Source organism: Pelmatolapia mariae, linkage group LG9 (genome assembly GCF_036321145.2).
Source record: "Pelmatolapia mariae isolate MD_Pm_ZW linkage group LG9, Pm_UMD_F_2, whole genome shotgun sequence".
NCBI lineage: Eukaryota > Metazoa > Chordata > Actinopteri > Cichliformes > Cichlidae > Pelmatolapia > Pelmatolapia mariae.
In genome coordinates, this window is record NC_086235.1 from 8,784,900 (window position 1) to 9,073,257 (window position 288,358).

Sequence of the window (288,358 nt, forward strand, 5' to 3'; positions counted from 1 at the left end):
CTGCGTTTTGTGTAGTTTGCAATATTTGCCTTTATTTATCTGAAACTGAAGTCTCATTTTCCTTAAGTACATCTACCCTGTTGAACTTATTATGGGAAATAAATATTTAAATTAAAACAAGCTGCTAATTATTTCACATTTAACTGATCATACACACACATCCACAAATGTGCAATAACACAAATGTGCAATAATCTTTCTGGCACCGTTGTATTTTTCACTCTGTTGTATATAGCATTTGTATTCTATTTTTATCCTATTGTATATTTTATTCTATTTTATTCTACTGTATATAGTATTCTATTTTTATTCTATTCTGTACAGTTGTGTACTGTATTTATTCTTATTTTATTTTATTCTAATTGTCCTTCATAACTTTTGCACTGTCCACTTCCTGCTGTGACAAAACAAATTTCCCACGTGTGGGACTAATAAAGGTTATCTTATCTTATCTTATCTTTTACTTGTGAGCAACGGCACATTTAAATTATTATTATTATAGTTATTTGGCTTATATCGTGATATATATCGTTATCGCCTGAAATGAAAAAAACATCGTGATATTGTGTTTGTTTCCAATAAGTTGCCCACCTCGGGAAGCAAAAATGTGTTCTTTTACTTGTCAGACGAACATATGAGACACTTTGACTCTTCAGTGCAGTGTGGAGCCTAACAAAGATCTGTTTTGTGTCCCAGCTGATCAGCAGGAGGAGAAGAGTCTGACGGAGCAGCAGAGGAACATTTTCAGCTACTTGGACTCAGCTCAGCCACTACAGAGAAAACAATGAGCTCAACACAGAAGGTGACAGACAGAGCAGGGCGATATGACCAAAAATATTTATCACGATATACATTTGAAAATTTGCGATAACAATATAACTGACGATATAATTGACACTAGACAAAATACTTTACAACTCCACAACTTTATTAGTGCAAAAAAACCCATCAATGTATTTTCACTTAAACAAACAGCTGTTTTTTATGTGCATTAAAGTTATATAAAAATTTAACAGTGCAAATGCAAATTCCTTGCTGACAGTTTAACCAAAAGGCATTTCCAGTGGAAATTGGCCGACATATCCTGAGCATAACCATGTATAATATCCACAAAACTTAAAAAGAGGTTATACAGTCATGTCCAATAGTTTTGAGAATTGCATAAATATTGGAAATTGGAAAAGTTGCTGCTTAAGTTTTTATAATAGCATTTTGCATACACTCCAGAATGTTATGAAGAGTGATCAGATGAATTGCATCGTCCGTCTTTGTCATGAAAATGAACTTAATCCCCAAAAACCCTTACCACTGCATTTCATTGCTGTCATTAAAGGACCTGCTGAGACCATTTCAGTAATCGTCTTCTTAACTCAGGTGAGAATGTTGACGAGCACAAGGCTGAAGATCATCATGGCTGTATCCTAATTCAGGTTCTGCAGCTTTAAAGTACACAGCCTCAACGGTCGTCAAGGGCCACGTACTCAAATACCGCTAAGGCCGGAAGTGCGAGGCTTGTAGGCTTGTGAAATGGGACGGTCTAGCCGCCGTAGCACTGCCCAGGTTGCCTAGCAACCATGATGCTAACAGCTGGAAACGTTTCATACAGCTTTGTTTGACAGAAATGAAGGAGAACATATTTTGTTCATTTGTTTCTACATGAGCTCTGTGTGATTTAATAAGTATCTGAGGTTGAGACCACAAGACTGTAAAACATGATTGTTGAGCTTCATTTCTGTACTGAACAGTCATTTAAGACTAACTAGTAAATAACAATTAGCTAATGTTGTTCATGAGACTAAAGTCATCTCACTCTGGTAATGTAACTATAATATGGCCAATATTATATGTACTATATTAATCACTTCACTCAAAGACAAGTACCATTGACAGTGTATTTATAGATGTATTATACATAAGAGACAAATATTGTTCGTTTAATATGGTGGCATTATTACATTTGGCTCAATGCTTACATATGTGTAAAAAGAAAATGTACGAGCTGTGATAACTGTTTCTGATAGAATGAAGAGTAGACTGATATATTAAATATTCCTTTATTGGGTGAGAAAAATCAGACCATGTCATAACTGCTTTAAGTCATACAGAATAGATATCAGAGCCTTAAACAGGCTGACTTCTGTTAAATGGGTCAAACTGGGCAGAAAGTAAACAAACACATAACATCCTTATAGAATATGATGTAACACTATAGATCAACTTACCTCAGAATATATAAAGCATATAAACAATTACAGCAATATGATGCAACAAACACAGCAGTACTACTAATCCAAAGTACTCAAAGCTTCATAGAACTGAAACAAACATTTATTTTTAGCTCCATTCTGCTGCTGATACATACTTTAGGTTTCTGAATAGTAAACTTGTTGCTGCCTTTCATAGTGTGTAACTTGAAGGCCCTGAGTACTTTCTCCCACACTGAAAACACTGGAATGATAACATTATTTGAACATTACCTAATAAGACTGATTCAGGACAGACAATTAGTTATGTTAAACTTTTCTAGCAGTCCTTCACAAACAGGGAACAGTCTGTCTATTCTCTCCATCTGTCAGCTGCTGCTGGCTCTTCCTCCTCCTCTTCCTCACACACTGCTGAGTTTGTCCTGGTGGATCATCAGGGGTGCAAAGCATCACAGATGATGTGCAGCAGTGGGTCCCTCAGTCTGTCCTCACTCTGGACACTTGCAGTGGTCACACATGGAAATCAAATGTGTGATAAGCTGCAGGATTCAAACACAAGTGTAACTTATAAATACAGGTTCATACTTTTATTCCACAATCAGAGAGAAAGAAACAGAGAGAGAGTGCAGGACAGACAGACAGGTGACAGTCTCAGGTGTATACACTGCTACAAAACAGCACAAGAGAAGGAGGATTTAGTGTTTGTGTTATTACGAGTGCTAAACAAGAAGAGTTCCCAGATGGTCCAGTGGACACATGTGTGACTCCTGTGATTAAAGCATCTTTCTTTCAGCTTAACGAGTGAACCGTCAGCTCGTTCAAACACACGTTAAAGTCCGTTTGGCTCGACACCACAGAACAGAGGCAGCAATATAACACAGCTAAAATTAACAGTGCAGTGACTCCTGCTTGTGCCGTGATATTCAGGACTGCAAACCGAGCAGCATCACTGACTTTCAGCTTGTTGTGTTTGTGGATTAATGACTGACTTTAATTATCCATAAAATCATCACATTCTCTGTAAGAGAATCAATGAGTACTAAAAATGTGCACCTTTACCTGTGTGTTTTCTGGAACAGGAACAGGGTGATATCTGTGACCCAACTCCCACAGCTGGTTGGGACTCATGTTGTTTTCTGTTCGCAGTGGATGGTTGTCCCATCCACTGCAAAATGTATTAAAATCATCCTCCAGACGCGGAAGAAAGACGTAATGGCAGCAAAGGAGGTGTGCAGCATTTGAAATGTCAAGAAGGCCTTCTTCCTCAAGGTTGTGAAGAACATCGTAGTAAATGCATGTAACGGCCACCCAGAGGTCTCTCCACAGTCGCTCTATTCTGAAATAATATATAAAAAATATTTAATTAGGTATGGCCTTTCTTTGGTGTGTATGAGAAATTCCCTGCTTGTTTCTAACCCTACATGAAATGTGTGCATGACAACAGTAATAATACATTATCGGGGCATGTAGGAAGGACCCAGGCATGTCACTTAAAAGATGCCAAAAGGGTTGTAATGATCAGTGGCAACACATGAGATGACAACCAGACCATTAACACAGAATGAACATTCGGGGAAGGAAGGAACAGACTGGAAAAGGTGTGTGAATAACTAAAAATAGGGCAGAGTCCTGAAGGCTCTTTGGGGTTTGTAGGACCTGTCCAATATTTTCTTCCTTGCGGGGTAAATAATGGAAATTGAAAGAAAAAAACAACAACAACAAAAAAAAACACCTGACACATATCAGACACTATATCCTGCTGGATAGGGCACTGTTCTCTCAAGACATTTTACTATAAAACTTTTTCATAAAACTATACCCTTTAAATGTTTATGTATTTTTAAATAATGGAAATAAAGCTGCAACACCTTCCATCTTATGTCAGAAACATTTGAGGTTGACAGTATTTTATGAGAACAAACCTTTGTGCACACTCATTCCTGAAATGTAATTGCCTCTTCCTGTACCACGAACAGTAAACATCAGCCGTGCAACCTCCACATTTTCCCATCCGTGGTTGCCACGAACCCTGAAAACAAAGAAAAGTACCCCAAAACATTCGAAGCTTTAAACAAACTTAGATCTGATAATAAAGAACAACATATGCCTTAATCAAAGTGTTTTTTTAAAAAAAAAATGTAAAAGAATCCTTAAAATCTTTGATTGCTACTGCTCTAGAAGGCATAAAGAAAATTGTCTCATGAATGCACTTTCCAGCATGTGTCAGTATGAAGTTTAATTTAACACAGCTGTTAAAACATTTTTCGGGATTTAACAGGATCGTAACAATTATTTAGATTTATTGAATTTGTAGGAAATTACACAAGTGCCATCTTATATCATTATGATCTGTGTAAAGAGACAATTTTAAGAATATTTTTGCAAAAATACGTTAAAGTTGGAAGTAATTGGCCGATGTTCCACTCTTGAAGATCAGCTGTGCCCATTTGTTGCACATTGTGGGAATGGAGAAGTTGAGGCCCTTGCAGGCTACCCACAATTTTCCCCAAACTGAGCGACCCAGCTAATTCAACACCTTTACCAAGCAGTATTGTTATGTAATTGGATACAAGGGGTGAGATAGTAATATTTTCCCACCTTGGTTGTAGCTCCCTGACATTACAAGGGTAATGATTTTATGATGTCAGGTTCAGTGTTACACCAGGATTTCAAATACAATATCATCATCAATAAAAATTAGTATTATCATTTCAGAATTGTAGGTAACCACTTTTAAATGCCATAGACTACTTATTTGTTTAATTTGATGTATTCTCTTTAGGAGAACGCAGAGGGAATATCCCGTTTAACTTATGCTATCTGTTTAAGTTTAGATAGTATTTGTAAAGATATTGACCATATCCTTTTCTGAAAGTGTGGATATAATGGATGGGGTAAGGTACTGGCATGCCACAACTTTATAGTTATTAAATTCTGGGTACAAGTATACATACCCACCTTGTACATGTTTTTTAATATTATTATTATTATGATCATCATCATCACCATCCTACCCAATTACATGTTGGGTAGGATTACATGACCTAATCAGCCAGGGTTTCAAACCCTGGCTGATTAGGTACCACACCCGCTTTCACACCTTGGCTCATGTGATTAGAGGATCACCAGGGGGTCCTTGTCCCTCTTCGGGGGGATACTCCCACTGGGTTTAAATCTGGGAATCTCGGCCATTTGACCTTAGAACTGAAGAAGCTTCTCGGATGAAAGGTGAAACGTCTTCAAGCAACTTTAAGAAGTCCAGACGCTTTTCTTTCCAAGCTCCTTAGACGATGGTTTAAATGGTTTAAATGGTCTTACCTGTAAACACTGCTGTATCCACCGGATTCCAGCCAGAGTGGATTCTGGAGTCTTCCACGCTCCTGTTAGTGATCCTCCATCTGGATGGACGATAATAAGCTTCTGAACAATCTAGCAGGTGGAGATGGCCCATATCTATGGGACTGATGTCTGCTAATAACGCCCATTGTATGGACTGATAACATCCGAAGCAGCTGAATAAAGTCACCCAGTCACTAGCTGTGCCATTACCCAGCATACACCTCTCCCTCCGTAAATGCAATAAACGATACAAAAGTAATGGCCTATAATTAATTTATCTGCTGTTTCTCAGGTAGTTGCTTACATTATATATTATATTGTGTTCAGTACATGTCACTACAATGTGATTTCGGAAATATTTAAATATATGGACAACAGGCTCTTCCGTGGAAATCTCTTGCCGTCAATAAACAACGTTTAGGGAGCTCTATAGTATTCAATAGGAGGACCCTGCACGTCAATTCTCGACGCGAGGGGGGTACCCTGCGCGTTAATAAGTGAAGCAGAGGGAGCCTGACCATGCGTCACACATTTGACGAGTTGGGAGTGAGAACGTGTTGCACTGACACAAGACAGACACCAATTATCAGCGCCGGAGAAGACATCGCAAACGCCTTCTGGCCATCCAGTGTAGATGTCAGTGAAACTGTTGGGAAGACAACGTTGGAGAAACGTGAACATTTTATTTGTACTGTATAATCTGCGTTGTGTGTGACATCTTCTTTTGCGCATGCGGTCCGCTTTGACGTTCACACTAGAGAGCGTTTGCTGTCGCATTTTATTTGTAGTGTGAACAAGCAGACAAAAAAAATCGGATTTGATCAAAAAATCGGAATTGAGCATTAAGACCTGCAGTGTGAACGTAACCCAATAGTGCTGCATCTTGTGCATTTAGTTTCCAAAACACGTTATTCATGGTTACATACAATTTTAGACTGATGTGGGCCAAAGCCTAGCATAGCCTGTAACGTTATTATGATGGACACATTTTATGAGTTAACTTCCTTTTTGCTGCCATCCTCCTCTCCTCCTTGCAGGTCTTCGCAGCACAGGGTTGCCGCTGCTAAAACTAAACAAAGCTCCCTGAAAGGCACAGCCATTACATTGGCCATATTTGTCACATGACGTAGGACTTCAGTAGAGAATGTAATTTAACTCTTTCTGCACCGCTGGGTGAATGAGACGTTGACAGATCGTTTTTTTTTTTTTCTTTCTATTGGGTTTGTTTTTCTTTACTCGAAGAGATCAAATTATTGGTAGGGACAATTCAATAATCGCTGGATATTGGTGGGGACATGTCCCTTCCTTTCGTCCATGCCAAATATACGCCCTTGCTAGAGAGCCTCGCCTTTAACGGTCTTCTCTCACAGAGAGCAACAGAAAACTTCATTCAGAAAACTTCGATAAACTCAAGATTGACTGAACTCAGTTCAAAGTTACCTTGGCACTTACCTTTAGATGTGAGAGGTAGTGATGATCTGCTTGAAGCTGACACTCTGGTGCGTGTGTCAAAAAGATCAACACACTGCTTCAGAAGCTCTGGCCCTTTCTCAATATGCGTACTTGTGCATATTTGCGTTCTTGTGTACTCGTGATACGTCATCAGTCGGAGTGCGCATCAAGCCGAGAACGCGAAAAAGTCCTGGATGTGTTCTCGCTCCGCCTGTTTTATCGAGCATGCATTGGTGGTGACTTGTGTGGACTTGGTACAGCTAAATATCCCAGAATGCATTTCGTCCAAAACTCAAACCAGGAAATGGCGGACGAGCGGGACTAAGAACTTTTAAATATTACTCTTTCTGGGTTATTTTCAAGCGAGAATGTAGCTGTGTGAACTTCAAATATCTGCTCGATTTATCAAGATATTGATTTCCAAACGTGCTCCGACGTTTTCGGAGACGTCTGTGACCCGCCAGCTCCAAAGCAGACAGGGAGGTCGAGGATCACTAGAGCCGGCGAGAACAGCGGACTCCCGGCACATTCTTTTTAACCCCCCTGCGGTCTTTTCGCTACTCAGGTTAAACAAACCCCAGCAGCTGTCTATTGTATTGAGTGTCCACTAAAATAAAAATAAAAGCATTCTAACATCTCACCTGCATGTTTTTATTAAGACATACATGTACACTATTTTTATTAATAGAGATTTCGTTACTGAGGTTAAACATGATATATAAGTAACTTAGATCACTTCTAAATGTTAATGTTTGGTTTATTTCAGTGTTTTATTTGTTCCTGAGTAAATCGGTTTGGCTGTGATTAAAGTTAAGCTTCATAACATATTACTCACAGTTAAATTAAGAGGGGACGGCAGTAAAAACTCCGGACCTGTGACATCATCAAGTACACTGGTGTTCGAATTATACAAATCGCGTGTCCGTGCTCGCGTTCGCGGCATGTCTGTACTCCCGTGAGGTCGAACGCGGTACGTACTTGCGTACTTAGAATTGAGAAAGGGCCACTGTGTCGAGGCTTGATTCGTTTGGCCAGAGTCACGAGATTAGTGACATCCGAAGCTTCATTTAGAATGTACCTTTTTTTAAAATGAACTTTATTGAACACACAATGAGTATACAACTGGTGATGGGATTTCCGGCTCTTTTTAGAGAACCGGGTCTTTCGGCTCGACTCACTAAAAAGACCCGGCTCTTTCGGCTCCCAACCGGCTCTTCAGGTTGTTTTGTTGCATTAATTAATTTATTATTAACAATAATATAAAATTATGCACAAAAGGAATTATTAATGTAAAAAAGTGTTTTTTTTTATATATGTTTATATATAAATATATACAGTGGCGCCTAGAGACAAAACACATACAAACTCCAAAAAGCACGTACAAACTCCAAAACACATTTCTAGCGTTGACTGAACTTCAAAACAGAGCTACCTAGATCACTTAAATTACACAATTGAAAGCATTTGTGTATTGTTTGTGTATTTATACACAAGCACTCATATATATTCAAATAATTAAAAAAAATGTTCATTTACTTGTTACTACCACACACCAAATCCGGTTGTTGGTACTTGCTGGCTTGTGTAGCCTCTAGGTGACAAAAGCTCAACACTGGGCCTAGCATCCTGGAGCACTTCTGTTGTGTTTTGTACGTGTTTTGGAGTTTTTACGTGCTTCTGAGTTTTTACGTGTTTTGGAGTTTGTAAGAGCTTCAGGGTTTGTACGTGCTTTGTCTCTAGGGGCCACCGTAAATATACTTTTATTTATTCACTCCACATAAAATGTAATAAATAAATCATATAATACAAAAACCAACTAGTCACAGTTCAACTTTTAACTATTTAAATTTTCAGCTTTTTCCTTTTAAACAAATTTAAAATGAAACAACACAAAACACTGCAAACCACAACACAATTAAATATTAATTAAAATATGAAAATAAAAAGAAGATGCACATTCTCTGTCATATACGCCTGCATGAAGAAACTTTCTGAATCCTTTATCATCCGCAACTGAAAATAGCTGTGGATGATTACTATACCTTTCTAATGTGACGTTGTTGTCCCTGGCTCTCTTTCTCTCTCTCTCCCTCCTGCTCTGTTCCTGTGCTACTGAGAGTGTAACTACCGCCCCTCCCCCCTCTGCCCAGAGCAAAGCACAAGGCTCGCATGCCGAGTGTAGCAGAAAAAAGTGCCAGAGAGAGAGGGTGAGAGAAGGAAAAAAAAAACGGCTCGCAATAAGGAGTCGGTTCCCGTCGTTCACGTCAAAAATCCGTCTCTAAGAGCCGTTTCGTTCGCGCCCGACACATCACTACTTCTGAAGCAGCGTGTTGATCTTTTTGACACGCACCGGAGCGTCAGCTTCAAGCGGACCATCACTACCTCTCACATCTAAAGGTAAGTGCCAAGTAACTTTGAACTGAGTTCAGTCAATCTCGAGTTTTTCGAAGTTTTCTGAATGAAGTTTTCTGTTGCTCTCTGTGAGAGAAGACCGTTAAAGGCGAGGCTCTCCAGAGTGTAGCGAAACAGGAAACCACAGCTGTGTGTGTGTAAGTGTGCAAACGAATAGTTTAGAAGTGCAAGTGAGCCACGAGTATAGAAAGGTCAAGTTTCGTGAGTTGTTTTTCTCACCACTGATCACGCGCTCAACACTGTACATATACTTGCATCACGCGCGCTCTCAAGCATCAGTATTGTACAATTCCGGGCGTCACGTGAGTTGCAGGCGTTACCATATAACGGAAATCTCCATTGTTCTCCATTGCCTATTTAACACCACATACACATACTTGCAAACATTCTAAAGGGCTCTGTGTGTGTGTGTGTGTGTATACACGTGGCCTAGTGTTCCAGATTAACTGGAGTTGGTTGAACAGATGTGTGGCAGACTTGCTTTTCAGGAGCCGCCATAGCTGGACTGGCCATCGGGCATACCGGGCATTTGCCCGGTGGGCCGCTCGTGATTTTTCGTTTTTATGGGCCGATGGGGTTTTATTTCTTTTATTTTTTCAACGGTATAAATGAATAGTGGTGTATTGGCCAGTTGGTCATGATCGACTCTGGGCTGGACCAATTACAGCCGAGGAGGTCGAACTTTAAAGTTGAGGTGAAAAGCAACGGGATTTGTCCTGATCAGCTGATCGACTTTTCTCTCTGCGTCAGAAAGAGCAAACCAGCGGAGGTCGCGTTAAACAACAGAAGCACCTTTAAACTTGATGAGCTGTTGTTAGAATTTATTTAATATTAATTTCTAGTATCAGCTGATGTTTGTTGGAGGGATGAAGGGTTGAAGGGAAGTTATGAACTGTTTCTGAGAGACAAATAACACCAGGATCTTTTTCTAAGTAGCTGACAGCTGGTAACTGTGCAGGGGCGGGTCTAGCAAAGTTTTGCCAGGGGGCCAGGTAGAGCATTAACAGGGAGAGAGGGGGGCACAAAAATACTTTTCTTTCTTATTCTCATTTAAAATGTCTAGCTTTTAACAAATAGTTATCCGAATCTTACAACCAAAGTTTTTATCTGATGTCAAATGTATAGAAATCAATTATTGTACATAGTAATTTTTTCAGGGTCCCAACATAATTTCTTCAGAAGAAAGTACTGTACATGATGCCAGTATTTTCCCACATTTTCTAGATACTGTACCAGTACTGTGTGTAAAATACCATCAAAATTAAGTTTTGATGGTAAGTTTTGAGTGAGGAAGTTTTATTCTTTCTCACCTTTCTTTCTGTCTCCTTTCACTTTTTAAAGGTTGCCATGTTAGAAAAAATATTTTGCCCTGCCATGCTGTTTATTGATGTGGTTTTTCCCATAATACCTGGTGGGCCGGTCTCTAGACAAAATGCCCGGGCCGATTTTTTGTCCCAGTCCAGCCCTGGGAGCCGCTACCGACAAAACAGCAAATAAACACCAAATGTGTCATCTGTGACATTTGTGAGTTTACCTCAAACACACTCCGTCAGTCTTGTTCCTCTTGAACAACAAAATGTTTAAAAATGTTGCGAGTTTACCTGGTGATATTCTCACGCCGATGCTGTTCAAAAGTCACCTTGAGGCGACTTTTGTTGAGATTTGGCGGTATATAAATAAAATTGAATTGAATTGAATTGAAAAAAAGTAAACAATTGGGAGAATCTTGTCTTCGTTATTGTTCCCCTCGTACATGTTATCACTCCGATTTCAGCGTTTTCGCTGCACAACTAACGCGTGCAATTTACTTTGTGTGCACTCAAATGGAGTCGAGTCAACTAGTTCCACCTGTGGCTGAGTACCATAGCCTACAGCCAGATTAACTTGTGACACACATCTGCACCTGGCTCTATCGCCACGTTTGAATTCGATGCAATGCCAGCAATGTGGATTGTCAAGACTCAAACCAATCATTAAGCAAAGACAGCAGGGATCACTTGTTTCTGTTTATTATACAGCCAGATTTACTTGTGACACACATGTGCAGCTGGCTTTATCACCTATTTTGAATTTGTTTCAAGCACAATACATTTGTAACTTTCAGTGTTTTCCGGTCTTCCAAAACAAGAAAAAAAACTTCAACTACATGACATGCAATTGTGTATTTGTTTTCACCTTATCATACACTTGAAGTTTTACAAATCACCACTCCTTTTGTTAATATCATTTCAGTCTCAGACAATCTAGTTTTTCTTACAGATATTGAATGCACCTTCTGCGGATGGCGGTACCACACAGTGTGCGTGGACTTCCCCTGTACAGAAGGCAACTACAAATGTTGTGAATGCTAAATAAACAGAAACAAATGATCCCTGTTGTCTTTGCTTAATGATTGGTTTTAGTCTTGACAATCCTCATTGCTGGCATTGCATCTTTCAATGCCAGCAATGCCAGGTATCAGTGCTCAAACCTTTTGTGTTTGTTTTCAATAAGTTGCCCACTTCAGGAAACAAAAATGTGTTCTTTGTCTTGTGAGATGAACATATGAGACACTTTGACTCTTCAGTGCAGCGTGGATCCTAACAAAGATCTGTTTTGTGTCCCAGCTGATCAGCAGGAGGAGAAGAGTCTGACGGAGCAGCAGACGAACATTTTCAGCTACTTGGACTCAGCTCAGCCACTACAGAGAAAACAATGAGCTCAACACAGAAGGTGACAGACAGAGCAGGGCGATATGACCAAAAATATTTATCACGATATACATTTGAAAATTTGCGATAACAATATAACTGACGATATAATTGACACTAGACAAAATACTTTACAACTCCACAACTTTATTAGTGCAAAAAAACCCATCAATGTATTTTCACTTAAACAAGCAGCTGTTTTTTATGTGCATTAAAGTTATATAAAAATTTAACAGTGCAAATGCAAATTCCTTGCTGACAGTATAACTAAAAGGCATTTCCAGTGGAAATTGGCCGACATATCCTGAGCATAGCCATGTATAATATCCACAAAACTTAAAAAGAGGTTATACAGTCGTGTCCAAAAGTTTTGAGAATTGCATAAATATTGGAAATTGAAAAAGTTGCTGCTTAAGTTTTTATAATAGCATTTTGCATACACTCCAGAATGTTATGAAGAGTGATCAGATGAATTGCATCGTCCGTCTTTGCCATGAAAATAAACTTAATCCCCAAAAACCCTTACCACTGCATTTCATTGCTGTCATTAAAGGACCTGCTGAGACCATTTCAGTAATCGTCTTCTTAACTCAGGTGAGAATGTTGACGAGCACAAGGCTGGAGATCATCATGGCTGTATCCCAATTCAGGTTCTGCAGCTTTAAAGTACGCAGCCTCAACGGTCCTCAATGGCCGCGTACTCAAAGACCGCTAAGGCCAGAAGTGCGAGGCTTGTAGGCTTGTGAAATGGGACGGTCTAGCCTCCTTCGTTCTGCCCAGGTTGTCCAGCAACCATGATACTAACAGCTAGAAATGATTCATACAGTTTTGTTTGACAGAAATGAAGGAGAACATATTTTGTTCATTTGTTTCTACATGAGCTCTGTGTGATTTAATAAGTATCTGAGGCTGAGACCACAGGACTGTAAAACATGATTGTTGGGCTTCATTTCTGTACTGAACAGTCATTTAAGATTAGCTAGTAAATAACAATTAGCTAATGTTGTTCATGAGACTAAAGTCATCTAACTTAGGTAATGTAAATATAATATGGCCGATATTATAGTTATTATATTAATCATTATTAGTTATTACAGCAGTGAACATGAACTCCGTGTCAGATACTGAGTTTCAGTAAAGATTCAAGTTGCAGTTATTTATATTTCCTGTCACCTTAAATCTTCACTCAAAGACAAGTACCTTTGACAGTGTATCTAAAGCTGTATTATATATAAGAGTCAAATATTGTTCGTTTAATATGTTGGCATTACTAAATTTGGCTCAATGCTTACATATATGTGTAAAAAGAAAATGTACGAGCTGTGATAACTGTTTCAGATAAAATGAAGATCAGACTCATATATTAAATATTCCTTTATTGGGTGAGAAAATCAGACCATGTCATAACTGCTTTAAGTCATACAGAATAGATATCAGAGCCTTAAACAGGCTGACTTCTGCTAAATGGGTCAAACTGGGCAGAAAGTAAACAAACACATAACATCCTTATAGAATATGATGTAACACTATAGATCAACTTACCTCAAATTATCTAAAGCATATAAACAATTACAGCAATATGATGCAACAAACACAGCAGTACTACTAATCCAAAATACTCAAAGCTTCATAGAACTGAAACAAACATTTATTTTAGCTCCATTCTGCTGCTGATACATACTTTAGGTTTCTGAATATTAAACTTGTTTCTGGCTTTCATAGTGTGTAACTTGAAGGCCCTGAGTACTTTCTCCCACACTGAAAACACTGGAATGATAACATTATTTGAACATTACCTAATAAGACTGATTCAGGACAGACAATTAGTTATTCTAAACTTTTCTAGCAGTCCTTCACAAACAGGAAACAGTCTGTCTATTCTCTCCATCTGTCAGCTGCTGCTGGCTCTTCCTCCTCCTCTTCCTCACACACTGCTGAGTTTGTCCTGGTGGATCATCAGGGGTGCAAAGCCTCACAGATGATGTGCAGCAGTGGGTCCCTCAGTCTGTCCTCACTCTGGACACTTGCAGTTGTCACACATGGAAATCAAATGTGTGATAAGCTGCAGGATTCAAACACAAGTGTAACTTATAAATACATGTTCACACTTTTATTCCACAATCAGAGAGAAAGAAACAGAGAGAGAGTGCAGGACAGACAGACAGGTGACAGTCTCAGGTGTATACACTGCTACAAAACAGCACAAGAGAAGGAGGATTTAGTGTTTGTGTTATTACGAGTGCTAAACAAGAAGAGTTCCCAGATGGTACAGTGGACATCTGTGTGACTCCTGTGATTAAAGCATCTTTCGTTCAGCTTAACGAGTGAACCGTCATATGCCGTGATATTCAGGACTGCAAACCGAGCAGCATCACTGACTTTCAGCTTGTTGTGTTTGTGAATATATATGACTGACTTTAATTATCCATAAAATCATCACATCTCTGTAAGATTAAGGTCAACTATTTAACAGTGTATATTTTAAAGTAAAGGCTTTAAAACAAAGTAAACACTGAGTACAAACATCGCTAATGTCACATAACTCTGCCGACATGGGGCCAACAGTAATGTTTTAATGTTCTTCATTATTCAACATTTGCACAAGTGACATATTATTCAGTACTTACTTTTAACAGTTTTCTCTTCGGCCGCTCCGCTTCAGCCATTTTTTGTTTTTTTTTTCGGCAAAATTATCCACACCCACCGCCGCGCTATGAAGTCTGGGATATGTTGGGCCATGAAAGCTACACAGACCCATCCTTAAAATTCAGGGAAATTAAGGACGCATTTGAGGCTGCATTTCGAGCAGCCTTTGAATTGGGACAGCCTTCGTCACGTCGCTGTGAGGTAATCGGCCTTAAAATGCAGTCTTTAAGGCTGCAGACCCTGAACTGGGATACAGCCTATGTCAGGCTGATTGGGTTAGAATGGTAGACCTGACATGTTAAAAGGAGGGTGGTGCTTGAAACCATTGTTCTTCCATTGTTAACCATGGTGACCTGCAAAGAAACGCATGCAGCCATCATTGCATTGCATAAAAATGGCTTCACAGGCAAGAATATTGTGGCTACTAAGATTGCACCTAAATCAACAATTTATAGGATCATCACGAACTTGAAGGAAAGAGGTTCAGTTCTTGTTAAAAAGGCTTCAGGGCATCCAAGAAAGTCCAACAAGCGCCAGGATCGTCTCCTAAAGAGGATTCAGCTGCGGGATCGAAGTGTCACCAGTGCAGAGCGTGCTCAGGAATGGCAGCAGGCAGGTGTGAGCGCATCTGCACGCACAGTGAGTCGAAGACTTTTGGAAGATGGCGTGGTGTCAAGAAAGGCAGCAAAGAAGCCCCTTCTCTCCAAAAAAAAAACCCCATCAGGGGCAGATTGCTCTTCTGCAGAAAGAATGGTGAATGGACTGCTGAGGACTGGGGCAAAGTCATATTCTCGGATGAAGCCTCTTTCCGATTGTTTGGGGCATCTGGAAAAAGGCTTGTCCGGAGAGGAAAAGGTCCTGTGCCATCAGTCCTGTGCCATGCCAACAGTAAAGCATCCTGAGACCATTCATGTGTGGGGTTGCTTCTCATCCGAGTGGCCTCACTCACAAATTTTGCCGAAAAACACAGCCATGAATAAAGAATGGTACCAAAACACCCTCCAACAGCAACTTCTTCCAACAATCCAACAACAGTTTGGTAAACAACAATTCCTACATAAGGCACACAGGATTATCAGGGGCACTGATAGGTTTGTAGCTTAAACCTATTCGCTGGAACCTTGAAGACAATGTAATTACACAGCAAAGCAAGACACAAGTAGGCAACGTTCTTCATGTTTCTCGTGCACGGGAGAGAACCGGACAAGCGCCGTTCCTTCGCTTGACCCTAGTTGCTCTCGTCTGCTCCCCCATAACACTGCTCTTTTATTGAGGTTCCATGAATATTTTTGTATTTGTAAGTGTGTGTGTGTGTGTGGGGTCAAGATGTGACCCCGTGAAGACTCCCCAAAGGTGGTGCCAGGAGTCTAGCGGTCCATCTAAACAAAAGGCTCTTATACTTAACCAGATACAGAGTGGGTGTCCTTCTATACCATAAATCAGTAAGAGCAGATATAACCTCTCTCCTGAGCTTAAGTTGTGTGTGCATGCCAGAGTGCTCTCGGAGGCACACAGATTCTCCACAGACTACTAAGGATCAAACCTCTACCAATCTACAACTAATTATAAAACTCTAAGCATATATAAGTATATATTTCTAAGCATAAATGACAATCACAATACAAATCCAACAGGCACCATCGATTTTCAGAAAAATCTAAGGATTGATTTTAAGTGTGCCATATTTTCCAAAAAAACACAGTAATAACAACAGCCTGCTAGCATGCTCTACCAAAAATAGTGCTTTGTTGTGTATCTGACAGACGAAAGCTAAACCGGTTTCACATCACTAAAGCAATCTTCCCTCTATGCTGCGCGTGTGCGCAATTGCGCACAGCTGGCACGGTCTCTGCGCACAGAAAATCTGTGTTGCGCACAAAAAAAAAATTAACCTGAATTGAAATTAAAATTAATACTTTGACAATTCGGTTTTGCAGTGTTAGTCAGTAATTGAATGGGATTAGAACAATGCCACCTTATCCCATAGTCCAGCCAATAATGCGATTCACATTCGTATATACGCAGCTAATCAATGTTGTTGACAGGCAATGACAGCGTCCTTATGTGCTGACACCGGAGTTTTAGCTAGCAAAGCGGAGTGGCTGATGTGGAGTGAAGCCACGTTAATGACAACGTGTACAACCATTGGACATGTGAGCAGGACAGACGGAGCAATTGGCGCAAAAAGTGTGGACTTTATAGCAGTTTTTAAATTGTGTTGATAGGCCAAGTAAAACCAGAGTTTTACATGGCCTATCATATAAAAATATATGCAATGAATACTATCGTTGTTTATATTCACTGCGGGAAGAAACGGTAAAAACGGTGTTTTATAAGGAAAACGCCGTTTTTACCGTCACACTCTCCGCCTGTGAGAAAAACAAAACCAAAAAAACCCCCACCCTTTCCTATTGGTCGAAAAATGTACCATGTCGACCAATCAAGAGTAGAGCAGCGGCTCTACTCTGAGCCCCTCCCAGATGGCCGAACTTCTCACCCTATCTCTAAGGGAGAGGCCAGCCACCCTTTGGAGGAAGCTCATTTCCGCTGCTTGTATCTCGTTCTTTCGGTCACTACCCACAGCTTGTGGCCATAGGTGAGGGTAGGGACGTAGATCGACCGGTAAATTGAGAGCTTTGCTTTTACACTCAGCTCCCCCTTCACCACGACAGACCCGTGCAGCGTCCGCATCACTGCAGCCGCAGCACCAATCCGTCTGTCGATCTCCGGCTCCCTTCTCCCATCACTTGCGAACAAGACCCCGAGATACTTGAACTCCTCCACTTGGGGCAGGAACTCATCCACGACCCGGAGTGTGCACTCCACCCTTTTACGGCTGAGAACCATGGCCTCAGATTTGGAGGTGCTGATCCTCATTCCCGCTGCTTCACAATCAGCTGCGAACCGTTCCAGTGCGAACTGGAGGCCATCACCCGATGAATATGGTCGCAGGTCTGATTACAAAATTGATCATAGACCTGCGGCCTAGAGCATCCTGGTGCCACGTGCACTTATGGACACCATTATGTTCGAACAAGGTGTTGGTTATGGCCAAACTGTGATTTGCACAGACGTCCAATAACAAAACACCGCTTAGGTTCAGATCAGGGAGGCCGTTCCTCCCAATCACGCCCTCCAGGTCTCGCTGTCGTTAACCACGTGAGCATTGAAGTCTCCCAGCAGGACAACAGAGTCTCCAGGTGGAGCACCTTCCAGCACCCCACCCAGGGACTCTAAGAAGTCAGGACCCGGTAAGGACCCGTTCCCCGACTCTAAGGCGCAGGGAACAAACCGTCTCATCCACCGGGAAAAACCCCAACGTACCGGCAGCAAGCCGAGGGGATATTACAGTTTTTCTCGATTGCTAAAACACATTTCTTGAAACTACGCCTCATATCCGCACAACAGTAAACACAAATCCATAACATCTCACTCAATTCCCCAAACATCCTATTTCCAGGTCAAAATGAAGCTCTACACCCAAAACTATTCACTCCTGCTGAAAAACCGAACTTTGCCCTCAGACATCAAACACAAGCCCTCAAAAACACACACACTACAACAGAGTTTTGCACACTGGTACAATTAATTCAAAACAATAGTTCCAAAACAATTAGGTTGCTTATGGTTCTCCCCTTCAAAACCCTTGTCACATGATAAACACAAAAGACGCAACCAATGTATGTACAGTGGCACATTGTCATTCATGTACTATACAGTACAACACACACCAGAAACATTATCCCACCACAGCATCTTGTCTTTGGTCTGGGTCAGGCCAGAGAATCTCATCCACATCACAGGCTATATTGGCCCCAGCCAGGCAGCGGGGGTAAAATCCTCTTGCATGCCTGATCCACCCCTGGCATGCATCTACTGATATGTCTAGGCAGGCCTCTTCCATGGCCTGAAGGAGGTGAACACGGACATAAGGTTCTCGGTCATACACTTTCCACCGCCATGCCGAAAATAACTCCTCTATCGGGTTTAGAAAGGGGGAGTATGCAGGCAGAAAGATATTAGAAAACCTTGGGTTATTGGTAAACCAGTCACGAACCAGAGCAGCGCGATGGAAGCTGACGTTATCCCACACAACAACGTAGTGAGGCTGCTCTGGCTGTGCTGGTTCCCTGTAGTCCATCTGGAACATATGTTGTCTTAAACCATCAAGAAAAGCAAGGAGAAGCATAGTGTTATAGGGTCCTAGTACGGCATGGCGGTGGAGTACCCCTCGTTGGCTGATGGCTGCGCACATAGTGACATTCCCCCCACGCTGACCAGGGACATTTACAATAGCCCGATGGCCAATTATGTTCCTCCCCCTTTTCCTTCTTTTGGTCAGGTTAAAACCTGCCTCATCCACAAAGATCATTTCATGGGGAACAGGCCGTCCTTCAATCTCAAAGATTCTCTGCAAAACACATAACACAGTAGCGTCAATCGGTACCCTGAACCAAAGTTCAAGAGTGCTGAAATGGCAGCATAAACTGCCATGCTGTGATGGTACACAATACCTTATACAGTATCAAAACTCATACCTGAACATATTCCACACGTTGGTTTTTCACTCTGTCAGAGTTTCGTTCGAAAGGGACTCGGTATGCCTGTTTCATCCGGAATTGATTCTTTCGGAGGATGCGGTCAATTGTGGAGAGGCTGATGGCATTTATGCCTCGAAAAAGATGATCATCCTCAATCACTCTCCTTTGAATCTCTTGCAGGCGGATTACATTATTTGCAATTACCATGTTTACAAGTTCCCTCTCTTGCTCCTCCGACAAAAGCCTTAACCTGCCTCCACCAGGTGGTCGTCTCTGTGTCCTACAAAAATAGAAGCACTCATTACTGTAACTGTCACACATTCATTTTACAGGAAAATAATGGAAACATACTGAAACTCAAGACACATAAATTCAGTAACTTAAACGTTACTGTACAAAGCAGTCTCACTGCAAGTACACCTACCTGTTTTCCTCCCTGAAGGTTCTGATGATGGAGGCAACAGTGAAGCGACTCAAATTTGGTTGTACTCGTTGCCCAGCCTCCCTCATAGTCATCCCATGGACAAGGACATGGTCAACTAAAGTGGCTCGAATTTCATCCGAGACTGACTGTCTTCGTGCCCTTGCTCTTCCCCTTCCTTGTCGCTGTTGTTCTCCACCTCCACCTTCTTCACCACCTCCTCCTCCTCTTCCACCACGTCCTCCTCCTTCACCACGTCCTCTTTCTCCACCACGTCCTCCTCTTTCACCACGTCCTCCTCCTTCACCACGTCCTCTTTCTCCACCACGTCCTCCTCCTTCACCACGTCCTCTTTCTCCACCACGTCCTCTTCCTTTGCATCTCTTTGGATCCATTGTTTCAAACCTGAATGAGCTGACTTTGGCCCTTTTATCTATCCATCGCAGGTTCTGATTGGTGTGTGCTAAATTTTGACTCCTAGTGTTTCCACCTGGTTAATTGTGTGCTAATTGGGCTCAAGCTATGCTGACTTACGTTAACATTATTGCATGCTAGTGCTTTCTACATGACTACATGGTGTAAGCACTGTAAAATGTAGGGATTTGTGTGTAGAGTTTTGCAGTACCAGTTCACCAAATTTGAGTCATGTGTCAAAGCAGGGAATAGTGTTTATAGTTCAAGGAAATGGGTGAGCTTTTTGACCAATAGCGTTTATGGTTTTGAAATTTTAGTTTAGAGGCCTGGTTATAGTGTTTAAGCAATCGAGAAAAACTGTAAAATACCCACCCCAGCCCACTGCCTCTCACCAGGGGCAACTCCAGACTGAGACAGAGTCTAGCCCCTCTCCAGGAGACTGGTTCCAGAGCCCAAGCCATGCGTAGAGGTGAGCCCAACTATGTCTAGCCGGTACCTCTCAACCCCATGCACTAACTCAGGCTCCTTCCCCACCAGAGAGGTGAAATTCCATGTCTCAATTGCCAGTCTTGGCAGCCGGGGATCAGTCCACCAGGGCCTCCGCTCCTGGCCGCCGCCCGGCACACAATGCACCCAACCCCTATGGCGCCTCCTGTGGGTGGGCTTGCGGGAGGATGTGCCCATGTCCCCTTTTCGGGCTGTGCCAGGCTGGGCCCCATGGACGAAGGCCTGGCCACCAGACGCTCGCCCTCAGGCACCCTCCCCAGGCCTGGGTCCAGGGCAGGGCACCGATAACCCTATCCCGGTTAGAGTAAACTGTTCCCTCCATGTTCTCTTCATAAGGGTCTTCTGAATCGCTCTTTGTCTGGTCCCTCACCCAGGACCAATTTGCCATGGGAAACCCTACCAGCAGGGGCAAAAGCCCCCAGACAACATAGCCCCTGGGATCCCTGGGACACACAAACCCCTCCACCACGATAACGTAGTGATTCACGGAGAGGGTATAATATTTTATGTGATTGTATTCGACGGCTTGGGCCCCAGGAAGACGAGCAACCTCTGATGTGGAAGCTAATGGGGTTCCTTTTGAATAAACAAATAAACAAACATATGATTTATTATCAGTAAATGATTATATATAAATCTATAAAAATTATAGAAATATGTAATAGGAAACAAGAATATAATGTAAACAGTAGGGCTGCCACAAACGATTATTTTGATAGTCGACTAGTCACCGATTATTTTTGCGATTAGTCGACTAATCAGATCATCATCCATTGGACGTAAAACGTACAGCTTGTTGCACCAGCAGCATCTGCTCTTATATAACTATCATTAGCTTACATCTTGAAGTGTTTAAGGTCTGTGCTAACTAAAAATAAAGACAAGATGATAGTTTATTCAATTTTAATGAAATTTGCAGATTGTTTCAGTGGAGTTTAATAAACACAGCCGTCTGCTCCTTGCTATCTAAAATATAACGGGCCACCGGTGTATATTCTGGAGCATCTCACACTATTGATAATCAGTTGTCTGCTTGACGTTTATTCAGCTGTGTAAAAACTATAACTTTAATCTCAGCCAAACCGATTTACTCAGGAAAAAATAAAATACTGAAAAAAGCCAAACAATAAAATTTTTAAGTTATCCAAGTTACTTATATATCATGTTTAACCTGAGTAGCGAAAGACGGCGGTGGGTTTGAAAACAATTTGCCGGGAGTCCGGTGTTCTTAGCGGCTCTAATGAGCTATGCCCCCGGCTAGCTATCGAGCTAGCAGGTAACAGAGGTCTCCGAAAACGTCAGAGCGCTTTTGAAAATATGTGGTGTCTTGATAAACTGTGCAGATATTTGAGGTTTACACAGATACATTCTCGCCTGAAAATATGTTAAACGTTTATTTTGTGACCCAGAAAGAATAATAAGAGTAATATTAAAACTAACTAGCTGCCGCCATTGCTGGAAACGGAGCTGGGCTGCACTATGAATTCTGGGACACAGTTTCTTCTTCTTCGGGGTTTAACAGCAGCTGGCATCCTTGTACATGCAGTGCTGCCATCTTCTGTTTCAGTCCGTTATTACACTCTTAAATCCTACTACTTTGTGATCTTACAAAGCTTCAAACGACGCGTCGACTATTAAATCAGTCGTCGACGTAATCGTGACTAGTCGACGTAATCGTGACTAGTCGACTAATCGTGGCAGCCCTAGTAAACAGTCATGAATTATTTTTAGCACCAGGTTGGATGTAATGTGTTAGAACTACAAGCAGGTGGGGATAAGAGACCTTTAAGGTGTTTGGTGCCACACTACAACTTCAGGTTTAAAACTAGTGTTAATGGAGGGAGTTTTGAAGGTTGAGTTTGTTCCACGACTGCATTTCACTCACTGCCTCTGTTTGTATCTCTGTCACTGCAGGACCAACATGGAGCGAGAAGTCAGCGCTCTCAGGAGGCCGACAGACCTCACAGAAGAAAGAGAGAGAAAACATACACCTGTGACGAGTGTGGGAAGGAGTTTACTGAGAAGACTTCACTAAAACGTCATCAGGTCATCCACACTGGAGAGAGACCGTTCAGCTGTGACTTGTGTGGAAAGTCTTTTTCCTTGAAGGGTTCCCTAAAAAGACACCAACTCATCCACAGTGGAGTTAAAGCGTACAGCTGTGATCAGTGTGGCAGGGCTTTTACTCACAGTAGCCACTTACAGAGTCATCTAGTTACCCACTCTGGAATTAAGGCATACAGCTGTGACATTTGTGGAAAAACTTTCAGCCGGCAAGAGAACCGAAATACACACCAACGCATTCACGCCAGACATGATGTGTACTGCTGTGAACAGTGTGGCAAATACTTTGCTACAGACACACAGTTACAACGCCACATGTTTACCCACACTGAGGGACGACCTTATAAATGTGACCTGTGTGAGAAGACTTTTAAATCTCCATATTACCTGAGACTACACCAACAGATCCACACCAGAAAGAGACTCTACAAGTGCAGTTACTGTGAGGTTTGTATTTATATTGTTATCTTTTCATTTTAGCCTGACTGTTTGGAACAACTCTGCTCATTAAACTGTGTTAGCATGTTAGCAATTCTACTGCATGGAAAAGCAGCTCTGAGTGATTATTCAGATTTTCATTTCAGTTATGATTTTAGTATTACTGTAGTATTATGGTGGTAGTATTGTAGTTATTGCAGCCCAGTAAACTGAGTGTGTTAACTGAAACAGTCAAATGTAATTGGACGTCTGCAGAGATGCTCTTTATTTCAGGCGACGTTCAGGATAAAAATGTTGAAGGACTGACTTACACTGTGTTTGTGTCTTTGTTTCGAAGCAGAGCGACACAGATGGATCCATTTCTCAACCCTGTCATCACTGTGGTGGTGGGAAAGACTTTCGTTGTGACCTCTGTGGAAAAACTTTCAGTTGGCAAGGCAACCTACAAAGACATCAACGTAAACACACTGGAGACAAACTGAAATACTGCAAAGAATGTGGGAGAAGCTTCACCACATCAACTGAGTTAAAACAACACGAACTGTTTCACAGTGGGGTTAAAAAGCACCTCTGTGATCAGTGTGTGTCATCCTTCACCTCTGCAGGTCAGCTTAAAAGACACAAACGAGTCCACACAGGAGAGAAACCATACAAGTGCAGACACTGTGACAGGAGCTTCTCACATTCAAGTAGTCGTAACAATCATGAACGTACACACATGGAAGGAAACTACAGCTGTGACCAGTGTGACAAGAGCTTCAGGAATCTCTGTTCATACTCCAAACACAAACGATCCCACGTTACTAATAAACTGTTTCACTGTTACCAATGTGCCAAAACATTCACCTCATTGTCTGCTCTGTGCAAACATCAGCGTGATCACTCAGAGCTGAAATCACTCCCATCACTGGATCACAGTGAATCTGAAGAGACAGAAAGATCCTCTGGTTTCAGTGTCAGACTCAAAAAGCTTGAGATCAGGCTCCACAGAGTTCAGATAGAATCATTTAAACTTGTGCTGAACTGAACTGGTTGCTGGGCTGAACTTCTACATAATACAGATTTACATGGGATCTTATTTTCTGTCGTTTTACTGATTCAGTTTTGTCCTTCTTTCTCTGTCCTGGTTTTGCTCGTCTGTAAATAATTGAAACTCAGTCAAATAGTTCATTGTTCTCCAGCAAAATGTTTTGGAAACTCATATTTAACGTTTAAAACTCTGACATGTTTTAGCACACAAGGCTTCATTGGGGAGTTCACTCATGATTGGACCATGAGAATAAAGGTTTTTAGTTCTTTCAAAGAGAGTCTTGGAGCTGTTTGATGTTTTTGTTTTTTCTGAAACCACCTGAAAGAAAAACTATTTTTCTTGCTTTATGTAGTGTGGAAGTTTTTAATGTTTCTTTCATCTGTGATGTTCTTGAATGTGTTCACAGGAAGATGGTACAAATAAACTAACCTGAACCTGAAGCCATGTGATGTTTAGGTTGATGAATATGTCCTTACTGACACACATTTCCTGTCAGTTTTTGTTTTTTACTTAATTAAAATCCTTTTAAATCCTTTACATCCTTTTAGCTTTAGCTCTTAATCTATTCATTATTTATGGATGTAGCACAGCAGCAGTTTCTTGATAGAAGAATATATAGGGCACCAAATTTTCATTGATTGATTGATGTGGCCGCGGGGGGCTTTGGGGGTATGCCCCCCCACACCCCCATCATTGACCGCCACCAAGGTCACCTTTCGCACTTACGAGCACATGTACGCTCATGTATGCGCGTTCACTCATCCGAAACAGTGGCACCTGCAGACATCAGCTCCCACTGTGCACGCTGTCTTCTCTTAGCGGGGGGCACGTTTTAATTAGGTTCATCGTGCGCTGTGTGCATTTTGGTTTTTCAGGTTAAATTTATACAAATTGTTTGTGTATGTGTTTTACAAGCAGATTTTCTACGGTTAGTTAAGCGACTGCCCAACCGTGTTGCATTGTCACATTGTTTCTGACAACTGCGCCTTGTTGACTGTTTCAGACTTTAAGACGCCGTGTATGTCAAGAAATGGTGAATAGGTAGATGGAGTGCTTAGATATCAAACTTCATGATATCCCTTTCATCAAATATTTGCATCCTCAAAAAGCCTTTCACCTAACAACAGTGTCGTTAGTTCGCGTAAATTTCCAGTTAAATATAAAATTATTAAAACAAAATACGCATTGACTTCCCATGCCTTCTTTAAAACACAGGTGGGCAATACATTATTGAATTTTTTTTATCAACCGCTGTGTGCATTTTGGTTTTCAGTGTGAATTTATACAAACAGGAGTTACTTTTGTAAATGCAGGATCACATTTTTTAATGATGGTTTTTAGACACTCAAACTGAAACGGCAAATTGTGTTTTAACAACTGCGCTTTGGGGGGGGGAAGAGGCATAAAGGCTGATAAAAGCCAGCGAACTCTTTCCTTGGGGTTAAGCCTGACACCTATGCACATTTTCATTAGTTCACATAAATTCACAGTTAAATTTCAAATTCACAGTTAAATTTCAAATTATTTAGACAAAATACACATTGAGTTTCACACTTGGTGAAACATAGTGTGAAACTTTTTTCTTAATTCAGCATTTTTACAGGTTTTAACTGTGTGGTCTTTCTGTCTTTTCCGGAAAAGGTAGTCCAACTTGTGAAATGAGAGCGTGCACCACTCTTCAGAACTGTCAGCTTTGCTCATTTCATGGGTCCTCCACTGATAAAACTGTTTTTTTTATGGATCTTAATGTTTAGAGACAATAGCAAAGGCACTGACCCCAGTATCGGGGGACTTTTAACGAGTACGAGTACTTTAGAAAATGTGGTATCGGTATCGGTGCATCCCTAGTAGGAACTCATCCAATTCCTCTTCGACTAACATCGAATGGGAGGGTGAGCCTTCAGTTTTCAGGCCCCTCTTCTGAGGAACCAGCTTCCAGTTTGGAGACAGACACTGGTCGTGTCCAAATTCATGGGCTGCATCCTCCTGAGGACCCAGCCTTCGCGGTCTACGTGGGCCAGGTCCTCAGAAGGTCGGGTAGTCCGGAAGTAAATGGTTGGGGAAATTGGATGGTCTAGCCTTCTGATTAGCGTCACCGCTGTCTCGGTGGAGTTTAATAAACTCGGCCGTCTGCTCCTTGCTATCTAAAATATAACAGGACACTGGAGTAAATTCTCGACCATCTCACACTTCTGTTTAATCAGTTTTCTGTTTGACGTTTATTCAGCTGTGTAAAAACCAAGTAGGAACCCGCCTGGGGGATTATTAAAGTTAAATACTTTAATCTCAGCCAAACCAATTTACTCACAAACAAATAAAACACTGAAAAAAGCCCAACAGTAACATTTTTAGGTTGTCTGAGTGACTTATATATTACGTTTAACCTGAGTAGAGAAAGTCTGCTGTGATCTGAAAATGATGTGCCGTTCTCAGCAGCTTCAGTGACCCTCGAGCTCCCGGCTCGCTATCGAGCTGGTGGGTAGCAGACGTCTCCGAAAACGTCGAAGCACTTTTGCAAATATGCGATATCTTGATAAACCGAGCAGATATTTGATGTTTACACAGCTACTTTCTCGCCTGAAAATATGTTAAAAGTTTATTTTGTGACCCATAAAGATTAGTATGAGTAATTTTAAAACTTAGTAGTGAATTAAAAATATCAGATCTCCTGCCAAATTTAATTGATAAGATATATACATACATTATATTTATGTATCCCAGATAATTGTTTTTCATCTAGTCATGGGACACCCACCCCTTCTTCCCAAGTTATCTTGGGAGGAAGGGGTCGCAGCCAAAGCGAGCTAGTGGGGGTATTTAGACACTCACAACCAGTGGGGTAAAAAGAGCAATCAAGAAACTCGCAGCCTACATGGCCACAGATGTGCTGGAAGAGCTAGAAGCTCTACCCATGGAGAAACACTTGGAGAACCTTGCTACGCCTAACAGTGGACAGGTACTGCTGCCCAACCTGACAGCCACAAAGGGAACTCATTTAGGTAAAGATAACAGGGGAGCACATGCACCTAACCAGCCTGCACCAGCCTGACATTTCTTCCTCCTAAGTTAAATGAATGAATGGATTGAACTTAAATGTTCAGCTCAGTTTTCTGTTTTGACCACCTACACCCCAAGATACTGTTTTAAAAAGTGTTGTATTCGGATCCTTTTGAAGTTTATAAAGGGCCTGTTCATTTTCATTAAAATTATTTGTTACATAAATGTTACTGTTTTATTTTATTTTGATTTATGCTCCCACTACACTGCACATCTACAAACAACAAAGCCATGGACTGTCAATTGCTTTTACATGCTGTGAACATGAATAGGTTTCATCAGAGTTTCAATTATAAAAGAAAAGGAAAAGACAAACTGAGCAAAAAGAAGCAAAGAAGGGGGAAAAAAAGACCAACTTCTTCCCAATTGATAAGAAAAATACTCGTCATATTTTCATAATAAAGGATCAGGCTCCCCATTTATGACAACTTGGACCATTAATGTATGTTACATTGATGTTTGTTTTAGTATGCTGCTGTACAGTTAGGGTCAACATCTCCATTTAAATATAATTAATATACAAAACACAATAAAAGTTATACATGAATTATTCATTATTTTTTACTATTGATAAAACTCATGTATACTAATAAAAGTTATACATGAGTAACAGCATTATTGATAATAATTAATAATAATAATTCTAATGCCAACATGATGACTGTTCATAGCTCCTGCTTTGAAATACTGAACTTTAAAATTGACCCTATGAAAGATCATAATTCACAGTGGCCCACTGTCAGAATAATTCTGAATATAAAATCATTGAGTTCATCTGAAGCTTTGCTGTTGCAAGCCACTGTGGGAAAGCTGTGTTATTATAATGAAAACATCTGTGACACATTCACAGATGACGAGGTCACAGAGGGACGACACACAGAGGCTGTATTAAAGTCAAAAATCCAAATCTTTAGTCCTAAACAGACAGTGGTTACAAACAGGAAGACAAGCAGTCCATTAAACAGTCTACAGGGTCAAACATACAGAGAATTCAAACGGCTATAAAAAAAAAAAAATAACTACACACTGAAAAATAAATCAGAAAATGACTTCAAACTTACTGAGAGCAAGGCCTCTGTTACAAATCTAATAGAAAAACATGCTGTACAGACACAATAAGGTAAGTGTTCATGGTCATTTAAAAACTGGCTCTACCTGAACCACTTAAATGTTTTATGAAGTCACTGAGTCGACAATTTCTAAAGTTTGTTTTCTTAATTGCAGATAGAGTGTGGCTGGTAAAGATGAAAACAAATACAGAGCGTAAACTGTCTTTGTTAGTAACAAACGTGAGGAAAGAAAAGACAGCACTCGCTGTCATCTTCATAATCATCCTGTCAGGATGATCCTGATCAATACATGACAGGGGAGGTCCTGAGGTAGGCGGGGCTCTCTGCCTTTCATGGTGACATCACGAGAGGACCTGTCACGGCCAGGAGTATCAGCAGGGTGCTGTTCAGCTGTTTCTGCCTTTCTCTCGCTCTCTTTCTCGCGCAGGGTTCACGCCCTCGGCCCACACCCCTCAGAGGAGCAAACGCCTGAGCTTCATTAGTGTGGCCAGCATTTAAGCCAGGGTGTGACTGCTGTTCTTTGCTGGATCGTTGTGTATGACTCGTGTCAGTGCCATCAAGTTACCTGCAAGTTTTCCCTCATGTTCCTGAGCTTTGAACTAACGAATCTTTCCCTGTGGTGAGTGTCAGAGAGAGAGAGCCTGACCTTGTGTGTGGATTGTTTGACGAGCGAGTGCCTTTTCCCTGGATTTCCCTGGAGCCCTGTCCCTCCACTTTTGTACATAGCACTATCTCTGCACCTTTTTATATACACCCGGTGAACTATGTAAATATATTCCTTGTGAGCTTGCTTAAACACTTCAAGTTGTAAGCTAATGATAGTTAAATAAGAACAGATGCATGCTGGTGCAATAAACTGTACGTTTTACGTCCAATGGATGCATGATCTGATTAGTCGATTAATTGCAAAAATAATCCGTGACTAATCGACTATCAAAATAATCGTTTGTGGCTGTCCTAGTTCTTACAAACCATCCCACTGTGTAAACCTGACATCTGTGGAACAGCTGAGCTGTATGATGTGTAAAAGGACACAAAACATTATTTACCATCAGATCCCGAGCCCTCCATGTGTTAATCAAGAAACTGCTTCTGTGCGACATCCATAAATAATGAAAAATTAAGAGCTAAAAGGCCAGTTTATTTGCAACATCTTCATGTGAACACATTCAAGAACATCATAGATGAAAGAAACATTAAAAACTTCCACACTACATAAAGCAAGAAAAATAGTTTCTCTTTCAGGTTGTTTCAGAAAAACAAAAACGTCAAACAGCTCCAAGACTCTCTTTGAAAGAACTAAAAACCTTTATTCTTTCCTTGTGTGCTAAAACATGTCAGAGTTTTAAAGGTTAAACATGAGTTTCCAAAACGTTTTGCTGGAGAACAATGAACTATTTGACTGAGTTTCAATTATTTACAGACGAGCAAAACCAGGACAGAGAAAAAAGGACAAAACTGACTCAGTAAAACGACAGAAAATAAGATCCCATGTAAATCTGTATTATGTAGAATTTCAGCCCAGCAACCAGTTCAGTTCAACACAAGTTTAAATGATTCTATCTGAACTCTGTGGAGCCTGATCTCAAGCTTTTTGAGTCTGACACTGAAACCAGAGGATCTTTCTGTCTCTTCAGATTCACTGTGATCCAGTGATGGGAGTGATTTCAGCTCTGAGTGATCACGCTGATGTTTGCACAGAGCAGACAATGAGGTGAATGTTTGGGCACATTGGTAACAGTGAAACAGTTTATTAGTAACGTGGGATCGTTTGTGTTCGGAGTATGAACTGAGATTCCTGAAGCTCTTGTCACACTGGTCACAGCTGTAGTTTCCTTCCATGTGTGTACGTTGATGATAGTTACGACTACTTGATTGTGAGAAGCTTTTGTCACAGTGTCTGCACTTGTATGGTTTCTCTCCTGTGTGGACCCGTTTGTGTGTTTTAAGCCCCCTTGCAGTGGTGAAGGATGACCCACACTGATCACAGAGGTGCTTTTTAACCCCACTGTGAATCAGTTCATGGCGTTTTAATCTACTTGATGTGGTGAAGCTTCTCCCACATTCTTTGCAGTATTTCAGTTTGTCTCCAGTGTGTTTACGTTGATGTATATTTAGGGCGGCTTGCCAACTGAAAGTTTTTCCACAGAGGTCACAACGAAAGTCTTTCCCACCACCACAGTGATGACAGGGTTGAGAACTGGATCCATCTGTGTCGCTCTGCTTCTAAACAAAGACACAAACACAGTGTAAGTCAGTCCTTCAACACTTTTATCCTGAACGTAGCCTGAAATAAAGAATCTCTGCAGACGTCCAATTACATTTTACTGTTTCAGTTAACACACTCAGTTTACTGGGCTGCAATAACTACAATACTACCACCATAATACTACAGTAATACTTAAATCATAACTGACATGAAAATCTGAATAATGACTCAGAGCTTTTCCATGCAGTAAAATTGCTAACATAGTTTAATGAGTTGTTCCAAACAGTCAGGCTAAAATGACAAGATAACAATATAAGTACATACCTCACAGTAACTGCACTTGTAGAGTCTCTTTCTGGTGTGGATCTGTTGGTGTTGTCTCAGGTGACGTGGAGATTTAAAAGTCTTCTCACACAGGTCACATTTATAAGGTCTCTCCTCAGTGTGGGTAAACATGTGTTGTTGTAACTCTGTGTGAGTTATAAACTGTTTGCCACACTGTTCACAGCAGTAAACATCATGTCTGGTGTGAATGCGTAGGTGTTTATTTCGGCTTCCTCTCCGGCTGAAAGTTTTTCCACAAATGTCACAGCTGTATGCCTTAATTCCAGAGTGGGTAACTAGATGCCTCTGTAAGTGGCAACGTTGAGTAAAAGCTCTGCCACACTGATCACAGCTGTACGCTTTATCTCCAGTGTGGATGAGTTGGTGTTTTTTTAGGGAACCCTTCAAGGAAAAAGACTTTCCACACAAATTACAGCTGAACGGTCTCTCTCCAGTGTGGATGACCTGATGCTGTTTTAGTTTTGCCTTCCCAGTAAACTCCTTCCCACACTCGTCACAGCTGTAGGCCTTAATTCCAGAGTGGGTAACTAGATGATTCTGTAAGTGGCTACTGTGAGTAAAAGCTCTGCCACACTGATCACAGCTGTACGCTTTAACTCCACTGTGGATAAGTTGGTGTTGTTTTAGGTAACCCTTCGTGGAAAAAGTCTTTCCACACTCGTCACAGGTGTATGTTTTCTCTCTCTTTCTTCTGTGAGGTTTGTCGGCCTCCTGAGAGCGCTGACTTCTTGCTCCATGTTGGTCCTGCAGTGACAGAGATACAAACAGAGGCAGTGAGTGAAATGCAGTCGTGGAACAAACTGAACCTTCAAACTCCCTCCATTAACACTAGTTTTAAACCTGAAGGTGAAGTGTGGCACCAAACACCTTAAAGGTCTCTTATCCCCACCTGCTGGTAGTTCTAACACATTACATCCAACCTGGTGCTAAAAATAATTCATGACTGTTTAAACACTAAAATCATGCCCATCCCTCCTGACTGTACACACACACACACACACACACACACACACACACACACTTTCATATTATTTTATAATTTATATAATTCTGTTGTTCCTATTACATATTTCTATAATTTGTATCTATTTATTTATGTATGTATTTGTATTATCACTGAATAATTATGTATGTAGTTATACATAATTATTCAGTGATAATAAATCCTATGTTTGTTTGTTTATTCAAAAGGAACCCCATTAGCTTCTACAACAGATGTTGCTTGTCTTCCGTAAAATACAATCACATAAAATATTATACAATAAAGTGGATTCAAGATATCCACATAATTTGGCTTTTACATCCACAGTGAGGTTTCACAATTAAAATATAAGCAATCAATAATAATAATAATAATATAATAAAGCTCTGTAAATCGGCTTTTAAGTGTTCAATGAAGTTTTGAATCGTTTCTAATTCTCTAATTTCATAAGGCTATTCATTCCACTTAAAAGCTGCTCTAAATATTACAGTTTTACAAAAAGTTACTTTTAACTCGAGCTTTTACTAAATTGCAGTTTGTTGAAAATCGTGTAATATCATTATGTATTTCATCTGGATACTGCAGCTGAGCAGAAAAAAATGTGGTGTGTTTAAAAGAATTGCTTTCTTTATAACTACAAGTAAGCCATAGAATAGCTGGTCAGGATCCAGCTGGTCGACCTTAATCTTACAGAGATGTGATGATTTTATGGATAATTCAGTCAGTCATCCACAAACACAACAAGCTGAAAGTCAGTGATGCTGCTCGGTTTGCAGTCCTGAATATCACGGCACAAGCAGGATTCACTGCACTGTTAATGTTAGCTATGTTATATTGCTGCCTCTGTTCGGTGGTGTCGAGCCAAACGGACTTTAACGTGTGTTTGAACGAGCTGACGGTTCACTCGTTAAGTTGAAAGAAAGATGCTTTAATCACAGGAGTCACACATGTGTCCACTGTACCATCTGGGAACTCTTCTTGTTTAGTACTCGTAATAACACAAACACTAAATCCTCCTTCTCTTGTGCTGTTTTGTAGCAGTGTATACACCTGAAACTGTCACCTGTCTGTCTGTCCTGCACTCTCTCTCTGTTTCTTTCTCTCTGATTGTGGAATAAAAGTGTGAACATGTATTTATAAGTTACACTTGTGTTTGAATCCTGCAGCTTATCACACATTTGATTTCCATGTGTGACCACTGCAAGTGTCCAGAGTGAGGACAGACTGAGGGACCCACTGCTGCACATCATTTGTGAGGCTTTGCACCCCTGATGATCCACCAGGACAAACTCAGCAGTGTGTGAGGAAGAGGAGGAGGAAGAGCCAGCACCAGCTGACAGATGGAGAGAATAGACAGACTGTTCCCTGTTTGTGAAGGACTGCTAGGAAAGTTTAGAATAACTAATTGTCTGTCCTGAATCAGTCTTATTAGGTAATGTTCAAATAATGTTATCATTCCAGTGTTTTCAGTGTGGGAGAAAGTACTCAGGGCCTTCAAGTTACACACTATGAAAGGCAGCAACAAGTTTAATATTCAGAAACCTAAAGTATGTATCAGCAGCAGAATGGAGCTAAAAATAAATGTTTGTTTCAGTTCTATGAAGCTTTGAGTATTTTGGATTAGTAGTACTGCTGTGTTTGTTATCATATTGCTGTAATTGTTTATATGCTTTATATATTCTGAGCTAAGTTGATCTATAGTGTTACATCATATTCTATAAGGATGTTATGTGTTTGTTTACTTTCTGCCCAGTTTGACCCATTTAGCAGAAGTCAGCCTGTTTAAGGCTCTGATATCTATTCTGTATGACTTAAAGCAGTTATGACATGGTCTGATTTTCTCACCCAATAAAGGAATATTTAATATATCAGTCTACTCTTCATTCTATCAGAAACAGCAGTGTTGGGTGTAATGCATTACTAGGTAACGCGTTACTGTAATTAAATTACTATTCACTGAAAAAGTAGAGTAACTAATTACTGTTCATTTTTAGGTATTTCAATTACAGTTACATTCAATGTACTTGCGTTACATTGTAAAATAATTAAACTTGCTGAATATCATTATTTAATTTCATTAATTCATCTTCTAAAGGTAAAAGTAAACTCTGCCGCTTTAACATCGCTGTAGTGCAGCTGCACGTCATTTCGCACCAGTTTGCTGCATAGTCGTATTCTGTAGCGGAAGATGTCTGACTCGGCATGGACATATTCCCGTCTCTTCACTTTTCTGAAACAAGCAGACAAGAACATTACAGCAACATGTAAAAACTATCGGCTGCTGTTAATAGCGCGAGTAATCTACTGAAGCGCCTGACACGAGAGCATAGACGAATACTTCTGAGTGATCCTTGTTCGTCATCCATGGATAACACCGCGGCAACTCCTGCTAAGCAGCAAAATGTGATTTTACTTCAGCAGCACAGAAAGCGTCTGAAGGTGAGCTTAAAAAATAACTGCAGGCTACATAGCTGGACTGGCTATGCCTGGTATCCCCGATGGTGATTTTTCGTTTTTATGGACCGTTTTTTTTTTCCGTAACGGTATAAACACTGAAAGGTGGTGGATTGGCCAGATGAAGGGAGATGTGTAAAAAATAACTCAATTGTTTGGTGGTGGCTATTGCGGAGCTTCTACAGATTCAGTAACATTAGCAAGTGGTGGAGGCCAGCAGGTGCAACACGCTGGCAGGTGGATGACGGACAGGCAGGAGGAGCAGAGACCCGAGGCGGTGAACTGAACTTCAGGTAAGAAGTTATGACCTGCAGTCTATCTGGGTCAGATATAAACCAAGTTTAGGTGGAGTTTATTTTCATTATGCTTACTTTTTACAGTCAGTTGACAGAGTCTCTATACTGCTGGGTGGGTGCTATGATATTACTAATGTTGAACTTGTTTTATCTTATAAGGTTAGTTATGAGAGTTTCCAACCGTCCTGTAAAAAATGGAATCGTCTCGTATACAGAGAAAATATTACGCGTTTCGTATTGAGGTGAAAAGCAACAGTTTGTCCCGTATTTCAGCTACAATGAAAAAGACAAAAGCTGGAGTTATTCTGTCTTTGCTGCACAGCTGCCTCTTCTCCTCTCATTCTCTCCCCCTCCCTCTCCTGTTTCTACTTCAATCATGAAACTGATCAGTGATCAGCTGATCGGCTTTTCTCTCGTTTGTTTACCGCTCTGAATCCTACAACAAACGTTTTCATCTGATGTAAAATGTATAGAAATCAATTATTGTACATAGTATTTTTTTAGGGTCCCATCATAATTTCTTCAGAAGTAGCTAAGTACTGTTTATGATGCCAGCATGTTCCCACATTTTCTAGATACTATAACAGTACTTTGTGTAACATGCCATCAAAAAGTCGATTAAGTTTTTCTTTCTCACCTGTCTTTCTATCTCCTTTCACTTTTTAAAGGTTGCCATATTAGAAAAAATATTTAGCCCTGCCATGGTGTTTATTGATGTGGCAAATGAATGGTTTATGAAAATATATCTAAATCTGTCATCAGTAATCAGTAATGATCATGTCTCACCTCTAGTCTTCTCTGTCTTAATTTCAGGTTTTCACCATGTGTTGTAGACAGTTCAGGAGGTTAACTCGACCAAGCAGTCTTTCGGGTACTGTTTAGAATACCACAATAGGGAGGATGGTGAAGGTTTAGGTTTATTAGATTGATTAGGGGTGCAACGGATCACGGTTTATCCGAAATCCGAACCGATCCCACTCCACGGTTCGGTACGCACGTGATCCGAAGATTCGAAAAAGAAAAAAAAGTATGTGTATGGTGCGCGTCGTCAGTCTGTCAAGCGGTAGTTATGGTCAGCGCTAGCGGTCCAAGTAGCGGAGCAGAGGAGTTTGCGGCATTTAAGCAGCCCTTTGCTGCCCAGTCCGACCGGGCTAAAGCTAAAAGCTAATGGGGTGTTTAGCTGCAGACGGGAGGCCGTCGTCTGTTGTGCAAAACAAGGTTTAAACTGTGATGAACGTGCTTGAGCCACGCTATGATATCTCGTTGCGCGTCCACTTCAGTGACAAGATCGTTCCAAGCATGTATGAGCAGGAGAAGTTTGAAGTTATGGCTGAACTGTCCCAGGCATCTTCTGTTGCTCAAACTACAAATGGGTGGAGCTCCAGGGCAACGGAAAGCCACGTGACTGTGAGCGCTCGTTATATCACAGCGGAGTGGTAGATACAAAGCCCTGCACTGCCCTATAGATTATATTAGATTAGATGAAAATTTATTTATTTCTCGGGTGGGTTCCTCCGGGAAATTCAGTTTCCAGTAGCACAGCACCAACAGAAGTTGCAGAATGTGAGCAGAAATATACCATGTTTACACATATATAAATACAGAGTATACAAAAGGGATAAATAGAATAAATAGGAATAAGAATACAAGGGAACGGCACATTTCAAGTATTGTGAGTCTATTGCACCGTTGGATATTAACAAAAACTATTGCACAGTGAAAATGCACTACAGCTTACTTGTTTCCCCCTCCTCTGTCCCCGTTTCCCCTCCAGCGAGGAGTTAAACAGTTTGTTGGCCTGTGGGACAAAGGACTTTTTCAGTCTGCTGGTCCTTGACTTTAGGAGAAGCAACCTGTCACTGAACAGACTCCTCTGGTTGTTTATGGCCGTATGCAGAGGATGCAGAGGCTGCCCAGAATGTTCCATAATGTCCATATTGCACCTTAATTAGTTTTTATATAAGTGTGTGGAATGAGTCTTCAGTTGAATGTTTTTTTTAATAGACAAAAAATACTTAAATAAGTAAACGGCGAGTAGAATTTGTCTTTTTTTTCCTATTTTTGCTGATCCGAAAATTGATCCGATCTGTGACTTTAAAACCGTGATCCGATCCGAACCGTGAGATTTTTGATCCGTTGCACCACTAAGTTTGATACATATATACCAACAAGACAGTGTACATCACTGTGACAACAGCGTTTGTTTTCATTCAAAGGCTTTATGGATTTTCCTATAATACCTGGTGGGCCGGTCTCTAGTCAAAATGCCTGGGCCGATTTTTTGTCCCAGTCCAGCCCTGCCAGGCTACATTGTGGAACAGATGCTACCGCTGCGTCCTGTAGAGTGTGCGTCTTTAAAAAAGATTTATTTATTATTTAAAGAGTTTAATTTCTATTGTTTGTCCACTCAAGGTTTATATGGATTTTAAGAAGTATTTAGTTAAATACTTATGTAGAAATTAAGTTTCTTTTCTGACACAGTAATTAGATAAGTACTTTAAATACAATATTGACTAAGTAATTAGTAATTAATTACTTTTTTAAAGTAACTTACCCAACACTGAAAAACAGTTATCACAGCTCGTACATTTTCTTTTTACACATATGTAAGCAATGGGCCAAATTTAGTAATGCCAACAAATTAAACAAACAATATTTGTCTCCTATATATGATACATCTATAGATACACTGTCAAAGATACTTGTCTTTCAGTGAAGTGAGTAATATAATAACTATAATATTGGCCATATTATATTTACATTACCAAAGTGAGATGACTTTAGTCTCATGAACAACATTAGTTAATTGTTATTTACTAACTAATCTTAAATGACTGTTCAGCACAGAAATCAAGCCCAACAATCTTGTTTTACAGTCCTGTGGTCTCAGCCTCAGATACTTATTAAATCACACAGAGCTCATGTAGAAACAAATGAACAAAATATGTTCTCCTTCATTTCCAGCTGTTAGTATCATGGTTGCTAGGCAACCTGGGCAGTCCCATTTCACAAGCCTACAAGCCTCGCACTTCCGGCCTTAGCGGTCTTTGAGTACGTGGCCCTTGAGGACCGTTGAGGCTGCGTACTTTAAAGCTGCAGAACCTGAATTGGGATACAGCCATGATGATCTCCAGCCTTGTGCTCGTCAACATTCTCACCTGAGTTAAGAAGACGATTACTGAAATGGTCTCAGCAGGTCCTTTAATGACAGCAATGAAATGCAGTGGTAAGGGTTTTTGGGGATTAAGTTCATTTTCATGGCAAAGAAGGACGATGCAATTCATCTGATCACTCTTCATAACATTCTGGAGTGTATGCAAAATGCTATTATAAAAACTTAAGCAGCAACTTTTCCAATTTCCAATATTTATGCAATTCTCAAAACTATTGGACACGACTGTATAACCTCTTTTTAAGTTTGTGGATATTATACATGGCTATGCTCAGGATATGTCGGCCAATTTCCACTGGAAATGCCTTTTGGTTAAACTGTCAGCAAGGAATTTGCATTTGCACTGTTAAATTTTTATATAACTTAAATGCACATAAAAAACAGCTGCTTGTTTAAGTGAAAATACATTGATGGGTTTTTTAATAAAGTTGTGGAGTTGTAAAGTATTTTGTCTAGTGTCAATTATATCGTCAGTTATATTGTTATCACAAATTTTCAAATGTATATCGTGATAAATATTTTTGGTCATATCGCCCTGCTCTGTCTGTCACCTTCTGTGTTGAGCTCATTGTTTTCTCTGTAGTGGCTGAGCTGAATCCAAGTAGCTGAAAATGTTCCTCTGCTGCTCCGTCAGACTCTTCTCCTCCTGCTGATCAGCTGGGACACAAAACAGATCTTTGTTAGGCTCCACACTGCACTGAAGAGTCAAAGTGTCTCATATGTTCATCTCACAAGTAAAAGAACACATTTTTGTTTCCCGAGGTGGGCAACTTATTGGAAACAAACACAAAAGGTTTGAGCCCTGATACCTGGCATTGCTGGCATTGAAAGATGCAATGCCAGCAATGAGGATTATAAAGACTAAAACCAATCATTAAGCAAAGACAACAGGGATCATTTGTTTCTGTTTATTTAGCATTCACAACATTTGTAGTTGCCTTCTGTTCAGGGAAAGTCCACACACAATGTGTGGTAACACCATCCGCAGAAGGTGCATTCAATCTCTGTAAGAAAAACTAGATTGTCTGAGACTGTGAAATGATATTAACAAAAGGAGTGGTGATTTGTGGTTTTTTTTCTTCTTTTGGAAGAGCGGAAAACACTGAAAGTTGCAAATGTATTGTGCTTGAAACAAATTCAAAATAGGTGATAAAGCCAGCTGCACATGTGTGTCACAAGTAAATCTGGCTGTATAATAAACAGAAACAAGTGATCCCTGCTGTCTTTGCTTAATGATTGGTTTGAGTCTTGACAATCCACATTGCATCTTTCAATATGTTTGTGGGTGGATTTGAATGCACCAGTGTAAGTGCAGCCACTCAGACTCAATGTGGTCATAGAAACAGGTGCAGATGTGTCACGAGTTAATCTAGTAGTAGGCTATGGCACTTGGCCACAGGTGGCAGTAATGGACTGACCTCCATTTGAGACTGCTCCAGCTGCTCTGTGACAGTCAGTAGATCTGCTACAAATTGCAGATCATATGCAAGTTTTGGAAATTACATTATAAATATTCCTAACTTAGCCATGGCAGCCATGTTGATGTATTACCTATATTGGCTGAAAATGTTCATCTCCAGAGAAAAGACACAGGCAGACTATGCTTACAGGATGTGATGTTACATGTTATTATGTGATGTTATTGAAATCATCATGAATAACGGGAGTGGTGATTTCTATAACTTTGTGTATATAATTTGGCATTTCTTACTGATGTAGGCCAAAAATAAATACATAATAAAATGTAATTTATTTTAAAGTTTTATTTGCAAGACACAAAATCAGACAAAATAGAAAGTTCCACATGTATTGTGCTTGAAACGAATTCAAACGTGGCGATAGAGCCAGGTGCAGATGTGTATCACAAGTTAATCTGGCTGTAGGGTATGGTACTCAGCCACAGGTGGCGCTGGTTGACTCGACTCCATTTGAGTGCACACAAAGTGAATTGCACGCTTTAGTTGTGAAGCAAAAACGCTGAAATCGGAGTGATAACAAGTACGAGGGGAACGATGACGAGGACAAGATTCTCCCGATTGTTTACTCTTGCTGTCCTGTGAACAGCATCGGCATGAGAATATCACCAGGTACACTCGCAACATTTTTAAACATTTAGTTGTTCAAGAGGAACAAGACTGATGGAGTGTGTTTGACGGAGTGCGGGATTAGTGGTGAGAAAAACAACTCGTGAAACTTGATCTTTCTATACTCGTGGCTCACTTGCACTTCTAATCTATTCGTTTGCACACTTACACACACACAGCTGTGGTTTCCTGTTTTGCTGCACTCTGGAGAGCCTCGCCTTTAACGGTCTTCTCTCACAGAGAGCAACAGAAAACTTCATTAAGAAAACTTCGAAAAACTCGAGATTGACTGAACTCAGTTCAAAGTTACCTTGGCACTTACCTTTAGATGTGAGAGGTAGTGATGGTCCGCTTGAAGCTGACGCTCCGGTGCATGTGTCAAAAAGATCAACACGCTGCTTCAGAAGCACTGTGTCGAGGCTTGATTCGTTTGGCCAGAGTCACGTGATTAGTGACGTCTGAAGCTTCATTGACTGTAGAAAACGTAGAAAACTGTAGAACGTAGCTTTTTTTTTAAATTGAACTTTATTGAAACACAATGAGTGTAGAACATACAAACAGACGAAGTTTACAAAAGAACAGAACATGAACGCACAGAACCAGGAGTAAAAAATTATTATATGAGTATGCAACACGTTCTCACTGCCTAAGCGTAACATTTTACGCTAGGTGACAAATCGTCAACTGTTCCTCCCTGTCCTCATCGTCTGTTGTCTTCGTCTCTGTTATCAGTCATCATAATTTTACTATCTCTGTGCAAGTCTGCAAATTTCTTTATTAAATCATAAGATTCTTAAATTCAGCAAGTGTCTCTCTGCCTGGGTCCTCGTCACAAAACATGACATCACCGTTTTGTACATTTTAACACAACCCCCACATTTGTGAAAGAAAAGCAAAACACTTTTTTGAGAAGTCTGTAACAAAACCATCAAATCTGATAAAGGTTATTTAAATGATGCTCATAGTGAGTAAGAAGTAAACTGAGTGCATGTTTTGGACAGAGATTCACTTTTAATGTGTATGTATAATATATTCCAGATACATAAAAAACACTCCCAAAACAGAATAAATTATTACAAAATATTAATAAAAAACTATAAAAATGGAGGCAACTTTGCCTGTGGTAGAATGTATACAATGTATGAAAAAATCTTTACTGCAGATACTAATTTAACTAATTTAATAATACTAATTCTGTGTTGTATGATTTATGAGTTTCATGCTTTCATAGTGGTACTTGGGAGAGCTTGACATTTTTCTCAGGTGGTACACACTGTAAAAAGTTTGAGAAACACTGATAAGTGTGTCTGTATGCGGCAGTCATACAGACAACTGGACGGTCCAAAAGTTGGCCTACCTATTACTGGCTGGGGTTTTAGTAGAGTTGTGGCTGAACCACATAAAAATATATCATTAATTTTAATCTCCCCAAACAATGATAATGTTATGTTGGAATGTTGTTAAAGAGGGTCAAAAATGTTTCAACCCAGTTTGTTTTGCACATTCTGTATAGCAGCTTTAATATAGGGAGGACACAACTTCCAGATTGTATGAGTAAAATCAGGTTTTTTCTCTTCCTCAGTTTAATAGTTTCTCTTTTGCCTGTCACTATTCCCTGTCTGTTTTCTTACCTGGTTCTTCCTGACCTTGTACTTTCTCCTCACGTTCCCCTCTTTCCTCTCTCCCTCTTTGGACTGACAATCATACACAAATAGATTGTATTCAATTAGATGAGAAAATTACATTAATATGAAAAAAAATTTATTAAGATCACTAACGAAAAGTCCTCTCTCAGTGTACTTTCAACCAAAAGGCAAATAACCAAACCACATGAACATCTAATAAAAGATATAAAATATTGAAACACTGATGCAACATTATCCTTTATTGATGGATCATTTGTTCTTACACTTTTACCTGAATGTGGCTCCTGTTTTTGAAAAAACTTCCTTATATCCATTATGAACCTGTCTGTCTCTCTGTACACAAACACACACACAACAGGAGTTATAAGGTTAATGGGCATTCAGTCAGTTAGCTAGTTAGTATCCATTTCAAACAGGACAGTGGTAACAACGGCAGGCTACGGACAATTTTAAGTTTTAGATTTTCAATAGCCTGTATACATTTCAGTGGGAGCAACAGGACGGTCAAATGTCGCTGAATTTACTACAGAGTAGGACGGATTGTAGGGTAGCAAACATCATTGGAAAACACGTTTTCAACACTGCAGGTTACCTGGGTGTAAGGTTTTTCAGCTAAAAAGAAACATGACTCCTATCTAACTACATAAAGAGTAAGTGAAGGTTAAATGCTGCTAATATGTCCTGTTTTAATCCAGGCAATGGATTAAAAAATGGCCTAAAATCGCCCCTGGCCTGCATTATTCAGTTTGCATTGGTAATGCCCATTATTGTAATGCTTTTTTAAGATAATGTTTTCTTTTGCGTGGAAACCAGGTCCAAATGGCTCTTTGGGTCTTAAAGGTTGGTGACCGCTGTGCAAAACTAATTAAAACATTGTAAGTGCAGGTCTTCAGTTTACGTTTCTTTGTGAAAACAGCACAGCAAAGGAGTCTCTGTGACGTTTTGGTATAAGGGATAAATCTTCTGACCGAACCTGCTGGGACTGTGTGAGGTCCTGAGGCTAAGAGTAAGGATTTATCCACAGGAGAGCTGCGTTCTTACAAACCATCCCACTGTGTAAACCTGACATCTGTGGAACAGCTGAGCTGTATGATGTGTACAAGGACACAAAACATTATTTACTATCAGATCCCGAGCCCTCCATGTGTTAATCAAGAAACTGCTGCTGTGCTACATCCATAAATAATGAATAAATTAGGAGCTAAAGCTAAAAGGACCGTTTATTTGTACCATCTTCATGTGAACACATTCAAGAACATCACAGATGAAAGAAACATTAAAAACTTCCACACTACATAAAGCAAAAAAATTATTTTTTCTTTCAGATTGTTTCATATAAAACTCAAACATCAAACAGCTCCAAGACTCTCTTTGAAAGAACTAAAAACCTTTATTCTCATGGTCCAATCATGAGTGAACTCCCCGATGAAGCCTTGTGTGCTAAAACATGTCAGAGTTTTAAAGGTTAAACATGAGTTTCCAAAACGTTTTGCTGGAGAACAATGAACTATTTGACTGAGTTTCAATTATTTACAGACGAGCAAAACCAGGGGTCCGTTCTTCGTACCTCGCTAAGTAAGTTAGCTGGATTTGATTGTTGACGATTTTGCGTGATCTTGGATCGTTCGGTTCTCCGAAGCTCATCCGGGACTTGCTGTCATAGCAACAGATCCGTAAGCGTAAACCTGCTTGGGAGCAGGCTTACTTTATGTAAACAGGATTAGATCGCGGCCACTCAGGTATGTCCGCTTCATGTCCGGATTAGCGAGCTCAAAGTTGGCGCGATGATTTGATCTTGGATGTAGTAACCGAGGTATGAAGAACGGACCCCAGGAGAGAGAAAAAAGGACAAAACTGACTCAGTAAAATGACAGAAAATAAGAACCCACGTAAATCTGTATTATGTAGAAGTTCAGCCCAGCAACCAGTTCAGTTCAACACAATTTTGAGTGATCACGCTGATGTTTGCACAGAGCAGACAATGCGGTGAATGTTTCGGCACATTGGTAACAGTGAAAGAGTTTATTAGTAACGTGGGATCGTTTGTGTTTGGAGAATGAACTGAGATTCCCGAAGCTCTTGTCACACTGGTCACAGCTGTAGTTTCCTTCCATGTGTGCACGTTCATGATTGTTACGACTATTTGATTGTGAGAAGCTTTTGTCACAGTGTCTGCACTTGTATGGTTTCTCTCCTGTGTGGACTCGTTTGTGTGTTTTAAGCTCCCTTGCAGTGGTGAAGGATGACCCACACTGATCACAGAGGTGCTTTTTAACCCCACTGTGAATCAGTTCATGGCGTTTTAATCTACTTGATGTGGTGAAGCTTCTCCCACATTCTTTGCAGTATTTCAGTTTGTCTCCAGTGTGTCTACGTTGATGTATTTTTAGGTTCTTTTGCTGACTGAACGTTTTTCCACAGAGGTCACAACGAAAGTCTTTCCCACCACCACAGCGATGACAGGGTTGAGAACTGGATCCATCTGTGTCGCTCTGCTTCTAAACAAAGACACAAAGACAGTGTAAGTCAGTCCTTCAACACTTTTATCCTGAACGTCGCCTGAAATAAAGAGCATCTCTGCAGACGTCCAATTACATTTGACTGTTTCAGTTAACACACTCAGTTTACTGGGCTGCAATAACTACAATACTACCACCATAATACTACAGTAATACTAAAATCATAACTGACATGAAAATCTGAATAATCACTCAGAGCTGCTTTTCCATGCAGTAGAATTGCTAACATGCTAACACAGTTTAATGAGCAGAGTTGTTCCAAACAGTCAGGCTAAAATAACACGATAACAATATAAATACATACCTCACAGTAACTGCACTTGTAGAGTCTCTTTCTGGTGTGGATCTGTTGGTGTCGTCTCAGGTGACGTGGAGATTTAAAAGTCTTCTCACACAGGTCACATTTATAAGGTCGTCCCTCAGTGTGGGTAAACATGTGTTGTTTTAACTGTGTGTCTGTTGTAAACTCTTTGCCACACTGTTCACAGCAGTACACATCGTGTCTGGAGTGAATGCGTAGGTGTCTATTTTGGCTGTCTATCCGGCTGAAAGTTTTTCCACAGATGTCACAGCTGTATGCCTTAATTCCAGAGTGGGTAACTAGATGCCTCTGTAAGTGGCTACTGTGAGTAAAAGCTCTGCCACACTGATCACAGCTGTACGCTTTAACTTCACTGTGGATGAGTTGGTGTTGTTTTAGGGAATCCTTCCTGGAAAAAGACTTTCCACACAAGTCACAGCTGAGTGGTCTCTCTCCAGTGTGGATGACCTGATGCTCTTTTAGTTCATCCTTCCCAATAAAATCCTTCCCACACTTGTCACAGCTGTATGCCTTAATTCCAGAGTGGGTAACTAGATGACTCTGTAAGTGGCTACTGTGAGTAAAAGCTCTGCCACACTGATAACAGCTGTACGCTTTAACTTCACTGTGGATGAGTTGGTGTGATTTTAGGGAACGCTTCCAGGAAAAAAACTTTCCACACAAGTCACAGCTGAACGGTCTCTCTCCAGTGTGGATGACCTGATGATGTTTTAGTTTGGACCTCACAGTAAACTCCTTCCCACACTCGTCACAGGTGTATGTTTTCTCTCTCTTTCTTCTGTGAGGTTTGTCGGCCTCCTGAGAGCGCTGACTTCTCGCTCCATGTTGGTCCTGCAGTGACAGAGATACAAACAGAGGCAGTGAGTGAAATGCAGTCGTGGAACAAACTCAACCTTCAAACTCCCTCCATTAACACTAGTTTTAAACCTGAAGGTGGAGTGTGGCACCAAACACCTTAAAGGTCTCTTATCCCCACCTGCTGGTAGTTCTAACACATTACATCCAACCTGGTGCTAAAAATAATTCATGACTGTTTAAACACTAAAATCATGCCCATCCCTCCTGATTATTTTATAATTTATATTATTTTGTTGTTTCCTATTACATATTTCTATATTTTGTATAGATTTATACACAATGATTTACTGATAATAAATCCTATGTTTGTTTGTTTGTTTATTCAAAAGGAACCCCATTAGCTTCCACAACAGATGTTGCTCGTCTTCCGTCAAATACAATCACATAAAATATTATACAATAAAGTGGATTCAAGATATCCACATAATTTGGCTCTTACATCCACAGTGAGGTTTCACAATTGTTAAAATATAAGCAATCAATAATAATAATAATAATAATAACAATAATATCAATAACATCTTTATCTGCTAAAGGTAAAAGTAAACTCTGCCGCTTTAACATCGCTGTAGTGCAGCTGCACGTCATTTCGCACCAGTTTGCTGCATAGTCGTATTCTACAGCGGAAGATGTCTGACTCGGCATGGACATATTCCCGTCTCTTCACTTTTCTGAAACAAGCAGACAAGAACATTACAGCAACATGTAAAAACTATCGGCTGCTGTTAATAGCACGAGTAATCTACTGAAGCGCCTGACACGAGAGCATAGACGAATACTTCTGAGTGATCCTTGTTCGTCATCCATGGATAACACCGCGGCAACTCTCTCGTATACAGAGAAAATATTGCGCGTTTCGTATTGAGGTGAAAAGCAACAGTTTGTCCCGTATTTCAGCTACAATGAAAAAGACAAAAGCTGGAGTTATTCTGTCTTTGCTGCACAGCTGCCTCTTCTCCTCTCATTCTCTCCCCCTCCCTCTCCTGTTTCTACTTCAATCATGAAACTGATCAGTGATCAGCTGATCGGCTTTTCTCTCGTTTGTTTACCGCTCTGAATCTTACAACAAACGTTTTCATCTGATGTAAAATATATAGAAATCAATTATTGTACATAGTATTTTTTTAGGGTCCCATCATAATTTCTTCAGAAGTAGCTAAGTACTGTTTATGATGCCAGCATGTTCCCACATTTTCTAGATACTGTACCAGTACTGTGTGTAACATGCCATCAAAAAGTCGATTAAGTTTTTCTTTCTCACCTGTCTTTCTGTCTCCTTTCACTTTTTAAAGGTTGCCATGTTAGAAAAAATATTTTGCCCTGCCATGGTGTTTATTGATGTGGCAAATGAATGGTTTATGAAAATATATCTAAATCTGTCATCAGTAATCAGTAATGATCATTTCTCACCTCTAGTCTTCTCTGTCTTACTTTCAGGTTTTCACCATGTGTTGTAGATAGTTCAGGAGGTTAACTCGACAAAGCAGTCTACTTTCGGGTACTGTTTAGAATACCACAATAGGGAGGATGGTGAAGGTTTAGGTTTATTAGATTGATACATATACACCAACAAGACAGTGTACATCACTGTGACAACAGCGTTTGTTTTCATTCAAAGGCTTTATGGATTTTCCTATAATACCTGGTGGGCCGGTCTCTAGTCAAAATGCCTGGGCCGATTTTTTGTCCCAGTCCAGCCCTGCCAGGCTACATTGTGGAACAGATGCTACCGCTGCGTCCTGTAGAGTGTGCGTCTTTAAAAAAAAATGTATTTATTATTTAAATAGTTTAATTTCTATTGTTTGTCCACTCAAGGTTTATATGGATTTTAAGAAGTATTTAGTTAAATACTTATGTAATAATTAAATTACTTTTCTGACACAGTAATTAGATAAGTACTTTAAATACAATATTGACTAAGTAATTAGTAATTAATTACTTTTTTAAAGTAACTTACCCAACACTGAAAAACAGTTATCACAGCTCGTACATTTTCTTTTTACACATATGTAAGCAATGGGCCAAATTTAGTAATGCCAACAAATTAAACAAACAATATTTGTCTCCTATATATGATACATCTATAGATACACTGTCAAAGATACTTGTCTTTCAGTGAAGTGAGTAATATAATAACTATAATATTGGCCATATTATATTTACATTACCAAAGTGAGATGACTTTAGTCTCATGAACAACATTAGTTAATTGTTATTTACTAACTAATCTTAAATGACTGTTCAGCACAGAAATCAAGCCCAACAATCTTGTTTTACAGTCCTGTGGTCTCAGCCTCAGATACTTATTAAATCACACAGAGCTCATGTAGAAACAAATGAACAAAATATGTTCTCCTTCATTTCCAGCTGTTAGTATCAGGGTTGCTAGGCAACCTGGGCAGTCCCATTTCACAAGCCTACAAGCCTCGCACTTCCGGCCTTAGCGGTCTTTGAGTACGTGGCCCTTGAGGACCGTTGAGGCTGCGTACTTTAAAGCTGCAGAACCTGAATTGGGATACAGCCATGATGATCTCCAGCCTTGTGCTCGTCAACATTCTCACCTGAGTTAAGAAGACGATTACTGAAATGGTCTCAGCAGGTCCTTTAATGACAGCAATGAAATGCAGTGGTAAGGGTTTTTGGGGATTAAGTTCATTTTCATGGCAAAGAAGGACGATGCAATTCATCTGATCACTCTTCATAACATTCTGGAGTGTATGCAAAATGCTATTATAAAAACTTAAGCAGCAACTTTTCCAATTTCAAATATTTATGCAATTCTCAAAACTATTGGACACGACTGTATAACCTCTTTTTAAGTTTTGTGGATATTATACATGGCTATGCTCAGGATATGTCGGCCAATTTCCACTGGAAATGCCTTTTGGTTAAACTGTCAGCAAGGAATTTGCATTTGCACTGTTAAATTTTTATATAACTTTAATGCACATAAAAAACAGCTGCTTGTTTAAGTGAAAATACATTGATGGGTTTTTTAATAAAGTTGTGGAGTTGTAAAGTATTTTGTCTAGTGTCAATTATATCGTCAGTTATATTGTTATCGCAAATTTTCAAATGTATATCGTGATAAATATTTTTGGTCATATCGCCCTGCTCTGTCTGTCACCTTCTGTGTTGAGCTCATTGTTTTCTCTGTAGTGGCTGAGCTGAGTCCAAGTAGCTGAAAATGTTCCTCTGCTGCTCCGTCAGACTCTTCTCCTCCTGCTGATCAGCTGGGACACAAAACAGATCTTTGTTAGGCTCCACACTGCACTGAAGAGTCAAAGTGTCTCATATGTTCATCTCACAAGTAAAAGAACACATTTTTGTTTCCCGAGGTGGGCAACTTATTGGAAACAAACACAAAAGGTTTGAGCCCTGATACCTGGCATTGCTGGCATTGAAAGATGCAATGCCAGCAATGTGGATTGTCAAGACTAAAACCAATCATTAAGCAAAGACAACAGGGATCATTTGTTTCTGTTTATTTAGCATTCACAACATTTGTAGTTGCCTTCTGTACAGGGGAAGTCCACGCACACTGTGTGGTAACACCATCCGCAGAAGGTGCATTCAATCTCTGTAAGAAAAACTAGATTGTCTGAGACTGAAATGATATTAACAAAAGGAGTGGTGATTTGTAAAACTTCAAGTGTATGATAAGGTGAAAACAAATACACAATTGCATGTCATGTAGTTGAAGGTTTTTTTTTCTCTTCTTTTGGAAGAGCGGAAAACACTGAAAGTTGCAAATGTATTGTGCTTGAAACAAATTCAAAATAGGTGATAAAGCCAGCTGCACATGTGTGTCACAAGTAAATCTGGCTGTATAATAAACAGAAACAAGTGATCCCTGCTGTCTTTGCTTAATGATTGGTTTGAGTCTTGACAATCCACATTGCATCTTTCAATATGTTTGTGGGTAGATTTGAATGCACCAGTGTAAGTGCAGCCACTCAGACTCAATGTGGTCATAGAAACAGGTGCAGATGTGTCACGAGTTAATCTAGTAGTAGGCTATGGCACTTGGCCACAGGTGGCAGTAGTGGACTGACCTCCATTTGAGACTGCTCCAGCTGCTCTGTGACAGTCAGTAGATCTGCTACAAATTGCAGATCATATGCAAGTTTTGGAAATTACATTATAAATATTCCTAACTTAGCCATGGCAGCCATGTTGATGTATTACCTATATTGGCTGAAAATGTTCATTTCCAGAGAAAAGACACAGGCAGACTATGCTTACAGGATGTGATGTTACATGTTTTTATGGGATGTTATTGAAATCATCATGAATAACGGGAGTGGTGATTTCTATAACTTTGTGTATATAATTTGGCATTTCTTACTGATGTAGGCCAAAAATAAATACATAATAAAATGTAATTATTTTAAAGGTTTATTTGCAAGACACAAAATCAGACAAAATAGAAAGTTCCACATGTATTGTGCTTGAAACGAATTCAAACGTGGCGATAGAGCCAGGTGCAGATGTGTGTCACAAGTTAATCTGGCTGTAGGGTATGCTACTCAGCCACAGCAAAAACGCTGAAATCGGAGTGATAACAAGTACGAGGGGAACGATGACGAGGACAAGATTCTCCCGATTGTTTACTCTTGCTGTCCTGTGAACAGCATCGGCATGAGAATATCACCAGGTACACTCGCAACATTTTTAAACATTTAGTTGTTCAAGAGGAACAAGACTGATGGAGTGTGTTTGACGGAGTGCGGGATTAGTGGTGAGAAAAACAACTCACGAAACTTGACCTTTCTATACTCGTGGCTCACTTGCACTTCTAATCTATTCGTTTGCACACTTACACACACACAGCTGTGGTTTCCTGTTTTGCTGCACTCTGGAGAGCCTCGCCTTTAACGGTCTTCTCTCACAGAGAGCAACAGAAAACTTCATTCAGAAAACTTCGAAAAACTCGAGATTGACTGAACTCAGTTCAAAGTTACCTTGGCACTTACCTTTAGATGTGAGAGGTAGTGATGGTCCGCTTGAAGCTGACGCTCCGGTGCGTGTGTCAGAAACATCAACACGCTGCTTCAGAAGCACTGTGTCGAGGCTTGATTCGTTTGGCCAGAGTCACGTGATTAGTGACGTCTGAAGCTTCATTTACAGTGTACTTTTTTTAAATGAACTTTATTGAAACACAATATAGAACATACAAACAGATGAAGTTTACAAAAGAACAGAACATGAACATACAGAACCAGGAGTAAAAAATAATTATATGAGTATGCGCAAAACATCACGTATATATTGTTCTGAGAGGCTTTTCGTTGGTTGAGTCTGAAATTGATTGTATGTACAATTCCATATCCTTATAAAAAGGCAGAAATATGGTGTTTTATTAATAAACTTACATTTATGGATAAAAAATTTAGCTAAAACTATTAAGAAATGTATTATAAAAAAACATGGAGAACTTAAAGAAACAGAATAAAACATTTTCCCATAATCAAGAAAACTCCCTTAAAATATGGACAATAACAAAACTGCTAAATTCCTTCCAGAATCTCTGTGTAGAGGAACAGTACCAAAAAAGATGTGTCACAGTTTCTGGATGATCCCCACAGAAAGTTCAAATAATATTTATGTCTCTTTTAAATTTTACCATATAGTGACTGGCTGGGTAACATTTATGAAGAATTTTATATGAGATTTCCTTCACCTTGTTTACAATTAGACATTTATGGGATCATTCAGACTGTCTTCCAGGTGATATCTGGAACATGTCAGTTCCAGTAAGATATTATATATATGGGAGAGACACGATATCTTCTTGGAATAAACTACGTATTCTCTTATTGCTGTTACCAAGTTCCTGTGAAAAGCAGATTTTTCCCACTGCTGACTCAGCTGGATCAGGGAGAGTGACTGAGGTAGATATTGAACTGTCAGTGTTTTTATATAAGATTAAAGTACCTGAGGGTATGACACCAAGCACCATTGAGAATTCCCGAACACTGACTGGAAAATGATATAGTGTAAGGAATTCATTGTAAGTAAGCAGTACTCCCTCTTTATTAACCAGCTGAGCCACCAATAGGATCCCATTTTGGACCCAAGTTTCCAGGAAAAGTGATTTATTTTGAAATAAAATATCTCTGTTATTCCAGATGAGGTATTTGTGTGGTGAGAAGTTGTGTTTATAAATGAGGGTCCACGGTAAGAGGACCTTCTTATGGTTGCTTATGGTTTTTCCATATAAAATTAAAGAACATGCGGTCAGTGTCTTTATTCATTTTCTTATCCAGATGTAAGGATAGAGCAGCATGTGCCAGTCGGGATATCCCTTCAGCTTTAGTAATTAACACTCTACCTTTGAGAGATAAATCCCTTTGCAGCCACTGGTTGAACTTTTTTCATGTTTTTTGTATAATTGGACTGAAGTTTGACGAGCATCTTGACTTTTGGTCTTTGGATATTAACAGTTCTGGGTATGTGACTTCTTGTTTAACAGAAATGTTACAGATAGTATTTGCAGTGCAGCCTTTAACTGCTAGTAATTCATATTTTTTAGATTTAGACATAAACCAGATGCCTCAGAGAAATCACTAATAACTCTAAGGGCTGGACGGATTTGATTTGCATTCTTCGAGAAGAGTGCTGTCATCAGGTAGCTGGCTGATGATGAGCTCCTTATCAGCTATGGTGAGTCCTTGTAAAACAGGTCAAATCTCGGGGTGGAGTCTTAATCATTTTAATTGAGCTATTGCCATTCGTGTACAAAGTTTTGAAGCTTTACAGAAAAATTCTCCAAAGCCAATTTTTTCCAAAGAGTGGAAAATAAATTGATGTTCAATTGTAACAAAGGACTTTTAAAAAATCCAGGAAGAGAATGAAGCTATTGTCAGATACCAAATCAGAGTAATCAAGTAGATCTAAAACCGGATTCCAAAAAGGTTGGGACACTAAACAAATTGTGCATAAAAACTGAATGCAATGATGTGGCAAATGTCAGTATTTTATTCAGAATAGAACGTAAATTATGGAACAAAAGTTGAAACTGAGAAAATTTATCATCTTAAGGGAAAAGTATGGTGATTCAAAATGTCATGGTGTCAACAAATCCCAAAAAAGTTGGGACAAGGCCATTTTCACCACTGTCTGGCATCTCCCCTTCTTCTTACAACATTCAACAGACGTCTGGGGACCGAGGAGACCAGTTTCTCAAGTTTAGCAATAGGAATGATCTCCCATTCATGTCTAATACAGGCCTCTAACTGTTGGGCCTTCTTTGTCGCACCTTCCTCTTTATGATGCGCCAAATGTTCTCCATAGGTGAAAGATCTGGACTGCAGACGGGCCATTTCAGTACCCGGATCCTTATCCTACGCAGCCATGATGTTGTGAGTGATGCAGAATGTGGTCTGGCATTATCTTGTTGAAAAATGCAGGGTCTTCCCTGAAAGAGATGCCGTCTGGATGGGAGCATATGTCGTTCTAGAACCTGAATATGTTTTTCTGCATTGATGGTGCCTTTCCAGACATGCAAGCTGCCCGTGCCACACGCACTCATGCAACCCCATACCATCAGAGACGCAGGCTTCTGAACTGAGTGTTGATAACAACTTGAGTTGTCCTTGTCCTCTTTGGTCCGGATGACATGCCGTCCCACGTTTCCAAAAAGAACTTCGAATCGTGACTCGTCTGACCACAGAACAGTCTTCCATTTTGCCACACTCCATTTTACATGATTCCTGGCCCAGTGAAAACACCAGAGCTTGTGGATCTTGCTTAGAAATGGCTTCTTCTTTGCACTGTAGAGTTTCAGCTGGCAACGGCGGATGGCATGGTGGATTGTGTTCACTGACAATGGTTTCTGGAAGTAGTTCACTGACAACAGTTTCTGGAAGTAGTCCTGAGCCCATTCTGTGATTTTCCTTAAGGAAAAGGACCCCAAAGCGCTTTACATATCCAGTCATTCACCCATTCACACACACATTCACACACTGGTGATGGTAAGCTACATTGTAGCCACAGCCACCCTGGGGCGTACTGACAGAGGCGAGGCTGCCGGACACTGGCGCCACCAGGCCCTCTGACCACCACCAGTAGGCAACGGGTGAAGTGTCTTGCCCAAGGACACAACGACCGAGACTGCCCAAGCCGGGGCTCGAACCGGCAACCTTCCGATTACAAGGCGATCGCCCCCCCAGTATGGGTTTACGCCCTTGACCCTTACGCACAGAGATTGTTCCAGATTCTCTGAATCTTCGGATGATGTTATGCACAGTTGATGATTATAATTGCAAAGTCTTTGCAATTTTCCGCTGGGTAACACCTTTCGGATATTGCTCCACTATCTTTCTACGCAACTTTTTTGGAATCCGGTTTGTAAAACCAGTCTAATGTTATTAGAAATGTGTCTATTTCACTTAAAGCCTGATTGTGTCTCATCGATAATTGTATCCAAGAACTCTTTAATTCTGTTAGCAAGTACTAAGCCATAATCTCATAGTCATTATTGAGCAGACAGATGGGTCTCCAATTATCAATAATAAGTAAGTCTTTGTTTGGCTTTAGAATAAGTGTTATGAGACCCTGAGTAAGAGTAGGAGGGAGGATGTTATTCTCTATACTTTCTATGAACACCTGCAGTAAGAACGGAGCCAGGAGATTAGAAAATGACTCATAAAACTCTGCAGTTAAACCATCTGTTCCAGGAGATTTGTTCGCCTTAAGTGCAGAAATAGAATTACAAATCAAAAGTAGTTAAAAATGGCCAATTATCCCATGGAGCCCAGAGGGTTAAACGTTTTTTAAAGTAACGCAATAGTTACTTTTCAAGTAATTCATTACTTTCAGAATCTTGTAACTCAGTTACTAACTAAGTGACTTATTTGAAGAAGTATCTAGTAACTATAATTAATTACTTTTTCAAAATAACTTGCCAACACTGTTTATAAGGAAGTGAATCATTCGCAGGATTTGTGGAGTGTTCTGATGGTGAGAGATAGCAAACCACAGATTGATCTATTGAGAGATATGGAGCCAGAGAGGCAGAGGAGAGGTTCTGTCATGTGGGAGTATTTTCGGTTGATTTTGGTCAGTTTTGTGTTCTTGTTGTTTTTTTTTGTTTTTTGTGTGTTTCTTTTATCTAAACATAAAAAATTAAATTGTCAAAAATCTGCTTTTCATAATATAAATATCATGAAATAACTTTAGAAAGACTTCCATTTGACTCTTTACATTTAATGTAATAAAAAATATATTTTATATATCTTAAATGTTATTCTACAAATGTGCAGCAATTTAATGTGTTTATTCTTTTTAGCTGATAGTCTGTGGAACCCAGGACGACCAGATACCTGCATCTCTACCAGTTTCTGTGCACTCCAGCCTCTTATGAGAGGGTTTTTTTTAAGGCAGGAGAAATTACTCCATGAAAACAAGCAGACTCGGCCATCACACAGTGGAACAAATTCTCTTCTTAAATAGAAATGAAGGGTTACCTTAAATGCATCGTGTTTTTAATTTGCAAGTTCATAAGCATTTTCCCTTTCGAGTTCACAGGACCCAGCAGAGTTTCCTGTGGTGGTGAAAGAGAGAAGCACCATTAGACAGATATACACAGTGTCTTTTTATTACCTATATTATAATCTTCACACTTTTGATAGAAAGTCACTTTTGGTTTTTCTAAACTTTGTGACCACATTTTTATGAATATTTTGTTTCTCACCTCATTTATTTGACTGTTGAGTTCGCTGATGACACGACCGTGGTTGGTCTCATTGGCAAGAACGACGAGTCAGCGTACAGAGAGGAAGTGCAGAGGCTAACGGACTGATGTGGTCCAGGACTCGAGCAGCAGAGTTCTGAATGAGCTGTAGTTGTCTGACTGATTTTTTTAGGTAGACCTGTAAAGATGCTGTTACAGTAATCAAGCCTACTAAAAATGAATGCATGGACTAGTTTTTCCAGGTCCTGTTGAGACATCATATCAGTACTTACTTTTAAACGTTTACTCTTTGGCCGCTCTGCTTCTACTGTTTTGGGTTTTTTTTTCCGCAAAATTATCCACACCCACCGCCGCGCTATGCAATCTGGGATATGTTGGGCCACGAAGTCTACACCGCCACATCCTTAAAATTCAGGGAAATAAAGGACGCATTTGAGGGCCGCATTTCGAGCAGCTTTCGAATTGGGACAGCCTTTGTTGCGTTGCTGTGACGTAATCGGCCTTAAAATGCGGCCTTTAAGGCTGCAGACCCTGAATTGGGATACAGCCCAGGAGTGACATGTTTAGCCACATGTTCTCCTTAAGTTGCTGGCTGTCTGAGTGGTGTCCCAGAAATGATGTGGGCTTCATAGATAATTGGCAAACATTCTGGAGGAAACCTGGTCTTGTTAGGAGAGACGGCATCCATCCCACTTTGGATGGAGCAGCTCTCATTTCTAGAAATATGGACACATTTATTAAACCCCCTAAAATATGACTATCCAGAGTTGGGACCAGGAAGCAGAGTGGCAGTCTTACACGCCTCTCTGCAGCTTCTCTCCTCCTGAAACGACAGACTCAACACAGCATTTAATCTGTTATTAGACTATTAAATATTTCACTTTAATGTTGTAACTATGCGGTCACTTCTGTCTTTAAACAAAATAATATTTTCCAGTTACAGAAATCATGAAATCCAAACTAAAGTGTTACTGATGCTATATGCATTTTATATAAATAATCGATGATGGTACTGACATGAAGGAAGAGAAAGTTGCAGGTTGCATCCTTTGAGTTTGTCTCTGTGCCTTTGGGCGATTTTCAGAAGGACAGATGTTTCTGTTCAATTCTTAGATCCATTTTTTCAAACACAAACACTATTTTAAAGCTTCTAAAGAGTAAAATATTAATGATAATTATAATAACAGTAATAAAAACAGAAGCTCTCAGATCCATCAAACCAAGCAGCAGAGAGAACAATAAGAGAAGAGAAAACCTTAACCTGTAGACTTCATTATGTTCCAGCTGCTGTGCAGCTCAAAAACTTCATAATTAGACCCTGTGGTATTTAGGCAGCAGAACAACTAAGAATAACAACTACAAATAATGTTTTTAGGTTTCTGTTGTACTGCAAGGTTCTGTACAGGAGAACCAAACCAAGAGCAAATATTACGTCTCATTTACACCCGAGCACGAAGAGCCATCAAAATTTATCAAATTGAATCATCTTCGTTTAGATGCAAGAAGAATCATATAGAAATGAAAGAGTATAAATATAAATCCAGAGCAAAGATATCCTCTAAATCAGCGTAGCACATGTGCAGCTGCTGGGATTCACTTAAGCATTCGGCTCGTTGCGTTTACAGATTTTTCTCTCGCTGTTCTGGCTCACAGCGCTGCAAGCACAAAAATAAATATCTCCAAAGGTGTGAAAGGGAGCTAATTAGTAAGAGTATTGTTACTCTCCCCAGGAGTAGTCCAGCAGTAGAAATCAGTCCAATAACAAGGTGTGTAACATCTAGCAGGGTGACAGAAAAACCCAGGGTAACTTCTAAGGACCTCAACGTCTCTCTCACATTGCGTTTTTTAAACATGTTTCCATTTGTCACTTCAGTCTTTAGTCTGAAATACAGGAAGAGAAATCATGGCTGAAACAATTTCTCATGAAACCAGGGCTGTGGTCCAACAGTCAGTTTTGGTGAGGAAGGTTCCTAACTGAGAGAAGTGACCCAGAAGTATCTGTGTAGCAGCCACAATGAATCAAGATCAGGAGCTTTATTAACTGATCAAAGTCTATTCTTTCATCTTCTGTATTATTCAGTTTGCATTGGTAATGTCCATTATTGTAATGCTTTTTGAAGATGAGCAAAACTTTATTTTACTTTGGTTAGCTGGGATAAGTGATGGATGGAGGGAATTTTCCTTCAGTCACAGAAATCCTAAACAGGAAGGAGGAGCAGAGTTACAGTGGATCACTATCCAGCAGGGAAACAAGATTTATTTCAATTTCTAGGCTATGAGTGAGATTTACTAAGTGGGCAAATTAGGGTGACGATACCGTTCCAGAGTGATCTATTAATAGTGCACCAATTTACATTCAGAGATGCATGCAGCCAGTTCATTTCAGTATTAACCGGCTTTCTACCAACAGCAGCACAAAAACAGCAGATTCAATCATGGAGACACTGAATCTGCTAAACCAGGGGTCGGCAACGTTAGAGGCTCTTTAGTCCTTATACTGCGGCTACGCATGGTTTGGGAAAATAAATTAGAAGTATTTAGCTGAAGTGTATTTTATTTATGTTAGTTCTTTTTAACTTGTAGTTCTAAACTGGAAGATTATTGTCATATTAAAACATAAAAATAAAATTATATTCTATTTTTTTTAATCGCTCAAAATAAGCATCACACTCGCGGAAGCCAAAATACCGCCGAACGGCGTTCATTTATCGAGACTTTTAACCCCAGATAGGCCAATTATGGATCTTTGGATCCACATTATATCAGCAGCTGTTCTCCACCGTGAACTATGTTAAAAACAAACACCGTTCACACCTGACAGATGACAGCTTACAGTCCTGCGTAAAGTGACTTCGTACAGATTTGCAGACGCTGTGCGCAGAGGTTCAGGAGCAGAAGTCCTATTGTAAACATTTTACCCCAGAGAAGACGATGTTTCCATGAACACGTTTTTCAGCATCTCTATATTGACCACTTTTCACACACGGTTGCTGTACGCATACAGCCGGCTGTAGCTTTTCAGCTCACAGCCCGACAGACACCAACACAACAGCACAGATACCACAGCCCAACATATACCAACAACAACACAACAGCATAGGTAGCGCAGACGTTAAGGCAGTGAGGCGTGATTGCGGGTGCTCAGGTGCGTCCGCCTCCCCTCCCCTCCCCATTAACCAGGTAAAATATTTAGGCAGAATTTTGCAAATATCTATTTTTAATTTTTTAGCAGCATAGTGCTTTTCCCCCAATTATTTTTTAAAAGTCAGGTCAAGGCTCCAAAAGCCCAAAGGCGATATAAGGGTGGCGGCTGTTTGCTACATGGATCATTTTAGTTGAGCTGGGTGTCTTTCCTTTTGTTATATTTCTTTAAGAGTTCAAAATGTGTTGATTACATAAATAAAATCTAATTTTCTCTGTAGCACTTCATGGATTTCATAAGCAGCACACCTCAGTTGTTCACACAAAGCACAAAGGTAAAAACCAATATATACAGTGTTATCTTCATTTTAGATGTCAAAAACTATTTGCGGCTCCCAGTGTTTTCTTTTGCGTGGAAACCGGGTCCAAATTGGCTCTTTGGGTCTTAAAGGTTGCAGACCCCTGTGATAAACTAATTAAAACATTGTAAGTGCAGGTCTTCAGTTTACGTTTCTTTGTGAAAACAGCACAGCAAAGGAGTCTCTGTGAAGTTTTGGTATAAGGTATAAATCTTCTGACCGAACCTGCTGGGACTGTGTGAGGTCCTGAGGCTAAGAGTAAGGATTTATCCACAGGAGAGCTGCGTTCTTACAAACCATCCCACTGTGTAAACCTGACATCTGTGGAACAGCTGAGCTGTATGATGTGTACAAGGACATAAAACATTATTTACCATCAGATCCCGAGCCCTCCATGTGTTAATCAAGAAACTGCTGCTGTGCTACATCCATAAATAATGAATAAATTAGGAGCTAAAGCTAAAAGGACAGTTTATTTGTACCATCTTCATGTGAACACATTCTAGAACATCACAGATGAAAGAAACATTAAAAACTTCCACACTACATAAAGCAAGAAAAATAGTTTCTCTTTCAGGTAGTTTCAGAAAAACAAAAACATCAAACAGCTCCAAGACTCTCTTTGAAAGAACTAAAAACCTTTATTCTCATGGTCCAATCATGAGGGAACTCCCCGATGAAGCCTTGTGTGCTAAAACATGTCAGAGTTTTAAAGGTTAAACATGAGTTTCCAAAACGTCTTGCTGGAGAACAATGAACTATTTGACTGAGTTTCAATTATTTACAGACGAGCAAAACCAGGACAGAGAAAAAAGGACAAAACTGACTCAGTAAAACAACAGAAAATAAGATCCCATGTAAATCTGTATTATGTAGAAGTTCAGCCCAGCAACCAGTTCAGTTCAACACAAGTTTAAATGATTCTGTCTGAACTCTGTGGAGCCTGATCTCAAGCTTTTTGAGTCTGACACTGAAACCAGAGGATCTTTCTGTCTCTTCAGATTCACTGTGATCCAGTGATGGGAGTGATTTCAGCCCTGAGTGATCACGCTGATGTTTGCACAGAGCAGATAATGAGGTGAATGTTTGGGCACATTGGTAACAGTGAAACAGTTTATTAGTAACGTGGGATCGTTTGTGTTCGGAGTATGAACTGAGATTCCTGAAGCTCTTGTCACACTGGTCACAGCTGTAGTTTCCTTCCATGTGTGCACGTTCATGATTGTTACGATTACTTGAACGTGAGAAGCTTTTGTCACAGTGTCTGCACTTGTATGGTTTCTTTCCTGTGTGGACTCGTTTGTGTGTTTTAAGGTCACCTGCAGTGGTGAAGGATGACCCGCACTGATCACAGAGGTGCTTTTTAACCCCACTGTGAATCAGTTCATGTTGCTTTAAGTCACTTGATGTGGTGAAGCTTCTCCCACATTCTTTGCAGTATTTCAGTTTGTCTCCAGTTTGTCTACATTGATGTATTTTTAGGGTAACTTGCCAACTGAAAGTTTTTCCACAGAGGTCACAACGAAAGTCTTTCCCACCACCACAGTGATGACAGGGTTGAGAACTGGATCCATCTGTGTCGCTCTGCTTCTAAACAAAGACACAAAGACAGTGTAAGTCAGTCCTTCAACACTTTCATCCTGAACGTCGCCTGAAATAAAGAGCATCTCTGCAGACGTCCAATTACATTTTACTGTTTCAGTGAACACACTCAGTTTACTGGGCTGCAATAACTACAATACTACCACCATAATACTACAGTAATACTAAAATCATAACTGACATGAAAATCTGAATAATCACTAAGGCTACGTTCACACTGCAGGCGAAAGCGCATCAAATCCGATCTTTCTGACCCCATACTACCCATATCCGATCATGGTATGACAGTGTGAACGGCACAAATCCGATATTTTCAAATCCAATCTGGGTCACTTTTGTATGTGATACTGAATCCGATACATATCCTATGTTTCAGAAAGCGACTGCTGTGTGAACGGTCAGGTCACATTAAATCCGTCTTTTACGTCACTGACATAAGACAGACGCCAATTATCACCGCCGGAGAAGCGCCGAGACGACATCGCGAACGCTTCCTGGCCATCCAGTGTAGATGTTAGTGAAACTGTTGGGAAGACAACGTTGGAGAAACGTGAACATTTTATTTGTACTGTATAATCTGCAGATTCTGACAGAAATCTGCAACTATGCTTTGAAGCACCGCTCCTCTAAAACAGCAGTAAGGATCATTATTAGGTTATTTACATAATTATGTAAATAAAAAAATAACTTAAAGCAAAAATTGGGAAACGTAAAGTCCGAAGTCTTTATATTAAGGGCCATCAGTCAAACATAATTGTTTGGTCTAGGTCTAAACAGAGCGAGTTGTGTGTGACGTCTTCTTTTGCGCATGCGGGCCGCTTTGAGCGTTCACACTAGAGCGCGTTTGCTGTCGCATTTTAATTGTAGTGTGAACAAGCAGACAAAAAAAATCGGATTTAATCGAAAAATCGGAATTGAGCATTAAGACCTGCAGTGTGAACGTAGCCTAAGAGCTGCTTTTCCATGCAGTAGAATTGCTAACATGCTAACACAGTTTAATGAGCAGAGTTGTTCCAAACAGTCAGGCTAATCAGAATCAGAATACTTTATTGATCCCTAGGGGAAATTATTTTTTTGTTACAGTGCTCCATAATAAAGACATTAACAAGAGAGACAATACACTAACTAAGAATAGTACAATATATACAGGCATATATATACATAAGTCGTTTATTAATAAATAGCTAAAAAAGAAAAAGAAAGAAAAAGAAAAAAGAAACAGAAACATGTGTGTGTTAAAATGACAAGATAACAATATAAATACATACCTCACAGTAACTGCACTTGTAGAGTCTCTTTCTGGTGTGGATCTGTTGGTGTCGTGTCAGGTACTGTGGAGATTTAAAAGTCTTCTCACACAGGTCACATTTATAAGGTCTCTCCTCAGTGTGGGTAAACATGTGATGTTGCAACTGTGTGTGAGTTATAAACTGTTTGCCACACTGTTCACAGCAGTACACATCATGTCTGGTGTGAATGTGTAGGTGTCTATTTCGGTTTCCCCTCCAGCTGAAAGTTTTTCCACACTCGTCACAGCTGTATGCCTTAATTCCAGAGTGGGTAACTAGATGACTCTGTAAGTGGCTACTTTGAGTAAAAGCTCTGCCACACTGATCATAGCTGTACGCTTTAACTCCACTGTGGATGAGTTTGTGTTGTTTTAGGTTACCCTTCAAGGAAAAAGACTTTCCACACAAGTCACAGCTGAACGGTCTCTCTCCAGTGTGGATGACCTGATGACGTTTTAGTCTAGCCTTCACAGTAAAACCCTTCCCACACTCGTCACAGGTGTGTTTTTTCTCTCTCTTTCTTCTGTGAGGTTTGTCGGCCTCCTGAGAGCGCTGACTTCTCGCTCCATGTTGGTCCTGCAGTGACAGAGATACAAACAGAGGCAGTGAGTGAAATGCAGTCGTGGAACAAACTCAACCTTCAAACTCCCTCCATTAACACTAGTTTTAAACCTGAAGGTGGAGTGTGGCACCAAACACCTTAAAGGTCTCTTATCCCCACCTGCTGGTAGTAGAAACACATTACATCCAACCTGGTGCTAAAAATGATTCATGACTGTTCAAACACTAAAATCATGCCCATCACTCCTGATTGTACACACACACACACACACACACACACACAGTTATATTATTTTATAATTTATATTATTTTGTTGTTTCCTATTTCTATAATTTTTATAGATGTATATATAATCATTTACTGTTAATAAATCCTATGTTTGTTTATTTGTTTATTCAAAAGGAACCGCATTAGCTTCCACAACAGATGTTGCTCGTCTTCCGTCAAACACTATCACATAAAATATTACACAATAAAGTGGATTCAAAATATCCACATAATTTGGCTCTTACATCCACAGTGAGGTTTCACAATTAAAATATAAGCAATCAATAATAATAATAATAATAATAATATCAATAACATTGAGACACAATTTCAAAAACAAATCATCTCTTACAATATTTACAACAACTAAAAGTTCTGTAAATCGGCTTTTAAGTGTTCATTGACGTTTTGAATAGTTGCTAATTCTCTAATTTTATAAGGCAATTTATTCCACTTAAAAGTTGCTCTAAATATAACAGTTTTACACAAAGTTACTTTTAACTCGAGGATTTACTAAATTGCAGTTTGTTGAAAATCGTGTAATATTATTATGTATTTCATCTGGATACTGCAGCTGAGCAGAAATAAATGTGGTGTGTTTAACAGAATTGCTTTCTTCATAACAACAAGTAAGCCATAGAATAGCTAGTCAGGATCCAGCTGGTCGACCTTAATCTTACAGAGATGTGATGATTTTATGGATAATTAAAGTCAGTCATATATCCACAAACACAACAAGCTGAAAGTCAGTGATGCTGCTCGGTTTGCAGTCCTGAATATCACGGCACAAGCAGGATTCACTGCACTGTTAATGTTAGCTATGTTATATTGCTGCCTCTGGTCGGTGGTGTCGAGCCAAACGGACTTTAACGTGTGTTTGAACGAGCTGACGGTTCACTCGTTAAAGTGAAAGAAAGATGCTTTAATCACAGGAGTCACACATGTGTCCACTGTACCATCTGGGAACTCTTCTTGTTTAGCACTCGTAATAACACAAACACTAAATCCTCCTTCTCTTGTGCTGTTTTGTAGCAGTGTATACACCTGAAACTGTCACCTGTCTGTCTGTCCTGCACTCTCTCTCTGTTTCTTTCTCTCTGATTGTGGAATAAAAGTATGAACATGTGTTTATAAGTTACACTTGTGTTTGAATCCTGCAGCTTATCACACATTTGATTTCCATGTGCGACAACTGCAAGTGTCCAGAGTGAGGACAGACTGAGGGACCCACTGCTGCACATCATCTGTGAGGCTTTGCACCCCTGATGATCCACCAGGACAAACTCAGCAGTGTGAGAGGAAGAGGAGGAGGAAGAGCCAGCACCAGCTGACAGATGGAGAGAATAGACATACTGTTCCCTGTTTGTGAAGGACTGCTAGAAAAGTTTAAAATCACTAATTGTCTGTCCTGAATCAGTCTTATCAGGTAATGTTCAAATAATGTTATCATTCCAGTGTTTTCAGTGTGGGAGAAAGTACTCAGGGCATTCAAGTTACACACTATGAAAGGCAGAAACAAGTTTAATATTCAGAAACCTAAAGTATGTATCAGCAGCAGAATGGAGCTAAAAATAAATGTTTGTTTCAGTTCTATGAAGCTTTGAGTATTTTGGATTAGTAGTACTGCTGTGTTTGTTGCATCATATGCTTTATATATTCTGAGGTAAGTTGATCTATAGTGTTACATCATATTAGGGCTGGGCGATATGGCCTGAAATTCATATCGCGATATAATTTGAAGCATGTGCGGTAACGATATATATCGCGATATATTCTTTTCTTCTGTATAACGTATTTTCCACACTATAAGGCACACTTAAAATCCTTTAATTTTCTCAAAAATCGAGAGTGTGCCTTATGTATGAATTCTGGTTGTGCTTACTGACCTCGAACCGATTTTGGCGTGCAGAAATCTGTTAAAAAATGTTTTAGTACAACTTTGGTAAGCCTGCTGCTTGATGGATTGTCAGAGCATTACGGCTGCCGTAGTGAGGAGCTTCGCGGAGTAATCTGGGTCCAAAACTCCGTCCGCTTCAGGTCCCAAAGTCAAACGAACACTGAGAGTTAAAAACGGTCTAAATTCCTTAATCTTTAATAAAATCATCAGCGTTGCTGCTTTACCAGGTGTAACAATTAACATCCAGGCATCTATAAAAACAGAAGTTATTAAATTTAATGGAGTTAGAAGTTAACAGGAAGTTAGCTCGCTAGTTTTCACCTAAACATGACATACCATGTTCTGACTGAGAGATTTTTGAAACTAATTAAAACGTACAGCTCTGCTATCACTCCCAACATAAACGAAGACGGAAAACGAAACAGCAGTGGCGTTTGCAGGGTTACTGAATTTGGACTAGCTGGTATATAATGTTGTTCTATGTGATCGCTAGCGACACAGCTATGTTAGCATAACATTAGCACAGTGAAGCTGGAGGATGAATGGCAACTTTTTTTCCACTCGATAAAAGTTAACGTGAGGGATTCTGGTGGTCAGGGACAAATGCAATCGCATAGCAGGATGCTATACACGGGCCAAACTTCAGTCAGGAGAAAAACTCAGATTATTGTCGCCCGGCATAATTTGCAGATGATAATGGTTGTAGCCGCTGCGATGCTTTCGACCAAAACAGGCGCAGCTTGATGACATCATCATCATGCACTATCGCGATAGAGCGGTATAGTCAAAATCTCTATCGTTGGCCAAATTTATATGGTTTCTATCGTATATCGTTTATATCACCCACCCCTACATCATATTCTATAAGGATGTTATGTGTTTGTATACTTTCTGCCCAATTTGACCCATTTAGCAGAAGTCAGCCTGTTTAAGGCTCTGATATCTATTCTGTATGAATTAAAGCAGTTATGACATGGTCTGATTTTCTTACCCAATAAAGGAATATTTAATATATCAGGCTACTCTTCATTCTATCGGAAACAGTTATCACAGCTTGTACATTTTGTTTTTACACATATATGTAAGCATTGAGCCAAATTTAGTAATGCCAACAAATTAAACGAACAATATTTATCTCTTATATATAATACACCTATATATACACTGTCAAAGATACTTGTCTTTGAGTGAAGTGATTAATATAATAACTATAATATTGGCCATATTATAGTTACATTACCAAAGTGAGATGACTTTAGTCTCATGAACAACATTAGCTAATTGTTATTTACTAACTAATCCTAAATGACTGTTCAGTACAGAAATGAAGCTCAACAATCATGTTTTACAGTCCTGTGGTCTCAGCCTCAGATACTTATTAAATCACACAGAGCTCATGTAGAAACAAATGAACAAAATATGTTCTCCTTCATTTCTGTCAAACAAAGCTGTATGAAACGTTTCTAGCTGTTAGTATCATGGTTGCTAGACAACCTGGGCAGAACGAAGGAGGCTAGACCGTCCCATTTCACAAGCCTACAAGCCTCGCACTTCTGGCCTTAGCGGTCTTTGAGTACGTGGCCCTTGAGGACCGTTGAGGCTGCGTACTTTAAAGCTGCAGAACCTGAATTGGGATACAGCCATGATGATCTCCAGCCTTGTGCTCGTCAACATTCTCACCTGAGTTAAGAAGACGATTACTGAATGGTCTCAGCAGGTCCTTTAATGACAGCAATGAAATGCAGTGGTAAGGGTTTTTGGGGATTAAGTTCATTTTCATGGCAAAGAAGGACGATGCAATTCATCTGATCACTCTTCATAACATTCTGGAGTGTATGCAAAATGCTATTATAAAAACTTAAGCAGCAACCTTTTTCAATTTCCAATATTTATGCAATTCTCAAAACTATTGGACACGACTGTATAACCTCTTTTTAAGTTTTGTGGATATTATACATGGCTATGCTCAGGATATGTCGGCCAATTTCCACTGGAAATGCCTTTTGGTTAAACTGTCAGCAAGGAATTTGCATTTGCACTGTTAAATTTTTATATAACTTTAAAGCACATAAAAAACAGCTGCTTGTTTAAGTGAAAATACATTGATGGGTTTTTTAATAAAGTTGTGGAGTTGTAAAGTATTTTGTCTAGTGTTAATTATATCGTCAGTTATATTGTTATCGCAAATTTTCAAATGTATATCGTGATAAATATTTTTGGTCATATCGCCCTGCTCTGTCTGTCACCTTCTGTGTTGAGCTCATTGTTTTCTCTGTAGTGGCTGAGCTGAGTCCAAGTAGCTGAAAATGTTCCTCTGCTGCTCCGTCAGACTCTTCTCCTCCTGCTGATCAGCTGGGACACAAAACAGATCTTTGTTAGGCTCCACACTGCACTGAAGAGTCAAAGTGTCTCATATGTTCATCTGACAAGTAAAAGAACACATTTTTGTTTCCCGAGGTGGGCAACTTATTGGAAAAAAACACAATAGGTTTGAGCACCGATACCTGGCATTGCTGGCATTGAAAGATGCAATGCCAGCAATGAGGATTGTCAAGACTAAAACCAATCATTAAGCAAAGACAACAGGGATCATTTGTTTCTGTTTATTTAGCATTCACAACATTTGTAGTTGCCTTCTGTACAGGGGAAGTCCACGCACACTGTGTGGTACCGCCATCCGCAGAAGGTGCATTCAATCTCTGTAAGAATAACTAGATTGTCTGAGACTGTGAAATGATATTAACAAAAGGAGTGGTGATTTGTAAAACTTAAAGTGTATGATAAGGTGAAAACAAATACACAATTGCATGTCATGTAGTTGAAGGTTTTTTTTCTTCTTTTGGAAGAGCGGAAAACACTGAAAGTTACAAATGTATTGTGCTTGAAACAAATTCAAAATAGGTGATAAAGCCAGCTGCACATGTGTGTCACAAGTAAATCTGGCTGTATAATAAACAGAAACAAGTGATCCCTGCTGTCTTTGCTTAATGATTGGTTTGAGTCTTGACAATCCACATTGCATCTTTCGATATGTTTGTGGATAGATTTGAATGCACCAGTGTAAGTGCAGCCACTCAGACTCAATGTGGTCATAGAAACAGGTGCAGATGTGTCACGAGTTAATCTAGTAGTAGGCTATGGCACTTGGCCACAGGTGGCAGTAGTGGACTGACCTCCATTTGAGACTGCTCCAGCTGCTCTGTGACAGTCAGTAGATCTGCTACAAATTGCAGATCATATGCAAGTTTTGGAAATTACATTATAAATATTCCGTTTTAATTTTGCACTCCAGTATGAACACAAATCCCCCAACTTGAGTATCACCACAATTAACCTAATAAACCTACACCTTAGTTCACAGATTCACTTTGTGTAAGGTTAATTTCTGGGACTTCACACAACCCAGTATTTAGATCGTGAATACATAATGGGCTTGGATTTACAACATTATGAATGAAATGTGCTCTATTTGGAAGCAGCAGGTCTCCCTCCCCTTTCCAGGGGTTGTGTGTGAGACTTTAAATCATCAAACTGTAAATTATAAACTTTCATTTGTTATTGATCCCTTTACCCCTGGTCCTAAAATGAATATTTATTTTCTTACTCTTCTTATATGTATTGTTTGTTTACTTGCACTGCTGTAACTGGAGCCTCGTCGTCTCGTCTCTCTATATACTGGACTGTATGTAGCGGAGATGACAATAAAGTTTACTCTGACTTCAGCAGTGAGCAGGCGCACCGAGGGCTCTCGCGCTCACTTTTCGCATATAGAACATCGGTGCAAATTAGAAGTCTGTATCATAATATCTGGTGTTTCGTGTTTGTTGTTTTGTTTTTATTTTGTTTTATTTTGCGAGTTGATAATCAGATGCCGCTCCAGACAGCCAGAGACTCCCCCGCTGCCCCGCCCTCTCCCCCCTGCGCCGCAAGCAGGGGGGAGAGCAGGTGCACCTCGCAAACGGAGGGCGCCCTTACTCCCAGCAAATGGGCGATAGAAAACCGATCGGTGCCTACGACATTCCCAATATGCGCTGGCATGACTTCGGGGCAGCATGAGTACGAGCAATTTTTTTGTTGTTGTTTTGCCGATGCCCGTGATGCCGCCCCGGGCCACCGCCCGTGTCGCCCGTATCAAAAACCGCTACTGTGTGTGTCACAAGTTAATCTGGCTGTAGGCTATGGTCAGTGTTGGGGAGTAACGGAATACATGTACCGCCGTTACGTATTTAGAATACAAAATATGAGTAACTGTATTCCGTTACAGTTACCGTTTAAAAAGGTGGTATTCAGAATACAGTTACTTTGTTGAAATAAATGGATTACACGGCGGTACTTTCCTGTTTCATATTGTCGCGGGTCAGGACTGTTTGGGTTTGTTTGACAGCTACGCTCTGTTGTTCCAGGCGGCAGCGTTACGGTTGCCATGGTTACAGGGTGACGCTCTCTCTCTCTGCGTGTTTCCTGGGTGAGAGAGCGCTTTTTTGTTGTTGTTGTTGTTGTTGTGCTAAGCTAAAAGGCAGAATGCTACAGGCATGGCCCTAAAGAATGTAGCCTCATGGGCAGTGTAGTCCGTGCTGCAGCGAGAATGGACTACCATACACGTTATGTGTCTGTAAGCGAGGGAGGGAGAGAAAGGAAAAGTCCGAGCTGTCACGGAGCAAAAACGGGAGCTGGAAGTAGGGCTGTGCGATATGACCAAAATCTCATATCCCGATATTAAGACATCTATCGTCCGATAACGATATAAAACACAAAAATGTAACATTTTCTGTAAATTCTGTGAATCTCGGGCAACTCGACTTGCGTGAAGTGTTTCCAGCTGGGCGTGGCGTACATGAAGTCGAGTGTTTTAACTGATGCATGAAACGATACATTTTTAGACATAAGTTGTAACAGCCGCCGTTTTCTTTGTGAGTATTTATTACACAGCGTGCTGCGGGGAAAAGCCTGTTCTAACGTTTGAGGTTTATGTTTTAGCACCTGACGGCTCTTTTTTGCTTCTCATCCGTAAATACTCTGCATCTTTCACGTGATTCAGTTTATTTTGAAAAGTCTCAACAGGATATTGAGCTTTATTGTGAAAGGTTTATGTGGAAAATAAACAAGCAGACACGCCGTGGTGTTACCGTTGTTGTTGCTAACGACAACGCATAAAAACAGGCGCTTGTCCGTCCGTAGTGTGGTTATATTAAATATAAGAGATGAGAGAACTTTAAGAAATTAATATAGCCACTACAGTGACCATCAAAATGATGAAAAAATATTGCTGTAAACAGTTTATTTTGCGACACCACAAAACAAACGATAGCGTAAAATGAAACGATAGACGTTTTTATATCGTCATGCGATATATATCGTTATATCGAACAGCCCTAGCTGGAAGCATGTAAATATAATAATAACCACTGCAGCCAAGAAGAGGGCCTGACGAGCCCATTTGTAAGTAAGCTATTAAGACTCGACTGTACACTGTGTTCGTGTTTTCCTCCGGAAAAAATAAGTTCCGTTGGAGCAGCCTTTCAACGCCTCTCTCTGTCTCTCGCTAGCAAAGTTGACCCAGAAAACAAAGTAAAGCTAGTTTTCAGCTACGAGCCCGACACGGAACCCACCGTATTAGCCAGAGGTCCCTTTACTACGGTTCGGAGCCGCGGACCTTCAGTAACAGTAATAAATCACAGCAATAGTACATTCACGTAGTTGTAAACAGCATGATAATATATTAAGTAATCCAAAGTATTCAGAATACGTTACCCTCATTGAGTAACGTAACGGAATACATTACAGAATACATTTTGGGGCATGTATTCAGTATTCTGTAATGGAATACATTTTAAAAGTAACCTTCCCAACACTGGCTATGGTACTTGGCCAAAGGTGACGCTGGTTGACTCGACTCAATTTGAGTGCACACAAAGTAAATTGCACGCTTTAGTTGTGCAGCGAAAATGAAAACTGCCCGTATCAAAAACCGCAACTGCCTGTACTACTGTGCTGTGATGTCGCTCGTAAGGGTGAAACTCATTGTGAAACGTTTGAGAACCACTGCTACAGAACAATGGAGATTTCCGTTATATGGTAACACCTGCAACTCACGTGACGCCCAGAATTGTACAATACTGATGCTTAAGAGCGCGCGTGTGATGCAAGTATGTGTAGAGTGTTGAGCGCGTGATCAGTGGTGAGAAAAACAACTCACGAAACTTGACCTTTCTATACTCGTGGCTCACTTGCACTTCTAATCTATTCGTTTGCACACTTACACACACACAGGTGTGGTTTCCTGTTTTGCTACACTCTGGAGAGCCTCGCCTTTAACGGTCTTCTCTCACAAAGAGCAACAGAAAACTTCATTCAGAAAACTTCGAAAAACTCGAGATTGACTGAACTCAGTTCAAAGTTACCTTGGCACTTACCTTTAGATGTGAGAGGTAGTGATGGTCCGCTTGAAGCTGACGCTCCGGTGCGTGTGTCAAGAAGATCAACACGCTGCTTCAGAAGCACTGTGTCGAGGCTTGATTCGTTTGGCAAGACTCACGTGATTAGTGACGTCTGAAGCTTCATTTCGAACGTACTTTTTTTATTGCTTTATTGCAGGCATGTCCAAAGTCCGGCCGCGGTCCAGTTTTAATTGGCCCGCAAGTAATTTTATAAATTGAATAGAATATGGCCCGCACTTCAACTTTTGCTTGAGTGTATTGCACTTCTTAGTTTTAACACCAGGGGGAGCTGCTGTTGATCAAGGCAGTTGCTCCACCAAAAAGTACAACCACAGAAGAAATATACCCCCAAGTTACTAAACATGGCAGAACCGAAGAAGCGAAAGGTAGAAAGTGAGTGCAGAAAATTTCAGACAAGGTGGGAGAGTGAATGTTTCTTCAAAGAATTCATGGGGACGTGTATCTGTTTGATCTGCACTGAAACTGTGGCAGTTATGAAAGAGTATAATGTACGACATCATTATCAAACCAAACATCAGGCCTATGCATCCTACACTGGTGCTGAGCGAGAGCAGAAATTAAAGCAAATGGTAGCTCTCCTGCAGGGTGAGCAACAGTATTTTTTTCGTGCTCAAATTGTCCAGGAAAAGGCTCCAATATGAGGTCGGGATGGAGACCTCATAAAACACGGCCTCGTTAAAGTCACCGAAATAACGTGTCCGGAAAAAGTGCAGGACTTCAACAACGTCAGCATGTCCAGAAATCCAGTTGTGCGACGCATTGAAGACTGTCAGCCAACATTAAACTGCAGCTGTTTGATAAAGCTGTGCTCTTGATTTTTACTCCATTGCATGCGATTAGAGCGCCGATGCCACAGACGCCGCACAGCTGCTAATTTTTTGCGGGGAGTGGACGAGACCACGAGCACTTTAGGTGAGTAAAAAATATATTCCACAGTACCCGTGTGTTAACGTGCAGGTACACGTGCTTCAAATATCAATAATGCGCATCGATTCTGTCACTACCCTGCTTTTGCGCACCACTTTCTTATATGCGTTTTTCTTGTTAACACACAGAGTACACACCGCTGTGCACAGCGCACGCACATGCAAAGTCAGCTGATCTCATCTGATGCAGATTTCCTCCTTGATCAAGTGACATTTGTCTGGATTTTTTGGCACGAGTGGCGTCGGATCAGCACCGCAGCTGGATGGCCCGATTTACATACCCAGCGCAGCTGATACTCACCAGAATAATTTACTAAAATTATGCACTCCTGTTATTAAGTCCAGTTCAGTCTGTTAATGTTGATAACGGTTTCAAACGAATGTTAATAGGTGTGTTGCTAAGCCTAATAACTTAAATAACAAACTTGAAATTTACCCGTCCCATTTTCCCCTTTATTGTTTTTTCTCTGTGCTGTAAATATTCCCTCTAAGAAGAAATCTGAGTCTGCTGTTCTGAGAATGAGCTACCAAAGCTTTTTCTGCATAAATCAATAAAGATCCATTTATGGAAAGCTGTGATGAAGGCAGTTTTGTCTTTAATTATATTCAACAATATAACACATTTGACCATTTTTAAGTGATTTTTAAAACAGTAAAGGTTATATACCTAATTTCTAGTAAGTGGCCCAGCCCGTCCTATATTTTTATGTATGTGGCCCTCAGCGAAAAAAGTTTGGACACCCCTGCTTTATTGAAACACACAATGAGTATACAACATACAAAAGATGAAGTTTACGAAAGAACAGAACAGAACATACAAAACCAGGAGTAAAAAAAAAAAATCTTATTAGTACGCGGACAAATCAACATATATATATTGTTCTGAGAGGCTTTTTGTTGGTTGAGTCTGAAATTGATTGTATGTACAATTCCATATCCTTATAAAAACGCAGAAATATGGTGTTTTATTAATAAACTTACCTTTTTGGATAAAAAATTTAGCTAAAAGTATTTACAAATTTATTATAAAAAAACATTTATCATTCTTCCTGGGGAACTTAAAGAAACAGAATAAAACATTTTCCCATCATAAAGAAAACTCCTTTAAAATATGGACAATAACAAAACTGCTAAATTCCTTCCAGAATCTCTGTGTAGAGGAACAGTACGAAAAAAGATGTGCCACAGTTTCTGGATAATCCCCACAGAAAGTTCAATTAGATATTATATATATGGGAGAGACACGAAATCATCTTGGAATAAACTACGTATTCTCTTATTGCTGTTACCAAGTTCCTGTGAAAAGCAGATTTTTCCCACTGCTGACTCAGCTGGATCAGGGAGAGTGACTGAGGTAGATATTGAACTGTCAGTGTTTTTATATAACATTAAAGTACCTGAGGGTATGGCACCAAGCACCATTGAGAATTCCCAAACACTGATGGGAAAATTATATAGTGTAAGGAATTCATTGTAAGTAAGTAGTACTCCTTCTTTATTAACCAGCTGAGCCACCAATAGGATCCCATTTTGGACCCAAGTTTCCAGGAAAAGCGATTTATTTTTAAATAAAATATCTCTGTTGTTATGGTTTTTCCATATAAAATTGAAGTGCATGCGGTCAATGTCTTTACTAATCTTCTTATCCAGATGTAAGGAGAGAGCAGCATTTGCCAGTCGGGATATCCCTTCAGCTTTAGTAATTAACACTGTACCTGTCAGAGATAAATCCCTTTGCAGCCACTGGTTGAACTTTTTTCGTGTTTTTTGTATAATCGGAGTGCAGTTTGACGAGCATCTTGACTTGGTCTTTGGATATTAACAGTCCTGGGTATGTGACTTTTTATTTAACAGAAATGTTACAGATAGCATTTGCAGTGCAGTCTTTAATTGCTAGTAATTCATATTTTTTTTTAGATTTAGACATAAACCAGATGCCTCAGAGAAATCTCTAATAACACTAAGGGCTGGACGGATTTGATTTGCATTCTTCAAGAAGAGTGTGGTGTCATCAGCTAGCTGGCTGATAATGAGCTCCTTATCAGCTATGGTGATTCCTTGTATAACAGGTCAAATCTCGGGGTGGAGTCTAATCATTTTAATTGAGCTATTGCAATTCGTGTACAAGGTTTTGAAGCTTTACAGAAAAATGCCAAATTTGGAAAATAAATTGATGTTCAATTGTATCAAAAGCCTTTTAAAAATCCAGGAAGAGAATGAAGCTAATGTCAGATACCAAATCAGAGTAATCAAGTAGATCCAAAACCAGTCTAATGTTATTAGAAATGTGTCTATTTCTCATAAAGCCTGATTGTGTCTCATTGATAATTGTATCCAAGAACTCTTTAATTCTGTTAGCAAGTACTAAAGCCATAATCTTATAGTCATTATTGAGCAGACAGATGGGTCTCCAATTATCAATAAGAAGTAAGTCTTTGTTTGGCTTTGGAATAAGTGTTATGAGACCCTGAGTAAGAGTAGGAGGGAGGGTGTTATTCTCTATACTTTCTATGAAAACCTGCAGGAAGAACGGAGCCAGGAGATTAGAAAATGATTTATAAAACTCTGCAGTTAAACCATCTGTGCCATCTGAGACAGAAATTAATTCTTTCTTCTAGGAGTCAAGTAATTTATCATTTTCAGTTTTGTTATTGTAACCATATATATTTACTGTAATGAAAGTACTGTTATTGTGTCTAATTATTGAACAAAGGTAGTGATTGTCCTGCAGGTAGGGGGATGTAGACTCGGAAGGTGAACTGCACAACGATGCCTCTGGGTCTGGTGCTATTCTGGCGCTTGTCTCCGAGTCAGTGTACGGTGTCGATGGCGTCAGGCACCCTGTCATTTTGTTCTGCCAGAACAGATCGGCATATCTCTATCACCTTTCCCCTTACGTCTTCTTTCTCAGTCTCCTTGACTCCATGTAGTCTGAGATTCCAACTCCTGGAATATCTTTCCAGCTCAGATATTCCCTGATGGCCGTTGTCCACTCGGCCTTCCTCTTTAGTTACTTTTTTTCCAGGTCGCAAACTTTCCCCTTCATGTCTTTCATTTCCGCGCACACAAAATCAATCATCTTTTTGAGACCCTCAATCTTTATCGTATTAGCTCTCACCATGTTCAAGTTCTCTCTCACCATGCTCTCGATGTTATCAGACCTGGTCTTTATTAGTGCCGATAAACTGGAAATTATCTGGTTTACATCAACTTCTTCAGAGCTGGTGAATTAAGAGGTGTAACAGGGAGAGGTGGGAACTCATTCATTTCCTCTTTGGCTAACGTGAGTGTTACCACAGTAGCTGCGTAGTTATGGCAGCTATCCATTAGCACGTTGCTGGGCGTAGCACTCTCCTCGTTAGCATTCTCAGGCGTTGTCTTAGACTTGGAACTTTCCAGTCCTCTTTTTGCTTCTTTCTGATTCTGCATTTTGCTGCTTCTTGCCTTATGATTGTTGTATCTTCCCTTGTTTAGTGAATTGTTAGTGTTAGCAGCATAAATTTGAGGTTTTACCATTGCTCACAAAATTTCTGTGCAGAAATCGGTAGAGAGCGTCTATTCACTCCGCCATTTTGGGACACCCCCCATTTGATTCAGTGGTTTATAAGCAGCTAACGGCATTACTTTTTTCAGTAGCGAGTAATCTAACTAATTACTATTTCTATCGTTACAACGCCGTTACCGTTACTAACAAGAAAATGCGGTGCGGTCACATTTCTATTTTTCAACAGACGGTTGAAGCTGTGTTCAGCTTACTGCACCTTATATCAGTTGCATGGAAGTAGCTGTAAGTAATCTGGAAGCTACAGCTTCAACCAAAAAGGTAAATGGCTGCAAAAGCTTTGTTGTTTGCAAAACTTTTGCATATAATTTTAAAATTGTCTATTTATATTTGTATTTAAAATCTTGAAATATGATTCATTAAACATGTTTGTGGTTGTTACGGTAAAATGTATAACCTTTTCTATTCGGATTTTATATTTTTGTCTGATTTTAGATCAGATGTGTTAGTACAGTATGTCAAAATGAAAACATGACTGTAAATTCAGACATGTGAGGTTGTGCTGAAAAAAATGATACCAAAGAAAGCAAATTAAATCGTTTTTTAAAGGGAAAATCATAAGTAGTTAAAAATGGCCAACTATCCCCTGGAGCCCACAGGGTTAAACGTTTTTTTTAAAGTAACGCAATAGTTACTTTTCAAGTATTTAATTACTTTTAGAGTCTTGTAACTCAGTTACTAACTAAGTGACTTATTCGAAGAAGTATCTAGTAACTATAATTAATTACTTAAAATAACTTGCCAATAACTTCCGGCGCCCCCCGTGTGCGGCAGCCTGTTACAGCAGCTCTGCTCATTCTGAGTTTATTTCTTTCTTATCTTTTTCTTCTCGTAATTTTTTTATAACTAACGTATTAGTAATTAGACTCTGCAACCATGTTCTACCGTTTTGTGCTAGTTCTGGTCGTTTTTCTTAGTTTTTTTCTACTTTTGTCACCCGTGTCTGGGGACCCAGAGCAGGGATCCTTTGTTTACAGTAAGGATCAGCTGTTAGCGCTGCGTCCAGCAGCGGTACTGCCGGCGGACAGACTTGACATTCCCAGCGAGCTGAGGAGGAAAAGACGGGGGTGTCGTGCTGGGAAGGAGCGCCGTCGCCTGAGAAGGAGACGTTATCGACCATCTCTTCCTTCTGTAATTATTGGAAATGTACGATCTTTGCCCAATAAGATGGATGAGCTCACGTTGCTAACCTGGTCACAGAGGGAGTACCGGCAATGTAGCATCATGATGCTAACCGAGTCGTGGCTAACACCGCTATCTCCGGACACGAGCGTGACACTACCGGGATTCCAGCTGCTGCGAGCGGACAGGACGAGAGAGAGCGGTAAGAGGAAAGGAGGGGGACTGACAGTGTTTGTGAATGACAGATGGTGTAACCCTGGGCACATCACTGTGAAAGAACAACTCTGCAGCAGAGACATTGAGCTGTTAGCCGTTAGCATGCGTCCGTACTACCTGCCCCGGGAATTCTCGCATGTTATCGCGATAACAGCGTATGTCCCCCCCTCGGCCAACGCGGATGCAGCCTGTGACACTCTCCACTCAGTGGTCAACAGACTGGAAACACAATCTCCGAGAGCCCTCCTCATAATATCAGGGGACTTCAATCATGCCTCACTGGACTCCACACTGCCCACATTCACCCAGTATGTGACCTGCCCAACCAGAGACAATAAAACACTGGACTTACTGTATGCCAATGCTGAAGAGGCATACAGTTCATCACCTCTCCCTCCCCTGGGCAGATCTGATCACAACCTGGTGCACCTTGTCCCTGTGTATGAGCCCTTAGTGCGCAGGGAGCCACCAGCCACCCGCACAGTGCAGAGATGGTCGGAGGAGAGCGAGGAGGCTCTTAAGGATTGTTTTGAGTCGACTGTGTGGGAGGTGATCTGTGACGACCACGGAGAGGACATCGACAGCCTTACTACATGCATTACTGACTATATTAATTTCTGTGTGGATAACACCGTACCTACCAGGACTGTGCGGTGTTTCTCCAACAACAAACCTTGGATTACCCCAGAAATTAAAGCTGTCCTCAAGCAGAAGAGGAGGGCCTTCAAATCCAAAGACAAAGAGGAGTTGAAAAGGGTGCAGAGAGAGCTGAGGTCACTGATAAGGAATGGGAAGGACAGCTACAGGCAGAAGATGGAGAACCAGCTTCAGCAAAACAACGTTGGTGAAGTCTGGAGAGGCCTCAGAACCATCTCGGGCCACAAACATCAGAACTCTCTGCCTGGGAGTGATGTGAGGTGATCAAATGAACTGAATCATTTCTTCAACAGATTTGATTCAGCCATGAGGCAGTCTCCAAGATCGGCTGCAGACTCACCCACCCCCACTGCTGCTGTTCCACCTCTGACACCTAAGACACTTCACACCTCCTCTATTCACCCTGCTCACTCCTCCCCACCCCCAACAACAGCATCCAATACACACTCAACACAAGGCTCCAGCCTGTCTCTCTCAACCACCCAGGTTAGGAGGGAACTGAGGAGGATTAAAGCCAAGAAGGCAGCGGGTCCAGATGGCATCAGCTCGAGGGTCGTCAGGTCCTGCGCGGACCAACTGTGTGGTGTGATGGAGCACCTCTTCAGCCTGAGGCTGAGGCTGGGAAGAGTCCCACAGCTCTGGAAAACCTCCTGTGTTGTTCCAGTGCCAAAGACTTCACGCCCCAAGGACCTCAACAGCTACAGGCCGGTGGCTCTGACATCCCACCTGATGAAGACCCTGGAGCGGCTGGTCCTGGCTCAGCTTCGGCGCCTTGTGAGCTCATCACTGGACCCACTTCAGTTTGCCTACCAGCCTGGCATTGGAGCGGATGATGCCGTTATTCACCTCCTACATCGTTCCCTCGCTGACCTGGAGAGCGCTGGAAGCACTGTGAGAATCATGTTCTTTGATTTCTCCAGTGCCTTCAACACTATTCTTCCCTCGGTTCTGAAGGACAAGCTGGAGAACTCAGGAGTGGACCATCACCTCACTACCTGGATTCTGGACTACCTCACCGACCGACCACAGTATATGAGGACTCAGGGCTGTGTGTCGGACAGGGTCGTCTGCAGTACGGGGGCCCCACAGGGAACGGTTCTGGCTCCGTTCCTCTTCACCATCTACACTGCAGACTTCTCCCACAACTCCACCCAGTGCTTCCTGCAGAAGTTCTCTGATGACTCTGCAATAGTCGGCCTCATCACTGATGGGGACGACAAGGAGTACAGAGGACTGACTCAGGACTTTGTGGACTGGTGCCAGCTGAACTACCTCCATATCAATGCCAGTAAAACAAAGGAGCTGGTGGTAGACTTCCGCAGGCACAAACATCCTCCTCTGCAACCACTGAACATCCAAGGTATGGACATCGAGGCTGTGGACAGCTACAGGTACCTTGGTCCACAGGTACCTGTGGAACAACAAACTGGACTGGGCTCATAACTAGGGATGGGTATCGTTTAGGTTTTATCCGATACCGGTGCCAAATCGGTACTTTTGAAATGGTGCCGGTGCTTAAACGGTGCTTAAACCGGTGCTTAAAGAATGGAGAACACAAACTTCGTCCAAAAACCTCTCATGTTTTTATTTTTAGCAGTCTCTTTTTTTCTGCGAAATGATAAGAACCGTAACAACATATAAACATCATCTGTGCAAAGATTTATGTTTTCAAAGTGAAACAGTGAAAAATTACAGCGCTGTCAATACATATCCAGACGTTGTACAAAAATGTCCAATTCTGGCACACAATTGGACACCATGCCAGTTGATTTTTTTAGGTATTTAAGAGCAGAAATTAATTAATTTTATTAACATGCCTAAAAATGCTTTTGTTAAAAATACGTTTTTGAAGAAGTAACCACACATTTACATGGTAATGGGCCTTTTCTGCCATGGAGCGCTTAATTGGCCTCTGGCCCTTTAAACTCGGAGGGGCTGTAACTTTGGTTTCTTTTGGTTAATTTGCATGATTGACACCTCTTTTTAATTGTTTGAGCCAATAGAGTCACAGTAACGATGCCACGTTCACGCTACTTCAACCAATCAGGCGTTGTAATGCCAAAACCCACGTGGGTCCAAATTTACTGCATGTGGCCGCTGTCCGGTCAAGTGTCTGTAGGTGGGTCTAAAATGGAGGTTGTTGACGGAAAACGGCTCTGATGCAGCTAGGTAGGCGTGGCAACTGCTGATAATCACATGGCTACCGGCTACCGGTGAAAATAACGGAGGAAATCTGGACGGTAAGCCAATTTCTGTCTTAGCGCATTTGCTCCGCTGTGGGTTTTTGTGGTCTTCTTTTGCGACTATTTCAGTGAATTTTGGTCTGATCGTGGTGAAACTTGGTGTGTGGAGTCAGTGATAGCCCTGGAAGCTAACCAGCCTATCTTTAGCCAGTTACATGAAGTCTGGAGAATTACTGGTTCGCCTTGTTTGTTTAGCGGACTTGTGCGCATTTACATAACTGCTCGTTTAATCATGGCTTGTTTTCGTTGAGTTTGGTGGTTGTAGAAATGGTTTATATTAGGGCTGCTCAATTAATCGAATTTTAATCATGATTACGATCTGGGCTTTCAACGATCATTAAAAATGACTGAGCCGATTATTAGCTCCTCCTCTCGCGCTGCTCCGTGTGGCAAATCGAGCGCACCTCTCTGCGTTTCGAACACACGTCACAACAATTAAGAGGACCCGAGGGAAGCTCGGAAAGCTAAGCAGAAGTTATTTGGTGAGGAGAGGATAATGGCTGCTGAAGAAAGAATGCCGTTGGTTGAAAAGAGGTAAAACCCCAGATAGCAAGGAAACATTGAAACAATGTTGAGTCAATATCAGGCGATGTCATTGAACCAACGTTGAGATCTGACGTTGACCCAACGTCACTCTTGCACCCATTTTTAATGTTGAAACAACGTCAGGTTTTGATGTTGAATCAATGTTGAAACCTGACATTGATTCGATGTTATATTTTCTAACACTGTTGACATTGAAACAATGTCAGATTCTGATATTGAAACACTGTTGAGCTATGGTGTTGATTTTCCACCTCTTTTGCACAGTTGCTTTTTATTGAAAAAAAACAAAAAAACAAAAAAGGTCAATAGACATGTATCATTTGCAAAATACTTTATTAAAAGACAAAGTTTCCTATTTACATTTCTATGTTTCACGTCACTTTTTATTATTTACTCCGGGATGGGGATGGATGATGGGCGTCCTGCGTGCCACCCGTACGATCTGGAGCATATCTGAGCCATTTCTGGACTGCTTGAGCAAAGACCAACTCAGACATAGAGTTCGCCCCTACCTGCTGCGCCAGGCCATCTAGGACAAAAATAGACACACACACAAAAAAACAAACACAAAAAAAGGGAATTAGAGCACATGAATAAGCTCTTGTTAATTGTCTTCAGCAGGGAGAAAGTATGTAAACTCCTAGGCTGATAAACATGAAAGTCACCAGGCGGAAATCAGCAAACTGCCACATTTGATTCCCAAAGAGCTATAAGCTGAAAATGTGATATGTCTTAGCATGGTGTGCCGTGTATCCTTTAAAAAAAAAGAAAAAGAAAACATGGGGTCCTCGGGCTGTACAAAGTGTACATTTATTGTAAAACTACAATAAATGTTAAAACTTACCAAATATGCATCTGCACAGCGCTGTCTCTTTAAATGCCCTTTTTTGCTTTGTCTGGTCCTTGGTATTTTTTCCCTGCCCAGTTGAGTACAGAGGCCAGCTCCTTTGTAATGGCATAAACCATTACACGGCGGACTCGCACCTCCAGTGTGGTCCAGCAGCACCAATCAACGCAAAGCGTCTCACCTATAGACACATTTTAAGAGATGGAATTAGCGTGTCTCATGTCTTAAATGTGTATGCAAGTGCTTGTGTGTTTACTTCATGTAATTGATGATAGAAACATGTCATTTGGTTTTCCCTAAAGCCTGATTTTCAAGTCATACAAAGAATAAACCAAAGTATTGGCAGTACAATGTATTTCTATTCCCTTTTGTTGGATATTCATTTGTTAGTTCTTGTAACTGCTAAAAGTGTTTACTAGTTTTTGCCTGTCACATATATTTGTTATACCATGTAAACTGTGAAATTCCAAGATTTTCAAACTTGCCTTGCAATAGTAGCCTCACAGAGTCTCTGGAATCTACAGAAAAAAAAAATCACAACAAGATGACATTCAGGAGTATAAACTGGTGTTTTGAAGATAAGAGTACAATGAAATTGTGATGCAGCTTTAAAGCTTTTTTAAAAGCATACCATCTATAGGGAAGACATCAGACTGCATGCTGGCGAGATCGCAAAGCTGTGTCGGTTTGTGCCGGAGTGGCGAAAGGTGCCGGAAGCTGGGTGGGGCATTATGATGGTTGCTATCAGTGGGCTGGGGGGCAGACTGCGGAGTGATGAGGGCTGTTTAGAAAAAGATAATTTTTAAGTATTTAAGAATACAGACAACTTGTCAAAAAAGTTTCCTTGTGTCAGACACAGATATGTACACAGACACTAGACAGTATTTTATTACCTGGTATTTTCACTCGAGGGGCCTGGGGAAACCGTTTTTTTGTAGGCTGCTCATCCTCTGAGTCCGTATATGTGTACAGGGGATTTGGTCTAAAGAAAATAAATTAAAAACGGTCTTAAGTAATTGTAAATATGCTTTTGGCATATTGTTTCCTAAAGTTAGTTTGATTTCTAACAACACACACAGGAAACAGAGACGTGCAAGAAGGTACAGTATACAATGAATTTTTGAAGTGCACAAGTGTACACGGCTTTGCATTTTTAAAAAGTTTACAAACTTCCACTTTTTGGACTATATTATGTGGTGATATTGCAGTATGCAAGCACCACAGATATGTATAAAAGACAAGATCATAAATTCTTAACAATCAAAGATATGTTTGTGAATAAAAAGGTTTTACTTGTGCTTTCTTTTAAGACTGGTCTGGGTTTCTTCTTCGGACTGAAGGTCAGACGTATCACAGCGTTCACGTGGATATCTCTGAAGACTGCGTTCTGCTTCGTGAAATGTGCCTGGAAATACAAACACAATGTACGGCCAGACATACATTACATGTGGACAAAAGGTGCAAACGCATAGAAAAATCAGCGGTTTCAAAAATACGCTGGTACGTGTGGACGTAGCCTTATTCATTATTCAAGGCACAAACGGAAAGTCATGTACGCGTGCAACGTACAGTCACGTGGGCATGCTGCGTGAGCTTTCAAACTGAGTCTAAAGTTTTCGTGTGCGAATTGAAGCGAGTGCTCTCCAATCATCAAAAGTAACAAAGTCATTGAACACGTTTATACAGTTAACTTTACGTTTATCAATCATATGTCACAGATTTAGAATTTTTTGTAGTACTAAGCAACTACAGAGCGAAAGTCTGGGTCAAGCGCCGAGGCGACGGCAAGAACAAAGGAAACCTCGAAGCGTTAAAGCTAGCTTTGTAAGGGAATATAACGAAGAAATTATGAAACGAAAATGTTTTCTTTGTTGATATACTTTGTTCGCAGTGCAATTTATTTGTTGCCGGATTGTAAGAAGTATAGACACAATTTCGGGCTCCCACATTTTGTGGGAGCAACTTAAATAACTGTAAAAAACTTGTTAATGTACAACATTAACGAGTTTTTTACTGTTATTCAAATGCAAACATGGAAATAACGAGTAGGAAAAAAAATCATTCATTCTTACCTTATACTAATCGTGGTGCAGGCCAGTGCAGTGCATGAACTGATGCCTTCTCCGGTCAATTCCGCTGAGAGTAAATCAAATGTCCCGCTCTACTGTACAAGACAATGAATACCTGGAGGGATGTACCAATGTGAGAGGGGTGCTGTGGAATAGTCCAAGTGATCGCTGCTTTAATTTCCCGGTCAACTATACATAAATTGCACGTAGACACGATTTTTTAAAGATGGTGAACTAGACCAAGTCATTGATAACAAATGAACAATAAATCTACTTTCTCTGGTACTTTATACCCGATCAGTTGCAATGCAATTTAATGCTCAACTACAAATCGATGGTGTTTGATGGTGACTGGAGCCGAATGATCGTCAACTATAAATAGACGTTTTCTCGACGTTGTTGTTGTCACCTGGTCGACTATAAATAGATCAAATATCAACGACAAAAAAACAACGGTGAATCAACATCGTTACAACGTCTCTATAGTAAGACCGTCGGTTTACCACAGTATTTCAATGTTGTTACAACATTGGCATTTCAACCCCGACCACATACGACGGTTCGGATGAAAAATCAACATAGATTCAATGTCGTCTTGCTATCTGGGATGACTTAAGTGGTGTGGAAACATTTTGGGTTCGCGGAGTCAGACGTGGATCAAGTAGACATAGTGTGGAAAGTTTGCTACGGTGTCGTAGCTGCACCACAGAGCAACACTACAAATTTATTCAATCATTTGAAGACCGCTCACAAAGTGACATACGATCAAACAATGAAGGAACATAGAGAAAAAACTCTTGACAACACCTGCTTCATCCTCACAGACCTCCATTCACGCTACCCTGTACCACGCGACTAAATATCCCACCAGCTCCCAGAGACACAAGGAGATAACAAACGCGGTAAAGTTTTCCTCGCCAAAGACCACTGCTCAATTAACACAGTGAACAACCAGTATTATGCAGTATTTTGAAGTTCACTAAACATAGATGCTTACATTTTTCATTTATTTTTTATATTGCAAACATTTGCACTTATCAGTATTTGCACACTATTTTATATTATTTTTTGACATCTTTAAAGCCATTATTCAATACATTGTTATTGTTAAATAAATATCGTCAAATAATCGAGATCTCAATTTCAGTGAAAATAATCGTGATTATCATTTTTGCCATAATCAAGCAGCCCTAGTTTATATGACAGTTTAGCTGAGATTCAGAGGTTTCTGTGGATACCACACATGTCTGGACTTATATTTCTCACCCCGTCTTATAACCGATTAAACGTGATCTCCTTCTTTTTGCTCGCGGTACCGGGGGCGTGGGGCTTAAAGCACTTGTTGCAGGCTGCTGAGTTTGCATCTTTTGCTGTGAAGTACAGCCAGACTTTTGACCGCTTCGCCTTGGGCATTTTTAATCTGTAGCTCTGCTCTAAAAGAACGTATGTACCTGGGCCCGCCTACTATCCTCTTAAAGGTAAAATGATTGGCTAGAATCCAAAGTGTATGACAGCTCAAGAAAAAAAAAAGCACCGAAATGTGCGCTGCTTTTCGGTCTGGTTACTACCGTTTATGTCAGAACCGGTGCCATCATGGCACCGGAAACCGGTACCCATCCCTACTCATAACTCAGACGCCCTCTACAGGAAAGGGCAGAGCAGACTGTACCTGCTGCGGAGACTCAGGTCGTTTGGAGTGGAGGGCCCACTCCTGAAGACCTTCTATGACTCTGTGGTGGCCTCAGCCATCTTTTATGGTGTGGTCTGCTGGGGTGGCAGCATCTCTGCTGGGGACAGGAAGAGACTGAACAGGCTGATCCGCAGGGTCAGCTCTGTTCTAGGATGCCCTCTGGACCCAGTGGAGGTGGTGAGTGACAGGAGAATGGTGGCTAAGCTGTCATCCCTGTTGGACAACATCTCCCACCCCATGCATGAGACTGTGACAGCAATTTCCCACGTGTGGGACTAATAAAGGTTATCTTATCTTATCTTATCAACACTGTTTATAAAGAAGGGAATCATTCGCAGGATTTGTGGAGTGTTCTGATGGTGAGAGATAGCAAACCACAGATCGTTCTATTGAGAGATATGGAGCCAGAGAGGCAGAGGAGAGGTTCTGTCGTGTGGGAGTATTTTTGGTTGATTTAGGTCAGTTTTGGTTGGGTTTGCCAGCTTTGCGTTCTTGTTGTTTGTTTTTTGCATGTTTATTTTATCTAAAAACATAAAAAACTTAAATTGTCAAAAATCTGCTTTTCATAATATAAGTATCATGAAATAACTTTAGAAAGACTTCCATTTGACTCTTTACATTTAATGTAATAAAAAATATATTTCATTTTTAAAGCAATCTTAAAATGTGCAGCAATTTAATGTGTTTATTCTTTTTAGCTGATAGTCTGTGGAACCCCAGACGACCAGATACCTGCAATAGCTTATCCCACATAATCTCTCCATTCGACTATTTTAAATTTGTTTATGTCTTATGCTTTTATGATTGTGTAAACTCATTGCTTTTATGTTGCTTTTTACTCTACTGTGTACAGTGACCTTGAGTGTTTTGAAAGGCGTTTTCAAATAAAATGTATTATTATTATTATTATTTTATTATTTTATTATTTTATTTATTTATTTATTTATTTATTATTTTTACCAGTTTCTGTGCACTCCAGCCTCTTCTGTGAGGGTTTTCTTTTTTTAAGGCAGGAGAAATTACTCCATGAAAACAAGCAGACTCAGCCATCACACAGTGGAACAAATTCTCTTCTTAAATAAAAATGAAAAAGGGTTACCTTAAATGCATCGTGTTTTTAATTTGCAAGTTCATAAGCATTTTCCCTTTGCGGTTCACAATCAATTCTGCCCCCAGGTCAAAAATATGTATAAGAATATTGGCCTAATATAATATTATTAATAAACATACCTGTTCAGCTGTCCAGTGATTAATTGTATTAGTAGCAGAAGCATACTCCTTAACGTGTTGTACATTATAATGTGTATATTATATGTATTTTTCAGATATTACTATCTACCAACATCAAGAAGTCACAAACAAAGAGAGACCACACCGTAAAACCATCGCCCTTTCCTCTCTTCCTCTCATCGCTTTTGCCACCTTTCCTTCATTTTGTGCTGCATTATACTCTCTGTCCTACTAACAACAACAACAACAACAACAACAATAAACTTTATTTATATAGCACATTTAAAAACCAGTGGTATACCAAAGTGCTGAACATGTGAGAGGGTCAGATGTAAGTAAAAGAGAAAGTCGAAGGTCATGGCAAAGTACCAAACATGCTAGCAGGTTAATGGCATTAAAAAACACAGAAATACATATAAAAGCATATTAGAACATTGTGTGTAAAATATAAAAGAGTCAAGAAAAATGTAAAATAATTAAAAGAGGTTAAGAATAGAATGAAGGTAGCAACAAGCATTGAAATAATACTAACAAACAAGCATTAACTGGTAGGAAAGGTGAGGTTAAATAAATAGGTTTTTAACCGCGATTTGAAAGATTGAATGGAATCAGACTCAAAGGTGGCAGTGGGGAGGTTATTCCACAGATCAGGTGCAGCCAAGGCAAACGTGCGGTCACCTCTAGTCTTCAGCCGGGACTCGGCTGTACCAAAAGTGACTGGGAAGATGATCTTAGTGCTCAACAGGGCTGTATAGTCTAGTTTTGCCCTCATAAGAAATGTTCTTAGCCCAAGCCGCTTTCGTAATTTTGTCTTTTATGTCATACCTCTGAACATTAACCTGAGTAGACTTTGCAATCACTGTGTCTTGCAGCTTTGGTCCCAGTGATCCGTGAGCATGCAGAATTTGCAAATCCTCATTTTCCAGAAGGGCAAGTTCTTTCTTTAAGCTGTACTGAATGCCATCATATCATTGCCCTCAGCACCTTCTTTAATTCCATATATACAGAGATTGTTGCGACGCAATCTACATTCCAGGTCCCTGACTTTGGTCTGGAGAGTGTTCTGCTGGTCCAGACACCGAATTGGCATATCTCTCAGGTCCACAGTTACTGTCTCAAGTTTGCTCACACGTTGTTCTACTTCAGTTAACCTAGTGCCGTGATTAGGGATATCCACGATGACATCTCTTCAATTCAATTTTATTTATATAGCGCCAAATCACAACAGTCGGATTTGGGAGACAGACAGCCTCAGTAGATCCTATAATAATAGATACAGAGAAAAACCCAACAATTATATGACCCCCTATGAGCAAACACTTTGGTGACAGTTGGAAGGAAAACCTCCCTTTTAACAGGAAGAAACCTCTGGCAGAACCAGAATCAGGGAGGGGAGGGGCCATCTGCTGAGACCGGTTGGGGTGGGAGAAGGAAAACGGATAAAGACATGCTGTGGAAGAGAGACAGAGATTAATAACAGATATGATTCGATGCAGAGAGGTCTATTAACACAAAGTGAGTGAGAAAGGTGACTGGAAAGGAAAAACTCAATGCATCATGGGAATCCCTTGGCTGAGGATTCAGGGCCACCTGATTCAACCCTAACTATATGCTTTACCAAAGAGAAAAGTTTTAAGCCTAATCTTGAAAGTAGAGATAGTGTCTGTCTCCCGAATCCAAACTGGAAGCTGGTTCCACAGAAGAGGGGCCTGAAAACTGAAGGCTCTGCCTCCCATTCTACTTTGAAATACTCTAAGAACAACAAGTAGGCCTGCAGAGCGAGAGCGAAGTGCTCTAATAGGGTGATATGGTACTACAAGGTCATTAAGATACGATGGGGCCTTATTATTTAAGACCTTGTGTGTGAGGAGCAGGATTTTGACTTCAATTCTGGATTTAACAGAAAGCCAATGAAGGGAAGCCAATACAGGATAAATATGCTCTCTCTTTCTAGTCCCTGTCAGTAGTCAAGTCTGGAAGTAATAAATGCATGAGCTAGTTTTTCAGCATTACTCTGAGACAGGATTTTTCTCATTTTAGAGATGTTGCGCAAATGGAAGAAAGAAGTCCTACATATTTGTTTAATATGTGATTGTCTTGGTCAAAAATGACTCCAAGGTTCCTCACAATGTTACTGGATGCTGAGGTAATGCCATCCAGAGTAAGAATCAGACAATATTTCAAGACTTTTTAGGTCCAAGTAAAATAACCTCAGTTTTATCTGAATTAAGAAGAAGAAAGTTAGTGGCCATCCAGGTCTTTATGTTTTTAAGACATTCCTGTAGTTTAACTAATTGGTGTCCGTTAACTGGCTTCATGGACAGATAGAGTTGCGTGTCATCCGCATAGCATAGAAAATGTATGCTATGTCTTCTAATGATACTGCCTAAGGGAAGCATGTATACTGTGAGCAGAATTGGTCCTAGCACTAAACCCTGTGGAACACCAGGATTGTGTGAAGAGGACTCTCCATTTACATGCACAAATTGGAGTCTATTAGATAGCTATGATTCAAACCACTGCAGCGCAGCACCTGTAATTTAAATTAATTTGTGGCCACATTCAAAAGAACTTCTCCCTGTGACTTTGTCTTTAATAGCGTTTAATGAGTGGTCTTCACAATAACTGCTTCTTCACTTAGTAGTTCACAACAGACCTTAATCTAGAGGTTTAAGATTACCATTAAGATTACCATTTTGTAATCTTCAATTAGCCAGCTGCATAAATTTGGGCACCCCAACAGAAAATTTACATCAATATTTAGTAGATCCTCCTTTTGCAGAAATAACAGCCTCTAATTGCTTCCTATCGCTTCCAATGACAGTCTGGATTCTGGTTGAAGGTATTTTGGACCATCTCCACAACATCTCCAGTTTAGCCAGTTTTCGTGTTTTTTGAGCATGAGTCACTTTAAGTCACACCATAGAATTTCAATAATATTCAGGTCTGGGGACTGAGATGGCCATACCAGAACATTGTACTTGTTTCTCTGCATGAATGCCTTACTAGATTTTGAGCACTTTTTAGGATTGTTGAAATATCAGCCCTGGCACAACTTCAACTTTGTCACTGATTCTTGAACATTTTTCTCAAGAATCTGCTGATACTGACTGGAATCATGTGATGTTTGTGTAATGTATGTATGGTTGGGAGGGTAAGATGGCGCTGGCAAGGTTGGCAGCCTTAACCCGCTCGAGGCAGGCGTTGCCGATTTGGAACACTTAAAAACTAACAACCTGATTACCCCCAATACATTTTTTTTTTTTACTCAGAAGTACCACTGCAGGACATGGTTGTGCATTAGCAACAAAATCTTAATTTGAGCCTGAGAGGTTTACCCAATTTCCCTTGGGATGAATAAAGTATTATCAATCAATCAATCAATCAATCAATCAACACCCGGTTATGCCAATCGGAGGTCACTAAAATCAATATTGAATCAGTGTGTAATTTTGCCAAAACAATGTCGGACTCCGTAGTTTTCTCTGGTCCCCTCCCCAATCAGACCTGGGGTCCGTTCTTCGTACCTCGCTTACTACATTCAAGATCAAATCATCGCACCAACTTTGATCTCGCTAATCCGGTTCTCCGAACACACCTGTTGTTGACGATTAGTATAGCTGGATGAAGTAATGTGAGATCACTGGGTGGCTGAAAAGGGGCTACGCATCGATAGTATTTTTCGGCAGCAGAGCAAGAACTCTTGATTGAGGGATTTCAGGAGTTTCAGAGTTTAATTAAAACGCAGGGGAACACTGCAAAGGCTGCAAAAGCAAGGAGAGAGGGCTGGCAGAAAGTTGCTGACAAACTCATAAGTAATTTATTATATTATATTACATTATATCCTCTTAGAGCCACAACAGGACCCACTAGAACATGGGAACAAGTAAAAGTGAAATATAAGAATATTCTACAGAATGGTAATATTTATCACTTATATTGCTTTTAGTCTCTTGAAAAGAGACCCTGAAATAAACTGTTTGTTTGTTCATAACAGCAACCAAGAAAAGGGCAGAGCAAATAAAGACAGGTGGTGGTCCTGCACCCCCTCGTCACACCCCTTTTTGTACTGTGACATTTATTGACATTGTGGGTTTTTGTTTTTTTTTGTTTGTTTTTTTTTAATAATTTTTTATTTTTCCATTGACATTCAGAAACAGACATTCACAGCGTATACATCACGTGAGAATACTTCTTGCATCTGTTGTCTGCCCTTATTGCCAAAATAGTATTTTTGTTTATATCGTGACATTGTGGGTTTTTTGTGTGTATGTTTACATAACACTCCATCACTTTTACCTGTTCCCATGCAAGGGGTGACTGAAGCAAAGCATGCACAGTAAGTTGGGAGATATATATATATCTATATATATAGAGAGAGAGAGAGAGAAAGAGAGAGAGAGAGAGAGAGAAAGAAAGAAAAAGAAAATAATACCCTCACGGGAGAATCTATATCTATTTATATATGAGCTAAAGGATCCTGTCTATCCCGCAATATACGCTGAATTCTGAAAACCCTCCTTATCAATCTTGCACCTTCCGCAATGGGTTGCTCGCGTACAAACGGACAGGACATGGCTGCGACAGACTTCCCAAATCCACCTTCGCTTTTATAGCCGTGGTCTCTCATCTTGATTACACGAAGTAATTTACTATTACTACTCTAACATATGAATTACATCTGAAATAATCAAATACATGAAATAGAATGATTAATAGTACATTTCCCTTTTTTTAGGAAATGACCTGTATGTATCTGTATTCAATAAAAGAATCATCAGCTGCTTTATCTTTAGTTACATTGATAATATTTATTTATGGAAAAACAGTGGAGAAATATCGCTGTTGCTTTCATATAAATGAAGTGGACATACCTGAGGAGCCGCGATCTAATCCTGTTTACATAAAGATAGCCTGCTCCCAAGCAGGTTTACGCTTACAGATCTGTTGCTATGACAGCAAGTCCCAGATGAGCTTCGGAGAACCGAACGATCCAAGATCACGCGAAATCGTCAACAATCAAATCCAGCTAACTTACTTAGCGAGGTACGAAGAACGGACCCCAGGGCTGTATCCCAATTCAGGGTCTGCAGCCTTAAAGTACGCAGCCTTAATGGTCCTCAAGGGCCGCGTACTCAAAGACCGTTAAGGCCGGAAGTGCGAGGCTTGTAGGCTTGTGAAATGGGATGTCTAGCCTGCCCAGGTTGCCTAGCAACCATGATACTAACATCTGGAAACGTTTCATACAGCTTTGTTTGACAGAAATGAAGGAGAATATATTTTGTTCATTTGTTTCTACATGAGCTCTGTGTGATTTAATAAGTATCTGAGGCTGAGACCACAGGACTGTAAAACATGATTTTTGAGCTTCATTTCTGTACTGAACAGTTTTAAGATTAGCTAGTAAATAACAATTAGCTAATGTTATTCATGAGACTAAAGTCATCTCACTTTGGTAATGTAAATATAATATGGCCAATATTATAGTTATTATATTAATCATTATTAGTTATTACAGCATTGAGTTTGAACTCCGTGTCAAATACTGAGCTTCAGTAAAGATTCAAGTTGCACTTATTTATATTTCCCATCACCTTAAATCTTCACTCAAAGACAAGTATCTTTGACAGTATATATAGATGTATTATACATAACAGACAAATATTGTTTTGACAGTATGTTGGCATTGCTAAATTTGGCTCAGTGGCAGTCACTATATGGTAACGTTTAAAAGAGACATAAATACTAATTGAACTTTCTGTGGGGATCATCCAGAAACTGTGGCACATCTTTTTTGGTACTGTTCCTCTACACAGAGATTCTGGAAGGAATTTAGCAGTTTTGTTAATGTCCATATTTTAAGGGAGTTTTCTTTATGATGGAAAATGTTTTATTCTGTTTCTTTAAGTTCTCCAGGAAGAATGATAAATGTTTTTTATAATAAATTTTTAAATAATTTTAGCTAACTTTTTATCCATAAGATAAGATAAGAACAACTTTATTTATCCCGAGGGAAATTCTTTTGTCATGTACATGCTCAAAGCAGCAGGAGAGACAGAGGAACAGATGAAGTAGAAATAAGATATACAATAAGAATAGTGTACAGTAATATACAGTAGAATGTAAGTTTATTAATAAAACACCATATTTCTGCCTTTTTTTTATAAGGGTATGGAATTGTACATACAATCAATTTCAGATTCAGCCAACAAAAAGCCTCTCAGAACAATATATATATGTTTATTTTTGCGCGTACTCATAAGAAAATTTTTTTATCCCTGATTTTGTGTGTTCATGTTCTGTTAAAACTTCATCTGTTTGTATGTTGTATACTCATTGTGTTTCAATAAAGTTAATTTTTTAAAAAAGTACGTTCTAAGTGAAGCTTCAGACGTCACTAATCACGTGACTCTGGCCAAACGAATCAAGCCTCGACACAGTGCTTCTGAAGCAGTGTGTTGATCTTTTTGACACACGCACCAGAGCATCAGCTTCAAGCGGACCATCACTACCTCTCACATCTAAAGGTAAGTGCCAAGGTAACTTTGAACTGAGTTCAGTCAATCTCGAGTTTTTCGAAGTTTTCTGAATGAAGTTTTCTGTTGCTCTCTGTGAGAGAAGACCGTTAAAGGCGAGGCTCTCCAGAGTGTAGCAAAACAGGAAACAGCAGCTGTGTGTGTGTGAGTGTGCAAACGAATAGATTAGAAGTGCAAGTGAGCCACGAGTATAGAAAGGTCAAGTTTTGTGAGTTGTTTTTCTCACCACTGATCACGTGCTCAACACTCTACACATACTCGCATTCAATGTTCCCTCTAAGCTGCGCACGTGCGCAATTGCGCACTGCTGGCACGGTCCCTGCGCACAGAAAATCTGCGTTGCGCACAAAAAATCTAACCTGAATTGAAATTAAAATTAATACTTTAACAATTCTCTTTTGCAGTGTTAGTGACTGGCTGCTCCGTATGGGATTAGAACGATGCCACCTTATCCCATACTCCAGCCAATAATGCGGTTCATATTCGTATATACGCAGCTAATCAACGTTGTTGACAGGTTATGACAGCGTCCTTATGTGCCCACACCGGAGTTTTAGCTAGCAAAGCGGCGTGGCTGATGTGGAGTGAAGCCACGTTAGTGACAACGTGTACAACCATTGGAGATGTGAGCAGGACAGACGGAACAATTGACGGGAAAAGTGTGGACTTTATACCAGTTTTTAAATTGTGTTGATAGGCCACGTAAAACCAGAGTTGTGATTAAAAAAAATGCAATGTTTGGTTTTCTTCCTGAATACTGTCGTTGATTATATTTACTGCTGCAAGAAACGGTAAAAACAGCATTTTATAAGAAAAAAGGCTTGAAAGCACTCTCCACCTGTGAGCAAAAACAAACCCCACCCCCCTCTTCCTTTCCTATTTGTCCAAAAAAGTACCATGTCGACCAATCAAAAAATGATATGGCAACATGGCATCTAGTTGTTAAGATACGGGGGGAAGTTTTAGGAGTGACGGCGGTGTTTTGAAATGTGAGAGATTTGCGACGTTTAGCGCAAATCTTGTGTAGTTAGTGTGTAGTGTAGTCAATAGTTTTGTTGTGTGTGTCAGAACAATGAGGCGACTGCTGAATGTTACAGGTGTTACAGGAGTGATACATCTCCTGTTGTCAGGCCTGCAGGTATCAGGCTGTTGTTCTCCTTTATCTCATAGTGGACAGAAATTATTTTTTGGAGTGGCACAAATAATTTGTGTGGCATCAAGTTTGATGCAGAACAGCTGATTGTTCTGTAAATAGTTTGAAATGTTTATTTAAAAAAAAAAACACATTGGCTGCATTTAAAAAAATAGCTGCAAAAAAATTTGTTGTTGGCTAAAATGAGTTACTTTTTTTGAAGAAGTAACTATATAATTAATTGCCCAGCATTGGTCATTATATACTATGTTTTGCAGACAGAGAGTTACAGGACTGTCTCCCTGACCACAGACTCAGACTCATAATACAAGTCAGAGCTTTATTAAAAAAAAAAAGAAAGAAAGAAAGTTGTGTTTTCGAAATTGGAGTTCAGGTTATTTTTACTTCCAATAGTCTTAACATACTACACAGGTCAATGACTAGATTTTGTTTACATTTTCATTGTAAGTGGGCTAAAGTATTTAATTAAAGTACTCTAACATAAATGTAACTGCTGTAATTTGATTTGATTTTAATAAACCATGTAACTTGGATGGATTCGATGCTGGCGTGACCACAGTGCACACATCTGATGTCGCTCACAGTGGTCCAAGGGATCGCTCAGGGAGTTTGTGTGTTCGCTCAGACACATGAAAAATTAGAGGGAACATTGCTTGCATCACACGCGCGCTCTCAAGCATCAGTATTGTACAATTCTGGGCGTCACGTGAGTTGCAGACGTTACCATATAACGGAAATCTCCATTGTTCTGTAGCAGTGGTTCTCAAACGTTTCACAATGAGTTTCACCCTTACGAGCGACATAAAAGCGCAGTAGTATAGGCCTATTTAACACCACATACACATACTTGCAAACATTCAAAAGGGCTCTGTGTGTGTGTGTGTGTGTGTGTGTGTGTGTGTGTGTGTGTGAGAGAGAGAGAGAGAGAGAGTGTATATACATGTGGACTGTTGTACAGATGTGCACACTAAATGTGTCATCTGTGACATTTGTGAGGTTACCTAAAACACACTCTGTCAGTCTTGTTCCTCTTGAACAACAAAATGTTTAAAAATGTCGCGGGTTTACCTGGTGATATTCTCATGCTGATGCTGTTCACAGGACAATAAGAGTAAACGATCGGGATCTAATAATCAACTCGCAAAATAAAACAAAATAAAAACAAAACAACAAACACAAAACACCAGATATTATGATACAGACTTATAATTTGCACCGATGTTTTTTCGAAATTCTTTAAGCGAAACGTAAGGGCGAGAGCCCTCGGTGCGCCTGCTCGCTGCTGAAGTCAAAGTAAACTTTATTGTCATCTCCGCTACATACAGTCCAGTATATAGAGAGACGAGACGATGAGGCTCCAGTTACAGCAGTGCAAGTAAACAAACAATATATATAAGAAGAGTAAGAAAATAAATATACACTTTAGGATCAGGGGTAAAGGGATCAATAACAAATGAAAGTTTAAATCATCAAACTGTAAATTATAAAGTCTCACACACAACCCCTGGAAAGGGGAGGGAGACCTGCTGCTTCCAAATACAGCACATTTCATTCATAATGTTGTAAATCCAAGCCCATTATGTATTCACGATCTGAATACTGGGTTGTGTGAAATCCCAGAAATAATCCTTAGACAAAGTGAATCTGTGAACTAAGGTGTAGGTCTATTAGGTTAATTGTGGTGATACTCGGGTTGGGAGATTTGTGTTCATACTGGAGTGCAAAATTAAAACCAATGGAAGGTGGACAAGAAAAGTTCAAAGCCATCAGGTGCTCAGTTTAGAAAAAGAGAAAAGAAGAGGAGGAGAAATGAGCAAAAGATACAAGTAAGCAGATGTGTCATTGGATAATGGCAGGTCATCCTGAAACAATCAGACTAAACTCCAAACAATACATTATGTTACAGATTTTAATATTAATTAGTCATTGTTGATTTGTCATGTTCTCACGATTTATTATTATGATGGCTGCTTGCCCTCTCTCTCTCTCTCTCTCTCTCTCTCTCTCTTTCTCTCCCTCTCTTCATGTGTGTGTTTCTCTGGTGAAACAACAGTTTTATGTTAATGTACAATCCTTAATATGTTGTGTGTGTGTGTGTGTGTGTGTGCGTGTGCATGTGGAACTTTCTATTTTGTCTGTTTTTTTGTCTTGCAAATAAACCTTTAAAATGAATTCAATTTTATTATGTATTTATTTTTGGCCTACATCAGTAAAAAATGCCAAATTATATACACAAAGTTATAGAAATCACCACTCCCGTTATTCATGATGATTTCAACAACACTACATAATAACATGTAACATCACATCCTGTAAGCATAGTCTGCCTGCGTCTTTTCTCTGGAAATGAACATTTTCAGCCAATATAGGTAATACATCAACATGGCTGCCATGGCTAAGTTAGGAATATTTATAATGTAATTTCCAAAACTTGCATATGATCTGCAATTCGTAGCAGATCTACTGACTGTCTCAGAGCAGCTGGAGCAGTCTCAAATGGAGGTCAGTCCACTACTGCCACCTGTGGCCAAGTGCCATAGCCTACTACTAGATTAACTCGTGACACATCTGCACCTGTTTCTATGACCACATTGAGTCTGAGTGGCTGCACTTACACTGGTGCATTCAAATCCACCCACAAACATATTGAAAGATGCAATGTGGATTGTCAAGACTCAAACCAATCATTAAGCAAAGACAGCAGGGATCACTTGTTTCTGTTTATTATACAGCCAGATTTACTTGTGACACACATGTGCAGCTGGCTTTATCACCTATTTTGAATTTGTTTCAAGCACAATACATTTGTAACTTTCAGTGTTTTCCGCTCTTCCAAAAGAAGAAAAAAAACCTTCAACTACATGACATACAATTGTGTATTTGTTTTCACCTTATCATACACTTGAAGTTTTACAAATCACCACTCCTTTTGTTAATATCATTTCAGTCTCAGACAATCTAGTTTTTCTTACAGAGATTGAATGCACCTTCTGCGGATGGCGGTACCGCACAGTGTGCGTGGACTTCCCCTGTACAGAAGGCAACTACAAATGTTGTGAATGCTAAATAAACAGAAACAAATGATCCCTGTTGTCTTTGCTTAATGATTGGTTTTAGTCTTGACAATCCTCATTGCTGGCATTGCACCTTTCAATGCCAGCAATGCCAGGTATCAGTGCTCAAACCTTTTGTGTTTGTTTTCAATAAGTTCCCCACCTCGGGAAGCAATAATGTGTTCTTTTACTTGTCAGATGAACATATGAGACACTTTGACTCTTCAGTGCAGTGTGGAGCCTAACAAAGATCTGTTTTGTGTCCCAGCTGATCAGCAGGAGGAGAAGAGTCTGACGGAGCAGCAGAGGAACATTTTCAGCTACTTGGATTCAGCTCAGCCACTACAGAGAAAACAATGAGCTCAACACAGAAGGTGACAGACAGAGCAGGGCGATATGACCAAAAATATTTATCATGATATACATTTGAAAATTTGTGATAACAATATAACTGACGATATAATTGACACTAGACAAAATACTTTACAACTCCACAACTTTATTAAAAAACCCATCAATGTATTTTCACTTAAACAAGCAGCTGTTTTTTATGTGCATTAAAGTTATATAAAAATTTAACAGTGCAAATGCAAATTCCTTGCTGACAGTTTAACCAAAAGGCATTTCCAGTGGAAATTGGCCGACATATCCTGAGCATAGCCATGTATAATATCCACAAACTTAAAAAGCGGTTATATAGTCCTGGCCAAACGTTTTGAGAATTGCATAAATATTGGAAATTGGAAAAGTTGCTGCTTAAGTTTTTATAATAGCAATTTGCATACACTCCAGAATGTTATGAAGAGTGATCAGATGAATTGCATCGTCCTTCTTTGCCATGAAAATGAACTTAATCCCTAAAAAACCCTTACCACTGCATTTCATTGCTGTCATTAAAGGACCTGCTGAGACCATTTCAGTAATCGTCTTCTTAACTCAGGTGAGAATGTTGATGAGCACAAGACTGGAGATCATCATGGCTGTATCCCAATTCAGGTTCTGCAGCTTTAAAGTACGCAGCCTCAACGGTAGTGATGTGTCCTGTGTGTCGAAGCCTCGATACCTGTGTCGGGTAATCTCGGGGGAGTTTTTGTGAAGCGCGTATCGAGGCTTGATTTGATTACGTATGCAGTGACATTCGAGGCCTCACGGGCAGTCCGTACCATGTGACTGATTCAGGAACTGTCTCGCCAGTTTGCGCCAGATTCGAAATAAAATGGGCAGCAAAACACAGCTGATTTCCCCCATCACACTGTGTTGTGCAATTGGATTAAGCGAACAATTGATGAACATAATAGGTTATGGAGGCGTAGCAGGGAAAGGTGTTTTGTTGGTGTTTTACAGGCGATTCCAGAACCAGAGCAAAACCACGGAGGGGTTGGCGAGAATCCAGGAAGCAACCAGAGAAAGAGAGACCGAAAAGAAGCACAGAGAACCTCAGATCCAGAGAATGTTTGGTTTAGGAGACTAAAAGCTCATTAGACACAGGTTAAATGTAAGCATAAAGGTAATGAAGAGTAATGAGAAGGACTTTAGTTATAGTTTGCAGGATTTTTGTGTTATGTAAATTGCCCAAGAATAGTGTTAAGGCCAGATATATGTTAGCCGTAGAGGGGGTGAAAAACCAGGGGTAAATTTTAACTCTATAGAGGCTGTTTCCAAAGAGTGATAAAAAGCAATGTCGGAACTGTTATTAGGAAAAGCTAATTATATCTGTTCGGATTTTACCGTTAGCAGTGAGGGAAGTCAGAAGTGGGTTTAAACTGGGTTTCTACTTAAAAGGGGGGTAATAATTAAGGGAGGACAGTTCACAGCCCAGCGCAAACGTGAGATGCTGTCTAAGAGCTAGATGTTTGTTATATTTTAGCTATTACTGTCACATGAAAGTAAAACTTAATGGGATAAATTAGGGTTTATGTCGTCTTTTAAAAAAGACGAAAAGGGGGTCTGTTGGGATTTAAATACATATTCTTAGCACTTATTTGCTGATTATATTGTTTATGTATAAGAGAGGCCCAACTCTGAGTACAGTCTGCTCCAAAAGGTACTGACAGGAAACTACATGCTTTTGCAGAAAATAGGAGCGGCAGCCAGAAAGTGAAACTAAGCAGAGTATTTGATCGAAACTTGAAGTGTGTGTGACGTCTAGAGGAAGTATATAAATAACTAGGCTTCCTGTTTGTGCTTCAGACCTGAGCTTATGTGTTCATGTGTTCAGGTCTCCATTCCTGGGAATGAAAAATAGAGATCATCTTTTGAGCTCTGACCACTTTGAGCCGTCTCTTTCTTTGCCGTAGGGAATACAAAGAACTGGGATTTAATACTTGTAGTTATAAAGAAAGCAATTCTGTTAAACACACCACATTTATTCTGCTCAGCTGCAGTATCCAGATGAAATACATAATCATATTACACAGTTTTCAACAAACTGCAATTTAGTAAATGCTCGAGTTAAAAGTAACTTTGTGTAAAACTGTTATATTTGTGGCATCTTTTAAGTGGAATAAATTGCCTTATAAAATTAGAGAATTAGCAACTATTCAAAAAGTCAATGAACATTTAAAAGCCGATTTACAGAGCTTTTAGTTGTTGTAAATATTGTAAGAGATGATTTGCTTTTGAAATTTGTGTAATGTGTCTCAATGTTATTATTATTATCATTATTATTATTATTATTATTATTATTATCATTATTGATTGCTTATAGTTTAATTGTGAAACCCCACTGTGGATGTAAAATTATGTGGATATTTTGAATCCACTTTATTGTATAATATTTTATGTGATTGTATTGACTATGTGCACGAGAAAATGCTAACTTCCTGGTTTGAGAGCGGATGTGGGGTTGTACATTTCCGGTAGCTTTACTTTGCGGTCAATCGCTACTGCGAAGATATACTCCAAAATCATGTCCAAAACTCGAAAACGGAAAGAGGAGAAGGTGGGAACACTCACCACTGTTGTGTCATAAAAAATCTAATGATCAACTTTGACGTTTAAAGAGTTTAGATTGATCAGTTGTTTACATCACTCAACACAAGCAGAACTGCATTACAGAATCAGAAGACACATCGTCCACATTCAGAAGCACATCTCTGTATAGTGACTGGTCTTATGATTTAAACAGGCAAATGTTCAGCATTCAAACTACAGGTGAACAATAGTCAAACCAGATGTTTCCCCATTATGTTGATATCAGCTAGTCAAGTACACACCTACACAGCATGTTAAGAAACCATGAAAAAAAGCCACACAAAAAAATGAACGATTGCTGGAAAGGGTTTCTATACATTAGTATTTACGAAGGGTATGTTGTGACTTACCTTCAAAATTACAGTGGTCCCTCGCTATAACGCAGTTCACCTTTCACCTCGCTGTTTCGCAGATTTTTAGTGCAAGTTTGCATGCTTTTTTTTTTTTTTACATCACATTGTGTCCTGCGTCCTGATCACTGCAGACGATCTCCTCTGTGCCGTCTCTCCTGTACAGTACAGAATCGCTGCATCGATCGCTAGCAGTGCAACTCTGAAGTGCAGTACTGTATGTCCACGATGTCCACGCGTCACAAAATAAAACTGGCTACTTGATTTCACCCATCGCTGGTTATTTTTAGAACATAACACCCGCGATAAACGAGGGACAGCTGAGAAATATAACATTAGAATCCCTTTTCTCTTTTGCTCTGAGGCGCGGGGGAAAAATATCGATGAGGCGATGAACATCATTTACAGATATATTGGGTAAATGCCCAAGACATCTATAGAAATGTAAATCGCCGCTTGATTCATTCATTTGCTTAACTTGTTTTGGACCGTAAACAAGGCTTGAATAGGACACCGGAAACAAAGCTCCCCACCGGAGTTTCCGCACCGGAAGTAGCATACGCTAACGTGCACATAGTCAATTTGAAGGAAGACAAGCAACATCTGTTGTGGAAGCTAATGTGGTTCCTTTTGAATAAACAAATAAACAAACATAGGATTTATTATCAGTAAAAGATTATATATAAATCTATAAAAAATTATAGAAATATGTAATAGGAAACAACAATATGATATAAATTATAAAATAATATAACTGTGTGTGTGTGTGTGTGTGTACAATCAGGAGGGATGGGCATGATTTTAGTGTTTAAACAGTCATGAATTATTTTTAGCACCAGGTTGGACGTAATGTGTTAGAACTACCAGCAGGTGGGGATAAGAGACCTTTAGGTGTTTGGTGCCACACTCCACCTTCTGGTTTAAAACTAGTGTTAATGGAGGGAGTTTGAAGGTTGAGTTTGTTCCACGACTGCATTTCACTCACTGCCTCTGTTTGTATCTCTGTCACTGCAGGACCAACATGGAGCGAGAAGTCAGCGCTCTCAGGAGGCCGACAAACCTCACAGAAGAAAGAGAGAGAAAACATACACCTGTGACGAGTGTGGGAAGGAGTTTACTGTGAAGGATGAACTAAAACATCATCAGGTCATCCACACTGGAGAGAGACCGTTCAGCTGTGACTTGTGTGGAAAGACTTTTTCCAGGAAGGGTTCCCTAAAAAGACACCAACTCATCCACAGTAGAGTTAAAGCGTACAGCTGTGATCAGTGTGGCAGAGCTTTTACTCACAGTACCAGCTTACAGAGGCATCTAGTTACCCACTCTGGAATTCAGGCATACAGCTGTGACGAGTGTGGGAAGGAGTTTACTGTGAGGTCCAAACTAAAACATCATCAGGTCATCCACAGTGGAGAGAGACCGTTCAGCTGTGACTTGTGTGGAAAGTCTTTTTCCAGGAAGGGTTCCCTAAAACAACACCAACTTATCCACAGTGGAGTTAAAGCGTACAGCTGTGATCAGTGTGGCAGAGCTTTTACTCACAGTAGCAACTTACAGAGACATCTAGTTACCCACTCTGGAATTAAGGCATACAGCTGTGACGAGTGTGGGAAAGAGTTTACTGGGAAGGCTGAACTAAAATGGCATCAGGTCATCCACACTGGAGAGAGACCGTTCAGCTGTGACTTGTGTGGAAAGTCTTTTTCCTTGAAGGGTTACCTAAAACAACACCAACTCACCCACAGTGGAGTTAAAGCGTACAGCTGTGACATTTGTGGAAAAACTTTCAGCCAGAGAGGAACCCGAAATACACACCTACGCATTCACACCAGACATGATGTGTACTGCTGTGAACAGTGTGGCAAATACTTTGCTAGAGACGCACAGTTACAACAACACATGTTTACCCACACTGAGGAGAGACCTTATAAATGTGATCTGTGTAAGAAGACTTTTAAATCTCCACATCACCTGAGACAACACCAACAGATCCACACCAGAAAGAGACTCTACAAGTGCAGTTACTGTGAGGTATGTATTTATATTGTTATCTTGTCATTTTAGCCTGACCGTTTGGAACAACTCTGCTCATTAAACTGTGTTAGCATGTTAGCAATTCTGCTTTATGGAAAAGCAGCTCTGAGTGAATATTCAGATTTTCATGTCAGTTATGATTTTAGTATTACTGTAGTATTATGGTGGTAGTATTGTAGTTATTGCAGCCCAGTAAACTGAGTGTGTTAACTGAAACAGTAACATGTAATTGGACGTCTGCAGAGATGCTCTTTATTTCAGGCGACGTTCAGGATGAAAGTGTTGAAGGACTGACTTACACTGTCTTTGTGTCTTTGTTTAGAAGCAGAGCGACACAGATGGATCCAGTTCTCAACCCTGTCATCACTGTGGTGGTGGGAAAGACTTTCGTTGTGACCTCTGTGGAAAAACTTTCAGTTGGCAAGTTACCCTAAAAAGACATCAACGTAGACACACTGGAGACAAACTGAAATACTGCAAAGAATGTGGGAGAAGCTTCACCACATCATGTGAATTAAAACAACATGAACTGATTCACAGTGGGATTAAAAAGCACGTTTGTGATCAGTGTGGGTCATCCTTCACCACTGCATGGGGGCTTAAAACACACAAACGAGTCCACACAGGAGAGAAACCGTACAAGTGCAGACACTGTGACAAAAGTTTCTCATGTTCAAGTAGTCAAAACAAGCATGAACGTACACACATGGAAGGAAACTACAGCTGTGACCAGTGTGACAAGAGCTTCAGGAATCTCAGTTCATACTCCACACACAAACGATCCCACGTTACTAATAAACTGTTCCACTGTTACCAATGTGCCCAAACATTCACCTCATTATCTGCTCTGTGCAAACATCAGCGTGATCACTCAGGGCTGAAATCACTCCCATCACTGGATCACAGTGAATCTGAAGAGACAGAAAGATCCTCTGGTTTCAGTGTCAGACTCAAAAAGCTTGAGATCAGGCTCCACAGAGTTCAGATAGAATCATTTAAACTTGTGTTGAACTGAACTGGTTGCTGGGCTGAACTTCTACATAATACAGATTTACATGGGATCTTATATTCTGTCGTTTTACTGAGTCAGTTTTGTCATTTTTTCTCTGTCCTGGTTTTGCTCGTCTGTAAATAATTGAAACTCAGTCAAATACAGTGGCTTGCAAAAGTATTCGGCCCCCTTGAACTTTTCCACATTTTGTCACAATTACAGCTGCCAGTCTTTTAGGGTATGTCTCTACCAGCTTTGCACATCTAGAGACTGAAATCCTTGCCCATTCTTCTTTGCAAAAAAGCTCCAGCTCAGTCAGATTAGATGGACAGCGTTTTTGAACAGCAGTTTTCAGATCTTGCCACAGATTCTCGATTGGATTTAGATCTGGACTTTGACTGGGCCATTCTAACACATGGATATGTTTTGTTTTAAACCATTCCATTGTTGCCCTGGCTTTATGTTTAGGGTCGTTGTCCTGCTGGAAGGTGAAGCTCTGCCCCAGTCTCAAGTCTTTTGCAGACTCCAAGAGGTTTTCTTCCAAGAATTCCCTGTATTTGGCTCTATCCATCTTCCCATCAACTCTGACCAGCTTCCCTGTCCCTGCTGAAGAGAAGCACCCCCAGAGCATGATGCTGCCACCACCATATTTGACAGTGGGGATGGTGTGTTCAGAGTGATGTGCAGTGTTAGTTTTCTGCCACACATAGCGTTTTGCATTTTGGCCAAAAAGTTCCATTTTGGTCTTATCTGACCAGAGCACCTTCTTCCACATGTTTGCTGTGTCCCCTGTAAGGAAAGAAGTATTATTTTTCTGTTATTTTTATTATTTCCATTTATTATTTCATTTTTATTAATTCTATTTTTATTATTTTGTTATTACTGTTGCATCATAATCATATAACAAGCATTTGTATTGACGCATTCATTGAAGTATTGATATTGTATTCATAGGTTTAAACATATATGCACCCAATTAATTAGTCTTTAGTACAGGTCCAGTAAGAACCACTTTAAACTGTGGAGTTGAATCTATAACCCGAAATGCTTTTGAATGCTTTCATAATCTTAAATGTTTATATGCAGACTGCATGGTGACAGGAAGTATACTCTGTGCCAAAGTGAGACAGGAAACTGCATGTTTGCAGGGCATGCTTTTGCAGAAGTGAAACCGAAAGCAGAGTCTGAGTGTAAGTTATTTTGAGCAGGTTATTTTGTATTATCTTTTATACATTTATATCTTTGATTAAGCTTTTAGTAGAGGTTCTTGATTGAAACAATACATTTTACATATAAGTCAAGATTATTACACACTGGTTGCATAAGCAAAGAGGTGAAAAAAGGGGTTAGCACATACACACACATACAGTTAGAGAGGTTCATTTGCTTCCTGTGACTGTGTTTCTGTGTGTACGTGACTATTTGATGAAGAATCAGGTGCAGGATGTGAGAGCTGAGGTGGCTTGCGGGAAACCACCGGGGAGAAGATGGAAGCCAGTGTCCTTTAATTGTGTCACAAGTTGTCAAATAGAACATTTGTGGTTTTGAGTTGACGTATCCATGTATTGTATTTGTGAACGCAAGAGGGGGCGTTAAACCCCGATGCTATAAGACGATTGTCTTGTGTATTTTTGAACGGAGATCTACAGCTGATGTTGCTGTGTACATCTTCCCACGCTGCGTGTTTCATTAAAATCTTCGTTTGACTCCACCTGACAGGGTCAGTGTGTTATTCCGATCTCCTCCATCTCTCTCTCCTCAAAATGAACCTTAACATTTGGGGGCTTCGTCCGGTGGTTGAGGGGGAGAGTGTGTTTGGAGGTGTAGATGGAGTCGGACGGGCAGGCATTGGTCAGTGGTCCATCAAAAGGTAGGCACCACCTGTTGAATTATTTCCAAAGTGTGCCAGATTGGACATTACCAAATTAAAAGTCTACTCACTGAAATTACTGGTAGATGTCTGTTTTGATTTTGGTGAAAATCTCATGAAAACTGAAACTGAAGTAATGATAATGAAACGTTGAATGATAGTACTGGGTAAAGAGAAAAAGTGTATTTAAAGCAGTTGGACTGCAGAGTGAATTTAGTATGATAGGTAATTGGTGAAAGTTTGTGACAGTTAAGTCTCGATTGAATATAAAGCCGGGCTTGAACATCAATATAATTGCTTGTGTGATTTTATGTGCTGTTTTCAAATTAATTAAATTTCTTAGGACGGGACTCTGGGATAGTCCTAGGAAGCGCATCGCTCAGAGGTAACGCTTGCCGGGGCTGGGGACGCTCAGCCCCGTCCTCTATGAGGGATAGTCAGGTGGCTACTGTGGGAAGTGGGGCATTCCAGAATAGCCAGTGATTGAATCACTTTTTACTGTGCGGGACAGTACATTGCGCTTTGTTGGTCAGAGAAACCCGGTATCTCGCGTGAAACTTTAACTTAAAATTTCGAGAAAGCCTTGGCTGTGAAATGCCAAAGATAGAGCTTCTGGTTTTGCTCACTACAATTGTATAAATAGAGTTTGAATTCATTACTGTGGATGTATAGTAATTCACTGAGTTTTGACATATATTGAGTGCATTGTACAGTACCTAAGACCACTATATATTTTTCAGTAGTAACCTCTCTTGAGCAATAAATGCTGGTGTGTTTTAGTTTTTTTTTTCAGTTATGTGTGTGCTGTGAGAAGCTGTGAGAATGATTTGAGGTTTCAGTTGTTTTTCCTGGACTTGCTCTTTCTGATTATGGAAAGCATGTCCAAAATACTCGTACCTGACAGGGTCAGTGTGTTATTCCGATCTCCTCCATACTCTCTCTCCTCAAAATGAACCTTAACACCACATGGCTTGTGGCAAACTGCAAACGGGACTTCTTATGGTTTTCTTTTAACAATGGCTTTCTTCTTGCCACTCTTCCATAAAGGCCAACTTTGTGCAGTGCACCACTAATAGTTGTCCTATGGACAGATTCCCCCACCTGAGCTGTAGATCTCTGCAGCTCGTCCAGAGTCACCATGGGCCTCTTGGCTGCATTTCTGATCAGCGCTCTCCTTGTTCAGCCTGTGAGTTTAGGTGGATGGCCTTGTCTAGGTATGTTTACAGTTGTGCCATACTCCTTCCATTTCTGAATGATCGCTTGAACAGTGCTCCGTGGGATGTTCAAGGCTTGGGAAATCTTTTTGTAGCCTAAGCCTGCTTTAAATTTCTCAATAACTTTATCCCTGACCTGTCTGGTGTCTAAATCCAATTGAGAATCTGTGGCAAGATCTGACAACTGCTGTTCACAAACGCTGTCCATCTAATCTGACTGAGCTGGAGGTGTTTTGCAAAGAAGAATGGGCAAGGATTTCAGTCTCTTGGTGAGCAAACCTGGTAGAGACATACCCTAAAAGACTGGCAGCTGTAATTGCAGCAAAAGGTGGTTCTACAAAGTATTGACTCGGGTGGCTGAATAATTACGCACACCCAACTTTGCAGTTATTTATTTGTAAAAAACGTTTGGAATCATGTAGGCCTGGGCGATATGGCCTAAAATCAATATCACGATATAATTTGAAGCACATGCAGTAACGATATATATCGCGATATATTCTTTTCTTCTGTATAACGTGTTTTCGACACTACAAGGCACACTTAAAATCCTTTAATTTTCTCAAAAATCGAGAGTGTGCCTTATGTATGAATTGACCCTGTGCACGAGAAAATGCTAACTTCCTGGTTTGAGACCAGATGTGGGGTTGTACATTTCCGGTAGCTTTACTTTGCGGTCAATCGCTACTGCGAAGATATGCTCCAAAATCATGTCCAAAACTCAAAAACGGAAAGAGGAGAAGGTGGGAACACATCGTCCACATTCAGAAGCACATCTCTGTATAGTGACTGGTCTTATGATTTAAACAGGCAAATTTTCAGCATTCAAACTACAGGTGAACAATAGTCAAACCAGATGTTTACCCGTTATGTCGATATCAGCTAGTCAAGTACACACCTACACAGCATGTTAACAAACTACAAAAAAAGAGGCACACAAAAAAATGAACGATTGCTGGAAAGGGTTTCTATACATTAGTATTTACGAAGGATATGCTGTGTGTACAAAAGGCCCGTAGTTATGGTTTTATTCTGTTCAGTTGTTAGTTCACCTGTAGTTTTTAGAGTGGCCAGTAGAGGTCACCCCACTGCTTTGTATGAGACAGACTATGAGCAGGGAGAAATGTGGGCAAGGCACCTGTGCAAGGCACACACACACACACACACACGCATACACATGCCCACGCATGTGTATGCGTATGATGGATGGATGGATGATATTCAGAACTTCTCAGCCCTTGGTGCGCGTCCACGGCGTAATGTACGTCGTCCCCTCATCTATGAAGCTTATGAGACTGACTTTTCCGGGCTTGGTGCAGGTTACCAGGAGGAAAGTGAGACAGGAGGTGACACCCGTTCTTCCCACCATCCTCCGTCTGACCCCTCTGATGACTGATCACACGGCCATGTCACACCATTGAGAGCAGAGTTAGAAGATTTACAACGTGAAAGGTTCCTGTTCCAGCAGTCCCATGACCACATGAGAGCCAGGCTGGCTGATTTCCAGGCCCTTCATGCTAGTTTGCTGCAGCTGCTGGACCGTGCAGAGAGTCTGCAGCTCAGTCCACCGCCCAGAGCCCCTGCTGTTCATCTCCAGCCACCCCCTGTGGAAGAGGAAGAGGACTGGCCTCCACCACCTCCTCCTGTTGTGTTCAAGGAGGAATCTGTCTCCAGCCGGGGTCCAGTTGCGGACCGCATCGATACAGTGATGAAAGAGCTCCAGGATCTGAAGAGGGAGTCTATGGCTGCACAGGAGGGTCAGATCATCCCCCAACTTATGTCTGAATGACAGCAGATAATTCTGATGAAACTGACCCCGTAAGCACTTTGCAGCTGAGTCGAGGGCTCGTGGAAATAAGGTCAGGAGGTGTCCGGCGTGAGTGTGCGTGCAGTCTGTCCATTTGGGACGTCTGACAGACACATTAGTGCAACTCAGAGTGTGATCAGCAACTCCTGTATACTAAACATAAGAAAAGTAATGTGTAGTGCTTCTTTTTTTTAAAAAAAAAACAAAAACTGAGATTCCAGGGCTCATGCTTATATGGTTTTCTTTTATTTAAAAACAGGTTAGTTTTGTAACTGTGTCATTGACCTTTTTACCAGCTTGAGGAGTTGGTTCCCTGGTGCAGATATTTGGGATGGTTCAAATGCCGAGTCTCCAAATGCAAACAAAAGGATATTTTCCACGTTATTTCTTAAATGTGTATAAATGGGATGGGATGATGTTCGATAAAAGTAATAAACAATAAATGTAAATCTGTTTTTTTTAACTTTGCAGACTCATTTACCCACTCCAGTGACAGCGATAAAAAAAGATCATGGCTTTAAGGACATTATGAACAAAATGCATTACATTTTGTTTTTTGCTACATTAACAACTTTTCCAACTCTGATTCTCTGCAGGACCAACACGGACATCAGTTTAGACTGAAATCCAGTTCCAACGGAACATGCAACATGTTCAACCTTGCACGGAGGCATCTTTCTTTCAGCTTAACGAGTGAACCGTCAGCTCGTTCAAACACACGTTAAAGTCTGTTTGGCTCGACATTAAAAAACAAAAACAAATATATGGAGCATAAAAGCTGAATGCAGCTTCTCCGTGTCTGGTTCTGACTCTGGGAACTGATTAAAAAAACGGATCCAGGTGACCTGAGGGATCTGGAAGGTTCAGGAGGTCACTGATGTATTTTGGTCCTAAACCATTCAGAGCTTTATAGACCAGCATCAGAACTTTAAAGTCTATCCTCTGACGGACAGGCAGCCAGAGTAAAGACCTCAGAGCTGGACTGATGTGGTCCACTTTTTTGGTCTTAGTGAGGACTCGAGCAGCAGAGTTCTGAATGAGCTGTAGTTGTCTGACTGATTTTTTAGGTAGACCTGTAAAGATGCTGTTACAGTAATCAAGCCTACTAAAAATGAATGCATGGACTAGTTTTTCCAGTTCCTGTTGAGACATCATATCAGTACTTACTTTTAAATGTCTACTCTTCCACCGTTTTTTTTTCGGCAAAATTATCCACACCCACTGCCGCGCTATGCAATCTGGGATATGTTGGGCCACGAAGTCTACACCTTAAAATTCAGGGAAATGGAGACCATGAAGAGCCATCAAAATTTAGCGATTTGAATCATCTTTGTTTAGATGCAAGAAGAATCATTTAGAAATGAAAAAGTATAAATGTAAATCCAGGGCAAAGATATCCTCTAAATCAGCGTAGCACATGTGCAGCTGCTGGGATTCACTTAAGCATTCGGCTCGTTGCGTTTACAGATTTTTCTCTCGCTGTTCTGGCTCACAGCGCTGCAAGCACAAAAATAAATATCCCCAAAGGTGTGAAAGGGAGCTAATTAGTAAGAGTATTGTTACTCTCCCCAGGAGTAGTCCAGCAGTAGAAATCAGTCCAATAACAAGGTGTGTAACATCTAGCAGGGTGACAGAAAAACCCAGGGTAACTTCTAAGGACCTCAACGTCTCTCTCACATTACGTTTTTTAAACAGGTTTCCATTTGTCACTTCAGTCTTTACTCTGAAATACAGGAAGAGAAATCATGTCTGAAACAATTTCTCATGAAACCAGGGGTGTGGTCCAACAGTCAGTTTTGGTGATGAAGGTTCCTAACTGAGAGAAGTGACCCAGAAGTATCTGTGTAGCAGCCACAATGAATCAAGATCAGGAGCTTTATTAACTGATCAAAGTCTATTCTTTAATCTTCTGTATTATTCAGTTTGCATTGGTAATGTCCATTATTGTAATGCTTTTTGAAGATGATCAAAACTTTATTTTACTTTGGTTAGCTGGGATAAGTGATGGATGGAGGGAATTTTCCTTCAGTCACAGAAATCCTAAACAGGAAGGAGGAGCAGAGTTACAGTGGATCACTATCCAGCAGGGAAACAAGATATATTTCAATTTCTTGGCCATGAGTGAGATTTACTAAGTGAGCAAATTAGGGTGACGATACCGTTCCAGAGTGATCTATTAATAGTGCACCAATTTACATTCAGAGATGCATGCAGCCAGTTCATTTCAGTATTAACCGGCTTTCTAACAACAAAAGCATAAAGACAGCAGTTTCATAATGGATACACTGAATCTGCTAAACCAGGGGTCGGCAACGTTAGAGGCTCTTTAGACCCACCTGGGTCTGGGTGCAGTTTCCCCCTCCAGGGGCAAGGGTACCTAGACCCGGTTCTTAGAGTACGCTTGGGGAGTGTGATTGTGTGTACAGCGTCTCTTTATGTCTGTCTCCACGTTGGTTGAGTGTGGAGTAATTGCCTATGAGAGCATGAGGGTGGGAATGGATGTTTGTATTTGAGTGTGCCTGTATGTCTGTGTCTATATGTCAGGTTGGGTATCAGACGCCACCTCTCTGAGGACATCTCAGGCCCTCCAAGGTTTGGAGGCCTATCTCCCCCCACCACTTCCCCTGCCGGTGGCAGACGCCCTCAGACATCGATGCGTTGGTGGTTCTTTGTGTCCGGGGGTGGGCGTCCGGGTACACACCGGCTCACTCCTTGGTGGCTGCTTATCGGGGCCTGGAACCTGGGGCTCGCTCGGGCCACTTCGGGGGTGGGGTGCCCTCGGCCTCTCGGCCTGGGGCTCGGTCACTCAGGCACAGCTGGCTGCCGGCGGAGCTCACGGGCACGTCACTGCAACCCCCCCTGGCTTCTGCTCCGCGGCTGCTGAGTGACCCCTCATCTGGGACTCTCCTCAGCTCTTTCTGGGACAGTGGCGCGGCTGCCCCTCTGTTGGTCTTCCTTGGTCTCTTGTGTTCTGGGGGCCTCTGGATGTCTGGAGTATTGATCTCCTCCATACCTGCTTCATGCCCTGGAGGATGGGACTGTGGCCCCCCACACCCTCTAGCAGATCATTACATTAAGGAACCTTTTAAATACAAGCGCGCTCATGCTCACAGGTGTACACACAGGTGATCACACACACAAACTACACCCTTTTTGGCTCCTACCTCAAAGCACACTGTGCGCTGTCGATCTTACGTGCTGCACAATAATGTTTAATATTAAATATGTAGTGTTATATTCCCATATATCATTGTGATGTTGTTTATTCTACAGGGTGGGCCATTTATATGGATACACCGTAATAAAATGGGAATGGTTGGTGATATTAAAGTCCTGTTTGTGGCACATTAGTATATGTGAGAGGGCAAACTCCTCAAGATGGGTGGTGACCATGGTGGCCATTTAGAAGTCGGCCATCTTGGATACAACTTTTGTTTTTTCAATAGGAAGAGGGCCATGTGACACATCAGACTTATTGGTAATGTCACAAGAAAAACAATGGTGTGCTTGGTTTCAACGTAACTTTATTCTTTCATTAGTTATTTACAAGTTTCTCTTTGTTCACAGCCATTGACATGTCGAAGAGGTTAACACATGAGGAGCGGATCGAAATTGTGTTGATATCTGGTGAACGCAGTAACCGGGTCATTGCAGCACATTTCAATGCAAGACACCCTACGAGACCACCCATCCCCCATGCTACAGTTAGCAAACTGCTTGCTAAGTTTCGTGAAACTGGTTCAGTGTTGGATTTGCCAAAATGTGGACGCAAGAAAACTGTCACTAATGAAGAAACATCAGTGGCTGTCCTAGCTTCATTCAGCAAGGGCCCACAGCGTAGCACTCGCCGCATGTCACTGGAGAGTGGCATTAGTCGAACATCCCTTCGGTGGATATTAGCTACTCACAAATGGCACCCTTACAAACTCCAGCTACTGCAGCATCTCAACGAGGATGACCCAGATCGGCGCACAGAATTTGCAGAATGGGCAAAACAAAAATTGGAACAGGACCCTCAGTTCACGCAGAAGATTTTGTTCAGTGATGAGGCCAACTTTTATGTGAATGGTGAAGTTAACAAACAAAACCACCGCTATTGGTCTGACACTAACCCACATTGGATGGATCCCTCCAAGACTGTTGGAACAACAAAAGTGATGGTTTGGTGTGGTATATGGGGTACAACGATAGTGGGTCCATTCTTCATCAATGGAAACCTCAAGGCCACTGGATATTTGAAATTGCTACATGATGATGTGTTTCCCTCTTTATGCACTGAAGCTGGCACGTTCCCTGAGTTTTTCCAGCAAGATGGTGCACCACCACATTATGGGTGCCAGGTCCGAGCATTCCTAGATGAACAGTTTCCTGGAAAGTGGATTGGTCGTCGTGGGCCAGTTGAATGGCCCCCAAGGTCTCCCGATCTGACCCCCTTAGACTTTTATCTTTGTGGTCATCTGAAGGCAGTTGTCTATGGTGTGAAGATACAAGATGTGCAGCACCTGAAACTACAGATACTGGATGCCTGTGCTGGCATTTCTCCTGCGGTGTTGCTATCAGTGTGTGAAGAGTGGGAGAAGAGGGTTGCATTGACAATCCAACACAATGGGCAGCACATTGAACACATTTTATAAGTGGTCAGAAACTTGTAAATAACTCATGAAAGAATAAAGTTACGTTGAAACCAAGCACACCATTGTTTTTCTTGTGACATTACCAATAAGTTTGATGTGTCACATGGCCCTCTTCCTATTGAAAAAACAAAAGTTGTATCCAAGATGGCCGACTTCTAAATGGCCACCATGGTCACCACCCATCTTGAGGAGTTTGCCCCCTCACATATACTAATGTGCCACAAACAGGACTTTAATATCACCAACCATTCCCATTTTATTACGGTGTATCCATATAAATGGCCCACCCTGTATTACTCTCGTTTTCTTCTGCTTGTTTTCTTTTTTCTTTCTCAACAGGTGATCCAGGTGATCGATATATGTATTTTTTGTCTGCTTATTTTGTTGGTTTTTGTTTTTTGCCCTTTATCCCCGTCCCTCTTCTCCGCTGTTTTTTTTTTGTTTGTTTTGTTTTTTCCCCCCTCTTTCTTTCTCCCTTTTCTTTTCCCCTGTCCCGTATCTAGCAAGTAAAAAAAAATAATAAAATAAAATAAACAATAAAAGGTAAATCAAATGGACCATTACGGCAAGGCTGGGATGGTCCATTTGGTAAAGTAAATCCGTTGGGCATCTTTCTTCGCCTTTAGACAATAATTCTGATGGCAAAAGAACCAAACGGGACAGGTTTAAAAAAAAAAAAGAAAAGAAAAAAAAGAGGCTCTTTAGTCCTTATACTGCGGCTCCGCGTGGTTTGGGAAAATAAATTAGAAGTATTTAGCTGAAGTGTATTTTATTTATGTTAGTTCTTTTTAACTTGTAGTTCTAAACTGGAAGATTATTGTCATATTAAAACATAAAAACAAAAATCTATTCTATTTTTTTTAATTGCTCAAAATAAGCATCACACTCGCGGAAGCTCATATACCCGCCGAAACGGCGTTCATTTATCGAGACTTTCAACCCCAGATAGGCCAATTATGGATCTTTGGATCCACATTATATCAGCAGCTGTTCTCCACTGTGAACTATGTTAAAAACAAACACCGTTCACACCTGACAGATGACAGCTTACAGTCCTGCGTAAAGTGACTTCGTACAGCCCCGATTTGCAGACGCTGTGCGCAGAGGTTCAGGAGCAGAAGTCCTATTGTAAACATATTACGGCAGACCCGACGATGTTTCCATGAATACGTTTTTCAGCATCTCTATATTGACCACTTTTCACACACGGTTGCTGTACACATACAGCCGGCTGTAGCTTTTCAGCTCACAGCGCAACATATACCAACAACAACACAACAGCATAGGTAGCGCAGACATTAAGGCAGTGAGGCGTGATTGCGGGTGCCCCTCAGGCGAGTCCGCCTCCCCTGCGGCAGCGCTGCAGACCACGCCCCACCGCATGCATTAACCAGGTAAAATATTTAGGCAGAATTTTGCAAATATCTATTTTTAATTTTTTTAGCAGCATAGTGCTTTTCCAATTATTTTTTAAAAGTCAGGCCAAGGCTCCAAAAGCCCAAAGGCGATATAAGGGTGGCGGCTGACATGTTTGTTTGCTACATGGATCATTTTAGTTGAGCTGGGTGTCTTTCCTTTTGTTATATTTCTTTAAGAGTTCAAAATGTGTTGATTACATAAATAAAATCTAATTTTCTCTGTAGCACTTCATGGATTTCATAAGCAGCACACCTCAGTTGTTCACACAAAGCACAAAGGTAAAAAACAATATGTACAGTGTTATCTTCATTTTAGATGTCAAAAACTGTTTGCGGCTCCCAGTGTTTTCTTTTGCGTGGAAACCGGGTCCAAATGGCTCTTTGGGTCTTAAAGGTTGCAGACCCCTGTGCTGAACTAATTAAAAAATTGTAAGTGCAGGACTTCAGTTTACGTTTCTTTGTGAAAACAGCACAGCAAAGGAGACTCAGTGAAGTTTTGGTATAAGGGATAAATCTTCTGACCGAACCTGCTGGGACTGTGTGAGGTCCTGAGGCTAAGAGTAAGGATTTATCCACAGGAGAGCTGCGTTCTTACAAACCATCCCACTGTGTAAACCTGACATCTGTGGAACAGCTGAGCTGTATGATGTGTACAAGCACACAATACATTATTTACCATCAGATCCCGAGCCCTCCATGTGTTAATCAAGAAACTGCTGCTGTGCTACATCCATAAATAATGAATAAATTAGGAGCTAAAGGGAAAAGGACAGTTTATTTGTACCATCTTCATGTGAACACATTCAAGAACATCACAGATGAAAGAAACATTAAAAACTACATAAAGCAAGAAAAATAGTTTTTCTTTCAGGTGGTTTCAGAAAAACAAAAACATCAAACAGCTCCAAGACTCTCTTTGAAAGAACTAAAAACCTTTATTCTCATGGTCCAATCATGAGTGAACTCCCCGATGAAGCCTTGTGCGCTAAAACATGTCAGAGTTTTAAAGGTTAAACATGAGTTTCCAAAATGTTTTCCTGGAGAACAATGAACTATTTGACTGAGTTTCAGTTATTTACAGACGAGCAAAAACCAGGACAGAGAAAAAATGACAAAACTGACTCAGTAAAATGACAGAAAATAAGATCCCATGTAAATCTGTATTATGTAGAAGTTCAGCCCAGCAACCAGTTCAGTTCAACACAAGTTTAAATGATTCTATCTGAACTCTGTGGAGCCTGATCTCAAGCTTTTTGAGTCTGACACTGAAACCAGAGGATCTTTCTGTCTCTTCAGATTCACTGTGATCCAGTGATGGGAGTGATTTCAGCCCTGAGTGATCACGCTGATGTTTGCACAGAGCAGACAATGAGGTGAATGTTTGGGCACATTGATAACAGTGAAACTGTTTATTAGTAACATGGGATCGTTTGTGTTCGGAGTATGAACTGAGATTCCTGAAGCTCTTGTCACACTGGTCACAGCTGTAGTTTCCTTCCATGTGTGTACGTTCATGCCTGTTACAATTACTTGATTGTAAGAAGCTTCTGTCACAGTGTCTGCACTTGTATGGTTTCTCTCCTGTGTGGACTCGTTTGTGTGTTTTAAGCTTCCATGCAGTGGTGAAGGATGACCCACACTGATCACAGAGGTGCTTTTTAACCCCACTGTGAATCAGTTCATGGCGTTTTAATCTACTTGATGTGTTGAAGCTTCTCCCACATTCTTTGCAGTATTTCAGTTTGTCTCCAGTGTGTCCACATTGATGTATTTTTAGGGCGGCTTGCCAACTGAAAGTTTTTCCACAAAGGTCACAACGAAAGTCTTTCCCACCACCACAGTGATGACAGGGTTGAGAACTGGATCCATCTGTGTCGCTCTGCTTCTAAACAAAGACACAAAGACAGTGTAAGTCAGTCCTTCAACATTTTTATCCTGAACGTCGCCTGAAATAAAGAGCATCTCTGCAGACGTCCAATTACATGTTACTGTTTCAGTTAACACACTCAGTTTACTGGGCTGCAATAACTACAATACTACCACCATAATACTCCAGTAATACTAAAATCATAACTGACATGAAAATCTGAATAATCACTCAGAGCTGCTTTTCCATACAGTAGAATTGCTAACATGCTAACACAGTTTAATGAGCAGAGTTGTTCCAAACAGTCAGGCTAAAATGACAAGATAACAATATAAATACATACCTCACAGTAACTGCACTTGTAGAGTCTCTTTCTGGTGTGGATCTGTTGGTGTTGTCTCAGGGAAAATGGAGATTTAAAAGTCTTCTCACAAAGGTCACATTTATAAGGTCTCTCCTCAGTGTGGGTAAACATGTGTCGTTTTAACTCTGTGTGAGTTATAAACTGTTTGCCACACTGTTCACAGCTGTACACATCATGTCTGGTGTGAATGCGTAGGTGTGTATTTCGGTGCCCTCTCTGGCTGAAAGTTTTTCCACACTCGTCACAGCTGTATGCCTTAATTCCAGAGTGGGTAACTAGATGCCTCTGTAAGCTGCTACTGCGAGTAAAAGCTCTGCCACACTCATCACAGCTGTACGCTTTAACTCCACTGTGGATGAGTTGGTGTTGTTTTAGGGAACGCTTCCAGGAAAAAGACTTTCCACACAAGTCACAGCTGAACGGTCTCTCTCCAGTGTGGATGACCTGATGACGTTTTAATTCAGCCTTCTCAGTAAAATCCTTCCCACACTCGTCACAGCTGTATGCCTTAATTCCAAAGTGGGTAACTAGATGCCTCTGTAAGTGGCTACTGCGAGTAAAAGCTCTGCCACACTGATCACAGCTGAACGGTCTCTCTCCAGTGTGGATGACCTGATGATGTTTTAGTTTGGACCTCACAGTAAAACCCTTCCCACACTCGTCACAGGTGTATGTTTTCTCTCTCTTTCTTCTGTGAGGTTTGTCGGCCTCCTGAGAGCGCTGACTTCTTGCTCCATGTTGGTCCTGCAGTGACAGAGATACAAACAGAGGCAGTGAGTGAAATGCAGTCGTGGAACAAACTGAACCTTCAAACTCCCTCCATTAACACTAGTTTTAAACCTGAATGTGAAGTGTGGCACCAAACACCTTAAAGGTCTCTTATCCCCACCTGCTGGTAGTTCTAACACATTACATCCAACCTGGAGCTAAAAATAATACATGACTATTTAAAAACACTATCCCTCCTGATTGTATGTACACACACACACACACACACACACACACACACACACACACACACAATTATTTTATAATTTATATTATTTTGTTGTTTCCTATTACATATTTCTATAACTTTTATAGATTTATACATAATTATTTACTGATATTAAATCGTATGTTTATTTATTTGTTTATTCAAAAGGAACCCCATTAGCTTCCACAACAGATGTTGCTCGTCTTCCGTCAAGTACAATCACATAAAACATTATACAATAAAGTGGATTCAAAATATCCACATAATTTGGCTCTTACATCCACAGTGAGGTTTCACAAATGTTAAAATGTAAACAATCAATAATAATAATAATAATAATAATATCAATAGCATTGATGCACATTAGACTAATTTCAAAAACAAATCCTCTCTTACAATATTTACAACAACTAAAAGCCCTTTAAATTGACTTTTAAGTGTTCATTGAAGTTTTGAATATTTGCTAATTCTCTAATTTTACAAGGCAATTTATTCCACTTAAAAGTTGCTCTAAATGTAACAGTTTTACAAAAAGTTACTTTTAACTCGAGCATTTACTAAATTGCAGTTTGTTGAAAACTGTGTAATATGATTATGTATTTCATCTGGATACTGCAGCTGAGCAGAATAAATGTGGTGTGTTTAACAGAATGGCTTTCTTTATAACTACAAGTAAGCCATAGAATATTTTAGCCTGTACAGGAAGCCAAGAAAGTTGATTATGCATTTTATCAATATAAGTATAGTATGAACATCTTAACACTAATCTGGACGCCTTATTCTGGACTAACTGAAGTCTGTTAAGATCTGTCTTATTAGCTGCTGACCAAATGATTGAACAATACTCCAGATGAGACATTACTAGTGCATTAATGACATCTTTCATAACTGAAGAAGTGATACAGAAAGAGCATTTCATAGCCATAGCTATGCCTTGTCCCATTTTCTTAATAACAGAGTCGATGTGCTGAGACCATGAAAGGTGGTGATTTATGGTAACTACTTATGAGCACCTGCAATCGTTCTGGTGCTGTGACATAAAAACAAAACACTGACCCCTGACTCTGGCACACAGTTTTGCCTCTTTTACTCATTTTAATGTGTGATTAGTGGACGATCAGCTGGGCCATATCATACCGTTCATAGTAATACCGGTATAATGTTGGGCAACGATAGGAAAGTGAAATATGACGATAGAATATGGGTAAAACACGCATGCGCAGTGCCTTTGTTTTCATACACACATGGAGGAAAAAGCATGGCGGCGACGGAGAATGAGAAGGGTGAAAGCGGATCGTTGAATGAAACAGATGAACCAGAATTGGTTTGTAAAAATTCTGCAACTTCAGTGGTGTGGAACTGGTTTAGCTTTCATCCGTCAGATACACAACAAAGCACTATTTGTGGTAGAGCGTGCTAGCAGGCCGTCGTTATTACTGTGTTTTTTGTGGAGTTGTAAAGTATTTTGTCTAGTGTCAATTATATCATCAGTTATATTGTTATTGGAAATTTTAAATATTTTTGGTCATATCGCCCTGCTCTGTCTGTCACCTTCTGTGTTGAGCTCATTGTTTTCTCTGTAGTGGCTGAGCTGAGTCCAAGTAGCTGAAAATGTTCCTCTGCTGCTCCGTCAGACTCTTCTCCTCCTGCTGATCAGCTGGGACACAAAACAGATCTTTGTTAGGCTCCACACTGCACTGAAGAGTCAAAGTGTCTCATATGTTCATCTGACAAGTAAAAGAACACATTTTTGTTTCCCGAGGTGGGCAATTTATTGGAAAAAAACACAAAAGGTTTGAGCACTGATACCTGGCATTGCTGGCATTGAAAGATGCAATGCCAGCAATGTGATTGCTAAAACCAATCATTAAGCAAAGACAACGGGGATCATTTGTTTCTGTTTATTTAGCATTCACAACATTTGTAGTTGCCTTCTGTACAGGGGAAGTCCACACACACTGTGTGGTACCGCCATCCGCAGAAGGTGCATTCAATCTCTGTAAGAAAAACTAGATTGTCTGAGACTGAAATGATATTAACAAAAGGAGTGGTGATTTGTAAAACTTCAAGTGTATGATAAGGTGAAAACAAATACACAATTGCATGTCATGTAGTTGAAGGTTTTTTTCTTCTTTTGCAAGACCGGAAAACACTGAAAGTTACAAATGTATTGTGCTTGAAACAAATTCAAAATAGGTGATAAAGACAGCTGCACATGTGTGTCACAAGTAAATCTGGCTGTATAATAAACAGAAACAAGTGATCCCTGCTGTCTTTGCTTAATGATTGGTTTGAGTCTTGACAATCCACATTGCATCTTTCACTATGTTTGTGGGTGGATTTGAATGCACCAGTGTAAGTGCAGCCACTCAGACTCTACTCAGTGTGGTCATAGAAACAGGTGCAGATGTGTCACGAGTTAATCTAGTAGTAGTAGGGCTGCACGATTTTGCAAAAAATGAGAATCACGATTTTTTTGCTTAGAATTGAGATCACTATTCTCTCACAATTTTCTTTTCCAATATAAATATTTATTGCACTTATTAACTGCACATCAACTTCGTAACAGTTGAAACTGAACATAAAAACAATAAATAAACATAAAAACAATAAATGCCTCACATTTTGTTGTTGCCGCAAAATGTTGTACTGCTTGAAATTCCGTCTCCACCGTTGCTCGACACTGCGTGCATAGAGCAGGTAGTGCAACAATAGAAAAATAGTTGCGGGACGGCACTGTGTAGCGTTTGTCTAGGGCAGGGGTCAGCAACCTTTAACACCCAAAGAGCCATTTGGACGCGATTTCCACGCAAAAGAAAACTCTGGGAGACGCAAATACTTTTTGACATCTAAAATGAACATAACACTTCGCTTTGTGTGAACAACTAAGGTGTATTGCTTAAATGCATGAAGTGCTACAGAGAAAATTACATTTTATTTATGTAATTAACACATTTTGAACTTTGCAAAATTCCGCCTAAGTATGTATTTTACCTGGTTAATGTGTGTGGCGGGGCGTGGACTGCAGCGCCGCTGCAGGGGAGGCGGACGCACCTTAGTGGTACCCGCAATCACGCCTCACCGCCTTAACGTCTGTGCCACCTATGCTGTTGTGTTGGTGTGTGTCGGGCTGCGAGCTTTAACACCGGCTGTATGCGTAAAGCAACCGTGTGTGAAAAGTGATCAATAAAAAGATGCTGAAAAGCGTGTTCATGGAAACAGCGTCGGGTCTGCCGTGATATCCCAGATAGCAAGACGACATTGAATCTATGTTGATTTTTCATCCAAACCGTTGTATATGGTCGGGGTTGAAATGCCAGTGTTGTAACAACATTGAAATACTGTGGTAAACCGACAGTCTTGCTATAGGGACGTTGTAACGATGTTGATTCACCGTTGTTTTTTTGTCATTGATATTTGATCTATTTGTAGTCGATCAGGTGACAACAACAACGTCGAGAAAACGTCTATTTATAGTTGACGATCATTCGGCTCCAGTCACCATCAAACACCATCGATTTGTAGTTGAGCATTAAATTGCATTGCAACTGATCGGGTATAAAGTACCAGAGAAAGTAGATTTATTGTTCATTTGTTATCAATGACTTGGTCTAGTTCACCAGCTTTAAAAAATCGTGTCTACGTGCAATTTATGTATAGTTGACCGGGAAATTAAAGCGCGATCACTTGGACTATTCCGCAGCACCCCTCTCACATTGGTACATCCCTCCAGGTATTCATTGTCTTGTACAGTAGAGCGGGACATTTGATTTACTCTCAGCGGAATTGACCGGAGAAGGCATCAGTTCATGCACTGCACTGGCCTGCACCACGATTAGTATAAGGTAAGAATGAATGATTTTTTTCTACTCGTTATTTCCATGTTTGCATTTAAATAACAGTAAAAAACTTGTTAATGTTGTACATTAACAAGTTTTTTACTTGTTAATGTACTGTTTTACTAACATACTGTTAGATGTAATAGCCTCCGTAATTTCTTTGTGCCTGCGGTAGTTCGACGTGTATATGGAAGCGCTGTATAAGTTTCCCGTTATTGATGTTTGGGTGGTTGACCGGACGGATTTTCTCCTGTCACTTTCTCGTCATCCCTGACGTGTTCTCCGTTGTTTTTTCCCTGCCAATTTGAGCATCACACGGCACAGCTTCTGTATCACGTGGTATAAGGCTCCGCCCTTGTCATTTGTTGAGCAGGAAGTGTGAGCGCTTGTTTTCATGCAGATTATGTCCCGGATCAAAATGCGGTACAATCATCGTCGTCTTTCTTTCTTTTCTTTCTTTTCTTTTTTTTAAATCGTTGTCATTTGGAAATGAGATCGCACATAAGTATGAATCGAGATCGCGATTTTCTAACGATTAATCGTGCAGCCCTAAGTAGTAGGCTATGGCACTTGGCCACAGGTGGCAGTAGTGGACTGACCTCCATTTGAGACTGCTCCAGCTGCTCTGTGACAGTCAGTAGATCTGCTACAAATTGCAGATCATATGCAAGTTTTGGAAATTACATTAAAAATATTCCTAACTTAGCCATGGCAGCCATGTTGATGTATTACCTATATTGGCTGAAAATGTTAATTTCCAGAGAAAAGACACAGGCAGACTATGCTTATAGGATGTGATGTTACTAGTGGTGCAACGGATCAAAAATCTCACGGTTCGGATCGGATCACGGTTTTAAAGTCACGGATCGGATCAATTTTCGGATCAGCAAAAATAGAAAAAAAGGACAAAAATTCTACTCGCCGCATTTTTTGCCTATTAAAAACATTCAACTGAAGACTCATTCCACGCACTTATATAAAATCAAATTAAGGTGCAATATGGACATTATGGACCATGCTGGGCATCCTCTGCATCCTCTGCACACGGCCATAAACAACCAGAGGAGTCTGTTCAGTGACAGGTTGCTTCTCCCAAAGTCAAGGACCAGCAGACTTAAAAAGTCCTTTGTCCCACAGGCCAACAAACTGTTTAACTCCTCGCTGGAGGGGAAACGGGGACAGAGGAGGGGGGAACAAGTAGCTGTAGTGCCTTTTCACTGTGCAATAGTTTTTGTTAATATCCAACGGTGTAAGAGACTCACAATACTTAAAATGTGCCGTTCCCTTGTATTCTTATTCCTATTTATTCTATTTATCCCTTTTGTATTCTCTATAAATGTGTAAATATGGTATATTTCTGCTCACATCCTGCAACTTCTGTGGGTGCTGTGCTACTGGAAACTGAATTTCAGTTTGAACCCACCCGAGGGATAAATAAAGTTTAATCTAATCTAATGTAATCTATAGGGCAGTGCAGGGCTTTGTATCTACCACTCCACTGTGATATAACGAGCGGTCACGGTCACGTGGCTTTCCGTTGCCCTGGAGCTCCACCCATTTGTAGTTTGAGCAACAGAAGATGCCTGGGACAGTTCAGCCATAACTTTAAACTTCTCCTGCTCATACATGCTTGGAACGATCTTGTCACTGAAGTGGACGCGCAACGAGATATCATAGCGTGGCTCAAGCACGTTCATCACAGTTTAAACCCCTTGTTTTGCACAACAGACGACGGCCTCCCGTCTGCAGCTAAACACCCCATTAGCTTTAGTAATAGCTTTAGCCCGGTCGGACTGGGCAGTAAAGGGCTGCTTAAATGCCGCAAACTCCTCTGATCCTCACTTGGACCGCCAGCGCTGACCATTGACAGACTGACCACGCGCACCATACACATACTTTTTTTTTCTTTTTCGAATCTTCGGATCACATGCGTACCGAACCTTGGAGTCAGATTGGTTCGGATTTCGGATCGACCGTGATCCGTTGCACCACTAGATGTTACATGTCATTATGTGATGTTATTGAAATCATCATGAATAACCGGAGTGGTGATTTCTATAACTTTGTGTATATAATTTGGCATTTCTTACTGATGTAGGCCAAAAATAAATACATAATAAAATTAAATTTATTTTAAAGGTTTATTTGCAAGACACAAAATCAGACAAAATAGAAAGTTCCACATGTATTGAGGAACTTTACACACACACACACACAAAACAAGAGAGAGAGAATATGCAAACAGCTACCAAACAGCCATCATAATTCGTCATACAATGAGAACAGGACAAATCAACAATTAACAATGACTAATTAATATTAAAATCTGTAACATAATGTATTGTTTGGAGTTTAGTCTGATTGTTTCAGGATGACCTGCCATTATCCAATCACACATCTGCTTACCTGTATCTTTTGCTCGTTTCTCCTCCTCTTCTTTTCTATTTTTTCTAAACTGAGCACCTGATGGCTTTAAAACTTTTCTTAACCATCTTCCATCGGTTTTAATTTTGCACTCCAGTATGAACACAAATCTCCCAACTCGAGGATCACCACAACTTAACCTAATAGACCTACACCTTAGTTCACAGATTCACTTTGTGTAAGGTTTATTTCTGGGATTTCACACAACCCAGTATTCAGATAGTGAATACATAACGGGCTTGGATTTACAGCATTGTGAATGAAATGTGCTCTATTTGGAAGCAGCATGTCCCCCTCCCCTTTCCAGGGGTTGTGTGTGAGACTTTAAATCATCAAACTGTAAATTATAAATTTTAAATTGTTATTGATCCCTTTACCCCTGATCCTAAAATGAATATTTATTTTCTTACTCTTCTTATATATATTGTTTGTTTCCCTTCACTGCTGTAACTGGAGCCTCGTCGTCTCGTCTCTCTATATGCTGGACTGTATGTAGCGGAGATGACAACAAAGTTTACTTTGACTTCAGCAGCGAGCAGGCGCACCGAGGGCTCTCGCGCTCACTTTTCGCTTATAGAATTTAGAAAAAACATCGGTGCAAATTATAAGTCTGTATCATAATATCTGGTGTTTTCATGTTTGCTGTTTTGTTTTTATTTTGTTTTATTTTGCAAGTTGGTTATTAGATGCCGCTCCAACCAGCCAGAGAATCCCCCACCGCCCCGCCCTCTCCTCCCTGTGCCGCAAGCAGCAGGCGCACCTCGCAAACGGAGGGCGAAAAGCGTCTGGACTTCTTTAAGTAGCTTGAAATACATTTAAATCTGGGACTCTCCACCATTTGACTCTTAGAACAGAAGAAGCTTCTCGGATGAGAGGTGAAACGTCTTCATGTGTATGTGGTGTTAAATAGGCCTATACTACTGCGCTTTGATGTCACTCGTAAGGGTGAAACTCATTGTGAAACGTTTGAGAACCACTGCTACAGAACAATGGAGATTTCCGTTATATGGTAACACCTGCAACTCACGTGACGCCCAGAATTGTACAATACTGATGCTTGAGAGCGCGCGTGTGATGCAAGTATGTGTAGAGTGTTGAGCACGTGATCAGTGGTGAGAAAAACAACTCACGAAACTTGACCTTTCTATACTCGTGGCTCACTTGCACTTCTAATCTATTCGTTTGCACACTTACACACACACAGCTGTGGTTTCCTGTTTTGCTACACTCTGGAGAGCCTCGCCTTTAACGGTCTTCTCTCACAGAGAGCAACAGAAAACTTCATTCAGAAAACTTCGAAAAACTCGAGATTGACTGAACTCACTTCAAAGTTACCTTGGCACTTACCTTTAGATGTGAGAGGTAGTGATGGTCCGCTTGAAGCTGACGCTCCGGTGCGTTTGTCAAAAAGCTCAACACGCTGCTTCAGAAGCACTGTGTCGAGGCTTGATTCGTTTGGCCAGAGTCACGTGATTAGTGACGTCTGAAGCTTCATTTACAACATACTTTTTTTATTGAACTTTATTGAACACACAATGAGTGTACAACATACAAACAGATGAAGTTTACGAAAGAACAGAACATGAACATACAAAATCAGGGGTAAAAAAATTATCTTATGAGTACGCGTAAAAATCAACATATATATATTGTTCTGAGAGGCTTTTTGTTGGTTGAGTCTGAAATTGATTGTATGTACAATTCCATATCCTTATAAAAAGGAAGAAATATGGTGTTTTATTAATCAACTTACATTTATGAATAAAAATTTAGCTAAAAGTATTAACAAATTTATCATAAAAAAACATTTATCATTCTTCCTGGGGAACTTAAAGAAACAGAATAAAACATTTTCCCATAATTAAGAAAACTCCCTTAAAATATGGACAATAACAAAACTGCTAAATTCCTTCCAGAATCTCTGTGTAGAGGAACAGTACCAAAAAATATATGCCACAGATTCTGGATGATCCCCACAGAAAGTGGAGTTAGTATTTATGTCTCTTTTAAATTTTACATATAGTGACTGGCTGGGTAACATTTATGAAGAATTTTATATGAGATTTCCTTCCCGTGGTTTACAATTAAATATTTATGGGATCATCCAGTGTACCCCGCCTCTCGCCCTATGACAGCTGGGATAGGCTCCAGCACCCCCCGCGACCCTGAAAAGGATAAGCGGCAGTGAATGGATGGATGGATGGGATCATCCAGACTGTCTTCCTGGTGATATCTGGAACATGTCGGTTCCAGTAAGATATTATATATATGGAAGAGACACGAAATCATCTTGGAATAATCTACGTATTCTCTTATTGCTGTTACCAAGTTCCTGTGAAAAGCAGATTTTTCCCACTGCAGACTCAGCTGGATCAGGGAGAGTGACTGAGGTAGATATTGAACTGTCAGTGTTTTTATATAACATTAAAGTACCTGAGGGTATGGCACCAAGCACCACTGAGAATTCCCAAACACTGATTGGAAAATTATATAGTGCAATAAAGTCGTTGTAGGTAAGTAGTTGTCCCTCTTTATTAATCAGCTGAGCCACCAATAGGATCCCATTCTGGACCCAAGTTTCCAGGAAAAGTGATTTATTTTGAAATAAAATATCTCTGTTGTTCCAGATAAGGTATTTGTGTGGTGAAAAGTTGTGTTTATAAATGAGGGTCCACGCTAAGAGGACTTGCTTATGGAAGGATAAAAGTTTTACAGGGAGTTTCTCAACATTGTAATTACAATTTAAAATAAAATTAAAGCCACCAAAACGAGAGAAAATATGATATGGTATAAAGTTCCAGATAGAGGTAGGATTTTTAAGAAAATGTTTAGCCCAATTAATTTTGAAAGTGTTATTTAAAGTAGAAAAGTCTAAGACGTTAAGCCCACCTGATTCGTACTTATTCATCACAACAGTTTTCATAATATAATGCGTACGGTTTTTCCATATAAAATTAAAGAGCATACGGTCAATATCTTTACTAATTTTCTTATCCAGGTGTAAAGAGACAGCAGCATATGTTAATCGGGATATCCCTTCAGCTTTAGTAATTAACACTCTACCTTTCAAAGACAAGTCCCTTTGCAGCCACTGGTTGAACTTTTTTAGGGTTTTCTGTATAATTGGAGTGAAGTTTGAAGAGCATCTTGATTTTTGATCTTTGGATATTAACAGTCCCAAGTATGTGACTTCCTGTTTAACAGAAATATTACAGATAGTATTTGCAGGGCAGTCTTTAATTGCTAGCAACTCACACTTTTTTAGATTTAGGCATAAACCAGAGGCCTCAGAGAAATCTCTAATCACACTAAGGGCTGGACGGATTTGGTTTGCATTCTTCAAGAAGAGTGTGGTGTCATCGGCTAACTGGCTGATGACGAGCTCCTTATCAGCTATGGTGATTCCTTGTACAACACTGTTTGAAATATTAGTTGCAAGAATTTGTGTACAAAGTAAAAACAAATATGGTGAAATAGGACATCCTTGGCGAATACCACGTTTCAGGTCAAATCTCGGGGTGGAGCCGTTAATCATTTTAATAGAACTATTGCCATTTGTGTATAAGGTTTTGACAGCTTTACAGAAAAACTTGCCAAAGCCAAATTTTTCCAAAGAGTGGAAAATAAATTGATGTTCAATTGTATCAAAAGCCTTATAAATATCCAGGAAGAGAATGAAGCTATTGTCAGATACCAAATCAGAGTAATCAAGTAAATCCAAAACCAGTCTAATGTTATTAGAAATGTGTCTATTTCTCATAAAGCCTGATTGTGTCTCATCAATAATTGTGTCCAAGACCTCTTTAATTCTGTTAGCAAGTACTAAAGCCATAATCTCATAGTCATTATTGAGCAGACAGATGGGTCTCCAATTATCAATAAAAAGTAAGTCTTTGTTTGGTTTTGGAATAAGTGTTATGAGACCTTGAGTAAGAGTAGGAGGGAGGGTGTTATTCTCTATACTTTCTGTAAAAACCTGCAGTAAAAACGGAGCCAGGAGATCAGAAAATGATTTATAAAACTCTGCAGTCAAACCATCTGTGCCGGGAGATTTATTGGCCTTAAGTGCAGAAATGGAAGTACAGACTTCCTCCACAGTCAGAGGGCTGTCACAATAATTTCTATCTTCCACAACAATAGTTTTTAGGTTTTTAATATTATTGAAAAATCCTGTTGAGACAACCTCATTATATTTTGAGTCGTATAGTTTAGTATAGAATTCGGCACAGAAATGTGAAATTTCTCTAGGATTGTCAGAGACAATGCCATTAATATTTAGTTGATGAATAGAGTTTATTTTTGATCTGTATTTTTCAAGCCTGAAAAAGTAAGCAGAATTTTGTTCGCCCTCCTCCAGCCACCTCTTCCTGGATCTTACAAAAGCACCCTCAGCCTTGCGTCGATATAAACCGTCCAATTTATTTTGAAGTTCTAGTAAACTTAATTTATCTTCCTCCGAGATATCTTCTGGGGACTTCTGGTAATAAGAGGCAATTCTGCTTATTACTTCTTGTTCTTCAGCTTTCCTTAATTTAGCAATTCGACTCCCATATCTTCTCAAGAATTTGCATGCTTCAAATTTAAAAAGTTCCCAATTCGTACAAAAGGACTTCTCTCTGTTAGCTTTATTCCAATAATAACCAATTAATTTATTAATCTGCATACTAACCATTTTATCTTTTAGTAAAGACTTATTTAACTTCCAAAAAGAGAATTTATGAGGTATATTGTCCAGTGTAAACATTTGGACGTTAATGTGAATTGCTCTGTGATCAGTGAGGGGGGTGGCAAGTATATTAACGGTAATATTATCTTTATCAATACAGTCAGAAACAAGCCAAAAGTCAATACGTGATTACCTGCATCCTGTCTTATTGCTCCAAGTAAAGAGTCTATCATCTGGAAATTTTTCTCTCCAAATATCCACAACATTGAATTTACCCATAAAACTTTTTAAGTTTGCACTGTATGAAGACCGCTGCCCTGGAGGCCACCTATCAACCGTATTGTCTAAAACAATGTTAAAGTCTCCACCAATTAAGAGGACTGAATTTGGGTATTTAGAGAGCCAGAAAGTAATCCTTTCTTCTAAGGAGTCAAGTAATTTATCATTTTCAGTTTTGTTATTGTAACCATATATATTTACTGCAATGAAAGTACTGTTATTGTGTCTGATTATTGAGCAGAGGTAGTGTCCTAAGCTGTCACAGTCAGAATGCAACACATCCCCAGAAAAAGAATTTTTAAGCGTGGCAACTCCAGCAGAACGCTCAGAGCCATGGGACAACCAGACTTCATTACCCCATTGTGATTTCCAAAAATTTGTATCAGCAGATGTGGAATGACTCTCTTGGAAAAAGCAAAAATCTGTTTTAAATTGTTTGGCAAACAAAAACAAAGCTTTGCGTTTACATGTTTGTCTTAACCCCCTGGTATTAAGAGAAACAAATGAAAAAGACAAAGTTATTAGAAAAAAGATAAAGAGAAAAAAGTAAGCTCTAAACTTCTACAGCTAAGAATAGATCTATAGAATAAGGGGACCGGGTGCTGCACAATTTAGGTAATAGAACAGTAAAAACCCTGAGTAACTAAGCTTATAAAAATATAGTATTTAACTATCTGCTATGGTTTGAATATAGCTTTTTATAGATAAACACACACTTCAACACAAAATAAAAACGAAATAAGCCGGCTTACCCTCCTTACGGGCTTTGTCTATCATCGGCCACAGTTTGTCACGGCGTTCTCTGTCCTCCCTGGACAGATCTTCAGCGAACCTCAAATGATTGTCCTGCAGGTAGGAGGAAGTTTTGGCGGCTTTCCATACAGCATCTCTGTAGATTCGGGAGGTGAACTGCACGATGATGCCTCTAGGTCTGGTGATACCTTGTCGCTTGGCTCCGAGTCGGTGTACGGTGTCGATGACGTCAGGCAGCCTATGATTTTGCTCTGGCAAAACAGAGTGGCATATCTCAATCACCTTTCCCCTTACGTCTTCTTTCTCAGCTTCCTTGACTCCATGTAGTCTGAGATTCCACCTCCTGGAATATCTTTCCAACTCAGATATTCTCTGTTGACAGTTGTCCACTCTACCTTCCTCTTTAGTTACTTTTTTGTCCAGGTCGCAAACTTTGCCCTTCATATCTTTCATTTCCGCGCACACAAAATCAATCGTTTTTTTGAGACCCTCAATCTGGAGCGTATTCTCTTTCACCATGTTCGAGTTCTCTCTCACCATGCTCTCAATGTTATCAGACCTGGTGTTTATTAGTGCCGACAGACAAGAAATTATCTGATTTACATCATCTGGGTCAGAGCTGCTGCGTTCGTACATCACCTTCTTCGGAGCTGGCGATTTAAGAGGAGTAACAGGGAGAGGTGGAAACTCATCCATTTCTTCTTCGGCTAACGTGAGTGCCACTGCAGTAGCTGCGTAGTTATGGAAGCTATCCATTAGCATGTTGCTGGGCGTAGCACTCTTCTCGTTAGCATTCTCAGGCGCTATCTTAGACTTGGAACTTTCCAGTCCCCTTTTCGCTCCTTTCTGATTCGGCATTCTGCTGCTTCTTGCCCTATGATTGCTGTATCTTCTATTGTTTAGTGAATTGTTAGTGTTGGCAGCATAAAGTTGAGGTTTTACCGTTGTTCACGAACTTTCTGTGCAGAACTCGGTAGAGAGCGTCTACTCACTCCGCCATCTTGGCACGCTCCCGTCATCAGTATTCGCCCGTGTGTGTGGGTGTGAAGAGAGAGAGAAGGAAAAAAAAGTAACGGTTAGCAACAGAAGAGACGGAAAGAAAATTAGTAAAAGGAATATAATAACTCCCTCGGAAGCCAGAGTTGTGTCGGCGATGCTCGCTGTGAGTAAACTGTTTCAGCCCACTGTATGCGGTGTTCGTGCCTTGGAGAAGAAATAAAGTTCGGTGAAGCAGTTTTCCTACGCCTCCTTCGATCTTCTTACTAGCGGAGTTGACCTGTACAGTAAGCTAGTTGCCGGCTACGAGCCAGTCACGGAACCTTCAAGTAACTGCCAGAGGTTTCCATACTACGGTTCGGGGCCGCAGATCTGGCACGGTAACACTTGATGGAAAAGAAAATGGACGTCAGACGATTTATTTATTTATTTTTTTTAAATGAAAGCGGCATTCCTTAAGTTGTGGTGGCTCTGCTTCTGGGTCAGCACATAAAACAGGTAAACAAACTTAAATCCTGTATGTCTTTGAGAGTCTATAAACATTGGGCAGATCATTCCAAACAGTCAGCTGTAGCATCTGTCTGCGTCCCCGTAGCTCCGTTGATCTGTAGCTCCTCATCATCGCGGAGAGCTCACTGAAAGCTTTCTCCCAGCTGTAACTAGCAGCTTTGTTTTAGCAGCACCAGAACTTTCTGAAAAAGCTCTGAAGCATGCTTGCTTGTATTTAAAAATGTTCGCGGCAGTAGTCGCTTTTCTGTCATGCAGATAGAGCTTTGCTCCCATATCTGCTTCATTATCCGCTCAGATGATCGCATTGCGTGGAAACACTGGGACACAGCAGCAGGTTTTTCAGGAGGAAAACAAATAAATAAAAAAAAACCATTCATGTTATAAATATGAGATCTGGTCTGTCATTTAAAATTTCATTTTTTTTTTGTCACCTTACTTCTTAGATCATCGAAGAGTTCAGACGCATCACCAGTTTCGTTGGTGGAGACATTCATGCTGAAACTTGATGAGTACACACCAAGTTTTTTGCAGCTTATGCGTGCCAAAGGAGGAGCTGCTGGTTCCAAGTTGAGACCTCTGCTGGACACTATGAATGACGTATGTTATTTGACTTTTTTCACAAATATGTAATTATGGAGGGCTGCAGTGGGTAGCAGGAAGGTCCTGGGTTCGAATCCCGGCCCAGGGTCTTTATTCATGGAGTTTGCATGTTCTCCCTGTGCATTTCTGGGTTCCCCTCGGGTACTCCAGCTTCCTCCCACAGTCAGAAAACATGACTGTTAGGTTAATTGGTCTCTCCAAATTGTCCTTAGGTTTGAGTGTGTGCGTGCATGGTTGTTTATCCTGTCTGTCTCTATGTTACCTTGTGATTGACTGTCAGGGTGTACCCAGCCTAGGTACATTTTACCTAATATGAATAGGTAATGTTTATCAACTGATAATAATTAAATTTTATTAGTAATTATATAATTAATTTTACCTAATTTCGATGAGTAAGTAGCTGTTGAATATATACGTAAATATGGGGTAAATTTTACCTAATTTAATTAAGTATTTCAAAGCTTTTTTATTGAAGCTATTTTATACACAATATATTGACTTAAATCTACCCCAAAAAAGTCAATGCAAATTGTTACCTCAGATTTATTGGGTAAATTCTATAGATGACTTCTTACAGTGTATGTAAATAGTACTCCCTCGTTATTAACCAGCTGAGCCACCAATAGGATCCCATTTTGGACCTAATTTTCCAGGAAAAGTGATTTATTTTTAAATAAAATATCTCTGTTGTTATGGTTTTTCCATATAAAAATTAAAGAGCATGCGGTCGATGTCTTTACTAATCTTCTTATCCAGATGTAAGGATAGAGCAGCATATGCCAGTCAGGATATCCCTTCAGCTTTAGTAATTAACACTCTGCCTTTCAGAGATAAATCCGTTTGCAGCCACTGGTTGAACTTTTTTCGGATTTTTTTTGTATAATCGGAGTGAAGTTTGACGAGCATCTTGACTTTTGGTCTTTGGATATTAACAGTCCTGGGTATGTGACTTCTTATTTAACAGAAATGTTACAGATAGCATTTGCAGTGCAGTCTTTAATTGCTAGCAATTCACATTTTTTTAGGTTTAGACATAAACCAGATGCCTCAGAGAAATCACTAATAACACTAAGGGCTAGACGGATTTGATTTGCATTCTTCAAGAAGAGTGTGGTGTCATCAGCTAGCTGGCTGATGATGAGCTCCTTATCAGCTATGGTGATTCCTTGTAAGTAGTAATATACCGGCAGCATTTCTTGCCCGCACCCCCCACACCCCCTACCCACCACCCTGCACGTCCATGTGAGTGCATGTACACGTGCGTGTCCCCCTGTAGCCGGTGGCTTTGCTCGTGCATGTGAGTTCAGGGGTCATATGAGTTCACATGTGTTCAATAGCATTTTATTTAATAAAACCATTATGTGTTTTAATTAAACTGTTTTTAAAGATTGTTTTTAAGGACATAGATGATTTAACTAGTTTAGGAGCATTTTACTTTTCTTTTGTGCTCTGAAGCACACAGAGGCTAATAGTTTCAAACAGTGCCACAAATAACAGGTATCCCTTTAGAAATAAACTTTTCTTGTGATACTTCTAAAAACACATATTCACACCTAGCCACACTAGCACTGTATCAATCCCCTATAATTATCTAGTAGCCACACTCTGTAACAGTAAGACTCGATGATTACAGGTAGTCTCCCAACAGTCAGCAAAACAAGTCATAAAACAATAAAAGTGGGTTCCTTATCAAGAACATCCCAGCACACACATCCCAACTGTAGTTCCATAGTTTCCACCTTTTTTCATTACAAACAGTTCCTTTATCTCTACATCTCAGAGGTCAACTGAAACCAACCCCACCTATATAAAAACACCCTAATCAGACTGTCACGGTTCTGGGTCAGTGTTGACCCAGCATTTTGAGTTTCTTATATTTTGGTTTATTTTTGCATTATGGATTATTTTCTGATGTTCTGGTGCTTTGTTCATTATTATCATTATTATTATTATTATTATAGATCTGTTTCAGTTATTCTTGGTGAGGGATTAGCTCTTAGGTTGTGTCTCGTGTTTAGTTTAGGTTTAATTCTGCCCGTGTAAAGTCTGTGTTTGCTAGTCTGCATCTTTGTTTATTGTTTCCTGTTTTATTTTGAAAGGTTGTGTACTATGCCAGTGTGTCCAGCTTCGCTCCCCCTGTCTCGTTAGCCCTGATCTCTCCCAGCTCTGTCTCCCTCCTGTCTTCCATTCCCTGATTACTTCCCTGTGTATATTAGCCCTGTGTTTGCCCTTGCTCAGTGTTGTGTTGTACCCTCTCTTCTTCTGTGTGTTCTGTTTGCCAGCCTGCCAACCCGTCTAGTTATTCTGTACTCCCAGTTTAGTTAGTGTTTTTCTGTTCTGCTTCCTCCCAGCAATAAAGCTGTGTATTTTGAAGTTTCTTCCACCTCCATGAGTTCTGCATTTTGGGTCCTCTCTTCCTGCCTGCCTACAAACAGACATGACGCAGACACCCTGTATTTTTCCTACCTACTACACATCAGCCCTTGCGAGCACAATGCTTCGTTCAGCAGGACGGACAGCAAAGCTTTTTTTTTTAACATGGACTTCATATATCTAATATGTAATAATATATATACATCATATATATATAAGTAAAACAAGACTGTTAATGTATTTTTAAATTTATATCATAGCATATCATAGGATATTCAATGTGTTTTCTTTTCTAAAACCAAAGCCTGATTTTTAGGAGCTCGTCACAACGGGACAGCATACATTTCACATACACAAGGTTTGTGTTTCTTCTTTAAAAAAAAAAAAAAAGTCACTCGCTCACTCAAAACAGTTTATGTCTCGTTGTTTTAAAAGCAATCTTACCTGTTTCTCATATAGTAACATTTAAAATGTATGTTTCTGTCTCTTTCTACAGGATCACAAGCCTATATAGGGCAAACTACACCTCTAAAAAACACAGGGTATAGACAGTGTTACACATGTTTTAAATATACGAGTGTTTTGTTTAAACCGTGCATTAACTGTCCTTATCCCCCCGGACACAGGGTCAATAAGCTGTCCAGAAATACCTACAGCAGCGGGAGCAATAAGACCAAGCCTTACATTAGGTATGTATACAAGTCTCTGTATACATGACAACCAATTTAAAGGAAAAAAAAGGTTTAAATATTTACAAATGTTCTAATACACCAGACCTGAGACAGAGTACGCAGCGTGTCAAGAACCAGGGCCATCCGGAATAACACAGACCAATGTGTGAGTGTAGTCATAAATAAATGTGTGTGTGTGTGTGTGTGTGTGTGTGTGTGTGTGTGTGTGTGTGTGTAACACGTCTATCTCCACAGCAAGCACACAACCCCTTCCCACGATGCGGACCATGACGACCCCTTGATGCTTTTGGAATAAATATACACGGTATTGAACTCCCAGAACAACAAGAAAAACCACAAGCTTTGTGCAACAACGGAGACTCAGAACCATTCTTCATCACCGGACCATACATACACGCGACTGCCAGCCTTGTGATTTCAGCGATATTTCTGAGTACAGCCTATCAGATTTCAATATAGTTGACATACCCAGAATGTCTCAGAAACAACAGTGGTACAGACATAGGTTTTGAAGAATGCTGCATAACAGACTCGCAAATATCACAGGCATATGACGCATACTTAAATGCAGCAAACACCTCTACTTTTGATCAAGAAAGAAGAAATAGCAGCTAAAGTCAACCAACATCAAGAAGCAGCACAGGGGGATTTGCAATTAATAGCAGTGGCTCTAACTAGTACCCAGCAGGCAATAAACAATACCTGGGGTTTATTAGATCTCATTAGTACCAGATTGTTAAATCGCTGACTTTTAAAGTCTACACCATGGACCCACCCTGTAAATTATTCAAACACAATGATTGTACCTCCACTCGAGCTAAATGGTTTCACTTTGAGGCTTTTGGGCTGCGCAAATAATAAACAAATGCGAAGTTTTGCATGTAAGACTTAGTAGTGTCGCTGTAGCAGACAGTCCTGTGTCTAATGCACGTCCTTGTCCAACTCATTCTGAAGCTGTTGCTGATGATGCTGTTTATATCGATGCTGTTGATCATGCAACCGATTCACATCCGGATATGCCTATTGTCACGGCTGTTGCTGCCGCTGCTGTAGGGACTGTTGTTACTCAGGCTACCGCTGATTGTCTTATTGCTGAGGCTTCTGTCACTCCTGATCGGGGGTGTGCACCTGGTGTACATGCGTATCTGGGTGCTGCTGCTGCTGCTGCTGACGCATCACCACACAACCCCTCAAACAATGGAAATTCCTTAAGTGTTAACCATTCACAAACAGGTGCTGCAGTATTCGAGCCCATTGTTCAGTCTGGGGCGGGCAGTCACAGTCAGCGTAGCATTAGAGAGATACCTAATTTCAACGCCCGAGAATTGCGTGAGCGCCTTGATTTTAGGGACATAAGTCTTGATGATCCAGAACAAGTGTCAGAAAGAGTTAGAAGCTGCCAGTGTGATAGAGCTGTGGCTGGATCTCAGCAGGGTCATGTTCTAAATGTGGTCCTGCGTGGACCCACGTTGGTTTCTGATGTTCAAGCTGTTTTAAATCCTGATGATCAATATGACCCTAACCTGTTTCTCGACCAAATAGCTCAAGTTATGCAAAGTAATGACGAATCTATCGGTGATGGTGAATTAGTTTATTGTCATGGTTGCGCAAAACAGTAGCGGTGGCAGCGGTGCTATAATCCGCAGGATTTGTGGAGTGTTCTGGTGAGAGATGGCAAAGCCAAAGAGGCAGAGGAGAGGTTCTGTCGTGTGGGAGTATTTTCAGTTGATTTTGGTCAGTTTTGGTTGGGTTTGCCAGTTTTGTGTTCTTGTTGTTTGTTTTTTTGCATGTTTATTTTATCTAAAAAATTTAAATTGTCAAAAATCTGCTTTTCATAATGTATATATCATGAAATAACTTTAGAAAGATTTCCATTTGACTCTTTACATTTAATGTAATAAAAATATATTTTATCTTTAAAGTAATCTTAAATGTTATTCTACAAATGTGCAGCAATTTAATGTGTTTATTCTTTTTAGCTGATAGTCTGTGGAACCCAGGACGACCAGATACCTCCATCTCTACCAGTTTCTGTGCACTCCAGCCTCTTCTGAGAGGGTTTTTGTTTAAAGCAGGAGAAGTTACTCCATGGAAACAAGCAGACTCGGCCATCACACAGTGGAACAAATTCTCTTCTTAAATGAAAAAGGGTTACCTTAAAAGCATCATGTTTTTAAAAGTTCATAAGCATTTTCCCTTTCCAGTTCACAATCAATTCTGCCCCCAGGTCAAAAATATGTATAAGAATATTTGCCAAATATAAAATTATTAATAAACATACCAGTTCAGCTGTCCAGTGATTAATTGTATTAGTACATGGAGGCAGGGCCTCACAGCAGAAGCATACTCCATAACGTGTTGTACATTATAATGTGTATATTATATTTTTCAGATATTACTATCTACCAACATCAAGAAGTCGCAAACAAAGAGAGACCACACCGTGGCGCTTGTTTAAACGAGGGAAGTTGATCAAAATTTATTAAACAAATAAACAACAATTTTTTTCACCCAAAAAATACATGTTCAAAGCAACACAACGGTGACCCAATATCAGACAGGAATGTAAACTCCACTCTGTAGAGTTGGCTGTCATTATCGAGCAGTTCGTTTCAGTTTGTTGTAGATTCAAGCTGCTCTTCATATTTTTGCCCACCAGATGTCACCAGACAGGACTGTTGAAAAGCTTCGAGTAATGAACCCTTTTTCAATACAAGCTTCAATTCTTCAGAAAGCTTCATTTGGCCATCACTAGTGAAAGGGGGAAAAATGAGAAACACACATGAATGAAACGGGAACTATGTGGTTTCTTCTTCTTTTTGGGGTTTTTTCTTCTTCGTCGTCTTCTTTATAGGGTTTATTAGTGGTTGGCAAAAAGAAAAATGGTGCATTAGCGCCACCAACTGGTGTGGAGTGTGGACCGAAATGACAAAATAAAAAAAATCTCCCCAAACAAATGACTCTGCCTTAAAACCCCAAATATGGCCCGAGTTCTTGCAAAATAAAACAACCAAGTCCACTTTCATTTTCACATCGTCAAGCTTTTTGATCAGTTGTCGTCTTTCAGCATCATACTACTGACAGTGCAATAAAACTTGTTCTATTGTTGCCTGTTCTCTACTGCACTCACACTCCCCTGTACAGTGTTTCCCTTTTAAAACTAATTTGCCATTCAAACCAGTGTGCCCGAATCTAAGTCGAGCTATAACCGTCTCCTATCTCCTGTTGCTTCCTGTGCTTCTCATTTTCCTTTGGACTTTGTAAAACCATCGTCCTTTCCTCTCTTCCTCTCATTGCTTTTGCCACCTTTCCTTCATTTTGTGCCGTATTATACTCTTGATCTCTGTCCTACTAACAACAACAACAACAATAGACTTTATTTATATAGCACATTTAAAAACCAGTGGTATACCAAAGTGCTGAACATGTGAGAGGGTCAGATGTAAGTAAAAGAGAAAGACGAAGGCCATGGCAAAGTACCAAATATGCTAGCAGGTTAATGGCATGAAAAACACAGAAATACATATAAAAGCATATTAGAACATTGTGTGTAAAATATAAAAGAGTCAAGAAAAATGTAAAATAATTAAAAGGGGTTAAGAATAGAATGAAGGTAGCAACAAGCACTAAACTAACTAACAAACAAGCATTAACTGGTAGAAAAGGCGAGGTTAAATAAATAGGTTTTTAACCGCGATTTGAAAGATTGAATGGATTTGGACTCGAAGGTGGCAATGGGGAGGTTACTCCACAAATCAGGTGCAGCCAAGGCAAACTTGCGGACACCTCTAGTCTTCAGCCGGGACTCGGCTGTACCTCCGGCGGCTGAACCCCCACAAGGCTGCCAGATGGGTTTGAAACGGTGGGACAAGGTGTGAGTTTCTCAAAATGGGCTCATTGAGTGCAGCACGGATAAGTTCTTGGAGAAGCTTACGGCTGCCATGAATACTCAGAACAAGACCTCTGAATGCAAACTGGATTACATCTGGAGGGGCTCGCTCGGAATAACACCTCTGAGCGCAAATTGGATCATATCTTAGGGAAGCTCACTGCGGTCATGAGTTCTCAGAATCAGCTTTTTGAGCACAAGAATGACAACATCACGGAGCGTAAGTTTGATAACATCATGGAGAAGCTCACGGCTCTCCAACGGGAGATTGAGAGATCAGTGTCGGAGTGTTAAAGAACAGCTTTGAAATTCTCATGAGTTGTTCACACTAAAGTAAAAACCACCATCACTTCATGCGGATACACCTTTGGCGCCAGCTGCGGTCTTAATGCTGGAGCTGAACAAAAACACCCTGATATTGGTTTTTTTTAGACTGTTCTTCCTATTCTATGCAAGGCCACCTGGGTTGGCTGGAAGACTGTTTACTTAGCCTGGCAGGGCGAAGGACACTGTCTCAGCTGAACTCTGGACACACACACACATATATACACATGCAGATGTACACTCATCCCCTCTCCCCCTCCAAACGCCTTCAACGCTTATTCCCTTCCGATGCTGACGGTGGATCAAGGAGACCAGCGCATAGGCTGCCTGCCCGGATGTACTGTATACACTGGCTGTCTCTCACCCTTTACCCATCCCTGTTGCTTGTCATGTGTTTCTATGGTGTATTAAGAGTTTTTTCATGTGCTATGTGCAGAGGTGTTTTTTTCTGTTCTCAAACTGATCTCCCTGTTGGAGCTCAGTCTGGGGGGAGTTATTTTTTTCTCCTTATCTTTCCTCATGTTGTGCATTTTCCATGTTATACCCCTCTGACCTGTCTTCCCCATGTGATGTTTGTGTGTAATGTATGTATGGTCGGCAGCTGGCAGCTGTCATATACTGGGCTGCCTGTGTTGAGCAGTTGGGCGTTGCGGCTTTACGCCACCACTACATGCTTGGCGGCAGGGCTGTCTATGTGCAGTTCTACTCCTAGCTGCCGCACCCGCTGTTGTGCTGTAATAACCAGTGCTGGATATATGTTCAATAAAGCAGGATCATAAGAAAGCTACCGAGTGGTCATTCTACATGGTGTCAGAAGTGACCCGGACCATCGCCGGAATAACGCCATAAGGGAGAAAACAACAGAATGGCTAAGTTTAATCCCCCGACAGGCTTCCCCTTCGATAAGCCGACGGAATGGCCCGACTGGAAACAGCGTTTCGAGCGCTACAGGATCGCAACGAAACTCCACAAAGACGAAGGACAAGTACAGGTGAGCTGCCTAATCTACGCGATGGGCAATGAAGCGGAGAACATTTACAAGTCACTCACCTTCGCCGCTGATGAAAGTCGTGACGACTTCGCCGTCGTAATGAGGAAGTTCGACGAGTATTTTTTCCCGCAGAGGAACATTATACATGAGAGAGCATGTTTTCACCAGCGTGTCCAGCGGCCAGGCGAAACGGCGGAGAGTTTTATCCGAGCCCTGTATGACCTCTCAGAGCACTGTGAGTTTGGTGCATGTAAAGAGGAAAATATCCGCGACCGTATTGTGGTCGGGATACGAGACAAGGACCTCTCCCGCAGGCTGCAGCTGATGAAGGACCTCACGTTGGCGCAAACGACCCAGATCGTCAGACAGTCAGAGGAGGTCGCAGCGCAGGTCAGCTTGCAGGGAGATGCGGGAGGCTCAGTACAGGAGGTACGGGATGAACGGAAAAGCATTGACTGACACAGCATGCCAGGGATGAAAGGTGCCCAGCAGCAAAATCTGTTTGCCATGGCTGCCGAAAAATGGGACACTGGGCTAGGGTGTGTCGTAACACCAGATCAGTGAATGAGGTAACAGAGACAGAGAAAAGCGAGCAGGCCTCATACTTTCTGGGCTCAGTGCGTAATGCAAAAGGAAATAGCGAAGCATGGACTGTGCAGTTACTGCTAGACTCTGCCCCAATAGAATTTAAGATTGACACAGGAGCGGATGTCACTATCATAAACGAAGACACGTTCCACACACTTGCTCATAAGAGAACACTAGAGCCTTCTAATCTCCCTCTAGATAGCCCCGGAGGAGAGTTGTTATGTCTCGGCTACTTCAAGGCCATAATAAGCTATAAAGGCAAAGACTACCCATCCAAGGTGTATGTGGTTCGTGAACGCAGAGTTAACAACCTTCTCAGCTGCTCCTTGTCAGTGCAGATGAACCTGGTGGGAAGAATTGATGAAGCAACGCTCACTGCCACCAGGAACCAACCACTTTATGGTGAACACGGAACACTAAAAACTGAGCCAGTCAAAATTCAGTTAAGAGACGATGCTGTGCCATACGCGGTGCATACGGCACGCCGTGTGCCTTTCCCCATGCTGCAGAAAGTGAAGGAGGAACTACAAAGAATGGAGAACCATGGTGTCATTGAGAGGGTGACCCAACCTACCGAATGGTGTGCCCCAATGGTGCCTGTCTTGAAGAAGAACACAGCAAGGGCCAGGATCTGCGTCGATCTGACAAAACTGAATAAGTCTGTCAAAAGAGAGCGCTATATCTTGCCTACCCCTGAGGAAACCATGTCCAGGTTGAGTGGGGCAACGGTCTTCTCCTCGTTGGATGCAGCTAGTGGATTTTGGCAGATCCCGTTGCACCACGAGAGTTGCAAACTAACGACATTCATCACGCCATTTGGCAGGTATTGCTTTAAGAGGCTGCCCTTTGGGATAACAAGTGCACCAGAGATCTTTCAGCGAAAGATGTTGGAGACCTTAGAGGGGCTCGAAGGTGTGGAGGTCTTTATGGATGACATCCTGGTCTATGGGGCCACCATGGAACAACACGACACCCGACTTGAGAAGGTGCTGCAGCGCATTGAGTTAGCCGGATTGAAGCTCAACCGAGAGAAGTGCTCCTTCAGACAGAGCCAGCTTCGCTTCCTAGGGCACCTGATCGACTATTCTGGGGTCAGGCCAGACCCTGAGAAAGTGAACGCCATTCTTCAGCTGCCGTCACCAGAAAACGTGCAAGAGCTTAAACGGATCCTAGGAATGGTTAATTACCTGGGCAGATATATTCCTGCTCTTGCCACGGTATGCCAGCCATTGTATGAGTTGCTTAAAAGCAAAAACAGTTGGACCTGGGGCCACCCACAGCAGGCAGCCTTCGAGAACATTAAGAGAGCGCTTACATCAGCACCTGTTCTTGCCTTCTATGACGTCAACAGACTCACAGCCGTATCTGCCGACGCCAGTAGCTACGGGCTTGGGGCTGTGCTGCTTCAGCTTCATGGCGCAGAGTGGAAACCTGTTGCCTACTGCTCTAGACGCCTCACGGAGGCTGAAACACGCTACGCACAAATCGAAAAGGAGTGTTTGGCGAGCGTTTGGGCCTGCGAGAAGTTTGATAAGTATCTATGTGGCTTAGATCGCTTCAGGCTTGAGACCGACCATAGACCTTTGGTGCCCCTGGTCAACAGCCGGGACCTTGACAATGTTCCATTGAGGTGTCAACGCCTCCTGATGCGGCTCATGAGGTACAAGCCGGAGGCCGTCTATGTCCCTGGCAAAACGCTTGTCATCGCCGATACGCTGTCACGAAGTCCACAGACTCGGGCTGAGGATGACACTAGCACTCACAGTGAAGTGGACTGCTACATAGCCACCGTGTTACAGGGCATTCCAGCGTCCCCAAGCCGAATGGAAAGCATTAAAGCAGACACTGCAACGGATGTTGAACTACAGACTGTCATCACGTACATACGCAGGGGTTGGCCTGCATATGGAGCTAGTGTGCCACTGAACATTAAAGCGTACATGAAAGTGAAGAACGAGCTATCAGAGGCTGACGGCCTGGTAATACGAGGCTGCAGGATTGTCATTCCAAAGTCACAGAGAACAGCCATTCTACACAAACTACATGAAGGGCACCAAGGCCTCACCAAGTGCAGGGATAGGGCTAATTCATCTGTGTGGTGGCCGGGGCTCTCCACTGAGCTAAAGAATGCAGTGCTGCAGTGCCACACCTGTCTGGCACAGAGGCCAACACAGACAAGGGAGCCGCTCATCTCCACACCTTTGCCAGATCGTCCATGGCAAAGGATAGCCCTGGATCTCTGTGAACACAACCGGAATAATTACCTTGTTGTGTCGGACTACTACTCACGTTTTCTGGAAATACTGCACCTACCGTCCACAACCAGTGGCCAGGTTGTTCAGAAACTGAAGTCGACCTTTGCTAGGTTTGGGATCCCTGACGAGGTGGTGAGTGACAATGGCCCTCAGTTCTCCAGCTCTGAGTTCCAGGCCTTTGCGAGGGAGATGGATTTCGCCCACATAACGTCTAGTCCCCACCACCCACAGGGAAATGGTCACGCGGAGAGGGCAGTACAGACTGCAAAGAAAATCCTCCGGCATGATGACCCACTAATGGCACTAATGTGCTATAGGTCTACTCCCTGTGCCACTACAGGCTTCAGCCCAGCGGAACTTATTATGGGGAGGAAGATCAGGACTACCCTGCCTACCTTGGAGAAGAATCTTCAACCTAAATGGCCCAACAAAAGAGAGGTTAAACGAAGGGATACTGGTCAGAAGGCCAAGCAGGCATTCTACTACGACCACTGCCATGGTACTAAGCCCCTACCTCGACTTCATCCAGGGGATGCTGTCCTGACTAAGCTGGACCAGGAGAAGGCCTGGGCAACACCGGCCGTCGTCTCCAAGGAGAGCGTCACTCCGAGGTCCTATGTCGTTGCCACACCCCATGGTGCAGTGCTGCGACGGAACCGCCGCCATCTCCTCCTCGAACCATCTCCACGGGCTATGCCACAACCCCTTCCACCACCCACTGTGGACACTGAGGAGCTGCCATCTCAGTGCGCTGGTGTCTCTACTCCAGAGACCCCACCCTTGGCCCCTAGTCCGGCCCCAACGCTTGAACCCACTCACGCAGACATCCCAGACCAGGTACGCACGAGGTGCGGCTGGATACGCAAGCCAGTCAAGAGGCTGGATCTGTAGACACTGGGGTAATGGGAGGGAAGGAAGGACTGGGGAGTGGGAATGTTGTATTGTTGCTGTTTTGCACTTATGTTTTGAGCTGCAACCAATGCTGCTGTTACCTGGTTGAGATAATTACCTTAAAGGTTTAACATGTTTAATAAGTCCTGTTCTGTGGACACTGCCCTTCAAGGCCGACAGTAAGCCAATTGTGCCCGGGTCCTTAAGAGAACCGCCCAGAGGCTATTATAGTGTCACATGTTATCATTGTGTCGTTGCCGTTCTACTTGGGGTTTGTTATTGGAAATAACATGAAAAGGGGGGGAGATGTCATATACTGGGCTGCCTGTGTTGAGCAGTTGGGCGTTGCGGCTTTACGCCACCACTACATGCTTGGCGGCAGGGCTGTCTATGTGCAGTTCTACTCCTAGCTGCCGCACCCGCTGTTGTGCTGTAATAACCAGTGCTGGATATATGTTCAATAAAGCAGGATCATAAGAAAGCTACCGAGTGGTCATTCTACAGCAGCTTTAACCCAATTTCCCTTGGGATGAATAAAGTATTATCAATCAATCAATCAATCAATCAATCAACACCTGGTTACGCCAATCGGAGGTCACTAAAATCAATATTGAATCAGTGTGTAATTTTGCCAAAACAATGTCGGACTCTGTAGTTTTCTCTGGTCCCCTCCCCAATCAGACCAGGGTTGTATCCCAATTCAGGGTCTGCAGCCTTAAAGTACGCAGCCTTAACGGTCCTCAAGGGCCGCGTACTCAAAGATCGCTAAGGTCGGAAGTGCGAGGCTTGTAGGCTCGTGAAATGGGACATCTAGCCTCCGTCGCGCTGCCCAGGTTGCCTAGCAACCATGATACTAACAGCTGGAAACATTTCATACAGCTTTGTTTGACAGAAATGAAGGAGAACATATTTTGTTCATTTGTTTCTACATGAGCGCTGTGTGATTTAATTGGGCTTCATTTCTGTACTTAACAGTCATTTTAACCATATCGAGGCAGGCGTTGCCGATTTGCAACAGTTAAAAACTAACAACCTGATTACCCCACATACATATTTTATGGGTTTTTTATTACTCAGAACAAGTACCACTGCAGGACTTGGTTGTGCATTAGCAACAAAAACTTAATTTGAGCCTGAGAGGGTTAAGATTAGCTAGTAAATAACAATTAACTAATGTTGTTCATCTCACTTTGGTAATGTAAATATAAAATGGCCAATATTATAGTTATTATATTAATCATTATTAGTGATTATAGCAGTGAGTTTGAACTCTGTGTGAAATACCGAGCTTCAGTAAAGATTCAAGTTGCAGTTATTTATATTTCCTATCACCTTAAACCTTCACTCAAAGACAAGTATCTTTGACAGTGTATATATAGATGTATTATATATAAGAGACAAATATTGTTCGTTTAATATGTTGGCATTATTACATTTGGCTCAATGCTTACATTATGTGTAAAAAGCAAATGTACGAGCTGTGATAATTGTTTGGAGAGTAGACTGATATATTAAATATTCCTTTATTGGGTGAGAAAATCAGACCATGTCATAACTGCTTTAAGTCATACAGAATAGTCATCAGAGCCTTAAACAGGCTGACTTCTGCTAAATGGGTCTAACTGGGCAGAAAGTCTACAAACACATAACATTTTTTTTATAGAAAAAAAAAACATAACCCTACAACATGTGTCATCAGTTTGATTGATGGCCCTAGCCTTGACCTTTTGACCTTACCGGAAGTACTCCCGAAGTGTCTAATCGATTCCATATGTGTGACTAATTGCATCCGGTGGGAAAAAAGGAGGGGGGAGGAAAAGTTCAGGGGGGTGACGCAGCAGATTTCTGATGAGTCAGCAGAGATCGGAGCGCATGCTGTATAGAGACAGAATGATCGAGACAGTTAGTTTTTCACAGACAAACTCATAGTTTGAATTCTGTTTAAATGTTTCAGTACTATGACAATGATCTTGATAACCTTTTTCTCGGTAAAGAGCTATTTCTTTCTTCAATAGCGGCTTTATTTTGCTTTCTTATGTTAATCTTATTACAGGCGCAAAAAAAATAAAAACCTTTAAGATTATCTGACTAGTAACGGATTGCATTTATATTTATAGAGCCGGGTGGAGGCATGCTACACCAACGCTTGTAATGAAAAGAAGGACTTTCTATTGCTTATAGAGAGCCATTTCTTTTTACAATAGCGGATGTATTTTACTTTCTTATATTAACCTACTGGCCGCCCACTCGTCTCCTCGTATGTGTAAAAAAATATCCCTTAGTGAAAAAAGCGCAGCTCACATGTTCAGAACTCTATCCCAAATAATTTATTAAAACACCTCGATGAGGTATTTTGGTTTGGTGCAGCCACTCCTTATCAGACCAAAAGTAAAGAGTTTTTCTTCATTTTTTGAGCTACTTTTACAACGGTCTTATTTTGCACACACCGCGGGTCAAGAAGGCGTCAACAACCCCTCTAATCGATATTAGTATTTCTTAATGTTTGTAACCTAGCAAAGAATTTCATGCAGGCCTCGACTCCTTGTATGTGTAAAATAACCCTTGGTGAAAAAAAAAAGCACCGCGCACATATTCAGAACTCAGAATTCAGAAATAAATTCAGAACTAAATAATTTTATTAAAACACCCCGATGAGGTATTTTGGTTTTGTGCAGCCACTCATACCAAAGTAAAGAGTTTTTCTTCATTTTATAGCTACTTTTACAACGGGTTTTCCCGTTAACAGAAAATAGACAGAAACCCTAAAAGAAAATGGTCTTGTTTTACACACAACAAGAAGGAGTCAGATGACCGTTGGTTCATCCCGGTCAATGCTTCCTTCGTCGGGTACCATAAACATATGAGAAAAAAACCCAGAGAACTTATTATTTTGTAAGAGTGAGAGAGTGAGAGAGAGAGCGAATCGATCAAACTTTTCTACAAAACGTTATACCACTCTGGCTCAGGAGGGGCGATATAGCACGGACCGGTCAGATGACTACGCCGGATGGAAGCATAACTGGAAGCGTCCCAGGGACTTTCCCTTTGACCTTCATCCTGCTCCATGATCAGCCGTTAAATGTTTCCTCAATGTTGCTGTAATGTAAAAACAAAGTTACTTTTTTTTTAAGATCAGACAGGGGCACAGTCCCAAAACATTACTTACACGTTCCTGCAGTCACCGAATTAGCATCTGTGAGACAAATAAGCTTCAGAGACTGACTTGTTTTAAGAACCGACCTTTGACACTTGGATGTTGGCTTAATTTTTACCCAAAGAGTGTCATGGTTCTGGGTCAGTTTGACACAGTATTTTGAGTTTTCATGTCTTGGTTTGATTTTGTATTTTTGGTTATCTTCTTGGTCTAGATTAGGGGTGGGTAATCTCAGTCCACGAGGGCCGGTGTCCCTGCAGAAAACCTCGGGACTTGCAAAAGAAAAAAACAAAACAAAAAAACAGTAATTCTAGGAGGTGTTGGGTTTAGGGAAGTTACGCAAATTTGCGCAGGTTTAGTAAATCTAGTGTTAATCAAGAAACTGCTGCTGTGCTACATCCATAAATAATGAATAAATTAGGAGCTAAAGCTAAAAGGACAGTTTATTTGTACCATCTTCATGTGAACACATTCAAGAACATCACAGATGAAAGAAACATTAAAAACTTTCACACTACATAAAGCAAGAAAAATAGTTTTTCTTTCAGGTGGTTTCAGAAAAAACAAAAACATCAAACAGCTCCAAGACTCTCTTTGAAAGAACTAAAAACCTTTATTCTCATGGTCCAATCATGAGTGAACTCCCCGATGAAGCCTTGTGTGCTAAAACATGTCAGAGTTTTAAAGGTTAAACATGAGTTTCCAAAACGTTTTGCTGGAGAACAATGAACTATTTGACTGAGTTTCAATTATTTACAGACAAGCATAACTAGTACAGAGAAAAAAGGACAAAACTGACTCAGTAAAACAACAGAAAATAAGATCCCATGTAAATCTGTATTATGTAGAAGTTCAGCCCAGCAACCAGTTCAGTTCAACACAAGTTTAAATGATTCTATCTGAACTCTGTGGAGCCTGATCTCAAGCTTTTTGAACTGACACTGAAACCAGAGGATCTTTCTGTCTCTTCAGATTCACTGTGATCCAGTGATGGGAGTGATTTCAGCCCTGAGTGATCACGCTGATGTTTGCACAGAGCAGACAATGAGGTGAATGTTTGGGCACATTGGTAACAGTGAAACAGTTTATTAGTAACGTGGGATCGTTTGTGTTTGGAGTATGAACAGAGATTCCTGAAGCTCTTGTCACACTGGTCACAGCTGTAGTTTCCTTCCATGTGTGTACGTTCATGCTTGTTACGACTACTTGAACATGAGAAGCTTTTGTCACAGTGTCTGCACTTGTATGGTTTCTCTCCTGTGTGGACTCGTTTGTGTGTTTTAAGCTTCCATGCACTAATGAAGGATGACCCACACTGATCACAGAGGTGCTTTTTAACCCCACTGTGAATCAGTTCATGTTGCTTTAAGTCACTTGATGTGGTGAAGCTTCTCCCACATTCTTTGCAGTATTTCAGTTTGTCTCCAGTGTGTCTACGTTGATGTCTTTTTAGGGTAACTTGCCAACTGAAAGTTTTTCCACAAAGGTCACAACGAAAGTCTTTCCCACCACCACAGTGATGACAGGGTTGAGAACTGGATCCATCTGTGTCGCTCTGCTTCTAAACAAAGACACAAAGACAGTGTAAGTCAGTCCTTCAACATTTTTATCCTGAACGTCGCCTGAAATAAAGAGCATCTCTGCAGACGTCCAATTACATGTTACTGTTTCAGTTAACACACTCAGTTTACTGGGCTGCAATAACTACAATACTACCACCATAATACTACAGTAATACTAAAATCATAACTGAAATGAAAATCTGAATAATCAATAAGGCTACGTTCACATTGCAGGCGAAAGCGCATCAAATCTGATATTTTTGACCCTATGCGACCCATTCCGATCATGGTATGACAGTGTGAACGAAATCCGATATTTTCAAATCCGATCTGGGTCACTTTCGTATGTGATACTGAATCCGATACATATCCGATGTTTTAGAAAGCGACTGCTGTGTGAACAGTCAAGTCGCATTAAATCCGTCTTTTACGTCACTGACACAAGACAGACGCCAATTATCAGCGCCGGAGAAGCGCCCGAGACGACATCGCGAACGCTTCCTGGCCATCCAGTGTAGATGTTAGTGAAACTGTTGGGAAGACCACGTTGGAGAATCGTGAACATTTTATTTGTACTGTATAATCTGTAGATTCTGACAGAAATCTGCAACTATCCATTGAAGCACCGCTCCTCTAAAACAGCAGTAAGGATCATTATTAGGTTATTTACATTATTATGTAAATAACAAAATAACTTAAAGCAAAAATTGGAAAACGTAAAGTCCGAAGTCTTTATATTAAGGGCCATCACTCAAACAATATTGTTTGGTCTGGTTCTAAACAGAGCGCGTTGTGTGTGACGTCTTCTTTTGCGCACGTGGGACGCTTTGAGCGTTCACACTAGAGCGCGTTTGCTGTCGCATTTTATTTGTAGTGTGAAGAAGCAGACAAAAAAAAAATCGGATTTGATCGAAAAATCGGAATTGAGCATTAAGACCTGCAGCGTGAACGTAGCCTAAGAGCTGCTTTTCCATGCAGTAGAATTGCTAACATTCTAACACAGTTTAATGAGCAGAGTTGTTCCAAACAGTCAGGCTAAAATGACAAGATAACAATATAAATACAAACCTCACAGTAACTGCACTTGTAGAGTCTCTTTCTGGTGTGGATCTGTTGGTGTCGTCTCAGGTGATGTGGAGATTTAAAAGTCTTCTCACACAGGTCACATTTATAAGGTCGTCCCTCAGTGTGGGTAAACATGTGTTGTTGTAACTGTGTGTCTGTAGCAAAGTATTTGCCACACTGTTCACAGCAGTACACATCATGTCTGGTGTGAATGCGTAGGTGTGTATTTCGGGTACCTCTCTGGCTGAAAGTTTTTCCACAGATGTCACAGCTGTATGCCTTAATTCCAGAGTGGGTAACTAGATGATTCTGTAAGTGGTTACTTTGAGTAAAAGCTCTGCCACACTGATCACAGCTGTACGCTTTAACTCCACTGTGGATGAGTTGGTGCTCTTTTAGGGAAGCCTTCCCAGTAAAATCCTTCCCACACTCATCACAGCTGTATGCCTTAATTCCAGAGTGGGTAACTAGATGCTTCTGTAAGCTGCTACTGTGAGTAAAAGCTCTGCCACACTGATCACAGCTGTACGCTTTAACTCCACTGTGGATGAGTTGGTGTCTTTTTAGGGAACGCTTCCAGGAAAAAGACTTTCCACACAAGTCACAGCTGAACGGTCTCTCTCCAGTGTGGATAACCTGATGACGTTTTAGTTCAGCCTTCCCAGTAAAATCCTTCCCACACTCGTCACAGGTGTATGTTTTCTCTCTCTTTCTTCTGTGAGGTTTGTCGGCCTCCTGAGAGCGCTGACTTCTCGCTCCATGTTGGTCCTGCAGTGACAGAGATACAAACAGAGGCAGTGAGTGAAATGCAGTCGTGGAACAAACTCAACCTTCAAACTCCCTCCATTAACACTAGTTTTAAACCTGAAGGTGGAGTGTGGCACCAAACACCTTAAAGGTCTCTTATCCCCACCTGCTGGTAGTTCTAACACATTACATCCAACCTATAAACAAATAAACAAACATAGGATTTCTTATCAGTAAATGATTATATATAAATCTACAAAAATGATAGAAATATGTAATAGGAAACAACAAAATAATATAAATTATAAAATAATATAAAAGTGTGTGTGTGTACATACAATCAGGAGGGATGGGCATGATTTTAGTGTTTAAACAGTCATGAATTATTTTTGTCTATTTCTTTATTCAAAAGGAAAAGTTTCACAATTATTAAAATATGAGCAATCAATAATAATAGTATAATAACAATATCAATAACATTGAGGCACATTACACAAATTTCAAAAACAAATATTCTCTTACAATAACAAGCAAAACAACTAAAAACTCTATAAATCGACTTTTTTAGTGTTCATTGAAGTTTTGAATAGTTGCTAATTCTCTAATTTTATAAGGCAATTTATTCCACTAAAAAGTTGCTCTAAATTTAACAGTTTTACAAAAAGTTACTTTTAACTCGAGCATTTACTAAATTGCAGTTTGTTGAAAACTGTGTAATATGATTATGTATTTCATCTGGATACTGCAGCTGAGCAGAAAAAAAATGTGGTGTGTTTAACAGAATTGTTTTCTTTATAACTACAAGTAAGCCACAGAATATTTTAGTCTGTACAGGAAGCTAAGAAAGTTGATTATGCATTTTATCAGTATTAGTGTAGTATGAACATCTTAACACTAATCTGGACGTCTTATTCTGGACTAACTGAAGTCTGTTAAGATCTGTCTTATTAGCTGCTGACCAAATGATTGAACAATACTCCAGATGAGATATTACTAGTGCATTAATGACTTTCAAGGTCCCTTTTTAAGATTAACCAGCACCCCCCCCCCCCCCCCCCCCCCCCAAAAAAAAGAAAAAGAAGAATGCATGTTTCAATTTGCATCACGTCAGTAAGACCATATGAAAAGACTCCTTTGCTCCCCTTTTGTTAGGACATAGAAAAACGCACCACACAAAAATACTGCAAAAGGAAACGGTCACCTTATATACATAGTGTATAAACTCAAAATGCACATTTCACTTAAAAATGTGGAGTTTGCATGTTCTCCCCGTGTTTGCGTGAGTTCCCTCCGGGTACTCCGGCTTCCTCCCACCGTCCAAAGACATGAAGCTTGTGGGGATAGGTTAATTGGAAAATCCAAATTGCCACTAGGTGTGAATGTGCAAGTGAATGTGAGTGTGAATGGTTGTCTGTCCCTGTGTGTTAGCCCTGCGACAGACTGGCGACCTGTCCAGGGTGTACCTCGCCTCTCGCCCTATGAAAGCTGGGATAGGCTCCAGCGCCCCCCGCCACCCTGAAAAGGATAAGCGGCAGTGAATGGATGGATGGATGAAAATGTGGATATATCAATTTGTTAGCGATATTCTTCTCCTGTTGAAAAAAACAAAAACAAAAAATAAAGAAATAAGTCTTCTCATCAGCTATTGATGCTTCTTTCCTGTGTGACAAAAAATAGGAGACAGATGTTTGTTTGTTTTTTTAAGTTATTTCCCAATAAAAACTGTTTTTTTGCTAACTACATTGTTGTCTGTATTATTGCCGAAGTCCTAAATAAATCCTTTAAAGTGTTTGTGCTAATAACATCAAGTCAGACAGGCATGGAGAACAGCACTGACTGTTTAAGTAGTTTAATGTGTAGGTGGCGATAAACACATTTTGAATGAAAGCCGGGGAACTTTGGTAGCACAGAAACAAGTGGCTATTCTTTGTGACCATATGGATCACTCATATTACCATTATTTCACCCAAAGGCACAAAATTAATACTCAAAAAAGCTGCAGCAATACACACAAATATAAACAGTACTTGGTGACAACTTTGCTTTTAACCGCTAACCCTCTGTAGTCCAGGATATAATTGGCCGTTTTTGACTACTTTTGATTTGGCCTCTATATTTCGCCTTTAAAAACTGTTTATCTTGCCAATCTGTTATTTACTAATTTTGACATAATGTGTCAGCACAATTTATCTAAATTCAGACAAAATTTAAAATACGAGTAGAAAGTGATATTTTTGACTGTAAAAACCACAAGCATGTTTAAGGAATCATTTTCATAACTTGAAATGCAAATAGAAATTGTACATTTTTTTAAAAAAAATATGAACAAGTTTTGCAAAGAACAAAGTTATATGGTACTATTTACCTAAAAATGCAGCCAAGGCTCAGACGTTTTTCTTATATAACCATTCAAAACTATTTACAGAGCAATCAGGTGTTCTGCATCAAATAAGAAGGCACACAAATTATTTATACAACTCCAAAAAATAGTTTGTGTCCACTACAACAGATGAGAACCGCGCAGGGATCAATCCTGCAGGTCTGACAGCAGGTGTGTCACTCAGCGTTTACACTGCAATCTGCCTTTGGTGGCTTTTTTGCAGCAACTGTGACGTTCACTAGTAGAACTGACACACAAAACAAAACGACTACACTACACACTAACTACACAAGACAACACACTAACTTGAGACTCCAAACAGGAGAAACGTCACAAATCTCTCACGCATCAAAACTCTCTCTCTTTTTCGCTCACTTACTCTCTCTCTTCCCAACAACCAAATACCACATGTTGCCGTATCATTTTTTGATTGGTCGACACTGTTTAACAGTGCAAATGCAAATTGCTTGCTGAGAGTTTAACCAAAAGGCATTTCCAGTGGAAATTGGCCAACATTTGCTCTGAGGAATTTGCATTTGCACTGTTAATATTTTTATATAACTTTAATACACATAAAAACAGCTTCTTTAGGTGAAAATACATTGTTTTTTGGGTTTTTTTGCACTAATAAAGTTATGTAGTTGTAAAGTATTTTGTCTAGTGTCAATTATATCGTCAGCTATATCGTTATCGCAAATTTTCAAATGTATATGGTGATAAATATTTTTGGTCATATCGCCCTGCTCTGTCTGTCACCTTCTGTGTTGAGCTCATTGTTTTCTCTGTAGTGGCTGAGCTGAATCCAAGTAGCTGAAAATGTTCCTCTGCTGCTCCGTCAGACTCTTCTCCTCCTGCTGATCAGCTGGGACACAAAACAGATCTTTGTTAGGCTCCACACTGCACTGAAGAGTCAAAGTGTCTCATATGTTCATCTGACAACAAAAAACAACAAATTTTTGCTTCCCGAGGTGGGCAAACAGACACAAAAGGTTTGAGCACCGATACCAAATTTAGCAGTATGGCAGACCAGTAGCAGGAGAGACTGAGGCCTGTTATTAGAATCAAATGCCCAGTGGGCCGACACAACGATTTGTATCGATAAGACAACAACAGCTGTGTTTGATCCTGGAATACATTTCTTTTACATTTTCTTGAAATGTTTTTCATTGTAGCACTTTTACCTCCAACTAGGGGTACAACGATACACAAAATTCACAGTTCAGTTCGGTTCGATACTTTGGTGTCACAGTTCAATATTTTTATAGAGACAAAAATGTTCATTCCTTTTTAATTTGTCATTTATTAAAAACTCAAAAGTACAGTTTTTAAATTTAATGTTGCTGAAACAACAAAAAATAAATAAATCTATCTGATAGAGAAATCACTCATCTTTGGAAAAGAGAGTTTATTACAGAGAAATGGCTCTTTCCCAAATAAAAGCTATACTATATGCTTCTTCTGGGGTATATTCTCAGCAGCATATTAAACATATCACGTCCCCATAAGGAGAATCATGTGCTAACGGCTGTCTAAATGACTCTGTAAAGTTTGTAGCATGCGTGCTTGTTGTTTTTGTCTGCTTCCACTTGTCTTTGCACTAGGATGATGTCGGCGTAAATGTGCAGTCATATTCGTTGTGTTCCCACTAGTGCTGTCAGCGTTAATCTCGTTAAAATGACATTAACGCCATAATGCCGCAAATCTCCGTTAACGAGTTACCGCGGATCGCCCCGTGCGTGGGGCTGGACGGTGTCAAAACGTTAACAAGCTAACTGCACTAACGCACTAGTTCCCACCAATTGAGCATTGCGTGCCACATCCGACATACTGTTTTACTTTCGTCCATGACACGCTTACCATCAGGGTCAGGCTTCACATGAAAATCAAGACAGTTCCAAACGCCAGATCTGAATGAGGGTGGGGGAGGTTCAATTTCGGGTAGCGTTGAGGCAGTTGCCATGTTGCAACGAGCTTAGCTTCTGTCTTGCTAGCTTGCGCTGCGCTCAGTGGATCTGCACTCGACAGTGCAGCCTAGGCGGAGTAGTTGAACACAGATCCACTGAGCGCTCAACACAGACAGCATTGTCGGAACAAAAGTTGATAAAACATTACATAAAATTTTATATTGTTCGATACATATGCGTTCCGAAACGAAAGCACTGTATCGAATGGTTCAATATCGATACAAGTACTGTTGCACCCCTACCGCCAACATGCTATTTTTTTTGTTTTTTAAAAACACACACTCCCTTCACCTCTTCTACATTCCTATGTTTCTCCCAGAGCAGATCTGAGGGGCAGTCCCTCAGTCATACACATATACTTTTAATCTCACCCTTAAGGGGTGGTCCCCAGGAGTTTCACAGCATGGTTTAGCACAGTGGTTCTCAAACTGTGGTACACATACCACTAGTGGTACTTAGTCTCTCTCTGGTGGTACACGGAAAATCTCAATTTTTTTTTAAAGACTAAACAATATGTAATTGTGGAGGTATGCAAAGACGACACAAGCGTTCCCGGGGCTCTTCTGGGAGAGAGGGTGGACCAGAAAACGTCTCCCCGAGCATGAGTCCTCTATAAAGAGCAGCCTTTCCTTATTGCCAGTGGTCACGGCCGCTTCTGCAAGTGAGTAGTAATCCTTTGCAGTCAGCAACAGTGAATTGGCGAAGCCAACGGTAGGAGGAAGACTTGAGTGAAGAGGAATCCGCCGTCATCCGTCCCTAGCAAGGACAGTGTGCTCTACACGAGCTCAAGAGCAATACCATCACCCAGGCCCAAGAGAGAGAGAGAGAGGAGTTTCTCGGTCCGAGGGAGTAGCGCCGTAGACGTGGACAAAATTGTTGGTACCCTTCAGTCAATGAAAGAAGAACTCACAATGGTTACAGAAATAACTTTAATCTGACAAAAGTAATAATAAATAAAATTCTATAAATCTTAACCAATGAAAGTCAGACATTGCTTTTGAACCATGCTTCAACTGAATTCTTTAAATAATAAATGGATGAAACATCTCTGGACTAAAATGATGGTACCCCTAGAAAATGTGACCAAAGCGACATGTTAATCCAAGGTGTGTCCACTAATCAGCATCATAGGTGTCTACAATCTTGCAATCAGTCAGTGGGCCTATATATAAAACTCCAGGTGTTGTTTGGTGACATGGTGAGTACCACACTCAACATGGACCAGAGGAAGCAAAGGAAAGAGTTGTTTCAGGAGATCAGAAAGAAAATCATAGACAAGCATGTTAAAGTTAAAGGCTATAAGACCATCTCCAAGCAGCTAGATGTTCCTGTGACTACAGTTGCACATGTTATTCAGAAATTTCAGATCCATGGAACTGTAGCCAACCTCCCTGGATGTGGCCGCAGGAGGAAAATTGATGACAGATCAAAGAGACGGATAATCGGAATGGTAACAAAAGAGCCCAGAAAGACTTCTGAAGAGATCCAAGCCGAAGTTCATGCTCAAGGAACATCAGTGTCAGATCGCACGAGCCGTCGTTGTTTCAGCCAAAGTGGGCTACATGGGAGACGACTAAGGAGGACACCACTGATAAAAACATATCACAAAAAAATCCAGACTGGAATATGCCAAACTACGTGTTGACAAGCCACAAAGCTTCTGGGAGAATGTTGTGTGGACAGATGACACAAAAATTGAACTTTTTGCCAAGGCACATCAGCCCCATGTTCACAGATGGAAAAATGAAGCATATCAAGAAAAGAACATTGTCCCAACTGTGAAACATAGGGGGAGGCCCGGTTATGTTCTGGGGCTGCTTTGCTGCATCTGGCACAGGGTGTCTTGAATCTGTGCAGGGTACAATGAAATCTCAAGACTATCAACGGATTCTAGAGAGAAATGTGCCGGCCAGTGTCAGAAAGATTGGTCTCAGTCGCAGGTCATGGGTCTTACAACAAGACAATGACCCAAAATACACAGCTAAAACCCAAAAATGGCTAAGAGGAAAACATTGGACTACGCCAACCCTCCCAATTTTTCTGGGAGAATCCAGAATTTCATTGCCCCTCCCGAAAATCTCCTGGAACCACCATTCTCCCAAATTTCTCCCGATTTTCCACCCAGACAACAAAATTGAAAAATCATATCAAGATAGGCCTCCAAGGTTTGGAGGCCTATCTCCCCCCACCACTTCCCCTGCCGGTGGCAGACGCCCTCAGACATCGATGCGTTGGTGGTACTTTGTGTCCGGGGGTGGGCGTCCGGGTACACACCGGCTCACTCCTTGGTGGCTGCTTATCGGGGCCTGGAACCTGGTGCTCGCTCGGGCCACTTCGGGGGTGGGGTGCCCTCGGCCTCTCGGCCTGGGGCTCGGTCACTCAGGCACAGCTGGCTGCCGGCGGAGCTCACGGGCACGTCACTGCAACCCCCCCTGGCTTCTGCTCCGCGGCTGCTAAGTGATCCCTCATCTGGGACTCTCCTCAGCTCTTTCTGGGACAGTGGCGCGGCTGCCCCTCTGTTGGTCTTCCTTGGTCTCTTGTGTTCTGGGGGCCTCTGGATGTCTGGAGTTTTGATCTCCTCCATACCTGCTTCATGCCCTGGAGGATGGGACTGTGGCCCCCCACACCCTCTAGCAGATCATTACATTAAGGAACCTTTTAAATACAAGCGCGCTCATGCTCACAGGTGTACACACAGGTGATCACACACACAAACTACACCCTTTTTGGCTCCTACCTCAAAGCACACTGTGCGCTGTCGATCTTACGTGCTGCACAATAATGTTTAATATTAAGTATGTAGTGTTATATTCCCATATATCATTGTGATGTTGTTTATTCTATTACTCTCGTTTTCTTCTGCTTGTTTTCTTTTTTCTTTCTCAACAGGTGATCCAGGTGATCGATATATGTATTTTTTGTCTGCTTATTTTGTTGGTTTTTGTTTTTTGCCCTTTATCCCCGTCCCTGTTCTCCGCTGTTTTTTTTTTTTTTGTTTGTTTTGTTTTTTCCCCCCTCTTTCTTTCTCCCTTTTCTTTTCCCCTGTCCCGTATCTAGCAAGTAAAAAAATAAAATAAAATAAAATAAACAATAAAAGGTAAATCAAATGGACCATTACGGCAAGGCTGGGATGGTCCATTTGGTAAAGTAAATCCGTTGGGCATCTTTCTTCGCCTTTAGACAATAATTCTGATGGCAAAAGAACCAAACGGGACAGGTTTAAAAAAAAAAAAAAAAAAAGAAAAAAAAAAAAAAGAAAAATCATATCAAAGAATTCCTAGCGTGGCCCAGCTAATTCCAGTTTCCAACAATGGCGGTAGCAACTTAGTTTTAATATTACTCTTATTACTCTTTCTGGGTTGCAAAATAAACTATTGAAATATTTTCAGGTCAGAATGTAGCTGTGTAAACTTCAAATATCTGAGACGGCGAGAACAGCGAACTCCTGGCATCATCGTTTGCTACTCAGGTTAAACATGATATATACGTCACTTAGACAACTTAACAATATTATTGTTTGGATCTTTTCAGTGTTTTGTTTGTTCCTGAGTAAATCGGTTAGACTGAGATCAAAGTTATTAGATTAGATTAAATAAAACATTATTATTCCCTCGGGAGGGTTCCTCCGGGGTTTTCACACAGCTGAAAAGACGTCAAACAGAAAACTGATTAAACAAAAGTGTGAGATGGTCAAGAATTTACGCCAGTATCCGGTTATATTTAAGATAGCAGGGAGCAGACGGCAGAGTTTCACTCCAATGAGAGAGCTCGTGACGTAATTCTGAAGGCTAGACCGTCCAACTTCACAATCGCTCACTTCCAGACTACCTGACTTTCGAAGGACCCGGGCCACGTGTACAAACAAACAAACAAACAAACACACACACACACACACACACACACACACACACACACACACACACACACACAGAGTGCCCTTTTGAATGTTGGCAAATATGTATATGTGGTGTCTGTGAAGGTTCTCAGTCATCCAGGTCATCATAGTCTAAGGAGCTTGGAAAGAAAAGCGTCTGGACTTCTTTAAGTAGCTTGAAATACATTTAAATCTGGGACTCTCCACCATTTGACCCTTAAAACGGAAGAAGCTTCTCGGATAAGAGGTGAAACGTCTTCATGTGTATGTGGTGTTAAATAGGCCTATACTACTGCGCTTTGATGTCGCTCGTAAGGGTGAAACTCATTGTGAAACATTTGAGAACCACTGCTACAGAACAATGGAGATTTCCGTTATAAGGTGACACCTGCAACTCACGTGACGCCCAGAATTGTACAATACTGATGCTTGAGAGCGCGTGTGTGATGCAAGTATATGTAGAGTGTTGAGCGCGTGATCAGTGGTGAGAAAAACAACTCACGAAACTTGACCTTTCTATACTCGTGGCTCACTTGCACTTCTAATCTATTCGTTTGCACACTTACACACACACAGCTGTGGTTTCCTGTTTTGCTACACTCTGGAGAGCCTCGCCTTTAACGGTCTTCTCTCACAGAGAGCAACAGAAAACTTCATTCAGAAAACTTTGAAAAACTCGAGATTGACTGAACTCAGTTCAAAGTTACCTTGGCACTTACCTTTAGATGTGAGAGGTACTGATGGTCCGCTTGAAGCTGACGCTCCGGTGCGTTTGTCAAAGATCAACACGCTGCTTCAGAAGCACTGTGTCGAGGCTTGATTCGTTTGGCCAGAGCCACGTGATTAGTGACGTCTGAAGCTTCATTTAGAACATACTTTTTTTTTTTTTATTGAACTTTATTGAAACACAATGAGTGTAGAACATACAAACAGATGAAGTTTATGAAAGAACAGAACATGAACATACAAAACCAGGGGTAAAGAAAATTATCCTATGAGTACGCGTAAAAATCAACATATATATATTGTTCTGAGAGGCTTTTTGTTGGTTGAGTCTGATATTGATTATATGTACAATTCTTATATGTACAATTCCATATCCTTATAAAAACGCAGAAATATGGTGTTTTATTAATAAACTTACATTTATGGAGAGAAAATTTAGCTAAACGTATTAAGAAATGTATTATAAAAAACAATTTATCATTCTTCCTGGGGAACTTAAAGAAACAGAATAAAACATTTTCCCATAATTAAGAAAACTCCCTTGAAACATGGACATTAACAAAACTGCTAAATTCCTTCCAGAATCTCTGTGTAGAGGAACAGTACCAAAAAAGATGTGCCACAGTTTCTGGATGATCCCCACAGAAAGTTCAATTAGTATTTATGTCTCTTTTAAATGTTACCATATAGTGACTGGCTGGGTAACATTTATGAAGAACTTTATATGAGAATTCATTCACCTTGTTTACAATTAGATATTTATGGGATCATCCAGACTGTCTTCCAGGTGATATCTGGAACATGTCGGTTCCAGTAAGATATTATATATATGGGAGAGACACGATATCTTCTTGGAATAAACTACGTATTCTCTTATTGCTGTTACCAAGTTCCTGTGAAAAGCAGATTTTTCCCACTGCTGACTCAGCTGGATCAGGGAGAGTGACTGAGGTAGATATTGAACTGTCAGTGTTTTTATATAAAATTAAAGTACCTGAGGGTATGACACCAAGCACCACTGAGAATTCCCAAACACTGATGGGAAAATTATATAGTGTAAGGAATTCATTGTAAGTAAGTAGTACTCCCTCTTTATTAACCAGCTGAGCCACCAATAGGATCCCATTTTGGACCCAAGTTTCCAGGAAAAGTGTTTTATTTTGAAATAAAATATCTCTGTTGTTATGGTTTTTCCATATAAATTAAAGAGCATGCGGTCAATGTCTTTACTAATTTTCTCATCCAGATGTAAGGAGAGAGCAGCATGTGCCAGTCGGGATATCCCTTCAGCTTTAGTAATTAACACTCTACCTTTCAGAGATAAATCCCTTTGCAGCCACTGGTTGAACTTTTTTCATGTGTTTTGTATAATCGGAGTGAAGTTTGACGAGCATCTTGACATTTGGTCTTTGGATATTAACAGTCCTGGGTATGTGACTTCTTGTTTAACAGAAATGTTACAGATAGTATTTGCAGTGCAGCCTTTAATTACTAGTAATTCATATTTTTTTAGATTTAGACATAAATCAGATGCCTCAGAGAAATCTCTAATAACACTCAGGGCTGGACAGATTTGATTTGCATTCTTCAAGAAGAGTGTGGTGTCATTAGCTAGCTGGCTGATGATGAGCTCCTTATCAGCTATGGTGATTCCTTGTATAACAGGTCAAATCTTGGGATGGAGTCTTAAACATTTTAATTGAGCTATTGCCATTCATGTACAAGGTTTTGAAGCTTTACAGAAAAATTCTCCAAAGCCAAATTTTTCCAAAGAGTGGAAAATAAATTGATGTTCAATTGTATCAAAAGCCTTTTAAAAATCCAGGAAGAGAATGAAGCTATTGTCAGATACCAAATCAGAGTAATCAAGTAGATCTAAAACCAGTCTAATGTTATTAGAAATATGTCTATTTCTCATAAAGCCTGATTGTGTCTCATCGATAATTGTATCCAAGAATTCTGTTAGCAAGTACTAAAGCCATAATCTCATAGTCATTATTGAGCAGACAGATGGGTCTCCAATGATCAATAAGAAGTAAGTCTTTGTTTGGCTTTGGAATAAGTGTTATGAGACCCTGAGTAAGAGTAGGAGGGAGGGTGTTATTCTCTATACTTTCTATGAAAACCTGCAGTAAGAACGGAGCCAGGAGATCAGAAAATGATTTATAAAACTCTGCAGTTAAACCATCTGTGCCAGGAGATTTGTTGGCCTTAAGTGCAGAAATAGAATTACAAACTTCCTCCACAGTCAGAGGGCTGTCACAGTGACTTCTATCTTCCACAACAATAGTTTTTAGGTTTTTAATATTATTGAGAAATCGTGTTGAGACATCCTCATTATATTTTGAGTTGTACAGTTTAGTATAGAATTTGGCACAAAACTTTGAAATTTCTCTAGGATTGTCAGAGACAATGCCATTAATATTTAGTTGATTTTGGATCTGTATTTTCAAGCCTATAAAAGCAGAATTTTGTTCTCCCTTCTCCAGCCACCTCTTCCTGGATCTTACAAAAGCACCCTCAGCCTTGTGTCGATATAAACCGTGCAATTTATTTTGAAGTTCTAGTAAAGTTAATTTATCTTCCTCTGAGATTTCTTCTGGGGATTTCTGGTAATAACCCACATGGAAAAGATATATATAAATCTTATTAAGTTTGTATCTGTCTTGTGTGAAACTTGTATGAAAAGCATACAATAGTGAAAACAGATACAAGATCCCTAGAAAAATTATGTAAATGAAACTTGTATGTTTTGGATACTTAAAAAAACAATATATGAAAATGGCCACTTTCATGAGTAAATCATATAAGCCGTATATGATTCACTATATGAAGTAGGCCACATCTTATGCAAGTCTTTTATAAGTTCTTTTTATTTCTTTTCCATATGGGAAGAGGCAATTTTGCTTATCACTTCTTCCTCTTCAGCTTTCCTCGATTTAGTAATTTGACTCCCATATCTTCTCAAAGATTTGCATGCTTCAAATTTAAAAAGTTCCCAATTGGTACAAAATGACTTCTCTGTGTTAGCTTTATTTCAATAATGAGCCATTAATTTATTAATCTGTGTGTTAACCATTTTATCTTTTAGTAAGGAGTTATTTAACTTCCAATGAGAATTTATAAGTTATATTATCCAGTGTGAGCATTTGGATGTTAATGTAAATTGCTCTATGATCAGTGAGGGGGTGGCGAGTATATTAACAGTAAAATTATCTTTATCAATGCAGTCAGAAACAAGCTAGAAGTCAATACGGGATATCCTGGATCCTGTCTTATTGCTCCAGGTAAAAAGTCTATCATCTGGAAATTTTTCTCTCCAGATATCCATGACATAAAATTTTTTAAGTTTGCACGGTATGAAGATTGGTGCCCTGGAGGCCATCTATCAACTGCATTATCTAAAGCGATGTTAAAGTCTCCACCAATTAAGAGGATTGAATTTGGGTATTTGGAGAGACAGAAATTAATTATTTCTTCTAAGCAGTCAAGTAATTTATCATTTTCAGTTTTATTATTGTATATTTACTGTAATGAAAGTACTGTTATTGTGTCTAATTATTGAACAAAGGTAGTGATTGTCCTGCAGGTAGGGGGATGTAGACTCGGGAGGTGAACTGCACAACGATGCCTCTGGGTCTGGTGCTATTTTGGCGCTTGGCTCCGAGTCGGTGAACGGTGTCGATGGCATCAGGCAGCCTGTGATTTTGTTTTGCCAGAACAGATCGGCATATCTCTATCACCTTTCCTCTTACGTCTTCTTTCTCAGTCTCCTTGACTCCATGTAGTCTGAGATTCCAACTCCTGGAATATCTTTCCAGCTCAGATATTCCCTGATGGCCGTTGTCCACCCGGCCTTCCTCTTTAGTTACTTTTTTTTCCAGGTCGCGAACTTTCCCCTTCATGTCTTTCATTTCCGCACACACAAAATCAGTCGTCTTTTTGAGACCCTCAATCTTTATCATATTATCTCCCACTATGTTCGAGTTCTCTCTCACCATGTTCGAGTTCTGTCTTACCATGCTCTCGATGTTATCAGACCTGGTGTTTTTTAGTGCAGATAAACTGGAAATTATCTGGTTTACATCAACTGGGTCAGAGCTGCGTTTGTACATCACCTTCTTCAGAGCTGGTGATTTAAGAGGTTAAGATGGAGAGGTGGGAACTCATTCATTTCCTCTTTGGCTAACGTGAGTGTTACCGCAGTAGCTGCGTAGTTATGGCAGCTATCCATTAGCACGTTGCTGGGCGTAGCACTCTCCTCGTTAGCATTCTCAGGTGTTATCTTAGACTTGGGGGCGATCGTGGCTCAAGAGTTGGGAGTTCGCCTTGTAATTGGAAGGTTGCCGGTTCGAGCCCCGGCTTGGACAGTCTCGGTCGTTGTGTCCTTGGGCAAGACACTTCACCCGTTGCCTAATGGTGGTGGTCAGAGGGCCCGGTGGCGCCAGTGTTCGGCAGCCTCGCCTCTGTCAGTGCGCCCCAGGGTGGCTGTGGCTACAATGTAGCTTGCCATCACCAGTGTGTGAATGTGTGTGTGAATAGGTGGATGACTGGATATGTAAAGCGCTTTGGGGTCCTTAGGGACGATTAAAGCGCTATATAAATACAGGCCATTTACCATTTACTTGGAACTTTCAAGTCCCCTTTTTGCTTCTTTCTGATTAGGCATTTTGCTGCTTCTTGCCTTATAATTGTTGTATCTTCCCTTGTTTAGTGAATTGTTAGTGTTAGTGTTAGCAGCATAAACGAGTGAACCGTCAGCTCGTTTAAACACACGTTAAAGTCCGTTTGGCTCGACACCACTGAACAGAGGCAGCAATATAACATAGCTAACATTAGCAGTGCAGTGAATCCTGCTTGTGCCGTGATATTCAGGACTGCAAACCAAGCAGCATTCACTGACTTTCAGCTTGTATAAGTCATTAGATTAGATTAAATAAAACATTATTATTCCCTCGGGAGGGTTCCTCCGGGGTTTTCACACAGCTGAAAAGACGTCAAACAGAAAACTGATTAAACAAAAGTGTGAGATGGTCAAGAATTTACGCCAGCATCCGGTTATATGACTGACTTTAATTATCCATAAAATCATCACATTCTCTGTAAGATTAAGGTTGACTATTGAACAGTGAATATTTTAAAGGCTTTAAAACCAAGTTAGTACAAACATCACTAATGTCACATAACTTTGCCGACATGTGGCCAACAGTAATGTTTTAATGTTCTTCATTATTAAACATTTGCACATAAATAAGTGACTTAATATTCAGTAAGGCAAGGCAAGTTTATTTATATAGCACAATTCAACAACAAGGCCATTCAAAATGCTTTACAGAGACATTAAAAAACAAAAAAAAGCATGATTTAAAATTGATTTAAAAAAATTTAAGCCTAATGCTGGTCTATATATAGACCAGCATCAGAACTTCAAAGACGGACAGGCAGCCAGAGTAAAGACCTCAGAGCTGGACTGATGTGGTCCACTTTTTTGGTCTTAGCTTCTCTTCCTTAGCTTCCCTGCTTAGCCTCTTGTGTCCTTGTCTAGCCTCATGCTTTTTTGTATTACTTTTCCCTGGAACACTCTCTCACAGTCTGTTCTCTAACACCTAAAAGAGGAATTATGGATTTGATCAACTGGCCCCTGAATGCAGTTGACACCCTTTTCTCAACGAGAAGTCTGGGCTCGGGTGAGCCTGAGTGTTGAAGATATCTACCTATTTGGAACCATGATAAAAGGGTTCTTGCTGATCGGGGCTGGCTTGGCCCTGGCTTATCGAAGAATTAAGAAAGCGGAACCGGCTGTTCAAACCCCCACAAGGCTGCCCGCTGGGATTGAAACGATGGGACGAGGCGTGAGTTTCTAAAAATGGGCTCATTGAGTGCAGCACGGATAAGATCTTGGAGAACTGCACGGCTGCCGTGAATACTCAGAATAAGACCTCTGAACGCAAATTGGATCACATCTTGAAGAAGCGCACTGCGGTCGTGAGTTCTCAGAATCGGCTCTTTGAGCACAAGAATGACAACATCATGGAGCTTAAGTTTGATAACATCGTGGAGAAGCTCACAGCTCTCCAACGGGAGATTGAGAGACCAGTGTTAGAACAGCTTTGAAATTCATATGAGTTTGTTTGCACTAAAGTAAAAACCACCACCAACCATCATTTCATGCGGATACCTCTTTGGCGCCAGCTGCGCTCTCCAGGCTGGAGCTGAACAACAACACCCTGATAACAGACTGTGTTTAGATAGTTCTTCCCATTCTATGCAAGGCCACCTGGGTTGGCTGGAAGACTGTTTACTTAGCCTGGCAGGGCGAAGGACACTGTCTCAGCTGAAGTCTGGACATGCACACACACACGCACACAGACATATACACATGCAGACATACACTCATCCCCCCTCCCCCTCCAAACGCCTTCGACGCTTATTCCCCTCCGATGCTGACGGTGGATCAAGGAGACCAGTGCATAGGCTGCAGGCCCGGATGTACTGTCTACACTGGCTGTCTCTCACCCTTTACCCACCCCTGTTGCTTGTCATGTGTTTCTATGGTGTATTAAGAGTTTTTTCATGTGCTATGTGCAGAGGTGTTTTTTTTCTGTTCTCAAACTAATCTCCCTGTTGCAGCTCAGTCTGGGGGGAGTTATTTTTTCTCCTTATCTTTCCTCATTTTGTGCATTTTTCCATTCCATCCAACATTTGCACATAAATAAGTGACATAATATTCAGTAAGGCAAGTTTATTTATATAGCACAATTCAACAATGAGGTCATTCAAAGTGCTTTACAGAGACATCAAAAAACAAAAACAAATAAAAAGCATGATTTAAAATTGATTTTAAAAAATTTAAGCTTAATGCTGGTCTATATATAGACCAGCATCAGAACTTCAAAGTCTATCCTCTGACGGACAGGCAGCCAGAGTAAAGACCTCAGAGCTGGACTGATGTGGTCCACTTTTTTGGTCTTAGTGAGGACTCGAGCAGCAGAGTTCTGAATGAGCTGTAGTTGTCTGACTGATTTTTAGGTAGACCTGTAAAGATGCTGTTACAGTAATCAAGCCTACTAAAAATGAATGCATGGACTACTTTTTCCAGGTCCTGTTGAGACATCATATCAGTACTTACTTTTAAACGTTTACTCTTCGGCTGCTCCGCTTCCACCGTTTTTTTCGGCAAAATTATCCACACCCACCGCCACGCAATGCAATCTGTAATATGTTGGGCCACGAAGTCTACACCACTACATCCTTAGAATTCAGGGAAATGAAGGACGCATTTGAGGGCTGCATTTCGAGCAGCCTTCGATTTGGGACAGCCTTCGTCGCGTTGCTGTGACATAATCGGCCTTAAAATGCGGCCTTTAAGGCTGCAGATCCTGAATTGGGATACAGCCCAGGAGTGACATGTTTAGCCACATGTTCTCCTTAAGTTGCTGGCTGTCTGAGTGGTGTCCAAGAAATGATGTGGGCTTCATAGATAATTGGCAAACCTTCTGGAGGAAACCTGGTCTTGTTAGGAGAGACGGCATCCATCCCACTTTGGATGGAGCAGCTCTCATTTCTAGAAATATGGACAAATTTGTTAAACCCCCTAAAATATGACTATCCAGAGTTGGGACCAGGAAGCAGAGTTGCAGTCTTACACACCTCTCTGCAGCTTCTCTCTTCCTGTTACCCCCCAAAAACCCATCTCCATTGAGACTGTGTCAGCTCCCAAACAGACAAAAACACAAAGTAAAAAACAGCAATAAACAACTTAAACATAAAAAAAATCACAAAGAAAGAACAATACAGTATCCACATCTGATCCAAAGAGTAAAACAGTGAAATGTGGATTATTAAATATTAGGTCTCTCTCCTCCAAGTCTCTGTTAGTACATGACTTAATAATTGATCAACAAATCAATTTACTCTGCCTTAAAGAAACGTGGTTGCAGCCGGATGATTATGTTAGTTTAAATGAATCAACACCCCCGAGTCATTCTAACTACCAGAAACCTCGAAGCACAGGCCGAGGGGGCGGTGTGGCAGCAATTCTTCACACCAGCCAACTAATCAACAAAACCAGTCTTATTTGTCAACATCTATCATCCACCTGGGCCTTACACTGAGTTTCTCTCTGATTTCTCAGACGTTTTATCTGATTTAGTGCTCAGCCCAGATAAAATAATTATTGTGGGTGATTTTACCATCCATGTAGATGCTAAAAACGACAGCCTCAACACAGCATTTAATCTGTTATTAGACTATTAAATATTTCACTTTAATGTTGCAACTATGCGGTCACTTCTGTCTTTAAACAAAATAATATTTTCTAGTTACAGAAATCATGAAGTCCAAACTAAAGTGTTACTGTTTCTATATGCATTTTATAAATAAATAATAATAATAATAATAAATAAAAATAAATAATTTATGATGATACTGACATAAAGGAAGAGAAAGTTACAGGTTGCATCCTTTGAGTTTGTCTCTGTGCCTTTGGGCGATTTTCAGAAGGACAGAAGTTTCTGTTCAATTCTTAAATCAATTTTTTCAAACACAAACACTATTTTAAAGCTTCTAAAGAGTAAAATATTAATGATAATTATAATAAGAGTAAAAAAAACTCTCTCAGATCCATCAAACCAAGCAGCAGAAAGAACAACAAGTGAAGAGAAAACTTTAACCTTGTAGACTTCATTATGTTCCAGCTGCTCTACAGACGCTGTGACCTCGAACTTCAGCAGGTCGTAAAGTATGTGCAGCTCAAAAACTTCATGATTAGACCCTGTGGTATTTAGGCAGCAGAACAACTAAGAATAACAACTACAAATAATCTTTTTAGGTTTCTGTTGTACTGCAAGGTTCTGTACAGGAGAACCAAACTAAGAGCAAATATTACGTCTCATTTACACCAAAGCACGAAGAGCCTTCAAAATGTATCAAACTGAATCATCTTTGTTTAGATGCAAGAAGAATCATATAGAAATGAAAAAGGTATAAATCTTCTGACCGAACCTGCTGGGACTGTGTCAGGTCCTGAGGCTAAGAGTAAGGATTTATCCACAGGAGAGCTGCGTTCTTACAAACCATCCCACTGTGTAAACCTGACATCTGTGGAGCAGCTGAGCTGTATGATGCGTACAAGGACACAAAACATTATTTAGCATCAGATCCCGAGCCCTCCATGTGTTAATCAAGAAACTGCTGCTGTGCTACATCCATAAATAATGAATAAATTAGGAGCTAAAGCTAAAAGGACAGTTTATTTGTACCATCTTCATGTGAACACATTCAAGAACATCACAGATGAAATAAACATTAAAAACTGCATAAAGCAAGAAAAATAGTTTTACTTTCAGGTGGTTTCAGAAAAAACAAAAACATCAAACAGCTCCAAGACTCTCTTTGAAAGAACTAAAAACCTTTATTCTCATGGTCCAATCATGAGTGAACTCCCCGATGAAGCCTTGTGTGCTAAAACATGTCAGAGTTTTAAAGGTTAAACATGAGTTTCCAAAACGTTTTGCTGGAGAACAATGAACTATTTGACTGAGTTTCAATTATTTACAGACGAGCAAAACCAGGACAGAGAAAAAAGGACAAAACTGACTCAGTAAAACGACAGAAAATAAGATCCCATGTAAATCTGTATTATGTAGAAGTTCAGCCCAGCAACCAGTTCAGTTCAACACAAGTTTAAATGATTCTATCTGAACTCTGTGGAGCCTGATCTCAAGCTTTTTGAGTCTGACACTGAAACCAGAGGATCTTTCTGTCTCTTCAGATTCACTGTGATCCAGTGATGGGAGTGATTTCAGCCCTGAGTGATCACGCTGATGTTTGCACAGAGCAGACAATGAGGTGAATGTTTGGGCACATTGGTAACAGTGAAACAGTTTATTAGTAACGTGGGATCGTTTGTGTTTGGAGTATGAACTGAGATTCCTGAAGCTCTTGTCACACTGGTCACAGCTGTAGTTTCCTTCCATGTGTGTACGTTCATGATTGTTACGACTATTTGAACGTGAGAAGCTTTTGTCACAGTGTCTGCACTTGTATGGTTTCTCTCCTGTGTGGACTCGTTTGTGTGTTTTAAGCTTCCATGCAGTGGTGAAGGATGACCCACACTGATCACAGAGGTGCTTTTTAACCCCACTGTGAATCAGTTCATGTTGCTTTAAGTCACTTGATGTGGTGAAGCTTCTCCCACATTCTTTGCAGTATTTCAGTTCGTCTCCAGTGTGTCTACGTTGATGTATTTTTAGGGTAACTTGCCAACTGAAAGTTTTTCCACAAAGGTCACAACGAAAGTCTTTCCCACCACCACAGTGATGACAGGGTTGAGAACTGGATCCATCTGTGTCGCTCTGCTTCTAAACAAAGACACAAAGACAGTGTAAGTCAGTCCTTCAACATTTTTATCCTGAACGTCGCCTGAAATAAAGAGCATCTCTGCAGACGTCCAATTACATTTTACTGTTTCAGTTAACACACTCAGTTTACTGGGCTGCAATAACTACAATACTACCACCATAATACTACAGTAATACTAAAATCATAACTGACATGAAAATCTGAATAATCACTCAGTGCTGCTTTTCCATGCAGTAGAATTGCTAACATGCTAACACAGTTTAATGAGCAGAGTTGTTCCAAACGGTCAGGCTAAAATGACAAGATAACAATATAAATACAAACCTCACAGTAACTGCACTTGTAGAGTCTCTTTCTGGTGTGGATCTGTTGGTGTTTTCTCAGGTGATGTGGAGATTTAAAAGTCTTCTCACACAGGTCACATTTATAAGGTCTCTCCTCAGTGTGGGTAAACATGTGTTGTTGTAACTGTGCATCTGTTGTAAACTCTTTGCTACACTGTTCACAGCAGTACACATCATGTCTGGTGTGAATGCGTTGGTGTGTATTTCGGTGCCCTCTCTGGCTGAAAGTTTTTCCACAGATGTCACAGCTGTATGCCTTAATTCCAGAGTGGGTAACTAGATGACTCTCTAAGGTGCTACTGTGAGTAAAAGCTCTGCCACACTGATCACAGCTGTACGCTTTAACTCCACTGTGGATGAGTTCGTGATTTTTTAGAGAATCCTTCCAGGAAAAAGACTTTCCACACAAGTCACAGCTGAACGGTCTCTCTCCAGTGTGGATGACCTGATGACGTTTTAGTTTAGCCTTCTCAGTAAACTCCTTCCCACACTCGTCACAGCTGTATGCCTTAATTCCAGAGTGGGTAACTAGATGCCTCTGTAAGTTGCAACGTTGAGTAAAAGCTCGGCCACACTGATCACAGCTGTACGCTTTAACTCCACTGTGGATGAGTTGGTGTTGTTTTAGGTAATCCTTCCTGGAAAAAGACTTTCCACACAAGTCACAGCTGAACGGTCTCTCTCCAGTGTGGATGACCTGATGACGTTTTAGTTTATCCTTCCCAGTAAAATCCTTCCCACACTCGTCACAGGTGTATGTTTTCTCTCTCTTTCTTCTGTGAGGTTTGTCGGCCTCCTGAGAGCGCTGACTTCTCGCTCCATGTTGGTCCTGCAGTGACAGAGATACAAACAGAGGCAGTAAGTGAAATGCAGTCGTGGAACAAACTCAACCTTCAAACTCCCTCCATTAACACTAGTTTTAAACCTGAAGGTGGAGTGTGGCACTAAACACCTTAAAGGTCTCTTATCACCACCTGCTGGTAGTTCTAACACATTACATCCAACCTGCTGTTAAAAATAATTCATGACTGTTTAAACACTAAAATCATGCCCATCCCTCCTGATTGTATGTACACACACACACACACACACACACACACACACACACACACACACTTTTGTATCATTTTAGAACTTATGTTATATTGTTGTTTCCTATTACATATTTCTATAATTTGTATGGATTTATACATAATTATTCAGTGATAATAAATCCTATGTTTGTTTATTTGTTTATTCATAAGGAACCCCATTAGCTTCCACAACAGATGTTGCTCATCTTCTGTCAAATACAATCACGTGGAGGAAAAAGCATGGCAGCGACGGAGAATGAGATGGGCGAAAGCGGATCGTTGAATGAAACAGATGAACCAGAATTGGTTTGTAAAAATGCTGCAACTTCAGTGGTGTGGAACTGGTTTAGCTTTCGTCCGTCAGATACACAACAAACACTATTTGTGGTAGAGCATGCTAGCAGGCCGTCGTTATTACTGTGTTTTTTGTGGAGTTGTAAAGTATTTTGTCTAGTGTCAATTATATCGTCAGCTACATCGTTAACGCAAATTTTCAAATGTATATGGTGATAAATATTTTTGGTCATATCGCCCTGCTCTGTCTGTCACCTTCTGTGTTGAGCTCATTGTTTTCTCTGTAGTGGCTGAGCTGAGTCCAAGTAGCTAAAAATGTTCCTCTGCTGCTCCGTCAGACTCTTCTCCTCCTGCTGATCAGCTGGGACACAAAACAGATCTTTGTTAGGCTCCACACTGCACTGAAGAGTCAAAGTGTCTCATATGTTCATCTGACAAGACGAAGAACACATTTTTGTTTCCTGAGGTGGGCAACTTATTGGAAACAAACACAAAAGGTTTGAGCACTGATACCTGGCATTGCTGGCATTGAAAGATGCAATGCCAGCAATGTGGACTGTCAAGACTAAAACCAATCATTAAGCAAAGACAACAGGGATCATTTGTTTCTGTTTACTTAGCATTCACAACATTTGTAGTTGCCTTCTGTACAGGGGAAGTCCACGCACACTGTGTGGTACCGCCATCCGCAGAAGGTGCATTCAATCTCTGTAAGAAAAGCTAGATTGTCTGAGACTGAAATGATATTAACAAAAGGAGTGGTGATTTTTAAAACTTCAAGTGTATGATAAGGTGAAAACAAATACACAATTGCATGTCATGTAGTTGAAGTTTTTTATTTTCTTCTTTTGGAAGACCGGAAAACACTGAAAGTTGCAAATGTATTGTGCTTGAAACAAATTCAAAATAGGTGATAAAGCCAGCTGCACATGTGTGTCACAAGCAAATCTGGCTGTATAATAAACAGAAACAAGTGATCCCTGCTGTCTTTGCTTAATGGTTGGTTTGTGTCTTGACAATCCACATTGCTGGCATTGCATCTTTCAATATGTTTGTGGGTGGATTTGAATGCACCAGTGTAAGTGCAGCCACTCAGACTCAATGTGGTCATAGAAACAGGTGCAGATGTGTCACGAGTTAATCTAGTAGTAGGCTATGGCACTTGGCCACATGTGGCAGTAATGGACTGACCTCCATTTGAGACTGCTCCAGCTGCTCTGTGACAGTCAGTAGATCTGCTACAAATTGCAGATCATATGCAAGTTTTGGAAATTACATTATAAATATCCCTAACTTAGCCATGGCAGCCATGTTGATGTATTACCTATATTGGCTGAAAATGTTCATTTCCAGAGAAAAGACACAGGCAGACTATGCTTACAGGATGTGATGTTACATGTTATTATGTGATGGTATTGAAATTATCAAGAATAACGGGAGTGGTGATTTCTATAACTTTGTGTATATAATTTGGCATTTCTTACTGATGTAGGCCAAACATAAATACATAATAAAATTGAATTAATTTTAAAGGTTGTCATGGTTCGTATTTTGAGGTGGGGGACAAACGACTGGAGGTCCCAGTGGATGTCAAAATAGTGATTTTATTATACACATATATATGTGGGGAAGATGAGCATTATCACACTTCCAAAGCCAGTCTCCCCCGAACAACAGATGAACAGTTGTATTTATATCAGTTGATGACGAGCATTATGCGTCAAAGCAGTTGGATTTACTGGAAATCTAAGTATCAATTCTCGTAATCTAAGAACACTCCAGTACATCGGACCCTTGACACCCTTTACTCCCTTCTCCAGATGTTCTCTGTTATTGCTAAACAGTCACGTACACTGGACAAGTCACGTAGCAGTTTTGAGCAAAACAAGTTGAGAAACTGTGTGTGTATGCACAGGCCCTGCAATGTGAGTCTTGTGTGTCTTATCCTCCAGATTCCCCTGCAGCAAGCTGTGCTGGGCTCACAGGCCTCCATGCTGTAAACTTCTTATATGTGATGTGTTATATTGTAAGCAGATATGGAGTCATCTTAACTTTAGCTTAACTTTCTCACTTCCCCATAACTCCAAACCCCTCAGTTAACAACTCTCTAATAAACAATATGGATTACATGAATGTAGTTAAACCTGCAATGAAAGATTATTATGCCATTATTATGTGATTAGGTTCCCCTTAAAATACACATTATAATATAACATCAACAGATTCAATAAATGCTTTGATAAAATGATAATGATAAATGATGCAACAGTGATAATACTGGTTATGAATAATAACAGTAACAGTAAAAAATATCCTCCTTTCCACAAGGTTCATTTCCATGTATTGTGGAACTTTACACACACACACATAAAACATATTAAGGATTGTGCATAAACATAAAACTGTTGTCGAAATTCACCAGAGAAACACATGAAGAGAGAGAGAGAGAGAGAGAGAGAGTGTATATGCAAGCAGCCATCATAATTCGTCATACAATGAAAACAGGACAAATCAGCAATGACTAATTAATATTAAAATCTGTAACATAATGTATTGTTTGGAGTTTAGTCTGATTGTTTCAGGATGACCTCCCATTATCCAATGACACATCTGCTTACTTGTATCCTTTGCTCGTTTCTCCTCCTCTTCTTTTCTATTTTTTCTAAACTGAGCACCTGATGGCTTTAAAACTTTTCTTGTCCACCTTCCATTGGTTTTAATTTTGCACTCCAGTGTGAACACAAATCCCCCAACCCCAGGATCACCACAACTTAACCTAATAGACCTACACCTTAGTTCACAGATTCACTTTGTGTAAGGTTTATTTCTGGGATTTCACACAACCCAGTATTCAGATCGTGAATACATAATGGGCTTGGATTTACAACATTATGAATGAAATGTGCTCTATTTGGAAGCAGCATGTCCCCCTCCCCTTTCCAGGGGTTGTGTGTGAGACTTTAAATCATCAAACTGTAACTTATTAATTTTTAATTGTTATTGATCCCCTTACCCCTGGTCCTAAAGTGAATATTTATTTTCTTACTTTTCTTATATTTATTGTTTGTTTCCCTTCACTGCTGTAACTGGAGCCTCGTCGTCTCGTCTCTCTATATGCTGGACTGTATGTAGCGGAGATGACAATAAAGTTTACTTTGACTTAAGCAGCAGGTGCACGCAGGAGGGCGCCCTTACTCCCAGCAAATGGACGATAGAAAACCGATCGGTGCCTACGACATTTCCAATATGCGCTGGCATGATGTCGGGGCAGCATGAGTACGAACAATTTTTATTTTTCGCCGATGCCCGTGATGCCGCCCCCCACCACGATGCCGCTCCGGGAAACCGCACGTGTCAAAAAATCGCTACTGCCTATACTACTGCGCTGTGATGTCGCTCGTAAGGGTGAAACTCATTGTGAAACGTTTGAGAACCACTGCTACAGAACAATGGAGATTTCCGTTATATGGTAACGCCTGCAACTCACGTGACGCCCAGAATTGTACAATACTGATGCTTGAGAGCGCGTGTGTGATGCAAGTATATGTAGAGTGTTGAGCGCGTGATCAGTGGTGAGAAAAACAACTCACGAAACTTGACCTTTCTATACTCGTGGCTCACTTGCACTTCTAATCTATTCGTTTGCACACTTACACACACACAGCTGCTGTTTCCTGTTTTGCTACACTCTGGAGAGCCTCGCCTTTAACGGTCTTCTCTCACAGAGAGCAACAGAAAACTTCATTCAGAAAACTTCGAAAAACTCGAGATTGACTGAACTCAGTTCAAAGTTACCTTGGCACTTACCTTTAGATGTGAGAGGTAGTGATGGTCCGCTTGAAGCTGACGCTCCGGTGCGTGTGTCAAAAAGATCAACACGCTGCTTCAGAAGCACTGTGTCGAGGCTTGATTCGTTTGGCCAGAGTCACGTGATTAGTGACGTCTGAAGCTTCGTTTAGAACGTACCTTTTGTTTTGTTTTTTACCTTTATTGAAACACAATGAGTGTAGAACATACAAACAGATGAAGTTTACAAAAGAAAAGAACATGAACATACAGAACCAGGGGTAAAAAAATTATTTTATGAGTATGCGCAAAAATTCACATATAAATGAACAGATGACATGATACAATCCAGTAAGAGTGGCTGGATCCAGGCAACTATCCACTCTTACTAGATTGTATGATGTCATCTCAACAAGAGCAAATTAAGTTGCTGAATTTCATGCAGATGCTACATGATTTACCGTAATTGTCGGGCTATAAGCCGCTACTTTTTGCACAAGCTTTGAACCCTGCAGCGTTTTAGTCAGGTGCGGCTTTTCTAAGGATTGTCCATGATTTTTGTGATATCGTAAGACGATTTGTTTTGTTTGTTCCGCTGTTCTACGGCATTACGTTGCTGGCGGAAGGATCGGGGTTCAATTCAATTCAATTCAGTTCAATTTTATTTATATAGCGCCAAATCACAACAAAAGTCGCCTCAAGGCGCTTTATATTGTACAGTAGATAGCACAATAATAAATACAGAGAAAAACCCAACAATCATATCATATGACCCCCTATGAGCAAGCACTTTGGCGACAGTGGGAAGGAAAAACTCCCTTTTAACAGGAAGAAACCTCCGGCAGAACCAGGCTCAGGGAGGGGCCATCTGCTGCGACCGGTTGGGGTGAAAGAAGGAAAACAGAATGAAAGACATGCTGTGGAAGAGAGACAGAGATTAATAACAGATATGATTCGATGCAGAGAGGTCTATTAACACATAGTGAGTGAGAAGGTGACTGGAAAGGAAAAGTATAGTTAGGGCACCAGCCCTAACTATATGCTTTAGCAAAAAGGAAAGTTTTAAGCCTAATCTTGAAAGTAGAGATAGTGTCTGTATCCCAAATCCAAACTGGAAGCTGGTTCCACAGAAGAGGGGCCTGAAAACTGAAGGCTCTCCCTCCCATTCTACTTTTAAATACCCTAGGGACAACAAGTAGGCCTGCAGAGCGAGAGCGAAGTGCTCTAATAGGATGATATGGTTCTACAAGGTCATTAAGATAAGATGGGGCCTGATTATTTAAGACAAGAGTGGTATGTTGGTCACATGTCCGTCCGCCAGGCAACGTAGTGCCGTACGAAGTAGCGCGAAAAACAAACTTCAAAGTAGCGCTACGCGTTCAGTGGGAGGCGTGGATGATGAGAGGCGATAAACTTGCGAAAAGCAAGTTATGCCCAACTCCACCAGTGGATTCTGACAGCGTGGAAAAGTGTGAAAACATCTATGATCACCAACGGATTTCGAAGGGCTGGACTGCTGCATGATGGAGAGGAGGACACCGCCACGGCCCTTCTGAGGGTGTTTGACTCTGACACTGACAACGAGGATTTCTTTGGTTTTGAAAGTGACAACAAAGTAGAGAAGCGGAGAGTGAATGACGAAGCCATCCTGAGCCTGTTCGTTTCCGACACTGGAGAAGAGGACTTTGGTGGTTTTAGTGCACAGGATGGTGGTGGTGAATGACTGACTTTTCTTCTTGTTAAAGCCGTGTCACTGCACCTGAGCCTAAAAGGTAGCCTGAATCTATTTTCTGGTGTGCTGTAGGTTATTGTTATGTACTACATTTGTTACTTATTTATGAAGCACAGTACATGTTTCGTACTTGTAATTACCGGTACTTGTACATATACCTAAAAAGTTATGCAAATATGTACCCATAACTTGTTTTTCAAAATATTAATAAAAGGGATGTGTCTCCAAACAGCCATCTCTTTCCTGACAATTCCCTTTGTGCATATTCTCTTACATATGATAAATCAACATTGAAACACCTGCGGCTTTTAGTCAGGTGCGGCTAATGTATGTACAAAACAGGATTTTCCCCTGATTTTAGCTTGTGCGGCTAATATTCAGGTGCGCTTTGTAGTCCGGGAAATACGGTAATTACGTTCACCATAGAAACATGGAATTATTTAGTTCAAATTACAAGTTTCGATCTTATGCATGTAACAACCACCCAATTTCATAGTTGCACCTGTAAGAGAAAGGTTAATCTGAGGCCTGCGATTTTAATAAACATATTAATCCAATATCAATGCTGTATTTTATATTATTAATGCAATGTTAATGATGAAGGTTATATTGTAGCAGTAAAAATATTTCTGTATCCCCACACTGTGAAAAGCAGATTCTTCCCACTGCTGACTCAGCTGGATCAGGGAGATTGACTGAGGTGGATATTGAACTGTCAGAGTTTTTTTTTTTTTTTTCCTGTCCCGTTTGGCTCTTTTGCCATCAGAATTATTGTCTAAAGGCGAAGAAAGATGCCCAACGGATTTACTTTACCAAATTGACCATCCCAGCCTTGCCGTAATGGTCTATTTGATTCACCTTTTATTGTTTATTTTATTTTCACTTGCTGAATACGGGACAGACTTGACTCGGGGAAAGAAAGGGGAGAAAGAAAGAGGGAAAGAAAAACAGCTGAGAAGAGGGACAGGGAAAAAGGGCAAAAAACAAAAACCAACAGAATAAGCAGACAAAAAATACATATATCAATCACCTGGACCACCTGTTGAGAAAGAAAACAAGCAGAAGAAAACGAGAGTAATAGAATAAACAACATCACAATGATATATGGGCATATGGCAGTAAATATTAAATGTTAAACATTATTGTGCTGCACGTAAGATCGACAACGCACAGTGTGCTTGGAGGTAGAAGCCAAAAAGGGTGTAGTTTGTGTGTGAGATCACCCGTGTGTACACCTGTGAGCATGGACGCGCTGGTTTATTTTTTAAAAGGTTCCTTCATGTAATGATCTGCTAGAGGGTGTGGGGGGCCACTGCCCCGTCCTCCAGGACATGAAGCAGGTATGGAGGAGATCAAAACTCCAGACATCCAGAGGCCCTCAGAACACAAGAGACCAAGGAAGACCAACAGACCAACTGTCAGTGTTTTTATATAACATTAAAGTACCTGAGTGTCAATGGAAAATTGTACTGTACTTAGTAGTCAGTATAATCTTTAATGATATAAGTTTGCATATGGTAGAATACTGCATGTAATCATTTGTGTTTAGAAGTATATAGTTGTTGGCATATTGAAAGAATGTACCATCCTAGGAAGTCTGTAACAACTTTGTGTGATTCCAGAGTGTTCTGGTATTCACCCCCCACATCCTGGGAGCATGGGAAAGGACATACCTTGTCTTATTGTTTTACAGTAGGATTAACGTAGCTATGTCAGTTTTAGTCTAAGTGCCTTTTTTACATATAGATGAACTGTTGGATTTTCCAGACCAGCAGGTTTAGGGAAGTCATATATGGGGTCATGCTTTGACCACACACACACACACACACACACACACACACACCTAAACATCCACATTCCAATGTAAAGAACAAACACCCACTGATGTATAAATAAAGACCAGGGCAGTGGCACGGTGCGAGTCTCAGAGCCCGCACTTCTGTGCGAGTTCTGTGGCTGCCCTTGCTTGCAAGTAACTAACTGCAGTGTGTGTTTCTCCTCTCTGATTCTCAACTGAAGAAGTGTTTTAGAATAAATCTCCTGACATTGTTTTGGTCCTCCAAGCCGGATCAGAAACATCAATACTGTTGTCTGTGACTCTGTTCCAGGATCTGGCACACTGTTTCCTGACGCCGTGGAGCCAGCACCGAAGACTGTGCACAGCCCTCTTAGACGAGGAGGACCCGGGACGTTTGAGTCCGGGCCGGTCTGTTCCACGGCGGTGGGATTCAGTCTGACAATCCGAACCACAAGTGAGACGTCTGAGGGTGAGAAACACTATTTTGATACATAAAACGGCCGCAAAGGTTTAAAGAAACGTGATAAAATGGGTTTAAGTTCGCCAAAAGGAACTGTGTTTAGACCAGTTTTAGAGGTAGCTGAAATTACTTCGTGACAAATTAAAACACGTTGAGATAAAGAAATTAAATTAGGTTTAAGTTCGCCAAAAGGAACTGTGTTTAGACTGGTTTTCAGAGGTAGCCGTGAAACACTTCGTGACAAATTAGCGCGGAAATGTCTATGTGTGTGTGTGCGTTGTGTAACAGTAATCTGCATTAAGCTTAAGGTTGTTCAAATACAGTACAATGACATATGACATGAAGTAAAATAGGTAAATATTTGAACTAATGACGTGCATAGAGGCACTTGACCTGTTTGAAAGACTGTCATCCTAATATGAGCCATTGTTGAGATATAGAGCACAGATATGAAAACAACTAATATGCTGAACCCTGTATGAAACCGCTGAAAACTACATGATGGAGAAGCTGAATTGAATATGAAAGTGCAAGTCTTTGCCACTGTGGGCAAAGCACGCAAACACTGTGTGAGGTTGCGTTGCTGTCTCTTCTGAGCTGATGAGCAAGCTACACATTATCAGATCAGGAGCTGGCTGAGAACTCATCAAAGAGAGGGAAACAGAACTTTGATAACTATGATAACTGGAGTGTGCAGCGTTTCCGTGAGTTCTTTCAGATGCGCAGCAGTTTTCCTGTCTCTTGACTTATGTGTGTAGAGTGTTTATAGCATCAGCATCATGTTTATTTGTTTTGTTGGGTTGAAAACTAACTAGATAAACTTGTGATCATACTTATGGATAACCATCATCAGTCATATGGTTTATATATGCAGATGAAAAAGTGAGTGTGAATGTGTCTGACGTCGCAGTGTGTGTGTGCGCTGTGTAAAAGTAACTTTTAAGCCTCCAATTGTGAGAGCGGTGACTCTGCAGGTCACTATGCAAAAAAAAAAAAAAAAAGTGTAGAGTAAAGAAGAGACCAAATTTACATTGAAGATGAAAAAAAACAATCATAGAGAAAAGGAGGTTTAAAAAAAAAAGAGAGAGTTCTGTGTGTCAGTTAAGCAGTGATGATAATAATGAAAAATGTCTTAGTTTTGTCACTTTCAGATGAAAAGCAGACCTGGATCGATTTTCCACATGCAGCGGTCGGAAGAAAGTTATAGTTTAACACCATTGGAAATGTTCAGGCCAATTTCTGGCTAACTTATGTACAGCACCATGTGTTCCTCGACCTCATAAGCGAGCTCTCACTCCTCCCTGAAGACAAGGAATGCAGTTCCAAAGAGCAATAACATGGCAGATAAAGAGACAGCAGCAAAGTCCTGAGCAAAGAGTCCCAGCAAGCAGCAGCAGTGTGGACAAACAGCATCGGAGAAGAAGAGCAAACCCATCATCCTGACTGATTGGATGAATGGCACTGTGTTTCCAACAAGCTGCAACTTCACTGTGCTTGTGAAAAGAACGTTTGAGGAGAACTGAGGAGACTGTTGGAAGTTGACATTTGCCACCTTTGGAGAAAATGGCAAGAAGCATACTTTAACAGCTAAAATTCAGTGGCGAACCATCCTACCTTTGTTAATAAGAGCTAGAAACATACTCTGACAGGTGACATTAAGTGCCAAACCATGCTACCTTTGTGAATGTTACCTATAAGCATAATTTAATGGGTAAAATGAAGTGGCAAACCATCCTGGCTTTAAGAATATAAGCTACAAGCATACTCTGATGGGCAACGTTAAGTGGCAAACCACCACACCTACTTTAGTTTGTGCTGGAATTACTCTGTGCCAGCAGAAATGTGCAGAAACTACCTACGGTAGGACGTTTTGCCAAAGTAGGATGGTTTGTCAGAACACCGGCATGGAGGGTCCAGACACTCCCACGGCGCAGATTTGCTATCCCCACAGAGCGTTTCTGGTGTGGCTTATGGAAAATACAGCGTGTTTCTCTGCTCCCGGTAAGCATGTCTGTTGTAGCCTGCGCTATATAATTGTCTCTTTGTTTATTCAAACAGTGTTTAATATGTGACTCGTTTGTTATCCAAAAACATTTGATCTATGTTACTGATTTAAAATTATATGTATATATTTCAAGTTTTTTTTAGCTCAAACAGACTCTTGAGCATATTCATATAGCAAATCCACATAACCAGTCTGCACCCTAATGTACATCTTTTAAGTGTATGTTAATCAGTACATGAAGCGTAGCTCTGAAAAGAGTCCATCATTTGTGAATTTACTGATTTGTTTGTAACTGCAGTTTTCACAAACTGTGGATGATGAAATCCTCTTTATTTCAGAAAATGTCTTTAAACTATCGCTGTTCCTACTTACTGAGTTCCTGAGCTACTTTTTTACTATGTGAATAAACTATTCGAACTAGAAAGGATTTAAAGACACATCTTAATTGAAGAAAAGGTGAAAAATTTGGAATGAAATTTATGTGACTGTTCATCTAAAATCCAGCAGAGAGTGAAAATCCAAAAGCTGCTGCAATCCTCTGCATTAATGATCTCTGTTTCTCTCTTTCTGTGTGTGTGTGTGTGTGTGTGTGTGTGTGTGTGTGTGTGTGTGTGTGTGTGTGCTCACAGAGGGGAGGTCACGACAGGAGTTCCCTGAGTTGACATGTATGAACCATAAAGTCAGTTTGGACTGAGGAGCAGTTGGTAAACACAGAAGTACATCCAACCTTGACAAAATTTCTTGTTTATCTACGTCATGCACATTGCATGCACAAGAATCCAAATCTCTGTATCACAATGATTTCATTAAAGCATTATTATTTTATGGGGGCAATATCACAAATTACCGTAGATCATTAATAGGGAACAAAAAAGAAGGATCACATCGGCAATGTTGCTGTTAGACAGAAGTCTTGACACGTGCTTATAACTTAAAACACAAAAAACTCAGTTACAGCTGGTAAGATTTATGGTACCAGATGACACGTGCTTATAACTTAAAACACAAAAAACTCAGTTACAGCTGGTAAGATTTATGGTATAAACCAGACTTTCACAGTCTGCATCTTTACAGGGTTGTTTTCTGCTTTTGTTCACTCCCAGTGTGATTAAAAAACAACAACCACAAACACAGAGCCCACTAACTATTAGCCGCTTTCCCCCCTAAACAGTCAGTTGACTGAGAGAAATGCAATCCATTATTGTGAACGCTGAAGGAGATGTGCTCCATAGTCAAACTTATATTTCCTTAACTTACATCCTATGTTCTGTTTAATTCCGGTATCCCTTTATGGTTTGATGGGAAATTGGTTAAACCATTGCTCAACTTATGTCTGAATGACAGCAGATAATTCTGATGAAACTGACCCCGTAAACACTTTGCAGCTGAGTCGAGGGCTCGTGGAAATAAGGTCAGGAGGTGTCCGGCGTGAGTGCGCGTGCGGTCTGTCCATTTGGGACGTCTGACAGACACATTAGTGCAACTCAGAGTGTGAGCAGCAACTCCTGTATACTAAACATAAGAAAAGTCATTTGTAGTGCTTCTTTTTTTTTAACCGAGATTCCAGGGCTCATGCATATATGGTTTTCTTTTATTCAAAAACAGGTTAGTTTAGCGATCGTGTAACTGTGTCCTTGACCTTTATACCGGCTTGAGGAGTTGGTTCCCTGGTGCAGATATTTGGGATGGTTCAAATGCCGAGTCTCCAAATGCAAACAAAAGGATATTTTCCACGTTAATTCTTAAATGTGTGTAACTGGGATGGGATGATGTTCGATAAAAGTAATAAACAATAAATGTAAATCTGTTTTTTAACTTTGCAGACTCATTTACCCACTCCAGTGACAGCGATAAAAAAAGATCATGGCTTTAAAGAGATTATGAACAAAATGCATTACATTTTGTTTTTTGCTGCATTAACAACTTTTCCAACTCTGATTCTCTGCAGGACCAACACGGACATCAGTTCAGACTGAAATCCACTTCTGACGGCACACGCAACATGTTCAAGCTTGCATGGAGGCATCTTTCTTTCAGCTTAACGAGTGAACCGTCAGCTCGTTCAAACACACGTTAAAGTCCGTTTGGCTCGATATTAAAAAACAAAAACAAATAAAAAGCATGATTTAAAATTGATAAAAAAAAATTGAGCTTAAAAGTGTGGATTTGGTGCTTTATTCAAATGCAGCTGAGAACAGATGAGTCTTCAACTTGGATTTAAATAAACTGAGTGTTTCAGCTGATCTGAGGCTTTCTGAGAGTTTGTTCCAGATATATGGAGCATAAAAGCTGAATGCAGCTTCTCCGTGTCTGGTTCTGACTCTGGGAACTGATTAAAAAAAACGGATCCAGGTGACCTGAGGGATCTGGAAGGTTCATACTGGGTCAGGAGGTCACTGATGTATTTTGGTCCTAAACCATTCAGAGCTTTATAGACCAGCATCAGAACTTCAAAGTCTATCCTTTGACGGACAGGCAGCCAGAGTAAAGACCTCAGAGCTGGACTGATGTGGTCCACTTTTTTGGTCTTAGTGAGGACTCGAGCAGCAGAGTTCTGAATGAGCTGTAGTTGTCTGACTGATTTTTTTAGGTAGACCTGTAAAGATGCTGTAACAGTAATCAAGCCTACTAAAAATGAATGCATGGACTAGTTTATCCAGGTCCTGTTGAGACATCATATCAGTACTTACTTTTAAACGTTTACTCTTCCACCGTTTTTTTCGGCAAAATTATCCACACCCACCACCGCGCTATGCAATCTGGGATATGTTGGGCCACGAAGTCTACACCGACACATCCTTAAAATTCAGGGAAATGCAGACCCTGAATTGGGATACAGCCCAGGAGTGACATGTTTAGCCACATGTTCTCCTTAAGTTGCTGGCTGTCTGAGTAGTGTCCAAGAAATGATGTGGGCTTCATAGATAATTGGCAAACCTTCTGGAGGAAACCTGGTCTTGTTAGGAGAGACGACATCCATCCCACTTTGGATGGAGAAACTCTCATTTCTAGAAATATGGACAAATTTATTAAACCCCCTAAAATATGACTATCCAGAGTTGGGACCAGGAAGCAGAGCTGCAGTCTTACACGCCTCTCTGCAGCTTCTCTCCTCCTGAAACGACAGCCTCAACACAGCATTTAATCTGTTATTAGACTATTAAATATTTCACTTTAATGTTGCAAGTATGCGGTCACTTCTGTCTTTAAACAAAATAATATTTTCCAGTTACAGAAATCATAAAGTCCAAACTAAAGTGTTACTGTTGCCAGATATGTGACGCAAGGTCAAGATGGCGCCTGTGTTTGGCTGTGCCGCTGCCTTCGTCCGAGTGTTTGTTTATTTTATATGCTATACAAGTGTTTTTGTTACAGTTCTTTCTGGTGTCACCTCCCTTCGGATTTATGATCGTCATGCGTTGCTAGCGATCAAATCTGCAATGGATAACTTTCAGAGTCAACGAAACGAGGCTGTTTTCCTACCGCCGTTAGAGCACGACGCAGCACCCGGTCTACCTCAACTCTTGCCGGTTAGCTCATTTTTGCTTCAGAGGCCTCGTCGGAGAAGAGATGGACCTTCGGGGGCTCTATTCCTGGGTTGCTACCGGTGAGATTCGGCTGAAACTTGTTGGAACCGGATTAATCCCCACAACCCACTATGTGTACCACCCAGGCTGTCATCTGAAAGCATGGAAACCCAAGCCTCATCGCGGCAGGAACCCTGTTTTGCTGTGCGGTTTAGCGCATAGCGCGGACCCTTTCCTTGGAAACTCTACCCCTGTCCTGGTGAGTTGCAGCCTTAAATGGATGTTAATTAATGCCCGCTCAATCGCCAATAAGTCTTATATTTTAAATGACTTGTTCTGCTCTGAGAAGCTTGACTTCATGTTTATCTCTGAGACGTGGCAACGTGAGAATGAAGTCTCACATCTTTTAGAGCTTTGTCCTGCTGACTGCTCATTTCTCTGTGCACCTCGGATATCTGGACGAGGAGGTGGAACAGCTGTAATTTTTAAAAAGACTTTTTTATGCCAGATGATTTCCTCAAGCTGCTACAACTCTTTTGAGATGCAAATACGGCATATACGGCATTTTAATTTATCGTCCACCTGGGTCTGCTGCGTCTTTTTTGTCAGACCTACAAGACCTTTTAACTTCTACCATTAAAATGGGCAAAGTTATCATTGTTGGCGATTTCAACATTCATGTGGATGACTCAACAAACAGTACCACTAAGGAGTTCCTGAGCATTATGGACTCTTTCAACTTTGTTCAGCATGTAGCAGGGCCTACTCATAGGGCTGGGCACACTTTGGACTTGGTCTTCACCTGTGGTGTTTCCCTTGACCACATGAACTTAAATGAAGTTGTTTTTAGCGACCATAAGTCAGTTTCTTTTACTGTATCTGTCAATTCAGAGTCCCATCCTCAAGGTTCTATTAGGCGCAGGCGCTTTATTGACGACTCTACAATTTCTGAGTTTTCCTCTCTTTATAATTTTAAAAGTTCTTCTAACGAGGTTGAGCTTTTAACTAATTCTTTTAATGAACACTGTCTTGCCATTCTAAATCAGGTTGCTCCTTTCAAAAGCAGTTATTGCTCTCTTAATTCCCACACACCGTGGTTAATTCTATTCTATTCTATTCTATTGTATTCTATTCTATTCTAAATAATCAGACTCGTGGTCTTCGACGCTCCTATCGAAAAGCAGAGCGTCTGTGGAAGTCCACTGGTCTGACTGTCTATCGTGAGCACTTTAAAGAACTACTTTACCTATATAATGAGTCAGTTAAAGAGGCTAGATCCTCTTACTTCAATAATCTTATAAATCGTCATAAAAATAATTCAAGAATTCTATTTGATACCATCAACAGTATTGTTTCTCCTCCAACCCAGCATGCTCTGCTGCTTTCTGATGAAGATTGTAATACTTTCCTTAATTACTTTGTAAATAAGGTGATGGACTTGAAAGCCAAAATTTCCTCAAGTGCCTCCCCTTATGAAGACACCCCTTGCTGTCTTGGATCATTTACCTCCTTTTCTCCAATCACACTAAATGACTTAATTGTAGTTTTAGGTAAAATGAAATCCTCTTCATGCTCTGTAGATATATTACCTCACTCTGTCCTGTCTGGGTCTATCACCAGCATTGGTCCCACTTTACTATCCATCATCAACTGTTCACTGAGGCAAGGCTGTGTTCCATCTTATTTTAAACATGCTGAGGTAACTCCTCTGTTAAAAAAACAGAACCTTGATCCTAGCTCTACTAGTAATTACCGACCTATCTCAAAATTGCCATTTTTAAGTAAATTACTTGAAAAAATTGTTGGAAATCAGTTCAGGTCTCTATTATGTAAATTACACATCCTTGACCCTTTTCAGTCTGGCTTTCAAAAGCAGCACTCTACAGAGACCGCTCTCCTAAGAGTCTATAATGATCTATTAATGGCATCTGACGCAGGGAATTGTTCTGTGATCATCTTGCTTGATCTTAGTGCTGCCTTTGACACCATCGATCACAAAATCCTACTTAACAGGCTCAAGGTTTTGGCTGGTATATCTGGCTCTGCCCTAGACTGGTTTTCTTCCTATTTATCAGATAGGACCTTTTCTGTTAGGACTGACAGGTTCACCTCTGACATTGCTGCCCTGACCTGTGGTGTCCCACAGGGTTCAGTTTTAGGTCCATTACTATTTTCTTTTTATATGCTTCCTTTAGCTGGTATCATTCAATCTTTTAGCGACCTGTCCTATCATTTTTATGCTGATGACATTCAGCTCCATATGTCTTTTAAGCCTCACCAGCTGGATAGGCTGTCCACCCTAGTCCAGTGCTTAACCCAGGTTTCTGATTGGCTTTCAAGCAACTACCTTGTTCTAAATACTAACAAAACCGAGACCATGATCATAGCTCCTCCTGAGCTACATTCTAAAATCAGTCAGGTTCTTGCCTCCTTCTGTCCATCTGTCAAGTCAAATATTCGAAATCTCGGAGTAATATTTGACTCTTCTCTGGGCCTCGACTCTCATGTAAAATCTTTGTCTTGTTCCTGTTTCTATCATTTAAGAAACATCTCTAAACTGCGACATATGGTTTCCTCAGCTGATCTGCAAAAACTAATTCATGCATTTGTGTCATCACGCTTAGATTACTGTAATTCCCTGTTTACTAGCTTGGATAAATCATCTCTCTCTCGCCTCCAGGCGATACAAAACGCAGCAGCCAGACTATTAACTCGTTCTACCAAGCGTGTTCACATCACTCCCATCTTATATTCTTTACATTGGCTCCCAATAGAGTTTAGAATTCGCTTTAAAATTCTTGTTTTAACATACAGAGCACTAAATGGCCAGGCCCCAGATTATTTATCCAAGCTTCTTATAAAATACACTGCTGCTCGTCAACTCCGCTCACAGACTCAGAGTCTCTTAGTTGTTCCCCATACACGACTGAAGACAAAAGGGGACAGAGCCTTCCAGTCTGTTGCACCAAGGCTGTGGAACAATTTACCACTACAGTTACGTTTGCTTGACTCTGTGGATTGTTTTAAAAAACAGTTAAAAACTTTTCTGTTTAAACAAGCCTTTTGTTGATTTACATATTTTATATTTTTTTTACATTATTTACATTTGATCTTTTATATTGTGTACATTGTCTATTGATTTTATTGTTTATTTTAAAATTTATGTACAGCGCTTTGTGATCTGTGAAAAGCGCTTAATAAATAAAGTTTACTTACTTACTTACTTACTTACTATATGCATTTTATATAAATGATCGATGATGGTACTGACATGAAGGAAGAGAAAGTTACAGGTTGCATCCTTTGAGTTTGTCTCTGTGCCTTTGGGCGATTTTCAGAAGGACAGAAGTTTCTGTTCAATTCTTAAATCAATTTTTTCAAACACAAACACTATTTTAAAGCTTCTAAAGAGTAAAATAATAATGATAATTATAATAACAGTAATAAAAACAAAAGCTCTCAGATCCATCAAACCAAGCAGCAGAAAGAACAACAGGAGAAGAGAAAACTTTAACCTGTAGACTTCATTATGTTCCAGCTGCTGTGCAGCTCAAAAACTTCATAATTAGACCCTGTGGTATTTAGGCAGCAGAACAACTAAGAATAACAACTACAAATAATGTTTTTATGTTTCTGTTGTACTGCAAGGTTCTGTACAGGAGAACCAAACCAAGAGCAAATATTAAGTCTCATTTACACCCGAGCACGAAGAGCCTTCAAAACTTAGCAAATTGAATCATCTTTGTTTAGATGCAAGAAGAATCATATAGAAATGAAAAAGTATAAATATAAATCCAGAGCAAAGATATCCTCTAAATCAGCGTAGCACATGTGCAGCTGCTGGGATTCACTTAAGCATTCGGCTCGTCGCTGTTGCAGATTTTTCTCTCGCTGTTCAGGCTCACAGCGTTGCAAGCACAAAAATAAATATCCCCAAAGGTGTGAAAGGGAGCTAATTAGTAAGAGTATTGTTACTCTCCCCAGGAGTAGTCCAGCAGTAGAAATCAGTCCAATAACAAGGTGTGTAACATCTAGCAGGGTGACAGAAAAACCCAGGGTAACTTCTAAGGGCCTCAACGTCTCTCACATTGTGTTTTTTAAACATGTTTCCATTTGTCACTTCAGTCTTTACTTTGAAATACTGGAAGAAAAATCATGGCTGAAACAATTTCTCATGAAACCAGGGGTGTGGTCCAACAGTCAGTTTTGGTGAGGAAGGTTCCTAACTGAGAGAAGTGACCCAGAAGTATCTGTGTAGCAGCCACAATGAATCAAGATCATGAGCTTTATTAACTGATCAAAGTCTATTCTTTCATCTTCTGTATTATTCAGTTTGCATTGGTAATGCCCATTATTGTAATGCTTTTTTAAGATGAGCAAAACTTTATTTTACTTTGGTTAGCTGGGATAAGTGATGGATGGAGGGAATTTTCCTTCAGTCACAGAAATCCTAAACAGGAAGGAGGAGCAGAGTTACAGTGGATCACTATCCAGCAGGGAAACAAGATTTATTTCAATTTCTTGGCAATGAGTGTGATTTACTAAGTGGGCAAATTAGGGTGACGAAACAGTTCCAGAGTGATCTATTAATAGTGCACCAATTTACATTCAGAGATGCATGCAGCCAGTTCATTTCAGTATTAACCGGCTTTCTACCAACAGCAGCACAAAAACAGCAGATTCGATCATGGAGACACTGAATCTGCTAAACCAGGGGTCAGCAACGTTAGAGGCTCTTTAGTCCTTATACTGCGGCTACGCATGGTTTGGGAAAATAAATTAGAAGTATTTAGCTGAAGTGTATTTTATTTATGTTAGTTCTTTTTAACTTGTAGTTCTAAACTGGAAGATTATTGTCATATTAAAACATAAAAACAAAATTATATTCTATTTTTTTTTTTAATCGCTCAAAATAAGCATCACACTCACGGAAGCCAAAATACCCGCCGAACGGCGTTCATTTATCGAGACTTTTAACCCCAGATAGGCCAATTATGGATCTTTGGATCCACATTATATCAGCAGCTGTTCTCCACTGTGAACTATGTTAAAAAAAAACACCGTTCACACCTGACAGATGACAGCTTACAGTACTGCCTGAAGTGACTTCGTACAGCCCCGATTTGCAGACGCTGTGCGCAGAGGTTCAGGGGTCTGTTTCAGAAAGCCGGTTTAGTGCAAACTCTGAGTAAGTATACCCTGAGTTAATGAAAGCTCTGGGTCTTCGGTTTCACAAAGCGAGTTTAGATTAATTCTGAGTGAGTTACTATGACGACACACTCCGTGAAGCTAACCTGCCCCCTAGCAGGTTTACTTCAACTAACCCTGACTTTCTCCGCCTCTTTGTCGGAAACCTGACTGTAGGAAGTGTCAGACATGGCGTGCCCCTTCCTTGAAGAGCCAGTAGATGTTGAAGCCCAAATTCTCCGCAGAGCTCTCCGCCGGGAGAGAGTGATTAGAGCGCGTTTGGACATTTATCATTTCCTGATGATTTTCTGTGTGAACGTTACCGTTTTTCAGCACAATCTATAATTTATTTGAATAACATCCTCAGGCCTTATATTGCTCATGTGACACATCGCGGACATTCTCTCAGTTCTGTACATATCTGTGGTGTGTTGACAACAATCTCTCTCTGAATGTGGAGAAGACGAAGGAGATTGTTGTGGACTTCAGGAAAATGCACACCCAACATGCTCCTCTGACCATTGACGGAGCGTCTGTGGAGAGAGTGAGCAGCACTAAGTTCTTGGGTGTGCACATCACAGAGGATCTCTCCTGGACGTACAACACCACAGCACTGGCCAAGAAATCACAGCAGCGTCTCTTCTTTCTCCGCAAACTAAGAAGAGCAGGAGCACCAGCCCCCATCATGTACACTTTCTACAGAGGCACCATCGAGAGCATCCTGTCGAGCTGCATCACTGTGTGGTTTGGAGCCTGCAATGCGTCCTGTCATAGAACCCTCCAACGCATAGTGAGAGCTGCAGAGAGGATCATTGGTGTCTCTCTCCCCTCCCTCCAGGACATTTACAGCACCCGTCTCACTAAAAAAGCCCTTTGCATAGCGGCTGATCCCACGCACCCAATGCAAAGCTTCTTCAAGCTGCTGCCGTCAGGGAGGAGACTGCGGAGTCTCCAGGCCAGGACCAGCAGACTGAAGGACAGCTTCATCCATCAGGCTGTCAGGAAGCTAAACTCCCTCCCGATTCTGCCCCCTCTCCCCTCTCTCCTCCACGGTCTCACTGAACTCTGTCACACACACACACACACACTCTCTGACTCACTCACTGGCCTGCACCAGTTATTAGTCACCTTGTGGAGCATTGGACCGCCACTACCTCATAAGACTTTATTGTTACACTATCTCCTACCGTACATTACCAAATCTCCATTTGCACTATTTGCCTATTTGCACTACCTTGCCTGGTCTACACTCAATGTCATTTACCGTTACCTGAATATTGTATATGGTATATTGTATAGTTTTTTTGGTATATGTAAAATTGTACTGTATTTATTCAAATTTTACTTTTTTTAATTATTTTAATTATTTTACTTGCATTTTTAATCACTCTGTTATATTTAAATGTTCATCTAGGGTTTGAGAGTAACGAAATTTCTATTCTCTGTATGTCCTGTACATATGGCAGAATTGACAAATAAAGTTGACTTTGACTTTGACTTTGACTTTGATATTATTTGTATTGCACTTTGTTTTTTGCAAACGGGAGCTTTCTGTATAATATTGGTGACGCTGAGCACGTTTCCAAGGCTACCGTCTGTCGGGCAGTCAGGAATGTTACAGTTGCACTGAAACGTCTCCTGTACTCGTTTGTGGTGTTCCCCGGTCATAGACACACAAGATATATCAAAGAGGTGTAAGGACAAGAAAGACATTGTGGACAAAACAGGACACCCCCCATAATCTTTAGTTACAATATTATAGTTAGTTAAATGGTCTGATTGTTCAAATATGTATTTTCTTTGATTGTTGTAAAATAATGTGTGCCCCAGTCTCCAAAAATGACATAGTGCAGGAAGGGTAGTTATTCCTCCGTTACACCACAAGAGGGAGTATCCCCTAAAATGAGCAGCTCTAGCGGGAGTAAAGAAGCCCAGCCACTAACCATAAGGCAGTGGCCTATAAGAGTTGTGTGAGACTGCAAACGTGTGTAACGTTGTGCTATGCCAATATATCTATTTGCAGGTAAGCAGATACAAGATGGTAAATAACTTAAAATGTATCTACAGATGAGTCCACGGGGTTGCAGAGAATGTGGGAAAGTTGGCCGTTAATCCCCACTATGTGTCATTAGTATATAAGTTATTGATAGCGATGTGAATTAGCCGTGACGCTAACGATTAGCAGCTAGAGCTAATTCATTAGTTTGTACGGAAACCTCGTGGCGCTTTTGTGGATTTATACCTGTACCGGGCTGTAATCACAGCAGATATAGACTGGTGGATCACACAATCTTCTGTTTATGTTTATTTCATTGTTGTACTGTAATAAGTATTAGTGTTTTGAGTTTAAAGACTAACCTTAACCAGCACTTTAATGACATGAAATAGTGTTTTCCCAAGCGGTTTTAAGGGAAAAAGCGAAGATGTGTAGATTGAGTCCAAACGGTTCTCATGTGTCCTCAGTTTTCCGATGTCGTCACGTAGGAACGCGTTGGGTGCCCGAAAACGTAATATGTTGACGATTTGTCACCTAGCGTAAAATGTTACGCTTTGGGAGTGAGAACGTGTTGGTAGATAGCTTAGACTGGGAGGACTGTAAGGTGCTAGTTCAGATTTGCAGCTACCACTCCCTGGAGTGTCGGCCAGAACACTGCTCAAGGCCCGGATGAATGTTCAGAAGGGAGACAATGAAGACACAGAGGATAGTGCAGACTCTTGTATTGACTTCACACAGTTGAAGGTAACAGGTATTGTCAGAGGAGCAGGTATTGCATACAGGTTTAGGTGCGTGGGCATGTGTGTGTGTGTGTGTGTGTGTGTGTGTGTGTGTGTGTGTGTGTGTAAAAGGAACAGAAAGAAAATACTACATTACTAAAGTGTTCACAACAATATCTTCAGAGTACATCAACATAAACACAGGTGGGAAATAAACTAACATCCCCTTTACCATAGGCCATATATTACCCACGACTCACTTATACACCCACCTAGAGAGCTAACCCAGTACACAGTTATACCTAGGGTTGCCAACACCCTGAAAAATAAATAAGGGACACCTCGTGGCCAGGGCCGGGCAACCCAGTTGTCTTCACCCTTCCCAGTGTGGTGAATTTTGTAGCTCTTTTTTTTTTGTGTGTGAAATTATTTTTTTAACCATTTGACTTGAATTTGATTTAAGCAGATGCATATTCTTTGTGATGTGAACACATGGGAAACAAATGATCATTTAGCCATTTATTTTTAGCTCAAAATGACAACATTAACACAATAAAACAGGTCTCTTTCTTAAACAGAAGCCTGTCATGCTTAACTTTTGAGAATATAAGTAAATCTTTCTTTAAAAGAACTCTGTCCTGCTTAACTTAAAATTATATAAATTAATAGAAAACAATAGAAAGAAAAACATTCTTGTAACAGTGCACATTTAGTGCATTTAGTGCAATTGGCTTCAGTTGAGGCATTATTTCAGCTTTTCTAATGCTAATCAGCTGCTCCTGTTTGTAAACCCACTTGTTCCCATGATTACGCATCATAACTCATCATCATTATTCATCTATGTATTACTTTTATGTATTAGTCATCTATTTGTTGTAATCATCTATCCTTGCAGTTATTTATTACACAAAATAAATTATATTATCACACTTCTGGCCACATAGCACTGATATTCACTGCACATGCCCATATTAACCTTAACCAGAGGGTTTAAAAAAAACAAACCAGTGTTTACATACCATATCTGCTTCTGCCGTGGCCTGGTGGACAAAAAATTGGTTAAGGGTTCCCCGAGCTTTCACACCCCTCATGTTCTTCATTTGCCCACCATTAGAACCATGCCTATGGAAAAAGTGTGCCGGCACACAGTGCAGTGCGCTTTATAGGTGTTGTCGTGCACTTTTTTCCAGCCAGGTGTTTTCCTTTTCCCATTCCTCCCTGTACTTTTGCAGCCTTTTTTTTTCTTTCTCTGAGGGGAACAAACATTGCTGGTCTAATGCTGGGCTTACACTGTGCGATTTTTGGCCCATTTTGAGCCGATTTCTGAGTCGTGCGACCGATTTGGTGATCGGCCCGATTTTGGCCTTCATCGTGCATCGTGTAGTATACGTGGGGTAACGAGAAGCGATTAACACCTCACGACCAGCTCCCGATCATCAATCGCTCATGAGGGTGTCACCGCAGTCGCTCACACTGCTCACGCGCAAACACGTAAACGTCGGTGAAAAAGACGGAGCAGCACGGCTGTGCAGCGTGTGATCTGGACACAAGCGATGGAGGCACAACTTGTAGAACTTTGGAAAGCTCATCCGAGCCTTTTCGATGTGGCATCACAAAATTATCACGACCACAACAACCGTGAAAATAGTTGGATTTACATTGCTGCTCAATCACAGCTGCCTGATCAATGTTTTTCATTAGCAATTTAGCAAAGTTGATGGTAGTGGTGTGCGTGTCTGTTTGAGTGAAAGACAGAGAGGGAGAGCGAGCGACAGATTTTCTGTTATAACCTTCATTCTATGGAGGCACAGTGTGAGCACTCAGGTCGCATCAGAGCATCGGGCGGTATAGTGTGAGACCCTGCGTGACCTACGAACTTATAATCCCTGCGGGTCAATCGTGCAGTTTGAGCAGGAGCTGAATAACGTGACTGAAAAAATTGCACAGTGTATGCCCAGCTTTAGGTGTACTGTCGTCCGAGACTTGCACCGCAGTGGCGGCGTTTGTTTCCCTGTTGGCCATGCTTCTTGTTGTGGTCATCTGTTGTCTTCCGGTATTTTCTCCGTAAGCGACCTTTCCTCGACCAATGAGATAAGCGGTAATCTGAAATGTCATACTCGAATTGTCATAAGTGTGCTGTCAGCTCATTGGTCACAAAGGAGGAGAGGGGCTGAGAATTATGTTTTCAAACAAAGCGTTAATTCCATTAACATTTATAGACTATTTTTGATTCTCACTGTATTACGGGACAAAGTGCGTCCCTTATTAGCTCAATACGGGACGTGTACTTTTGTTTCTAAATACGGGACGATTCCATTTTTTAAGGGACGGTTGGCAACCCTAGTTATACCCAACCACACGGCAGGAGAGTTAGCTTAGCTTAGCATAGCACCCACTAGCGGCACAGACAGAAACATAGTCATTTCCCCCCTAACCTCAGTTACAGTCCCAAACACATCTTATTATCACATCCTCAACTTACGTTGCTCATTAACGCACACTTCTCACGGAATGACCAACTCTCTGCCGGTAATCTGGAGCAGAAAAGCTCAGGTGCCTTGCCCACGTTTCTCCCTGCCCATAGTCTCTCTCATACAAAGCGGTGGGGTGACCCCTACTGGCCACTCTAAAAAACTACAGGTGAACTAACAACTGAACAGAATAAAACCGTAACCACGGGGCCTTTTGTACAGGAAGAATGGGTTAGTCTGTGACAGCTGAACATATTTAAGGCTACCAGTTGTCATTAGAGAGGGTGGATTTGTGCTGTGAAGAAGCTCGACGAGTTAATTGTGGTAAGGAGAACTGTAAAGCAAATAAATACTTTTTGTTCCACTACACTTGCCTTGGTCCATCTCACTGTGTTTCCAGCCGCTAAGGGCCACCCTGTTACAGTTCCACAGAAGAGGAACTACTTTTAAATACTCTAGGAAGAACAAGTAAGCCTGCAGTGCCAGAGCGAAGTGCTCTAATAGGGTGATATGGTACTACAAGGCCATTAAGATATGATGGGGCCTTATTATTTGATTGATTGATTGATTGATCATGCTTTATTCATCCCGAGGGAAATTGGGTTAAGGCTGCCAGCCGTGCCAGCGCCGTCTTACCCTTCTGACCATACATACATTACACAAACATCACATGGGGAAGACAGGTCAGAGAGGTATAACATGGAAAAAGCACAACATGAGGAAAGATAAGGAGAAAAAATAACTCCCCCCCAGACTGAGCTCCAATAGGAAGATCAGTTTGAGAACAGAAAAAAACACCTCTGCACATAGCACATGAAAAAACTCTTAATACACCAAAGAAACACATGACAAGCAACAGGGATGGGTAAAGGGTGAGAGACAGCCAATGTAGACAGTACATACGGGCCTGCAGCCTATGCGCTGGTCTCCTTGATTCACCGTCAGCAAGGGAATAAGCGTCGAAAGCGTTTGGAGGGGGGATGAGTGTATATCTGCATGTGTATATGTCTGTGTGCGTGTGTGTGTATGTCCAGAGTTCAGCTGAGTCCTTCGCCCTGCCAGGCTAAGTAAACAGTCTTCCAGCCAACCCAGGTGGCCTTGCATAGAATGGGAAGAACAGTCTAAAACACAGTCTGTTTATTTAAGACCTTGTATGTGACGAGCAGGATTTTGAATTCAATTCTGGATTTAACAGGAAGACAATGAAGGGAAGGCAATACAGGAGAAATATGTTCTCTCTTTCTAGTCCCTGTCAGTGCTCTTGCTGCAGCATTTTGGATTAACTGAAGGCTTTTCATGGAGTTTTCAGAACATCCTGATAATAATGAATTACAGTAGTCCAGCATGGAAGTAATAAATGTGTGAACTAGTTTTTCAGCATCGCTCTGAGACAGGATTTTTCAAATTTTAGAGATGTTGCGCAAATGGAAGAAAGCAGTCCTACATATTTATTTAATATGTGCATTGAAGGACATGTCTTGGTCAAAAATGACTCCAAGGTTCCTCACAATGTTACTGGAGGCCGAGGTAATGCCATCCAGAGTAAGAAACTGGTTAGATACCATATTTCAGGAATCAGAAAATATTACAAGATTTTCAGGGCCGAGTAAAATAACCTAAGATTTATCTGAATTAAGAAGCAGAAAGTTAGTGGCCATCCAGGTCTTTATGTCTTTAAGACATTCCTGTAGTTTAACTAATTGGTGTGTGTTATCTGGCTTCATGGACAGATAGAGCTGGGTGTCATCCGCATAGCATAGAAAATGTATGCTATGTCTTCTAATGATACTGCCTAAGGGAAGCATGTATAATGTAAGCAGAATTGGTCCTAGCACTGAACCCTGTGGAACACCAGGATTGACCTTAGTGTGTGAAGAGGACTCTGCATTTACACGCACAAATTGGAGATATGATTCAAACCACTGCAGCGCAGCACCTGTAAATTAAATTAATTTGTGGCCACATTCACAAGGACTTCTCCCTGTGACTTTGTCTTTAATAGCATTTAATGAATGGTCTTCACAAAAACTGCTTCTTCACTTAGTAGTTGACAACAGACCTTAATCTAGAGGTTTAAGATTACCATTAAGATTACCATTTCGTAATCTTCAATTAGCCAGCTGCATAAATTTGGGCACCCCAAGAGAAAATTTACATCAATATTTAGTAGATCCTCCTTTTGCAGAAATAACAGCTTCTAATTGCTTCCTATCGCTTCCAATGACAGTCTGGATTCTGGTTGAAGGTATTTTGGACCATCTCCAAAACATCTCCAGTTTAGCCAGTTTTTGTGGTTTTTGAGCATGAGCAGCCCACTTTAAGTCACACCATAGAATTTCAATAATATTCAGGTCTGGGGACTGACATGGCCATACCAGAACATTGTACTTGTTTCTCTGCATGAATGCCTTACTAGATTTTGAGCACTTGTTAGGATTGTTGTCTTGTTGAAATATCAGCCCCGGCACAACTTCAACTTTGTCACTGATTCTTGAACATTGTTCTCAAGAATCTGCTGATACTGACTGGAATCATGTGATGTTTGTGTAATGTATATATGGTTGGGAGGGTAGGATGGCGCTGGCAAGGCTGGCAGCCTTAACCCTCTCGAGGCAGGCGTTGCCGATTTGGAACAGTTAAAAACTAACAACCTGATTACCCCACATACATTTTTTTTTTTTACTCAGAAGTACTACTGCAGGACTTGGTTGTGCATTAGCAACAAAAACTTAATTTGAGCCTGAGAGGGTTAACCTAATTTCCCTTGGGATGAATAAAGTATTAAATATAAATAAAGTATCAATCAATCAATCAATCAATCAATCAACACCCGGTTACGCCAATCGGAGGTCACTAAAATCAATATTGAATCAGTGTGTAATTTTGCCAAAACAGTGTCGGACTCTGTAGTTTTCTCTGGTCCCCTCCCCAATCAGACCAGGGCTGTATCCCAATTCAGGGTCTGCAGCTTTAAAGTACGCGGCCTTAATGATCCTCAAGGGCCGCATACTCAAAGACCGCTAAGGCCGAAAGTGCGAGGCTTGTAGGCTTGTGAAATGGGACGGTCTAGCCTCCGTCGCGCTGCCCAGGTTGCCTAGCAACCATGATACTAACAGCTGGAAACATTTCATACAGCTTTGTTTGACAGAAATGAAGGAGAACATATTTTGTTCATTTGTTTCTACATGAGCTCTGTGTGATTTAATAAGTATCTGAGGCTGAGACCACAAGACTGTAAAACATGATTGTTGGGCTTCATTTCTGTACTGAACAGTCATTTTAAGATTAGCTAGTAAATAACAATTAGCTAATGTTGTTTATGAGACTAAAGTCATCTCACTTTGGTAATGTAAAAATAATATGGCCAATATTATAGTTATTATATTAATCATTATTAGTTATTACAGCAGTGAGTTTGAACTCCGTGTCAAATACCGAGCTTCAGTAAAGATTCAAGATGCAGTTATTTATATTTCCTATCACCTTAAATCTTCACTCAAAGACAAGTATCTTTGACAGTGTATATATAGATGTATCATATATAAGAGATAAATATTGTTCGTTTAATGTGTTGGCATTATTACATTTGGCTCAACGCTTACATTATGTGTAAAAAGCAAATGTGTGTGATAGCTGTTTCTGATAGAATGAAGAGTAGACTGATATATTAAATATTCCTTTATTGGGTGAGAAAATGATACCATGTCATAACTGCTCTAAGTCATACAGAATAGATATCAGCGCTTTAAACAGGCTGACTTCTGCTAAATGGGTCAAACTGGGCAGAAAGTATACAAACACATAACATCCTTATAGAAAAAAATATATTCAGATATATTCACATATTCAGAACTCTATCCCAAATAATTTTATTAAAACACCTCGATGAGGTATTTTGGTTTGGTGCAGCCACTCCTTATCAGACCAAAAGTAAAGAGTTTTTCTTCATTTTTTGAGCTACTTTTACAACGGGTTTTCTCATTAACAGAAAATAGAATCCTTAAAAGGATTCTATTTTCTTATTTTGCACACACCGCGGGTCGAGAAGGCGTCAACAACCCCTCTAATTGATATTAGTATTTCTTAATGCTTGTAACCTAGCAAAGAATTTCATGCAGGCCTCAACTTCTTGTACGTGTAAAATAACCCTTAGTGATAAAAAAAAAAAGCACCGCGCACATGTAACACCTGCTTAGTATAGTAAGGTTAGGCTTACAGACTAGATTCGAGAGGAGCAAAATAAATTTGAGAGAATTGAGTGTTGAACAGCCGGCAGATTTATTACAATGTTACAATGGTGCAATAAACCAATGTAAACACATAGAAAATTAAGCGAAGATCAACAGAGAAGAGCGCTCTTTTGAAAATAACAACAAAATAAAATAAAATAAGACCTGACTCCTGATGAACAGGATATTGTGAGTTCAATAGTTTTTCAGAGAAATGATCCATATGAAGTAAACAGTTTTTGCTCTTGCTTATCTGAAATCCTGCGATTCGAAGTAATTCAGACTGTAGCTCTACTCCTGCATCCAGAACACCTGGCCACACTGCTTTTGGATTCGCCAAGAGTTTTCACAGGGTCTGGCTCGCCATCCATATCCAGAACCACTTCAGATCCAGGATCACAAAAAAAACAGTCTGCACATACAGTACAGAGCAATAAACAAAATAGTTCTTAACAGTTTTTCTAAATAAAATGAGATCTCATAAAGTTTTCAAAATCAAGTACACTGTTGTTTTACATTGTTCTGTTTCTATGAATTCAATTTGTATTGCTTTACAGCATTACAATCAAATATATTTATATACCCCTTTTTTTAAGGCATATGTAATCACATCATGAAATGTTTGTAACGTAACTGGTTTTAAATAACTTATTTACATGAATCAACCCATAACTGAAATGACAAAGTGCAGAAAAAGCACTGAACAACATTCATGGCTAAAAGAAAAGTGCATCCTGCATTAGTTTTGCGCATTTGTGAAGATGCCCAATCAAATAGACAATAAAATAAAATACGACACCCCATTTCACACACAATTCAAGTACTCCGACTGGTTTTAGCAGCAGCATGCTTTTGTTGCATTCACTGAACTACGGAAAATCAAAGTGTGTTCAAGGGGTGTCGGAAATAATAATACAAGGTAAAAACAAAAAATACTAGTAACCATGTCTATAGGGGTTACACACATATTCAGAACTCAGAACTAAATTCAAAACTAAATAATTTTATTAAAACACCCCGGTGAGGTATTTTGGTTTTGTGCAGCCACTCATACCAACGTAAAGAGTTTTTCCTCATTTTTATAGCTACTTTTACCACTGGTTTTCCCATTAAAAGAAAATAGACAGAAATCCTAAAAGAAAATGGTCTTGTTTTACGCACATCAGGAAGGAGTCAGACGACCGTCTGTCCAATCCCGGTCAATGCTTCCTCCGTCGGGTACCATAAACGTATGAGAAAAAAACCCCCAGAGAATTTATTATTTTTGTAAGAGTGAGAGAGAGAGAGAGAGAGAGAGAGAGAGAGAAAGAGAGAGAGAGAGAGCGAATCGATCAAACTTTTCTACAAAACGTTATACCACTCCGGGTCAGGAGGGGCGATATAGATATAAACATAACCAGAAGCGTCGTAGGGACTTTCCTTTTGACCTTCATCCTGGAATGATCTGATATCTTGGTGTCGGTGTTGTTCCCACATCATCATAATAAATGTTGTTCCAGGTTCAACATTGCCAGTGACCAATCACATTGTTGTGACGTCCACCTCATCTGGAACAACAGAGATATTTTATTTAAAAATAAAACACTTTTCCTGGAAACTTAGGTCCAAAATGGGATCCTATTGGTGGCTCAGCTGGTTAATAAAGAGGGAGTACAACTTACTTACAATGAATTCCTTACACTATATAATTTTCCAGTCAGTGTTTGGGAAACCCTCAGGTACTTTAATGTTATATAAAAACACTGACAGTTCAATATCTACCTCAGTCACTCTCCCTGATCCAGCTGAGTCAGCAGTGGGAAAAATCTGCTTTTCACAGGAACTTGGTAACAGCAATAAGAGAATACGTAGTTTATTCCAAGAAGATATCGTGTCTCTCCCATATATATAATATCTTACTGGAACCGACATGTTCCAGATATCAACTGGAAGACAGTCTGGATGATCCCATAAATATATAATTGTAAACAAGGTGAAGGAAATCTCATATAAAATTCTTCATAAATGTTACCCAGCCAGTCACTATATGGTAAAATTTAAAAGAGACATAAATGCTAATTGAACTTTCTGTGGGGATCATCCAGAAACTGTGGCACATCTTTTTTGGTACTGTTCCTCTACACAGAGATTCTGGAAGGAATTTAGCAGTTTTGTTATTGTAAATATTTTAAAGGAGTTTTCTTTATTATGGGAAAATGTTTTATTCGTTTCTTTAAGTTCTCCAGGAAGAATGATAAATGGTTTTTTATAATAAATTTGTTAATACTTTTTGCTAAATTTTTTATCCATAAATGTAAGTTTATTAATAAAACACCATATGTCTGCGTTTTTATAAGGATATGGAATTGTACATACAATCAATTTCAGACTCAACCAACAAAAAGCCTCTCAGAACAATATATATATGTGTATTTTTTGCGCGTACTCATATGATAATTTTCTTTACCCCTGGTTTTGTATGTTCATGTTCTGTTCTTTTATAAACTTCATCTGTTTGTATGTTGTATACTCATTGTGTGTTCAATAAAGTTCAATTTAAAAAAAGGTACGTTCTAAATGAAGCTTCAGACGTCACTAATCATGTGACTCTGGCCAAACGAATCAAGCCTCGACACAGTGCTTCTGAAGCAGCGTGTTGATCTTTTTGACACACGCACCAGAGCATCAGCTTCAAGCGGACCATCACTACCTCTCACATCTAAAGGTAAGTGCCAAGTAACTTTGAACTGAGTTCAGTCAATCTCGAGTTTTTCGAAGTTTTCTGAATGAAGTTTTCTGTTGCTCTCTGTGAGAGAAGACCGTTAAAGGCGAGGCTCTCCAGAGTGTAGCAAAACAGGAAACCACAGCTGTGTGTGTGTAAGTGTGCAAACGAATAGATTAGAAGTGCAAGTGAGCCACGAGTATAGAAAGGTCAAGTTTTGTGAGTTGTTTTTCTCACCACTGATCACGCGCTCAACACTCTACACATACTTGCATCACACGCGCGCTCTCAAGCATCAGTATTGCCACGTGAGTTGCAGGCGTTACCATATAACGGAAATCTCCATTGTTCTGTAGCAGTGGTTCTCAAACGTTTCACAATGAGTTTCACCCTTACGAGCGACATCAAAGCGCAGTAGTATAGGCCTATTTAACACCACATACACATACTTGCAAACATTCAAAAGGGCTCTGTGTGTGTGTGTGTGTGTGTGTGTGTGCGCGCGTGTGTGTGTATATATATATATGTATATATATATATATATATATATATATATATATATATATATATATATATATACATGTGGACTGCTGTTAAAAATGTCGCGGGTTTACCTGGTGATATTCTCATGCCGATGCTGTTCACAGGTCAGCAAGATTAAACGATCGGGAGAATCTTGTCTTCGTCATCGTTCCCCTCGTACGTGTTATTACTCCGATTTCAGCCACCTCTGGCCAAGTACCATAGCCTACAGCCAGATTAACTTGTGACACACACAGTAGCGGTTTTTGATACGGGCGACACGGGCGGTTGCCCGGGGCGGCATCACGGGCATCGGCAACAAAAAATTAAAATAAAAATGATCGTACTCATGCTGCCCTGACGTCATGCCAGCGCATATTGGGAATGTCGTAGGCACCGTCCGTTTTTCTATCGCCCATTTGCTGGGAGTAAGGGCGCCCTCCGTTTGCGAGGTGCGCATGCTGCTACTTTCGGCACAGGAAGGAGAGGGCGGGGCGGCGGGGGATTCTCTGGCTGGCTGGAGCGGCATCTAATAATCAACTCGCAAAATAAAACAAAATAAAAACAAAACAACAAACACGAAACACCAGATATTATGATACAGACTTATAATTTGCACCGATGTTTTTTCTAAATTATATATGCGAAAAGTGAGCACGAGAGCCCTCGGTGCGCCTGCTCGCTGCTGAAGTCAAAGTAAACTTTATTGTCATCTCCGCTACATACAGTCCAGTATATAGAGAGACGACACGACGAGGCTCCAGTTACAGCAGTGCAAGTAAACAAACAATAAATATAAGAAGAGTAAGAAAATAAATATTCATTTTAGGACCAGGGGTAAAGGGATCAATAACAATTTACAATTTGTAATTTACAGTTTGATGATTTAAAGTCTCACACACAACCCCTGGAAAGGGGAGGGGGACATGCTGCTTCCACATAGAGCACATTTCATTCATAATGTTGTAAATCCAAGCCCGTTATGTATTCACGATCTGAATATTGGGTTGTGTGAAATCCCAGAAATAAACCTTAGACAAAGTGAATCTGTGAACTAAGGTGTAGGTCTAATAGGTTAAGTTGTGGTGATACTCGATTTGGGGGATTTGTGTTCATACTGGAGTGCAAAATTAAAACCAATGGAAGATGGACAAGAAAAGTTCAAAGCCATCAGGTGCTCAGTTTAGAAAAAATAGAAAAGAAGAGGAGGAGTAACGAGCAAAAGATACAGGTAAGCAGATGTGTCATTGGATAATGGCAGGTCATCCTGAAACAATCAGACTAAACTCCAAACAATACATTATGTTACAGATTTTAATATTAATTAGTCATTGTTAATTTGTCCTGTTCTCATTGTATGACGAATTATGATGCCTGTTTGTCATCTCTCTCTCTCTCTCTCTCTCTCTCTCTCTCTCTCTCTCTCTCTCTCTCTCTCTCTCTCTCTCTTCATGTGTTTCTCTGGTGAAACAACAGTTTTATGTTAATGTACAATCCTTAATATGTTTTGTGTGTGTGTGTGTGTGTGTTCCACAATACATGTGGAACTTTCTATTTTCTCTGATTTTGTGTCTTGCAAATTAACCTTTAAAATAAATTAAATTTTATTATGTATTTATTTTTGGCCTACATCAGTAAGAAATGCCAAATTATATACAAAAAGTTATAGGAATCACCACTCCCGTTATTCATGATATTTTCAATAACATCACATAATAACATGTAACATCACATCCTGTAAGCATAGTCTGCCTGTGTCTTTTCTCTGGAAATGAACATTTTCAGCCAATATAGGTAATACATCAACATGGCTGCCATGACTAAGTTAGGAATATTTATAATGTAATTTCCAAAACTTGCATATGATCTGCAATTTGTAGCAGATCTACTGACTGTCACAGAGCAGCTGGAGCAGTCTCAAATGGAGGTCAGTCCACTACTGCCACCTGTGGCCAAGTGCCATAGCCTACTACTAGATTAACTCGTGACACATCTGCACCTGTTTCTATGACCACACTGAGTAGAGTCTGAGTGGCTGCACTTACACTGGTGCATTCAAATCCACCCACAAACATATTGAAAGATGCAGTGTGGATTGTCAAGACTCAAACCAATCATTAAGCAAAGACAGCAGGGATCACTTGTTTCTGTTTATTATACAGCCAGATTTACTTGTGACACACATGTGCAGCTGGCTTTATCACCTATTCTGAATTTGTTTCAAGCACAATACATTTGTAACTTTCAGTGTTTTCCGGTCTTCCAAAAGAAGAAAAAAAACCTTCAACTACATGACATGCAATTGTGTATTTGTTTTCACCTTATCATACACTTGAAGTTTTACAAATCACCACTCCTTTTGTTAATATCATTTCAGTCTCAGACAATCTAGTTTTTCTTACAGAGATTGAATGCACCTTCTGCGGATGGCGGTACCACACAGTGTGCGTGGACTTCCCCTGTACAGAAGGCAACTACAAATGTTGTGAATGCTAAATAAACAGAAACAAATGATCCCTGTTGTCTTTGCTTAATGATTGGTTTTAGTCTTGACAATCCTCATTGCTGGCATTGCGTCTTTCAATGCCAGCAATGCCAGGTATCAGGGCTCAAACCTTTTGTGTTTGTTTCCAATAAGTTGCCCACCTCGGGAAGCAAAAATGTGTTCTTTTACTTGTCAGATGAACATATGAGACACTTTGACTCTTCAGTGCAGTGTGGAGCCTAACAAAGATCTGTTTTGTGTCCCAGCTGATCAGCAGGAGGAGAAGAGTCTGACGGAGCAGCAGAGGAACATTTTCAGCTACTTGGACTCAGCTCAGCCACTACAGAGAAAACAATGAGCTCAACACAGAAGGTGACAGACAGAGCAGGGCGATATGACCAAAAATATTTATCACGATATACATTTGAAAATTTGCGATAACAATATAACTGACGATATAATTGACACTAGACAAAATACTTTACAACTCCACAACTTTATTAAAAAACCCATCAATGTATTTTCACTTAAACAAGCAGCTGTTTTTATGTGCATTAAAGTTATATAAAAATTTAACAGTGCAAATGCAAATTCCTTGCTGACAGTTTATCCAAAAGGCATTTCCAGTGGAAATTGGCCGACATATCCTGAGCATAACCATGTATAATATCCACAAAACTTAAAAAGAGGTTATACAGTCGTGTCCAAAAGTTTTTTTAGAATTGCATAAATACTGGAAATTGGAAAAGTTGCTGCTTAAGTTTTTCTAATAGCATTTTGCATACACTCCAGAATGTTATGAAGAGTGATCAGATGAATTGCATCGTCCTTCTTTGCCATGAAAATGAACTTAATCCCAAAAACCCTTACCACTGCATTTCATTGCTGTCATTAAAGGATGTGCTGAGACCATTTCAGTAATCGTCTTCTTAACTCAGGTGAGAATGTTGACGAGCACAAGGCTGGAGATCATCATGGCTGTATCCCAATTCAGGTTCTGCAGCTTTAAAGTACGCAGCCTCAACGGTCCTCAAGGGCCTAGTGCGAGGCTTGTAGGCTTGTGAAATGGGACGGTCTAGCCTCCGTCGCTCTGCCCAGGTTGCCTAGCAACCATGATACTAACAGCTGGAAACGTTTCATACAGCTTTGTTTGACAGAAATGAAGGAGAACATATTTTGTTCATTTGTTTCTACATGAGCTCTGTGTGATTTAGTAAGTATCTGAGGCTGAGACCACAGGACTGTAAAAGATGATTGTTGGCCTTCATTTCTGTACTGAACAGTCATTTAAGATTAGCTAGTAAATAACAATTAGCTAATGTTGTTCATGAGACTAAAGTCATCTCACTTTGGTAATGTAACTATAATATGGCCAATATTATAGTTATTATATTAATCACTTCACTCAAAGACAAGTATCTTTGACAGTGTATCTATAGATGTATTATATATAAGAGACAGTTGGGTGAGAAAATCATACCATGTCATAACAGCTTTAAGTCATACAGAATAGATATCAGAGCCTTAAACAGGCTGACTTCTGCTAAATGGGTCAAACTGGGCAGAAAGTATACAAACACATAACATCCTTATAGAATATGATGTAACACTATAGATCAACTTACCTCAGAATATCTAAAGCATATAAACAATTACAGCAATATGATGCAACAAACACAGCAGTACTACTAATCCAAAATACTCAAGGCTTCATAGAACTGAAACAAACATTTATTTTTAGCTCCATTCTGCTGCTGATACATACTTTAGGTTTCTGAATATTAAACTTGTTGCTGCCTTTCATAGTGTGTAACTTGAAAGCCCTGAGTACTTTCTCCCACACTGAAAACACTGGAATGATAACATTATTTGAACATTACCTAATAAGACTGATTCAGGACAGACAATTAGTTATTTTAAACTTTCCTAGCAGTCCTTCACAAACAGGGAACAGTCTGTCTATTCTCTCCATCTGTCAGCTGCTGCTGGCTCTTCCTCCTCCTCTTCCTCACACACTGCTGAGTTTGTCCTGGTGGATCATCAGGGGTGCAAAGCCTCACACATGATGTGCAGCAGTGGGTCCCTCAGTCTGTCCTCACTCTGGACACTTGCAGTTGTCACACATGGAAATCAAATGTGTGATAAGCTGCAGGATTCAAACACAAGTGTAACTTATAAATACATGTTCATACTTTTATTACACAATCAGAGAGAAAGAAAAAGAGAGAGAGTGCAGGACAGACAGACAGGTGACAGTCTCAGGTGTATACACTGATACAAAACAGCACAAGAGAAGGAGGATTTAGTGTTTGTGTTATTACGAGTGCTAAACAAGAAGAGTTCCCAGATGGTACAGTGGACACATGTGTGACTCCTGTGATTAAAGCATCTTTCTTTCAGCTTAACGAGTGAACCGTCAGCTTGTTCAAACACACGTTAAAGTCCGTTTGGCTCGACACCACCGAACAGAGGCAGCAATATAACATAGCTAACATTAACAGTGCAGTGAATCCTGCTTGTGCCGTGATATTCAGGACTGCAAACCGAGCAGCATCACTGACTTTCAGCTTGTTGTGTTTGTGGATATATGACTGATTTTAATTACGCATAAAATCATCACATTCTCTGTAAGATTAAGGTCGACTATTGAACAGTGTATATTTTAAAGTAAAGGCTTTAAAACAAAGTTAACGCTGAAAGTACAAACATCATTAATGTCACATAACTCTGCCGACATGTGGCCAACAGTAATGTTTTAACCCTCTGGGGTCCAGGGTATAATTGGCCGTTTTTGACTACTTTTGAATTTACCTCTATATTTCACCTTTAAAATATGTTTTTCTTGCCTTGTTTGGTATCATTATTTTCATCACAACTTCAAATATCTGAAATTTGAGTTATTTTTTCATTTTGGTATACTATATTAGCACAGTTGATCTAAATTCAGACAAACAATTCAAAATCCGAGTAGAAAAAAGTTATATTTTTTATTGTAAAACCCACAAACATGTTTTGCATGTCATGCAAATAGAAATTGTATATTTCTAAAAATTATGCACAAGTTTTGCAAACAACAAAATTATATGGTACTATTTACCTAAAAATGCAGCCTAGACCTCAGGCGTTTCTTATATAACCACTGAAATCTATTTACAGAACAATCAGGTGTGCTGCATCAAATAAGAAGGCAAACAAATTATTTGTGCCAGTCCAAAAAATGTAGTTTGTGTTCAGTATAAGACAGAGGAGAACACCAAAGGCCTAAACCCTACATGTCTGACCACAGGAGGTGTATCAGTCCAGTTTTACATGTGGAGACAGCGTTTACACTGGAATCTGCCTTTGACAGTTTTTTTTTTTTGGAGAAAATGTGAAATTCAGCAGTCTAACTGACACACAATACAAAACAATAACTACACAACAAACTAACTATAGCCTCCAAACATGCTAAACGTCACTAACGTCTCAGATATGAAAACTCGCTCTCTCTCTTTCTTTCGCTCGCCCGCTTTCCGTCGCGGGTGTCACTCGTAAAAACTTCCCCTTTTCCCTAAACAACCAAGTGTCACATGTTGCCATATCATTTTTTTGATTGGCTGACATGGTAAACTCTAACACCAATAGAGATTGACAGACCACGTGATTTTCGCGCATTCCATGCCGGGAACCCGTGGCAAAACAATCAAAGTACCGCATCAAATGCAAGCATTTGCAGCACCGCAAAACGTTCATTCGCTGGTTTCAATACCTTCTTGCTTTTTCTTTGCCCCCCAAAAAAGGAATGTACAAAACGAAGGAGAACAATGCCTGTCCGTACTCGACGAAAAGGCAAAGAAAAGGTACGAGGAAAAAATCAAAGGAGTGAAAGGGTTAGACCCTTACGAGCACACAGAGTGGACAAAAGACGTCAGCGTGCCGCCTAACTTTCACCACGCTCAGATTTATAATTATACGGTTCTTGGAGTGAGTGCATACACTCATGAAGTTTAGTAACTTCAGGTCACTGCAACAAGCCCAGGTACAGTTTACCGACGGATGGGTACAGGACCTTGAAATGCACCGTGTAGAACGAAAGACCATCGTACAAACAAAGGTAAGTTTACCTCACAAATCGTCTTCATAAATACACATTCGTTAACCGTTTATTAATAGGACCTTTGAGCTCAACGGTAATTAATTAGTAGTGGAAATGATTTCTGGTACGCATTACAGAAATTTAGCAGTGACAATAATATTGTATGCTGTAATCGCACTGGGCAATTAGTGATACAAAAAAACTGTTTTATCCTGTGAATAAAAGTATATGTTTTTGTCAAGGTACCATGGTAATAACAGAAGCGAAACGCAATATTGTGTCAGGACAATTCACTATTTATTCAAAGCTGAATATTTACTGTGCAGGCCATCCGTCCTCTTCGTGACTTCGGAGACATGGCTTGGACAATTTCTCTTTCACGCCGGAATCTGATAAAAACCATTCGCTTTACCCGTCGGCTTCACGCGGCTGTCGTTCGCCCAGCTTGTGCAGTTAATAATACAACAGCTTCTTGGCATTTTTTGTTTCTTTTTATCGCTGTGTAACTGATTTCAATTGAAAGCCTGCTTGCGCTAGTACCTCTTGCCACGGATACCCACAATCCTTTGTGGTTTTACCCCTCAATGACGTCACATTTTCAATCTCTATTGGGAAGGGGTGTTTTTTCTTTTTTCACTCGCAAAGGGAGAGTGTTTGCTAGCGCTGTCTGTGGAAAACGCCGTTTTTCCCGTTTTTCCCGCTGTAAACACCGCTGTTTTGTTCAGAAAAAAACATCGCGTGTAATTTTTATCATAACTCTGGTTTTACGTGGCCCATCAATACAATTCAAAAACTGGTATGTAGTTTGAAGTCCGCACTTTCGACCCAAGTTGAAATGGAGACTCTGAATCGCTGCTTCTTGTAGCTGTGTCGTCTTAAATTGGTCATGTGATTTTGACGCACCGGCGCGTCCGGCGACCCCAGAGGGTTAATGTTCTTCATTATTCAACATTTGCACATAAATAAGTGACATATTATTCAGTACTTACTTTTAAAAGTTTACTCTTCCGCCGTTTTTTTTTTTTTTGGCAAAATTATCCACATCCACCGCCGCGCTATGAAGTCTGGGATATGTTGGGCCATGAAGTCTACACCGCCACATCCTTAAAATTCAGGGAAATGAAGGACGCATTTGAGGCTGTATTTTGAGCAGCCTTTGAATTGGGACAGCTTCGCTGTCGCTGTGACGTAATTGGCCCTAAAATGCGGCCTTTAAGGCTGCAGAACCTGAATTGGGATACAGCCTATGTCAGGCTGATTGGGTTAGAATGGAAGACCTGACATGTTAAAAGGAGGGTGGTGCTTGAAATCGTTGTTCTTCCATTGTTAACCATGGTGACCTGCAAGAAACACGTGCAGCCATCATTGCGTTGCATAAAAATGGCTTCACAGGCCTTGGAAACTGCCAAGCAAAGACTCACAGCCTTGGCCAGCCTCTTGAGGAGGTACACCAGAGAGATAGAAGGCAGGAGAATAAACCAGCTGTTCTCAACAGAACCAGCAAAGGTGTACGCTCAGTGGCAAGGGAACAATAAAAGAACAGCACCACCAAGGCTGGAGACGGAGCAATACTGGAAGAGCATATGGGAGAAGGACGCAACCCATAATGGCAATGCTCAGTGGCTAGTGGATCTGAGGGCAGACCATAGCGAAGTCCCTGAACAGGGTCCAGTAACCATCACAGTGGCAGATATCCAAGAAAGGGTCTCCAGTATGAAGAATTGGACAGCACCAGGGCCCGATATGGTTCACGCCTACTGGCTGAAGAAGCTGACTGCACTCCACAAGCGTCTGGCAGCACAAATGAACCAGCTGCTAGTTAATGAGAGATACCCGGAATGGCTAACCGAAGGTCGCACGGTCCTGATCCCCAAGGACCCCAAGAAGGGACCAGTCCCATCCAACTACCGACCAATAACCTGCCTCAGTACTACATGGAAGCTCCTGTCAGGCATCATATCGGCTAAGATGAACAGGCACATGGGTCAATACATGAGCAAGAATACCAGAGGCGCAAAACACCAGCTACTGGTAGACAGAACAGTCAGCCGAGACTGCAAGACCAGACTGACCAACCTGTGCACTGCCTGGATTGATTACAAGAAGGCCTATGACTTAATGCCCCATAGCTGGATACTGGAATGCCTAGAATTGTACAAGATCAACAGGACCCTAAGAGCCTTCATCAGGAACTCAATGGGGATGTGGCGTACAACACTAGAGGCCAACTTCAAGCCCATAGCACAAGTCACCATCAAGTGCGGGATCTACCAAGGAGATGCTCTGTCCCCACTGCTGTTCTGCATAGGCCTGAACCCCCTCAGTGAGATCATTAACAAGACTGGCTACGGATACCGACTGCGGAACGGAACAGTTGTCAGCCACCTCCTGTACATCGATGACATCAAGCTGTATGCCAAGAGTGAACGAGACATCGATTCACTGATCCACACTACCAGGATATACAGCAATGACATTGGAATGTCGTTCGGGCTGGAGAAGTGTAGTCGGATGGTAACAAAGAGAGGGAAGGTAGTATGTATGTGTGTGTATATATATATATATATATATATATATATATATATATATATATATATATATATATATATATATATATATATATATATATTAGATAGATGTGTAGATAGATAGATGTGTGTGTGTGTAGATAGATAGATGTGTGTGTGTGTAGATAGATAGATAGATATATATATATATATATATATATATATATATATATATATGACACACGCACACACCCATCTCGCCCCTGCGGGCGGTTTATCCTTCAAGCTCGGGTTCTCTACCAGAGGCCTTGGAGCTTGAGGGTCCTGCGCAGTATCTTAGCTGTTCCCAGGACTGCGCTCTTCTGGACAGAGATCTCCGATGTTGTTCCCAGGATCTGCTGGAGCCACTCGCCTATCTTGGGAGTCACTGCACCTAGTGCTCCGATTACCATGGGGACCACCGTTACCTTCACCCTCCACATCCTCTCGAGCTCTTCTCTGAGCCCTTGGTATTTCTCCAGCTTCTTGTGTTCCTTCTTTCTGATATTGCTGTCATTCGGAACCGCTACATCGATCACTACGGCCGTCTTCCACCACTATGTCTGGTTGGTTAGCCACCACCATTTTGTCCGTCTGTATCTGGAAGTCCCACAGGATCTTAGCTCGGTCATTCTCCATCACCCTTGGGGGCATCTCCCATTTTGACCTCGGGACTTCCAGGTTATACTCGGCACAGATGTTCCTGCACACTATGCCGGCCACTTGGTTATGGCGCTCCATGTATGCCCTGCCTGCTAACATCTTGCACCCTGCTGTTATGTGCTGGATTGTCTCAGGGGCATCTTTACACAGCCTGCACCTGGGGTCTTGCCTGGTGTGATAGACCCCAGCCTCTATGGATCTTGTGCTCAGTGCTTGTTCCTGTGCTGCCATGATTAGTGCCTCCGTGCTGTCTTTCAGTCCAGCTTTGTCCAGCCACTGGTAGGATTTCTGGATATCAGCCACCTCCTCTATCTGCCGGTGGTACATACCGTGCAGGGGCCTGTCCTTCCATGATGGTTCCTCGCCTTCCTCCTATTTCTTGGGTTTCTGCTGCCTGAGGTATTCACTGAGCACGCTGTCAGTTGGGGCCATCTTCGTGATGTATTCGTGGATGTTTCTTGTCTCATCCTGGACTGTGGTGCTGACACTCACCAGTCCCCGGCCTCCTTCCTTCCGCTTAGCGTACAGCCTCAGGGTGCTGGACTTGGGGTGAAACCCTCCATGCATGGTAAGGAGCTTTCTTGTCTTTATGTCAGAAGCTTCTATTTCCTCCTTTGGCCAGCCTATTACCCCAGCAGGGTACCTGATCACGGGCAGGGCGTAGGTGTTGATGGCCCGGATCTTGTTCTTACCGTTCAGCTGACTCCTCAGGACTTGCCTGACCCTCTGCAGGTACTTGGTGGTTGCAGCTTTCCTAGCGGCCTCTTCATGGTTCCCATTCGCCTGTGGGATCCCCAGGTACTTGTAACTGTCCTCTATGTCTGCAATGTTGCCTTCTGGTAGCTCGATCCCCTCAGTTCTGATTACCTTCCCTCTCTTTGTTACCATCCGACTACACTTCTCCAGTCCGAATGACATTCCAATGTCATTACTGTATAGCCTGGTGGTGTGGATTAGTGAATCGATGTCTCGTTCACTCTTGGCATACAGCTTGATGTCATCCATGTACAGGAGGTGGCTGACAACCGCTCCATTTCGTAGTCGGTATCCGTAGCCAGTCTTGTTAATGATCTCACTGAGGGGGTTCAGGCCTATGCAGAACAGCAGTGGGGACAGAGCATCTCCTTGGTAGATCCCGCACTTGATGGTGACTTGTGCTATGGGCTTGAAGTTGGCCTCTAGTGTTGTACGCCACATCCCCATTGAGTTCCTGATGAAGGCTCTTAGGGTCCTGTTGATCTTGTACAATTCTAGGCATTCCAGTATCCAGCTGTGGGGCATTGAGTCATAGGCCTTCTTGTAATCAATCCAGGCTGTGCACAGGTTGGTCAGTCTGGTCTTGCAGTCTCGGCTGACTGTTCTGTCTACCAGTAGCTGGTGTTTTGCGCCTCTGGTATTCTTGCCCATGTTTTGACCCATGTGCCTGTTCATCTTAGCCGATATGATGCCTGACAGGAGCTTCCATGTAGTACTGAGGCAGGTTATTGGTCGGTAGTTGGATGGGACTGGTCCCTTCTTGGGGTCCTTGGGGATCAGGACCGTCCGACCTTCGGTTAGCCATTCCGGGTGTCTCTCGTTAACTAGCAGCTGGTTCATTTGTGCTGCCAGACGCTCATGGAGTGCAGTCAGCTTCTTCAGCCAGTAGGCGTGAACCATGTCGGGCCCTGGTGCTGTCCAACTCTTCATACTGGAGACTAGGGATGGGTATCGTTTAGGTTTTATCCGATACTGGTGCCAAACCGGTAGTTTTGAAACGGTGCCGGTGCTTAAACGGTGCTCAAACCGGTGCTTAAAGAATGGAGAACACAAAATTGGTCCAAAAACCTCTCATGTTCAGCTGTTTTTTGTAAAAAGATAACAATGTTAGCCTTTTCTGCAGCTATAGGGCATATATGGTATCACTCTTGGCTGGAAGCAGTGCTTAAACAATGGAAAAAAACACAAACTTTGTCCAAAAACCTCTCATGTTTAACTGTTTTCCACTTTTTCTTTTGGTCATTTTAGCCTTTTTGGCCAGGGTGAAGGGAGTATCTGCCCTCAAACAAGAAGACAGCCGCATGTAACTACGACGGTGTTTGCTAGTTCACCTTACGTGCATTAATTTAATAACGTGGTTAGCATACTCAACATAAATTACACACGAACAACATTAAGCTACTCACGCAGAGAAGAACGGCTGCTGCTGCCATCATCATCCGTCATCATTTCTGCTACACTGGCAGGGCTAGGGGCTAGGACTCTACTCTTCAAGTTTTTGGGGGATGCCGCTAACTCCGGGTCCGATAACAGGCACCACACCCGCAGTAGATGTGCTCGGTGTGAGGTCTCGCAGCAAGCTATCAAACACGGTGCATTTCTCGGCTTTAAAAAAAACGCTATGCGTCGCCAGGTGTTTCATCAGATTCGAGGTGTTACCTCCTTTGCACAGTATCACCTTAAAGCACTTGTTGCAGGCTGCTGAGTTTGCATCTTTTGCTGTGAAGTACAGCCAGACTTTTGACCGCTTCGCCTTGGGCATTTTTAATCTGTAGCTCTGCTCTAAAAGAACGTACGTACCTGGGTCCGCCTACTATCCTGGGAAACGTAAAATGATTGGCTAGAATTGGCTCAGGAAAAAAAAAAAGCACCGAAATGTGCGCTGCTTTTCGGTCTGGTTACTACCGTTTATGTCAGAACCGGTGCCATCATGGCACCGGACACCGGTACCCATCCCTACTGGAGACCCTTTCTTGGATGCCTGCCACTGTGATGGTTACTGGACCCTGTTCAGGGACTTCGCTATGGTCTGCCCTCAGATCCACTAGCCACTGAGCATTGCCGTTATGGGTTGCGTCCTTCTCCCATATGCTCTTCCAGTATTGCTCCGTCTCCAGCCTTGGTGGTGCTGTTCTCTTATTGTTCCCTTGCCACTGAGAGTACATCTTTGCTGGTTCGGTTGAGAACAGCTGGTTTATTCTCCTGCCTTCTATCTCTCTGGTGTACCTCCTTAAGCGGCTGGCCAAGGCTGTGAGTCTTTGCTTGGCAGTTTCCAAGGCCTCAGGTATGGACAGCTTGCTGTATTTCTTATGCACCTTCTTTGTCGCGCTTTTCTGCAACTCCGTTAGTTGGCTAACCTCCCTCCGTGCTACTTTGATCTTGCCCTCTAGCCTCCTTCTCCATGGAGGGTACTGCCCCTTGTGGCTGTTCAACTTGTAGCCAAGCATCTCACTGATCACTGCTGCCGTATTGTAGATCAGCTTGTTAGTGTCGGTAATCGTGGTTGTAGGTATCATCCGTAGTGCTGCATTAACATCATCTAGCAGACCTTCTGAGGGTACTTCACGTAATCTTGGTAACCAGCTACGGGGGATCCAGGTTTCAAGCTTGGCCATGATCCTATCTTTCAGGTCAGTTCCTCTCGCACTCAATGATCCTTCTCCTATCGCACTTGGGGCTATGTACCCAATCTCGGGTGTGGGTGATGATATCTCCCCCCTGACCTGGCGTCCTGACTCCTCCTTGCCGTAGCATTTATGTTGTACCTCGTCAATCTCTAGCTGTGAGAGCAGTCCCTTCTTTCGAATGTTGGAACACTGAGCTACTAGTTGTTTCGCCGTCATTGTGGATGTTGGGTATCGAAGAATCCATAGGTCCCTCATCCTATTCATGTAACCCCTTCCACCAGGGTTACTTGCGTAGTAGCATTCCAACAACGCCCTGTTTTCGTCTCTTGCCCACCGATGCCTTCTTGTTCCAGTAGCCCACTTGTCGTCAGAGTGCCCTGGTTCCTCAACACCTGACGCGGACCTTGTTGATCCGGGCGACGTCCGAGCCGGCATGCCTTCATATTTATCTGTCTCGCTCATGTCTGCGGTAGGCTCGCTTAGCATAGGGGGTCTAGCCTTAGGACCCTTACTATATATATGTGTGTGTGTGTGTGTATATATATATATATATATATATATATATATATATATATATATATATATGTATATATATATATATATATATATATATATATGTGTATATATATGTGTGTGTATATGTGTGTGTGTGTATATATTGGTTAAGTCTGAATGAAATCAAAATATGGAAATATGGAAATTTTGTATGAAGAACATGACTGATAACTGTTCTGTCTTAAGTTTTGTTATAACACAGATTGCGTTACAAGTGGGATAATTGAGTTTTAAAATGAAGTTAACAATAGGTTTTGTTTCTAGGCAGCTCTGAATGGAGTCAGGAGTTTTAGATTTAACATGATGATTAAACAGATTTTATTCCTGAACACAGGTTTGGAGGTCCGGAGGAAGTGTACTTGAGAGGACAATTGCTGAGGGTTTTTAGAGAAATAATAGGACTAACCTTTTTCTTTTAATTTCCTAAGAGCTGGTGAAGTATTTTCAGTTTGTGACACACAAGAGGTGTCAAAAGGGGCTTTTGGGTTTAATTTGGCTTTATGATCATTTTATGACTTTTGGGGTGTTTGATAATTTAGATACGGTAAAACTGAGGCAGAAATTGTTATTTTCATGTTTAAGCTAAAGGATTAAAATGAACTGAATCGTGTTTAGAAGATAAAATACCGGTGTCCATAATAAGTTGAATACCAAACTTAAAGGGAAACTGTGGGACAGCTTGAATAAAACATATGCTTTGGTGAAAGAAGGGAAGATTTTAGGAGTAAAATGTTTGATTTCTTTTTGATTTCTAGAATAAGTGGTTATAATGCATGCCTACAGACACAGACATGACGTAGATTAGTTTCTGGGGTAGAGGTGAAAAACAGTTTGCTTTGTCTTTGCTTAGCAAGAAGTAATGCAGAAGGTGTGAAAATAGGCCTGCTCTGAATAGATCGACAGGAAGCATATGAAGACTGAGACAGCCATATAGGGCAAAATGTGGGTGAGCTTGCAACTGAATGTGCGCCTGCAAAATAACAGTTTTTTTGTACAGGATGTTCATGATCAGATAAGAGAAGAAGAGAGCTTCTTAAAAGGGTGTCAAAAGTGTTGCTTATCCAAATGAATAACATTGAAGATTATTTATGTATAAATGATTCTTTATACACACATTGCAATCGTGCTCATAGGAGTTGTCACTCGGTCAAGTGAAGGTCCAAAACGTAGTTCAGCGTGACTGACTGAACTGATATATTGTAGAGATGACCTTGAGTGCCGATGGATAAATGCCAACACGCTTATACACATAATTAGGCTAATCCGTTTGATTAGAGAGTCCCGAAAATGATAGGTTGAACCAAGTTTGAAGAATTAAGCGAACAATTGATGGACATAATAGGTTATGGAGGCGTAGCAGGGAAAGGTGTTTTGTTTTCTATCTTTTACAGGAGATTCCAGAACCAGAGCAAAACCACGGAGGGGTTGGCGAGAATCCAGGAACCAACCAGTGAAAGGGAGACCCCGAAAAGAAGCACAGAGCACAGAGAACCTCAGTTCCAGAGAATGTGTGGTTTAGGAGACTAAAAGCTCGTTAGACACAGGTTAAATGTGAGCATAAAAGTAATGAAGAGTAATGAGAAGGACTTTAGTTATAGTTTGCAGGATTTCTATGTTATGTAAATTGCCCAAGTGTTAAGGCCAGATATATGTTACCCGTAGAGGGGGTTGTTACGGGTTCAGATATTGAGGATGGGCACAAAAACAACAATGGTCCAGAAGAGTCGGTCAAATAATGATTTTTAATGAACACACGCGTGGGGAGATGAACACTGCACACAGTCAGCATCGATCTCCGCCCAAGACTACACAAGCAGTTGTTTTTATAACATCAGGGTTAGACGCCCCCTCATTCATCAAGCAGATACAATACACGCATACGTTTCAAAACCACACATGTTCTGTTGACGACTTTTGACACATTTAGAAAGGACCTCTTCTCCGTCTCGAGGCCAGGTGCCTCCTGTTAATCTTCTAACTCTTGCTTATCCCCTAGAACAAACTGTCCCTCATGCAGACATAATTTTGCAGTCACAAGCTTTTGCAAACTATTATTTGAACTCTTATATAAACATGAGTCTAACTACTGTTTATGTGTGTGTGTGTCTCGACCTCAAAATACACTCTGTGAGGACAGAGGCCAACTCTCATGTGTGCAATAACCTAACTGAAACTATATATGTAATATGTTGAATAAATGTTCTAATCAAATGCCACTACCCAAAGCTTAATAAAAAGGATATAAACAAATAAAAGATAATAATGAATAATGTGGTATATGTGTTTTGTAAGCGTGTAGGCCATCTTTTCACAATAGATTGTCTGGACATAGCGCCAAACAAACCTTACGACCCTCAATTAACTGACTGAGCTTCAACTCTTTAAATAAGCACAAATGCAAGGTGTGTACAAAATGATTATAGCTGCACCTGTAATACAAGTTTTAACGTAAGGCCAACAGCTTCAATAAATGCTTTGATGAAATGATAATTAATGCAATGGTAATGATGATGATTATGAATATTAGCAGTAAAATATTTCCCTGATCTCCACAGGGTGAAAAACCAGGAGTAAATTTTAAATTTTAACTCTATAGGGGCTGTTTCCAAAGAGTGATAAAAAGTAATGTAGGACCTGTTATTAGGAAAAGCTAATTACATCTGTTTGGATTTTACCGTGAGCAGTGAGGGAAGTCAGAAGTAGGGATGGGTACCGGTATCCGGTGCCATCATAGCATCGGTTCTGACATAAACGGTAGTAACCAGACCGAAAAGCAGCGCACATTTCGGTGCTTTATTTCGGTGCTTTTTTTTTTCCTGAAATGTGATACACTTTAGATTCTAGCCAATCATTTTACATTTTCGAGGATAGTAGGCGGGCCCAGGTACGTACGTTCTTTTAGAGCAGAGCTACAGATTAAAAATGGCCAAGGCGAAGCGGTCAAAAGTCTGGCTGTACTTCGCAGCAAAAGATGCAAACCCAGCAGCCTGCAACAAGTGCTTTAAGCTGATACTGTGATACTGTGCAAAGGAGATAACACCTCGAATCTGATGAAACACCTGGCGACACATAGCGTTTTTTTAAAAGCCCGAGAAATGCGCCGTATTTGATAGCTTGCTGCGAGACCTCACACCGAGCGCATAACTGCTGGTGTGGTGCCTGTTATCGGACCCGGAGTTAGCAACATCCCCCAAGAACCCGAAGAGTAGAGTCCTAGCCCCTAGCCCTGCCAGTGTAGCAGAAATGATGATGAATGATGATGGCAGCAGCAGCCGTTCTTCTCTGCGTGAGTAGCTTAATGTTGTTCGTGTGTAATTTACGTTGAGTAGGCTAACCACGTTATTAAATTAATGCATGTAAGGTGAACTAGCAAACACCGTCGTAGTTACATGCGGCTGTCTTATTGTTTGATGGTAGATACTCCCTTCACCCCGGCCAAAAATGCTAAAATAACCAAAGAAAAAGGTGGAAAACAGTTAAACATGAGAGGTTTTGTTACGGTTTGGAGGAGGACTCAAGCGCAGGACTCCGGTTCTGATGCTCACAAGAAAGGTTTATTTACAATGCACCAGGTGTATATACAAGAATGTGCAGGGGGTGCTATATACAGCTGAGTGAGGGGAGAAGGGGTCTCCAGGGAAGTCCAGGGGAAAGCACGCGTTCTTCAGAATATCCACTCACACGATCACAAGCTCTCACTCCGACACTGCCACACGGGAAACACACGGGGGGGAAATCCAGGGAGCTCTGTAGACAAGGAGACAGGGTTAAGTACGACGCTCACAGGAAAACACTCTTAACTGACTTGCTGTAGCTTGGCTTCACTAACGCGTGGTAGACAACGATCCAGCGGCGAACAGCAGTCGCCTCCTGGCTTAAGTACCGATCACCTTAATGAGACCCAGGTGTCTCATCTCCCGAGGGCGTGGGCCGAGGGCGTGAACCCACAGTGAGTTCCGCCCCGGCGAGAGAGAAGAGGAGAGAGAAAGGAAGAGAGAGAAACAGAGAGAGTGCTGATCAGCGTGCAGCTGATCCGCCTGGCCGTGACAGTACCCCCCCCCCCCCGACGGGAGCCTCCCGGCGACCCCCAGGCTTGTCAGGGTGAGCCGCATGGAACGCCCGCACCATACTGTGGTCCAGAAGGGCCGCCCGCGGGATCCAAGAACGCTCCTCCATCCCGTATCCCTCCCAATCCACGAGATACTGCAGACCGCGCCCCCGGCGCCGGACATCCATGATCCGCGACACGGTGAACGCCGGGTGGCCATCAATGACCCGGGCGGGCGGAGGGGGCCTGGAAGGAGGGCACAGAGGACTAGAGAGGCACGGCTTCACTTGTGACACGTGAAAGGTGTTATGGATCTTCATATTCCGGGGCAGTTTAAGACGGACAGAGACAGGGTTAATCACAGAGTCGACTTCAAAGGGGCCAATGTAAGTGGGAGACAGTTTCTTGGATTCAGACCTGAGTGGGACGAATCTGGTGGACAGCCAAACCTTTTGTCCAGGTGTGTAGGTGGGAGCAGGGGTCCGGTGGCGGTCCGCCAGGCGTTTATTGCGTTCCACTGTGCGGAGAAGGGCGGCCCGAGTCGCTCTCCAGGCACGTCGACACCTCCGAAGATGCTGTTGGACGGAGGGAACAAAGTGCTCACCTTCGACGGCTGGGAAGAGTGGCGGTTGGTAGCCCATGGATGCCTCGAAAGGGGACACACCGGTGGCAGAGGAGGTAAGGCTGTTATGAGCATACTCAATCCATGACAGTTGCTCGCTCCAAGTCGACTGGTTGGTGGATACCAGGCACCGGAGAGCCGCTTCGAGCTCCTGGTTGGCACGCTTCGTTTGACCATTGGTCTGCGGGTGGAAACCAGAGGAGAGACTGACCTGAGCTCCGAGGGCACTGCAGAACTCCTTCCAGACACGTGACGTAAACTGCGGTCCTCTGTCTGACACAATGTCCGTGGGGATTCCATGGAGGCGAAAAACGTGGTCCGTGAGTAGCCGGGCGGTCTCTAGAGCAGTGGGGAGCTTAGGGAGGGTGACAAAATGAGCAGCTTTGGAGAAACGGTCCACAATGGTGAGAATGACAGTGTTACCTGATGAGACGGGCAGACCCGTGATGAAGTCAACAGCGATGTGCGACCAGGGACGACTCGGAGTCGGCAGAGGTTGGAGGAGACCAGAGGGTGGTTGATGGACGCTCTTGTTTTGAGCGCAGGTCGAGCATGCGGAAATATACCCGCGGACGTCTTTGGCAAGGGAAGGCCACCAGGCGAAACGTTGAAGGAAGGTAGTAGTGCGGTGGACCCCTGGGTGGCAGGTGAATCTGGCTGTATGAGCCCAATGTAACACTCGTGACCTTACAGAAGAGGGGACGAAGAGCAGCCCAGGAGGTCCCGTTCCGGGGTCCGGTTCTGTCCGTTGAGCCTCTCGAACGGCCGACTCGATCTCCCAGGTCAGAGCCCCGATTACCCAGGTGGGTGGTAGGATGGGAGAGTCCCGAGCTGCGTCGTCGGAGGCGGCGAATTGGCGTGAGAGGGCATCTGGCTTGACATTACGAGAACCGGGTCTGTAAGTGATCGTGAACTGAAACCTAGTGAAAAACAGGGCCCACCTGGCTTGCCTGGCGTTGAGGCGTTTCGCCGATCGAATGTACTCCAGGTTCTTGTGATCGGTCCAGACCACAAACGGCTGGGCAGCGCCCTCAAGCCAATGGCGCCACTCCTCCAGGGCTAGCTTGATGGCTAGTAGCTCTCGATCTCCCACATCATAGTTGCTCACTGCGGAGGAGAGACGGCGAGAAAAGTAGGCACAGGGGTGCAGCTTACCTCCTTGCCGCTGGGAAAGCACCGCCCCCACACCAGCATCCGAGGCGTCCACCTCCACAATGAACTGCAGGTTGAGATCGGGTTGGACGAGAATGGGCGCCGAGGCAAAGCGGTCCTTCAGATGGGCAAATGCCCGCTGAGCCAGCTCATCCCAGCAGAAGGGAACCTTGGGAGAAGTAAGACGGGTCAGAGGCAGGGCAAGTTTACTGTAGTCGCGAACAAAGCGACGATAAAAGTTTGCAAACCCCAGGAAGCTTTGAAGCTGTCTACGGTTGGAAGGAGTCGGCCAGTCAACAACGGCTTGAACTTTTGCGGGATCCGTTTTGAGGTTACCATGATCGATGACGTGGCCCAGGAAAGCAACAGTTGAGACATGAAACTCACACTTCTCCCCTTTAACAAAGAGACGGTTTTCGAGGAGACGCTGAAGGACTTGCCTGACATGGCGTTGGTGGTCGGCGACGGAGCGGGAGAAGATGAGGATGTCGTCCAAGTAGACGAAAATGAAATGGTCGATGAAGTCACGGAGCACGTCATTCACGAGAGCCTGAAACACAGCTGGAGCATTGGTGAGACCGAAAGGCATTACAAGATATTCAAAATGGCCCAGGTGAGTATTGAAAGCCGTCTTCCACTCGTCTCCCTCCCTAATCCTCACCAGATGGTAGGCGTTGCGCAGGTCCAACTTTGTGAAAACGGTGGCACCCTGGAGAAGCTCGAAAGCGGAACTCAGCAGAGGGAGGGGATACTTGTTCTTAACTGTGATGGAGTTGAGACCGCGATAATCAATACAGGGCCGAAGACTCTTATCTTTCTTGGTGACAAAAAAGAAACCAGCGGCAACAGGTGAAGACGAGGGGCGAATGAGACCGGCGGCCAGTGACTCATTGATGTATTTTTCCATGCTCTCCCGCTCCGGTCGAGACAGGCTGTACAGCCTGCTGGTCGGGAGGGGAGCGCCAGGGAGTAGGTCAATCCCACAATCATACGGCCGGTGAGGAGGGAGGGAGCGTGCCTTATCTTTACAAAACACTTGCGCCAGGTCATGATAAACCGTTGGTATGGAGGACAGATCAGGCGGTTCTGCAATAGTTTTACTGGGTGGTAGGCACATGGCGGGGGTGGCGGCTTTTAAACAGGACATGTGACACTCCTCCCCCCACCCCGAAATATTTTCCTTCCTCCAATCAATCGCAGGGTTATGTAGACGTAGCCAGGGATAGCCTAAGACTAGTGGCATGAGCGGGGCTCTAAAGACATACAACTGTAAGGTTTCAACATGATTGCCAGAAAGAGTCAGGGAAACCGGTTCTGTAACATGAGTAATGTCTGGGAGACGCTGGCCACTAAGGGCTGTGACTTTGAGTGAATGAGACAGAGGCTCCGTGATAAAGCCTAATTTGAGCGCCAGCGAGGCATCAATAAAGTTCTGTTCTGCCCCGGAATCGATCAGGGCGTCGAGAGAATGAGTCTTGAGACCAACCGTTAGCTTAGCTGCAATCATGAGACGAGGAGGTGACTGAGAACAGGTGACCTCGCCCACCCGTACACTCCTCACTACTGGCGGGCGCTGTCTTTTGGCCGAGCCGGGCAATCCATGGCAATATGGCCCCTGCGGCCACAATAAAAGCACTCACCGGCTCTCCAGTGGCGATACCGCTCCTCGGGCGACAGTCTGGAGCGGCCCAGTTGCATGGGCTGTTCACCCTCCTCCATGCTGTTCGATGCGTGGCTGCCGCTAAGCGCTCCTTCCCCTGACGTCGTCTCCATGCGCCCAGGGGGCCTCTGGGAAATGTAGTTTCCGGTTCCCCGGCGCGCCCGTAGGTGCTCATCTATCTTCACACATAGCGTAATCATATCAGACAGAGTCTTAGGAACATCCCTCATCATCAACTCTCTCTTTAACTCATCACAAACATTATTCAAAAGAGTACTTATCAATGCCGACTGCCCCCACCCCGTCTCTTCGGCCAAGGTCCAGAATTCGACCGAAAAATCTGCCATACTCCGCCTCCCCTGCTTCAAATTTAACAGTCTGTGGGCGGCCGCCTCCGCTCCGGTGCCCCTTTCAAAAACACTTTTAAACTTGGTGAGAAAGTCCTCGTAAGAAATCTCCGGGGCTGTTCTTAAAACGGCCTGCGCCCAGTTTAATGCCTGCCCACGTAACAGTTGAACCATAAAGGCAATTTTGGCCCCGTCTGTCTCATACGTTCTTCGTAACTGACGGAACTGTAGCGTGATCTGAGTCAAAAATCCTCCACATTTATCGAACTCACCCGAGAAGGGCTCCGGCGCCGGTAACGATCGCTCAGGAGGCTCAGTGGAAGCCGGTGCGGGGGAAACAGGTGGAGCGGCAGCAGCTGGATTCGGAGCCGATAGCTGAGGAGAAACAGACGGAGGAGGTGAGGGTGGGCTTACCGACGGTAGATGTTGCGCGAGGACTTGAGTGAGTGCAGCCAGTTGTTGGTTTATGTGTCGAAGCATGTGTTCGTGGCGTTCCAGAATTGCCTCCGGGGTGAGGACGGGTTGCTGGGTGGGATTTGAGTCCGCTGAGTCCATGATGGCTGGATCGTTATTGTTACGGTTTGGAGGAGGACTCAAGCGCAGGACTCCGGTTCTGATGCTCACAAGAAAGGTTTATTTACAATGCACCAGGTGTATATACAAGAATGTGCAGGGGGTGCTATATACAGCTGAGTGAGGGGAGAAGGGGTCTCCAGGGAAGTCCAGGGGAAAGCACGCGTTCTTCAGAATATCCACTCACACGATCACAAGCTCTCACTCCGACACTGCCACATGGGAAACACACGGGGGGGAAATCCAGGGAGCTCTGTAGACAAGGAGACAGGGTTAAGTACGACGCTCACAGGAAAACACTCTTAACTGACTTGCTGTAGCTTGGCTTCACTAACGCGTGGTAGACAACGATCCAGCGGCGAACAGCAGTCGCCTCCTGGCTTAAGTACCGATCACCTTAATGAGACCCAGGTGTCTCATCTCCCGAGGGCGTGGGCCGAGGGCGTGAACCCACAGTGAGTTCCGCCCCGGCGAGAGAGAAGAGGAGAGAGAAAGGAAGAGAGAGAAACAGAGAGAGTGCTGATCAGCGTGCAGCTGATCCGCCTGGCCGTGACAGGTTTTTGGACAAAGTTTGTGTTTTTTCCATTGATTAAGCACTGCTTCCAGCCAAGAGTGATACCATATATGCCCTATAGCTGCAGAAAAGGCTAATATCGTTATCTTTTTACAAAGAAAACCAACCAGCTAAACATGAGAGGTTTTTGGACCAATTTTGTGTTCTCCATTCTTTAAGCACCGGTTTGAGCACCGTTTAAGCACCGGCACCGTTTCAAAAGTACCGGTTTGGTACTGGTATCGGATAAAACCTAAACGATACCCACCCCTAGTCAGAAGTGGGTTTTAACTGGGATTCTACTTAAAAAGGGGGTAATAATTAAGGGAGGACAGTTCACAGCCCAGCGCAAACGTGAGGTGCTGTCTAAGAGCTGGATGTTTGTTATATTTTAGCTATTACTGTCACATGAAAGTAAAACTTAATGGGATAAATTAGGGTTTATGTCGTCTTTTAAAAAAGACGAAAAGGGGGTCTGTTGGGATTTAAATATATATTCTTAGCGCTTATTTGCTGATTATATTGTTTATGTATAAGAGAGGCCCAGCTCTGAGTACAGTCTGTTCCAAAAAGCACTGACAGGAAACTACATGCTTTTGCAGAAAATAGGAGCTGCAGCCAGAAAGTGAAACTAAGCAGAGTCTTTGATCGAAACTTAAAGTGTGTGTGACGTCTAGAGGAAGTATATAAATAACTAGGCTTCCTGTTTGTGCTTCAGACCTGAGCTTATGTGTTCGTGTGTTCAGGTCTCCATTCCTGGGAATGAAAAATAGAGATCATTTTTTGAGTTTTGACCACTTTGAGCCGTGTCTTTCTTTGCCGTAGGGAATACAAAGAACTGGGATTTAATACTTGTAGTTATAAAGAAAACAATTCTGTTAAACACACCACATTTTTTTCTGCTCATCTGCAGTATCCAGATGAAATACATAATCATATTACACAGTTTTCAACAAACTGCAATTTAGTAAATCCTCGAGTTAAAAGTAACTTTTTGTAAAACTGTTATATTTAGAGCAACTTTTAAGCGGAATAAATTTGTGTAATGTGTCTCAGTGTTATTGATATTATTATTATTATTGTTATTATTGATTGCTTATATTTTAATTGTGAAACCCCACTGTGGATGTAAAATTATGTGGATATTTTGAATCCACTTTATTGTATAATATTTTATGAGATTGTTTTTGAAGGAAGACGAGCAACATCTGTTGTGGAAGCTAATGGGGTTCCTTTTGAATAAAGAAATAACCAAACATAGGATTTAATATCAGTAAATGATTATATATAAATCTATAAAAAATTATAGAAATATGTAATAGGAAACAACAATATGATATAAATTACAAAATAATATAAAAGTGGGGCAGCACGGTGGCACGGTGGTTAGCACTGTTGCCGCACAGCAAGAAGGTCCTGAGTTCAATTCCAACATCAGGCCGGGGTCTTTCTGTGTGGAGTTTGCGTGGGTTCTCTCCGGGTACTCCGGTTTCCTCCCACCGTCCAAAGACATGCAGCTTGTGGGCATAGGTTAATTGGAAAATCCAAATTGCCACTAGGTGTAAATGTGCGAGTGAATGTGAGTGCGAATGGTTGTCTGTCCCTGTGTGTTAGCCCTGCGACAGACTGGCGACCTGTCCAGGGCGTACCCCGCCTCTCGCCCTATGACAGCTGGGATAGGCTCCAGCACCCCCCACGACCCTGAAAAGGATAAGCGGAAGTGAATGGATGGAATATAAAAGTGTGTGTATGTGTGTGTGTGTGTGTGTGTGTGTGTGTGTGTGTGTGTGTGTGTGCAATCAGGAGGGATGGGCATGATTTTAGTGTTTAAACAGTCATGAATTATTTTTAACACCAGGTTGGATGTAATGTGTTAGAACTACCAGCAGGTGGGGATAAGAGACCTTTAAGGTGTTTGGTGCCACACTCCACCTTCAGGTTTAAAACTAGTGTTAATGGAGGGAGTTTGAAGGTTGAGTTTGTTCCACGACTGCATTTCACTCACTGCCTCTGTTTGTATCTCTGTCACTGCAGGACCAACATGGAGCGAGAAGTCAGCGCTCTCAGGAGGCCGACAAACCTCACAGAAGAAAGAGAGAGAAAACATACACCTGTGACGAGTGTGGGAAGGATTTTACTGAGAAGTATAATCTAAAACGTCATCAGGTCATCCACACTGGAGAGAGACCGTTCAGCTGTGACTTGTGTGGAAAGTCTTTTTCCACGAAGGGTTACCTAAAACAACACCAACTCATCCACAGTGGAGTTAAAGCGTACACCTGTGATCAGTGTGGCAGAGCTTTTACTTATAGTAGCTACTTACAGAGTCATCTAGTTACCCACTCTGGAATTAAGGCATACAGCTGTGACGAGTGTGGGAAGGGGTTTACTCTGAAGGCTTCACTAAAACGGCATCAGGTCATCCACACTGGAGAGAGACCGTTCAGCTGTGACTTGTGTGGAAAGTCTTTTTCCTTGCAGGGTCACCTAAAACAACACCAACTCATCCACAGTGGAGTTAAAGCGTACAGCTGTGATCAGTGTGGCAGAGCTTTTACTCACAGTAACAGCTTACAGAGTCATCTAGTTACCCACTCTGGAATTAAGGCATACAGCTGTGACGAGTGTGGGAAGGAGTTTACTCTGAAGGCTGAACTAAAATGGCATCAGGTCATTCACACTGGAGAGAGACCGTTCAGCTGTGATGAGTGTGGGAAGGATTTTACTGGGAAGGCTGAACTAAAACGGCATCAGGTCATTCACACTGGAGAGAGACCGTTCAGCTGTGACTTGTGTGGAAAGTCTTTTTCCTGGAAGGATTCCCTAAAACAGCACCAACTTATCCACAGTGGAGTTAAAGCGTACAGCTGTGATCAGTGTGGCAGAGCTTTTACTCACAGTAGCTACTTACAGAATCATCTAGTTACCCACTCTGGAATTAAAGCATACAGCTGTGACATCTGCGGAAAAACTTTCAGCCAGAGAGGGCACCGAAATACACACCTACGCATTCACACCAGACATGATGTGTACTGCTGTGAACAGTGTGGCAAATTCTTTGCTACAAACGCACACTTACAACAACACATGTTTAACCACACTGAGGGACGACCTTATAAATGTGACCTGTGTGAGAAGACTTTTAAATCTCCACTTAACCTGAGACAACACCAACAGATCCACACCAGAAAGAGACTCAACAAGTGCAGTTACTGTGAGGTATGTATTTATATTTTTATCTTGTCATTTTAGCCTGACTGTTTGGAATAAGTCTGCTCATTAAACTGTGTTAGCATGTTAGCAATTCTACTGCATGGAAAAGCAGCTCTGAGTGATTATTCAGATTTTCATGTCAGTTATGATTTTAGTATTACTGTAGTATTATGGTGGTAGTATTGTAGTTATTGCAGCCCAGTAAACTTGATTTTGTTAACTGAAACAGTAAAATGTAATTGGACGTCTGCAGAGATTCTTTATTTCAGGCGACGTTCAGGATAAAAATGTTGAAGGACTGACTTACAGTGTCTTTGTGTCTTTGTTTAGAAGCAGAGCGACACAGATGGATCCAGTTCTCAACCCTGTCATCACTGTGGTGGTGGGAAAGACTTTCATTGTGACCTCTGTGGAACAACTTTCAGTTGGCAAGCCGCCCTAAAAATACATCAACGTAAACACACTGGAGACAAACTGAAATATTGCAAAGAATGTGGGAGAAGCTTCACCACATCAACTGAGTTAAAACGACATGAACTGATTCACAGTGGGGTTAAAAAGCACCTCTGTGATCAGTGTGGGTCATCCTTCACCACTGCAGGTGAGCTTAAAAGACACAAACGAGTCCACACAGGAGAGAAACCATACAAGTGCAGACGCTGTGACAAAAGCTTCTCACGTTCAAGTAATCGTAACAATCATGAACGTACACACATGGAAGGAAACTACAGCTGTGACCAGTGTGACAAGAGCTTCAGGAATCTCAGTTCATACTCCACACACAAACGATCCCACGTTACTAATAAACTGTTTCACTGTTACCAATGTGCCCAAACATTCACCTCATTGTCTGCTCTGTGCAAACATCAGCGTGATCACTCAGGGCTGAAATCACTCCCATCACTGGATCACAGTGAATCTGAAGAGACAGAAAGATCCTCTGGTTTCAGTGTCAGACTCAAAAAGCTTGAGATCAGGCTCCACAGAGTTCAGATAGAATCATTTAAACTTGTGTTGAACTGAACTGGTTGCTGGGCTGAACTTCTACATAATACAGATTTACATGGGATCTTATTTTCTGTGGTTTTACTGATTCAGTTTTGTCATTTTTTCTCTGTCCTGGTTTTGCTCGTCTGTAAATAATTGAAACTCAGTCAAATAGTTCATTGTTCTCCAGCAAAATGTTTTGGAAACTCATGTTTAACCTTTAAAACTCTGACATGTTTTAGCACACAAGGCTTCATCGGGGAGTTCACTCATGATTGGACCATGAGAATAAAGGTTTTTAGTTCTTTCAAAGAGAGTCTTGGAGCTGTTTGATGTTTTTGTTTTTCTCAAACCATCTGAAAGAAAAAATATTTTTCTTGCTTTATGTAGTGTGGAAGTTTTTAATGTTTCTTTCATCTGTGATGTTCTTGAATGTGTTCACATGAAGATGGTACAAATAAACTGTCCTTTTAGCTTTAGCTCCTAATTTATTCATTATTTATGGATGTAGCACAGCAGCAGTTTCTTGATTAACACATGGAGGGCTCGGGATCTGATGGTAAATAATGTTTTGTGTCCTTGTACACATCATACAGCTCAGCTGTTCCACAGATTTCAGGTTTACACAGTAGGATGGTTTGTAAGAACGCAGCTCTCCTGTGGATAAATCCTTACTCATAGCCTCAGGACCTCACACAGTCCCAGCAGGTTTGGTCAGAAGATTTATCCCTTATACCAAAATGTCACAGAGTCTCCTTTGCTGTGCTGTTTTCACAAAGAAATGTAAACTGAAGACCTGCACTTACAATGTTTTAATTAGTTTAGCAGATTCAGTGTCTCCATGATCGAATCTGCTGTTTTTGTGCTGCTGTTGGTAGAAAGCCGGTTAATACTGAAATGAACTGGCTGCATGCATCTCTGAATGTAAATTGGTGCACTACTAATAGATCACTCTGGAACGGTATCATCACCCTAATTTGCCCACTTAGTAAATCTCACTCATTGCCAAGAAATTGAAATAAATCTTGTTTCCCTGCTGGATAGTGATCCACTGTAACTCTGCTCCTCCTTCCTGTTTAGGATTTCTGTGACTGAAGTAAAATTCCCTCCATACATCACTTATCCCAGCTAACCAAAGTAAAATAAAGTTTTGCTCATCTTAAAAAAGCATTAGACAAACTCAAAGGATGCAACCTGTAACTTTCTCTTCCTTCATGTCAGTACCATCATCGATTATTTATATAAAATGCATATAGCAACAGTAACGCTTTAGTTTGGATTTCATGATTTCTGTAACTGGAAAATATTATTTTGTTTAAAGACAGAAGTGACCGCATAGTTGCAACATTAAAGTGAAATATTTAATAGTCTAATAACAGATTAAATGCTGTGTTGAGGCTGTCGTTTCAGGAGGAGAGAAGCTGCAGAGAGGCGTGTAAGACTGCAACTCTGCTTCCTGGTCCCAACTCTGGATAGTCATATTTTAGGGGGTTTAATAAATTTGTCCATATTTCTAGAAATGAGAGCTGCTCCATCCAAAGTGGGATGGATGTCGTCTCTCCTAACAAGACCAGGTTTCCTCCAGAAGGTTTGCCAGTTATCTATGAAGCCCACATTGTTTCTTGGACACCACTCAGACAGCCAGCAACTTAAGGAGAACATGTGGCTAAACATGTCACTCCTGGGCTGTATCCCAATTCAGGGTCTGCAGCCTTAAAGGCCACATTATAAGACCGATTACGTCACAGCATCGCGACGAAGGCTGTCCCAATTCGAAGGCTGTTCGAAATGCGGCCCTCAAATGCGTCCTTCAGTTCCCTGAATTCTAAGGATGTGGCGGTGTAGACTTCGTGGCCCAACATATCCCAGAGTGCGCGGCGGTGGGTGTGGATAATTTGCCGAAAAAAAACGGTGGAAGTGGAGCGGCCAAAGAGTAAATGTTTCAAAGTACTGATATGATGTCTCAACAGGACCTGGAAAAACTAGTCCATGCATTCATTTTTAGTAGGCTTGATTACTGTAACAGCGTCTTTACAGGTCTACCTAAAAAATCAGTCAGACAACTACAGCTCATTCAGAACTCTGCTGCTCGAGTCCTCACTAAGACCAAAAAAGTGGACCACATCAGTCCAGCTCTGAGGTCTTTACTCTGGCTGCCTGTCCGTCAGAGGATAGACTTTGAAGTTCTGATGCTGGTCTATAAATCTCTGAATGGTTTAGGACCAAAATACATCAGTGACCTCCTGACCCAGTATGAACCTTCCAGATCCCTCAGGTCACCTGGATCTGTTTTTTTAATCAGTTCGCAGAGTCAGAACCAGACACGGAGAAGCTGCATTCAGCTTTTATGCTCCATATATCTGGAACAAACTCTCAGAAAGCCTCAGATCAGCTGAAACACTCAGTTTATTTAAATCCAGGTTGAAGACTCACCTGTTCTCAGCTGCATTTGAATAAAGCACCAAATCCACACTTTTAAGCTTAAATTATTTTTAAATCAATTTTAAATCATGCTTTTTATTTTTGTTTATTAATGTCTCTGTAAAGCACTTTGAATGACCTTGTTGTTGAATTGTGCTATATAAATAAACTTGCCTTGCCTTACTGAATATTATGTCACTTATTTATGTGCAAATGTTTAATAATGAAGAACATTAAAACATTACTGTTGGCCACATGTCGGCAAAGTTATGTGACATTAGTGATGTTTGTACTAACTTGGTTTTAAAGCCTTTACTTTAAAATATTCGCCGTTCAATAGTCGACCTCAATCTTACAGAGAATGTGATGATTTTATGGATAATTAAAGTCAGTCATATATCCACAAACACAACAAGCTGAAAGTCAGTGATGCTGCTCGGTTTGCAGTCCTGAATATCACGGCACAAGCAGGATTCACTGCACTGTTAATGTTAGCTATGTTATATTGCTGCCTCTGTTCGGTGGTGTCGAGCCAAACGGACTTTAACGTGTGTTTGAACGAGCTGACGGTTCACTCGTTAAGCTGAAAGAAAGATGCCTCCGTGCAAGCTTGAACATGTTGCGTGTGCCGTCGGAACTGGATTTCAGTCTAAACTGATGTCCGTGTTGGTCCTGCAGAGAATCAGAGTTGGAAAAGTTGTTAATGTAGCAAAAAACAAAATGTAATACATTTTGTTCATAATCTCTTTAAAGCCATGATCTTTTTTTATCGCTCTCACTGGAGTGGGTAAATGAGTCTGCAAAGTTAAAAAAACAGATTTACATTTATTGTTTATTACTTTTATTGTATGGAACGCCAGGACTGCCATAATGAATTAATTAAATACACCATTAAATAATTAATTAAATGTGTCAATAATTAATTAAAATTGGAATTAATTAATTAAATAAATAGTTATGACACATGTAATTAATTAATTATTGACACATTTAATTAATTATTTATGTATTTCACATTTTAATTAATTATTGACACATTTAATTAATTATTTAATGATATATTTATTTATTTCATTTTGGCAGTCCTGGCGCCTGGCTCTCACCATGAAATAATTTTATCTGTCAACCTCACCCATCAAACTCAGGGGGCGGGGTTAACGCTGATCGAGTCAAAACCATTGCTTTGGCCTGGTGGCCATTGTTTTTAGCACACAACAACCAGCATGTGGAAACTAACAGAACTGAACTTTGAAAAACCCTGTTTGTTTGTCACCAAATACAGTTTTAATATTTTTTTTTAGCCGAGAATGTAGTGGTTTAATCTTCATATGTCTGGTTGGTTTGTCAAGATACAGCCTCTTTGCAAAAGTGCTTCGATGATTTCGGAGATGTCTGCCCAGTCTCACGGCAAAGCGTGGGATAGACCTGCTCGCCTCGCTATCTTCAGCTCTCGAGCTGTTATTACCGCCGACAAAGCGCAGGCCCCGGTACACAGCTGTAATAACCCCCGCTGACACTGACTTCTTTTACTGAGGTTATTTATCGGGGTTTTATTTCCTGATGTTCGTATGTGTTCTACGTGTTTCAGTCGCCAATTCTGAATTATAACTAACATTAAAAACATGTTTAAGGAGGAGAGAGAGAGCAAATAAATTCGATTAACAGCTGATCTTTGGGTTTTTGTTCAGTAATCAGCGTGACCTGTGTATAAACGCATAAAAGAGATAACGTTAGTGTTTCCGTCATGTAGTAACTGCTGGCTTTAACTGTACAAAGGTTGTTCGACACTATGAAACACAGACTTCATGATGTTCGGCTAATATTTTTATTGTGAATATTAATCATGAGGGTAAACGGCCCTGTACACCACGGAGCGAGGTCAGCATATCCACGATATCTTCAGCTCTCTGAGTTAACCCAGAGTTTCCCAGCTGACTATCTAACTGTCATCTACGAATATGTCACGGGTCATATCAATATGATTTTACAGAAAAGCATCCTTAATACTGCCAACTATTCCAGAGACGTGAAAATCTACAGCACAAATAACACAAAAATATAGCAGTCTAACGCAACACTGCAACAGAGATGAACCGTCAGTTTGTCGCAGATCAAAGTGGAATGAAAGTGATTGGTTGAACAGGTGTTCATGATCTGTGTTATCTGCATTTTCATCAGTGTAAGAGACTCAGCAGCAGATTAGAATAACAGTTATACATTTAATAAATTACCAAATGAATCCACGATTGAACCTGTTCCGACAGTTTGAGTTTGCATTCCCTCAGCTGCAGACTCGCTGCTGTTTAAATGTTTGAGAGGAAGATTATATAAAGCAAACGTCAAACATAGACTCAGTCTGCGTTCACATTTGATATGAGGCCAGCACGTAAAGTGGCTGTGTCCTGTTTTAAGATCATACATGTAAAATTGTTGTCTGACCTCCGTCGATCCAGCCGCTCAGAGTCCGTGGTTACCATGGTTACTGCATAAGCGGCTATAATGTTAATAGCTGGCACTGAGGAAACCTACCGGCAGCACGAGTGTTTATGTTTTTCATTGCAAAAGAACTGTCTGAATGGTTAACTGACGTTAACTTGGATAAATTATAGTTAAGGAGTATCACAGATAACGCCCATGTGAGCTGTGTGACTGTTCACCACTACACTGAAATCAGTAGGCTATTACTGAAATACACCTGCTATATCATAAACTATGATATAAATAGGGAGGTCCTACTAACATGTTTAGTTTTAAAGGACACCTTCCTGCCTTTTGTCTCATTCATGAGCAGTATTAGTTTTCTTCTAACATCCAGAAGTCTGCACGATGTGTTTCATAGTTTGTAACAAACCTTTGACAGTTAAACATAACATAACTGAAAAAGCAAAACAAAAAGAGAGAGAGAGAGAGAGAGACAGAGAAAGAGAGAGTTCACACAAATTATATGTTAACCTCATTTATTTTTAGTTAAGTAAACTCTAAAAATTCTAACAGATAGCTGGTGCTTAGAATACAGTTGAATAACTATTAAAAAACAGATGATATAATATTTCTGTCCAGGTTGCAGTCTGCATGATGAACATGCTGTTGCAAACTCTGCTCCTCTCGGTGGAAATGTGCCTTCTCTTTCCTCTTTGTATAAAAACATTTTAAAAGTCAGTTTAATCTCAAAATTCACTGTTAAATCCAAAACACACCGGATAAAGAAAAGCGAATAGTTCAGTCTAACACATGTGCCAGTGAACCATTAACAACACGTCTGTAAAACTATGCAGTTATGAAACGTAACTTTAGCCTCAGCCAAACCGATTTGCTCAGTTGTAAATAAAACAGTAAAGTAAACGTGACCCGACAGAAAAAACCTGAGTGAATTAAGTCCAGCGTTTAACCACTGAGAGCTAAAACTCAGGTGAGGTTTCAAAGCTGTGTGCGGTGATTGGGCATCAGCCGCCGATGAAGCTGGTTCGCCTATAAAGTGCTCTGTAAGGTGTTAAGGTTCAGGAATTGAGGAGGAAGACCAAAATAATGACCACTGATCCGGCCGGGTGCAATTAGACGGCATTTTAATGAATACACATATGCGGAGCCAATACTGTTCAGATTCAGTATTGAACTATCTTACAACAAGAAGTCAAAGGCTTTATAAGGTTGGCAGTCTCAATACAGCATACGTCACTCCAAAACCACACCTGTTCAGTTAACTTTGAACACAGTTTTAAAAAAGAACACTGTCTTCGGCTCGACCCCAGGTGCTTCCTGTCACCATCCTGCCCAGGCTTATCTTCTGGAACATCAGGTCCACGTTCTGCAAAAACTGTCACTTACGCAGGCACAATTTTGCAGTTGCAAGCAAAACATGATTAACTCTTACCTATATAAATGAGTCTCTCTAATATGTGTGTGTGTGTCAGCCTCTGCTGCCCTTTATTTCACCCTTCACTTCCTCAGCTAAGCCTCATAACCTTTCCACCAGACAGAAGGCCAGCATATACTGAAACTATGTGTGTGTATGTGTTTATGTCTGCACATACACGCTGCACCTTAACTGACCTCAGCTTAAGCAACCAGGCTAAGGCCATCCTGTGTGTAATGATCTTAACTTCTATATAAAATGTATAAAACAAATGTTTCAATCTAATACAACTACTTGAAGCATAATCAAAGCTTAGTCAAAGATAAATGCATAATAAAACACCCTGCTCTTAACTTGCACTTAGACTCTGCTTTCGGTTTCACTTCTGCAGAAGCATGCCTTGCAGAAGTGTTTCCTGTCTCATTTTGGAGTGGGGCCTTTTCTTTCACCATGCAGTCTACATACAAACATTTAAGATTATAAATTCAATTTAACAGTTTGAAGTGGTTCTTGCTGGACCTGTAATAAAGACTAATATAATACCAATATATTTGAACATCTGAATGCATCTGCATGCAACATCACTATTAATAATGAAATGGTAACGATGATTATACTAATAGCAGCAAATAATAGCAGTAAATATTTCTCCTCTTGACAAAGGAAACAAGCTCCAGCAGCTCTGCGCTCGGGAAAAATACTATATTATCTTGTGCAGAAAAATGCGCTGACATTGCGTTATATCGAGCACCGGCTGCCCAGTTAAACTGTGACTATCACCAGGTAACGTGTTCGTGTTTCTTGAATTAGCAGCAGGTGTTAAACAGCTGACAGGTGAGGATGCATGCAGGTAAACTGAGGGTCTGTTGAGCTGATCGCTGGTTTCGTGAGAAAAATGTCAGCTCGTTCTTTATGTTACAGAAGCACAGACACACAAGACCAGGTGGAAAGAGACGATCGTTCGGTGAAAATGAGAATATGCGAACATGTGGAACACGGAGAGTGGAATATGTAAATAAACCGGTTAACGTAACCCCCTCGGTGCACTCTGCATGCTGACTGTTAGCAGAGCTACTGAAATCTCTGAAAACATCTGAGCACTTTTGCAAACATGTTCTATGTTGACAACCTGACCAGACATGTGAAGATTACGGCGCGGCATTCGTGGCTAAAACACTGTTAAAAGTGTAGTTGGTGACAGAAAAACGGGGTATTTTAAAACTATACCACCACCATTGCTGCCTGTGATTTGAAATGCATTCTGGGATACCTGGCTGCCTCAAGTCTACAGAAGCAATCGATTATCTAGGATCGACCTGTTTTGACTTACTTTGCACGGCAACCAATCAAATGTTAGAGAAGCTGCATGGGCAGCGTTAACCCCGCCCCGTGAGTTTGATGGGTGAGGTTGACAGAAAAAATTATTTCATGGTGAGAGCCAGGCGCCAGGACTGCCAAAATGAAATAAATAAATATATCATTAAATAATTAATTAAATGTGTCAATAATTAATTAAAATGTGAAATACATAAATAATTAATTAAATGTGTCAATAATTAATTAATTAAATGTGTCAATAATTAATTAAAATGTGAAATACATAAATAATTAATTAAATGTGTCAATAATTAATTAATTAGATGTGTCATAACTATTTATTTAATTAATTAATTCCAATTTTAATTAATTATTGACACATTTAATTAATTATTTAATCGTGTATTTAAGTAATTCATTATGGCAGTCCTGGCGTTCCATATTATCGAACATCATCCCATCACATTTATACACATTTAAGAAATAACGTGGAAAATGTCCTTTTCTTTGCATTTGGAGACTCGGCATTTGAACCATCCCAAATATCTGCACCAGGGAACCAACTCCTCAAGCCGGTAAAAAGGTCAAGGACACAGTTACACGATCGCTAAACTAACCTGTTTTTGAATAAAAGAAAACCATATAAGCATGAGCCCTGGAATCTCGGTTTAAAAAAAAGAAGCACTACAAATTACTTTTCTTATCTTTAGTATACAGGAGTTGCTGCTCACACTCTGAGTTGCACTAGTGCAGGGGTCTCAAACTCGCGGCCCGCGGGCCATTTGCGGCCCACGTCACCTCTACTTGCGGCCCGCATATTGATGTGAAGAAATATTTTTTAAAAACTATTATACGAAAAATGATTTAATACGACGGCAGAGTGTTACAGGCATGGCCCTTTAAGACTGTAGCCTCATGGGCAGTGTAGTCCTTGCAGCAGGGAGAACGTGTGGGACCGCCCCTCCCGCTGTGTGTGTGTGAGCGTGAGGGAGGGAGAAAAAGGACATAAGTACGAGCTGTCACCGAGCAGAAACGGGAGCTGGAAGCATGTAAATATAATAATAACCACTGCAGCCAAGAAGAGTGCCTGACGAGCCCAGTTGTAAGTACGCTATTAAGACTCGACTGTACGCTGTGTTCGTGTTTTCCTCCAAAACAATAAGTTCCGTTGGAGCAGCCTTTCAACGCCTCTTTCTGTCTCTCGCTAGCAAGGTTGACCCAGACAACAAAGTAAAGCTAGTTTTCTGCTACGAGCCCGACACGGTGTTGTGCCAAAAAGTGATTGTCTGCCAAAAACTGATTTCCGGTATTTGCCAAAAACTGATTGCTCGTATTTAAACTGCTATAAGTAACTTGTTGGGCTATAATATGTGAAACATATGTCAAATGCATCCCTCATGGATGACATGAAGTCATCTTGAGCCACAAACAACATTCGTGTAACAAGGTAGAAGCCGCAATCAGTTTTTGGCAGTGACTTTTATATAACCTTTATTTATGCAGTTAAAAAAAATCTCATTAACATTAAAAATGTATTTTGTAAGAGTAAGTTGGCCAAGAGGACAGCAGAAATGGCAGCAAATATTACAATAGTTCAGTAAAAATATTTTAAGTGGGGATAAAGGACCGGATTGGTTATAATGTAAGTACAATAACACAGAGTTGTAAAGATACTTGAAAAAACAGATAATTTCTTAATTCTATATATAACCGCTTTGTAAACGCTGTTCACCGAAGTCTATTTACCAACATACATAAAGATATTACACATAAAAAATACACGGAAACATTGGAAATCAGTTTTTGGCACAATTAGCCAGAGGTCTCCTTACTATGGTTCGGAGCTGCGGGCCTGGCCGAGGTAACAAGAGAGTGCAAACATATTGAGGGCTGTGTTAGTTCAGTGAGAGATTTATTTGGAAAGAAAACAATTTTCACTTGCAGTCAAAAACTAATGTGTACACTTATGCCTGCATTTTTATTTTGTTAAATACAAACAAAATTGTAGCAAAGGTGCTGCCACGTGTCTGGCCAGAAAGAGCTGTTTATTTGGTAGTTCAATGAAACTACTGTACTATACTGTACTATACTGCTGAGTGACCGTCTTCTGCTCGTCAAATACATTTCATTGCAATGTTGACCCTGTGCTAACTTGCATATGACAAATGAAACTGAAAGGCTTCAGATAGTTAAGAGTGAGAAAAAAATTACGTTCATGTTTGCAAAATACACAATATTTGGAATTAAATAAAACAAACAAAACACTACATTTTAGGAAATATTAGTGAGTGTTTTTGTTTTTCTGTACTACTTGGACACTAAAGTGGCCCTCCAATGAGTTGACGGTGCCAGAAGTTGCCCGTGGCTCATTTGAGTTTGAGACCCCTGCACTAGTGTGTCTGTCAGACGTCCCAAATGGTCAGGCCGCACTCGCACTCACGCCGGACACCTCCTGACCTTATTTCCACGAGCCCTCGACTCAGCTGCAAAGTGCTTATGGGGTCAGTTTCATCAGAATTATCTGCTGTCATTCAGACATAAGTTGAGCAATGATTTAACCAATTTTCCATCAAACCATAAAGGGATGCCGTAATTAAACAGAACATTGGATGTAAGTTAAGGAAATATAAGTTTGACTATGGAGCACATCTCCTTCACCGTTCACAATAATGGATTGCATTTCTCTCAGTCAACTGACTGTTTAGGGGGGAAAGCGGCTAATAGTTATTGGGCTCTGTGTTTGTGGTTATTGTTTTTTAATCACACTAGGAGTGAACAAAAGCAGAAAAAAAACCCTGTAAAGATGCAGACTGTGAAAGTCTGGTTTATACCATAAATCTTACCAGCTGTAACTGAGTTTTTTGTGTTTTAAGTTATAAGCACGTGTCAAGACTTCTGTCTAACAGCAACATTGCCGATGTGATCCTTCTTTTTTGTTCACGATTAATGATCTACGGTAATTTGTGATATTGCCCCCATAAAATAATAAGGCTTTAATGAAATCATTGTGATACAGAGATTTGGATTCTTGTGCATGCAATGTGCATGAAGTAGATAAACAAGAAATTTTGTCAAGATTGGATGTACTTCTGTGTTTACCAACTGCTCCTCAGTCCAAACTGACTTTATGGTTCATATGTGTTGTCAATATAAAATTGTACTTAGTAGTCAGTATAAGCTTTTCATGATATAAGTTTGCATATGATAGAATACTGCATGATGACCTCTTTATGACTTAGACTGATTGTTCTTTATGAAACTTGTTCTGTTATTTTGTCAGTTTCTTTCCCACAGCGATAATAGCTGAACAAGTAGTTTCACTCCCAGGAAGAGGAGAGCTGGACACTTTTATCTGCGCTCCCTAACAAGAACAGGGCCGCGTCCTTCAGAATCACACACACACACACACACACACACACACACACACACACACACACACACACACACACACACACACACACACACACACACCTGCATATGCACATACATACGCACTAACATTCCTCTGTCTATGAATAGACGTATTCATTGTTGTATTACTCTTCTTCTGTATAAATAAAGACAAGTGCAAGAACAGAGCGCACATCACAGGGCCCCCACTCTGGTGTGAGCGTTCTGTGATCGCCCTTGCAAGTAAAAACTGCAGCGTGTGTCTCCACTCTCTGACTCTCAGCTGAAGAAGTGTCATTTAGAATAAATCTCTTGACAGATATTTCAAAAGAAAACCAGTGTAGAACAGAGCACACATCCCAACCAGGTCTCTCAGTCTGTTTATCAGGATGGTATGGTTGACTGTATCAAAGGCTGAGGTAAGGTCTAACAAGACTAGGACTGTGTATTCTCCGGAGTTTGCTGACATCATAATATCATTAGTAACTTTCAGTAGTGCTATCTCAGTGGAATGCAATTTACGGAACCCAGATTGAAAACGGTCATTGAAGTTATATTTCTCCAAGTATGCTGTGAGGTGGACAGCTACTGCCTTCTCAAGTAGTTTTGACATAAATGGGAGTTTGGAGATTAAATTTTAAAGTAGTGTTGGATCCAGGTTGGGTTTTTTGAGCCTTGGTTCCACAATGGCATGTTTAAAAAAGCTGGGGAACACCCCAGTCTGAAGAGAAACATTAAAAAGGTTCCCAACCCAAGGACCAATGGTGTCAAAAGCATTGATGAAGAGCTTAGTGGGGACAATGTCTTTGGGGCTTGTAGGTGGCTTCATTTTGTCCACCAGGGCTGCTATTTCAATATATATTTTGCAGTTGTAAAAGTTGACCAGGAGTACAAAGGGAGTCCCTCACTCGGAGAACAAAAAAGCTTTGGGGAGATTTCTTTAATCTTGTCAACAAAAAATCGGAGGAGTTTATTACTATCTACTTTAGAGTGTACATCTAAAGGTACCACATCTGGGGAGACAATATCACTGATTTTGTCAAAAAGAAACTTGGGATTTCTCTTGTTTTTTGATATGAGTCTAGAAAAATATTTGATCTAACAGTTTTCATTTGTCATTTAAGGAGTTTGGTTTTCTTCCATAGTCATCCCGTTTTGCAGCATATTCTTAAGTTTAAGATAGACTCATTTATCCAAGGGCATGTCTTCTTTTGTAAAGCCAAGCTTCTGTTAATAGCTGTAAACAGCTTTTACAGCTTTGATATTCTTTGACACTAGATATCAGGTGATGGGATCAAATTTAAAGGTTTCTATGTCCCATTTACACTAACCAGTATGTGAGGTAGTCAAACTCGAACGTCAAGGAAGGTGGTAGGGAATCAGACTACGCAGACATTTCAGGTTTCCAAAGGTGAGCAATTTATTTACAGTGAACTTAATTTAATGTGTAACTTAACAAAACTTCCCCCCAAATCAATTCTATTAACAAAACTCAACAGACCATGGATCTAATAACACAGTTTACCTCTCCTCTCTCTTGAATCTGGTAGAGACTGGCTTTAAATAGGGCCATCAATTTCCCTCCAATTGCCCAGCCAGTACCACTCACTCAAACTGATGGATCTAAAGCTCTACACAGATGATCTAAAACACAAAACCTCTTCACACTTCTAATATGCACATTTACACAACTAAATGGCAGTATTGATGAAAAGAAAAACATTCAACAAATCCATTTAAACCTTAACACAAACAAAAGGAAGAGTCTCTATGGAAAAACAAACCCCTCCACTTGGTTTGACCTGCTGATGTCATATGTGACATCATCAGGACTTTAAAACAAGGAAATGCCAGGCGGGCGTTTCCCCACACCTGACCCTCATGAAGACTGAAAAGACAAACAAAGTAAGTATGAACAAATGACTTAATCTGTAACATAATAAAATATAAAGAAACATGTAACTGAGTATTCAGCTTAATTTGCAGAATGTTTGATTTGCCGGCAACCAAACGCTTACACACACAAACCCGGGATAGTGAGTGAAGCAATGTTACTTAACAAATAGCAAATCATAGCAAATAAATAGAAACAGAATAATGTGTATAATGTGGGGAAAAAAAGTAAACACATATGGGACAAATGGAGACCATTGCAACTGCTCATCCACTTTGTCACACAGTAACAGTATAACTGTAACACATTTGCAATTTAGATCCAATATTTCTGAGAGAAATAAGTGAATTAAAAATATCAGACCTCATGCCAGATTTAATTGATAGAGATGTATGCATGTTATTATATTTATGTATCCCAGATAATTGTTTTTCATCTAGTCATGGGACACCCACCCCTTCCTCCCAAGTTAACTGCAGCCAAAGCGAGCTAGTGGGGGTATTTAGACACTCACAACCAGTGGACTAAAAAGAGCAACCAAGAAACTGGCAGCCTGCACGGCCACAGATGTGCTGGAAGAGCTAGAAGCTCTACCCATGGAGAAACTCTTGGAGAACCTTGCTAAGCCTAACAGGGGACAGGTACTGCTGCCCAACCTGACAGCCACAAAGTGAACTCATTTAGGTAAAGATAACAGGGGAGCACATGCACCTAACCAGCCTGCACCAGCATGACATTTCTTCCTTTCTTAAATGAATGGATGGATTGAAGTTAAATGCTCGGCTCAGTTCAGTTTTCTATTTTGATGGCCACCTACACCTTAAGATACTGTTTGAAAAGATAAGATAAGACAACCTTGATTGGTCCCACGCATGGGAAATTTGGTGGGTTAAGGCTGCCGACCTTTGCCAGCGCCATCTTACCCTTCCGACCACACATACATTACAACATCACATGGGGAAGACGGGTCAGAGAGGTATAACAATGGAAAATACACAACATGAAAGATGAGAAGAAAAAAATAACTCTTCACAGACTGATTTGTTTTCAGATTCTTTCTTTTAAAGTTTATAAAGTGCCTGTTTTATTTTCATTTAAATAAGTTTTACATAAATGTTACTGTTTTATTTTATTTTGATTTATGCTCCCACTATACTGCACGTCAACAAACAACAATGCCATGGACTGTCCAGTTGTTGTTACATGCTGTGAACCTGAGTAGGTCTGATCAGTTTCAATTATAAAAGAAAAGGGAAAGACAAATGGAGCAAACTGAAGCAAAGAAGGAAAAAAAAGTCATCTTCTTCCCAAATGACAAAAAACATACTTGTCATATTTTCATAATAAAGGATCAGGCTCACTATTGGTCCAAGCTGTCATAAATAATGTATCTTAGATTGATGCTTGTTTTAGTATGCTACTGTACAGTTGGGGTCAACATCTCTATTTAATTATAATTAATATACAAAACACACTAAAAGTTATACATGAATTATTAATTCCCCAATAGCTTTTGTAATAGCTTTAGCCCGGTCGGATAGGGCAGCAAAAGGCTGCTTAAATGCCGCAAACGCCTCTACTCTACTTGGACCGCTGGCGCTGACCATAACTATAGCTTGACAGACTGACCACGCGCACCACACACATACTTTTTTTTCTTTTTTGAATCTTCAGATCACATGCGTACCGAACCGTGGAGTGGGATCGGTTTGGATTTCGGATCAACCGTGATCCATTGCACTACTAATGTATATTAATAAAAGTTATACATGAGTAACAGCTTTATTAATAATAATTGATGATAATAATTGTCAATATGATGACTGTTCATAGCTCCTGCTTTGAAATACTGAGCTTTAAAACTGACCTCATGAAAGCTAATAATTCACAGTGGCACTAGGGATGGGTATCGTTCAGGTTTTATCTGATACCGGTGCCAAACCGGTACTTTTGAAACGGTGCCGGTGCTTAAACGGTGCTTGAACTGGAGAATGGAGAACACGAACTTTGTCCAAAAACCTCTCATGTTTAGCTGTTTTCCACTTTTTCTTTGGTCATTTTAGCCTTTTTGGCCAGGGTGAAGGGAGTATCTGCCATCAAACAAGAAGACAGCCGCATGTAACTACGACCGTGTTTGCTAGTTCACCTTACTGCATTAATGTAATAACGTGGTTAGCCTACTCAACGTAAATTACACACGAACAACATTAAGCTACTCACGCAGTCTGTTGTTTTCATCATCATTTCTGCTACACTGGCAGGGCTAGGGGCCAGGACTCTACTCTTCGGGTTTTTGGGGGATGTTGCTAACTCCGGGTACAATAACAGGCACCACACTCGCAGTAGATGTGCTCGGTATGAGGTCTCGCAGCAAGCCATCAAATACAGTGCATTTCTCGGGCTTTAAAAAAAACGCTATGCGTCGCCAGGTGTTTTATCAGATTCGAGGTGTTACCTCCTTTACACAGTATCACCTTAAAGCACTTGTTGCAGGCTGCTGAGTTTGCATCTTTTGCTGTGAAGTACAGCCAGACTTTTGACCGCTTCGCCTTGGGCATTTTTAATCTGTAGCTCTGCTCTAAAAGAACGTATGTACCTGGGCCCGCCTATTATCCTTGGAAAGTTAAAATGATTGGCTAGAATCCAAAGTGTATGACATCTCAGGAAAAAAAAAAGCACCGAAATGAGCACTGTTTTCCGTTCTGGTTACTACCATTTACGTCAGAACCGGTGCCATAATCGCACCTGATACCGGTACCCATCCCTAAGTGGCACACTGTCAGAATAATTTTCACTATAAAATCACTGTAGTAATCTGAACCTTTCTCAAATGGGCTGTGAATAAATGCTGCTGCAAGCCACTGTGGGAAAGCTGTGTTATTATAATGAAAACATCTGTGACACATTGTCAGAGGATGAGGACACAAAGGGAGGACACGCAGAGGCTGTAATAAAGTCAAATACAAAAGAGAGAAACTCCTAAAGGCAGCATGCAAACTGAGCAGGATACACAAAGATCAGAGATTACAAAATAAATCAGAAAATGACTTCAAACGTACAGAGAGCAAGGCCTCTGTTACAAATCTGTCTAATAGAAAAACATGCTGTACAGATACAATAAGGTAAGTGTTCATGGTCATTTAAAAACTGTCTCTACCTGAACCACTTAAATATTTTATGAAGTCACTGAGTTGACAATTTCTAAAGTTTGTTTTCTTAATTGCAGTTAGAGTGTGGCTGGTAAAGATGAAAACACATACAGAGCGTAAACTGTCTTTGTTAGTAACAAACGTCAGGAAAGAAAAGACAAACCACACAAACACTCTCATGATATTCATGAATAATTAGAAAGCATCTACACATTCTGGTCGTGGATTTTTACAGTCTTATTTGCACTCGCTGTCATCTTCATAATCATCTTGTCAGGATGATCCTGGATCAATACATGACAGGGGAGGTCCTGAGGTAGGCGGGGCTCTCTGCCTTCCATGGTGACATCACCAGAGGACCTGTCACGGCCAGGAGTATCAGCAGGGTGCCGTTCAGCTGTTTCTGCCTTTCTCTCGCTCTCATTCTCTCTCGCGCGCCGGGGTGGAACTCATTGCGGGTTCACGCCCTCGGCCCACGCCCCACGCCCCTCAAACGCCAGAGCCTCATTAGTGTGGTCAGCATTTAAGCCAGGGAGTGTGTCAATATAAAATTGTACTTAATAGTCAGTATAATCTTTTAATAATATAAGTTTACTTATGGTAGAATACTGCATGTAATCATTTGTGTTTAGAAGTATATAGTTGATGGCATGTTGAAAGAATGTCTCATCCTAGGAGGTCTGTAACAAGTTTGTGTGCATTCAAACCCACATCCTGGGGAAATGGAGAGGTCATACCTTCCTTTCCAATTTTACGGTAGGATAAACGTAGCTATGTCAGTTTTAGTCTAAGTGCCTTTTTTACATTTAGATGAACTGTTGGATTTTCCAGACCAGCAGGTTTAGGGAAGTCTTCACGGGGTCTCACTCACACACACACACTCCTAAACATTCACATTCCCATGTAATGAACAAACGCACCCACTGGTGTATATAATAAAGAGCAGGACAATGGGAGAGCGGACTCTTGGAGACCTCGCTTCCGTGCGAGCGCTCTGAGAGCTCCCCTTGCTGCAAGTAAAGCTGTGTTTCTCCTCTCTGATTCTCAACTGAAGAAGTGTTTAAGAATACACCTCTTGACAGAGTGACTGCTGTTCTTTGCTGGATTGTTGTGTATGACTCGTGTCAGTGCCATCAAGTTACCTGCAAGTTTTCCATCGTGTTTCTGAGCTTTGAACTAACAAATCTTTCCCTGTGGTGAGTGTCAGAGAGAGAGAGCCTGACCTTGTGTGTGGATTGTTTGATGAGGAGCGAGTGCCTTTTCCCTGGATTTCCCTGGAGCCCTGTCCCCCCACTTTTGTACTTAGCACTATCTCTGCACCTTTTTATATACACCCGGTGAACTGTGCAAATATATTCCTTGTGAGCTTCCTTAAACACTTCAAGCTGTAAGCTAATGATAGTTAAATAAGAACAGATGCATGCTGGTGCAATAAACTGTACGTTTTACGTCCAATGGATGCATGATCTGATTAGTCGATTAATTGCAAAAATTATCCGTGACTAATCGACTATCAAAATAATCGTTTGTGTCTGTCCTAGTTCTTACAAACCATCCCACTGTGTAAACCTGACATCTGTGGAACAGCTGAGCTGTATGATGTGTACAAGGACACAAAACATTATTTACCATCACATCCTGAGCCCTCCATGTGTTAATCAAGAAACTGCTGCTGTGCGACATCCATAAATAATGAATAAATTAAGAGCTAAAAGGACAGTTTATTTGTACCATCTTCATGTGAACACATTCAAGAACATCACAGATGAAAGAAACATTAAAAACTTCCACACTACATAAAGCAAGAAAAATAGTTTTTCTTTCAGGTGGTTTCAGAAAAAACAAAAACATCAAACAGCTCCAAGACTCTCTTTGAAAGAACTAAAAACCTTTATTCTCATGGTCCAATCATGAGTGAACTCCCTGATGAAGCCTTGTGTGCTAAAACATGTCAGAGTTTTAAAGGTTAAACATGAGTTTCCAAAACGTTTTGCTGGAGAACAATGAACTATTTGACTGAGCTTCAATTATTTACAGACGAGCAAAACCAGGAGAGAAAAAAATGACAAAACTGACTCAGTAAAACAAAATTCTGTATTATCTAGAAGTTCAGCCCAGGAACCAGTTCAGTTCAACACAAGTTTAAATTAGGGCCGGGTATCGTCACCGATTTCTAGAATCGATTCGATCCACGATTCGATTCACGATTCGATTCAATTCTATTTGAATCTAGGAAATTTTGCCCCAGACAGTCAGAAATATTATAATTCAGATCAGTACATTTACATATTTTTGTATCTATAAAAAGGAAGCTGACACTTTCCAGACTTTATTAAAGGTGTAAGCATCATTGCAGATGCCTTTGTGTCAAAGTAGCTGAAGATAAAACACAGAAAAACATGAAGGTGATTTTCCTGGCCTGGGATTTTATAAAAATATTCTGCAGTACATCAAAAACGAAAGAAAACCATTAATCAACATATGAACATTACCGCTGAAGTTACAGCGGTTTTATTAGAGACACAGCTAAGCGTTTTGCATTTTGTATAATTTTAAAAAGTTTAAATTTGTTCAGAAGCCTATTGAATGGCAGAAATGAGGTTTTCTTTTCGGAAGTAAATGGTAAATGGCCTGTATTTCAATAGCGCTTTACTAGTCCCTAGTAAGTAAAAGGGGAAAAAAAGACATCGGCCGACAGCGCTGTAAATAATGGTAGTCTTGTGCGTAACAATCAAGCGAATAATGCAGAAAACAGATTTCGGGGATGGACGGGAAACTGTTCTTGAAGTACACTGTGAGAAAGAGAGAGAGAGAGAGAGAGAGAGAGAGAGAGAGAGAGAGAGAGAGAGAGAGAGAGAGAGCCCATGACGATGTTTATGTGAAGCGTAGTTTGGATCTTCTTTTGCCGCTGGTTCGGTCAATATTGTTTGGAGAGAGATACAACAGCTTTAGAATCAGCGCAAAAAGGGCGTGAACACAAAGCGCGGACCCGCCGAAACATCAGAATCAGCGAGCTGTCAGCTTTCAGCCCCGACCGTGTCCGTGCAGTCGGGTGAGAAAGGCGACATCTCACTGATTCTGATCTGTGGGTCCGCGCTTTGTGTTTACGTCTTTGTGCAGAAGACGTCTACCTGCTCTCATTTACTGTTTTAAATTTTTGGTGGTTGTCAAAATTTAGTGACATTTCACCTGAGATTCTGGAATTTTGGACAAAATACATTTATATAAAAAAATCGATTCAAGATTTCAATGAATCGATATCACATTATCCAAGCCAAAATCGATTTTTATTGATGAATCGATTATTAAAACCCACCCCTAGATTAAATGATTGTATCTGAACTCTGTGGAGCCTGATCTCAAGCTTTTTAAGTCCAACACTGAAACCAGAGGATCTTTCTGTCTCTTCAGATTCACTGCGATGGGAGTGATTTCAGCCCTGAGTGATCACGCTGATGTTTGCACAGAGCAGACAATGAAGTGAATGTTTGGGCACATTGGTAACAGTGAAACAGTTTATTAGTAACGTGGGATCGTTTGTGTTCGGAGTATGAACTGAGATTCCTGAAGCTCTTGTCACACTGGTCACAGCTGTAGTTTCCTTCCATGTGTGTATGTTCATGCTTGTTACGATTACCTGAATGTGAGAAGCTTTTGTCACAGTGTCTGCACTTGTATGGTTTCTCTCCTGTGTGGACTCGTTTGTGTGATTTAAGCTTACTTGCAGAGGTGAAAGATGACCCACACTGATAACAAAGGTGCTTTTTAACCCCACTGTGAATCAGTTCATGTCGTTTTAACTCAGTTGATGTGGTGAAGCTTCTCCCACATTCTTTGCAGTATTTCAGTTCTTCTCCAGTGTGTTTACGTTGATGTCTTTTTAGGGTCTTTTGCTGACTGAAAGTTTTTCCACAAAGGTCACAACGAAAGTCTTTCCCACAGTGATGACAGGGTTGAGAACTGGATCCATCTGTGTCGCTCTGCTTCTAAACAAAGACACAAAGACAGTGTAAGTCAGTCCTTCAACATTTTCATCCTGAACGTCGCCTGAAATAAAGAGCATCTCTGCAGACGTCCAATTACATTTTACTGTTTCAGTTAACACACTCAGTTTACTGGGCTGCAATAACTGCAATACTACCACCATAATACTACAGTAATACTAAAATCATAACTGACATGAAAATCTGAATAATCACTCAGAGCTGCTTTTCCATGCAGTAGAATCGCTAACATGCTAACACAGTTTAATGAGCAGAGTTGTTCCAAACAGTCAGGCTAAAATGACAAGATAACAATATAAATACATACCTCACAGTAACTGCACTTGTAGAGTCTCTTTCTGGTGTGGATCTGTTGGTGTTCTCTCAGGTTACGTGGAGATTTAAAGGTCTTCTCACACAGGTCACATTTATAAGGTCTCTCCTCAGTGTGGGTAAACATGTGTTGTTGTAAATGTGCAACTGTAGCAAAGTATTTGCCACACTGTTCGCAGCAGTACACATCGTGTCTGGTGTGAATGTGTATATTTCTGTGTTCTTGCCGGCTGAAAGTTTTTCCACTAATGTCACAGCTGTATGCCTTAATTCCAGAGTGGGTAACTAGATGATTCTGTAAGTAGCTACTGTGAGTAAAAGCTCTGCCACACTGATCACAGGTGTACGCTTTAACTCCACTGTGGATGAGTTGGTGTTGTTTTAGGTAACCCTTCATGGAAAAAGACTTTCCACACAAGTCACAGCTGAACTGTCTCTCTCCAGTGTGGATGACCTGATGATGTTTTAGTGAACCTTTTAAAGTAAAACTCTTCCCACATTCGTCAGAGGTGTATGTTTTCTCTCTCTTTCTTCTGTGAGGTTTGTCGGCCTCCTGAGAGCGCTGATGTCTCGCTCCATGTTGGTCCTGCAGTGACAGAGATACAAACAGAGGCAGTGAGTGAAATGCAGTCGTGGAACAAACTGAACCTTCAAACTCCCTCCATTAACACTAGTTTTAAACCTGAGGGTGGAGTGTGGCACCAAACACCTTAGAGGTCTCTTATCCCCACCTGCTGGTAGTTCTAACACATTACATCTAACTTGGTGTTAAAAATAATTTTATGACTGTTCAAACACTAAAATCATGCCCATCCCTCCTGATTGTACACAGATATATAAAAATGTATACATATATAATATATAAATATTTACCAGGTCTATACTTTTTTATATTTCCTATTGTTGTTCCCTGATATACATATGCACATACACATATACATATATACACATATATACATATACACATATATGTGTGTGTGTCTCTATATACACATATACATACATATATATATATATATACACACATATACATACATATATATATATATACACATATACATACATATATATATATATACACATATACATACATATATATATATACACATATGTATGTATGTATATGTGTATATATATATACACATACATATATATATATACACACATACATATATATATATATATACACACATACATATATATATATATATATATACACACATACATATATATATATACACATACATATATATATATATACACATACATATACATACATACATACATACATACATACATACATACATATATATATACACATATATACATACACATATATATATATACATACACATATATATATATATATGTATGTATGTGTGTGTGTGTGTGTGTGTGTGTGTGTGTGTGTGTGTGTGTGTGTGTGTGTGTGTGTGTGTGTGTGTGTGTGTGTGTGTGTATATACACATACATACAAACATACATACATATACACACACACACACACACACACACACACACACATTTTTTTTTTTTTTTTAGAGACGAAAACAGGGCGTCGTTGCAATGCTACTATGCAAGTAACCCTGGCGGAAGGGGCTACATGAATAGGATGAGGGACCTAAGGATTCTTCGATACCCAACATCCACAATGACGGCGAAACAACTAGTAGCTCAGTGTTCCAACATTCGAAAGAAGGGACTGCTCTCACAGCTAGAGATTGACGAGGTACAACATAAATGCTACGGCAAGGAGGAGTCAGGACGCCAGGTCAGGGGGGAGATATCATCACCCCCACCCAAGATTGGGTACATAGCCCCAAGTGCGATAGGAGAAGGATCGTTGAGTGCGAGAGGAACTGACCTGAAAGATAGGATCATGGCCAAGCTTGAAACCTGGATCCCCCGTAGCTGGTTACCAAGATTATGTGAAGTACCCTCAGAGGGTCTGCTAGATGATGTTAATGCAGCACTACGGACAATACCTACAACCACGATTACCGACACTAACAAGCTGATCTACAATACGGCAGCAGTGATCAGTGAGATGCTTGGCTACAAGTTGAACAGCCACAAGGGGCAGTACCCTCCATGGAGAAGAAGGCTAGAGGGCAAGATCAAAGTAGCACGGAGGGAGATTAGCCAACTAACGGAGTTGCAGAAAGGTGCGACAAAGAAGGTGCATAAGAAATACAGCAAGCTGTCCATACCTGAGGCCTTGGAAAGTGCCAAGCAACGACTCACAGCCTTGGCCAGCCGCTTGAGGAGGTACACCAGAGAGATAGAAGGCAGGAGAATAAACCAGCTGTTCTCCGCAGAACCAGCAAAGGTGTACTCTCAGTGGCAAGGGAACAATAAGAGAACAGCACCACCAAGGCTGGAGACGGAGCAATACTGGAAGAGCATATGGGAGAAAGACGCAACCCATAACGGCAATGCTCAGTGGCTAGTGGATCTGAGGGCAGACCATAGCGACCTCCCTGAACAGGGTCCAGTAACCATCACAGTGGCAGATATCCAAGAAAGGGTCTCCAGTATGAAGAGTTGGACAGCACCAGGCCCCGACATGGTTCACGCCTACTGGCTGAAGAAGCTGACTCAAGTGCGGGATCTACCAAGGAGATGCTCTGTCCCCACTGCTGTTCTGCATAGGCCTGAACCCCCTCAGTGAGATCATTAACAAGACTGTCTACGGATACCGACTACGGAACGGAGCAGTTGTCAGCCACCTCCTGTACATGGATGACATCAAGCTGTATGCTGTATGCAGGCTGTGTAAAGATGCCCCTGAGACAATCTAGCACATAACAGCAGGGTGCAAGATGCTAGCAGGCAAGGCATACATGGAACGCCATAACCAAGTGGCCGGCATAGTGTACAGGAACATCTGTGCCGAGTATAACCTGGAAGTCCCGAGGTCAAAATGGGAGATGCCCCCAAGGGTGATGGAGAATGACCGAGCTAAGATCCTGTGGGACTTCCAGATACAGACGGACAAAATGGTGGTGGCTAACCAACCGGACATAGTGGTGGAAGATGGCCGTAGTGATCGATGTAGCAGTTCCGAATGACAGCAATATCAGAAAGAAGGAACACGAGAAGCTGGAGAAATACCAAGGGCTCAGAGAAGAGCTCGAGAGGATGTGGAGGGTGAAGGTAACGGTGGTCCTCGTGGTAATCGGAGCACTAGGTGCGGTGACTCCCAAGATAGGCGAGTGGCTCCAGCAGATCCTGGGAACAACATCGGAGATCTCTGTCCAGAAGAGCGCAGTCCTGGGAACAGCTAAGATACTGCGCAGGACCCTCAAGCTCCCAGGCCTCTGGTAGAGGACCCGAGCTTGAAGGATAAACCGCCCGCAGGGGCGTGCTGGGTGTTGTTTAATTTTCTAATTTATTCAATGATAATAAATCAAAAGTAACAGTTACTAGCCTGGTTCAGTGAAGGAAAATGTCAGAGTCTGATTGTAGCCTCAGGGTTTCTTTTAAACTTTAGCTCCCTACACCTGGGGTCAGCAACTTTTAACACCCAAAGAGCCACTTTGACCCGGTTTCCACGCAAAAGAAAACACTGGGAGCCGCAAATACTTTTTGACATCTAAAATGAAGATAGCACTGTGTATGTTGTTTTTTACCTTTATGCTTTGTGTGAACAACTAAAGTAAGTAAAGTTTATATATTAAGCCTTTTTCACAGACAGGCAGTCACAAAATAAATGTAAATAATTAAATAATATCAAATACGTAGATCAACAAAAGGCTTGTTTGAACAGAAAAGTTTTTAACTGCTTTTTAAAAGAATCCACAGAGCAACTAAAGTGTGTTGCTTATGAAATCCATGAAGTGCTACAGAGAAAATAAAATTTTATTTATGTAATTAACACATTTTAAACTTTTAAAGAAATATAACAAAAGGAAAGACACCCAGCTTAAGTAAATCATGTGAGCCACTCATCTATTGGCTTCCGCTTATCGTTTTGTAGGGTCGCAGTCTGTCGCAGGGCCAACACACAGGGACAGACAAGCATTCGCACTTACATTCCCTCGCATATTCACTATGGGCAATTTGGATTAACCTATCCCCACAAGCTGCATGGGGGAAGCCGGAGTACCTGGAGGAACCCCCCCACAGGGAGAACATGCAAACTCCACACAGAAAGACCCCGGCCTGATGGTGGAACCTTCTTGCAGTGCAGCAACAGTGGTAAATGGACTGATTTTTATATAGCACTTTTCTACTCTCCCGGAGTACTCAAAGCACTGTATACAACATGCCTCATTCACCCATTCGCACCCACTCATACAAGCACTTCTAAACACAAGTGCAAACTAAACTACATTCACACCCATTCGGAGGGCAACTTGGGGTTAGTATCTTGCCCAAGGATATTTGGCATGCAGACTGGAGGAAGCCACAAATCGAACCACCAACCTTCTGATCAGTAGCTGATTTGCTCTCCCACCTGAGCCACAGCCAACCCAACAGTGCTGCCAATACGGTTGTGAGCCGCCACCCTTATATCGCCTTTGGGCTTTTGGAGCCTTGACCTGACTTTTAAAAAGTAATTGGGAAAAAAGCACTATGCTGCAAAAAAAACCCTGAAAAAATAGATATTTACAAAATTCTGCCTAAATATGTATTTTACCTGGTTAATGTGTGTGGCAGGGCGTGGTCTGCAGTGCCGCTGCATGGGAGTTGGATGCACCTGAGTGGCACCTGCAATCACGCCTCGCTGCCTTAAAGTCTGTGCTCTCTCTGCTGTTGTGTTGGTATGTGTCAGGCTGTGGTAACCCTTCATGGAAAAAGACTTTGCGTATGCGTACAGCAACCGTGTGTGAAAAGTGGTCAATAAAGAGATACTGAAGAGCATGTTAATAGAAAGATCGTCGGGTCTGCCGTGATATGTTTACAATGAGACTTCTGCTCCTGAACCTCTGTGCACAGCGCCTGCAAATCGGGGCTGTACAAGTCACTTTCATCTTTACGCAGGACTGTAACTTGTCATCTGTGAGGCGTGAACGGTGTTTGTTTTTAACATAGTTCACGGTGGAGAATAGCTGTCAAGATAATGTGGACCCGAAGATCCATAATTGGCCTACCTGGGGTTAAAAGTCTCGATAAAAGCCCAGCGTTTCGACAGGTTTACCGGCCTCCTGCGAGTGTGACAAATATGTGAAAAATAATAAAATATAATTCTATTTTATATTTCAATATCACAACAATCTTCGAATTTAGAACTACAAGTTAAAAAAAAAAAGAACTAAACACAAATAAAATATACTTCAACTAAATACTTCTAATTTATTCTCCCAAACCACCCAGAGCCGCGGTATAAGGACAAAAGAGTAGTGCTCTTTCGGCTCCGAACCGGCTCTTCAGGTTGTTTTGTTGCTTTAATTAATTTATTATTAACAATAATATAAAATTATGCACAAAATGAATTACTAATGTAAAAAAGTGGTTTTATTTATATATGTTTATATATGCGATATAAATATATGCGGTGCCCCCTAGAGACAAAACATGTACGAACTCCAAAACACATTTCTAGCATGAACTGAACTTCCAAAACAGAGCTACCTAGATCACTTAAATTACACAATTGAAAGCATATGTGTATTGTTTGTGCATTTATACACAAGCACTCATATGTATTCAAATAATTTAAAAAAATGTTCATTTACCTGTTACTACCACACACCAAATCCGGTCTTTGATACTTGCTGGCTTGTGTAGCCACTAGGTAACAAAAGCTCAACACTGCGCCTAGCATCCTGGAGCACTTCTGTTGTGTTTTGTACGTGTTTTGAGTTTTTACATGTTTTGCAGTTTGTACGTTCTTCAGAGTTCGTACGTGTTTTGTCTGTAGGGGGCCACCGTAAATATGCTTTTATTTATTCACTCCACATAAAATGTAAAAAATAAATCATATAATACAAAAGCCAACTATTCACATTTCAACTTTTAACTATTTAAATTTTCTTCTTTTTCCTTTGTGCAACAACACAAAACAGTGCAAACCACAACACAATTAAATATGAATTAAAATATGAAAACAAAAAGAAGATGCATATTCTCTGTCATATGGACCTGCATGAATAAACTTTCTGATTCCTTTATCATCTGCAACTGAAAATAGTTGTGGATGATTACCATACATTTCTGATACCTTTCTGATCACGTCATGGTCCACCTGATCCCCGCGTACAGACAGAGGCTGAAGCTCTCCAAACCTGTCGTGAGGACTAAAAAAGTGTGGAGCAACGAGGCTGTGGAGGAGCTTCGCACGTGTTTGGAGTCTACAGACTGGGACACAATGAAGGCTGCTTCTAACAGCTTGGATGAGTTTACGGACACTGTCACCTCCTATATCCACTTCTGTGAGGACAGCATTGTGCCATCACGCACCAGGGTGAGTTATAACAATGACAAACCCTGGTTTACTCCTAAACTCAAAAAGCTGTGGCTGGAAAAGAGAAAGGCGTTCAGAAGCGGAGACAGGGACTGCTACAGAGAGGCCAAGTACAGGTTCACTAAAGAAGTGGACATTGCTAAACATCAGCACTCTGAGAAGATGCAGCAGCAGATCTCAGAGAATGACTCGGCCTCTGTGTGGAAAAGTTTTAGGAATATCACCAACTACAAGCCTAAAACCCCCCACTCCACTGATGACTTGCTCTTGGCCAACACCCTTAACGACTTTTACTGCCGTTTTGACGAGCCATCAAGCAGCCTTCACACCTCCAATGGCCCCAACACTTTGGACACTCATTCCCCCACCTCTCCCCCCTCCATAGAGCCATCACCACCATCAAACACTTCACCTACAACAACTCCCTCCACACCCCACACCAAGGAGGATTTCACACCACCTTCTCCCACCACAACTCTTCATATTCATGAAGCAGATGTGAGGAAACAGTTTAAGAGTCTGAATGCTCGAAAAGCTTCTGGCCCAGACGGTGTGTCTCCCGCCACTCCTGCCAGTGGATCACTGACTTCCTGACGGACAGGAAGCAGCATGTGAGGCTGGGAAAGAATGTCTCGGACTCCCGGACCATCAGCACCGGCTCCCCTCAGGGCTGTGTTCTTTCTCCTCTGCTCTTCTCCCTGTACACCAACTGCTGCACCTCCACCCACCAGTCTGTCAAGCTAATCAAGTTTGCAGATGACACCACCGTTATTGGACTCATCTCGGATGGGGATGAGTCTGCCTACAGGAGGGAGGTTGAACGTCTGGTGTCCTGGTGCAGCCACAACAACCTGGTGCTGAATGCCCAGAAGACAGTGGAGATTATTGTGGACTTCAGGAAGCACACAGCCCCACTCCCCCCCATCATCCTGACTGACACCTTCATCACCTCTGTGGACTCATTCCGCTTCCTGGGTACCACCATCACCCAGGACCTGAAGTGGGAGCCCACCATCACCTCCGTCATTAAGAAAGCCCAGCAGAGGATGTACTTCCTGAGGCAGCTGAAGAAATTCAACCTGCCAACACGGACGATGATGCAATTCTACACCGCAATCATCGAGTCCATCCTCACCTCCTCCATCACCGTGTGGTACGCTGGAGCCACTATCAGGGACAAACAGAGACTGCAGCGTGTTGTGCGCTCTGCTGAGAAGGTGATTGGCTGCAGACTCCCATCTCTGCAGGACCTGTACACCTCCAGGACACTGGGGCGTGCAGCTCGGATCACAGCTGACCCTTCTCACCCTGGACACAGTCTGTTTGACCTGCTCCCCTCAGGCAGGAGGCTCCGGTCCATTCGCACCAGAACCTCTCGCCACAAGAACAGTTTCTTCCCCTCTGCTGTTGGACTCATGAACAATAACCATATGACTGTTCCCACCACTAACACATGACCCTACACTGCGTTCACTGCGTCATTCCATGTTTGGCACTGATCACCACCTGCACTCATGTATATATCTATCTACTTAGCACTTTTAATTCTTATTTTTATGTCTATTTAAGCGTTTTATAACAGTATGTTTGCACTAAGTACCGCAGCAATTTCCTAATGTTGTAAACCTGCTCAACATTTGGCAATAAAACCCTTTCTGATTCTGATTCTTTCTAATGTGACGTTATTGTCCCTGGCTCTCTTTCTCTCTATTACCGGCTCGCGATAAGGAGCCGGCTCGCGATAAGGAGCCGGCTCGCGTCGTTCACATCAAAGATCCGGCTCTAAGAGCCATTTCGTTCGCGACCGACACATCACTACAAAAGAGCTGCATGCGGCTCCGGAGCCACAGGTTGCCGACCCCTGATCTAACCAAACACAACGCTGAAATAGCCAAAAAAGCGCGACACCTTAAGAAGCTGGGAAAAATTCAAAGCACTTGGACGACGAACTGAAAAATATTCATTAAACTAAACAGATCACCAGACAAAGCCAAAGTTCTGACCATTAAAAACATGGCAGACCTCGAAAAATATCAGTGAGCAACATGATCTGGACGACAAACAAGGTAACAGACAACCAACCACACACTCATTTATGACACACACTGGAAGGAAGAACTCAAACATCTGGAAGAAACAGCTGCATCAGTCAGACAGTTGCAGAATATGATAAACTGAAACTGAAAACATTTAACTATATGGATCACAATACACAGGACTTGGAATATGAAATAGATCCAGACAACAACTTCTTCTCATCTAACAATAACACATGGAAAAGATGACGATGGTGATTGATAATGTACTACTACTACAATGTACTACATTGTATGTACTACAATGTACAATGTACTACAGATAATGTATTACAGTTGAAATTTGTAAAGAAAAAAGTAAAAATGTAATCATTAGCTGTATATACAGAGCTCCAGGTAGTAGTATTGAGACATTTAAAGACTGGATAGAAGAAACATTTATTGAAACTCAATAAATGACTTCAATGACTCATTGACTTCAATGTTAATTTGCTAAACCCAAATAAACATATAACCACTGAGGAATTTATAAACACAATGTACTGTATGAACCTATTCCCTAAAATTACTAGACCTACCAGGCTCACATCACATTGTGCAACTCTCAGACAACATTTTAACAAATGACATTGAAAATAAGACTGTAAGTGGACTCCTGATTAACGACATGAGTGATCATCTTCCAATTTTTACAATCTATGATAGGAATTACAAGATCAATAAAATGGACAGTAAAAAAAAAAAAAGAGTACAGACGGGTAGGAACAGAAGAAAGAATGAATGCATTAAAAAAAGATTTATTGAAAGAGAACTGGGGTGAAGTATATCACGAACAGGACGTTAATAGTGCGTATAATGAATTCCTTAGAATATTTACATTACTGTACAATACCAACTGTCCAATAAAGCAATATAGTAGGAAACAAATATATGGACTGTCCATGGATAACAAAAGGTCTGCAAAATGCATGTATAAAGAAAAATGCTCTATACAGAAATTTCTTAAGAAAGAGAACTAAAGATGCTGAAATCAGATACAAAAGATATAAATATAGGTTAACTAATATACTTAGATATAGTAAAAAGGAATACTATATGAAGCAATTAGATATACATAGAAGTAATATTAAAAGATTATGGGAAATACTGAACAGTGTTATAAAACGTGGGGCTGGACAAAAGAACTATCCCAAGTATTTCATTTGTAATGACCATGAAGAATACAATATGGATGTTGTGGCAAATAGTCTCAATGAATTCTTTGTAACTGCTGACCAAATTTAGCAAGAAAAATCACTCATCCTGGGAAAGCACAGGAAAAACCGGATAGAATATGGATTTCTGTCAGTCAATGTTTCTCACAGCCGTTAATGAAAATGAAGTTTTTGAAATTGTCAAAAAAATGTAAAAATCAGAAATCCTTGGATTGTAATGATATTGATATGATAGTGGTTAAAAGAGTCATTGAGGTTATTATAAAACCGTTTACATACATCTGTAATTTATCATTTCAAACTGGTCAATTTCCAGACAGAATGAAAATAGCAAAAGTTATATCTCTATACAAATCTGGCAACAAACACAATTTCACAAACTACAGGCCTGTCTCTTTACTACCTCAATTCTCAAAAATTCTTGAAAAACTGTTTAAAAACTGACTGTATTCTATTAGATTAATAGAATACATCACAAATTCCATAGACAAAAAGCAATATGTGGCTAGGTTATTCATAGACTTGACAAAGGCATTTGACACTATAGATCATGATATATTAATAAGAAAACTGGAACGTTATGGTGTCAGAGGGGTAGTTTTAGATTGGGTCTGGAGTTATTTAAGTGACAGGAAGCAGTTTGTGAAATTAAATGATGGTTGCTCCTTATGTATGGACATTGCTTGTGATGTCCCCCAAGGGTCAGTTTTGGGTCCAAAATTCTTCAACTTGTACATCAACGACATCTGTAAAGTGTCCAAAGTATTAAAAACGGTTCTCTTTGCTGACGATACAAACTTTTTTTGCTCTGGTGATGATCTGCAGAATTTATTGGAGGATATGACTAATGAAATAAGTAAAGTAAATTTCTGGCTTGATAAAAACAAATTATCATTAAATTTGAATAAATCTAAACTTATGTTAGTTGGAAATAGTAGTTTAAATACAAATGCAAAGATTCAAATAAATGGTGTTGATATTGAAAGAGTCAGTGAAAATAAATTTCTGGGGGTAATAATAGATGAAAATCTTAACTGGAGAGCTCACGTAAGATATATTCATTCTAAAGTATCACTAAGCATTGCAATACTGAACAAGGCAAAGCAGGTATTCGACAGAACATCACTTCATATTCTATACTGTTCACTGGTTTCACCATACTTAAGCTATTGTGCAGAGGTCTGGGGCAACAACTATAAAACCACATTACATTCACTTTTTACTCTTCAAAAAAAAAAAAAAAAAAGCAATTCGAATCATCCACAATGCAGGTTATAGGGAACATACAAACTCACTATTTTTGCAGTCTGAAATATTGAAAATTGACGATCTAGTGAAATTCCAAACAGCACAAATTCTATTCAAAGCAAAAAATAAAGGTAATATTCAGAGTATGTTTTTTTTGAAAGAAGGAAGCTATAATTTAAGGGGTTTTGTAACTTCAAAACAGGGACTGTACGTACTACAAGAAAAAGCTTTTGTGTTTCTGTTCATGGAGTGAAACTATGGAACAGTCTGAATATGGAATTAAAGCAATGTCCAAAAGAGTTCAAAAACTGTTATAAAAATATGATCTTCTCAAACTACAAAGAAAAGGAAAATATTGAAATTAAGTGAATGTCTCTATTTACAAAAACAAAAAATCATGATGTGATATTATAGTATATAGTATATCAGAAATCGCTATTTTTATTACAAATTATATCACTAAGGAAGCTGACTAAATATTAACTGATAATTTATGGCAAAGGGGTGGGATTAAATAAGTGTTTACTTCTTCCCACTCACTTTCAACATGTAAATTAATCAGAACGGTAGCTATATTGAAATGTATTGATTTTTTGTATAGCCATTTGAGGGGAGTTATTTCGCTGCAGGCATCAAACATCAAACCAACCTGAGCCTAAACAGTAACACATGAAAGGCAATTATGATCGTGTACTAATCACCAGGGTATGACACATTAAAATGAGATAAAAAAGGAAAAACTGTGTGTCATAGTCAGGGACTGTTAAAGTGGGCCATTGTTGTGTTTTTGTCAACAATGGCCGCGGTGCTTCAGCATCTAGCTAGCAATACAGAAGACAAGCGAGCATAAATGGAGTAATAATTTTTTAAGTGGCAGGTAATTTCAAATGCAGCGTTTCCATCAGCTCAACAAACATCAGCAAACACACAAACTGTTTGTGTGCAGTTTGTCTCACAGTGTGTTGCTAGCTAAAAGTCCAGCTGCTGTATATCACAGGAAGAGAAAAGAAAAAGATCTTTCTCTGTCTCTGACTGAAGTTAGCTAAGACACACCAACACATTCCCAAAGTGTAACATTTTATGCTAGGTCAGAGGTCGGCAACCTGTGGCTCTTTAGTCTTTATACTGTGGCTCTGCGTGGTATGGTATTTAACTGAAGTGTATTTTATTTGTGTTAGTTCTAAAAAACAACTAACACAAGAAGACTAGAAGATTATTGTGATCTTGAAATATAAAAATAAAGTCATATTTTAGTGGAAGCTGGTATACCCACTGAAACAACGTGCATTTATGGAGACTTTCAGCCCTAGGTAGGCCAAGTATGGAGAAATGTAAGAAAAGAAAAATATCTGAAGACAATACAACATTTAATGATGCCTGGGCAGATTCATTTGCATTTACCTCTGACGAGAGTGGCCTATCAGCACGCCTGATTTGTGGAATGTCCGTCTTCGGATCTACATCCGTAAGTGAGCAGCTATTCTCCACCATGAACTATGTTAAAAACGAACACCGCTCACGCCTCACAGACGACAGCTTACCGCAGAAGTCCCATTGTAAACATATCACGGCAGAGCCGACGATGTTTGCATTAGCATGCTCTTCAGCATCTCTTTATTGACCACTTTTCTCACACACACAGCCGGCTGTAGCTTTCCAGCTCACAGCCCGACACATACAAACAACAGACTTAAGTCGGCGAGGCGTGATTCCAGATGCCGCTCAGGTGCGTGTGCCTCTCCTGCAGCGGCACTGTGGGCCACACCCTGCGACACACATTAACCAGGTAAAATAAATATTATCATTATTATATAAATATTATATTATTATAATAAAAAATATTTTGCAAATATTTATTTTTAATTTTTCAGGAGCATAGCGCTGTTTTCCAATTATTTTCTAAATTCAGGTCAAGGCTCCCCTATACTCCGAAAGCCCAAAGGCGATATAAGGATGACAACTCACAACAGTTTTTGTTTGCTACATGATTAATTAAAGTTTAGCTTTTTAATTCATTTAAAACCTTCAACTGGTTGTCTTTCTTTTTTGTTATTATTTTTTAAGAGTTGAAAATGTAATCATTACATAAATAAAATGTAATTTTCTCTTTAGCACTTCATGGATTTCATAAGCAACACACTATAGTTGTTTATACAAAGCATAAAGGTTAAAAAAAACAATATACACAGTGTTATCTTCATTTTAGATGTTAAGAGTATTTACGGCTCCCAGTGTTTTCTTTTCCTTAGAAACTGGATCCAAATGGCTCTTTGGGTGTTAAAGGTTGTTGACGCTTGTGCTAGATGACAAATCTTCAGTATGTTATGCTTTCCGCCACCCAACACATCCCTATATTACTAGTTCAGAAAAATTAGGAAACATGAGAACCATTTGGAATGAATCTACACATGTACGTTTACTGTAATCGTTTTGGAAAACACTATCTAACATGATTAAGGTGGTGGTTAGTGTTAGGGATCAGGTTATGGTCAGAGCTAGAACGTGTATTACCGCCAGCAGCGCTAATCTATTGCTTTCCATCCACAACCCGGTGCGTATCATAGGAACGCAGAAGGTTAACTTTCGCGTGCCTGAGGAATGCCTCAGGATGTGACAAACCGTCGGTATGTTATGCTGTCGAATGAGAACAAGGTTGACACACAGGACAGGAGAGGAAGAGGAGAGGTTAGATTTAAAGTTAAGGACTGCTCAGTGGGATTTGATCAATATACATGTCTGTACATGTGACATTATGTTTTTCATATACTGAAAGATGCTGCAAAACAATCTGAGGCAGACTAACTGTGTTATTTAAAGACTGCATGAAGATCCTCTGCAGGTTAGTGCAGGATAAACAGGTTAGTTTGCTGAACTGTGATGGATTTAAAGTAAAGAACAGTGTGTGACTGGTGCACAGTGACTGTGGTGCTCATGTCAGAGTTAGATTACATCAAGTGTAGCAGAGATTCATTTAAACTGAAGCTCATGATGCTGACATTCATTCACTGAGTTCCACCTTCATACCAACAGTATAGTGTCTAATATAAAGACAGTGTACTGTCAGTGTAGAGGATGGAAATCAGCCAGGACAGCTCATGAAACATCTGCTGACATCTGGTTGAATTCAGTTGTGTACATCCACAGAGAGCAGCAGGTCAGCTGATCACAGCCTGTACTTTAAGAAAATCTACTAGAGCTCTCAATAGAATTTATTGTGAGCTGTGATTCTTTTCCCCACGCTGAGCCACTACAGCTGATTTTAGGGTTCACCTGCTCAATCCCACTTTAACCTCTTCCCTGCTCATGTTCCTGTTTAGAGGGAAAGTCACCCTCTGCAATGTAGGCACTGTTTTAATACATTATTATAACATTAAATTACATTAATATAGCACAAGGATCAATAAGTTTTGCGTAAAATATATATCAGTACTTCAGCTTTTAATGGGTATTAGTTATCACTAGTATCTGTCACCTTCTGTGTTGAGCTCATTGTTTTCTCTGTAGTGACTCAGCTGAGTCCAGATGGCTGAAAATGTTCCTCTGCTGCTCTGTCAGACTCTTCTCCTCCTGCTGATCAGCTGGGACACAAAACAGATCTTTGTTAGGCTCCACACTGCACCGAAGAGTCAAAGTGTCTCATATGGTCATCTGACAGCACAAAGAACAAGTTTTAGCTTCCCCAAGTGGGCAACTTGTTTGAAACAAACACAAAAGGTTTAAACACCAATACCAAATTTAGCAGTATGGCACAGCAGTACCAGGAGAGACTGAGGCCTGTTATTAGAATCAAATGCACAGTGGGCACAACTTTGCGCTGATAAGATAAAGGCAGCTGTGTTTTAATATAAATAAATGTATTTCATTATAGCACTTTTTCGCCAACATACGCGGTTTTCCTCTTTCTGGGGCAAAGTGGGCGATAAACAAAGAAATGCTCGGTATGTCCGATGGCCAGTCCAGCTGAATACTTGAGAGTGCGCGTGTGTGACGCAAGCACGTGTAGAGTGTGTGTTGAGCGCGTGATCAGTAGTGACAAAAACAATTCACAAAACGTGACCATACTATACTCGTGGCTCACTTCTAATCTATTGTTTTGCACACTTATACACATACCCAGCTATTTTGCTACACTCCACAGCCTCGCCTTTAACGGTCTTCTCCCACCACCTCTCACAGAGAGGAACAGAAAACTTCATTCAGAAAACTTCATAAAGCTCAAGATTGACTGAACTCAGATCAAACTTACCTTGGCACTTACTTTTAGATGGGAGAGGGAAAAAACAGAGAAACAAACAGCAATGAAACGGGAACTCTGTGGCTTCTTCTTCCTCGTCGTCGTGTTCCTTGTCTTCTTCTTCTTCTTTTTGGATTTTTTGGCGGTTAGCGCTTTAAGGTACATTATCACCACCTGCTGCACTGGATGGTCATCAATTGTCCACAGACCCTTGGAAGTTTCTGTTCAGATTAAAAATGGAATTCAAGGATTTCGTGACTTGAGTTTGTGGCTTTCACTGTTTACTCTTTAATTTTCTGCCAAGTGTAGCAAACCCCACAGCTCAAATCAATGAAGAATTTTGTATTTTTAAGTGTGCTCTTTGCAGCATTGCTGCAAACAGCACACATAGCTTCAACCAGCAGCTATGTAGGCCTAAAATGTGGTCCAAACATGTGAAACAGGTTTACCACCAAAAGAAACAGACTGTAAATAAAAGACTGTGAAACTGAAAAAAATCTTACTCTGACTTTGGATTGCAACCACATTCCCATTTGTCTCTTTAGTCTTTTATTTATGGCTCCAATTTATGAGCTCAAAATGTTGTCATTAATATTTTGTACTTGTAAATCAGTTTTGTACTTGTAAATCAGGATTTGTATGTGTAAAAAATATTTGTGTGTGTGTAAAAAAGATTTGTATGTGTAAAAAGAATTTGTGTGTGCGTAAAAAAGATTTGTATGTGTAAAAAAGATTTGTATGTGTAAAAAGAATTTGTGTGTGCGTAAAAAAGATTTGTGTGTGGACTTAGCCAAAAAAAAAACCCTGCAAGTTACAAGTACGAATTTTGACCCTATTTTTCTTCCTTTCATCTGATTGGTCAATGTCATGTCAGTCACAAATGTAATAATCCAATCAGAGAACAGATGGGTTTGGCTGTCAGAGGGGCACTTTTTTGAACTGCAGGTCCTTGAAGGGCAATACAGTTTGAAGCTGGAGGATCTCCATATAAATATCCAATAGCAGCTAGGTCCGCTAACCCCCCCCCCGCGGTCCGCAGCGCTGTTGAAAAGGCTGTGGAAGTCCCTGTATTAAGCACGTAGACCTGTGACACAAAAATCACCAAACTCGGACGACCACAGACTGTTTTCCTTCGTGGTGATGAAGGAAAACGCTGGGTTGGCATGTAAAAGGGCATTTATTCCCTTCAAAGACCTGCAGTTCAAAAAAAGCGCCCCTCCGACAGCCAAACCCATCTGTTCTCTGATTGGATTATTAGGGCCCGAGCACTGAGAGTGCGAAGGCCCTATTGTATCTGCTCTGCAGTGTTGGGAAGGTTACTTTTAAAATGTATTCCATTACAGAATACCGAATACATGCCCCAAAATGTATTCTGTAACGTATTCCGTTATGTTACTCAATGAGGGTAACGTATTCTGAATACTTTGGATTACTTAATATATTATCATGCTGTTTACAACTACGTGAATGTGATTTATTACTGTTACAGAAGGTCCGCGGCTCCGAACCATAGTAAAGGGACCGCTGGCTAATACGTCGGGTTCGTGTCGGGCTCGTAGCTGAAAACTAGCTTTACTTTGTTGTCTGGGTCAACTTTGCTAGCGAGAGACAGAGAGAGGCGTTGAAAGGCTGCTCCAACGGAACTTATTTTTTCCGGAGGAAAACACGAACACAGTGTACAGTTGAGTCTTAATAGCTTACTTACAAATGGGCTCGTCAGGCACTCTTCTTGGCTGCAGTGGTTATTATTATATTTACATGCTTCCAGCTCCCGTTTTTGCTCCGTGACAGCTCAGACTTTTCCTTTCTCTCCCTTCCTCGCTCACAGACACATAACGTGTATGGTAGTCCATTCTCGCTGCACCACGGACTACACTGCCCATGAGGCTACATTCTTTAGGGCCATGCCTGTAGCATTCTGCCTTTTAGCTTAGCACAACAACAACAACAACAAAAAAGCGCTCTCTCACCCAGGAAACACGCAGAGAGAGAGAGAGCGTCACCCTGTAACCATGGCAACCGTAACGCTGCCGCCTGGAACAACAGAGCGTAGCTGTCAAACAAACCCAAACAGTCCTGACCCGCCACAATATGAAACAGGAAAGTAATCCATTTATTTCAACAAAGTAACTGTATTCTGAATACCACCTTTTTAAACGGTAACTGTAACGGAATACAGTTACTCATATTTTGTATTCTAAATACGTAACATCTAAATACGTAATATGTAACATGTATTCCGTTACTCCCCAACACTGCTGCTTTGTTTATTAGGGCCCGAGCACCGAGAGTGCGAAGGCCCTATTGTATCTGCTCCGTTTCTTATTATTAGGGCCCGAGCACCGAGAGTGCGAAGGCCCTATTGTATCTGCTCCGTTTCTTATTAGGGCCCGAGCACCGAGAGTGCGAAGGCCCTATTGTATCTGCTCCGTTTCTTCTTCTTATTATTATTATTATTATTATTAGGGCCCGAGCACCGAGAGTGCGAAGGCCCTATTGTATCTGCTCCGTTTCTTATTATTATTATTATTATTATTATTATTATTATTATTATTATTCAGGCAAAACAAGGGCCTTTTTGAGGGCCTAAACATGCTCAAAAACTCATGAAATTTTGCACACATGCCAGGTCTGGTGAAAAATTTTGTATTTTAATGGTTTTACACATGAGCACTGAGAAATGGCTCTGTAGCGCCACCTATGCCTTGTTAAATGCAGCCCTAGGAACACATCGTTTGAGCTACATGTATGAAATTTGGCACACATGTGTATCATGCCAAGACGAACAAAAAAGTCAGTGGGCCCATTGACGCAAACCCAACAGGAAGTCCGCAATTTAGAGGTGAACGTGACATTTTGGGTCTTATTTTGCCATTTCCATGCCTCGAACTTTTTCGAACTCCTCCTTGGGATTTGGATGTATAAGCTTCATCTTTGGTCAGTGTCAACTACACACCTGGGCGATGTTAAATTGCGGAGCTTTTGAGTTTTCGCGATACGGTGAGGCCGTGGCGCCACGGCGAATTTTGATGACTCGCCATGAAAATCTTATTGTCTCTCATTTTGTCATACATGGTCCGACGTGGACCAAAGAGCACACATATGATAGGGCTCCACCCCTGAACATATTTCAACTGCCATATTTGACACCAGGGAGAGCGCCACCTAGTGGGAACAGGAAATGTCATGTTTTACACTTTGGTGTACAGTATTGTTATGGGTGACATTTGCAGCCTCAAATTCCTCCAGGAAAGCCTTAAGGAGTTGGTCTTGGGTTATAGTGAAAAGTGTGAGTTTTCGCGAAAGGGTGTGACCCCAGCAGCATGGCGAACATTGATGTCTCGCCATGAAGAAACAAATTAGTGTAACTCAATGAAATCCAATCTGATCCGTACTAGACTTTACAGGCATGATGTCAAACCTGCCCTGAACAGATTGATGTGCCCATTGTCAGGAATACGAGGAGCGCCACCTAGTGGCAAAAGAAAATGTCATGTCTTACATTTTGTTGTACTGATTTTCACAGGTTCATCGTGGCCACCTGAAAAGCGGTGAATATCACCATCAGTCCCTCGTGATGCTTCAGTGAGAAAATTGTGACTTTAAACTGAACGGCGCACCCTGGTGGTAACCCAGTTCACCATGACCATTGAAGTGGCTTTTGAGGGGCTTGGAAAGTGTGAAAAGTCTTAAAATTTGGCGCACGCCTCCAATGTGATGAGGGCTTTGTTGTTTTGTGATCACTTTCCTTGAATAGTGCAAAATGGCTCCAGAGCGCCCCCTACAAAATTTCAAAACAACAGCCCCTGCTCTGTGTTTTATCTATGAGTCTGAAACCTGGTGAGCTTATGGTAGATGTCAAGATGTACAAAAAAGTCTCTTGGAGCAATATCCCAAATCCAACAGGAAGTCAGCCATTTTTAAATGAATGTGTAATTTTGGGGACATTTTCACCTCTTTTCAGGCACCGTTCTTTGACGAACTCCTCCAAGGGATTTCATCACATTGGCGCGATCTCCTGTCTGTGGAATCTAAAGACCTTTGTGATGTTAAATTGCGAAGCTTTTTACATTCAGGGAAACGGGGTGGTCATGGCGGTACATGGAGTTTCAATCACTCGCCAAAAAGCAGTAATCTGCTGTCAGTCAAAAACACAATGTCCAATCTCTCCCAAAGGTCGCAAGTGTGATGAGACTCGAGCTCGGAAATGTTTGTTATGCCATTTGTCCGTAATGGTTAGAGTGCCACCTAGTGGGACGACTATAATAATGGTTGAATGAGATGAAATTTTAGCTGGTGGTTAAATGCATGAATTCCATCAATGTGACATCAGATCGGACGTGCTTGGTTTTAGGTGTTGGGCTTGGCTCGACGTGCTGGGGTGCGAGGGCCCTCATATCGCTGCTTGCAGCTTTAATTATTATTATTATTATTATTATTCAGGCAAAACAAGGGCCTTTTTGAGGGCCTAAACATGCTCAAAAACTCATGAAATTTTGCACACATGCCAGGTCTGGTGAAAAATTTTGTATTTTAATGGTTTTACACATGAGCACTGGGAAATGGCTCTGTAGCGCCACCTATGTGTTGTTAAATGCAGCCCTACGAACACATCGTTGGAGCTGCATGTATGAAATTTGGCACACATGCGTATCATGCGAAGACGAACAAAAAAGCCTGTGGGCCCATTGACGCAAACCCAACAGGAAGTCTGCCATTTTGGATTGAAGGTGACATTTTGGCTCTAATTTTGCCATTTCCATGCCTCGAACTTTTTCGAACTCCTCCTTGGGATTTGGTCGTATAAGCTTCATATTTGGTCAGTGTCAACTACACACCTGGGTCATGTTAAATTGCGGAGCTTTTGAGTTTTCGCGATACGGTGAGGCCGTGGCGCCACGGCGAATTTCGATGACTCGCCATGAAAATCTTAATGCCTCTCATTCTGTCATACATGGTCCGACGTGGACCAAAGAGCACACATGTGATAAGGCTCCACCCCTGAACATATTTCAACTGCCACATTTGACCTCAGGGACAGCGCCACCTAGTGGGAAGAGGAAATGTCATGTTTTACACTTTGGGGTACAGTATTGTGATCGGTGACATCTGCAGCCTCAAATTTCTCCAGGAAAGCCTTAAGGAGTTGGTCTTGGGTTACAGTGAAAACTGTGAGTTTTCGCGAAAGGGGGTAACCCCAGCAGCATGGCGAACATTGATGTCTCGCCATGAAGAAACAAATTAGTGTAACTCAATGAAATCCAATCTGATCAGAACCAGACTTTACAGGCATGATGTCAGACCCGCCCTGAACAGATTGATGTGCCCATTGTCAGGAATACGTAGACCGCCACCTAGTGGCACCAGGAAATGTCACGTCTTTCATTTTGTTGTACTGATTTTCACAGGTTCATCGTGGCTACCTCAAAAGCGGTGAATATCACCAGCAGCCCCTCTTGATGCTTCAGTGAGAAAATTGTGACTTTAAACTGAACGGCGCACCCTGGTGGCAACGCAGTTCACCATGAACAATGAAGTGGCTTTTGAGGGGCTTGGAAAGTTTAAAAAGTCCTGAAATTTGGCGCACACCTCCAATGTGATGAGGGCTTTCAGGTTCTCTCATCATGTTCATTGAATAGCCCAAAATGGCTCCACAGCGCCCCCTACAATATTTCAAAACATCAGCCCTCGCTCTGTGTTTCATCTATGAGTCTGAAACCTGGTAAGCTTATGGAAGATATCAAGATGTACAAAAAAGTCTCTTGGAGCAATATCCCAAATCCAACAGGAAGTCAGCCATTTTAAAATGAATGTGTAATTTTGGCGACATTTTCACCTCTTTTAAGGCACCGTTCTTTGACGAACTCCTCCAAGGGATTTCATCATATTGCCGCGATCTCCAGTGCGTGGAATCTAAAGACCTTTGTGATGTTAAATTGCGAAGCTTTTTACGTTCAGGGAAAAGGGGTGGTCATGGCGGCACGTGGAGTTTCAATCACTCGCCAAAAAGCAGTAATCCGCTGTCACTCTAAAACACAATGTCTAATCTCTCCTAAAGGTCGCAGTTATGATGAGACTCGAGCTTGAAAATGTTTGCTATGCCGTTTGTCAGTAATGGTTAGAGCGCCACCTAGTGGGACGACTATAATCATAATTGAATGAGATGAAATGTTAGCTGGTGGTTAAATGCATGAATTCCATCAATGTGACATCAGATCGGATGTGCTGGTTGTAGGTGTTGGGTGTGGCTCGATGCGCCGGGGGTGCGAGGTCCCTCGTATCGCTGCTTGCAGCTTTAATTATTATTATTATTAGGGCCCGAGCACTGAGAGTGCGAAGGCCCTATTGTATCTGCTCTGTTCATTATTATTAGGGCCCGAGCACCGAGAGTGCGAAGGCCCTATTGTATCTGCTCCGTTTCTTCTTCTTCTTCTTCTTCTTCTTCTTCTTATTATTATTATTATTCAGGCAAAACAAGGGCCTTTTTGAGGGCCTAAACATGCTCAAAAACTCATGAAAATTTGCATATATGCCAGGTCTGGTGAAAAATTTTGTATTTTAATGGTTTTACACATGAGCACTTGGAAATGGCTCTGTAGCGCCACCTAGGTGTTGTTAAATGCAGCCCTACGAACACATCGTTGGAGCTGCATGTATGAAATTTGGCACACATGTGTATCATGCGAAGACGAACAAAAAAGCCTGTGGGCCCATTGACGCAAACCCAACAGGAAGTCCGCCATTTTGGATTGAAGGTGACATTTTGGCTCTAATTTTGCCATTTCCATGCCTCGAACTTTTTCGAACTCCTCCTTGGGATTTGGTCGTATAAGCTTCATATTTGGTCAGTGTCAACTACACAGCTGGGCCATGTTAAATTTTGGCACCGAGAGTGCGAAGGCCCTATTGTATCTGCTCCGTTTCTTCTTCTTCTTCTTCTTCTTCTTCTTATTATTATTATTCAGGCTAAACAAGGGCCTTTTTGAGGGCCTAAACATGCTCAAAAACTCATGAAATTTTGCACATATGCCAGGTCTGGTGAAAAATTTTGTATTTTAATGGTTTTACACATGAGCACTTGGAAATGGCTCTGTAGCGCCACCTAGGTGTTGTTAAATGCAGCCCTACGAACACATCGTTGGAGCTGCATGTATGAAATTTGGCACACATGTGTATCATGCGAAGACGAACAAAAAAGCCTGTGGGCCCATTGACGCAAACCCAACAGGAAGTCCGCCATTTTGGATTGAAGGTGACATTTTGGCTCTAATTTTGCCATTTCCATGCCTCGAACTTTTTCGAACTCCTCCTTGGGATTTGGTCGTATAAGCTTCATATTTGGTCAGTGTCAACTACACAGCTGGGCCATGTTAAATTTTGGCACCGAGAGTGCGAAGGCCCTATTGTATCTGCTCCGTTTCTTCTTCTTATTATTATTATTAGGGCCCGAGCACCGAGAGTGCGAAGGCCCTATTGTATCTGCTCTGTTTCTTATTATTATTATTATTATTATTATTATTATTATTATTATTATTATTATTATTAGGGCCCGAGCACCGAGAGTGCGAAGGCCCTATTGTATCTGCTCTGTTTCTTATTATTATTATTATTTTTATTATTATTATTATTATTATTATTATTATTATTATTATTATTATTATTATTCAGGCAAAACAAGGGCCTTTTTGAGGGCTTTAACATGCTCAAAAACTCATGAAATTTTGCACACATGCCAGGTCTGGTGAAAAATTTTGTATTTTAATGGTTTTACATATGAGCACTGGGAAATGGCTCTAGAGCGCCACCTATGCCTTGTTAAATGCAGCCCTACGAACACATCGTTTGAGCTACATGTATGAAAACTGGCACACATGTGTATCATGCTAAGACGAACAAAAAAGTCATTGGGACCATTGACGCAAACCCAACAGGAAGTCCGCCATTTTGGATTGAAGGTGACATTTTGGCTCCAATTTTGCCATTTCCATGCCTCGAACTTTTTCGAACTCCTCCTTGGGATTTGGTTGTATAAGCTTCATATTTGGTCAGTGTACACTACACACCTGGGCCATGTTAAATTGCGGAGCTTTTGAGTTTTCGTGATACTGTGAGGCCATGGCGCCATGGCGAATTTCGATGACTCGCCATGAAAATCTTATTGCCTCTCATTCTGTCATACATGGTCCGACCTGGACCAAAGAGCACACATATGATAAGGCTCCACCCCTAAACATATTTCAATTGCCATATTTAACAACAGGGACAGCGCCACCTAGTGGGAACAGGAAATGTCATGTTTTACACTTTGGGGTACAGTAATGTGATGGGTGACATCTGAAGTCTCAAATTTCTCCAGGAAAGCCTTAAGGAGTTGGTCTTGGCTTACAGTGAAAACTGTGAGTTTTCGTCAGAGGGTGTGACCCCTACAGCATGGCGAACATTGATGTCTCGCCATGAAGAAACAAATTAGTATAACTCAATGAAATCCAGTCTGATCAGTACCAGACTTTACAGACATGATGTCAGACCCGCCCTGAACAGATTGATGCGCCCATTGTCTGGAATACATAGAGCGCCACCTAGTGGCAACAAGAAATGTCATGTCTTTCATTTTGTTGTACTGATTTTCACAGGTTTATCGTGGCCACCTCAAAAGCAGTGAATATCACGATCAGTCCCTCGTGATGCTTCAGTGAGAAAATTGTGACTTTAAACTGAACAGCGCACCCTGGTGGCAACGCAGTTCACCATGAAAGATGAAGCGGATATTGAAGGGCTTGGACAGTTTAAAAAGTCTTCAAATTTGGGCCACACCTCCAATGTGAAGAGGGCTTTCTGGTTATGTGATCACTTTCATTGAATAGCCCAAAATGGCTCCACAGCGCCCCCTACAATATTTCAAAACAACAGCCCCTGCTCTGTGTTTTATGTATGAGTCTGAAACCTGGTACGCTTATGGAAGATATCAAGATGTACAAAAAAGTCTCTTGGAGCAATATCCCAAATCCAACAGGAAGTCAGCCATTTTGAAATTAATGTGTAATTTCTGCGACATTTTCCCCTCTTTTCAAGCCTCATTCTTTGACGAACTCCTCCAAGGGATTTCATCATATTGACCCAATCTCCAGTGTGTGGAATCTAAAGACCTTTGTGATGTTAAATTGCGAAGCTTTTTACGTTCAGGGAAACGGGGTGGTCATGGCGGCACGTGGAGTTTCAATCACTCGCCAAAAACCTGTAATCTGCTGTCACTCAAAAACACAATGTCCAATCTCTCCCAAAGGTCGCAGGCGTGATTAGACTTGACCTCGGAAATGTTTGTTATGCCATTTGTCAGTAATGGTTAGAGCGCCACCTAGTGGGACGACTATAATAATGGTTGAATTACATAAAATGTTAGCTGGTGGTTAAATGCATGAATTCCATCAATGTGACATCAGATCCGACGCACTGGCTGTAGGTGTTGGGCGTAGCTCGACGTGCTGGGGTGCGAGGGCCCTCATATCGCTGCTTGCAGCTTTAATTATTATTATTATTATTCAGGCAAAACAAGGGCCTTTTTGAGGGCCTAAACATGCTCAAAAACTCATGAAATTTTGCACACATGCCAGGTCTGGTGAAAAATTTTGTATTTTAATGGTTTTACACATGAGCACTTGGCATTGGCTCTGTAGCGCCACCTATGCATTGTTAAATGCAGCCCTACGAACACATGGTTTGAGCTACATGTATGAAATTTGGCACACATGTGTATCTTGCCAAGACGAACAAAAAAGTCTGTGGGCCCATTGACGCAAACCCAACAGGAAGTCCGCCATTTAGACGTGAAGGTGACATTTTGGCTCTAATTTTGCCATTTCCATGCCTCGAACTTTTTCGAACTCCTCCTTGGGATTTGGATGTATAAGCTTCATCTTTGGTCAGTGTCAACTACACACCTGGGCCATGTTAAATTGCGGAGCTTTTGAGTTTTCGTGATACGGTGAAGCGGTGGCGCCACGGCGAATTTCGATGATTCGCCATCGAAATCTTATTGCCTCTCATTCTGTCATACATGGTCTGACCTGGACCAAAGGGCACAGATATGATAAGGCTCCACCCCTGAACATATTTCAACTGCCATATTTGACACCAGGGAGAACGCCACCTAGTGGCAACAGGAAATGTCATGTTTTACACGTTGGTGTACAGTATTGTGATGGGTGACATCTGCATCCTCAAATTTCTCCAGGAAATCCTTAAGGAGTTGGTCTTGGGTTACAGTGAAAACTGTGAGTTTTCGCGGAAGGGTGTGACCCCTGCAGCATGGCGAACTTTGATGTCTCGCCATGAAGAAACAAATTAGTATAACTCAATGAAATCCAGTCTGATCAGTACCAGACTTTACAGGGATGATGTCAGACCCGTCCTGAACAAATTGATGTGCCCATTGTCAGGAATACGTAGAGCGCCACCTAGTGGGAACAGGAAATGTCATGTCTTACATTTTGTTGTACTGATTTTCACAGGTACTTCGTGGCCACCTCAAAAGCGGTGAATATCACGATCAGTCCCTCGTGATGCTTCAGTGAGAAAATTGTGACTTTAAACTGAACGGCGCACCCTGGTGGCAACGCACTTCACCATTAAAGATGAAGCGGATTTTGAGGGGCTTGAAAAGTTTAAGAAGTCTTGAAATTTGGCGCACACCTCCAATGTGATGAGGGCTTTCTTGTTATGTGATTACTTTCTGTGAATAGCGCAAAATGCCTCCATAGCGCCCCCTACAAAATTTCAAAACAACAGCCCCTGCTCTGTGTTTTATGTATGAGTCTGAAACTTGGAAAGGTTATGGGAGATATCAAGATGTACAAAAAAGTCTCTTGGAGCATTATTCCAAATCCAACAGGAAGTCAGCCATTTTGATATTAATGTGTAATTTTGGCGACATTTTCACCTCTTTTCAGGCACCGTTCTTTGACGAACTCCTCCAAGGGATTTCATCATATTGCCGCAATCTCCAGTATGTGGAATCTAAAGACCTTTGTGATGTTAAATTGCGAAGCTTTTTACGTTCAGGGAAACGGGGTGGTCATGGCGACACGTGGAGTTTTAATCACTCGCCAAAAAGTAGTCATCTGCTGTCACTCCAAAATATAATGTCAAATCTCTCCCAAAGGTCGCAGTTATCATGAGACACGAGTTAGGAAATGTTTGTTATGCCATTTGTCAGTGATGGTTAGAGCGCCACCTAGTGGGACGATTATAATCATGATTGAATGACATGAAATTTGAGCTGGTGGTTCTACGTATGAATTCCATCAATGTGACATCAGATCGGACGTGCTGGTTGTAGGTGTTGGGCGTGACTCGACGTGCTGGGGTGCGAGGGCCCTCATATCGCTGCTTGCAGCTTTAATTAGGGCCCGAGCACCGAGAGTGCGAAGGCCCTATTGTATCTGCTCTGTTTCTTATTATTATTATTATTATTATTATTATTATTATTATTATTATTATTATTATTATTATTCAGGCAAAACAAGGTCCTTTTTGAGGGCCTAAACATGCTCAAAAACTCATGAAATTTTGCACACATGCCAGGTCTGGTGAAAAATTTTGTATTTTAATGGTTTTACATATGAGCACTGAGAAATGGCTCTAGAGCGCCACCTATGCCTTGTTAAATGCAGCCCTACGAACACATCGTAGGGGCTACATGTATGAAATTTGGCACACATGTGTATCATGCCAAGACGAACAAAAAAGTCAGTGGGACCATTGACGCAAACCCAACAGGAAGTCCGCCATTTGCAAGTGAAGGTGACATTTTGGCTCTAATTTTGCAATTTCCATGCCTCGAACTTTTTCGAACTCCTCCTTGGGATTTGGTCGTATAAGCTTCATATTTGGTCAGTGTCAACTACACAGCTGGGCCATGTTAAATTGCGGAGCTTTTGAGTTTTCGCGATACGGTGAGGCCGTGGCGCCACGGCGAATTTCGATGACTCGCCATGAAAATCTTATTGTCTCTCATTCTGTCATACATGGTCCGACGTGGACCAAAGAGCACACATATGATAAGGCTCCACCCCTGAACATATTTCAACTGCCATATTTGACACCAGGGACAGCGCCACCTAGTGGGAACAGGAAATGTCATGTTTTACACTTTGGTGTACAGTATTGTGATGAGTGACATTTGCAGCCTCAAATTTCTCCAGGAAAGCCTTAAGGAGTTGGTCTTGGCTTACAGTGATAACTGTGAGTTTTCGCGAAAGGGTGTGACCCCAGCAGCATGGCGAACATTGATGCCTCGCCATAAAGAAACAAATTAGTATAACTCAATGAAAACCAATCTGATCCGTACCAGACTTTACAGGCATGATGTCAGACCCCCCCTGAACAGATTGATGTGCCCATTGTCAGGAATACGAGGAGCGCCACCTAGTGGCAAAAGAAAATGTCATGTCTTTATCTTTGTTGTACTGATTGTCACAGGTTCATCGTGGCCACCTGAAAAGCGGTGAATATCACCATCAGTCCCTCGTGATGCTTCAGTGAGAAAATTGTGACTTTAAACTGAACGGCGCACCCTGGTGGCAACCCAGTTCACCATGACCATTGAAGTGGCTTTTGAGGGGCTTGGAAAGTGTGAAAAGTCTTAAAATTTGGCGCACGCCTCCAATGTGATGAGGGCTTTGTTGTTTTGTGATCACTTTCCTTGAATAGTGCAAAATGGCTCCAGAGCGCCCCCTACAAAATTTCAAAACAACAGCCCCTGCTCTGTGTTTTATCTATGAGTCTGAAACCTGGTGAGCTTATGGTAGATGTCAAGATGTACAAAAAAGTCTCTTGGAGCAATATCCCAAATCCAACAGGAAGTCAGCCATTTTTAAATGAATGTGTAATTTTGGGGACATTTTCACCTCTTTTCAGGCACCGTTCTTTGACGAACTCCTCCAAGGGATTTCATCACATTGGCGCGATCTCCTGTCTGTGGAATCTAAAGACCTTTGTGATGTTAAATTGCGAAGCTTTTTACGTTCAGGGAAACGGGGTGGTCATGGCGGTACATGGAGTTTCAATCACTCGCCAAAAAGCAGTAATCTGCTGTCACTCAAAAACACAATGTCCAATCTCTCCCAAAGGTTGCAAGTGTGATGAGACTCGAGCTCGGAAATGTTTGTTATGCCATTTGTCCGTAATGGTTAGAGTGTCACCTAGTGGGACGACTAAAATAATGGTTGAATGAGATGAAATTTTAGCTGGTGGTTAAATGCATGAATTCGATCAATGTGACATCAGATCGGACGTGCTTGGTTTTAGGTGTTGGGCTTGGCTCGACGTGCTGGGGTGCGAGGGCCCTCATATCGCTGCTTGCAGCTTTAATTATTATTATTATTAGGGCCCGAGCACCGAGAGTGCGAAGGCCCTATTGTATCTGCTCTGTTTCTTATTATTATTATTATTATTATTATTATTATTATTATTATTATTATTATTATTATTATTATTATTCAGGCAAAACAAGGGCCTTTTTGAGGGCCTAAACATGCTCAAAAACTCATGAAATTTTGCACACATGCCAGGTCTGGTGAAAAATTTTGTATTTTAATGGTTTTACACATGAGCACTTGGCATTGGCTCTGTAGCGCCACCTATGCATTGTTAAATGCAGCCCTACGAACACATGGTTTGAGCTACATGTATGAAATTTGGCACACATGTGTATCTTGCCAAGACGAACAAAAAAGTCTGTGGGCCCATTGACGCAAACCCAACAGGAAGTCCGCCATTTAGACGTGAAGGTGACATTTTGGCTCTAATTTTGCCATTTCCATGCCTCGAACTTTTTCGAACTCCTCCTTGGGATTTGGTCGTATAAGCTTCATATTTGGTCAGTGTCAACTACACACCTGGGCAATGTTAAATTGCGGAGCTTTTGAGTTTTCGCGATACGGTGAGGCCGTGGCGCCATGGCGAATTTGGATGACTCGCCATGAAAATCTTATTGCCTCTCATTCTGTCATACATGGTCCGACCTGGACCAAAGAGCACACATATGCTAAGGCTCCACCCCTGAACACATTTCAACTGCCATATTTGACACCAGGAACAGCGCCACCTAGTGGGAAGAGGAAATGTCATGTTTTACACTTTGGTGTACAGTATTGTAATGGGTGACATCTGCGGCCTCAAATTTCTCAAGGAAAGCCTTAAGGAGTTGGTCTTGGGTTACAGTGAAAACTGTGAGTTTTCGCGGAGGGTGTGACCCCAGCACCATGGCGAACATTGATGTCTCGCCATGAAGAAACAAATTAGTGTAACTCAATGAAATCCAATCTGATCAGTACCAGACTTTAAAGGCATGATGTCAGACCCACCCTGAACAGATTGATGTGCCCATTTTTAGGAATACGTAGAGCGCCACCTAGTGGGAACAGGAAATGTCATGTCTTATATTTTGTTGTACTGATTTTCACAGGTTCATCGTGGCCACTTCAAAAGCGGTGAATATCACCATCAGTCCCTTATGATGCTTCAGTGAGATAATTGTGACTTTAAACTGAACGGCGCACCCTGGTGGCAACGCAGTTCACCATGAAAGATGAAGTGCCTTTTGAGGGGCTTGGAAAGTTTACGAAGTCTTGAAATTTGGCGCACACCTCCAATGTGATGATGGCTTTCTTGTTATGTGATCACTTTCCGTGAATAGCGCAAAATGGCTCCATAGCGCCCCCTACAAAATTTCAAAACAACAGCCCCTGCTCTGTGTTTTATCTATGAGTCTGAAACCTGGTAAGCTTGTGGGAGATATCAAGATGTACAAAAAAGTCTCTTGGAGCAATATTCCAAATCCAACAGGAAGTCAGCCATTTTGAAATTAATGTGTAATTTTCTTGACATTTTCACCTCTTTTAAGGCAGAGGTCTTTGACGAACTCCTCCAAGGGATTTCATCACATTGACCCAATCTCCAGTGCGTGGAATCTAAAGACCTTTGTGATGTTAAATTGCGAAGCTTTTTACGTTCAGGGAAACGGGATGGTCATGGCGGCACGTGGAGTTTCAATCACTCGCCAAAAACCTGTAATCTGCTGTCACTCCAAAACACAATGTCCAATCTCTCCCAAATGTCGCAGGCGTGGTGAGACTGGAGCTCGGAAATGATTGTTATGCCATTTGTCAGTAATGATTAGAGCGCCACCTAGTGGGACGACTATAATCATGATTGAATGAGATGAAATTTTAGCTGGTGGTTCTACGTATAAATTCCATCAATGTGACATCAGATCCGACGTGCTGGTTGTAGGTGTTGGGCGTGACTCGACGTGCTGGGGTGCGAGGGCCCTCATATCGCTGCTTGCAGCTTTAATTAGGGCCCGAGCACCGAGAGTGCGAAGGCCCTATTGTATCTGCTCCGTTTCTTATTATTATTATTATTATTATTATTATTATTATTATTACTATTATTATTATTATTATTATTATTATTCAGGCAAAACAAGGGCCTTTTTGAAGGCCTAAACATGCTCAAAAACTCATGAAATTTTGCACACATGCCAGGTCTGGTGAAAAATTTTGTATTTTAATGGTTTTACACATGAGCACTGGGAAATGGCTCTGTAGCGCCACCTATGCCTTGTTAAATGCAGCCCTACGAACACATCGTTTGAGCTACATGTATGAAATTTGGCACACATGTGTATCATGCCAAGACGAGCAAAAAAGTCTGTGGGCCCATTGACGCAAACCCAACAGGAAGTCCGCAATTTAGAGGTGAAGGTGACATTTTGACTCTAATTTTGCCATTTCCATGCCTCGATCTTTTTCGAACTCCTCCTTGGGATTTGGTCGTATAAGCTTCATATTTGGTCAGTGTCAACTACACACCTGGGCCATGTTAAATTGCGGAGCTTTTGAGTTTTCGTGATACGGTGAGCCCGTGGCGCCATGGCGAATTTCGATGACTTGCCATGAAAATCTTATTGCCTCTCAAACTGTCATACATGGTCCGACCTGGACCAAAGAGCAGATATATGATAAGGCTCCACCCCTGAACATATTTTAACTGCCATATTTGACACCAGGGACAGCGCCACCTAGTGGCAACAGGAAATGTCATGTTTTACACTTTGGTGTACAGTATTGTTATGGGTGACATCTGAAGCCTGAAAATTCTCCAGGAAAGCCTTAAGGAGTTGGTCTTGGGTTACAGTGAAAACTGTGAGTTTTCGCGAAAGGGTATGACCCCAGCAGCATGGCGATTATTGATGTCTCGCCATGAAGAAACAAATTAGTGTAACTCAATGAAATCCAATCTGATCCGTACCAGACTTTACAGGCATGATGTCAGACCCGCCCTGAACAGACTGATGTGCGCATTGTCAGGAATACGTAGAGCGCCACCTAGTGGCACCAGGAAATGTCATGTCTTACATTTTGTTGTACTGATTGTCACAGGTTCATCGTGGCCACCTCAAAAGCGGTGAATATCACCATCAGTCCCTCGTGATGCTTCAGTGTGAAAATTGTGACTTTAAACTGAACGGCGCACCCTGGTGGCAACGCAGTTCACCATCAAAGTTGAAGTGGATTTTGAGGGGCTTGGAAAGTTTAAAAAGTCTTGAAATTTGGCGCACACCTCCAATGTGATGAGGGCTATCTTGTTATGTGATCATTTTCACTGAATACCGCAAAATGGCTCCACAGCGCCCCCTACAAAATTTCAAAACAACAGCCCCTGCTCTGTGGTTTATGTATGAGTCTGAAACCTGGTAAGCTTATAGGAGATATCAAGATGTACAAAAAAGTCTCTTGGAGCAATATCCCAAATCCAACAGGAAGTCAGCCATTTTAAAATGAATGTGTAATTTTGGCGACATTTTCCCTTCTTTTCAGGCCTCATACTTTGACGAACTCCTCCAAGGGATTTCATCATATTGAACCAATCTCCAGTGTGTGGAATCCAAAGACCTTTGTGATGTTAAATTGCGAAGCTTTTTACGTTCAGGGAAACGGGGTGGTCATGGCGGCACGTGGAGTTTTAATCACTCGCCAAAAAGCAGTAATCTGCTGCCACTCAAAAACACAATGTCCAATCTCTCCCAAACGTTGCAGGCATGATGAGACTCAAGCTCGGAAATGTTTGATATGCCATTTGTCATTAATGGTTAGAGCGCCACCTAGTGGGACGACTATGATCACTATTGAATAAGATGAAATGTTAGCTGGTGGTTAAATTGTAGGAATTCCTTCAATGTGACATCAGATCGGACGTGCTGGTTTTAGGTGTTGGGCGTCGCTCGACCCGACGGGGGTGCGAGGGCCCTCATAACGCTGCTTGCAGCTTTAATTATTATTATTATTATTATTCAGGCTAAACAAGGGCCTTTTTGAGGGCCTAAACATGCTCAAAAACTCATGAAATTTTGCACATATGCCAGGTCTGGTGAAAAATTTTGTATTTTAATGGTTTTACACATGAGCACTTGGAAATGGCTCTGTAGCGCCACCTAGGTGTTGTTAAATGCAGCCCTACGAACACATCGTTGGAGCTGCATGTATGAAATTTGGCACACATGTGTATCATGCGAAGACGAACAAAAAAGCCTGTGGGCCCATTGACGCAAACCCAACAGGAAGTCCGCCATTTTGGATTGAAGGTGACATTTTGGCTCTAATTTTGCCATTTCCATGCCTCGAACTTTTTCGAACTCCTCCTTGGGATTTGGTCGTATAAGCTTCATATTTGGTCAGTGTCAACTACACAGCTGGGCCATGTTAAATTTTGGCACCGAGAGTGCGAAGGCCCTATTGTATCTGCTCCGTTTCTTCTTCTTATTATTATTATTAGGGCCCGAGCACCGAGAGTGCGAAGGCCCTATTGTATCTGCTCTGTTTCTTATTATTATTATTATTATTATTATTATTATTATTATTATTATTATTATTATTAGGGCCCGAGCACCGAGAGTGCGAAGGCCCTATTGTATCTGCTCTGTTTCTTATTATTATTATTATTATTATTATTATTATTATTATTATTATTATTATTATTATTATTATTATTCAGGCAAAACAAGGGCCTTTTTGAGGGCTTTAACATGCTCAAAAACTCATGAAATTTTGCACACATGCCAGGTCTGGTGAAAAATTTTGTATTTTAATGGTTTTACATATGAGCACTGGGAAATGGCTCTAGAGCGCCACCTATGCCTTGTTAAATGCAGCCCTACGAACACATCGTTTGAGCTACATGTATGAAAACTGGCACACATGTGTATCATGCTAAGACGAACAAAAAAGTCATTGGGACCATTGACGCAAACCCAACAGGAAGTCCGCCATTTTGGATTGAAGGTGACATTTTGGCTCCAATTTTGCCATTTCCATGCCTCGAACTTTTTCGAACTCCTCCTTGGGATTTGGTCGTATAAGCTTCATATTTGGTCAGTGTCAACTACACAGCTGGGCCATGTTAAATTGCGGAGCTTTTGAGTTTTCGCGACACGGTGAGGCCGTGGCGCCACGACGAATTTCAATGACTCGCCATGAAAATCTTATTGCCTCTCATTCTGTCATACATGGGCCGACCTGGACCAAAGAGCACACATATGATAAGGCTCCACCCCTGAACATATTTCAACTGCCATATGTGAAAATAAGGACTGCGCCACCTATTGGGAACAGGAAATGTCATGTTTTACACTTCGGGGTACAGTATTGTGATCGATGACATCTGCGGCCTCAAATTTCTTCAGGAAAGCCTTAAGGAGTTGGTCTTGGGTTATAGTGAAAACTGTGACTTTTCGCGAAAGGGTGTGACCCCAGCAGAATGGCGAACATTGATGTCTCGCCATGAAGAAACAAATTAGTATAACTCAATGAAATCCAGTCTGATCAGTACCAGACTTTACAGGGATGATGTCAGACCCGCCCTGAACAGATTGATGTGCCTATTGTCAGGAATACGTAGAGCGCCACCTAGTGGGAAGAGGAAATGTCATGTCTTACATTTTGTTGCACTGATTTTCACAGGTACATTGTAGCCACCTCAAAAGCGGTGAATATCACGATCAGTCCCTCGTGATGCTTCAGTGAGAAAATTGTGACTTTAAACTGAACGGCGCACCCTGGTGGCAACGCAGTTCACCATGAAAGATGAAACGGATTTTGAGGGGCTTGGAAAGTTTAAGAAGTCTTGAAATTTGGTGTACACCTCCAATGTGATGAGGGCTTTCTTGTTATGTGATCACTTTCCGTGAATAGCGCAAAATGGCTCCACAGCGCCCCCTACAAAATTTCAAAACAACAGCCCCTGCTCTGTGTTTTATGTATGAGTCTGAAACTTGGTAAGTTTATGGAAGATATCAAGATGTACAAAAAAGTCTCTTGGAGCAATATTCCAAATCCAACAGGAAGTCAGCCATTTTGATATTAATGTGTAATTTTGGCGACATTTTCACCTCTTTTAAGGTACCGTTCTTTGACGAACTCCTCCAAGGGATTTCATCATATTGACCCAATTTCCAGTATGTGGAATCTAAAGACCTTTGTGATGTTAAATTGCGAAGCTTTTTACGTTCAGGGAAACGGGGTGGTCATGGCGGCACGTGGACTTTCAATCACTCGCCAAAAAGCAGTAATCTGTTGTCACTCAAAAACACAATGTCCAATCTTTCCAAAAAGTTGCAGTTATGATGAGAATCAAGCTCGGAAATGTTTGTTATGCCATTTGTCAGTAATGATTAGAGCGCAACCTAGTGGGACGACTATAATCATGATTGAATGAGATGAAATTTTAACTGGTGCTTCTACGTATGAATTCCATCAATGTGACATCAGATCTGACGTGCTTTTTGTAGGTGTTGGGCGTGACTCGACGTACTGGGGTGCGAGGGCCCTCGTATCGCTGCTTGCAGCTTTAATTATTATTATTATTATTATTATTATTATTACGGCAAATGAATCAGCCTTTTGAGGGCCTAAACATGCTCAAAAACTCATGAAGTTTTGCACACGCGTCAGGTCTGGTGAAAATTTACGTATTTTAATGTCCTCAGAAATATCAAGGGAAAATTGGCTCAGTAGCGCCACCTAGAAAAATGAGAAACGCAAGCCCCCGGTGTGGTTATGGCCTACATGTATGAAACTCGGAACACATATCTAACGTTAGGAGACGCACAAAAAAGTCTGTTATGGCCATGTCCTAAACACAACAGGAAGTCCGCCATTTGGACGTGAATATGACATTTTGGCTCTAATTTTGCCATTTCCATGCCTCGAACTTTTTCGAACTCCTCCTTGGGATTTGGTCGTATAAGCTTCATATTTGGTCAGTGTCAACTACACACCTGGGCGATGTTAAATTGCGGAGCTTTTGAGTTTTTGCGATACTGTGAGGCCGTGGCGCCACGGCGAATTTCGATGACTCGCCATGAAAATCTTATTGTCTCTCATTCCCTCATACATGGTCCGAGGTGGACCAAAGAGCACACATATGATAAGGCTCCACCCCTGAACATATTTCAACTGCCATATTTGACACCAGGGACAGCGCCACCTAGTGGGAAGAGGAAATGTCATGTTTTACACTTTGGGGTACAGTATTATGATGGGTGACATCTGCAGCCTCAAATTTATCCAGGAAAGCCTTAAGGAGTTGGTCTTGGGTTACAGTGAAAACTGTGACTTTTCGTCAGAGGGTGTGACCCCTGCAGCATGGCGAACATTGATGTCTCGCCATGAAGAAACAAATGAGTATAACTCAATGAAATCCAGTCTGATCAGTACCAGACTTTACAGGCATGATGTCAGACCCGCCCTGAACAGATTGGTGTGCCCATTGTCAGGAATACGCAGAGCGCCACCTAGTGGGAACAGGAAATGTCATGTCTTTCATTTTGTTGTACTGATTTTCACAGGTTCATCGTGGCCACCTCAAAAGCAGTGAATATAAACATGAGTCCCTCATGATGCTTCAGTGCGACAATTGTGACTTTAAACTGAACGGCGCACCCTGGTGGCAACGCGGTTCACCATGAAAGATGAAGTGGATTTTGAGGGGCTTGGAAAGTTTAAAAAGTCTTGAAATTTGGCGCACACCTCCAATGTGATGAGGGATGTCTTGTTATTTTACCATTTTCATTGAATAGCGCAAAATGGCTCCACAGCGCCCCCTACAAAATTTCAAAACAACAGCCCCTGCTCTGTGTTTTATGTATGAGTCTGAAACCTGGTAAGCTTATGGGAGTGTCAGGATGAGGGAAATATTTTGCTGCTACTATTCATAACCATCATCATTATCATTGCATTCATCATCATTTCATCAAAGCATTTGTTGAAGCTGTTGGCATTGCATTGAAACTTGTGTTACAGGTGTTGTCATGATCATATGTTGACATTTGTATTACAGGAGCAGCCATAATCATTGTCTACACACACAACATTAAGGTTAAAACAGCATACATGCTTACAAAACACATATAATACATATAATCTAGGAACAGGCCTGAGCAGAAGCCCAAATGCATTCAGCTTCTTGTTGTAACCTGTTGCAAGTGAGTTTGCTTGGTAACAAGTGACCAAAGATGTGCTAAAAAGAAGACAAGTCCATGGGGACTTGAGGGGTCTGAAATCATCGCCATATTTGGAAAGAAGATGCTAGAAAGAGGAACTTCTGTGTCTGACTTTGGCTCTAAAAATTGATCATTGTCTGTACAAGATGCAAATGATGTTCTTAGAAATACAAAAATATGTTATAGAACGCAAGAGGAGGCGTTATACTCCGATGCTATAAAAACCATTCTCTGTGTATGTTTGGGGAAGAACCTCGCAGATGTGATGCTGTGTGCTTCTTCCCACGCGTGTGTGTCAATAAACTCTTCATCTGATTGCATCCTTCTGGGCCTCTGATATTTTGTTTTGGTTCTCAATATCTCGAATCAGGACAGTTTTGGTGCCGAAACCCGGGATATTGAGGCCATTGATTCGGTTCTGAAGGTTTTTACGGAGAAAATTCGAGGCCAGGAGTGATCAGACAGACAGACATTTCCGGTGATTCTCTGACTACAAAGGGCGCCCGTTTAAAAAAGGTGAGCACAAACCTCTTAAACTGAAATTGTGCTGTATTGGCTTATCATTCTAAAATTGTAGTCATTGATTTACTGGTTAAGTTTTGTTTGGAGTTTTATCAGTAATACTGAGAAAACTTTGAAGTAATGACAGACTTTGAAGTAAGGATAATGAAACTTTAAGGAAAAACAGTACTGAGTTAAATGGTTATATGGTATTTCATGGTAAAAGAGAAAAAGAGACCAAGGTAATAGGTTATTGATCGGTTTATGGTTTAATAAGTGTCAAACCCACGGGGTTGGAGAACCCCCTCCCCTTCTGAGACGTTGGAAGGGAGCTCCGGCGTGGGCATACTACAGGTGGCACCTGCCAAGAGTTGTGGGCTTGGTTTAAAATAGCTAATGATCAGAAGATCATTTTGGGAGACACTTATTGGTACTGAGGTCAGAATCAGCTGATGCAGTCACATGAATTTTGGTGGATCCGGTGAGGTCCTGAAAAATAACCATTGCTGACTGTGTTGGTTTGAACGGCGCTCTGACTAGGGTACTGTTGCGGAAAAACAGATACGGCGAGGTCTGAACTCGGAATCAGCTGATGCAGTCACATGAATTTTGGTGGATCCGGTGAGGTCCTAAAAAATAACCATTGCTGACTGTGTTGGTTTGAACGGTGCTCTGAGTGGGGACTTCTGTGAATAAGAAAAAGAGAACAGATCCGGCGAGGTCTGAAATGCAGAATCGACTGATACACTCACGTGAATTTTTTAGGATCCGGTGAGGTCCAGAAAATTATCACTGCTGACTGTGTTGGTTTGGATGTTGATAAATGATCCAGGAAGAATTGCCCTGGGTCTGTGTCTGTGTGTGTGTTGTTGAGTGACAACATGCGCAGCTAAAATTGGGCGCTGGTTACTTCCTCTTTTTAGTTTCAACACAAGAAGAGTTTTGGTTTCACTTTAAGGTTGGATTAAGAATTACTGTGCGAGACACGGTTTCACTTTTGACATGCTTACTTTTGGGTCTATGAAAAGTGAATTACAGTGGGAAGGGGATCTTCTGAATGCGCAGGTTGTTTGCTACTGTGAGACAGTGGAGAGACCTTACGAAGTTACCTTCTTTCACCAAGTAAGAGTGGAAGATCTCGTAACATTCCGGTGGAAATGCCAGGGTAAAAGAGTGAGCTCAGACGAGGGAGTCTGAGAAAAGGACACCTTGAGTTGAGCAAGGTGTTTAACTGACTCAGGATTTCAGAGAATCGAGTCAGCTGTGATCTTGAGTTTTAATGGTAAATTGATTTGAAAGGAAAATCAATGTTTACCATGTTAAAGTAATTCTGAAAATATTACTAGATGTGCTGTGATACAAGTGTTGCAGTCCATCTGATAAGTTAATACTGGGTGCATTGAGATAAGAAACTGTTTTTAAATCAGCACTGGTGGCAGTGATGTACATGTGCTGAAGATTACTGGACCTAGCGAGGTCAATTTGATGAAGTTCTTGCGCAGATAAATGACAGAAACAGTTTTTGAATCTTGGTGAGAATTTTAAAGCACTGAGGTTGAATTTTCTCTGTGCTTGGTGCGCTGTGAGGACTTATATCACGGTTATAAGTCCAAAGTGTATGCCCTGGAGGCCAAGAGTTGTGTGAAGAGAAGAACATGACTTAGAAAAGGATATTTATGGTCACATTTTGTCTAAGATGGGGAGAATTGTCACATATAGGTTTGGGTTGTTTTTTGGTTTTTTTTATTTTAATAGAGGTAGTTTTATTAAACATGGACATGTCTAGAATTGGGCCCTTTAAAATAGTAACAGTGCACTTAGAAATCCTGTCAGGTGATTTTGTTTTGTGTTTTGATGAGCTAATAATCAGCTCTCTTTTTCTCATTTTTGTTCTAAGCAGGCCTGAAGGAGAGTGAATTAACAGTTCTGTGAAAATTTCCGGACAAACAAATATAAGGTGACTTTTCCAGATTATAATTGGCTGAGGAGGAGTCTACCGGTGGGGACCTGATTGGTTGTGAGTCTCTGTTTAAAAGGATTGCAGCGAGCCAATCCAGTCCAAAAGCATAAAGAGCTCTTTTCCTAAAAACAAAACAGAATAAAACAAATGAATGAGCTCATATTGCTGAGGGTGGAAGAATCCGTTTAGGTGTGCGGGAGTCTCCGCTGTCAGCAATACCTGGTGTGTTTTATTTTTTCATTTTTGTGTGTGGTGTGAGAATTATTAGAGGTTTGAATTGTTTTTCTTTGACTTGCTCTTTCTGATTTTTGAGAAAGCATGTTTGATCAAATACTCGTAGGAAAGCGTGTTTTGAGTGATTCTAAGTGTGTGAATGTTGTGAGTAGTGGATTTGAATGATTCTGTGTGATTGGTACCAAATAATAAATAAGTAATAATGACTTAGAGTGCGTGGA

General features: G+C 41.0%; 5 protein-coding genes and 6 long non-coding RNA genes across 22 annotated transcripts; 2 read left to right on the forward strand and 9 right to left on the reverse strand.

Moving 5' to 3' along the window:
- The first annotated feature begins 9,184 nt into the window (after positions 1-9,184).
- On the forward strand, positions 9,185-228,718 carry LOC134634075 (zinc finger protein 729-like). Of its 4 annotated transcripts, none has more exons than XM_063483134.1 (6): positions 9,185-9,392; positions 12,014-12,119; positions 22,541-23,137; positions 100,632-101,648; positions 226,237-227,421; positions 227,746-228,718. In XM_063483134.1, exons 2-6 carry the CDS (start codon positions 12,102-12,104, stop codon positions 228,436-228,438), a joined length of 3,510 nt encoding a protein of 1,169 aa, XP_063339204.1. In that variant the 5' UTR covers positions 9,185-9,392; positions 12,014-12,101; the 3' UTR covers positions 228,439-228,718. The 4 variants fall into 4 exon arrangements, 3 of the variants coding, with proteins under 3 accessions (XP_063339204.1, XP_063339205.1, XP_063339206.1); XM_063483135.1 differs by having other exon boundaries at positions 227,749-228,718; XM_063483136.1 differs by lacking the exons at positions 9,185-9,392; positions 12,014-12,119; positions 22,541-23,137 and adding exons at positions 91,982-92,079; positions 96,563-96,668.
- LOC134634684 (uncharacterized) lies at positions 18,100-19,878 on the reverse strand. The gene is made up of 3 exons (XM_063484014.1): positions 19,709-19,878; positions 19,282-19,564; positions 18,100-19,154 (listed from the first exon to the last, which is right to left on the reverse strand). Exons 1-3 carry the CDS (start codon positions 19,798-19,800, stop codon positions 18,483-18,485), a joined length of 1,047 nt encoding a protein of 348 aa, XP_063340084.1. The 5' UTR covers positions 19,801-19,878; the 3' UTR covers positions 18,100-18,482.
- Positions 29,426-174,285, reverse strand: LOC134634076 (zinc finger protein 208-like). 2 transcript variants are annotated; one of them, XM_063483138.1, is made up of 6 exons: positions 174,215-174,285; positions 170,663-170,768; positions 169,021-169,869; positions 115,796-116,560; positions 30,819-31,583; positions 29,426-30,508 (listed from the first exon to the last, which is right to left on the reverse strand). In XM_063483138.1, exons 2-6 carry the CDS (start codon positions 170,678-170,680, stop codon positions 29,819-29,821), a joined length of 3,087 nt encoding a protein of 1,028 aa, XP_063339208.1. In that variant the 5' UTR covers positions 170,681-170,768; positions 174,215-174,285; the 3' UTR covers positions 29,426-29,818. The 2 variants fall into 2 exon arrangements, with proteins under 2 accessions (XP_063339208.1, XP_063339207.1); XM_063483137.1 differs by having other exon boundaries at positions 29,426-30,511.
- Positions 35,459-40,216, reverse strand: LOC134634081 (uncharacterized). The gene is made up of 4 exons (XR_010094812.1): positions 40,150-40,216; positions 38,295-38,400; positions 37,730-37,770; positions 35,459-36,923 (listed from the first exon to the last, which is right to left on the reverse strand). It is a non-coding gene; the product is annotated as an uncharacterized LOC134634081 (long non-coding RNA).
- LOC135933584 (zinc finger protein 665-like) lies at positions 42,840-45,842 on the reverse strand (the record flags this gene model as incomplete). The annotated part of the gene is made up of 3 exons (XM_065471690.1): positions 42,840-43,971; positions 44,297-45,145; positions 45,768-45,842. Coding segments are annotated over 3 exons (1,488 nt in total), but the record flags the coding sequence as incomplete, so codon positions are not given.
- LOC134634077 (uncharacterized) lies at positions 45,853-48,457 on the reverse strand. The gene is made up of 3 exons (XR_010094806.1): positions 48,300-48,457; positions 47,734-47,774; positions 45,853-46,926 (listed from the first exon to the last, which is right to left on the reverse strand). It is a non-coding gene; the product is annotated as an uncharacterized LOC134634077 (long non-coding RNA).
- LOC135933574 (uncharacterized) lies at positions 80,087-81,251 on the reverse strand. Its single transcript, XR_010573834.1, has 4 exons — positions 81,195-81,251; positions 81,049-81,081; positions 80,561-80,744; positions 80,087-80,245 (listed from the first exon to the last, which is right to left on the reverse strand). It is a non-coding gene; the product is annotated as an uncharacterized LOC135933574 (long non-coding RNA).
- On the reverse strand, positions 81,254-81,944 carry LOC134634875 (uncharacterized). Its single transcript, XR_010094902.1, has 3 exons — positions 81,857-81,944; positions 81,457-81,545; positions 81,254-81,344 (listed from the first exon to the last, which is right to left on the reverse strand). It is a non-coding gene; the product is annotated as an uncharacterized LOC134634875 (long non-coding RNA).
- On the forward strand, positions 120,053-135,687 carry LOC134634078 (uncharacterized). Of its 3 annotated transcripts, XR_010094809.1 has the most exons (8): positions 120,053-120,637; positions 123,731-123,930; positions 130,703-130,856; positions 133,537-133,590; positions 133,729-133,774; positions 133,859-133,921; positions 134,007-134,069; positions 134,159-135,687. It is a non-coding gene; the product is annotated as an uncharacterized LOC134634078 (long non-coding RNA). The 3 variants fall into 3 exon arrangements; XR_010094807.1 differs by lacking the exon at positions 134,007-134,069; XR_010094808.1 differs by lacking the exons at positions 123,731-123,930; positions 134,007-134,069.
- On the reverse strand, positions 148,595-158,417 carry LOC134634080 (uncharacterized). 2 transcript variants are annotated; one of them, XR_010094811.1, is made up of 3 exons: positions 158,328-158,417; positions 152,527-152,632; positions 148,595-149,411 (listed from the first exon to the last, which is right to left on the reverse strand). It is a non-coding gene; the product is annotated as an uncharacterized LOC134634080 (long non-coding RNA). The 2 variants fall into 2 exon arrangements; XR_010094810.1 differs by lacking the exon at positions 148,595-149,411 and adding an exon at positions 150,500-150,982.
- A 17,433-nt stretch (positions 228,719-246,151) lies between the features above and the next one.
- On the reverse strand, positions 246,152-264,004 carry LOC134634388 (zinc finger protein 184-like). 5 transcript variants are annotated; one of them, XM_063483568.1, is made up of 4 exons: positions 263,908-264,004; positions 263,122-263,227; positions 248,738-249,328; positions 246,152-248,412 (listed from the first exon to the last, which is right to left on the reverse strand). In XM_063483568.1, the coding sequence occupies exons 2-4, from the start codon at positions 263,137-263,139 to the stop codon at positions 247,840-247,842; spliced, it is 1,182 nt and encodes a 393-aa protein (XP_063339638.1). In that variant the 5' UTR covers positions 263,140-263,227; positions 263,908-264,004; the 3' UTR covers positions 246,152-247,839. The 5 variants fall into 5 exon arrangements, 3 of the variants coding, with proteins under 3 accessions (XP_063339638.1, XP_063339639.1, XP_063339637.1); XM_063483569.1 differs by having other exon boundaries at positions 246,152-248,409; positions 263,896-263,999; XM_063483567.1 differs by having other exon boundaries at positions 263,896-263,999.
- Between the last annotated feature and the right edge of the window lie 24,354 nt (positions 264,005-288,358).

Coding starts and splice junctions, on each gene's coding strand:
- LOC134634075 (XM_063483134.1), top strand. Junction 23,138..100,631: donor ACAAGTGCAGTTACTGTGAG/GTTTGTATTTAT, acceptor CTGTCACTGCAG/GACCAACATGGAGCGAGAAG. Junction 227,422..227,745: donor ACAAGTGCAGTTACTGTGAG/GTATGTATTTAT, acceptor GTCTTTGTTTAG/AAGCAGAGCGACACAGATGG.
- LOC134634684 (XM_063484014.1), bottom strand. CDS start 19,800: ATGACTATGAGGGAGGCTGGGCAACGAGTACAACCAAATTTGAGTCGC. Junction 19,565..19,708: donor ACCTTCAGGGAGGAAAACAG/GTAGGTGTACTT, acceptor CTATTTTTGTAG/GACACAGAGACGACCACCTG. Junction 19,155..19,281: donor AACGTGTGGAATATGTTCAG/GTATGAGTTTTG, acceptor TGTGTTTTGCAG/AGAATCTTTGAGATTGAAGG.
- LOC134634076 (XM_063483137.1), bottom strand. Junction 31,584..115,795: donor ACAAGTGCAGTTACTGTGAG/GTATGTATTTAT, acceptor CTGTCACTGCAG/GACCAACATGGAGCAAGAAG. Junction 30,512..30,818: donor ACAAGTGCAGTTACTGTGAG/GTATGTACTTAT, acceptor GTCTTTGTTTAG/AAGCAGAGCGACACAGATGG.
- LOC134634388 (XM_063483568.1), bottom strand. Junction 248,413..248,737: donor ACAAGTGCAGTTACTGTGAG/GTATGTATTTAT, acceptor GTCTTTGTTTAG/AAGCAGAGCGACACAGATGG.